This window comes from Neofelis nebulosa, chromosome 12, assembly GCF_028018385.1.
Source record: "Neofelis nebulosa isolate mNeoNeb1 chromosome 12, mNeoNeb1.pri, whole genome shotgun sequence".
Classification (NCBI taxonomy): Eukaryota; Metazoa; Chordata; class Mammalia; order Carnivora; family Felidae; genus Neofelis; species Neofelis nebulosa.
This window is the reverse complement of record NC_080793.1, coordinates 52,200,393-52,488,750: the sequence shown is the minus strand read 5'-3', so window position 1 is coordinate 52,488,750 and position 288,358 is coordinate 52,200,393. Positions and strand designations below refer to the sequence as shown.

General features: G+C 39.9%; 1 protein-coding gene across 1 annotated transcript; it reads left to right on the top strand.

The window, feature by feature from the left end:
- The first annotated feature begins 50,363 nt into the window (after positions 1-50,363).
- Positions 50,364-265,180, top strand: SH3GL2 (SH3 domain containing GRB2 like 2, endophilin A1). Its single transcript, XM_058695261.1, has 9 exons — positions 50,364-50,530; positions 208,256-208,324; positions 218,235-218,307; positions 255,111-255,254; positions 256,076-256,209; positions 258,040-258,198; positions 259,738-259,841; positions 261,389-261,519; positions 263,572-265,180. Exons 1-9 carry the CDS (start codon positions 50,486-50,488, stop codon positions 263,769-263,771), a joined length of 1,059 nt encoding a protein of 352 aa, XP_058551244.1. The 5' UTR covers positions 50,364-50,485; the 3' UTR covers positions 263,772-265,180.
- Positions 265,181-288,358: the final 23,178 nt, after the last annotated feature.

Sequence of the window (288,358 nt, the reverse complement as noted above, 5' to 3'; positions counted from 1 at the left end):
TACTAATGACTTCAGCCTGAGGATCTGGGGCAAGGAGGGGAACAGGTGTTAGCAAAAAGCCCAAGAAGCCATCACCTGTAGCCACTATGCCCTCCTGAGAAGGATGGCTTAGCTTTCTAAATCCCATGCAAGTTCCGACCATGGCAGATATCAAACCCTGAATGGTACAGAAAAGACTTTCTGGAAAACATGGTGCCTGATCTTAGAAGTAAGAGGTGGTTCTGCTGAGATGACCACAGCATCCAGCACAGTGAGTACAATGAAGTCAAGTACACAATGAAAAGAGAACTCTGTTTATTTAAAATAGGGTTTATGTTTTTATTTATTTTTTAATTTTTTAATGTTTATTTATTTGAGAGAGAGACAGAGACAGAGCACACATGGGAGAGGGGCAGAGAGAGAGGGAGACACAGAATCTGAAGCAGGCTCCAGGCTCTGAGCTCTCCGCAGAGTCTGATGCGGGACTCGAACTCACAGACCATGAGATCATGACCTGAGCCAATGTTGGACACTTAACCAACTGAGCCACTTAAGTGCCCCCAGGGATTTGTTAATTTTAACTGATAAATGGAGTGCAGGCCAGTGGTAATATAAAATCACAAACTGAGTTAATAACGTTTTGCTTTTGTTAAGAACAAAAGATCAGCTGAAATATTTTTAATTTCTCCTAAAATTGTTTCCATTAGATTTTAGATGTGCATTTGCAACAAAGAAAAGGGCAGCCCCTTGGCCTTAATGCTGTGGTGTTGAAGGCCAAATAATTGCAATATTTTGGCCATCTATTATGTAATAAAGAAATTAAAGCTGCCCTCTTCTTCTGGTTCTAAAACATAATTTGGGTCTAAAGCATGAAACTTCTGTGGACTGTTATTTGCAATAAAACTGAAAACTGGCTTGGAATACAAGTTTAGAAAATGAATACATGAGCCTTCAAACCATTTGTCTACAAATAATACAGCTAGAGAAGCCCAAGATAATTGTCCAAATGAAGTTAAAAAAAAAAAAAGGAAGAAAGATTGCTAGCTTTGATGAAAGATTCTGCAGTTATTTCAGATTTGAGGCTCCCGGAAGTCAGAAAACAGGACCTTTGTGGCTTAGAACAGCCTTCTAGAAGTGTGGAGAGGGTGAGGAAAGGGGACATGAAGAACAGACTGGAAGCTGTGGTGGTGGAGAGGAGGCTGCAAAGACGCTACTAGAACAATCTAAGCTGTTAAGTGAGCCAGGAGAACAGCCCTGTGACCAGGTTCTGTAATACAGCAGAGCAGCAACGTGGTTTGGCTGGTTCAAGTAATGAGGACTAGCAGGAGACTTGCTCCTTTGCATAATTCCTCCCCTCCCCCCTCCCCCCCCCATTCACTCGTGAGTATGTCTCTGTGGATAAAACTTGTTTAATTTAATAACCTAGTTTTTCTTTTCTTTTCTTTTCTTTTCTTTTCTTTTCTTTTCTTTTCTTTTCTTTTCTTTTCTTTTCTCTCTCTTCTCTTCTCTTCTTTTCTTTTTTCTTTTCTCTTCTTTTCAACAGAGAAACCTATTCTTCACAAAAAACCCAAACAGCATTTTTGTGGCTTAATTTCTGTTTAGCAGTACCCTTGCCTCTTGGATGTGGAACTCTACTATCACCAGGTGGCAACTCCCAACTTTGCAGGTGTGAGAAAAAGCAGATGGAACTCGGTTCCAGCAGCCCTGGAACTACGACTCTCTTTGACATTATAGCCAGAACTCCCAGGACAAAATGTATTTCAGATTTTGGTCTGCTTAGACAAGCTCTGAAAAAAATAATACCGGCAGTTTCTTCCAAGTGTTGCTCTTAAAAACTACAAATGTTGATTCATTGGAATGATAGCTTTCCAAAGATTTTATTTGCCCCTTTAAAATTCCTGTCAATATTGAGAAAGCTGACTATAACTCTCCATTTTATCTTCACCATCATTGCACCGTTGAATCATGACCTGTTAGCTAAAAGAGGATTTTGCAACCAACTGTTTACAATGAGATCCCCACCACACCCACCCCTCAGTGCATTTTCTACTAAACTGTGTTGTAATACAGTCTCCTATGATATAGACAAAGACTATCTCTCTCCCAGGGATATTATAAGGATTAAAGGGCATAATACAGGAAAATGCCACATGGTAGATGCCCTTTAAACGTCATTTGGCCCCCAGACATACAATTTAGGTGACAGTAGTAACAGGGATGGCTGCCATTTGTTGAGCTGTGGACTGGATGTTGTACTAACTGGTTTTATCCCTAAGACAGCCCTATGGGGCTCTGATACTAACTTGCCCAAGATCTCTCACATTCAGTACGTGGGTGCACTGGATATTTAACCCCTGAACTTTTAAACCTTTTACCAGTATGCGCTCTTGACCTTGATTCTTCAAACCAAATATGGAATCCCATCATACCTCGTGCAGCCTTTGAATCACTTGGCAGGGATGGAGTCCTATGAGAGAAGAATTCCTGTGGTTTTATTGCATTTGGTTTTTGAAACTACAATACAACACTGGCAAGCCCTAAAGCTTCAGACTGACTTGGAAAGGCAGGCTTGGTGGACACTGAAAGGGGGCCTGCCTTTCTCCTAAGGCACAGGGGTAGTGAGGCCATTGCCTTTTGTATGATACACATGAGAATAAACAAATATAAAGAAAGTTTAAAATTACTCTTATTCTGAGACTTGATGCACAAATTCATATCCACCTTACTCTTGTCCACTTGGATTTTCCTTTCATTTACATGGCACCCCCAGACAAAATCCTCTTGATTCCTTGTTTCTCCAAGTCCCATTAAATTGATCCCATCTTCCCGAGTCTTATCTCTTTTCAACAGGCACTTTTTTTCTAAACTGCTGCCTACTTTTTGGGAGCTCAGTTTCCTAAATAATTTGAGTAAATGGTACTAAAGCACCCCTGGATATGTGTAAGAGTGGGAAACCTTTAGAATGCAGATGCTTAGAATCTCTTACAGAGGCCCCAACTTCATCACCCCTGTCTGTCCTTTAAAGTTCATTACTTGGAGCATCACAAGAGCATCTTCATGACCAATCTAGAAATTCCATAGCTAGAGACTGCTCCATCTAAAAACTTTGTAACCCTAAGACTGGTCCTGGAATTTGAAGAGTTGTAGGTGCTTTCTGATGGACTTATATATGTGTATTTCTTAGCAAATAACAATCAATTTGAATACAATTCTACTGTGATTTTTCACAATGGAAAAAATGAAATTGAAGATTATCTTATGTATTGTTTACCTTCTATTCTTTTTTAGCAGTAGAGTGTACTGTCTGAATCTCTGGCTTCATACAATCCTTCCTTCCTCCCTCTCTCCCTCCCTCTCTTCCTTCCTTCTTCCTTCCTTCCTTCCTTCCTTCCTTCCTTCCTTCCTTCCTTCCTTCTCTCTCTTTTTGGGGCATTGCTTAGTATCTCTGAGACTTCCAGACCTTTTACACTTATATCTTATGAACTGAATATTTGGTGTCTTTTTATTTATTTATTTTATTTCTTAAGAGGGATCCCATAAGGAAGCATGAGTCTATGACAGAGGAATTGATTAAACTTACATTAAGGAGCACTCATCAATTGAACATATTCTTCCATTACAGGGTTGACCCCCTGTGGATCTGTAGAAACTTCTTTGGTCAAAGAACATTAAGAACAGTTTTCCTCTTGAAAATATCCCTTTACTCTTACTTCAAGTATGTGAAATGTTTCCTAATATGAGAAAGGCTAAAGAAGTGGTTATCTGTAAATGGACGTTCTGTATATGACTGATACCTTAATATTTTGTATGAGTCAACATTCCCCAGAGAAACAGAACTAATAGAGTGTGTGTGTGTGTGTGTGTGTGTGTGTGTGTTCTATTCAGATCTTCCACTGATTCGATGAGGCTCACCCACATTAGGGAGGACAATCTGCTTTACTTAGCCTTCTGATCCAAATGTTAATCTCACCCAGAAAGCCTCTCACAGACACATCTGGAATAATGTTTGACCAAATGTCTGGGTACCCCATGGCTCAATTAAGTTGATGCACAGAATTAACTATCACACTATTCCATTACTGGTCATAGTTAATCAGAATAAACTTAATTCTAAGCTTCTATGAAGGCTCTTAAGAACATAACTATTTGTTATAAATTTTAAAACCCTGTTTTTTTATTGATTCCAATTCAGTATCTCTATCAAAACATCCTTGGCTTTAGGCTTTTTTCAAAGTTTGGGTCATAGACAGTTACAGGATAAAGAAAAGCAGCCCTTGGACATCTGGGAGCTAGTTTGAAACTGTCTTCTGGTCCTTGTTGTGGCTAGAAACTGGACTTGACATTTTTCTATTAAGCACACACAGTTTCACAGAACTTCAAAATGGGACCACTCTATACTCATGAAATGGATCAAGACAAAAACAACAAGACCACTCTCCAACCAGGTTTGAGCACAGACAGAAACATGGTCTTTCTAAACCATAAAAATTACCAAACTCTCTCCCTGTCCTGGCTAATATGAATGATTGCTTTTTTCTTAACAATTATGATTAAGCCTCATTCTGGTCTTCCCTCTTTCTAGATAAGACTCACTTAGCTACTCAGCCATAGAATTACCCCCATTTCCTGACAGCATTCATTCTAGAGGAAAGCCCTACTTCCTTAAACTCTCCACAAACTCTATAATATGTTCTTTCTGACATGTCTTACTAAGTTGCCCCATGCTTCCCCATGTTATGTGTTCTCCCTTGCTGCAATGAGTGATAATCCAAATCATTCAATTAAAGGTATGTTTCTAGTGGTCCTCATCTGAAGGGCATTAACAAAAATGGATCTTTGCTGAGATTCAGCTGAAGCCCTCCTCGCCTTTTCCCCATCCTGTGTGTTCTCTCTTGCTGCAACATGTAATAACCCAGTTAGTTCAGCAAAGTTTGTGTTTCTGGTGGGCTTTGGCTGCAGGACATTGGCCAAAGCACGATTCAGTCAATGACTGTTAACAAGCTGATAGTAGCAAGTTTTGAATTTATATTTTCTTAGACTAATACATGTTTTTTTTGGTTTTTGGTTTTTTACTTATTAATGCAGTTAAGACAAATATCATCCCAGTCATGCTCATTTATATGGTATAGATTCTCTCCAAAGACTATTTCTCAAGTTGACCTCAAGAGGGCAGGCTTGAATAAAAGATATTTCCATTTCTAAATTCTGGGCTTCTCCAAAGTTCTCTTTGAAGTTAAAGTTACAAATGATCTTTTTCTCACCCCATATAGGCTTTAAAAAAATTCTGCCTATGTTTCTTCTGTCTTTATTTTTTTTTCATTATTTCCTCCAGGGCCATGAAATTTTACTCTAAGTTTTTTCTTAAGATAACAAAGCCAGTTACAAGAATTTGGAAGCCTCTTAAAATGGAGACAAATGGAAAAAGATACATTGAGACAAACATTTTATTAGGATGGGATCAGGGATACACATCCCCACACATCCCTGTAAGAACCCTAAATTATTATTGGTAATACCTTATTGCAAGAAGCCTTAGGATATTGGCTCTAACTTACCATCATACATCTACAGTAATTTTACACTAAAATTTTGGGATGAATTTATTCAGTGTACCAGTATGCCACTGGAAAAGTAAAGACTAATGTAGGAATTCCAACCAGTGTTTTTGTAATATAGTGTCTAAAATTCTCCAAAGAAGTAAAACAATGTTTTGATTCAATTTGGTCTTTAAAAAATATACTATTTTCTCCCTTCTCCTAATTGAGAAAAGGCAATATAGTATGGTAGTTAAGTTCATAGGGTAGCCAGACAAAATGAAGTTCAGATCTAATTCTTACTGGCTACATAACTATGGGCACATTACTTAACCTCTCTGAATCTCATCTGTAAAATGGGAACACTCATTTGTGTAATATCACACTCATGGTGTAATATCACTCACAGGGTTGATATGAAAGTCCAATCAGATCATGAATGAAAAGCACTTAGCACAGCTCAATAAATGACAGGTTTTATTATTTTGAGGGAAGGAGGAATGGGTACACAAGGTGAGTAGTGTCGCAAAATATGCTATGAATTATTATGACTCCACAAGATGAATAACAATGTACTGATTTTTTAAAAAGTATGTGACCTTCTGGGGCACCTGGGTGGCTCAGTTGGTTGAGCATCTGACTCAATTTCATCTCAGGTCATGATCCCAGGATTTGGGGATCAAGCCCTGTGTCGGGCTCTGCAATGAGTATGGAGTATGCTAAAGATTCTCTCTCCCTCTGCCCCTCTTCCCCACTCTTCCTCTCTCCCCCACTTTCTCTTAAAAAAAAGAAGAAAGTAGGTGAGCTTCCATAAGTGGTCAGAGACTCAGCTTTTAGCAATGACTCTTCTAAGGATTTGTTGTGAAATTTGAAGAAAATTCTCTAATGACTATGATTCAGTTTCATCATCTGTACCTCTGACCATAAATGTGGATCAAAGATCAGGAGGTATTTCCTGAATGTTCTGTTCTGCATCAGACTCCTCAGACCCTCAGATGATTCTGGGGCTAGGATGAGGGTGGGTTTATAGAAAATCCCAATAATAAACCTGATTGAAATCCTCATCAGCTTAACGGAATAGGGGCTCAGAAAAGATTAAATCTAATTGAGAACAAATATAATATTTATACACCTAGTGATTGTAAATGCCCGTTCATCCATGCACACAGAAAGATTTATTTTTATATTTATTCTACCACCTCGTGGGCTTTCAAATCGTAAAGAAGGATGTTGGCTTGTTCAATGTATTTGGTGACTCTGCATAGCTGATGGGACATGTGCAGAAAAGTGAGATACTTCTAAACCTAATCTGGACATTTGGGCAGCAATTGGTAACAAAAATTTGATGTATGATTTACAGGAATCTAAGGAAATATCCAGATCTCATTTAGATCCATCTATTATTTTTATTTAAAGTAGGCACCAGTCGTGAATGCAATTTACCTTCTGCTCCTACCAAGACTTCTCAAAATAGACGCTAACCGGTGACTGATGGGCTGGAAACGACCTGCCTCTGTCAGTCTTCAGGGCAGAAAATGCTACAAGCCATGTGTCCTGGAAGCAAAGGAGGATACTTAGTCCTTTGTTACAGCAAGTTGCCTGAGTAACTGAGTTTCCACTAAGAATTAGGAATACTTTTTTTTTTTCAAATATTATCAATTTTGGAGTATTTTTTAAAGGGTTGAATATTTAAAGCAACCCCTTGAGTTACCCAATCCTCACCACCACGCTTGTTTTGTTCTGTAATTTTTTTTTTCCTTCTTGATTTGTAGGGTCACAATTCTGAATACTAACTTATCAACACAGGAAGACAGTGAGAATTCATTGAACATTGAACAAACCAAACCTCTTCATCAAAATTAAACAAAAAGTCAGGAAGTCACCACCAGAGTGCTATCCTTTCCCAATAAAACAGATACATCAATAGCGGCAGTGGACACTGGGGGGCAGTAACACACAGCATATGTGACTTTTTTTCTTGAAGCTTCTTAATTAAATCAAGTTAATTAAATGTTGGTTTTCTACCTCTCCACTTTAAAAGTGAATTTCTCCAATAGTTTCTGTTTTTCAGGAGATATTATACAGATATATGTGGCCCAAAACGTTGTTCATTTGGACATTAAGGCAATCAGAAAATCTGATTCAGCTTGTGAATTCAGTTTTTACTTTGAAAATTGATGGGACTTTCCAAATTAAATTGGTTTTTTTTGTTGTTGTTTTTTGTTTTTTACTTCTTAAACTCAAGGTAGGACAGACTTTTTTTTTTTTTTTTAATTGGCTTGTCTTATTTCCTGGTAGAGTCACCAAAAACTGTCTTTAACTGGTTACCTCTGTGTTCCTAAGTCAGGCCGTTCTAGTTACAGAGGAGTGGGACAGCCTGGGGCGGGGAGCGCTTCCCAGCCTGCCATGAGGGGCGGGGCTAGAGTGTGTTTGGTGGCCGGGGTAGGCAGGGGGATGGGGCTTTGCTCTGCAACTGCCCTAGGGCTGTGGTCACCATGAGATAGGGGCTGCAAAGGCACCACGGAGAGGAGTGTGAGGTGGCCTGGAGCTGCCTGTGGTTTGGGAACAGATGGAGAGCCCAAGAAGCCCAGAGCTCGGCTTCCTCCTCGCCCCGACCAGGTGTAAGTTCCAGCTGAGCCCCTGTGCAGAGCTGGCTCTGGCAGGATGGACAGTGGCATCCACCCTCTGGCTTTGCTGTCACTGTGAAGTCCTGAGGTTTTTTCAGGGCTTCTCAAATGCATGGCCACTTTCCTGACTCGGCCAGCTGCTCCTGGCTTAGCTCTAATGACTCTAGGTGCCTGAGGCAAGCGGTATCACTAAAAATCAACCAGAGATAGAGGAATACCAAGGCCTCATTCATGCCTCAGGAAAGCTATGGGGGGGGGGGGGGGGGGAGTGGGAATCCTTTTACAGAATGCAGGAGAAAAAGAAATCCTCAATTTCTAAGATACTGCTTGAAAATAAGTGTATAAACTGCAATTTTCTTATGGGAAACAATGGTTAGTTAACTGTGTATACTGCTTGCAGAGGGCGGGGAGGGGGGCATGCACTGTTCAAAACTTACTTAATTTTTGTAATGATCCTATGGGGTAAGGTATCATCATTATTGTATTGATGGGGACTTGGGGTACAGAAATGTTAAATGACCCAACCAAGAACATATGAACTATTAAGTATCAGAGCTGGGGTTCGAACCCAGATGGTCTGGTACCAGAGGCTATACTCTTTACATTATGGTTTCACACTCTCAGAATGAAAAATGCAGTTCCCTTCTGTAAATGAAAGAAAACTTTTATTTTAAATTTCAATAACAAGCTATTTAAATGCATATATCATAAATTATTAGAACAAAAATTGCTATTTTATACTGAATTACTTAACTCTTTTTGGAAATTTATAATGGGATTTTTGCCTTTAATTGTTTTAATTCTACTCCCTGGTTACAGAAAACCCCCCCAAAAAAACACCTTTTATATATTTCTGCTAGAAATCAAACATTTGAGAAAGAATCAGATTTTAACATTTTATTTTTAAGTAACGTATACATCCAGTGTGGGGCTTGAACTCATAACCCTGAGATCAGAAGTCGCACATTCCTTCAACTGAGCCAGCCAAGCATGCCAGAATCACATCTTTTTATCTTTTTAGCATTTGGAACATTTAGCATGGGATCTAAACCAAGAAAAGGTATTCAAGAAGTGCTTACTAGCAGCTTCAGTATTACTCAGTGTCTTACTGCTTTAATAAATATTCATTATGGGTGAAATATACATCTATCAGAAATACTTGTACTATATATCATAATAGGAAAATACTTTTATGAATTTTTTAAAATATGAAAAAATTTACAAACTGAAATATGTTTTCATCATTAATGTATTTTTTAAATTACTGGCAGTTTCTTGACAGGTAGTGTATCTAAGAGAAAAAGGAGCAGTAATGCATTATTAAAATAACAAATTCAGGATTCTTTTTTAAAATAAAAACCTTTTTAATGTTTATTTATTTTTGAGAGAGAGAGAGACAGACAGACAGAGTGCTAGTGGGGGAGGGGCAGAGAGCGAAGGAGACACAGAATCTGTTGCAGGCTCCAGGCTTCGATCTGTCACCACAGAGCCCAATGCAGGGCTCGCACTCATGAGCTGTAAGATTGTGACCTGAGCTGAAGTCAGATGCTTAACTGACTGAGCCACCCAGGTGCCCCTAACAAATTCAGGATTCTTAAGGGAGATGAGCCAATACTATGTACCAGGCAATATACTAGGCACCTTCATAATTACCTTATTTTAGCCTTCCAGAAACTCTACGAGGCTATTTTATTATTTCCATTTCACAGATGAGAAAACAGAGGATCAGGGAAATCAGGTAACAAACTTTCCAGCTAGTCAGGATTTGAACATATCTGGTTCCAAACTGTACACATTCTATCAATCAAGAAATCAAGTAATGCAATTTGTCCATGGCAGCTTAAACCAGGAAGGTTTATTTTTTCACATAAAAGCCATTATAGAGGCACCTGGTTGCAGGCATCTGTCCCGTGGCTCAGTGATGTAGGTGCAGCTATGCTGTGATTGTCCTGACCTTTTCCTCATGTTTGCAAGATTCAAGGAAGGAGGAGGGAAGGGGCATGTAGGCAACACATGCACTCTAAATCTGAAAGCTTTTTGGGGCGCCTGGGTGGCTCAGTCGGTTAAGCATCCAACTTCGGCTCAGGTCATGATCTCACAGCTTGTGGGTTCGAGCCCCACGTTGGGCCCTGTGCTGACAGCTCAGGGCCTGGACCGTGTTTTGGATTCTGTCTCCCTTTCTCTCTGCCCCTCCCCCACTCACACTCTGTCTCTATATCTCAAAAATGGATAAACATTAAAAAAATTTTTTTAATATGAAAGCTTTTCTAGGAAGCCCCATAGCTGACTTCCACTTACATCCTATTGGCCAGAAAAGGGCTGGGGAGGAGGATGATGAGAAGTTGGACAAGCCAGTGAATAGCGTCTACACAGCAGTGGTGTGTTATTTGACAGTCAGTAGAGTCCTGTCCACTGTCTTTGACTTACGTAGTGGGACTTACGTGACAGCACAGCTGTTCTGAGCTCTTCTCAGGTGTGGGCTGGACCAGGGCTGCTGCATTGTTAGGTACACCAGGCTACCCGCTTGCCCTTGCTCCTGCCAAGACAGCCCTGTCCAGGGGCCACCATGGACAAGCTGAGAAATGCTGCAGCCATCTTTCCCAAGTTTCCTAATGAGTTCCTGTGTGTAGTGCAATGCTCTAGGGTGGTGGGCACTTTTCTGATTGTTGGTTTTCAAGGGGCCACAGAAAGAGCATCAGTAGGAAGTTAGACGTCAGAAGACTTGGAGTCCAGCCGGCTTTGCCACCTATGGAGAAACGTGGAGTAAGTCCCTTAAGCCCTATGAGCCATTATTTTTTCATCTGTGTGGGGTGGTAACATTTTTCTTGCCTATTTGTTGAGATTGTAGAATGTACCAGTAAGTACTCTGATATCTCCAAGGTCTCACATGAAATAGAAAGCTATTGCTGTTCCTAGATGCAAAAGCATCCTCTGACTCCAAGGACTTTGCTACATCTGGGACCCTGTGGCTGTAAGATCCCAGAGGGAAGACCTGTGTCTTTCTTATCTGTCTCCCAGAACCAGGACAATATTGTGCTTAGTAGGGACTCAGCAAATGTTCACTCAAGGAGTGGCTAAGTGGGTGAATGACTGGATGAATAGAAAGTGAATGGGGTACCTGGGTGGCTTAGTCGGTTGAGCATCCAACTCTTGATTTGGACTCAGGTCATGATTCCAGGGTTGTGAGATCAAGCCCTGCATCAGGCTCTATGCTGAGTGTGGAACGTATTTATGATTCTCTATCCCTCTCCCTCTCTCTCCCTCTGCCTCTCCCCCACTTGTGAACACACACACACACACACACACACACACACACACACTCTCTCTCTCTCTCTCTCTCTCTCTCTCTCTCTCTCTCTTTCTCTGTCTCTCAAAAAAAAAAAAAGGTGAATGAAGGATCATCTTGCAACAACTGAGTTCTGGTCTTGGCTGTGCCTTCCCTCTGGCATGTCTAACTGGCTGCTGGAAATCACCACCTGGCTCTCCTGAAGCGCTCCCAAATAATCTCACCCCCAAGGCATGGCAGCTCTTTTCTTCACAGAACTGGGGACACTTCCTATTCCTGCCATCTCTCTCCTCCAGCCCTCGGGCCTGCAATTCCAGATTTCTATTTGTCTCTTTATTTCCCTTCATTCTCAACATCCTACTCTTTGAAAGGTCTTTGTATTCTTCTGCGATACTTGGGCATGAGGTATACCTCAGCCACCACACGGTTTTGAAAAAGGTTGCTCCTTGTTATGATCTTTTAGAAAGTACTGATGACCAGGCTGGGCAGCCTTGTGTTTGTTCCTGGGAGGGTTTAGTAAGGATCTGCCTCTAAGGCAGAGATTGGCTACATGTTTTCACATAGTTCCATCCTACCTTAGATGTCCCCACCCACGTGGATTTGATGTTTTGCAACCAATTGCCAGCAGCACTGAGAGTTTCCATTTTCTTTAAATTTTTTTTAATGTTTATTTATTTTTGAGAGAGAGAGAGAGAGAGAGAGAGAGCACGAGTGGGGGAGGAGCAGAGATAGAGGGAGACATAGAATCCGAAACAGGCTCCAGGCTCCGAGCTGTCAGCACAGAGCCTGACATGAGGCTTGAATTCACAAACCATGAGATCATGACCTGAGCCGAAGCCAGACGCTCAACCGACTGAGCCACCCAGGCGCCCCGAGTTTCCATTTTCTGAACTAAAGAGCTAGTGGGTTAGCCGATAGCTCACGTTCAAATAAAGCACTGAAAAATTATGCACTTAAGTTGGGTTGGAAACTCCTTTTCACTTTTGTTATCAGCTTGCTTCTGTGTAGTCACTTCTAAAATAACATCTGAAGATACAATTTATATACCATTTCATTCCACCATTTAAAATGGACAATTCAGGGGCTGTCAGTTATGCAAACATCACCGCAATCAATTTTGGAACATTTTAATTACTCCCACTTCGAGAACACCCTTACCCATGAGCAGTTTCTCCCCTTTTTGCCCCCTTCCTGCTTTCTCCCTCACCCCACCCCCACCCCTAACCACCAGCCCTAGGAAACCACTAATATACTTTCTGTCTCTGTAGATTTGTCTATTCTGGACATTTCATATAAATGAAATCATATAATAAGCGGTCTTTTGTGACAGGCTTCTTTTACTTGGCTGAAGTATTCAAGGTTCCCCCATGTTGTAGCAAGTATTAGCAATTCATTCCTTTTTAGTGCTGACATGTCACATTTTACTTAGCCATTCATCAGTTGGTAGATATTTGGGGTGTGCCTATTTTTTGGTCGTTATGAATAATTCTACAGTGAACATTCATGTACAGGTTGTATGCGGACAGATGTTCTCATTTCTCTCGAGTAGATACCTGAGAGAAGTGATGTGTCATATGACAAGTCTGTGTTGGACTTTTTGAAGAACTGTGAGATTGTTTTCCAAAGCAGATGTACCATTGTAGAGTCATTTTTAACTTGGTGCCATTATTAGCATCCTGACAGAGATGGGCATCTAAAATGAGACTGCAAAGAGGCTTAGATTTAGATGTGTCCAAAGAACACGATTTTATTGTATTTTTAAGTCCTGTGCATCTGTGGATTTATAACTTGCATCCGAGGTGCTGTCAGAAAATCTTCCAGGAGACAGGATTTCACTGTGCTATCTGGCTCGTCTGTGGTGAGGGGTGAAATGCCTGCTTATGTATCCTTGTGTTGAAAGGTACTGTTCAGCAATGTGGTCTTGAACCAGAGTCTTGTTCTGTCCCCAGCACCACCTCAAGCTCCTTTTTAGGAGTTCCTGGGACAGCCAGCCTCAGTCCTTTCTTATCATTCTCACCCTGGAGCCAATTCTCAGCACAGTCTTGTTTGTGCTCATGGATTTTTTTCCATAGTGGGTGGCTGTGGAAGAAAATTACGTCACAGAAACAACAGCATGACCTCTCCACAAAAGGAGAGAGAGAGAGAGAGAGAGAGAGAGAGAGAGACCTTCTATACCAGGAACAGGGCATTATCCCATAGTGGTTAAGGTAGGAGACGAAAAATCCATTTCCGTGACTTTAAGATTTCTAAATTGTATGTTCTATAATTCTGAATATATAAATTATAAATGCCATATTCTGGGTTTAATTATGTTGGCTTACTTTCATAATTTAAAAAATGGGAAGAAAACAAAGAGATATCACTGTCACTGTCAGTTTGAGCTTGGCCTTTATTTAGACTCTATATCTCACTGCTGGGGATACTGAAATGGGATGAAATTCTTATTTTAGCAAATAGGAGACAGTGTTTCTCTAACAGATCTGAACATCTCCTTAAAGTAGTATCAGTGTACCTCCCTCTCTGTTTCTTCTTGGGAAGAATTGGGACTCAGTGGGCACAGTTTTAGCTTCCTAAACATACAGATTGTTCAAACATACAGATCGTTAGAAATAGAGGTAAGGCATTTGGAGAAATGGAAACCCAGGGAAGTGAAACATCTTTCTCAGAATCTCCTGGCAGTACAGGCTCCGGAAGCAATGCCCAAAGTTTTTGACTCTCAGACCAGTGTCCCCCACATGTGCTGCACTGCCTCAGGCTGCCCGGTTTCCTTGACTCTGACCATGGATGAGAGGCAGCAAGGAAGACCCTGCTAGCCAAGAAAGACTCTGTGCACAAGCTCCCGTCCTTCAGAGCTAAGCACCCAGTGGGAATCAGTGGTAGTCATTTATGGTACAGGGGCGGGGAAAGGAATTTTAGACTCTGGCATTTGACCCTTCAACTTTGGGGGCTGCTATTGGCACACACAATAGCTTTGTGTGTACAAGAAGAACTCAGCATTCCTCAGGGTGGGTAAAATCCTGTGCCAGGGCTTGAGAGCAGTATAGGTTCAATCTCAGCCTCTCTGTGCTTTTGCCTGGGAGCTCTTGTGCAGGACCCCACCCACACATCCGTAAAGGATGATCCCATTAATCTTCAAGGAAGCTTACTTTTCTCATCTGTAAAATGGGGGCAATATCAACAGTAAGACTTCTCTAGTAAGGATCTCTGATGATTGCGTGAGATCCATTTGGAGAAAGTGCTTCATAAACAAGGAAGGATCACCATAGGATAATTATAAATACTTGTGCATGTGTGTGCACATGTGACTACACACACATACACACACACGCGTGTGCATGCAAAGTTTTTGCCAGTTTTAAATGTCAAGAATGGTATGTTCTTCAAGTCCTATAGCCTAGTAGATGGGCCTTTATAACTAGTGAAATGCCCCTGGATCTCAGTGTCAGAGAGATTCTAAGTAGATACCTCAGCAAATGATAAAGAACAAAATAAAATGTATCCCCTAAAACCTGTGTTTCTCAGACCTGGCTGCATATTAGAATAATCTGGGAAATTAAAACCATACAGATGCCCAGGCTGAGGGTCTGATTCATTTTATTTGGTAGGTGTTGGGGGTAGAAAGAGGCAATCATGGGTAGTTTTCAGAGCTCCACAGCCAAAGTTGAGGAAGCTGAGTCTATACCTGCTGTTGACTAGTCCTGTTAATTCCTGGCTCCCTCTCAAGCCCTGGGAGGCCAGGCATTGTTGCAATCAACAGCCAGTCTCAGGCTTCCCCTAATGCTGCTTGAAGCCCTGTCACTTGCTCTGCCATCCTGTGGTTGAGGTTTGAATACATTGCAAACTCAGACCTAACAATCATATAAGGGACCAGAAGCCATTTTGGATTGTAGCCCTCAAGGGAATGCTAGTTTGCTGGGGCTGCCATAACCCAATGCCACAACTGACTGGCTTAAACAACGGGAGTTTATATTCTTCTAGTCTGGAAGCTGGAAGTCCAAGTTCAAAGTGTCTAAAGGGTTGGTTTCTTGTGACACCCTTGTCCTTGGCTAGCAGATGGCTGCCCTCTTATTGCCTCTTCATGTGGTTGTCTCTCTACACATGTGTGTTCTTGGTGTCTCTTTCTCTGTGTCCAGATTTCCTCTTATTGGGATACCAGTCAGACTGGATTAGGGCCCATTCTAATGGCCTCATTTTAACTTAATTATCCCTATAAAGGACCTTTCTCCAAATATAGTCACATTCTGAGGTACTGGGAGTTAGGGTTTCAGCATATGAATTTGGGGAGACATTATTCAGCTTATAACAGTGACCCAGATAAAGAAGCTGGATGGTATCTCAAGGACAGATCTCTATTCTACTCCCCTGCAGAGTACTAGCCCCTGGTGACATGCAGGACTGGGACCAAAGAGGGGACATGCACAGGGACATCCTAAAAGACTGATAAGCTGTCAACTTCTTTGGGGGCCTAAAGTTTCTTTTGGAATTAGTGCCCTTTTATTTAAAAGTATTACATGTCCTCTTTTTAAATTTTTTTTTTTTCAACGTTTTTTATTTATTTTTGAGACAGAGAGAGACAGAGCATGAACGGGGGAGGGGCAGAGAGAGAGGGAGACACAGAATCGGAAACAGGCCTCAGGCTCTGAGCCATCAGCCCAGAGCCCGACGCGGGGCTCGAACTCACGGACCGCGAGATCGTGACCTGGCTGAAGTCGGACGCTTAACCGACTGCGCCACCCAGGCGCCCCACATGTCCTCTTTTTAAAGTTGCAGTGGCTGGAACTTTTAACCTCTGTTTTGACAAAAGATAAAGAGGAAAAGTCAACTCTTACTGTCCCTATGAGAGGAAATGGGTTCAAACATGAAGATGAGGACCTGATCCATCACCACAGCAGACTTTAGGCATTCTACCTATCAGAGCTCTCATTCCTGGAGGAACTCAGTGAGCTAACAACAAAGGAATACGCTGTAAGCAGCACTTACCTGGTGACCCTGAGGCAGATTGTCCAGAGAAGCCCATACTCACCACCTGGGGCCAGTTGACAGTTTGGACTCCAAATAATGGCAACAGTATTGGCAGGATAGGGTCAGTTGTGGGAGAGAGAGCTTTGGAGGTTGGGTCTCAACTTGAGGGAAGGTCCAACTCTTCAGATCCCAGAATTAAGCCATCATGGGGAGCAAACTGGCATTGCTACTCATTCTCTGTGTGGCCTCAGGCAAGTTTCTGTTCCCCTCTGTGCCCCAGTGTCCACATCTATAAAATGCAGGTAATAATACTGCCTGATAGAATTGTTAGAAGGATAATAATAGTTCCTCATAAAATTAAGGTGAGTAAAGTTCTTACCAATAGTGCTTGGCACATAGGAAATGCTCAATGAATATTTATCATTATTTTTATCATGAATATCCAAAATGTTTGGTATTAACTACACTCTAGTTCAGGAGTGCTATGAAAATCATTTAGGAGTATGGACTGATGTTACTGAACCTGGTACTTATAAAATAGAGTAAAAGTTCACCTCTCTCATTTAGCTAAGATACTCAGAGAAAAGCATTAGCCAAAAGATTTGAGCATGAGTTGGGGGCTGAGATGGCCGATGTCTCCCTAGTTTCTTTAATAATAGCTAAGAAGCATCTGTCCAAGCAGGGGCTTAGGGAAGGCAAAGATAGGTGGGAAGACCCTCTAGTCAGATGAGGAAGAACCTTCCCATCCAAGTGAGAGGGTCTAACACCTGCACCGAGGAGTCAGCCCTGATCATTTTATTCAGCATGACTACAGGCCTTGCCCGTTCACTGAGCAATGGTAGGGCTTTTAATCTTTTTTTTTTTTTTTTAACAAATATTTATTGAGCACCTACTATTTTCCCGGCCCTGTGCTGGGGATATGATGGTGAGCCCTAACCAGGTATGGCCTCTGCCCTCATGGATCAAACAGACTAGGGGGCCATCCTTGGAGAACCCCAGGTGAGGCAAAAGGCAGGAGGCTTCTCCACTTCCTTCCCTTTCCCATCACTTTTGACCCCCACGGAAATGTCTCCCCCCCCCCTTTTTTTAATACACCCCTGGGCCTCTGGCTTTGTTTGTGTTTAAATACATTGGAACAAAACTTCTATTGTGGAATAAAGATAAGGAAACTCAATAGGACATTGAAACTAAAACAATCAAAAGAAGTTGTCCTAACCAGACTTTCCTTTCCTATAAAGCTTTGAGTTTGCCACAAATTCATCCCCACCAATACGCCCTTCTCCACTACACATCAATTCCCATAATTCTCTTGTTCCTCCCCTGGCTCATCTGTCTCCATCTACCAAGGCTGTTCTTTCTCCAATATTGAGTGCACGATGCATCTGGGAGGAAGGGAGGGCCAACAAGCATATTCTAATTTTTTTAAATGTTTATTATTTTTGAGAGACAGAGACAAAGAGAGACAGACAGAGCATGAGCAGGGGAGGAGCAGAAAGAGATGGAGACAGAATCTGAAGCAGGCTGCAGGCTCAGAGCTCTCAGCACAGAGTCTGACACATGGCTGGAACTCATGAACCATGAGATCAAGACCTGAGCTGAAGTCAGATGCTTACTGGACTGAGCCACCCAGGCGCCCCAAAAAATTCCAGCTTAATCTCTCACGTTAAAAAAAACAAAACCAAATAATCATAGCAACAAGCCCTCCTTGGCTCTCTGCATTTCTGCCTTATTTTTCTATTCTCATCCCTAATCAAAATTTCAAGAGTTGTCTGCATACCCTGTCTCCAGTTTTGCTGTCTTATCCATTCAAATTGGAAACCTATTTCAATCTTCTACCTCCCTTATCTCCATCTGCTAAAGTTATCAGCTACTTCTAGGTTAGTCAAATGAGGTCACTTTTTAAAAAGTGGTATTTTTCTTTTTAATAAAGTGTGACCATATATGGATTGAATTCCCCCCCCCCCCCGCTGCCACGCAACCCCCAGATTCTTATGTTCAGACCCAATCCTCAAGGTGATGATATTAGGAGGTGGGCCTTCATGGTTGATTATGTCATGAGAGTGGTATCCTCATGAATGGGATTCGTACCCTTATAAAAGAGGTCCCAGAGAGCTCTCCTGCTCCTTCCATCCTGTGGGAACATAGTGAGAAGACAGCCCTCCATGAACTGGCAAGAGGATTCTCACCAGACACTGAATCTGCCGGCACCTGTTCGCAGCCTCCTGGACTTCAAACTATGAGAAAAAGCATTTGTTTTGAAGCCACTAGTCTGTGGTGTTTTCATTATGGCAACCTATACTGGCTAAGACAGATGAACACACAGGGAAGTACAAAAATCCATCCATGTACAACTTGATGAAGGTTTTGAAAGTGATCACATCCATTTAATCATCACTGAGGCCAAGAAACTGGATGTTTTCAACACTTGAGAATCCTCTTTATGTCCCTCCCTAAGGTCACTGCTCTTCTGATCTATCAACGGATTCGTATTGCCTGTTTTGGAGCTTTATATGAGAATATATACACCTTAAATGAGAATATATGGTATGTGTTTTTGTGTTTGTGTTTGGCTTCTTAGTTTCAATATTATGTTTGTGAGATTCAGGTATCTGTGAAATTCGTGAGGTATGAATATTTATTCTTCTCTTGATAAATTGGGTTCTTTTCCATTTTGGGCTATTATCAATGCTGTTGGTCTAAACATACTTGTATATGTTTTTAATGTACATACGTATGTGTTTTTGTTAGTTACATACTGAGGGGTAGAATTGATGGGCCATGGGTGGATCATACTACCGGCCAGTAGTACCTCTAATAAAATGTTGCATAAATATAGCGACAGCAGAAATCCTTATTCAAGAGAAACAATTTCAAGATATCCCCATCAAGAATGATATTTGCTCCTAAAGTTCTCTGGATACACTTTCTCAGATTTAAAAGTTGCCAGAATTCATAGTTTGTGAATAATTTCTCAGCATATGAGAATGTTAAACTGTTTTTTCTGTATTCATGGAAGTGATTGTATGGACCTTATGCTCAGAATATATCCTTCCCTTCTCTCCATCCCTTTGAACACTTCCCTTTCATCATTACCCGGGCCCCATTCATGACTTGGCAGTATCCAGGAGTGATGGCCATTGGGAACAAGTTGAGTTAGAAGGTGTGACTTGGAAGTTCTTCCTATAATCATCCAGGGGAGAGAGGGAAAGAGAAAAAAAGGAATCAGGAAGTAAAACTAAAAAACAGAAAGGGCTTATAGCTGAATCCAGAGAAAAGATAACACAGGTGATGAGGAGACACAGTGAGCCATGGTAGGAGTGAGGAAAAGATAGTTGAAATTTAATCTGCCAGGGCTGGACAGCTATGCAGATTACCTTTGTACATGGGCTCTAACTTGTCTCAGGATTGGATTATTTAAAGAGCCCTAATGAGCCAGACAGTTCCATCCCCAGCGTCTGCCCTCGTCAGGTTGTATTCTGGCTTTTTAGTCCTCCAGCATCTCATATTATGTTCCCTTCTTCCAAGGCCTTAATAACCTCTTACCTTTCTTTCCCAGTTGGTTAATATTAACTTATTATTAAGTAAAGTATAGTCCCTACTCCTTTTTTTTAAGTTTATTTATTTTGAGGGAAAGAGAAAGAGAGAGGGAGAAAAAGAGAATCCCAAGCAGGCTCTGCACTGTCACCGCAAAGCCTGATGCAGGGCTCGAACCCACGAACCTGGAAGATCATGACCTGAGCTGAAACCAAGAGTTGGACACTTAACTGACTGAGCCACCCAGGTGCCCCTAGTCTCTAATCTTAAAGAGTTAAAATTCTCATGGCTAAAGAAAGTATATAAACAGATGATGTCAAACTATTTATGTTAATTAGGGGAGTCCAGAGTGAAGGGCCCTAAGTTCAGGCCCATGTGGTAGGACAGTTGAGATATTTTGGAGAAGGGGGTTTTCTTGTGGTTTTTCCACATGGACACACAATTTTACTGTAGCACAGCAACACCTGCAAACTTTTCTTTTACACAAGACTTACAAAATTAATCAAGAATGTATTAATAAGAAGCCCAGATATTGACATGTTCCTTGGTAAGCATTTTGTAATTTATATAAAGCAGACCTTGGGTTTTTCAGAACATTTCATCTGCAAAGTGTCAACAAAATACAGCTGAGGTTGCAATGTGTCAGCAAGGATGTCGAGGAAGTCAGCGGGTCAAATCTTCAGGGACTTAGCTTGTTTAGCTTACGCGGTATTCTTCGAGTGTCAGTGTCTCATTCTGTTTGGCAGCTTGGAGAGCCATTCAGGTTCAGAATTAAAAGCATGCAGGCCAGGAAGAAGGCAATGGATGACTGGAGAACATCTTACTAAAACCTTCCAGAAGTACCAAATCAGGTAACTGGAATTCTGGAAGCTTCTACATGCATCCATTCCCATAGGCCGCTCTTGTCCAGACTTAAAGAAAAAAAAAAAAAGTATCTCTCCAGTGTTTCTCAAATGTCACTTTGCCCAAGACTCACGTGGTGCTTGTTAAAGTGAGCATTCCTAGATCCCACTCCTAGGAACTTACATGTGACTTTCTGGGGTTGGGCCCAGTCGTCTGCATTCCTGCAGGCACACCAGGTATTCTAGAATCTGGTGGTCTGTGAACCACATTGTCAGAAATTCTGCCCTACAGTTTCCCCAGCTATCAAATCACTGTGTGAGGGGCCACACTTATGTTTCCAAAGGAAGGGGTCTGGAAGTAGCTTTTCTTTCTCCTCCTACATTCAATCTGTCACCACCTTCTGCTGCTCTGTTCTAACATTTTCTTTATGCTTGTACCCTCTTCTCAAGCTCCTCACCCCAAATCCTTCTAAGCACATGGTTTTTCTGGCAGCCACGGTTCCAGTTAAGCCAGCCCTACCAGGCATATGCTGAGAGGTACAGCTGAGTAATTTGGGCAACAGTCTTCCTTTGATCTCAATCACTCATGACCCCATTTTCCAGAATTGCCAAAATGATGACCAAAGGCTGAGTCTTACAGGGGATTTTTTTTTTAATTTGACTTTTTTTTTAGGGGCGCCTGGGTGGCTCAGTCGGTTGAGCGTCCGACTTTGGCTCAGGTCATGATCTCGCAATCCGTGGGTTCAAGCCTCGCATCGGGCTCTGTCCTGACTGCTCAGAGCCTGGAGCCTGTTTCAGATTCTGTGTCTCCCTCTCTCTCTGACCCTCCCCCGTTCATGCTCTGTCTCTGTCTCAAAAATAAATAAACATTAAAAAAAAATTAAAAATAAATAAATAAATAAATAAATAAATAAAAATAAAAATTTGACTTTTTGGGGGAGCCTGGGTGGCTAAGTTGGTTAAGCATCCGACTCCCAGCTTTGGCTCAGGTCATGATCTTACGGTTCATGAGTTAGAGCTCCACATTAGGCTCTGCACACTGACAGTGCGAGCCTGCTTGGGATTCGCTCTCTCCCTCTCTCTGCCCTTCCCCTGCTCTCTCCTCTCTCTTTCAAAATAAATAAACTTAAAAAATTTTTAAACCTAAAAGTAAAAATTGGCCTTTCTTGTCAATATTTAAAAATGGGGGAAATTTCCCATAAATATCCAGATTTCTGGCTATTCTTAAAATATCAGAAGATCTGGCCAATCTGGTCATTTTCCCTAAGGGTAATGGTCAGCCAGGGTTGAGGCTTCCCTCTTCCCTCTTAAGAGGCTTCCCTCTTAAGACACTGAGCAGACGTGCATATATGTTAAAGAAAAGGATGTTCAAGTGTCAGGACCCTGCTTCTCCAAGCCTCTCAACCTACTATTGTACTTGTGATTTTGTATTTTTTTTAAAAGAGGTTTCCATAATTGTAAAAGTTTCAGATTCCACGAACCCTGGATCCGCCCCTGCCAGTCTGCTCTGTTCTTCCCACACTGAGGCCAAGGATAGATTACCATTTATCATCAGGCTTGCCAGTAGCTTTCTTACAGTAGAGGAATATTTTTCTGAACTCATGGATCTATAAAAACAAAAGACAAACTGAGAGGGCCTAGTACTTCAGGAGGAAAGGGAGAGAGTCTGTCTTCTCATGGACGTGACCTGGCCTGGGTCCCTGGTGTCGGATTCCATGAACCCTGGTTGCATCTAGTTCTTATTCTGCAATTCATGATGCCTTAAATACTGTACAGTTGGAACAACGTCTTTGTACATAATCCTCAAGCTGGCTTTCTCCCCCATTTCTGCAAAGACACATTTAAATCCCATCAATTTAATCTTCATATAGAGTGTAAATGCTAAGGACCCCTATGCTGGAGAAAGAAAAATAAAACTGAGATCTGCCCATAGAAAGAGAATATACATCTTGCTCTTTTTGAATGGAGTGTCCTAGAGGGGAAAGACTGAATATTCTCTCCGTTTTTTACTGCAAGTGTTTGCATGCATGGCTAAATGTTTCCTGAGAGGTCCATAAATATTCATTGACACTGATGATAAAACACAAATGAATAGATTAAAGCATATGTTCTCCAATTACCTTCTAAGATGTGATTTTTCTATATTGGTCACTGTGTGGAGCAGATCTTTTTATCACACAGTATTAGAGCTCTGTGAAAATTCAAACATTTTTGTTGTCACAACATGCTGAAATATTGGGAAGTCAGTCACTGCATTTGTCTCTTCCAAGATACTATGTACATTGCTTCTGTAGTTCTTGTGTTGTTCATAACGTTGTTTTAAAGCCTCATTTTTTACTCTTGAGACAAGCAAGAATTTGGTGATACTTTCTGTGAGTGTACTTACTACGTAGCAAGAGCCTTGTCTCCGCTCGCCGGTGGGAATGAAGGAGAAGTGGATGTGTTATAGATCATCTGGTAGGGCATCTTCCCAAGCGTTTTCTTTCAAGTTTATTTTATTTTATTTTTAAAAAAATTTTTTTTTCAACGTTTTTTATTTATTTTGGGGACAGAGAGAGACAGAGCATGAACCGGGGAGGGGCAGAGAGAGAGGGAGACACAGAATCGGAAACAGGCTCCAGGCTCCGAGCCGTCAGCCCAGAGCCTGATGCGGGGCTCGAACTCACGGACCGCGAGATCGTGACCTGGCTGAAGTCGGACGCTTAACCGACTGCGCCACCCAGGCGCCCCTCAAGTTTATTTTAACATTTTCCATTTGCACAGACTGTTAGTTATCCCATCTTTTTAGATAGCATCTTATTAAAAGGAAACACCTGTTTGAAGATGTAGAAATAAGACTATATCTAAACATATGTGGTCATATGTGGTCATTTAGCAGATCTATAAAGTAAATCTTAGAACCTTATTTTATGTAATCATTTAATTACTTAAAGGCAACCTGGAACATTTGATTCCAGTGATGGTGTACAAAAAATTAGGTCAACGTTTTGCTAAGGCCCCCACAATTGGTAGCGCTGAAAAAAATTTTTTTAATTCAAGTATAACTAACATGCAGTGTTATATTAGTTTCAGATATACAATATAATTATTCAACAGTTCTATACACTACTCAGTGCTCATCATTGTAAGTTGAACAAAATATCTTTATAAATCCTCCTCGAGGCATTGGAGACTCAAGGCAATGAACATTTGCCAGACCATAATCCCGGGAAAAGATGGAAATCTAGAGAGGTGAATGTGGTTTTGGGAGCTGCTTTTCCTTGGGGAGCTTTGCAAATTTTAGAAAAGGGAGCTGGAAGGCTGAGAGCTAAGCAATACTTTCTAAAGCTTCCAGAGTTGAGGAAGGCAAAATTTGAAGTCTAAGGCCTACCAAAGTAACGGTGGTGGATAAATCCATGTTTTGGGTTGACATCTAGAAGGTCGCCACCTAGAAGTAAGGGCAAAGAGGAATCAGCCTGGTGCCCTCAAAAATGTAGTCAGCTAAGAATCATCTCTAGTCCCGATATGTGCTAATATGATTCTAGAATGCTTGTGCCTTCAAATGTCTGAAAGAATCAAACAAAAATCCTGAAAAGGATATTACAAGAAAGGAAACTAATAGGCCAATTACTCTTATGAACATAGATGCAAAAATCCTAACTAAAATATTAGCAAATCTAATCCATCAATATGCAACAAGTACATGCATAATATGACCAAATTCTTTGTTTCCCAGGAATGAAAGTTTACTTAGATATTTGAAAATCAGTCACCACAGAATATAGGGGGAAAAGGATTATTTCAATAGGTGCAGTCAAAATATTTGATAGAATTCAATCATGTTCATAATGAATGCTTAGCAAACTAGTAATAGATGGATATTTTTTTAAATGGAATAAAAAGTACCTACAAAGTAAGAATAAACAAATACAGTACTTAATGAGGAAATGTTAAAAATTCCCCTGAGATCAGGGAAATAAAAGAAAGGATTACCACTGCAATTCACTATTTCACTGAAGGTCCTTGTCAGAGTAATTGAGTCAAGAAAAAAACGTAAATTAAATAAAACATTGGAAAGGGAGAAGTAACTGCCATCTACATACCATGTGTTTGCATTCATGAAAAAAATCCAAAAGAATCTTTAGATAAACCATTACAATTAATAAATAAATTTATCAAGGTCATTGAATAAAAGCTCAGTACACAAAAAATCAATTATATTTTTAATATACTAGCTCAAACAACTAAAATATGAAAATTTGAGCATATGACTAATGAAAAGTAAACAAGAATGAAACATGAAAGACCAAAAGGTGAAAAATACAAAGGAGAAGGTAAAATACATAGAAACTATAGTGAATAGGTCTAAGATATGAGTAAGTGTAGTCCCAGAAAGAATAATTGAAGATAGAATAACTAAGATATTTACAACACCGGTTAAAACATTAGGGCACAGATTAAGAAGTTGTATAAACTCTAAATGAGATAAATAAAAGGAACTCCACACCTATGCACATCAAAGTTAAACAATGAGAATAGGGGAGCCTGGGTGGCTCAGTTGGCTGAGCGTCTGACTTCAGCTCAGGTCACGATCCCATGGGTTCATAGGTTCGAGCCCCGTGTTTGGGCTCTATGCTGACAGTGCTGAGCCTGGAGCCTGCTTTGGATGCTGTGTCTCCCCCTCTCTATGCCCCTCCCCTGGTCACGCTCTGTCTCTCAAAAATAAATAAACACTAAAAGATTAGAAACAAAACAAAACACTGAAAACAAATGACAAACAGAAATCTTAAAAGCAGCCCGCAGCAGGCCGGAGTGAAGACATGCCATCCTTAAATTACACAAATTTGACTGTGGGCTGACTTTGTATGAGGAAATAATGGGATCCAGAGGAAAATGGAAAAATATAACAAAGTAGCAAAAGAAGATAACTGTCAACCTAAAAGCCTATTTTCATCCTTAAAGAATGCAAGTGAAATGAACATTTTCAGATGAACAAAACGTAGAGAATTTATCCCCAGTATACCTATTCTTAAGAAAATTTCAAACATTATTTTTTTAGGCAGAATAAAAATATTACCAGATGGAAGGTGGGGGAAGCAGGAAGAAAGGAAGAACAGTAGAAAGGGACTTTGTGAATAAATCTGAATGAATATTGGCTCTATAAAACAATAATAAAAATGTCATTTAGACATAAGTATGGAGGCTGGCGAATGGCGTTGAAGTATTCCAGTCCTTGTGTTGTCCAAGAGGAGGGCAAGTGTGCTGACAAATACTGCATTTTAGTAAGTCAAGAATGCATGTTGTAATCTCACAGGTAACCATTAAAAAGAATAGTAAAAGGACTTATAACTTGGAATATATAGCTGGAAAAAATGATAAGAAACACCTAGTCAATCCAAGAACATTAACAAAATCAGGAAAGAGGAAGATAAAGCAGGTGGAACAAAGGGAGGATGCAGTAAAATTAAAGCTTTAAACCAAATACATCAGAAATTATATTACCTATAAAAGACTTAATGATCAAATTAAGATAAAAACAATTTCAGGCTAGTTACAAATATGTAAGATCTATAAAAAATACACCTAAAACATGAGGCTACAAAAAAGATTGAAGTACAAAGACTAACCAAAAGAAAGCTAATGTGGGATAGCCATCTTTTATCTATATTAATATCTGATAAAGCATTTTTCATTAAAAAAAACATTTGAAATAGAGGCCATGATTAAAGAATACAGGATTTTACTCACCAAAAGTATACAATAAAGTGAAACTGCATGCAGCTAACAATATGGCCTTAAAGTAAATAAAGAAGAACTTCAAGAAGAAATAGATACATTCATAATCATAGTAGGAAATTTTAACACAGCATTTTCAGTTATTGGTAAAATAGACAAAAATAAAAAATGACATACAAGATTTAACAACCCAGTGAGCACACCACCTAGACATACATGGAGTACTGGACTCTACAAGTGCAGAATGTACATTATTTTCAAAAACACACAGCACATTTACAAAAATTGACTATATGCTGAAACCTGAAGCAAATCTCAACAATTTCAAAAGATGCCGATCAAACTGAGTATGTTTTATGTCCACCGTGAAACTAAGTTAGAAATCAATTATGAAAGAGATATTTATAAAAATTCCATATATTTGGAAATTAAGCACTATATTTCTAAATAACCCATTGGCATAAGGCAGAAATCATAAAAGGAATTAGAAAATATTTTGAACAGAATAATTAAATTATTACATATCGGAATCTGTGGGATACAGCTAAAACTACCCTTAAAGGGAAATTTGTAATTTTACATGCAATGAGGTAAAAAAGAATACCACCTTCAAGAAGGAAGGAAAGAATAAAGAGAAGATAAAAATTAATGCAACAGCAAAGATAAAATAGAGAAAAATCAATAAACCAAAAATTGCTTCTTCGGAGAAACTCATAAAACTGAAAAACTTCTGCTAAGACAGATCAAGGGAAAAGAGAGAGAGAGAGAGAGAGGCTGAGAGAAGATGAAAATAACCAATGTCCGGAATGAAGAAAGTAACATCATTATGGAACTTAACTACATTGTATGTATGAGAAAATAAGGACCAACATGATGCCAGTATATTTAAAAATTTAGATGAAGTTTACAAAGTCCATGGAAAACAATAAATCTGATACAAAAGAAATAGACTAGTTCTGCAAATATTAGAAATATTAAGTCTATCATTTAAAACTCCCCACAAGGAAAACTTTGGGCCCTCTGAATCCTACCAATCTTTTAAGAAGGAAATACCATTAGGGATGCCTCGGTGGTTCAGTTGGCTAAGCATCCCACTCTTGATTTTGGCTCAGGTCATGATCTCACAGTTTGTGAAATGAAGACCCATGTCAGGCTCTATGCTGACAATGTGGAGCCTGCTTGGGATTCTCTGTCTCCCTCTTTCTGCCCCTCACCCTCCTCCCATGCTCATGCACGCTCTCTCTCTCTCTCAAAAAAAAAAAACATTTAAGAAATCTTTACAAAATAAAGAAGGAAATACCACTAATATTATACAAACTCTTTCAGAGATTAGGACAAAAGGGAACATACTGAACATGATTTATGATACCACATAATCTTGATTCCCAAACCTGACAAAGGACAATTTCAGGCAAGCCTTATTTTTGAACAAAGACAAATAGACTAATGGAATAGAGAAAAACTACCTGGGACATATATAATGGACAAAGGGATTGATTCTAGAATATATTGAGATTGTCTACAAATCAATAAAAAAAGACAATCCATTATGGGCAATAGATTTAAACAATATTTCATGAAAGAATATTCAAATAGCCAAAATATAAAAAGATGCTCACAACTTCATTAATAATACAAGGAATGCAAATTAAAATCATGAGATACCACTGTGTATCTACCAGAACAGCTAGTCAAAAAGACTGATGATACCAGGTTCCAGTGAGGATGCAGACAGAACAAAGGAAGCTGTCAAATGCTGCTGGTGAATGTACAAATTGGTACAACCATTTGGCAAAACAATTTGGCATTATTTAATACAATTGAGCATATACTATGTATATGAGCAGTTCTACTGTGACTGAGCAGTTCTATTCCTGGGTAAATACTCAACAGGTATGTTTGTATATGTATGCCAAGAGCGCCACAGACAAGAATGTTCTTAGTGGCATTATTCATAATAGCTCCAAACTGAAAGCAGCCCAAATGTTCAGAAAAGAAAAATAAATTACTCCAGGAGAATCCTCTGTAACAGAGGACAAGGAATGTGGTAAAAGAACTGGTAAAAAGAACACATCTGACAGTAGTCCATCCTCTGGTGTAGACAAACAGGGGTGGAGAGGAATGGATTCAATACAGAGAAGATGGATTAATCCACATCAGCAACTGTCTATTCTTCACCAAAGTCCATCTTTAAGAAATGTCAAGTGAAAATATGAGCCTCCCCAACTTGACCTTCCTCAAATTCTAATCTTCATCATGCAGACCACCAGAAAGCTTCATTTTTGAACTTGATCAGTTTAGCCCCTGAAAAGATTTCCTTTTCCAAGTTGCATCGTGTCCTGGACATTGTTCTGGAAGTCAAGCTGGTGTCCTGGCACATTGCTCTGGGGCAGGACAAGGAAAACTGGTGGGAGAAGAGTCCTTAGAGACACATAGAGCTAAGTTTGAATTCCTCCATTCCTTACCAGATTGAAACCATGAGCAAAATTACTTGATCTGTCCAAATTGCAGTGTCCTCATCCATAAAATGGGAATGAGAATCCCTACAGCATACAGTTGTATGAAGATTTCATGAGGTAATGTCTATGTCATGCACAGAAAGATGCTCAAATGGTAGCTATTAATGCTTATGTTGATTGATTCTTACTAGCTTCTGTTTGAGAACATGTGTATTGACCTTGACTCATATCTTGCCCTGCCTTCTCACTGATTATACTAAAAACTCTGAGAATGAGGTAGGTGGTTCAAACCAAGCTTTGCTGGACCAGAGAACTTGGGCTCACCCCCCACTGTGTGGGTACGGATAGGCTGTTTGTGTATAACCTGAATGCAGGCTGATTTTGAGGCACAGGAGCTGGAAAGGGAAGAGAGTCAAGAAGAGGGTAGGGACGATATCCAGGCAGAAAGAAGGAGATGAACGTCCCCACTCTCTTGGAAACTGGACTTACAAATTATAATCATGTGAGTGTTTATAGCCTTCCTATACCTTGCTAGCCAGAGGGAAATTTCTTTGCTGGCTTTTTTCCATCGTTTTTAAGGGGAGTTCGGTCTTTGCTAACTCGATTCCTAGATCTCTATGCTTTAGAATCAGGCCATGTGAATCCACAAACTGGATTCTAGGAAAGACAAAAGAATAGGAGCAGATGGAAAAAAAACAGTGAAAGGAGACAGCAGGCTGGTGTTGAGAGTTTTATTTGGAGTTGAGAATTGGAGAGGGAACGGGGTTTTGAGGAAGCGACTGATGACCATTTCAGAGAATATTGTGAGTGGGAGAGGTAATCCTATGGGCACAAAAGGCAAATCCAGGATTTGGAACCAGTTGTGTATCCTTCACCGCAATCTAGTTTAGAGCTTTTTCATTACCGCCAAATGAGACCCTTCTCTTTAGCTATCAGCCCCAATCCCTCTATCTGCCTCCCACCCCCTAGCCCAAGGTAACCACGAATCTACCTTCCATTTCCGTGGATTTGCCTAATTTAGACATTTTATATAAAGGGAGCTACATAATAGGTAATCTTTTGTGATAAGCTCATTTCATTTAGCATAATATTTTAATGTTCATTCATATCATATAGTATATATCAGTACTTCATTTCTTTTTTTTTTAACGTTTATTTATTTTTGAGACAGAGAGAGACAGAGCATGACAGGGTACAGTCAGAGAGAGAGGGAGACACAGAATCGGAAGCAGGGTCCAGGCTCCGAGCAGTCAGCCCAGATCCTGACACGGGGCTCGAACTCACGGACCACGAGATCGTGACCTGAGCTGAAGTTGGACGCTTAACCGACTGAGCCACCCAGGGGCCCCAGTACTTAATTTCTTTTATTGCCAAATAGTGTTACACTCTAAGGCTATACCACATCCTTCTTATCCACTCATTAGCTGATGGCCTTTTGGATTGTTTCCATTCTTGGCTATTTTGAATAATACTGGTATGAACATTCATGTACAAGTCGGTGTGGACATATGTTTTCATTTTTCTTGGGTGTATAAGTAGGAACAGGGGGCACCTGGGTGGTTCAGTTGGTTAAGCGTCTGACTTCTGCTCAGGTCATGATCTCACAGTTCATGGGTTTGAGCCCTGTGTCGGGCTCTGAGCTCAGAACTCAGAGCTTGAGCCTGTCTCAGATTCTGTGTCTTCCTCTCTCTCTGCCCCTCCCTCACTCACATTCTCTCTCTCTCTCTCTCTCTCTCAAAAAATAAACATTAAAAAAATTATAAGTAGGGATGGGAATGCTGGGTCATATCGTAAGTCTACGTTTAGCCATTTTAGGAATTACCAGACTGTTCTCCAAGGTGGCTGCATCATTTTATATTCCTACCAGCAACATTTCTCCACATCCTCACCAACAATTAGTATTGTCTATCTTTTTTATTACAGCCATCCTAGTGGGTGTGGAGTATCATAGTATTGATTTGCACTTCCCTGATGGCTAATTTCCTGAATTTCTATTTAACTAAGATACTTTTGGGATCTAAAGTTAAGGGCACAGTTTTTAAGTTGATAGCTAGTGCCAAACTGCTTTTCATTAACTGTGCCAATGTAACTCAGCCTGGAGGTGTATAGGACACTTGTTTTATAATTTATTCATCAAAGGAAGTATTATATTTAATATCATTGCCAATATAGTGAAATTGGAGTTATTTATTTTAACCCCATTTCTTGTGAAACTGGGTTCTTTTCATACACAGAATGGTTATTTCTGTAACTTCAGTGAGCTCATATTCTTTTTACATTTTCTTGTTGGGCCTTAGGTTTGTTTTGGAAAGTTTTCTTAAAATAGCTAACATTCATCTTGAATAGTTTATGCTAGATAAGGAGTTTTTAAGTAACTTGTCAGTAAAAAATATGGGGAGAAAAATTAATATTTTAGAGTTCTTGCAATAATAACCAGAATGACCATTTTCAAAGTATTAAAAGAGATTTAGAAAATCTTAAAAGTTCATATTTACTCATTTACATAATGCAAAATAGGAGGCAAATGAAGTGAAATGAAGGGAGAATGACTTGATTACAGGAGACATATCAATGCTTGTCCCTGAATATAACTGAAAATTGGATAATAGTTTATGTTCAATGAAATAGAGGAAATTAGAAGTGGTAATTATTTTGTGGTTGATCCTTTCATTTAGCTTCTTAGGCACTTAAAAAATGTTTATTTATTATCTTGAGAGAGAGAGAGAGCATGAGCAGAGAAGGGGCAGAGAGAGGGAGAGAGAAAATCTTAAGCAGTCCCCAGGCTCTGACGTGGGGCTCGATCCCATGAACCCAGGATCATGACCTGAGCTGAAATCAAGAGTCAGTCGCTTAACCAACTGAGCCACCCAGGTGCCCTGGCTTCTTATGCACTTTAATTGCATTGATGGAAATATCTGGAGCTTTTAAAACATTGTCCAGTGTAGATCTCTCAATGTTTACTTGTGCTTAAAAGAATTGTATGATAGGGGCGCCTGGGTGGCGCAGTCGGTTAAGCGTCCGACTTCAGCCAGGTCACGATCTCGCCGGCCCGTGAGTTCGAGCCCCGCGTCAGGCTCTGGCTGATGGCTCGGAGCCTGGAGCCTGTTTCCGATTCTGTGTCTCCCTCTCTCTCTGCCCCTCCCCCGTTCATGCTCTGTCTCTGTCCCAAAAATAAATTAAAAAAAAAAAACGTTGAAAAAAAAAAAGAATTGTATGATAAAATATAGGTCCGAGTGCTCTATCATTTTTTGGCCAGCAAAATTCTTTTTTTTTTTTCAACGTTTTTTATTTATTTTTGGGACAGAGAGAGACGTAGCATGAACGGGGGAGGGGCAGAGAGAGAGGGAGACACAGAATCGGAAACAGGCTCCAGGCTCCGAGCCATCAGCCAGAGCCTGACGCGGGGCTCGAACTCACGGGCCGCGAGATCGTGACCTGGCTGAAGTCGGACGCTTAACCGACTGCGCCACCCAGGCGCCCCATTGGCCAACAAAATTCTTAAACAGACATCATTGAAATATAAGGTGTACCTTGGGCTAGCAGTGCTTCCAGAAGGTGTGGTGTGAGAGGTGAGCTGGTGGATGCTGAATCGTAAACTCCATCTCCCTTCCTGATTGTTTCATGCCTAAAGGTCCTAGTCGCCCATAAGTAGATTACAAACATCTATAGTTTTTCTTTAGGAAAATCTGTGAGTCTAAAAGGACTTATCCAAAACTCCAAAGTAGTTCTGAACTTATGGTCTTCTGAATTGACTCTCCCTTGCTACCTAGGTTTGGTTGTTTTACATGGCTACCGCCAGGGGGAGCACAGAGTAATATGTGATGGGTGATGGATCTTCTGTTCTTACTCTAAACTGTCTTTTTTTTTTTTTTTTTTTGAACAGCAGGCAAAAGTTTATTAGAGTATAAGATCAGAAAGTAAGAAAAGTATGAAAGTTCTCTTTACAGAGACTATAGACAAGGGACTTTGTTTCATAGGGTTTTGGTCTGCCCTCTTCCCTCCCACCTTGCTCCTTCTCAGGTTTTACCCTTATTGGCTTGATAACTCTTGGTGCTGAGTTCATTTCTGATTGGCTCGATTCCATTGTCTGAGGAATCAGACTATGGTTATATTGTCCTTCGTATAACATAAGTTTTATGGTTTACTTAATTACTTTTTAAATTTAAATCCAAGTTAGTTAACATGTAGTGTAATAATGGTTTTAGGAGTAGAATTTAGTGATTCATCACTTACATATAACACCCAGTGCTCATCCCACCAAGTGTCCTCCTTAATGCCCCTCACCCATTTAGCCCATCTCCCCACCCAACCAGCAACCCTCAGTTTGTTCTCTGTATTTAAGAGTCTTTTATGGTTTGTCCCCCTCTCTGTTTTTATATTATTTTTGCTTCCCTTCTCTTATGTTCACCTGTTTTGTATCTTAAGTTACACATATGAGTGAAATCATGATATTTGTATTTCTCTGACTGACTTATTTCACTTAGCATAATACACTCTAGTTCCATCCACATTGTTGCAAATGGTAAGATTTCATTCTTTTATTTATTTTTTAATTTTTAAACTTTTTTTAATGTTTATTTATCTTTGAGAGCAAGAGAGACAGAGCATGAGCACGGGAGGGGCAGAGAGTGAGGAAGACACAGAATCTGAAGCAGGCTCCAGGCTCTGAGCTGTCAGCACAGAGCCCGACGTGGGGCTCAAACTCACGGACTGTGAGATCACGACCTCAGCCGAAGTTGGACGCTCAGCCGACTGAGCCACCCAGGCGCCCCAAGATTTCATTCTTTTAGATTGTTGAGTAATATTCCATTATATATTCCAACACACACACACACACACACACACACACACGCCATGTCTTCCTTATCCATTCATCAGTCGATGGACATTTGGGCTCTTTCCATACTTTGGCTATTGTTGGTAGCGCTGCTATAAACATTGGGGTGCATGTGCCCCTTCAAACCAGCACACTTGTATCCTTTAGATAAATACCTAGTAGTGCAGTTGCTGGGTCGTAGGGTAGCTCTACTTTTAATATTTTGAGGAACCTCCATACTGTTTTCCAGAGTGGCTGCACCAGTTTGCATTCCCTCCAGCAGTGTGAAAGTGTTGCTCTTTCTCCGCATCCTCGCCGACATCTGTTGTTGCCTGAGTTTAAACTATGTCTTTAAATATGTAGCTATTGATCCAAGAAAAAGGAGGAAACTATTATGTTTAAGTGTACCAGATATGGAACAGGAAATACAGGTCCCAGAAAATACCCTGTTAATGTATGTAAACATCATTGCTTTGGGGACACACTGTGAGGGGAGTAAGGTATCCCTCTCTGTGGTTTTCCCTGCCAGTGGCATTAGATGAGGAAATCTGTCAGGGGCCCCAGTGTTCCTGGTGGAGGGGAAGTAAAGAATGCTGAGGAGTGAGGCATGTTCTCAACAGGATTCCTGAGTTGGTCCCCCCAAAACTGTGGAACTCCTAACTCCTAGTACCTCAGAATGTGACTTTACTTGGAAATAGGTTCATTGTAGATGTAATGAGCTAAATTAAGAGGAGGCCATACCTTAACTCAATATAACTGGTGTCCTTAGAAAAGCAAAATTTAGACACAGTCACAGTCCGTAAAGCACTGTGGGGAGACAGATGTGGAGACTGGAAAGAAGCATCTAGAAGCCAAGGAACACCAAAGATTGCTGGCTGTCACCAGATGTAGATGGAGGGCACAGAACAGATTCTTCCTCACAGCCCTCAGAAGGAAGCAACCCCTCAGACTCCTTGCATTGGGAGTCTGAGCCTCTACAACTGTGAGAGAGTGGATTTCTGTTGTTTCAAGCTGCCCAGTTTGTGGTGATTTGTTACAGCAGCCCTAGCAAACTGATAAAGGCCCCAAATCTCTAGCCAAACTGCTTAATAATTGTGTCTCAATTTCTTTTCTTGTAGAAGTAAAAATAACCTGCCATTTGTGATGATGCAATGGGCTTCTAAAGGGAAAAACTTTTATGTTTGGCTGTCTGAGCCTCCAGGCCTGAGAAGAATTCTTGAGACTCCCACCCACTCCCAGTACAGCTGGCAGGACACCAGCACTCAAACTGGAGCATCGCTAGGACCTGGAGAGCTGGTGAAATCAAATTGCAGGACCCTACCCCAGAATTGTTCAACTAGTCGGAGGTAGGGCATCGATAATTTGCTAATCTAACAAATTCTTGGGTGATTCTGATGCTGCTGGTCTAGGGGCTACATTTTGAGCACTATGGGATTGGATACTTGGGGAAGATCTATGGGGTAAATGTAATGAAGTCAGCCTTACAAGAACTCCTGAAAGGGTGGGGGCTTTGTGCCATGTGCAGATAAACTGTAGGTTGTGTTACCATAAATAGGCGCCAACCACCTGCCCTTCCCTCATGCCTTACTCCTAAAAGTCTTGTAATATCTCATTGGTTATCTTCATTCTCAGTGAAGATATCCTGAGATTCTCTGAGTGATGAGATTCGAGACCAATTGAAAGTTAATTTCAGGACCTTTGTCTTAAGTTCATGAAGCCTTTTCTCCAGAATGAATCCGTTCCTTGGGTTCATAACATGTGTCAACCTAAAAGAAGAAGTAGACCAAAGCAAGCTCAAAACTGTCAAAAAGATGAATTATTTGGGCATAGCAGAGGAATTACAATTGGCAACACGTAGGCTGTAGCAAGCTACGGGCAAGTCCGTGGAGGGTTTGGGATAGGCTGTGTTTATGGGCAGGGAATGTAAAGAGGGGTGAGTTTAGTTACGCTGTTAAAATAGAAAACAAATGGAGACGAGTTATGAAAATTCTCCAACCAGACAAAACCACTCTAGTCATAGAAATAAAAGTTCAGTTTAGCCTATTTTGTGAGACCAGCGCACCCTGGGTGATTTCTTATTCATGCCTCTGGAAACCATAAGCACAACTTCCCAAGGTTGATACTGGCAACCCCTCCCCCGACCCCTGACTAACTTCCTACCATTTAAGAACATTCCAACATTATCAGCTTCTGTAAATCAGACATTTATAGGAAATCAGTCTCTCAGTCCTTAAATTTTGTTTCCCCAAGGACACATGGATGAGATTTTCCATTTTATATCCTCTGTTTCCATTTTAGATTGAAATTCTTTCACACATATTTTCCTTACTATTGTGTAATTAATCATACATTTACCAGTTTTCATGTGCCAGTCACTGAGCAACCTTCTTGTTGATTTGTGTCCACGCCCCGACCCCCCATCATGTTTAGCTGGGCTTAGGAAACGAGGCCATCACTGTTCCTCAGAAACCCCTTAAATTTCTTTTAAGTCTTATTGAATCTCCCAAAACTTCTCCACCTACTCATCATTGATTCATTCATTCATTCACTCATGAAATGCCCTGTGGAGCACCTCCTATAATGCTAGACTTTCAGTAGTATGCTGGACATGCAGTGGTGCACAAACCCCAACAGAGCATGCCCTTATGGGGTTTGCAGAGTAGTGTGGGAAGGGAGGAGAAAGACATAAAAATCACATAAATACATGTAAAATCACAGCTATATTAAGTGCATCAAAGGACAGTGGTACTTAGTTCTAAAGGACTCTAATAGTGAGATTTGGGCATGCTGGGGAGCCCAGGGAAGCCATTTGAATTGATTAGCCAGGTGTAAAGCAAAAGACAACTATTCACAGTGAATGCAGAGTCCTGGTCAGAGGCAGGAACAGACAAGGGGGTTGAGCACAGAGAATAAGGGCATCATGGGTGCCCAGCCTGGAGAAATGGGGAAGAAGCCAGATGGTGTAAGACCCTCAATGCTATATGGTCACAGTCTGAGGATATGGGCCACCAGGCACCTCCCTTGCTTCCACTGACTGCTTTCACCTGTGGCCAGAACTTGCCCTCCTCATTGATCATGGCTTCACCCCTGCACACCTTCCCACCACTACTCTGTCCAGGTGGGGAGACATTCCTCCTCTTTTACCAGGTGACCTCTCCATTTGGCCTTTCTTCCCATCCTTTCTGCATCATTCAGTGACTGAGCTCAGTGAGTTTTTAAATCTTCAGTATGACTCACCTGCCATTTAACTGGATCCTTCCTTTTTTTCTTGAACATGTCTGGGTCTCCCTGGCTCAAAAAAAAAAAAAAAAAAAAAAGAAAAGAAAAAAGAGCTAATCAGATCCCTTACTATATCCCCTGACCTAATGACAGATTCTCTCTTCATCTTAAGACTTCTCATTTTGTGGGTTTGTGTGTGGAGCGGGGGGTGGGGGTGTACAATGGGGACATTTGTCTTTGTTCCTTCCACTTCCTCTCCATAGTCAGTTCTGCCTTGATAGAGCAAAGAGTTTCCTTATTATTACACGTGTTCAGTGGTCTGATGCTTATGGGGCTGTGGTGAGATTTCCTTCTCCCTGTAATTTACCTTCAAAGTTAAGGTCATCTTAAAAATTGGCATCAGGGGCGCCTGGGTGGCTCAGTCGGTTAAGCGTCCGACTTCGGCTCAGGTCATGATCTCACGGTCCATGAGTTCGAGCCCCATGTCAGGCTCTGTGCTGACAGCTCAGAGCCTGGAGCCTGCTTCGGATTCTATGTCTCCCTCTCTCTCTGACCCTCCCCCATTCATGCTCTGTCTCTCTGTCTCAAAAATAAATAAACATTAAAAAAATTAAAAAAAAATTGGCATCAAAAGTTCTCTCCAACAACTCAACTCTATCTACAGGAAACTAAAAACATTTTCAAAATATTTGTTCTGAGGAATCCCCTATTTGGCAAACTTCCTGTGACTAGATCTTGAAAGAAAATTGGTATTCTTGAGATGGTGGTATTTTATTGTTAAATGTTTGAAATGATATTTTATTTTATTTTTTAAAAAACTTTTAATGTTTATTTTTGAAAGAGAGAAAGAGACAGAGCATGAGTGGGGGAGGGCCAGAGAGAGGGGGAGACACAGAATCTGAAGCAGGCTCCAGGCTCTGAGCTGTCTCCCCAGAGCCCAATGTGGGGCTCAAAGCCACGAACTGTGAGATCATGACCTGAGCTGAAGTCGGACACTTAACCAACTGAACCACTCAGGTGCCCCCTGAAATGCTATTTTAAAATAGTGCTTTATATATGGCCTGTCACTGAAGTCAAGGTTAAGTGTGTGGACCAGGGATAATACAAGTTGTGCACTTTTTTTTTTTTTTTTAATTTTTTTTTTTTCAACGTTTATTTTATTTTTTGGGACAGAGAGAGACAGAGCATGAACGGGGGAGGGACAGAGAGAGAGGGAGACACAGAATTGGAAACAGGCTCCAGGCTCTGAGCCATCAGCCCAGAGCCTGACGCAGGGCTCGAACTCACGGACCGTGAGATCGTGACCTGGCTGAAGTCGGACGCTTAACCGACTGCGCCACCCAGGCGCCCCAAAGTTGTGCACTTTTAATAAAACTGCCAAAAAGTTTTTTTTTAATGTTTATTTATTTTTGAGACAGAGAGAGATAGAGCATGAATGGGGGAGGGTCAGAGAGAGAGGGAGACACAGAATCCGAAGCAGGCTCCGGGCTCCGAGCTGTCAGCACAGAGCCCGACGTGGGGCTCGAACTCACGGACCGTGAGATCATGACCTGAGCCGAAGTCGGACGCTTAACCGACTGAGCCACCCAGGCGCCCCCAAAAAGTTTTTTTAAAAGATGTTTTATCTATTTTGAGAGGGAGAGAGAGAGTGCACACACATGGATGAGTGGGATGGGCTGAGATAGAGGGAGAGAGAGAATCCCAAGCAGGCTCAGTGCTGTTAGCACAGAGCCCGATGTGGGGCTCAATCTCACAAACCACAAGATCATGACTTGAGCTGGAATCAAGAGTCAGACGCTCCAGCAACTGAGCCACTCATGCACCCCATCACCAATAAGTTTTTAAAAGGCAAAAAAAAAAAAGTTCCAAAGATAAATGATTTATTTAAATATGTAAATTATCTATCCTTTTAAGTGCATTTTTGTCTTATTAAATATAAGTAAAATATAGTAACATAGAATAAATTAAATTTCTTTTTCATGTGTAAAGCTGACGCTGACAGAATTTTGGAAGGTTTACTCTGACAGCTTCATATTGTTGACAGGTGTTTGCTGAACTAAATTATCTCTCCTTTCTCACCTGGACTTTTCTGTCACCAAGAGAATGCATCCTTGAGATGACAGAGTAGGATGCATACGGTGACTAAGAAGTAGCTTTTCTCTGCATGGCTAACTAGCTACTAAAATAGAATGTGGCCTCTTTAACACAATGCTTTAACAGGCTGACTACCCAGATCCCATGTTCAGGGTTCACAGCATGCCTTCAGATCTTCTAATGATAATATCTATCCAGGAATAGAAAAAAAAAAAAATAAGCCAGTGGTAAAGATGCCCTACAATTTACAGTTAATTAAAGTTGTTTTCATTTCAGGAGTGGGCATTGCTGTCTCAGAGTCCAGTTGCTTGGCATTTACCAGCATTTAGCTGCCAATTCCCAGGGGCTTGGGAGGTTCCGGCCCTGGCAGCCTGACACATACTGTCAAATAAACAAAAGTCTGATTTGTAAATCAGAATGTCAATGTCTTACAGGGAGAGCTGACACTTAAGGACTATATTCCTTGTCACACAATCTGCCCACTCTCTCATCTGAGAAGGAAGCCTAATGCACAGCTTAGCAGGACTTGTGGTTTAATTGCTATGTTTGAGTTGCTAGATCTGAACAAGAAATGGGAATGGGATTAGAATGTTATTGTAGGGGTTGGGAGCGTGGAGGGGATAGGTCACTTAGAGTTTGTTGACTGCGAGTAACAGAGAGTCATAGTGGCTGAATTAGCAAAGGGGCATTTATGGGATGGTCATTAGGGACTCTCAGAATTCACAGGAACCTGGAGGTACAGGCTTGGATACAGCAGGGGAGCAGCAACGATAACCTCTGGACGGTGTGCACAGTTGGAGGGAAGGTTAGCCAGTTCCAGGCTTCCTGGCCCTCTGCTGGATCTAGTTTAAAAAAATTCATCAGGCTTTTAAAATTTCAATTTGCCCATATCTAGTGGGTGGTTATACTATTTGCTAAGAGTTGTGAAAATGAAGATAAGACCCTGCATTCAAAGACTAGAGGATCTTATATATCAATAGCTGCAACACACATTAGATCAAGTTCGTGCAGAGGTGCGCCATCAGGGCTTTGGGACACCCCCAGCGAAGAGAGGACATGCTGTCAGAAGGTTGGGGAAACACCTCAAAGGAAAGGCACTGGAGATGGGCATTGGAGCTGGCAGGATTTTTCCAGAGGAGTTGGAAGCATTTCCAACTGGGATACAAATAACAAGAGGGGGGGCGCCTGGGTGGCTCAGTCGGTTAAGCGTCCGACTTCAGCTCAGGTCACAATCTCGCGGTATGTGGGTTTGAGCCCCGCATCGGGCTCTGTGCTGACTGCTCGGAGCCTGGAGCCTGTTTCAGATTCTGTGTCTCCCTCTCTCTCTGACCCTCCCCCGTTCATGCTCTGTCTCTCTCTGTCTCAAAAATAAATAAACGTTAAAAAAAATTAAAAAACAAAACAAAACAAAAAAACCCCCAAATAACAAGAGGGGCTCCGGATGTAGGAGCTGGATGTGAGCCACCCACCTGGTTAAGTTCCCTCCTCCTTTTCCTGAGACTGGGTTACCAGGGTTCAGCCAAATGAAGAAGTGTTCGTAGGGAGAAGTGTCTACAGTGCTTTGAATGGAAGAGGACTAGGTGGGGGAGAAAAAGAAGGGGGATGAATGGGGGGAAGACCTATGCATTCCATGTCCAAGAGACAAAAAAGTGTGCTTCTCTCTGTACATCCGTTGTACAGTGGGTATAGGTGACAAACCTGGAAGCAAGGAAAGGAAGGTGTCTCCCTTGATTTCCCATCTCTAGGAAAGGGCTTGTTAGTCCCATCCATGCTGAGTGGGGGCTCAATACTACTGGCAGCATCTGAAGGCCCCAAATCTTATGTTAAGAGCAATTCACACCAGGACAACCGTCTGGGTCCTGCACAATCTGTGATTTAATGCAGGGCTGTTGGTGAGGGCTCTTGAGCATCAGACCCAATGTAGCAAGGATACAGCATCAGTGACAGTGATAAATTGTTCCACCTTTAATTCCCATCTGTATGTATTAACACTGACTGGAGGCTTCTGCCCTGAATTAAGGCTAGAGGCTGGAGTAGAAGAAGTTAACGATGAGGGAGTCACTCCCTTTCATTGCTTCTGTTTTCTCATCTGTAAAATAAAATGTCAGGGTTTAATGCCTTTGTTTTGCTATGTTTCTTTTTTTTTTTTTTTTTTTAATATATGAAATTTACTGTCAAATTGGTTTCCATACAACACCCAGTGCTCATCCCAAAAGGTGCCCTCCTCAATACCCATCACCCACCCTGCCCTCCCTCCCACCCCCCATCAACCCTCAGTTTGTTCTCAGTTTTTAACAGTCTCTTATGCTTTGGCTCTCTCCCACTCTAACCTCTTTTTTTTTTTTTTTCCCTTCCCCTCCCCCATGGGTTTCTGTTACGTTTCTCAGGATCCACATAAGAGTGAAACCATATGGTATCTGTCTTTCTCTGTATGGCTTATTTCACTTAGCATCACACTCTCCAGTTCCATCCACGTTGCTACAAAAGGCCATATTTCATTCTTTCTCATTGCCACGTAGTATTCCATTGTGTATATAAACCACAATTTCTTTATCCATTCATCAGTTGATGGACATTTAGGCTCTTTCCATAATTTGGCGATTGTTGAGAGTGCTGCTATAAACATTGGGGTACAAGTGCCCCTATGCATCAGTACTCCTGTATCCCTTGGATAAATTCCTAGCAGTGCTATTGCTGGGTCATAGGGTAGGTCTATTTTTAATTTTTTGAGGAACCTCCACACTGCTTTCCAGAGCGGCTGCACCAATTTGCATTCCCACCAACAGTGCAAGAGGGTTCCCGTCTCTCCACATCCTCTCCAGCATCTATAGTCTCCTGATTTCTTCATTTTGGCCACTCTGACTGGCGTGAAGTGGTATCTGAGTGTGGTTTTGATTTGTATTTCCCTGATGAGGAGAGACGTTGAACATCTTTTCATGTGCCTGTTGGCCATCCGGATGTCTTCTTTAGAGAAGTGTCTATTCATGTTTTCTGCCCATTTCTTCACTGGGTTATTTGTTTTTCGGGTGTGGAGTTTGATGAGCTCTTTATAGATTTTGGATACTAGCCCTTTGTCCGATGTGTCATTTGCAAATATCTTTTCCCATTCCGTTGGTTGCCTTTTAGTTTTGTTGGTTGTTTCCTTTGCTGTGCAGAAGCTTTTTATCTTCATAAGGTCCCAGTAATTCACTTTTGCTTTTAATTCCCTTGCCTTTGGGGATGTGCCGAGTAAGAGATTGCTACGGCTGAGGTCAGAGAGGTCTTTTCCTGCTTTCTCCTCTAAGGTTTTGATGGTTTCCTGTCTCACATTCAGGTCCTTTATCCATTTTGAGTTTATTTTTGTGAATGGTGTGAGAAAGTGGTCTAGTTTCAACCTTCTGCATGTTGCTGTCCAGTTCTCCCAGCACCATTTGTTAAAGAGACTGTCTTTTTTCCATTGGATGTTCTTTCCTGCTTTGTCAAAGATGAGTTGGCCATACGTTTGTGGGTCTAGTTCTGGGGTTTCTATTCGATTCCATTGGTCTATGTGTCTGTTTTTATGCCAATACCATGCTGTCTTGATGATGACAGCTTTGTAGTAGAGGCTAAAGTCTGGGATTGTGATGCCTCCTGCTTTGGTCTTCTTCTTCAAAATTACTTTGGCTATTCGGGGCCTTTTGTGGTTCCATATGAATTTTAGGATTGCTTGTTCTAGTTTCGAGAAGAATGCTGGTGCAATTTTGATTGGGATTGCATTGAATGTGTAGATAGCTTTGGGTAGTATTGACATTTTGACAATATTTATTCTTCCAATCCATGAGCAGGGAATGTCTTTCCATTTCTTTATATCTTCTTCAATTACCTGCATAAGCTTTCTATAGTTTTCAGCATGCAGATCTTTTACATCTTTGGTTAGATTTATTCCTAGGTATTTTATGCTTCTTGGTGCAATTGTGAATGGGATCAGTTTCTTTATTTGTCTTTCTGTTGCTTCATTGTTAGTGTATAAGAATGCAACTGATTTCTGTACATTGATTTTGTATCCTGCAACTTTGCTGAATTCATGTATCAGTTCTAGCAGACTTTTGGTGGAGTCTATCGGATTTTCCATGTATAATATCATGTCATCTGCAAAAAGCGAAAGCTTGACTTCATCTTTGCCAATTTGGATGCCTTTGATTTCCTTTTGTTGTCTGATTGCTGATGCTAGAACTTCCAGCACTATGTTAAACAGCAGCGGTGAGAGTGGGCATCCCTGTCGTGTTCCTGATCTCAGGGAAAAAGCTCTCAGTTTTTCCCCATTGAGGATGATGTTAGCTGTGGGCTTTTCATAAATGGCTTTTATGATCTTTAAGTATGTTCCTTCTATCCCGACTTTCTCAAGGGTTTTTATTAAGAAAGGGTGCTGGATTTTGTCAAAGGCCTTTTCTGCATCGATTGACAGGATCATATGGTTCTTCTCTTTTTTTTTGTTAATGTGATGTATCACGTTGATCGATTTGCGAATGTTGAACCAGCCCTGCATCCCAGGAATGAATCCCACTTGATCATGGTGAATAATTCTTTTTATATGCTGTTGAATTCGATTTGCTAGTATCTTATTGAGAATTTTTGCATCCATATTCATCAGGGATATTGGCCTGTAGTTCTCTTTTTTTACTGGGTCTCTGTCTGGTTTAGGAATCAAAGTAATACTGGCTTCATAGAATGAGTCTGGAAGTTTTCCTTCCCTTTCTATTTCTTGGAATAGCTTGAGAAGGATAGGTATTATCTCTGCTTTAAACGTCTGGTAGAACTCCCCTGGGAAGCCATCTGGTCCTGGACTCTTATTTGTTGGGAGATTTTTGATAACCGATTCAATTTCTTCGCTGGTTATGGGTCTGTTCAAGCTTTCTATTTCCTCCTGATTGAGTTTTGGAAGATTGTGGGTGTTTAGGAATTTGTCCATTTCTTCCAGGTTGTCCAATTTGTTGGCATATAATTTTTCATAGTATTCCCTGATAATTGTTTGTATCTCTGAGGGATTGGTTGTAATAATTCCATTTTCATTCATGATTTTATCTATTTGGGTCATCTCCCTTTTCTTTTTGAGAAGCCTGGCTAGAGGTTTGTCAATTTTGTTTATTTTTTCAAAAAACCAACTCTTGGTTTCGTTGATCTGCTCTACAGTTTTTTTAGATTCTATATTGTTTATTTCTGCTCTGATCTTTATGATTTCTCTTCTTCTGCTGGGTTTAGTCTGCCTTTGCTGTTCTGCCTCTATTTCCTTTAGGTGTGCTGTTAGATTTTGTATTTGGGATTTTTCTTGTTTCTTGAGATAGGCCTGGATTGCAATGTATTTTCCTCTCAGGACTGCCTTCGCTGCGTCCCAAAGCGTTTGGATTGTTGTATTTTCATTTTCGTTTGTTTCCATATATTTTTTAATTTCTTCTCTAATTGCCTGGTTGACCCACTCATTCGTTAGTAGGGTGTTCTTTAACCTCCATGCTTTTGGAGGTTTTCCAGACTTTTTCCTGTGGTTGATTTCAAGCTTCATAGCATTGTGGTCTGAAAGTATGCATGGTAGAATTTCAATTCTTGTAAACTTATGAAGGGCTGTTTTGTGACCCAGTATATGATCTATCTTGGAGAATGTTCCATGTGCACTCGAGAAGAAAGTATATTCTGTTGCTTTGGGATGCAGAGTTCTAAATATATCTGTCAAGTCCATCTGATCCAATGTATCATTCAGGGCCCTTGTTTCTTTATTGACTGTGTGTCTAGATGATCTATCCATTTCTGTAAGTGGTGTGTTAAAGTCCCCTGCAATGACCACATTCTTATCAATAAGGTTGCTTATGTTTATGAGTAACTGTTTTATATATCTGGGGGCTCCGGTATTCGGCGCATAGACATTTATAATTGTTAGCTCTTCCTGATGGATAGACCCTGTAATTATTATATAATGCCCTTCTTCATCTCTTGTTACAGCCTTTAATTTAAAGTCTAGTTTGTCTGATATAAGTATGGCTACTCCAGCTTTCTTTTGGCTTCCAGTAGCATGATAAATAGTTCTCCATCCCCTCACTCTCAATCTAAAGGTGTCCTCAGATCTAAAATGAGTCTCTTGTAGACAGCAAATAGATGGGTCTTGTTTTTTTATCCATTCTGATACCCTATGTCTTTTGGTTGGCGCATTTAATCCATTTACATTCAGTGTTATTATAGAAAGATACGGGTTTAGAGTCATTGTGATGTCTGTATGTTTTATGCTTGTAGTGATGTCTCTGGTACTTTGTCTCACAGGATCCCCCTTAGGATCTCTTGTAGGGCTGGTTTCGTGGTGACAAATTCCTTCAGTTTTTGTTTGTTTGGGAAGACCTTTATCTCTCCTTCTATTCTAAATGACAGACTTGCTGGATAAAGGATTCTCGGCTGCATATTTTTTCTGTTTAGCACACTGAAGATATCGTGCCAAGCCTTTCTGGCCTGCCAAGTTTCAAAGGAGAGATCAGTCACGAGTCTTATAGGTCTCCCTTTATATGTGAGGGCACGTTTATCCCTTGCTGCTTTCAGAATTTTCTCTTTATCCTTGTATTTTGCCAGTTTCACTATGATATGTCGTGCAGAAGATCGATTCAAGTTACGTCTGAAGGGAGTTCTCTGTGCCTCTTGGATTTCAATGCCTTTTTCCTTCCCCAGTTCAGGGAAGTTCTCAGCTATAATTTCTTCAAGTACCCCTTCAGCACCTTTCCCTCTCTCTTCCTCCTCTGGAATACCAATTATGCGTATATTATTTCTTTTTAGTGTATCACTTAGTTCTCTAATTTTCCCCTCATACTCCTGGATTTTTTTATCTCTCTTTCTTTCAGCTTCCTCTTTCTCCATAACTTTATCTTCTAGTTCACCTATTCTCTCCTCTGCCTCTTCAATCCGGGCCGTCGTGGTTTCCATTTTGTTTTGCATTTCATTTAAAGCGTTTTTCAGCTCCTCGTGACTGTTCCTTAGTCCCTTGATCTCTGTGGCAAGAGATTCTCTGCTGTCCTGTATACTGTTTTCAAGCCCAGCGATTAATTTTATGACTATTATTCTAAATTCACTTTCTGTTATATTATTTAAATCCTTTTTGATCAGTTCATTAGCTGTTGTTATTTCCTGGAGATTCTTCTGAGGGGAATTCTTCCGTTTGGTCATTTTGGACAGTCCCTGGAGAGGTGAGGACCCGCAGGGCACTTCCCCCGTGCTGTGGTGTATAACTGGAGTTGGTGGGCGGGGCCGCAGTCCGACCTGATGTCTGCCCCCAGCCCACCGCTGGGGCCACAGTCAGACTGGTGTGTGCCTTCTCTTCCCCTCTCCTAGGGGCGGGATTCACTGTGGGGTGGCGTGGCCCGTCTGGTCTACTTGCACACTGCCAGGCTTGTGGTGCTGGGGAGCTGGCGTATTAGCTGGGGTGGGTAGGCAAGGTGCACGGGGGCGGGAGGGGCAGGCTTAGCTCGCTTCTCCTTAGGTGATCCACTTCAGGAGGGGCCCTGTGGCAGCGGGAGGGAGTCAGATCCGCTGCCGGAGGTTTGGCTCCGCAGAAGCACAGCGTTGGGTGTTTGCGCGGAGCGAGCAAGTTCCCTGGCAGGAACTGGTTCTCTTTGGGATTTTGGCTGGGGGATGGGCGGGGGAGATGGCGCTGGCGAGCGCCTTTGTTCCCCGCTAAGCTGAGCTCTGCCGTCCGGGGGCTCAGCAGCTCTCCCTCCCTTTGTCCTCCAGCCTTCCCGCTTTCTGAGCAGAGCTGTTAACTTCTGACCTCCCAGACGCTAAGTCGCGCTTGCTGTCGGATCACAGTCCGTCCGGCCCCTCCGCTTTTGCCAGCCCGACTCGGGGGCTCTGCTTGGCCGGCGAGCCGCCCCTCCGCCCCGGCTCCCTCCCGCCAGTCCGTGGAGCGCGCACCGCCTCGCCGCCCTTCCTACCCTCTTCCGTGGGCCTCTCGTCTGCGCTTGGCTCCGGAGACTCCGTTCTGCTAATCCTCTGGCGGTTTTCTGGGTTCTTTAGGCAGGTGTAGGTGGAATCTAAGTGATCAGCAGGACGCGCGGTGAGCCCAGCGTCCTCCTACCTGTTTTGCTATGTTTCTTGCACTCAGTGAGCTTCCACATAAATTCAGGAACAGTTTGCCCTTGAGTGGGCCAGAGGAAAGGGATCCAGGGCTGAAGGGCAGAAAGACGAGAACTTCGGCTTATCCCCTGCCACCTTGGAACGAGGGGCCCTCTGAAAGGTGCCAGGGATGCAGCAGCTCTGTGCAAACTAGAGGTCCGGTATTTGCCAGAAGCTTTGGCATAATGTAGGGAGAAGTAGTGCATGAATGATGTGATGGAATTATTGCTGACCATGAATTTCCTGTCCAATTAGTGAGGTGCTGCTGTGTGGGGGTTTCATTTAATTGGACCTCTCCTGAGCCATCTAGGTTTATTTACCATTTTACATTGATTTGATCTCAGGGGAGGAGAGGGCAGCATGTTGAATTACAACAACCTTTTATGAAACAAAGTTCTTCCTCATTGACCTTTGATTCCCCTTTCCCTGCATTATGCCTCTGCATTTCTCTGTGAAGCCTGTGCCGCAGCTTCTTTGCAACCAAAGAGGGCACTCATGTTTGACATTTTCCAATGTCTGGTGCATTCATGCCTCTGCATTCAGGTCACAGTAAATGTCTAAAAGGGCTTTCTGAATTACTGGTCTGGAAGCTCCTTGGGGTTCAAGATGCAGTTGGTATGTATCTTAGCATCTCACCCTGCCATCCCCCCATACCTCCTACCCTGCTGCCTGCTAGAAGGGGGACCTCAACAAACCTCTTTGAAAGGTAACATCTCAAAAGTCTTTATACGTATGCACGGTGGCTTCGATAGAACTAGTGGATTTACATGAGACCCAGGGGATACTTGGCAGAATTGACCATGCTTCCAATTTCTGCCAAGGTAGTTCCTTTGAAATATAGGTGCTCAAAGTTGGTAGATGAAGAACCAGGGAGAGAGAGAGACTTGTTTTCATTTAATTTGTGTTTCCGGCAAGTGTTTGAAGTCCTGAGGAGATTCATCAGGTCCTCATTTCACACCTGTCATGGTTAAAGACCAGAGCTCATGGACCCCAGGTCCTTTGTTCTTTGGAGATTAGTTGCTCTCTCTCTCTTAACAGCTTCACTAAGGCCCATCCTTCTTTGCAAATGTTTTATGTTCAGATCTGGGAGCAGGCAGGTAAAATAAACCATAGAATACTTTTTCTGTTATACAAATGATGAGAAATCATTTAAAAACTTGAGAGAAGAGAGAAAAAAGTTAATTCCTAGTCTCCCTACTCTAGCCCCCTGGTTTTCAAAGTGTGGCCACCAGAGCAGAGCATCACCTGGGAACTTGTTAGAAATGGGCCCCACTCTTGGGCCCCAACCAGAACTAGTGAATGGAAAACTGGGAATGTGGGAATTTTTTGCTTTAACAAGTCCTCTAGGGGATTCTGATGCATGCTAAAGTTTGAAAACTGCTCCACCAGCCCAACCATTATTAGCATTTTATGCATTCTTTTCATGAGTGCGTGCGTGTGTGTGTGCGCGCGCGCGCGTGCAGGCTTCACTAAACTGTTAGAGTACAAAAGCAGTCATTGTAACACTAGCCCCCAAAGCTCTCTTATCTTAAAGCCCCACCTCCATTTGCAGTAAGTACAAACTATTGTGGAATTTCCTAATGTCAAGAATCTGGGAATCCCCATGGTGGGCCTTAGAGGTGTGAGTCATTGTGCTACATCATGGTGCCTCAGTCAAGTCTTGTTAAAGGTTGTCCTGAACTTTGGTGGATTAGTAGCCCCACCTATTTCTTGGCAGGACTGTTGTTTTTCCCTGTCTGATTCCTGAGACACAGATTGTCCCTTGCCCTGACATTCCATTACAATTTCCTAGAGATCACCAGAGCTTACTCTGTACCCTCTTTAGCTGGTAAGAAATCTGCAGGTTACGAGGCCAGGGTATGTATGGTCAGTGTGGGGAGCCAACATTCCCTATGATCATGAGGTCTGGGGATTGAGTCTGCTCATTGCTTCAGTGAGACTGCAAAAAAGAGAATATACGTACCCAAACTTCAGTGAGGCTTTTTGTAGGAATGAAACAGGCAACTTAACTTCACACACCTTTGATGACAAAAAAAATACACATGGGCCAGGGAGTCTATGTTAGTAGGTAGCAGAGGTCATGGAGGCAACAAAAGAAATTCCTAGAACTCCTTTGCTGCCACGTATTTCCTTATTCATCCATTTACCTTGCTTTCTGTCGCTCTGCCTTCTCTTACAAATTTGGTCCCCATGTGGGGATAGTGTTCAAGTTCTTTTCTATGGGCTTCTCAGTCCAAGACAAATCAGGGTAAATGGCTAATCACCAGAAGACAGAAACCATGGTAGTGCTGCTGTGCTACAAATTAACCTAATTCCATCAGTATTTGGCTTTAGCCCAGCCATACATACTTTGTTATGTATGTAATATTTGCACAGTTTAGTATTACGCTTTTTCATGTGTAATGCTCAGGTTGAAAATCCTAAAACCACTATAAGTGAATACCAAATTCACATTTGGACTTTTCTGTCTATAATCACAGGATTAAAATGCTATTACTGGAGTAATAGTCCATTTCAATTCTATTTACCTGACCAGCTTTAAGGCTTTAAATGTTTTTTTCCTTCTCCTTCTTCTTCAAGCGTTATCAGACCAAAAAAAAAAAAAAAAAGAAAAAGAAAAAAAAAGAAAAAGAAAAGAAAAATCGTTTTGTTGGCTTTCCGCAACGTTTTGGAGGCTTAAGGGATATTGGAGTATTGAAACCAGGAACCAGGGCAGAGAAATGTGTTCTGTGACCAACCAAGCGGGCGCAAGGCAGAGAAGGAGCAATGACTTATTAATTACCCCAGATAGAACACCTCCTTTCCAGGAGGCAGAGAGGCTCAAAGGGCAGATGGGCCAGCTTCAGGCAGCGCCGCTGCGGCTACCTGGAAGCCCAGCAAGTCACCTGAGTCGCGCCCGTGCCTGGGCTGCCAAGCTGCAGCGACTGGTCCGCAGTGTGCGGGGCCACGAACCCCACTCCGCGTTGGGAGAACGCCCTCGGCCCTTTAAGCACGCAGCCGGCTCGCGGCTGCCCTGGAGCTGGATCTCCGCGGTAGGCGCACAGGTAGCGCGGGCCGCAGCACCTGCCCCGCCAGCCCCGCGCCCGGGGCGGGGCTTCCCGCTTTCCCTTTAAGAGGCCGCAGCACCCGCCCCTGACGTCAGGGTGTCTCTCCGCACGAGCCCGCGTCCCGCGCCGCTCCGCGCCCCCGCGCCCACAGCCCCGGCGGCGGCACGACGAGCGGCCGCCTGGCGAGCGCGCCGCCCCGCTCGGCCCTCCGGTCCCGCTCCGCCGCCGTCTCTTTCCGCACCACCACCGCAGCGCCCGCGCGTCCTCCCGCACCATGTCGGTGGCCGGGCTCAAGAAGCAATTCCACAAAGCCACTCAGGTAAGGCGCGTGACAGGTGCGCCCGGGGTGGTCCCGGACGGAGCCGCGAGGGGCGCGCTCGGCGCCTGCAGCCAGCGGGGAGCGCGGGGTCCCCGGCCTGTGCCCAGCCCGCCCCGGCCGCCCTCCGCATCGCCCGCCCAGCCCGCCGCGGCAGCGTCCCGGGGCTGGGAGCCCGCCCTCCGTCCTCCACCCCCGGCTAGGTGCGGCGCTGCGGGCGCCCGCGAGTCCCCGGCGTCCCGCCTCGTCGCCCCGCGCGCCGCCCCCGCACCGCCCCGCGCCGGAGCGTCTGGGAGGGGACCGCGGCTGCACCGTCGCCCGGGCGTGCAGGTGCCCCAGCGGCGCGGCGGGAGATTATGTAAAGTCGTCTCTTACCCGGTGACCTTGCGGTGTTGGTGCCCCCAGCTGTCCCGGGAAGTGCTGGCACGAGCGGTGGCCCGCACCGGGGGTGACTGCGGTGATGTCCGCCGTCTGCGCTCCTCCACTGTGCTTTCTGAATCTCTCCTTCCATGTTGTCCCCAGGCGCCAGAGCAATAGGAGGATGAGGCTTCCTTCAGGGAAGCTCAAGCATTAACTTTTCCCTGGAGAACTCGGTGGTGAAACTCCTTTGAGGCTGAGGCTTGACCAGCAGTTTGTGTCTTTAAACATTTCCCATGGGTTTTGTAGCCTTAACATAACCAAATCATCATATGTGTCTAAGCATTATTTTCAGTGAAGCTTTTACATCTTGAATGTGCCCGTATTTCTCTGTGGGGTTAATAAGCTGTGATTACAACTTATTTAATTCAGGTTCTAATACTTTAAGTCTCCTTGGGCTCTGTTGAAGAATTTTACATAGGGAAAGATAGGTGAATACTTAAAATGTGACCTATTTCTTATGTAATGAGGGTGGTTACTTTTTTTTTTTTAATCCTTCTGAAACAGTTCTAGTTTAAGGGATTTTTAGCTAAGGATTTTGTTGGTTTCTTCAAATGTTTCTCATAATTTAGCCTTAAATATTTTTTATAGATTAGCCTTGATTAATACTGAGCTTTCTCAATAATTTCTCAGAAGTAGTGAGGTTTTTCCTAGGCTACCACAGTAACAATCCTATTTTAAACCACATCCAAAAGAGGTGAGGGTTGTGCTTTACAGAATCTTGGTTAAGGTAGGGGGACAGATGCAGCACGACGTTCCTCTCCTGTACGTCCACATGCTATGTCTATCATTATCCTCTTGCCTTTGTAGAATCAGTTTTTTTAATTTAAATTTTCTTAATGTTTATTTTATAGAGAGAGGGAGTCAGAGCAGGAGCGGGGGAGGGGCAGAGAGAGAGGGAGACACAGAATCCCAAGCAGGCTCCAGGCTCCAAGCTGTTAGCCCAGAGCCCAATGAGGGACTTGAACTCACAAACAGGGAGATCATGACCTGAGTTGCAGTGAGACACTTAACTGAGCCACCCAGGCGCCCTGCCTTTTTAGAATCAGTTTTATCTGTCAGTTTGGAAAATTGAGAAAACTAAGATGATTTCAGTACAAATACCCATTAATGTTATTGTTTTTGCTTTTCAAATTGGATCTTTGAGTCATCTCTGACAGAATGTAAATATATTTATTGGCGTAATATGGAGGGTTTCTAATAACTTCATACTTCAGGTTCCTTCAGGTTTACAGACCAGCACAGGTGCTACCATAAATTCTTAGGACTTCTTTGAAGTCACTAACCTTTTTAATTTCAGGTATTTGTTACTTCTGTAAAGCAGACCTCAGCACTGGATATACCAACACCCCATCCCTTCTTCACTTTGATTCTGAGGACTTCTGCTGCAAATCTTGGAGCCTTAAAAGGCAATTAGGCTAAGGCTTGACCCCCACCTCTGCTGTTAATGATCTTGAGCAAGTTATTTAACATTTGAATGTGTCTTTGCTAAATGGGGTTAAGTATCCACTTCCTAGAATTGATGGGAGTGCAGATGAGTTTTTAGAACACACATAATAAGTGTTCAATAAATGCTGTTAACATTAAAGATAATTTCACCAGTGTAAGATTCTGTCCTTTGTATTAGTAATAATGACACTTGAGGAAACGATGGAAGCTAGACTTTTTGGTTTTGTTACCTTAACAAAAAAACGATCAGATTGCTTCATTTCAGCCAAATCCTGAAGTTATATGTAACACGGAAGTTCAGAATAAAAAACTAGAATTGTATGATGTGAAAGACTTCTAGATTGTTGGAGGAGGTTTGCTTGTGACAAGAGTAGTATTCATCACACCTGATTCAGATGCAGAGTCACTGAGTCATTTTTTTTTTTTTTTTTTTTTTTTTTTTACTGAAAAGCCATTCATTTTAGAGGTGAGACAACACACGATATCTTATCCATAACTTAATGGAGCACAGTCCTAGCCCCTGGCAAAGGTTATTCTTCCTGTGTACGTGTGTATATTTGAAGGGTGTGTAAAGCCAGTGGTAGTGTTTGCGTGTGACAAAGATACTAGGGGAAATAGCCACGTCCTACTTTTTAAGCCATTTTTCCATAGCCAGCTCCGTGAACCTGATCTTACCTACAAAGTAAGCTTTACACCTAGAATTATTGCCTTTCGAGAATAGATATGCTAGATTATATGGCCAATGTTGCCTTTTTTTTTTTTTTTTTTTTTAAATGTTTGCTTATTTTTGAGAGAGACAGAGTGTGAGTAGGAGAGGGGTAAGAGAGAGAGGGAGACACAGAATCCAAAGCAGGCTCCAGGTTCTGAGCTGTCAGCACAGAGCCCAGCGAGCCTGAACTGGGGCTACAACTCAGGAAGGGCATGATCAGGACTTGAGCTGAAGTTGGACACAGCTGACTGAGCCACCCAGGCACCCATGTGTGGCCAGTATTCTTAAGTGGAGGGCCCCTCTTCAGGCAAACGTTTCTCTTGTTTCTGTGAAATTGAGTTTTTTGCTTTTTCAGTGCAGGATATTTGTATTAATAAAGCAGTATGCCTTTAAAGTTTGCCCACTGATTTGAAATCTCTGAATAGAAGTGTCAAGACTGTTCTCTTGATTTAGAACTGATTATTTCTACCTTGTTGCCTACAGTTATTTTTAATATCTCTGATATTTGGAGGTGAAAAAATGCTTTTGCTAAAGACAATTTAATGAGTGGGAAAGACTTTCAGGTTGAGAATATATTAACAGCAAAAATTGATCATATTTTTACTTTAATATGCTTTATTACTTTATTGCTTGTAGATATAATTTATGATACAATTAGAAAAAATAAGGTACTCTTTGTTACTGTAAAATAGGGCAAATGAGCATGTATTCTACTTTTAGTGAGTTTTACTCATATTGAGATTTCATTTTAGCAAGATTAATGTCAATTTTTTTCACTTGTTGGTTTAAACTGGCAGCATATTAGGTAAAAATAGCTGTCTGCTTCCAGTTAACATGCTGTTATTATAAATTCTACACTTATTTTTTTTTTTTTTTTACTTTATCAAGCATTTGTTGTGGATGTACCTTGCTTTGTAGAAACAGGTGTAAGTTTGTTACAGAGTAAAATTTATTAGGTCATTGTATTTGTTTTGGCATTTGTGCAGAACTAAGTATCAAACTGAGTGTCTTAAACAACAGAAATTTATTGTCACACACTTCTGGAGTCTTGATGAAGGGGACAGTGAGGGCATACTCCTCTGAAGGCCTTAGGCAAGAGTCTGTTCAGGCCTCTTTCCCACATTCTAGTAGTTTGTTGGCAATCTTTGGCTTTTCTTGGTTTGTTTGCACAATCACCCAGATTTCTGTCTTCATGTTAGCATGGTTTTTTCCTATCTGTGTCCAAATCTCCCCTTTCTCTAAGGACACCAGACATATTGAATTGGAGACCCACCCTACAACAGTATGACCTCATTTTAGCTTAAGTAGTTACATCTGCAGTGACTATTTCTGAAATAAGGTCACATTCTGAGGTACTGGGGATTAGGATTTCAACATAAGTTTTTGGAGGGGGCACATAACCCATAACAGCTATTATTTGCGTGAAAGGATTCACCACAGTGTTCTCCTAAATACTGCATTTGATTTAGCATTAAAAAGACAATTAAGTCTATAAATAACACCTTTATATTGCATTGAATGAGATATGCTTTCTTCTTTTCAATAAATTTGGTTAGGATATATACCTACTATAGACTACATCTTTTTTTTAATGATAGAAACTAATATTTGGTTAGGCTGTATGTTATGATATAATCTGGTGCATGATTATTGTCCCACTCAGATTCATCAACTGGAAAATTTTAATTACACTGGTATTTTATGCCTTTCCGTTTAACTAATTTCTTCATGCTTTCATCATATTTAAAGTGCTGTATTTTATATAGATGCTTTGCTTGGGAGAATGTTGCATAAATCTGTTTATGCATTTATTGATTTGGTGAGACTTCAAACTTGTTAAGGTATTTAATGAAATATATAATTGGTTATAACTTTGAGTGAGGTTCTCAGTTCCTTAAATGCTTGCTTTAAAGCAGTAAAATCTCTGCTGCCTTCAAAATCTCGAGTATAACTTTTTTGTTCACATAGGGTTTCTATACATGCACTCTTTGTCAGGTTCTTACCTGGGGTCAATAAGAGGCTGGAAGGACTGTATATTTTCTAAAATTATATGCCACATTTTATATGTGCATTTTTCTGAGGGAGAGGTTTTTAGCCTATCATAATTTTTTTCATTAGCTTTTTTTTTTTTTTTTTTTTTAAAAGTAGGCTTCATGCTCAGTGCAGAGCCCAACATGGGGCCCAACATGAGGGTTTGAACTCAAGACCCTGAGATCAAGTCCTGAGCTGAGATCAAGAGTTCCATGATTAACAGACCGAGCCACTCATCATCAGCTTCTTTTTTTTTTTATCATCAGCTTTTTTTTTTTTTTTTTTTAATGTTTATTTTTGAGAGAGAGAGAGGAGGGGGGAAGGGGAAGGGCCATGAGGGTGGACAGAGGATCCGAAGTGGGCTCTGTGCTGACAGCAGAAAGCCCAATGCAGGGTGTGAACTCAGAACCATGAGATCATGACCTTAGATGAAGCTGATTGCTTAGCTGACTGAGCCGCTCAGGTGCCCCTTATCATCAGCTTCTTAGAGGAATTCCTAATCCCAATCCTGTTCCCTTCCCCCAAAGTAAAAATGCATTATAACAAATTGATCATGTCATCAGGAGAGAATGGGGTGGTTCTTACAATAACAATCACTTGCATCAATTTATTACTGGGCTTTAGAATATCTGCTCAAAATGAAACTATCTCTAAACTACTTGTAGGGGCAATCAAATATAAAAAGCCTTTCCAAAGGTGTCAGAATTGAATGAGATAATGTCTGTGAGAGTGCTACGCTTGCATAATAAGATAACTTGAACCATGCAAAAAAAAAAACAAAACAAAACAAAAAAAAAACAAAACAGTAGGTTGTCAATGAGCCCTGACTTACTGATACACTTGGCAAATGGACCTGTGGAAGAGTTTGAAATGAAAGTGGCTGCTGAAAATAATTTCCCTTGAGACTGAGATTCTCTTTGATCAAGTTTTTTGTTGTTGTTGACACCGTGACCTTTTTTTTTGCAAGGTTTTTCCCCCACAGTGATTCTTTAATGTTTTAAATTGAGTTTATATGAACTTTGGTTTCTATTTGGAAAATTTTGAAGTATGTATCTCCCAAATTAACTATAAATACCCTTGAAAATGCATCAAGACTTGGTGGGGGGAAATGGTGAGTGTTTTGAGGAGAAATGTCATTGCGGGAGAGAGAGACTTAGTATTGGGGCATGGTGCCGGTAGCGGGGAGGGCTTCAGCTTGCAGAGCAGAGTTCATTCTGCCAAGCCCCTTGTGCTGCTCAGATTCCCAGGCCTTCATGCAACCCTAGGGCTTTCATTAGAGTGGGCAGCTTGAGGAAGTGAGAGAGGAGGACAAGAATCATTCAAATAAGGAGAATTGGGGGAGGCAGAGTTTAAGAACAGCTCTAGGGTTTAAAGTGGTGTGGCTTTCCTTCACAAGTTAAGGCCAGATGGGCAGGATTCTATCTAGAGGGTAAGAAATCAGAGGATTTTCTTGACTTCTCTTTTCTTCCCCTTTCTGTTCATTTGATCATTTATACCTTAGTTATGTTCTGTGATGTTATGTGATGATGATGAGTTGAGTGTGGCACCAAGAGGGGACCCAGGAAAGGCTCAGGAAAACAAAGTTTATTAAACTCACAGGTTTGAGGGAGACAGAGACAATGCACACTCAAGGGGCCACATATGAGCAGGGCCAGGGGAGTGGGCTCAGCCAAACAGGTGGTAGCCAAGAGAGAGTACAAAGACCAGTGGGTAAGGGTCTTTATTAGGGTCAGGGTGGAGAACACAAGAAAAGGCAGAGGGTATTTCCTTGGTGCATTTGAATTTACTAGGTCATAGTCAGGGGCAGCCTGAGAAATGTAGTTGTCTTGGGGACCACCTTATCACAGTGGTGCATTTGGTTACCTGGGTGGGTTGCTCGAGCTCGTTGTATGTGAGGATGTTAAGGCGGCAGGAAACAAAATATTAAAACTTTTCTCAGTTTTTTTTTTTTTTTTTTTTTTTGGTTTAGATTTTCTTTATTGCCCTGATCCTTTTGGAGTCCAGATGTTTAAAAGTGATTTATGTGGTCTATAATAGATAATAAAGATTAAGAAGAGAACTACAGCTATACCTATTTTATTGTCATGATTGTAAGACCCTGTAAATGTTTTTGTAGAATATCGATAAAATATTTTCAAATGCCACTAAATCATCAACTGAGTCTGATGCTTTGTGAAATAAATTTACTGTTTCTGAAGATTTTACATTTAATGCAACTTCTGAATATGATGTTCTAGTTGGTTTGCTCTCACCCCCCTCTGCCCAGCCCCAGGTCAGATTCTATATGGTATGGATGACTGTGGAAAAGCTTCCTATAATTTGTGAGAACCAGCAAGCTCCTCGGAGGCTTGCTTAGATGCTCGGGTCTCTGAAGGACCACTAGGCAGGATTTTGTGGCCTCTTCTGAATAATGATAAATATAATTCAAAATAAAATATATCAAATATATTGATATATCAATAAAACATATCAAAATAATGATAAAAATGAAGATAAAAATAAGATACAGAAGTGTCTTTGTTATAATTCAAACTGAACTTTCCCCATAGATCTTAATTGGAGCAGTTCCATAGTGCTAAGAAATATCTCAGTATCAAAGTACAATGCTTGTTAGGCACACGTGACTAGTCTGCCTATGCTTTTTCATGTTCAGGAAATACTGTCCTCAGTGACCACTCCCATTTGGAGAAAGAAAGAATGGGAGCCATGGCAATTATTGTCCATACAATGATACCACATTCTGGGTAAGCTTTGTGAGGTCCCAACCCCTATAGAGAGGAAGTTCTATGGTTTTACCCTGGTTCTGCAATCAGGGAAGAATTCTTTTGTTCTTTCTGCTGTTTGGCCAAAATCTAAAGAGGGTGACAGGGAGCGTGGCCTCTTCAGGAGCTGTATAGCTTCTTTCGTTGGCTTCCTGTTTATTTAATATTTGATTTTTATTTTTTTGTTTTGTTTTTTGTTTTTACAGTTAGAGGCTTTTTTTTTCCTTTAAAAAAGTTTGAGAGAGAGTGTGTATGTGCACATGTGAGTAGGGGGAGGGGAGAGGGAGAATCCCAAGCAGGCTCATGACTGTCTGCGCAGAGCTCCACGTGGGACTTGATCCTACAAACCATGAGATCATGGCCTGAGCTGAAATCAAGAGTCCCATGATTAACCATTGGACTGAGCTACCCAGGCACCCTTGCAGTTACTGGCTTTTAACTATTCATGGCTCATGGCTGATTTGGGCAACAAAATTCCTTCAGAAACTTAGGAGATTTCCCATTTGCTAGTTACTGAAGTGGAATCTTTTTGGATTCCATTGATCCAATGGATGTTTTTTATACCTAATTTTCAACCAGTAGGTTTGGTTGTGTTCACCTGAACTTTGTAAGAGAGCCTCATGCTTTGATTTAACCAAGAAGTCTTAATCGATGTTTACTGCTCATAGCTCTTTTCATTCTTACTTCCCATCATTTGCCTCAGGGATCCAGGATGACTGGGGGTTCTTACATCTTTAACACATGGTTTTCAAGATTGCCAAAGGGAAGAGTATGTTGGAACAGGCATGGTAGATTTCTGTGGGCCAGGCCTGGAAGAAGAATGTGGTGGGCATGATGCTAAGACTCTAAGTGACCCTCCTTCTCATATTGCCCCCTCTTCTTTGAGTGTGAGTCAACCTGTCACTATGAAAAGTTGTTGCTCCTGAAATTCCTACTCTATATGGGAAAGGGGAGATTGTATGTTTGGGGTTAATCTAATCATACAAACCCATTTAAAAGCAGAGCATTTTCTCTGGTTGGTAGTGAAAGGAGAAGTCAGAAAGATTGGAAGCATGAGAAGGACTGGACTTGTTGCTGTTATAGATGGAGGGGCCATGTGAGAGGGAATGTACTCAGCTCTAGGAGTAGAGAGCAGTTTTTAGATGGTAGCCAGCAAGGAAACAGGGACATCAGACCCACAGTTTTAAAGAGCAGGACTTTGCCAACAACCTGAATGGAAGGGAATTCTTCCCCAGAGTCTGCAGATAGGAGCCTGGTCTAGCTGTCATCTTGATTTTGACCTTGTGAGACTCTGAGTGGAGAACCCAGTGTAGCTGGCCCAGACTTTCAGCCTGTAGAACTGTGAGCTAATAAATGGATATAGTTTTTAAGTTGCTAAGTTTATGATAATTTGTTAAGCAACAACAGAAAGTTCATAGAAAAAATAGTCACTTCTTTTTATGTTCAGTTGGCTGGAACTTATAACATAGCCAAACTGTGGAATACCTAAGTGCAAGGGAAGAAGGGGGGAGGCTGGAAAGTGTAGTCAAGCAGTGTACCCAGAGTATAGGAGTGGCGGTAAAAAGCTAAAAGTCTTTGCTGTCTGTTGTGCCTATAATACATTCATTTATATGTGTGCTTCTGAGTGTGTGTGTGTATGTAAATATATACATACATACAATTTGTTGAATCAACTTTTCTTATAAGGCTCAATGTTCTCTATATATTTTTAAATACATTTTATATTTTACAGATGTTTCCCCCTATAATGTTTAGGTTTTTTGACATTTAGGTATTTTTTCCTAGTGAAACACACGTTTCCTTTTGTGGTTCCTGATCAGTTGTAAAAGGTGAGGCTGTTAACTACTTTCTGAGGAATCTTAGCTTGGTAGGCTGCTAGTACAGTGACCGCTTCATTGACCTTGGAATGGAGAGACTGTAGAACATTGAGGAGCCTTTTGAATTCTAAGTCTCTATCAAAGCATCAGGGATTTTTACTAGTGAGAGCAAAGTGGTTGACTGTTCCCCCTGCATCTGTTCCTGTGTTTGTGGAAGGCCTGTGCCAACACAGACACACTGAAATGCGCTTATTTAGTGTGGGCACATCAAACAGCTCCATGGTAATTTGAAGTTGTTCATTAAGTTACTGAGGACTTCAGGTGCACGTGGCACATTTCGTGTTGTTTGTCTGTGTTATGTTAGTTTCAGCTCTTTGACATGATTTGCAGATCCATAGCCCTGAATGATTTTCTAATTGCAGCTGGTGGACAGTGCCAGACATTTGTTGGGAAGGATGAGGTCCGACACCTGAGATGTCCTATACGGGTGTGGTGTCAGTTGGGCAGCTTGGCTGAGGAGAGAATAGTCAGGCATGGTCCATGTCAGAGAGCTGAAGTAACTGGATGGTGAAGCATCCAGTTGGAATTGATTACAGAGCAGGTACAGCTTTCACCCTAGTGTTCAGTAAGCATTCAGTAAGCATTTACTGCTTACTGAAGTGACCCTGGTGTGCTTCTTTAGGTTGAGTGAATGTTGCATATGGTGTCTTGCTGGACATATTTATATTATTTATTAAATTGTGTAAGTGGCTACAAACCCAAACCCTTTGCTGGTTGTGGCTATCCTCCATCATGCTGTAGACTGACTAATGGAAGTACTTTCTGGAAATGTTCCTCATTAATACCATCATCAAGATTTTACTCATGGAAGGTGATAATCCTATTATCTATAGATTAGGTTCTGCTTCTTATGTTCAACCTTGCACCTCAGTTGTGTCTCTTTTCCCCTTTAAATTAAGTTTAACAAATAATTGTTTGCCATTAAGCCCTTTCCTGTTCATGTCATCTACTACTCTCTATGCATCTTTGGTTCCTTTGAAACTCACAAATCCAGAATTTCCATTTTTCACTTTTTTTAGTCATTACCTTCACCATAAACCCAGTCCATATTTTTCAGAGAGATACTTGCAGTGCTTATCATTTATATCTTCTCTAAATTTCTTCATGTAGATGTGGAAACCTCCTTTTTCCTAGCTCCAACAGAAGCTGGGGAAGCTTGTCCTTATTTGTAAAATTTAAATGATCACAAAATACTTGAACAATGTGGATGTATTTCATTTCTTTACAAGCTCTTTGAGCTTTCTGTATCTCAGATGTACACATTTAAAGACTTTTGACTCCTTTTTACCATAAACCTTAAATGAAGGATGTATCTTAACCAGAAAGCTTACCATACAATCTCTCCATGAGTGCATTTGTCTGAATTTGATGATTGTGACTCGACTTTTTTGAGGCAATGAGTTTTGCTGATATCATGTGATATGTGTTGGTTTGCCTTTTATAACATCTAAATTCTTGGTGTCTGATGTCATTGTGTCTGCTAGTTGCCATGAAAGAGTAAAGTGAATTTAGGCAGTCAACTTCAGTAGGCTCCATATGGTTATGGTGGAGTAATTTGTCCCTCAGATTTGTTCCTGAGTTTTATCCTCATGAGCTTTTAGGCATCTGTGTCATCTCTACGTTACTGACTCAACTTTAAAAATGAATCATTGTGTAATTTTCATAAATGGAAAAGCCACTATCACTTTTCATAAATAAAAGTATAAGAATTATCATACAGAAATGTTTACTCTTGCTGGAGTAAATCTGTGAGCTTGAAGTTTATTCTGCTTTTGGTAAAAAAGGAGATTAACCTATAAGGTAAGCAGCACATATCCTAACAATAGTACACTGGGATGTTGTCCCTTACTAAATCAGAACGATTGAAAGAAGAATAAAGTCAATGTTCTCCTCGAGGGAATCAGTGTTATTAAGGTCACAAGTCTGTACCAACTGTATTCAAACATGCTCCCTCCCACAATTTGACCATTATATAAATGGCTGGCCATTTTTGGCATATCAAGGAATTTTCTGCCCATGACCGGGTATTTAATTATGTATCATAAAAGGGAAGGTCATTTGCTTAGGGCAGCACGGAGTCATGTGTTCTGTGTATGTTCAGAAGGGAGGCAGAGGTGTACTTTGAGAGAAGTTCTTGAAATCATTTTAGAAAATGGTGAAAGGCCATGCATCATTAAGCTATGTAGAACATGGTTGTCAGGATCCCAGGCTTAGAGGCTCAGAAATTTCAGATCTCTGTATAGTTTTCCCATTCTGAGGACCGGTAAGACCTCAACCAAGTCACTAGTCCCAGCAATTGCTAAGTTCTGCAGAGGCGGTAATATGGTCTTGGGCATGAGTTTAGGTTCTGATATTTTATTGCTGGTCTTGTTCTCCTCTGATTCATTATCTTAAGTGTAGCTCGAGTGATCTTTCTAAAGAACAAATCTAATGTTGCTCCTCTGCTTAAAATTCTTCAGTGGCTCCTTTTGGCTCCTGGCATAGAGCCCTTATAAGGCCCATTAAGGATTTGGAGTGTGATCTGGCCCCTGTTTACCAATCCAGTCTCATTGTTCACAGCTCTTTCTGTGTGTGCTTAGCTTTTACAGCTTTATTCCATACAAACTTACTTGCCTTTGAGCCTTTGAACCTTACTGATTCTTTGTAGAAATCTCCCTTCCCTCTTTTCCACTTTATGCTTGACTAATCACTACTCTTGAAGGTCTCAGCTTGATATTTTCTCAGAGAGATTTATCTTTGCCTCATTTGGTGTGGGTTAAATGCCCTTGCATGTGCAATGAATATTGCCCATTACACTTCTTTTAAGTGTAGCACTTGGCCCATTGCACTGCAGGCTCCTATTGTTTCTTTGTTGGTATCCCCCAGGTGGAAATAAAGAAGGGGACCTTGTGTTTTCTGTCCTTCATTGTGTCCCCAATGCCTGTTTCATAGTGAGCATTCAACTGATACTTGTTTTCTATGTATCCGTATTTATATATATTTAAAAGGAGTTATCTTATGTATATATTTTGAATCTGTTTATTTCTGCTTAAAAATACATGTATTTTCTTAAGATTTATTTATTTATTTATTTATTTATTAATTATTCATTCTGAGAGAGAGAGAGAGCGAGCGCACGCACACACACACACACACACACACACACAAGAGGGAGAGGAGCAGAGAGAGAGAGAAGGAAACACAGAATCTGAAGCAGGCTCCAGGCTCTGAGCTGTCAGCACAGAGCTTAATGTGGGGCTTGAACCCACCAACCATGAGATCATGCATGACCTGAACTGAAGTCAGATACTTAACCAACTGAGCCACCAAGGTGCCCCTGCATCACATATTTTTAAGAGTTAATTTAAAAGTTAAATTAAAACATGACCTCATAGAGTGCCTGAGTGGCTCAGTCAGTTAAGCGTCCAACTTTGGCTCAGGTCATGATTCCATGGTTTGTGAGTTTGAGTCCCGTGTCACCCTCTGTGCTGACAGCTCAGAGCCTGGAGCCTGCTTCGGATTCTGTGTCTCCCTCTCTCTCTGCCCCTTCCCTGCTTATGCTCTCTCTCTCTCCCCAAAATAAATAAACATAAAAAAAATTAAAAAAACAAACATGACCTCATAAAATTGTAGGTTTAAAATAAACTTTCCTAACTGCAAACATGGCTAACATGGCTAGGTACTATTTTAACTCATTAACTACTTACATATAACAGCCCTAGAGGTTGCTACATTATTAGACCTATTTTATAGATGAAGAAACTGAAGCTCAGAGAGGTTAAGTTGACCAAGGTCATGAAACTTCAGTGACAGAGCCAGGACTTAATCCAGGCTAGCTGGTTTCAGAACCAGTAAATGCCAAGTTATTCTTAACTATGAGTCCTATTCCAGTCTTAAATGTCAAACTAAGAAATATCTAAAAGCTATGATTAAGCAGTGAGATAAAGATGAACACCTTAGTAGAAAAAATAGAAAAAAATACGGAGGGGCATCTGGGTGGCTCAGTCGGTTAAGTGTCTGACTTCAGCTCAGGTCACGATCTCATCGTTCATGGGTTCGAGCCTTGTGTTGGGCTCTGTGCTGACAGCTTGCTCAGAGCCTGGAGCCTGCTTTGGATTCTGTGTCCTTCTCTATCTGCCCACCCCCCACTCATACTCTGTCTCTCTCTGCCTCTCAAAAATAAATAAATGTAAAAAAAAAAAACAAAGAATATGGAAAGGCAATGTATGAAATAATTACAAGTGACCAGGATACACATACAAAAATCATGGAAATCAAATAGCAACTTATGACATTTTTCATTGTTTATATTGGCATAGATTAAAAGGATAACTGTCTGAGTTAGCCAGTGTGTAAGAATGTGTGTTCTCATTTGCTGGTGGGAGTGTAAACTGTTGTAACACTTTAGGTGATCAGTAGGTCTCTTCTTTGTAATTCTGTTTTCAGGAATCTATCCACAAAATAAATGTATAAGCTTGCAAAACTTGGTGCACAGTTGTTCAGTTTGGTAGTTACTGTAGTGAAAAATTGGAAGCAATGTAAATGTCCAGTAATAGGAGATGACGTAAATCTTGGTATGTCTATATTATGGAGTATCTATAGCCATTTTATCCATGAGACCGTATTTATTGGTGTAGGGAAATGTTCATGATTACTGCTAAATGAAAGAAGCAGGCCACAAAACACAGTTGTAATAGGCCTAATATTGGAAAAGAAGAACTATAATAGTAGCTAAAATAAGCTGAGAACTTACATGCCAGCTAATATTGCTATAAGATTTGTTTCCACATTTCCTTCATGTTTTTAAGTTATATTTATCACTAAATTTTCTTTATATTCTATCATCTTGTTCTTATCTTCACTTCCTCAGGTTAAATGGGACATATGAAAAAGAAGAAACTTTTTTTTAATTAAAAAAATTTTAAATTTTTTATTTATTTTTGAGACAGAGAGAGAGCATGAGCAGGGGAGGGGCAGAGAGAGAGGGGGACAGAGAATCCGAAGCAGGCTCCATGTTGACAGCAGAGAACCTGATGAGGGGCTTGAATTCACAAACTGAGATCATGACCTGAGCCAAAGTTGGACACTTAACCAACTGAGCCATCCAGGCGCCCCAGAAAAAGAAGAATCTTTAAGACATCAGTAAGATTGGGAGTAAACCCGGTTTCCAGCCAAGTTCTAGAGCTATAAGCTAATGTGTTTGCTCCATTAGACATTTAGCTTAAGAGTATTTGAATGCCTGTCTTGCTCTCCATAGAGCCCTGAATTAAATTGTGCTGCCCGGGTTTCTTCTGAACGCATGGCTGCTTTTCCTATATCTCTAAGAAGTATAGGAGCCTTGTAAGTAAGAATATTGCTAATGACTTTTGCTAGCATTTCTTTTAAATAAAGATTTATTTTCCCCCAGAGCCCTAGTCTTATCCTTAGGAAAGAGTGTGCCATGGCTTTGACTGTGTATTGCATAGAGGAAGGAGGACAGCTAGGACATGTGTAGTGTAGAAGAATATTTCGGCAAGATGTTCTAAATAATATGGTGCAAGATGTTCAGTCTCATCCTCCAGCCCTTATACTAGGAATCTCCTGTCAGTTTTTAGCTTCTCAGCAAAAGACCTGTAGACAATGCCATCTCAGCAAAGAAGAATGAGGTGATACAGAGACACAATAAGAGGATAGGAGATATTCTAAGTGATACTCTTTGAACTTGGATGCAGAATTCTGTTAATAGTCTCTGCTGGGCTTTTTTTGAGAACAGAAAATGTGACGTTTAGGAAGACATGAATGGAAAAGTATTACCTCCTTCTTTCCACCACAAAGTAGAACAGAATGGAAGGACCATGACCATGAAACAGTCTCAGTAATGAGATGGGCAGGTGACTTTGAGCTTCCTCCCAGAGAGGACATATCTGGCAAGATCAACAGGAGCACCGAGGGTGGCTGCTGGTTGGGCACAAGTGTGCCTTTATGGATGGTTTGGCTTTCTCTGGGGCCTGGCACTCTTTAATGGCTTCAATGAAAAGTGCTTCAAGCACTGAGACAAATAGGCTGTGAAGTCATTTCTGGAGTAAAGCTTGTTTTTCCAGTCTCTGCAAAATCTCTTCAAATTTCTGGAGGCAACATTAACTTGTAAGTTGAGAAACAGAGTTGAAGACTGTCTCAAGAAATTTGTCTTCTGGCCTAGTGATCTGATGGAAGTGTGTACTAAACCGATGCTTTTATTTTCTTCAAAACTTTTGGTTTTGGTCCTCTTAATTGTTCATAGATTTCAACATTAATAAAAAACACTATATAATAACGATTTTTGAGTTAAGATGGATGTAATATGATGGAACTTGATTATCTATACATTCTGCACTGTGTTCTTTGGTGCCCCCCCCTCAGTGTTCATTTATTTAGAGGAGGAGGGGCAGAAAGGAAAGGAGACAGAATCCTAAGCAGGCTTCTCACTGTCATCACAGACCTGATGTGGGGCTCAATCCTACGAACCCATGAGATCAGGACCTGAGCTGAAATCAGGAGTGGGATGCTCAACCATCTGAGCCACGCAGGCACTCCATAGCAGCTTCTCTTAAAAGTGGAAGAGTTTTGCAGGACACTTGTCTCATAATTGGGCATTACTGGTGGAAGGTGAGGTGTGGGTCTGATTTGTAAGTTTTTAAATGCAGGTTATTAAAATATGCTTTAATAAGCTACTTAATAAATTGTTTATGCAAGATAGATTCTTATTTGTATCAGTGCATAGTCTCCTCTGGTTCCTAAGTAGACTGTTGGAACCATAAAGTCCTGATTTTTAGAACATCTATGGGCTGGAAAAGGGTGTGTACCTATTTCTGTAGATTAAATGACTTCACTTTTGCTTACATCATAATTTTGAAGATGCTCAACCATTGCCTCCTCCTTCATTTATTTGTGATTCTGACCCCAGCCTAGCATCTCTGAAAGTCATTGAAAACCACTGAAGTGTTTCCCAAAGCTAGTAATACATCTCACTGGGTTCCCACCACTTGAGATTCTGAATTAGATTTGAGAAGGCCCATACACATTATGAAACAAAACAAAACCAAAAAAACCCCAAACAACTCCTCAGCTTTAGGAACTGCTATCTGAAGAGTCTTCTATTAAATAGTAGAACATGGGGGAGAGATTCATACCAAGACCATGTAAGTTGGAGAAATACTGGATCAAAGTAAGCATGTTTCTGCACTGCAGGATTTTCCAGAGGCTACCATAAAATGTTCAGAATTCTTGCAGCAGGGTATGGTTATGTAGTTTCCCAAACTTAATTGATTAATACATCCTCCTGCCTAGCGGCCCCCACCCCATGACTTTTCTTTTTCCCTCTTCATCCATCTTAAAAAAAAAAAAAAAACTTAAAAAAAGATTTGTTACAAATTACTTGTACATCAGATAAATGTTTTCCTTTAAAAGTTCTTAAAGTTTGATTTTGATATGTGTTTCTCTAAGTGGAGGCATCACTTCTATTTTGAAAGAAGTATTAAGGTCTTTTCAATAATTTCTCCTGTCAAACTCTTTAAAAAATTAACTATAGTACATTGTTAATATAATAATGTTGAGGTAATATAATAATATATTAATATTGTATTGTTGTATATTTCGTCCCCATGACCTATTTGTTTTATAACTGGGGAGTTTGTACCTTTTGACTCCCTTTACCTGTTTTGCCCACCTCCCACCTCTGACAACTACCAGTCTGTTCTGTTTATCTGTGGGCTTGGTTTTTTGGTTTTGTTTTAGATTCCACATATAAGTGAATAATATGGTATTTGTCTTTCTCTGACTTACTTCATTTAAGGTAATGCTCTCAGAATCTGTCCATGTTGTTGCAAATGGCAAAATTTCATTCTTTTTTATGGCTGAATAATATTGTGTGTGTGTATGCTACATTTTCTTTATCCATTTGTGGACACTTAGGTTATTTCCATACCTTGACTGTATTAAATAATGGTGCAATGAACATGGGGGTGCATATACCTTTTCGAGTTAGAGTTTTCCTGTTTTGTTTTGTTTTTTTGTATGACTACCCAGAAGTAGAATTACTGAATTATATGGTAGTTTTACTTTTTTGAGGAAACTCCATACTGTTTTCAACAGTGGCTGTACCAGTTTGCATTCCCACCAACAGAGCATGAGGGTTCCTTTTTCTCCACAGCCTTGCCAGCATTTATCTTGTCTTGTTTGATAATAGCCATTTTAACAATTGAGAGGTGATATTTCATTATGGTTTTAGTTTGCAGTTCCCTCATAATGTTGAACATCTTTTCATGTATCTGTTGGCCATCTGTATGTCTTCTTTGGAAAAATAATGATTTGACTCTTTAAGTAGTAACTACTTATATAATTGCTTCACTAAATTCATCTCAAACTGGAAACTCATTAACTTTTCCCTCTTTGTTGATGAATGTGGAGTGACACCTTAGCATTTTATAGTATGTATGTGCTTATTTTTAGTGCCTTAACTTCTCTCTAGGGAAAAGGCATATTGATGCTGAACAACTTAACATGTGGGAAAATGGAGGCTGAGTAACTTGAGTGAAGTTTCTGCAGAAATGATGGAACTACGGGGCTCTTTGTGCCTAAGCTACTTCTAGAAGTGCCAGACATGCTCATGACAGCTGTGAGGGACAAGAAGGGGGAGAAGCAGTGCAAAAGCATAGTAGGGGTGTTAGAGCGCATTCCCCAACTGCTGCAAGTAGCAACTGCTATGGATGGCCTGCCCCTGCCTAAAAAGCCATTTACAAATACAGAACCTCATTGCCACCTCACACTAGAAAGAACTGTAAGATATGCAATAGCAGGTTGTTCAGGAACGTTATGAGGATTGAGGGGTAACTATTCAGAGGTTATTTTTTGGTAATCTTGTGGAGAAAAAAGCTTTACAATATATTATTTGTTTACTTATTTTTTAAGAATTTTTTTTTGAAGTTTGTTTATTTTGAGAGAGAGTAAGTGTAAGCAGGGGGAAGGCAGAGAGAGAGGGAGAGAGAGAATCAGAAGGAGGCTCCTTGCACTGTCAGCGTGGAGCCCTGGGGGGGGGGGGGGGGGGGGGGCTCAGTCTCACAAACCGTGAGATCATGACCTGAGCTGAAAGCTGAAATCAAGAGTCTGCAGCTAACTGACTGAGCCACTCAGGTGCCCCTACTTATTTATTTTTTAAAGAGTAATTAACAGTGATGCTATTGAGTTACAAATAGGTCAATGCAAAGGCCTTTAGCCATTGTGCCTTGTGGTTTTGATATGTCCCGTGGATGAGTGAGATTGCTCAGAACTGGGCCTCCTCTGTGGGGAGTAGACTTTATTCCAGTTTACACTTTCATTTTTGATTTTGTAGGTTCCCTGATGATAGTGACTTCTTCTATACTGTACAGTCTCACATTTTATATTGAGGTTATTAGTCGTGTAGAATTTTCTGAGGCCAAGTCTATCCTCCTGAAATGTTGGCACTTGTCATGTCCATTCTTGAAATGCTGTGGGAGTTGCTCAGTCAGTCTCTGGCTCACCACCACCACCACCCATCTTAGTCCAACCTCTGACCATCTGTGTCTCCCAGCAATCCCTCCTGCCTCCATTCAGATCACATTTTAGCCAGAGTGATCTTTTCAGAACCTGAATATGCCCTTGCTGCTTCTGTGTATTGGGACTTTTCAGTGGCTTTTAGTTGCAAAGACCAAGGTCCGAGATAGTGGGCTGCAAGGGCCTACCTGATCTGGCCCTTGCCTCTCCACCCTGGTGTAGTGCCAGCTTTCCCCTCACACTGTGCTCTGGTCATCCATCTGTCTTACAAACAGTAGGCATTACATCAGTTACCTGCCCGGCTCTGTGCTAAGTTCTGAGAGTATAGAGGTGAAGAAAATCCTCATTCCCTGCCCTCATAGAACTGGCAGTGTAGTGCAGGAGGTAGACCAATAATCATGCAAATATGTAATTAGACACTGTCACCAGTGCAACAAAGAAATAATGGGGTCATGTCTGACACTGTGCTGTGGAGACAGACCATATCCTCTTCAGCATATAGAAAGGTTAAGTGTTGTTTATTAGGTACAACCTGGGAAGTTCTTACCAGCAGAGATCATTCCAGATGTGAGAAAAGTACTGTTATTTGCACATTAAAAAGAGCATTTGATGGCTTTTCAGACACTTGCATGTTTTATTTCAGAGAGGATAGTCTTGAAGATAAAGAACTCCTTGTGTTTTACTGAAGCTGGGATCTTGGAACATCTGCTGGAATAGTTTCTGTTGAACGAAAAGATTGTGTGATAGGATTATCATCTTTTTTTTCTTTTATCAAAGACCATATCTCTGGCCTTTTCAAAGTGGGTGGTCATGGAGTGTCTCTCTGAGGATGTGAATTTAAACTGAGAAGTTGAAAGAACAAACTGACGTTTTATGACGTTGTCAGCTCAGGGCACAGCATGCAGGAGCCTGCTCATCAGAGGCAGACGTGGGGTTCTGCGCTCAGCCCCGTGTGGCCAGATGGAATGCCCACCCTCCTGGTACCCTGGGGCTAGTTCACTCCTGCTCCTCCTTTATTTTTTATTTTTTTAATTTTTTTTTAACGTTTATTTATTTTTGAGACAGAGAGACAGAGCATAAACGGGGGAGGGTCAGAGAGAGGGCGACACAGAATCTGAAACAGGCTCCAGGCTCTGAGCTGTCAGCACAGAGCCCGACGCGGGGCTCGAACTCACGGACCGTGAGATCATGACCTGAGCCGAAGTCGGCCGCCCAACCGACTGAGCCACCCAGGCGCCCCACTCCTGCTCTTCCTTTAGCCTTTAATTCACATGTTGCTTTTCGGAAGCCCCTACTCTGATCTGCTAGATTGGATGAGGTTCCCCTTAATCTATTTTCTGTGGTTTGTTTTTGTGCATTAATTTTGTGGCCACTTGATTAAATGTCTCTCTCCTTCACTGGTCTTTAAATTCCTGAAGGCAAGGATCAACTTTCTCATTGCTGACTTTTGGGGATGATGATAAGGATAAGTAAGATGTATATAGCGTGTAGCATTAGCTTAACCCCATAAAAATCCTGTGGTGTAGGTACTGTTATACCCATTTTACTGACTAGGAAGCTAAGACACTGAGAGGGTAAGTGCCTTATCCAAAGTTATGCAGCCATTACTTAAGGGTGGAGGCAGAATTTGACAGCAGTCCATCCTTAGAATGCTGGAATAGATTTTATTTTTATTTTTATTTTTTTAAAAAAATTTTTTTTTCAACGTTTTTTATTTATTTTTGGGACAGAGAGAGACAGAGCATGAACGGGGGAGGGGCAGAGAGAGAGGGAGACACAGAATTGGAAACAGGCTCCAGGCTCCGAGCCATCAGCCCAGAGCCTGACGCGGGACTCGAACTCACGGACCGCGAGATCGTGACCTGGCTGAAGTCGGACGCTTAACCGACTGCGCCACCCAGGCGCCCCTGGAATAGATTTTAAATACATCCCTTAGTAATTCACTTATTCAGCCAATAGAATAGAAGATCTAATAAATAATACAGGCATGTGGTAATTTGGTGTATGATTAAAGGCAACATTTCAATCAGTGGAAAAAAGACGGGATTCTTCAGTAAAGGATGGATAGTTATCCATTTTTAAAATAAAATGAAACAATCCTTTTATCACACTTTATACCCAAATAAATTTTAGATGGTTGGAAACGGATAAAGGTGAAAGAATGTAAAGTAGTAAGAGGAAAATCTGGGTTCTCTTGAGGTGGAAAAACCTTCTGAACATGATAGATAAGGCGCACAGACTGCAGAATAAAGTAGGTGATTTTTGCTACATAAAAGTGAAGAACTGAGTAGCAAAAGCATTCTAAATATGATTGAAATGACTAATGGGATTATGATGGGCAGTGCACAACTGAAAAATAAGAGACAAAATCCAGCTTTGGCAATGTGTGGTGCCAGGGATTATTCTCATGTCCTGCAGATTCTTCCTTGCTGGAAGCCAGTTAAGCAATGTGTGTCAAGATAAAGATTCACTTTGATTAAGGCACTTGTAATTTATCGCAAGTAGGAAAATTGGAGACCTGTGTAAAGACATATGTTCAAAATTCATCACTGTGTTAATGGTGGTGAAATACTGGTGCAATTGTGGAATGGAGTTCTATGTGGCTATTACCAAGGATGGAATCTACATGTGTTCACATGGACCCCTTGCCTTGATCTCCTTGGGGGTGTGTGTAGCATGGACCTGTATGTGAAATTGTGGACATGACCTGTTTCTGAACATGAGGCTGGATGAGGTTTGGAACAAGATTCACAATGTTATTTATTATCTCTAGATGTGGGTTTTTGAAAGCTTTCTTTTTCTTAAAGTTTTTAGATGTTGTTTCTTTAAAAAAATACAGACAGTGAGCATATATTTTTTGACAATAAGAAAACTACTCAGGATATGAGAATAGATATCTAAGACTGTATCTTTTTATTTATTTTTCTGATTTGAACAGTCTTCTAGCTTATGAAAAAAAACGTGAGACATTGTCTTATCCCTTTTTAAGTTTTTAAATTCTTGTAACACTTATTTTTGGCTCCTGTAAATGCTATTCCCATATTTGGCCTTCCTAGCCACTGTTTTAGAGATGTTTGAAATATTCAGGGTACTGAACAGAAGGTCAAACACAAAGAAGGAAATGGGGTTCAGAAACATTTTCATTAAAGTTGCATGAATACTGGAGTTTATTCTACAGCACAAAGCCTTCCTGGATGAACTGGATCAATGTTTAATAGAAACACAGCCTTTTAAGCATCACTGTTCCTAAAGTCTTCTGTTTTTAATTAAATGTCCTATGTTCTTTAGCCTTACAAGACAGAGTAAGTAAAAGGAGGGGAAACAACAAAACAAAACAAAACATCCATGTCAAACATAGGAGTGTAACATTGAAGGGAGAATTTCAAATAAATCACCTATTCGTTCCCTTTCCCTCCCCCCACCCCTGTCTCCTGAGAGAGAATATTAAACAGCACAGCTGGTTCAGATTCTGATCTTTTCTCAGTCACATTTTCAGAGAAGAGTTTAATAAAGCATTAATTATGTAGCAACCCTATACATACTGTAGACAGGGATAATCTGGCTGCATAATTTTGCTAATGATATATCTATAGAATGCTATTTCTATCCTATTGTAAGGTATCCATTTTTAGTTACCAGGGGTATGTTGGTTTTGCAATGACAAGTAGCGTTTGATATTCAGCACTCTAGCTGGTTCAATGAGTACGTACCACTATTTTGGATTTTGTGGAGAATGGACTTTAAAGATAGGTTTTATGATATTCCCCAATGTGGGGACACACTGGAGATTTAAAAAAATTCTTTTTACCCATTGTCCTAGGTGAGGGATTATTGGAAGGCAGAGCAGAGGGAAGAAAGAAAGGGATACATTGTCTATGCAGTTGAAAAATGCCATGTAAATTTATGCCATCAGGGTTTGTGATACGGAGATTTTAGTACATTGTTGGAGTGGCAATAGATATTTCTATATTTTTCTGTGTTTTTTCTATAACTTTTTTTCTGCACATTTTTATTTTTCATTAGCTCTGCGATAACCGTTACGATTTTTTCCCCCGTTGACCAAGGTTTCCCTCAGCATCTTAAATCACTGTATACACGTTCCACCCAAGCTTTTCCTTCAATGCCATGTGCATGTTGTTTCTCCAGCTTTATCGCATCGGGCGTCTTCAGCAGATAGCACAGGCCCTGTTGGGATTGGGGGTGGGTGTGCCTGTCACACACAGGTTTGTTTCCTTTTGTTGTAAGCTCATGTGATATCACGTTATTTAATCGGAGTCAATCTATTACCAAAGGACATTGAGAAAAATGGGTGAGAGGTAGAAAAACACAGGGTTTAATGTTCAGAGGATATTTTTAGACTTAGAAACAGCTTACTGCTTTTTATGAAATGGTCAGGTACAATTAATGGTTCACGTTTCCCTCTTTGGTGGTTTTCTTTATTTTATTTTTTTTTTCAACGTTTTTTATTTATTTTTGGGACAGAGACAGAGCATGAACGGGGGAGGGGCAGAGAGAGAGGGAGACACAGAATCAGAAACAGGCTCCAGGCTCCGAGCCATCAGCCCAGAGCCTGACGCGGGGCTCAAACTCACGGACCGCGAGATCGTGACCTGGCTGAAGTCGGACGCTCAACTGACTGCGCCACCCAGGCGCCCCTGGTGGTTTTCTTTAAAGGATGAAATGCTGGTTTAACTCTGTGTGTGTGTGTGTGTGTGTGTGTGTGTGTGTGTGTGTGTGTGTGTTTGGTTCTCTAGGTTTGTTGAAGTACGGTTATTTTGTCTAATGGCTATATGAATAGTATTTCCTTTTACCCCTTGTAAAATATCTTTTTTAGTTGTTATATAAATCAAATCTCCATTCCACATAAGCTTCAGAAAAAGTGAAGTTATATATTAAACCATGACGGTAATTAAAAAATATTTTAATTGTTAGAGATAGAGGAAGCCAGTGAGTGTTTAATTGACATTGTTAATTTTCCAGTCTTCTTGAATGCTTGAGCGAGAACCAGAAGTAATTTTTTTAGATCATTTTGAGTGGTACAGTTCATTCATCAGATGACTTGAGTCCTCCTTTCAAGAATTGGGGTTTGGTCATTTGGGGAGAGAGTCTCACTGCAGAGAATTAATTGTAGTGCATTTGATTCTGCTAAATAGTTACAAGTAATTCTGGTTCTAGTAATTACAAAAGAGAGATAGTTAAGCTTGGGAATCATGAATTGTTAGTTTGGGGCTGGAGATATTGCAGATCATTTCAGGTAAGGGAAGCTGAGACCACACCATTTTAAGTGCATTGCAGAAAGCAGTGGTTTAATTTGATGAAGTTAATGGGTTGATGAAACCCAGTTATTCCTTTTAAGACTTTTCCCCCAACTTTTGAAAACCAACTTGGCATTCTTTACATAAAGTGTTAAAAAAATGAAGAGCTCTTTTATTGGATGGTATCACTTAAAAGAGGAAGGGACTGGACAATAATCAGACATTCTTGGCATTCTCCTCTGGACACAAGGCAGGATGCTCTTAGCACCTCAGCACCCTTCATGAGGACCTCCTGGTCCTCTCCAGGCTTGCAAGAGACCAGAAACGATCTTAATTCATAGGACCATGACTTGGAATGGTGCTTTGTGCTCCATTTTCCCATTTTTTATTTTAAAGTTGCTTGCTGTAACTTTTGAATTTGTTCTCAGTGCACTATTGAAAGAAACTGTCCATCTTACCTCTCTTCTGCCTTGAGGCTTGGCTTTTTATATACTACTTAAGCCCACGAGGTCCTTTAGAAACATTCCTGTATCTCTATGGTCCTGTCTCCTCCAAGATGTTGCATTATATGCAGGGACAGTTCTTTTCTTTAGCTTATTTACCTCAGAAACGCAGCCAGTGGCATGTCAGTTTGATTGCATTTTTTTTGAATTATATCTATTTTATTTACTTTTTATTATTTATTTACTTATTTTTACTTTTTATTTTTGAGAGAGAGAGTGCATGTGTGTGTGTGGGGGGGGGGGGAAGGGTAAAGAGGGAGAGAGAGAGAATCTTAAACGGGCTCCACACCCAGTGCAGAGCTCAACATGGGCTCCATGTCGTGACCCTGAGATCATGACCTGAGCCAAAATCAAGATTTGGACACTTAACCAACTGAGCCACCCAGGCACCCCAGTTTGACTGCTATTATCTGAACTCATTTATTTTACTTAGGGAGTCAGTGGTAGGTCATTGTTGAAGTCAGTTGATTTTATGGCTAGATTATGATTAAACATCGAAAACTATCTTTGATTTGGTACATTTTAGCCCAAACATTATTGTATGACTTTAGTTCTCTCTTTCCAAGTGTCATCTGCTCTAGAGGTATGAGCTGCCTTATCTCTTTCACCCTTGCCTCTAGGAGATTGTCAAGGTGGATCTTGACTTTCAGGTGAGTCTTGACCCCTCATAGAGGGAGTGCCGTGGGCCCAATATAGATCTAGCAATGTAGAAAATAGCTTAAATATTATTGATTTGTGAAAGAAGGATTATAAGTGATGGTAACAACACAGTTGATTGTTATTTTCCTCTTTATTCTTCCATTTATTTTATTTTTTATTTTGTTTGGAAAATGGAATGGGAACAGGTAGGAAACACCTGAACCAGAATGAAACAATTTCTCATTAAGAATAACAAATGGCTTTGATTACTGAATCATTTGGTTTTTGTTTGTTTGAACTAACTGCAGAGTGATTAAAAGAAACTCTATAGTTATTCTAAAAACTGGTGTGCTGTCAAGAACACTCCACCTCAAACCCCCTGCAAAGTACACTCAGGTCTTCCTCATTGTGCTACTTTTCTGGGAGATTATTTTCCCTACGTAGCATGTGTTCATTTTATTCTTCAGTGATAGACAAAGAGGCATATTTGTGATGGGGGCCTGAGCCTCATGATGGAGCACTGCTGTGTGTGTCTGATTCCCGTGACCTGGCACTCAGTGTCTGGGCCTGTGCTTAGAGGGCTGGGCTCAATTCAGGAAGGTGAAGAGTTCTGATTTGTATACCCCTGTTAATAGCAGTGTTAGTAGGTCAGAAGGTCGAAGCAACTTACGTATCTATCAACAGATGAATGGATAAACAAAATGTGGTATATCCATACAGTGGAATATTATTTGGTCGTAAGAGGAAGGTTCCTGTCACATGTTACAACGATCGACTTTAATGACATTATGCTAAGTGAGCCGGTTACAAAGATGGTTACTGTATGCTCCCACTCGTATGAGGTACCTAGAATAGTCAGATTCATTGAGACCAAAGGTAGAATGGCGGTTGCCAGGGGCTGAGTGGAAGGACAGTGGGGATTTAGTGTTCATTGGGCACAGAGTTTCAGTTGGAAAAGATGAAAAGAGTTCTGGAGGTGGATGGTGGTGATGACTGCACAACAGTGTGACTGACCTTAATGCCACTGGTACTCTTAATGGTTCATGTGGTAAACTTAAAGTTATGCATATTTTATACCAGTTAAAAAACAACCCAGAATGAATCGCTCTGATTTCTCTTGGCTTCTGGTCACAGCGGGGCATGGTTCTCCTGGTCCTGTAATTGGTGCTGGATGTGATAGGGTGAGCAAAACTATATTGGTTGTCAGGGACCCTACGCATCATCTGCTCTGGCATTCACATTTGACAGCTGAGAAAGCTGGGTCTCAAGTGAGGTTGTGGGTGGGTGTAGTCCTTCTAACTTCTGGCTCATCCAGTTTTCTTTGGAGGCTGGAGAGAGAATAATAAGAGGTAGGCTGTGGAGTCACAGTGCCTGTGCTCAGCTATTGGGCACAAATTCACAGATGGTTAAATTCTCCAAGCCTGTTTCTGAATCTATAAAAGGGGAATCATACCAGTACTCCATGAGGTTTTTATAGGAATTATTTGAGTTGACCCGTATCAGGCACTTAGCCTAGTATTCTTGCACAAAATAAGTAACAGATGGATATTAGCCACTTACTGTTTTGTTATTGTTGCTGTTACTGGTCTGCTGCAAGGAGGCTTTCGGGACAGAGGCCTTGGGATTGAGGCTCAGTTGTAATCGCCTGTTAGCTCTCTCTCCTTAGCCAGACTGCTTAGTTGGTCCATGTTAACCAGCATGGAATAGGTTGGATGAAATGCTTGTCTTGCTCTGGTGGTTGTGAAGGAGGGGAGTGAAACATGTGACGGGACACTTGGTTAATGCTGGTAGTCTCAGTCAGTCTTCATGGTTAAGGGCATGTCACTGCAGGCAGGAGGCCTGGTGTCTGTGAAGTCATGGTCTTCAAGGGCATGCCGAGAGCAGACGTGCTAAACTCTGATCTCTGGCTGAGGGTGGAGGTGTGTTCTCTTGGGTCAGCTTTCCAGGGTCTCCTGAGGAAGGCACCCCCGACTCTTGTAGGTTGGTTGTCCCCAGAAATTGTCAGCCTTCAGGTGGAGTTTGGCTTAGTTTGAGGCCTGGACAGGGTTGTTAGTGTTATTGTACAAGTACTTTTGTTTCTGACCCTAGATGAGAAACATCCCCTCATTACTGGCTCATGTCTTGTCAGCTCTTTTTTACTTGCTCAGCTCTACCAGTTTATAGTGGGAGACTTCATCCAAATTTGAGATGGCCAGAGAGGTCATTTGTGCTCAAGGAAAATTCATTTAACAAACAAGTATTGAGCACCTGTGTGCCTCACAGTGGGTAAGAGGCTGGAGATAGAAAGGGAATTAGATGACCTTACCCTAGGGGTCTCAGCACCTGTAGTCAGTGTACAGTCCTCACTCCCAAGAACTAGAAGAGAACCAGGCAGAGATGTTTTCCGTAGGCCAGGCAAGGAGGACTGGAGCCAGTGTTGCAACCATACCATGTATTATTTAAAAGTGTGTGTGTTTGTGTTCAGTGATATATAAATATTCATGTATAAGTGAAATATATATGGTAAGCTGCATATCAAAAAATTCATGGTGTGGTATTTGTCATACTCTGTGACATTCCTAGTGAAAGAACCTCTCAATATTGTGGACATCCAAAATAGGTGAACCCAGAATGAATTGAAAACTGGTGCCAGAATGGGCAAAGGACACAGCTTCTGTCTGAATCTGTGCACGCACACAGATCCATCGGGTCCAGGCACTGAGTGGACATAGAATTTCATCAAAGTCAACAAATTATTTTGTCTGCTCTGAAGTTTCTACACTTGACTACATGATCACTTTCACTAATGGCTTATTCTTTTTTTCATGTAGCCTGATCCTGTGGTTCTCACTGCTGAGTTAGCATCTCCTGGGTGAGCTTTAAAAAAAAAAAAAAGCCCCCACCCCTCTCCAGACCACTTGAAGGAGAAGCTTCCCAAGTGATACCAACACAGCCTGAGCTGAACACCATTAGCCTATCCTTTGCTTAAATAGCATCTGCTCTCTCTCTTGACTGATGTGAACTATGCTAGTCTTTTTGTTTTAATGCCCCATTGCTCTACCAGTTGGGTTTCTTCTTATTAGCCACCCTGAGAGGTTTGAGCTAGGAGACCAAATGCTAAAATCGGTTTAGAAAGTTTATTATCATATTTAATTGATGGCTTTGATGAGGCAAAACTTGATATTCTCCCAAAGTCTGAGCCACTTAACCTTTTCTCTTTGATGTTTCCTTTCTCTCTTATTAGGTGGGTAAAGGAGTAATTTAGTGTTAGGTGTTCTGTGTCCTGTAATGCTGAAAACTACCATAACAGATAAATAAAATATTGAAATTCAAGGTGTGTCTTGAATAGCTTCACATGTTAGCAGCTCTTTTCTGGCTGTGAAATGACAGTAGCAAATGGGCATCAGGGTGCCTGAGTGGCTCAGTTGGTTAAGCGTCTGACTTCAGCTCAGGTCATGATATCACAGTTTGTGAGTTTGAGCCCCACATTGGGCTCTGTGCTGACAGCTCAGAGACTGGAGCCTGCTTTGGATTCTGTGTCTCCTCCTCTCTCTGCCCCTACCCTGCTTATGCGCTCTCTCTCTCTCTCTCTCATTAAAAAAAAAATAGGCATGGGCATCAGCAGTTGCTGATTTCCCATGGATTCATGGGAAAGATGGAAGTGCCCCCCAAAACACAATGATCTCCGACCATGTCCACCAGCTGATGCCCTTTCTTCCTCGTCCTCTTATAGGGGCTGCTACAGACCAGGAGAAGTTGTGTGCCCCAGGAAAGCACTATTTTACTATGGGTCTTTAAAACAAAGACACATTTAGTTGAACGGTTAAGTCACATAAATCCTATTAAGGCTTTTCCAAAGTATTTTTTTTACAGGCTCTCTAATCATAGCCTGCCTATCTATCTATCTGTCTATCTATCTATCTATCTATCTATCTATATGTCATACTGTAGGATGTACAATTAGCTGTTTGACTGGTGTCTTCAAAACTAGAATGACTAAAACTTCCAGCAGGCTCTGACAGCTTACCTGTTGTGATTGTGTTTGTTTCAATCCAGAGCATAATTGCCTCTGTTGAAATTAACATGAAAATAATTTTTTTTAACTTGGTCCCATCACAAACTGATCATGGGGAGTTGTGGATTAAATGCACTTCATTTAGTGATACACTTAATGTCTTTCTGCCCTAAGTACTTGTGCTCAGTGCTGGACATATTGATGATATGAAATGTTTTTTACCCTGAAGAAATTCATGATTTTTCTCTCTTTTTAGCTAATCTGTTGACATTAAAATGGGAATCCTTGTGTTTGGGGGGCAGACTTGCACTTCTATGTAAACAACTGAGGAAGTTAGGTATTTAGAAATCTTTTTTGCATTTGGAATTTGTAAACAGCCTTCTCCATGGTCAAACCTTACTGTAGAAACCTGTTAAAGGGCACTTTGATAAACAGGTTTGACTCTCATCCAGATAGGTTGGAAGTAACAAGTATTTTCATTTTGAGTCATATTTTTTCAAGTGAAGTGACAATCTGATGATGGATGAAGCATAGTGATATTTTAAGCTGCTTTGACATTCCCTAAGCAAAGCATTGTCAGGAACAGAGAGGTTTCAGGGAGTGGTACATGCTTTCATGATTTTTCACTGTCTCTCCTTACATAGATATTTCACGAAAGCAAATAAAATTATTCAGGGCTCAAAGCGTAGGAGTTGTCACCTGGGCTTGAGGTTGAAATTAGATTGGGAAAAACAATTATTTTTAGTAACATGCAAGTGGAAATACAATTTAACCAAACCTTTTTAGCTCTGGTGAATGTAAGACACTTAAAATTCCTATGGAGGTAGCTGCTTTGCTCTTAATACATAATGTAAAAAATAATGTTTTGGTGGATGGAGATCTAAGAGACCCACTGACACATAAAGATGCTGTATTCGGTTCACTGTCCTTACCCACAGTGGTAAACATATCCCAGCATCTGCTACTTCTGTCTCATGTTGTTTGCTGGAGGGGTTGTGGGGGGGGGGGGGGATGGGCTAACTGGGTAAGGGGCATTAAGGAATCTACCCCTGAAATCATTGTTTCACTATATGCTAACTAATTTGGATGTCAATTTTAAAAAAAAAAAAAAAAAAAAAAAAAATCCATTGAGCACTCTTTTTGGGTCATGGTCCTTACCTATAAAACTCTGACAAGTGTGGGGGTAGCAAATCAAATGCCTACGGAAGCCAGGGAGGTAGAGGAGTGAAGCCTGTAGGAGGGGCGGTGGTTAGCTGAAAGCCTCCCAGTGGGGCAGCCTCTGCAGCTGTAGCCCTAGGAAAGTGAGCCCAGTATGGTTAATCTGTATAGGGCAATTAATTAAAGGTTTAAAAATGTCTTTGGGTCGTGAAAATAGATCTTTGGGCTATGTCAAGTTTGTGAGCCTCCAATGTGACACTGCAGACATGTACTTGAAAACACTTTGGAGATTTATTGAGCATGTTGAAAAACAGTTTGGGGGCGCCTGGGTGGCGCAGTCGGTTAAGTGTCCGACTTCAGCCAGGTCACGATCTCGCGGTCTGTGAGTTCGAGCCCCGCGTCAGGCTCTGGGCTGATGGCTCGGAGCCTGGAGCCTGTTTCCGATTCTGTGTCTCCCTCTCTCTCTGCCCCTCCCCCATTCATGCTCTGTCTCTCTCTGTCCCAAAAATAAATAAAAAACGTTGAAAAAAAAAAATTAAAAAAAAAAAAAAAAAGAAAAACAGTTTGTTCTCTTAAAGAAAGTTCCAGATCACAATATAGAGCTACAGCTGAACTCTGTAAGGCTGTCCCTTGAGAGGGGCTGTGCTTCCTAGCACTTCCCCACCTGGGCTCCCCTCGGTGAGTAGCAGACCCTTGGAAACCACAGTAAGAACCATAGCAAGATGTGCCACACCTGTGCTTCTCACGGAGTCATTTTGCCATTTTCTGAATGCGCCAGGCTGCTAACAAAGGTACTTTTGGATCCAACTGTACTGCATAAGTATTTATGTGCTAAGTGAGTGTTGAACCCTTGGTACCACTAAATCTGAGTTTTCTTAAGTCAGTCATTGTATTATAGTTTTATCTGTATGTGATTTTAACTCTACAGGTGTGGATTTGATAGGAGGCCCCACCTTGTTCTCACTGTACAACTGTGGGGAAGTTCCCCCTTCTGAAAAATTCCTCAGTGTATTAAAAGGATTAAACATCTAAAGGCACATTAAGGGGCTGGAATACAGCAAATGATAGCTTCCTTTCTTTTCATCCTTTTAATTGATTTCTTGATTTCTGGAAGTGACAACAAATGAGCTTTCTGCAGATCAGTGCTGTAGCGCAGGGCATTGATTCTATTTACTGTGTGCTCTGGCAGACAGGCATCTGCTAGGGCATGAGAGGAGTAACAGATGGGAGTTAAAGCCCTCTTTCTCTTCCCATGGAGGTTATGATTTATGTTGAGAGACACATGAAAGCATTTGTTTGTGGGATTAGTTTAAGTGGCGAATATATTTGGAAGACTGTGGTGACTTTAATGGGGGTAAATGCATGCTAGAATGGGAACTGAGAACTTTGGGGAAACATTCTACCTGTTCCAGCACATACTTTAAGAAACCAGGGTATAAGCATTGTGATGATTGAATAACGTCTAGATTTTGTGGGCGGGGGGGGGGGGGGGTGGGAAGGGGTAGGTCAGGGAGAGGAGTGCAAATTTCACACAGTTAAAAAAATTTTTTTTTAAGTTTATTTGTTTATTTTGAGAGAGCAAGCGGGGAAGGGGCAGAAAGAGCAGGAGAGAGAGAATCCCAAACAGGCTCTGCGCTGTCAGCACAGAGCCTGACATAGGGCTCAATCCCCCGACCCTGGGTTCATGACCTGAGCCGAGATCAAGAGTCAGACACTTAACCCACTGAGTCACCCATGAAGTTTTAAAGCAAAGCCATTCTAGAGTAAATTTTTTTAAGTTTGTTTTTTTTTAAGTTTGTTTTTTTTTTTTTTTTCTACAAACTAGCTTGCTGACTCATAGGTGACATTGTAATAAAAATAAGCTGGTGCCTCCTCAAAATGAGGCCTTCTTTTATGTTAAGGGAACACTTTTTCAAATGACTACATTGTAATTACTTACCTCTTTCTTTAGGTTATGGGTGCCTTCCACTGAAGTTAATACAGTTAAAAAATTACTGTGTACCTAGAGAAAAAGTGTTGGTAATGCCAGGGTATTAAATAAGGCTCTCATTTCTTCTCAGTAAAGGTTATTTTCTTAAATTGGCAATTAACTCTTTTTTCCCATTTCTCTAAGACTGTGCTTATTCATTATGACCAATTTCATTTCATGAAAAATGCAGATAACTTCTTTAATTAGATTTTAAGTGTTCATGGTATAGACCTTATATAATACATATAACCTTGCAAATAGAAGATATGCTTTTATCAGTCTTATTTCATAAAGTTTAACAATTTTGCATAAGGAAATAGAGTAACTCCATCTGATTTTGATTCTCATAATAAGTAAGTGGACGAGTAGTTGCTTATAAATCTTCTAAACTTGTTTCTGAAGCTGTTTTTAGAGAAATAGATCATAGATTCTATATTTCTTGAATATTTTCATTATTATGAAGGTAACTTCTGAGGTTAATTATTATGGGATAAATATGGGTTTATGATAGAAGTATAGTATATTTTGGTCTCTTTTTGCTAACTTTCTTTTTGCTTTTTGAAAACTAAAATATATTCTACAGCAAAATAAACTTTCTCTTATCCTCAGGGCACTACAATTTAATAGAAAGGAAAGCTCATTTAGAACTTTATTGGCTCCAGTTCCTTCCAGCTACAGCATAATCGAAGACCTTGAATTTTCATGTCATAGCAGTGGTGTTCTTGGGATATGTGTGAATTGAGTTTGGTATATCCTATCTGGGACTCCATAACTGGTGACCAGAGCTCCCCATTATTAAACTCATGATATCACTCTGCCATTCTCATAGCAAGCTGTTGGATCTCTAAGACATGGACTCAAGCTTTTCCTGCCGCTCAGAACATGTCCAGTTAACTTTTGTCACTAAAGTCTTCCTTCTCTTGGAACTCACATACCTTCTTCAATAAACCCTGTTAGAAGAGGATGAGAAGGGGCGTTGCTGTGACCTCTGTCAGTGCCTTGACCTGTATCAGTGCCCACAGGAGAAGGCAGGAATTGCCAGCCTCTAGAGACTGCCTGACTTCTCTTGTCTTCCATGTGCATCAGAGAATTGGTGCGACGACTTGCCCGTCTCAACACTTTGAATACTTGATGGTTCTTTAAACACCTCTTGTGTGCATTATCTTATTTCACCCTGGACACAACTCTGTGAAGTCAACAGCTACTAGTTTTGGTTCCAATTGTACATGCAAGGAAATTATCTCAGAGGAGGTGGTACATGGTAGGAGCTCATGGAACTGCAGAAGTGGCAGAGAAGGCAGGCCCATCTATGTGTAAGAAGGTCCAAGTGTTCAATGATGGCATTGTCTCTTGTCTTCTGTCTGCAGTACTGTGCATGCGTAGGACAGGGAGGAAAAGCCCTTCCTGGGATACTCTTGTGGCTGACTTGTGGCAGTAGCTTTTGCCGGTGCTTTAGGCTATGAGTCCATATACATGGTACAACATCTATAGTGCGTGGAGGACACAAAACTCTCTTAGCCTGGCCATGCCTGGGAGCTTGCCACAAATGCAGAATCTCAGGCTCCACCCCAGACGTAAGGAATCCCAGTCTGCACTTTAATAAGGTCTGCAGGTGACTTTTCTGTACACTATGTTTGGGAAGCACCAGCTCTAGAATACAGAACATAAGAGATCCTGCAGTTGAAAATAAGGTGAGAGGTACGTGTGCGTGTGTATGTCTGTGAGGATTTCATTTTGTGTATGTTTGTAAACGTGAGAGTATGTTCATCTCATTTTACTTTTGTAAAAATAACATTTAATGAGATATAATTCACAGACCATACATTCACTAGTTTAAGTGTTTTTAGTGTATATTCACAGACTTGCACAACCATCAACACAGCCAATTTCAGAACATTTTCATCACCCTGAGAAGAGACTCCATGCCCACACTGGCCATTTCCTCCCAAAGCCCTACCCCTCTTCCTGAAATCCCCTGACAGTCAATCACTTGTGTACCTCTGCCTTTATGGATTGGATTTGCCTATTCTGTACATTTCATATCTGAAAGAAATAATGCAATACATGGTCCTTTGTGTCTGGATTCTCTCCATCAGCATGATGTTTTCAGGCTCCATCCATGTTGTAGCATGTATCAATGCTTCTTTCTGTTGCTGCCCTTTTACCTGCCTTCAATGTATTCTGGACAGGAGTAAGGAGATGCCGGGTTTTTTGTTGGCCTTGAGGAACTTGAGACAGTCTTGTCATTCGTTGTATAGTTAGGAGTCAATAAGAGTGATTTCTTAGTGTGATGAAAGCTTTTCTAATGTCTCAAGCTCTAGGATCTGAGAACTGTGTGACAGTGAAATAAATACTAGGAGTGTTGTTACATACTTTAAGTTGAAGAAATAAAATATTAGTGTTTTCTAGTTTCCTTTCAAATGAAGTTTTAATTCCTTCATTTTCAACCACTTCTCCCACAAAAGCAGTGGTATGCCATCCATGCCCTGTTGAAAACTGTGCCAGTCTTTACAAAATACCCAGCTGATGTTGGTGAAAATTAAAATGACAAAATATTGTGTTCAGATAAATAACAACAATGGCTATATTTTTGGCAAGAAACCACATGATTGTCCCTCCCCCAAGCAGTCTGTTCCCTTCAGTTCTGAATGTTGAGTAATTTGAAGCGTCCCAGAGGAAGACAGCATTTTTTCCTTTGTTGTCTGTGCTCAGCTCTGAAAATTTTATTTGTCAAATAAAGGACAGTTTGTTTTCCTTCAGATATTTAAATACCTTTTAAGGAATCTGTCATGCAGAGTGCCTCACCGATTGGGGAAAATCTTTGCTTGGCTCTTGGACTTTCCAGTGATCACTTTGTAATGCACATAATATGCATAATGTGTGGTGACCAGAAAGGAATGGCAGGAAAATGTTTTTATACCTATATAGAAGTCATTTTAGCATTTCACTACTATATTGGTTGTTGATCAAACACTTGGAAATGCTTATTTCCACGTTTTTGCAACATGAAAAGCTTTCCTTTTCCCTCTTCTTTTCTCCCCTACTTAGCTCATCTTAATGCCACTAAATAACCAGTGCCTTATTTGGCTGGCTGCCTGGTAAACCAGATGACTGAAAACAATACTGGAGATCTTGTGTGGTCACTTTCTAAAGGGTTTTGTGCTTCTTTTATATTCTTGTCTCCCTCTCCTTCTTTGGTGGGTAGACTCAATTATTTGGCTTGTGTTTGAGAAGGGCCTGGGCAAAATGCCACTTATCTATCTTTTCAGCTTTTTGGGGACATGCTTTCTTAACAGATTTCTTTGGGATATAAGGTTCTTTCTTTAACCTGACTAATCTTTTTCTAGGTGCTGCAAAATACTGATCATTTTTAGCAAATTATAAACATTACGTTCTTCAGTGTCACAGAGTTGTTGTGGTATATATGTACATTTGTGTGTATAATGCTGAGGTTTCTGAGAAGAGGAAAAAAGAAAGATTAAAAATCCTTGCCCGCCTTAGACTTGGAAATTAACATGACTGGGTTAGCCAGATCCCTCTGTTGGAGGAAATAGGAAAGATTGGATTGAATCCTATGTCAAGGAAATTGACTTGGCTGGATTTCAGGTAGCAGGATGGGCTGGCCCACTAAAGATCTGTGTCAGTATCCTTAGCGGCCCTGGAATTGGGACGGGATAACTATTTTTTTGTAATAGGTCAAACTCTGGGGAAAAAAGGGCAGGAAAACAACATTCAGTGAGAACCTCCTGTGTGTTAGGGAGTGTTGCTTAAATACTATGCACATTCTCACATAACAACCTTGTGAGCTATGTATTGTTGTTATTCTTATCAGGACCACTGCTTTATAAATGGGGAGACTGAGACCCGGAAAAGTTAACTAAGTTTGCTAAAGTGAAATACCTGGGAAGTGGGTGTCAGGGGCTGCTGTCCCCCAAGCTGGTGAAGTTTATCTTTAATCTGTCTCTGCTCAGACTCTTTAAAGGGTGCAGTTGTTGGAAAATGATGTGTATTATGGCTGATGGAAAAACAGAGGACAAAAATACAAGATCCCTTAAGAGACTCAAATTTCTCTGCACCCAGAATGCTATAATAGTAGCATTTCCAGGTACAGGGGTAATCTTCCCTGACCTCCGGGGACCTACAGGTGTGCCAAGCTGCCAGTGACACCCCCTGATTAGGGAGAGTGCCCCATCAGATTCATCTGGGAATGCCCTTCTCTTCCTGCTGCAAGAGTCCCCTGGTACTGTGGCCCTTCCCAACCACTCTGGACACTTTGTGTGGTTCCTGCTCACAGGTGCTAAGTGACTAGTAGTGACACATTGCCTACTGTTGCTTGCACAGTTTGGAGAATCATTGGTTGACATCCTGATGAGCACCCTCCAAGCTGCCTGAAGTCTTTTGCAGAAAGTGTTTTCTGATACCTTTGGCAGTTCTCAAATAAACCATGTTATTTACCAGCTATATTTTCTATGAATAATTGGGCCTTTAAAAAAACCTGTGTAATATTTCCATCTGTGGCATTTCCCCTTAGAACACCTTATTTTTTTATTCCCCCTATGAATTACATGCTCATTGTGAAAAACTTAGAACAAGAGTTAAATGAAGAAAAGCCACTACCCCATTATGAAGAGATCCTTGTTAAAATAATTCTGTATTTCTTTTCTATACAAAAATAGTAACACTAATCTCATAGAACTCAGTCAAATAGGTGTAATCATTTTAATCAGTTGACAATTTAGTACTTTAAAAAATAGTTTTCCAGCGTTTTGCTTTCTCTACTGCGTGGTAGGTTGTAGTCCTGTGAGTAAGAAAGTTAAAGCTTGTGCTCAGTGGCAGGACCCCAGTGAGAACCCGGATAGTGAGGTGGTCAGCATTCTGCCTTCTCCAAGTCTTCCTAATTAGTGCAGCCTTTGTTTGGTAGTGGTGAGCTACCTACCCATCATTTTATTTATCCCACACGAGCCTTAATATTTGGAGGAAAATTTATTTACTAAGCTCTTGTGTATATACCTGTATATACGGCACAATTGATGAAGCACTTAGGTTCCTAGAAAAAATATAAACTAGGAGGCTTTAAGGTTTTTAAAAAAAAGAAATAACGATACTGGCAAAGGGGCTTGATGGCTATCTGTGGTAGACAAAATGATTCAGTGACCTGTTTCTCAGGAAGGTGGCAGCTACATTTTCTCCATTGTGGGGGAAACATACGTGGGTACAACTTCAACTGTAGCTAATTGGTTGAAGTGATACTTTTTAAAAATTGGAATCAACAAGGAGAAATCTGCCAAAACGTATTCTATATGCACTCAACTAATAAAAGGAGCTGTTGTATTTTTTTGTGGCGGTGATGTTTTTATTTTTATTTTGGCAATTTTAGTGGAGGAGGGAGGGAACAGGCTGAGTGAGAGTTGGAGCAGAGTGAATAGGTAGATTGAGTATATATGAAATCGTGAAGGGAAATAAAATATTGTTACTGCTTTATCAAAAATTTTTTTCTTATTTAAAAAAAAGAAGGTATCAACTTTGAGCATCATGTGCTGATATAATAATTTCCTTGCATTTCCTCTTTATTAATAGAGACTGCTTGTTTTAGTAGATTATTGCATCTTTAATTTTTGTTCTAAAGAGACTAGTAAAAATAGTTTGTTTATTTAAAATAAATAGTTTAACTTTATTTATTTTGTTTTCTGAGTAATACAGTCAGCAGAGTGTAAAAGGTTCAATACTGTTGTATCTGTTCTAGTCCACCTGGCTATTCTTCTCCAGAGGCAACCAGTGTTGCCTTATCATGTGTTTCTATCCAAAAATCATCCATGCGTATGTTGGCAAATGTGTATATGTTCTCTTCCTCTCCCTTCCTTTCTTTCTTACACAAATGCTGGCATGCAAAATATGCCTCTGTGTCTGTTTTCACTTCATGTACCTTGTAGATTATTTTGTATCAGAACATTAAGAGTTCCCTCATTGTTTCATGGTTGGGTAGTAATCTGTTGTATTATTATGCCATGATTTACTTAACCACCTTGCTATTGGCAGATGTTTAAGGTGTTTTCAGCTTACTCTTTTGAACAATGCTGCAGTTTATAAAATTGTGTACATAGGTAGATTTGTTTAGAAAGAAGTAGAAACCAATAGCTGAAAAATGATTTTTTAGTATTTAAAAAATGTTTATTTATTTTGATAAGGAGAGAGAGAGAGACAGAGAAAGAAAATCCCAAGCAGGCTCCACACACAGTGCTGAGCCTGATGCAGGTCTCGATGTCATGACCCTGAGGTCATATTTGAACTGAAATCAAGAGTTGGATGCTTAACCAACTGAGCCACCCAGGTGCCCCAGCTGAAAGATGGTCCCTGGAGATTAGAGAGCCATCATTGTTTCATAAACTGGTGCTCTTTGGAACCCTCATTAGTAAGGCAGATGTTATTTGAGGAGAAGGAAACCAGGATTTCATAGCCAAATAAGCTTGGGGAAATGCGGTATTCCCTATTTTCTCTTGGAGCTCCATAAAAGAATTAGCACATTAAAGACTTAAAGTACTTATGTGGTTTTAACAATAGCAACAGAAAACTATCAAAGATAATTTTTCAGACTTATTTGGGCATCACGTATTTCAAGATTCTTATTAGCATCTGTCAAGACTGTTTCAAGGAAAACCCAGTTTGGGGAATGTTCACCTGTGTGATTCCTCCCTGACTCCCAGATTCCATAGATAGCAAAAACTAGCTAACCACTTGTGTTTTTTTGTTTGTTTGTTTTTTGTTTTTTTCAGCTGATGAATTGCTTGCCGCTTGAGTCCTGTTTCTTGACACCTGTAGGCTTGCTCACCTCTCTGATCCTAATGCTTAATGTGAGAAATGCCTTGTTTGGAAAGTTGTGTGTCAGGACCTTCTTGTGTTCATGGGCATGAAGACAGGTGGGATCCGATGTACTGGGTGGACCCGGTATGAACTAAAGCCTGCAGTAGTGGACTAAAACCTGCAGTATGTGGGGACAAAAGCAGTAAGTTCATTTTGTCTGGGGTTTGGGACTTAGTAGAGGGTAGAGGAGACTGGCGAGGCTTCATAAAATAAGCAGCAGTCCAGCAGAAGTTGTGGTTGGGAGTCCTAGTGTGGAATATAGGGTGGAAAGCTGTACATACTGTTTTGCTTCAGCGCACTGGTTCTCAACACCCCTCCCTCGCCCTGGCATTGTTTGCAGACATTTTTGGTTATCGTGACTGGGAAGGTACTATTGGCATCTAGTAGAGGTAAGGGATACTGCTAAACATTGTACAATTATACAGGACAAAATACTTCAACAGAGAAGTATGCAGTCAATAGCACCCCATTGATAAATCTGCTCTAGTGGGATCCTACCAGAGTTGGGGTCTTAGTAAGCTGTCATTATTTCTTTGTCCAGGCATCTGAAGTGGCATAAATCGACCATTTGCCATTTTGGAATGCAGCTGCTGCCCAGATGCTAGAATTCAACAATGTAGATTCAGGACTCCTTTGTCACAGTTTTGTAATTTAAAAAGCTCTGAAAATATAAAGTTTCTTCCCAAAGAAGAAACTTCCCAAAGTTTGTTTATCAATAAAACGTTACCTGCATTGACTTCCCTGATGAAGTTTCCGAGGAGTCTTGATTTACTTGATTTTGTGTGAATGTGTTTGATTGTAAGGTATTGGCCCAAACTGGGTTGGAGTTTTATGTAGAATGGTTGGTGCAGTGTATTATCTTTCTAAAATGTGAGAAGTTCAGTATTACAAGACACTTTGAGCCCCAAGATTTCTGATAAGGGATTGTGGATTTACATATTGAACTAAATTTTTGCCTAAGGAGTTAAGTAGTTTTAGTGACATTTATTGATTTTTTTAAATTCCAAAAATGACACAGGATTGTTGTGAAGAATTTGAGTGCAAAAGTTAATAATATTAACACCATCCGTGTAGTGCTTGTGCTGATTACCTTCTTGTGCTGATTTTTGTTCCACAAATATGTGCAAGACTTACTCAGCCAGTGGGTTGAATGTTATCTTTGATGATCTTTGTGACACCATCATTCACTTCCTACATTTTAGAAGATATTGTGTAATCACAATCATGTGATAGCTTTGTATACTGTATCTTTATTTCACATTGATCTGTGTGAATACTGGATTCACACAGAGTATTTGCCAAGAATTTTCACAAATCTAATCAGATAAGAATGTGGGGCTTGTGATCCTTGTTCTTTAACTCTGTCTGAAGTATTGATGTCAGGATGATATTTATTTATTTATTTATTTATTATTTTTTTTTTTTTTAATTTTTTTTTTCAACGTTTTTTATTTATTTTTGGGACAGAGAGAGACAGAGCATGAACGGGGGAGGGGCAGAGAGAGAGGGAGACACAGAATCGGAAGCAGGCTCCAGGCTCTGAGCCATCGGCCCAGAGCCTGACGCGGGGCTCGAACTCACGGACCGCGAGATCGTGACCTGGCTGAAGTCGGACGCTTAACCGACTGCGCCACCCAGGCGCCCCCAGGATGATATTTAAAGTCACTCAAGATTCAGTCTGCCAGAGTCTGGCTGATGACAGCAGAAATACCTAGAATTCTGTAAAAGATGACTGTTTTTCAGTGTGTAGTTTGCCTGTCTCTATGTGATAAGTGGTAGGGAAGGAAAGCCATTATGTGCATAACTCAGGACAGTTATCTGGTTATTTTGGGCAAAATTAAAATGACTTTTTGACTGGAATTTTCCAGTAATTGTCTCAGTTTTCTACTTTGTTTTCCATTTTTTCCCAGTAAAAATTTTACTCTCCAACCTTTAATTTCTATCATTTTTCCTCTGGTTTTCTACAGCCAGTGTCCCTATTTTTTGTAGTTTTCTCGAAGTTACTACTGATTCCTGCCTCCAGAGTTATGGTCTCTGGTGGTTTTTGATTATTCTCAAATGAAATTTGGGGAAAACTGGAATCAAACTATGTCATTTTGGAAATTTCTGCATGAACTGACCTTTTCCTTGTGAGCTTTTAATGAATTTGTATTATGAGTTGTTATGAAAGGTTATTATGTAGGGATTACTTATTAGACTGGTTACTCACCAGAGGGACACATTAAAAAAAAAAAAAAAAAAGAAGTTTGCCCACCCATCTGGTTCTTCCCATATCCTCTCAAACCATCTTCAACCGGGAGAATTATAATATGCAAATAAGCCATCTGCAATGTCCAAATGGGAGGATAGCTTCCATTTCTTTGTCAGAGATCTGCCAGGGCTGGGTAGTAATTTCAGTAGCTTTCTTAAGACGAAGAGGACCTGTTAAAAAGTACCTTGATTAAAAATGTACCTTATTATAATAATAGGGACATTTGGAATTGGGTGCCCAGGCCACTTTCTGAGTTAAAAAAAAAAATCTGTCTCCAGATTCAGCCTCTAACTGTGGGATGTCTGTGTTCCATCATAGGTGTCCTCAACTTTTTAAAAGAATCCCTCTACAGAGAAAAAAAAAGTGATACCAATTGAAGAGTTCAGATTGAATAATACTTTTGGGCCTGTCTTCCTTAAGAAAGTAGGTACCCACAGTGTTCTCATTTTCAAAAAAGCTATATGTCATATCAGTGTTGAGTAGTATGTGAGGAGCTTGTGGGAATCTGGGTGGAGTGGTCTGGTAAGTAGATTGGTTGGAAATATGGGTTTAGGTATAGTCCAAACCTCAATGTGTAGTTCAAACCTCAGATGTGAATGAGATTTTATATAGGCTAGCCTTTAGACTGAGAACAAGAGACCTTCCAAATTTAGGGGATTAACTGAAAAGTTGCCAATGAAGGAGAAGTGAGCAAGGAAGTAGGAAATCCAGAAGAGATTGATGTTTTGGAAACTAAGACATGACAGTGTTTGAAGAAGAATGTAATGTGTTTTTTGTTTTTCATTTTTTGAGGGGAAATAATTTCAAACTTACAGGAAAAAAAAGTACAAAGAATACCTGTGCACTCTTTACCCAGATTCACCTGCTGTTAAAATGTACCCCTATTAGCTTTATCATTTCCTACACCTACCCCACCCACCCACAACTCCACCCCCCCCCCCCCCCCCCCCCGCCAACACACAGTTTTTCTGAGCCATTTTGAAGATGTCTTACATACATACATACATCATGGTCTTTCACCCCTAAATACCTAAATATTCATTTCCTAAGAATTGGGATAGTCTCTTAGATAACCACAATGCAATGATCAACTTTAGTAAATTTAATATTTATATTCTAACTTGGCTGGTTAACTCAGTGATGTCTTTTTATAATATTTTTCCCTCCAATGCAGGATATAGTCTAGGCTCAGGTATTTTCTTTTATTTCATTCATTAGCTTTCTTTAATATGGAACAGTTGCACAGCCTTGTTTTATCTTTTGTGACATTGAAACTGTTTAAGAATACATCCTCCCCCCTTAAAAAAAAGAATGACCCTAAGTTTGGGCTTGTTTGATGTTTCCTCAGGATTGGATTCTGGTTATATGATTTTAGTTGGACACAACGTCCTTCTTGGGATATCACATATGGCAGCAAATAATTCCCATCGGTAGTGGTAACTTTGACCACTGTCAAGGTGTTGTCCTGTTTCTTGACTATACGATTACTGTTTTCTTCTTCCTCCCTTGAAACTAGTAGGCAAATTGTGAGGACACACTGCATCATCATGGAAATAACCCTCTTTTCATCAAAAGTGATGCAATATTTATCATCCATTGGTGGTACCCGTCAGATCTAATCTTTACTAGTAAGTGTCCAATCATGAATTTTGAACTCGGTGCTCTTTCCATGTTTACCGGCCATCCTTCAGCATTCTGTAAGCAAGGAGCCTCCCTTCATTCTTGTCTGTCATTGCTATGGACTCATGAATTCTTGTTTTCCAGTGGATTATAAATCACTACTGAACTCCATTATTTTGTTTAAATTGTCACAGAGTTGGCCAGTGGGAGCCCCTTCAAGCTGGCTCATGTCCACTTTGTATTTTTCCATGATTTTACTACATTTTGGCATAATGAGGTACTCCAGGCTCATTTCATATCTATTCTGCCCCAATCCTGGAATCATCCATTTCTTTTAGGAGCTCAGTTCCTTTTGGTAGAGAAAGGTTTTTATCGCACCTTGATGCACATATTTTCAGTGATCCTCTCTGCCATATGAAGTATTGGGCCCAGACTTAAAAATCTGCCAATTTCTTAGTTGGTGAATTTAGTAGAGCAGAAATCTTAAGTAATGAGGAAGGGCAGTTTGGATCCACAGTTGTCAGATGAGGAATATGTATTCAGAGTGTGTCTGAGATGAATTTTGTTCTTGTATTTATTTGTAATCCTTGGCTGGAGTTAGCCTTACAGATGGTGATGTCCTTTTCCCTCTGGCCATACATTTTTTGGGAGGGGTCTGGCCTACATTTAATGAACATGCATATTCTGGTCCTCTCTCCTGCCTGCATTTTTAGTTCTGTTGTCTCACCAAGCCCAGGGAGGGCAGGGGTTTCTCCTTTAACATTAGATTATCACGTGTGAATGGGCAGGTGGAAGAGGTGAGGGGAAGGGTGCTCTACCTTCCTCAGGAAGGAAGCAGCCTGCAGATTCCATTTCATCCAGGTCTCTTGTTGACTGCTTCCTGGTCCAGGAGCCCCATCTTGAGTATTTCTGTGTAGGTTGAGGAGAATCACAACTGCAGGACTGGGGGATTCCCTTTCTTATAAGCCAGTTTTCTTCATTGTCCCACACCCCATTCACCTGATGATTTCTGACATTCTTTTACTGTTTGGAACTATTTAAGAAGTTTTTCTATGTGTCCTGTCACAGGATTGTCTGGACAATTGCTTTGTGTATTGAGTGGGGAGAGATTGATTCTGTTTCACAGGTGAGGAAGCTAGGGAAAGACAGGAACTTTCCAAAGGGGAGACAGCTGGTAATCTGACCCAACCAGGACTTCAACCCAGTGTCTCTGTCTCTGAATTCTGTGTTCCTTCACCTTGGTCTTGGAGACTGTGAGACTGAAGAAGGTATGTAAGTCCTCTAGAATTGGCCTAGGTATGGAAATTGGTGGCGATAGGAGGGGGAGTAGATTTCTTGTTTCTCAATTAGCTTCCAATGTGGGGGCTCACATATAGAGCGTATAATTTTTCTTTTTCTTCTTTATGTGTTTATTTTGAGAGAGAGTATGCATACGAGCAGGGGAGGAGCAGAGAGGGAGAGAGGGGGGAGGGAGGAGAGAGAGAGAGAGAGAGAGAGAGAGGGGAAGAGAGGGAGAGAAAGAATCTCAAGCAGGCTCTGTGCTGTCAGCACAGAGCCCGATGCAGGGCTTTATCTCACAAACTGAGAGATCAGGACCTGAGCCCGTATCAAGGGTCAGAAGCTCAACAGACTTAGCCACCCGGTGCCCTGAGGGTGTAATTTTTCACTGTGAAAGAGAAGCTGAGGTCACTGTGTGTCCTCATGGGAAATCAGACCCAGAAATATGTCCAAACCCCAGGGTTACCCAAAGGCAATTAGGGAAAAGTACACAAATCAGTCTTACCGCTCTGTGGTTGATGAAGCAGAACAGAAAAGCTGTTCTTTTCTCCTTGTTTTTATTTTGGACTTTGTCACCTGATCTGATCTGATGGGCTCTTCTGCCGGGGTGGGAGAGGGATCCTCTTATTTCTCTGGTTACGTTTCACAGAAGGAGGTTCTGGCCATAGCACACAGCAGATGGAGCCTGTGGGAGCCCATGTTTGCACGCCTTGGCAGGTGCAGGTTGGGGATGGATTTTGACCTCTACCTGGCACCTGTGCCTTTTATTGCCTCCATATGTCAGGAGAATCTCACCCCATAGGAGTATTTCCACATTTCCTCTGGCCTTGAGGCCAGTTTTGGAAGCACCAGCAGAGATGTTGAGGGAGATCTTTGTGAGGGGCAGTTAAGGAGATGGTTTGAGGCTAGAGAACCATTCAGCTGCCTCTTCTAGTAGCTTCACTGGGCCGGGGGCATGTCTTCAGAAAATCCATAGTTGGGCTGTATGTCTCACATTTTCTGCTCCAGTTTTTTGTTATTTTATTAAAGGCTTCATGTGCTTGGATTTTTCACATGGCAGTTGTGATATTTTTTGTTGTTGTTTTTAAGAATAAAACAGTGGAAATCTAATGCAGTTACTTCAAGACACATACCGGCAAACCTTCACCAATAAATTTAAGGCCATTAAGTCAGCAGTTCTTAGGGCATCTATGGAGCCCCCTGCAATGAAATGCAAAGTGTTGTATGTGTGCATGAATATGTTTTCTGAAAAGCTTTATTAGCTTTCTGCAGATTCTGATAGGTATCTGACAGCCCTTCTCCAAAGCACATCCTCTAATATGTCTTTCCCACCCTTCCTCAGACAACTGGCTTTGCTGGCTGTGTTGCTCATAGGTTTATAATTACTTAAATTGGGAGAGTTCAGGCAGAGGAGGCCTTAAAAATGGTCTCTCTTTACTGCAACATTTTGGGTCCTGCCCTCCCTCCCACCCCCCGTACTCTGCTTCTGGTTCCCAGAGCAGGGCTCTGAACTAGGATGATTTTTATTCTCCTTGACTCCATGTCAGGTCTGGACTACGTGCTGAGTGACCTCCCCTCATTTAATTCTCATGAATACCCTCTCAGGTAAGTGGTAAACACTGAATGCCATGTTCAAGCTCTTCCACAGAGGAAGTGGGATGGTAGTCCCACCAGTAAAATCTGCCAGATTCCAAGGCCACTGTTCTTTCTGTACACTCAACGAGCAAAACACCAACTGTCATTTTTCTCAGCACCCACCAACAAAACACCCTCCAGTTCCTCTCCCTCTTGTTCATCCTGTGGTGCTCTAAGACACCCCAAAGCATGGATATGCCCAGGGGCCACCTTCAGCTCATCTTCCTGTGACAGGCAGAGCACTTGGCTTGTTCTTTGGGAAGCCATGGCAGAACTTTCAGAAGGTGTTTGATCCCCATCCTTTGCTGGGTTCTTCGTTCCTAGCCCAGCTGTGAGCTCCTCTAAAAGCGAAGCCTGGAAGGTATGGCCTTCTCGCCTGTTGTGGCTCAGCTGGAGAAAGAAAAGGAACAGAAATGAAGTGTTAGCAAGCAGACTCCATCTGTTATCTGGCTTTTAAAATTAGAAATAATAATTAAAGTCATCATAATTACAAGGTGATTTTAATGCAGTCACACTGGCATGAAAAATGTAAACTGTGAAGCTCAGGAATCTTAATTCTGGGAGTGTAATTTGTATGTAATGCTATGAATATCATCAATTAAAATAATAAGTTGCTGTGGCTGTGTGTTGATGGCATTCTGAGAAGGTGAAGGTATTTATTTTCCTACCGTGCCCCTTCATCCTTCTGTGATAACTGTGTAAACAGAGAATAAAACCCAGATAAGTCTCCTGAGATAGAGGTTCCAGGTGGCCTTAGCAGAGAAGACACCTAGTGTCCAGAGTGGCCGTGGGGCTCTTTGTCTGTGAAACGTGGGGATTGTTTCTTTCCACTGCTCTAGTGACTCAGTGATAGGATGGTGTTAGCCTCACCTCTGCTGTGTTTCAACCTCTTCATACTCACATTTGAGTCGCAGGACTGATGCCTGTCTGAGGAAGAATTTTGCAGTACACAGCACAAGTCATTGAGTGTCAGAGACCATGAGAAGGTTACTTAAGCTCCCCTGAGCCTCAGTTTTCTCTTTTGAACATGATGGTATCATTTAGGATCATGGGTTGTTGAAGTCTAAATGAGCCAAAATACATAAGCACTCAGCATTGTTACGGGCACATGGGCATTCAGAAAATAAGGGACTCTTCCCTCTGCTCTCTTAACTCTCTATGTGGCCCCAACCCAAATAGAACTTTCTGGTGGGCTGGAAGTAGAGTAGGAACATCAATCTATTTCTCATACACAGTGCCAAACTTAAAAGTACATCTCTAGTTCTGGAGATGGCCAGATAACTTTATTTTGGAGTGCCTGTGTGTATGTTAATCTGTGTGTGTATGTGTCAGTCTGGTTCCGACCTAATGATGTGAAAGGTGCCTTGGTGACTTCAAGCCTTTTGACTCTGAGTGGAAGATCTCAAGGTGAGAAAAATAAAATAACATATATATTGAAGCTAGAAACCTTAGCAGCTTGTTTGCAAGTTGTTTTTTTGTTTTTTGTTTTTTTGAAAGGGTAGCTTTAATTTTCAGCAAAAAGTTCTGGGTAGGCTTTATGTAGCTAAAGAGAGAATTGCATATTGAGCACTAACTATTAATGGATGAAATCTCGCCAGCTACCCTTTTATAGATCTTCTGTGTGAAACAAGGCTTCGTATAGGTTGCCAGCTAAGAATTGATCTCAGATCCAATTCCATCAGAGAAGCTTTAATATTTTTAGAAGTAACACTCAGCCTAGCACAGCATACGGTGATATGTAATACCAGCTGTTTATAAAAATCCATGTTTTAATTAATTTCTAGAAAATTCAATTGCCTTCTCTTTCCCCTATGCCTTTTGCGTAAACTGTACGAAACCGAATCAAAGTTCAGGATGTGGCCTTTGCAGAAGACTTGGTAACGAATTGTGATGTTGACTTGAGAATATGAGGATCACATGAGATGGCTGGGAGCTAGGGGACCTGGGTTCTCACCCTAGTTCTGCCTTTCATGAAGTTTGTGATATGGACCCAGTCTCAAGGCCATTCTGTGCAGTTATGAAGTAAGGGGGCTATATGATCTCTAAATCCCATCATGTTTCAACTTCCATAAATTTATTATTTTAATTTCATGATAGAAATGAAATACAGTGTTTGTAATCCTCTCTAAATTGTGATATTATATCCCTTTAGAACCATGTAGCTTGGGTAATGCTGAAGAATGGTTTGGGGAAAATGAGATTTGAAGAACCAAGATGCTGATTTTTGGCACTCTGGCACATCATGTTAAGTGAGTTGCCTTGATAAATATTCAAAGAGCATTTTTAGGTTGCCTTAAACCTATTTCTTTCCCATTTATTAAAGTTTTGCTTTTCATGATTGTCCACTGCAAGGCCACCTTCTGCATTTATCTGTAACCAGGTTTTTCAGTTCAGCAAAGTCCTATAGTCCTGTTCATTGACACTGATTTGGACTTTGAGATGTTCCCTTGAATATTTCTTTGTATATATTCTGACTTCTCTTTAACCAGTGTCTAAAGTCTGGTTCACAGACTACCTGCAGTAGAATCACCTGGAGGTGCTTGATAAAAGTGTGGATTTCTGGTTCACATCTCATTCCTCTAGGAGTCAAGTCCCTGGGGTAAGACATAAAAATGCTCATTTTTAGCAAGCTTCCCAAGTGACTCTCAAATTTTTTTAATTTTTAATTTTTTTGATGTTTGTTTTTGAGAGAGAGAGAGAAAGATAGACAGAGAATGAGGGGGGGAGGGGCAGAGAGAGAGGGAGACACAGAAACAAGCAGGCTCCAGGCTCTGAGCTATGAGCGTGGAGCCCCGATGTGGGGCTTGAACTCACAAACTGCTAGATCGTGACCTGAGCCGAAGTCAGATGCTCAAATGCCTGAGCCACCCGGGTGCCCCCCAAGTGACTCTCAAATTTAAATCAGCCTCAGAATCACCGTCTTTGGGAATTTGGACTGTACTCATGTTCTCAGGATCTAGCATATAACTAGAATTCACTGAGTATTTTTGAGCAAATGAATCCGTACAAGAGTGGGTGAGTATGTAGTAATTAGAAAACTATAAAATAGCTTTACCAGCCCATTTATAATGGAAGGCTGTGAAATAGTTGTTAAATGAATGAATGGTGTGGAAGTAAGTTTTTTCATTAATACATTTCTAATATACTACTTTTCATTCTGTAACGGTCTTCCAAAAACAATATATGTCTGTGTTAGAATATTATTGAGTGCATACTGGATGTTACTAGATGCTGCTCTGGTTGGGTAAGGTGTCTTTGGCCACTCCCTTGGTGAGAAGCTGTTGCAAGAGTACATGTACTGGGTTCAGTGTTAGGAGGTCTGTCAAGCGGATTGACTGGGAGGGTCAGAATGTGATGGGTGGGTAAAATGCAGAAGGCACATGCTATGTCTCCTTGCTTTTCCTGTTGTAAAGCTTTGTGGTGGGTACCTAACATCACTAGAACTAGAGTTTAATCATGCCAAAGATGTACGGATAAAAGAAATTACTGCTAATTAGCAGTTAATGTGGAAATCAGAAGTTTCCTTCGTGTGTGTGCGCGCCCGTGTATGTGTGTGTGTGCATACACATGTATATACACAGTATAACACTGAGAAGCTCCCTAATCTGGGAGATGGGAGATGGAGCTTGGTTTTGAGGCCCGGTTTCTGTCTGCTCTTTATGGTCAGGGTAGGGCTGGATCAGTGATTAATTCTTCAGTCATGGCCCCTTTCTCCCATAATGACTGTAGAGGCTTAGGATCCTCTAATTGTTTGGGTACTTGGGGATTCAGCATGTAAATCCAGTCATAACAATGGAAAAGAGGTATGTAGCAATTGATTTAATTTGTGACCATTAATAGCATTAAAAAGTATCAAGAGCCTATACACGCTGTGATTGCTTGAGAGTCCAGTTTCAATTTGAATTATGGCATAGAGATGGTGATTCTAGAGAAGAGTGGACGAGAGGAAGAATTGAAATGATCTTTAGCCTTATTCTTGGAAACTGTTCTGTTAACAAAACAAGCCTAGAAAGGTGAAATGTACAAACATAATAGCTAATGATGTATACATAGGAGACTCTTCACTCTTGTCACACTTCTTCTAAGTAATTGTGTTTTGGCAGTACATTTTGTTTTTACAAAATAAAACAAAAAATTTAATAATTCATTTTGCAGAGAGCAAGGTGGATACCATCCATCTTTATCCCCCCAGAATTTGCAGTAACCCCCTCATACAATCCATGCTTATGATGTTCCTAACATGAATTTTTTTTCTAGTCTTCTGGGTCTCAGTTTTCTCATGTTTAAAATGAGAATTTTGAGGCACCTGAGTGGGTCAGTCAGTTAAACCTCCAACTTTGGCTTGTGTCATGATCTCGCAGTTTGAGTTCGAGCCCCACATCAGGGCTCTGTGCTCAGACAGCTCAGAGCCTGGAGCCTGCTTCAAACTCTGTGTCTCCCTCTCTCACTGCTCCTCTCCTGCTCATTCTCTCTCTCTCAAAAAATGAATAAACATTAAAAAAAATAAAATGAGAATTTTGTGCCACAAATTAACATCGGAGACTTCTTTCAGCTCTCATAGTTAGATTCTGGGTAGGATGCTGTTTTCAAAATGGGTAATCGGTTTAATTTAGAGAATATTTTACTTTCAGTATTTTAGATCTTTTTACCTCTGACTTTTCTCAGCATCTTTTAAAAAATTATTTTATTATTTGATTTTTAAAGTTTATTTATTTTGAGAGAGAGAGAGGGAGTGTGTGCACAAGCCAGGCGAAGGGCAGAAAGAAAGAGACAGAATCCCAAGCACACTCCTGTGCCATCAGCACACAGCTGGATGTGGGGCTTGAACTCACAAACTGTGAGATCATGACCTGAGCCAAGATCATGACTTGAGCCAAGATCAAGAGTCTGATGCTTAACTGAGCCACTCAGGTGCCTCTCAATATCTTTTCTTAAAAAAATTTTTTTTGCTGCCTCCATCCCTGCCCCATCCCCCTTTCCTAGATTTATTGAAAACATATTCTGAAGTTTGATTGAATTGCTGTAGGGAGGCTCTGAATATCATGTTGAATTTAGATTTTAGGTAAACTGCATTGCAAGGTTGGGCTACAGTTTCGTCAATTCCACGAAAACTTCCGATGGCAGATTTCTGTTCTGTTCCATCCCCTGTGCTCTGTTGACCAGTTCCCTCTCTGGTTTCAGGGCAGTGATGGTGACAAGTAAGAGGCCCTGCTTATATGGGAGAGTGAAGTGAACCAAGGCTCCTGGGAGCCATGGCCGTAGCGTATTCCTGGTTTTGCTGTGTATGGCTTGTGTGGCACTGGGGACACCATTGAATATGTGTGTCGGTCTTTGTTTATCAGTAAAATGAGAGGGTTGTAGTAGATGGGCATTAAAATAGATGAGCTGATACTGATTTTGAGCACTTTTCTGAAGGTGACTATAGTGTCTTCTGAGTTGTCAATTTGTACTAGCTATGGCTTGAATGTAATCCAAACTAATACTCTAATGCACTAAATATTGGTTATGTAAAGGTGGAATATAATAGGTGGTTCCATACTGGGTGTGCAAGATGGTATGTGGAGATGTAGGAAACAATACTAGAAATTAGTATTTCTATATTTTTCTGAAACTTAAGAAAATTATAAAATTTTTATTTTGAACTCCTATAGTAGGATCCATACAGTTTATAAATAAATATTTGCATGCTGAAGTTTTTTACTGATTAGGATTTACATTTGGAGTTAGTAAACCAGTAGAATAGATTATATGACATTTTTGCCCAAACTAATGTATTTCAGTAGGACATTCCAGTGTCTGATTGTTAAGCAATAAGGTCTTCTACCTTTCCTTGTGAAAGATTATGAAGTAGAATAATTTTTTGAATGTGTTGTATTCAACAAACCTTTATTGATGAACACTTACCTTGGGGTGTGTTGAGAGGCGAGTAGGTTTTAAGGATGGTATCTTTGCCTCCATAGCATATAGTTAAAATAAAAACAACAGCTTTAATGTTCTAACACCCTCTCTTTTTCAAGGCTTTGTGTTTGCCATGATCTGTTTGGTGAATCTTGGCCATTCCAATTGTTCCTGCTTCTTTTTCTCTTGCTGTCCTTTTCTGGGGCTTGTTATAATGTTAAACCCACAAAACAAGACTTCTAGCAGCTTTGTAGATGGAAATATAAGGGCTTAATTTGATATCCTGAAGAAGATAAAGCCCTGCTGTACTGGATGTTCACATAAGCTGGTCTGGGTGGTGCTGTTGGTAAGTCAGCACTTTGGACACACTAGGGTTAAGAGTTTTGAATAGCACCCTAAGTATAGGATCTTGGGTTATGTGGGGCCTTAAAACATCCTCTGTTCTTTTTATTTATTTTGAGAGAACATGGGTGTGAGCATGAGGAGGGGAGGGGGGCAGAGAGAGAATCCCAAGCAGGCTCCATGCTGTCAGTGCAGAGCTCGATGTGGGGCATAGTCTCATAAACCACAACATCATGACCTGAGCCAAAATCAAGAGTTGGACACTTAACTGACTGAATCACCCAGGTGCCCCAAAACATCCTTTAGTCTAACCCACTTTTCACTGATCTCTGCAAACACTTTACAGTTTTCATACTTCTTCCTGAGAATGAGCTTTTTAATTTCCCAATCTATACCTGGAGGTGACTTACTTTGAAAAGCAGAGAGGTTGGCTTTGTTGATGCCTTTAGAGCTGTTGCTTATTGACATGTTCATGTATGATTTGAAATCAACCTTAAAAATGTCAATATGTTTTAGTTTTGAAATGTATCCGATAATTCTTTTCTAGGCCTGTTAAAATCTTATTATTATTATTATTATTATTATTATTATTATTATTATTTGGTCGGGGGGAAGGAAAGGCATTTTCTTTTTAGGTTGTTTTAAAAAAGATTTTTGTAGAGCTTAAGACTGTCTTCACTCTGTACAACATTGTTTCCTCTATATATTTATAGGAAAAAGGATCAATGAAAGAGTTAAAACATTAATCAGTGAATGTCATTTACTCTCAACATTGGCCTAAAATTGTCTTTGCTTTAGGAAACAGCTTTTAAATTGATCAAAACTTCACAAGCATCATGGAAGCATTAAAAAATGGACAGGTGTTCTGTGTCATGAACAACCTACCTAACCTGTCTGGAATTCCCAACATTTTATCCCATACCAAAACTCCTTCCATCTTTGCAAACAGTATCCTATCTCACTTTTCAGCTTGGTATTTTGTGTAAGGAAATGTTATGATGCCCAACAGTGTGTTAGAGCCATTCCATTTTCCATGTTGACTGTAACTCTGAAAAATGACCTCCTTCACCAGAATCATGCCACAGTACAACTTCTAGTAGTTTAACTGTTCTTAGAATGTTAAAGGAAATGCAACCTTATCTTTTGGTCCAGGAAGATTATTTTTCCCATTAGTGCAAGATGACTGCACAGAGTGTATAATCTTGACATCAAGTCAAATATTTACATTATACTGGAAAACAATTCAAAATAGACATTTAATTCAAGTATCGTTTCTCTTGTGTCCACTGAACTGGCACTAGTTATGTTTGGCATAGTCTGTAAAGCCAGAACCAAAATTAAGGCCAATTGTCTCTGTTGTTGAAACAATTGCGTGCACTGCATTTCCTGTGTGATTTTGTGTGTATGTGTGTGTGTGTGTGTATTTAAATTCATGGTATCTACTCTAGGGTGTTGGACACTAGAGCAAAAAAGAGGCCTTCAGTCACTCGTGCATGTGAATGTGTGTTATTGCTCAGTTTCTTCTGTTTTGCTTATAGTAGAAAGCCTGCTCTAACTTGCTGATTGCCTGGAAGGAGAAAAATTCAAAGATGGACAGTTAAGACCATATCACAGCTTTGACACTTTCAATAATATTTTATTAATAAATAAGCATTTATAACTGAGTAAGCATTGCTAGTAAATAGAGAATGGTTGGGATATGGCCATCACATTCAGGCCAAAACAGATCATTCTCAAAGTTCCAGTCTTATGTAAGAGGTGCTTTGCAACTCTGGGGGCCCCCTCCCAACTCCCACAGCCTCTGCTCATAGCTCCCGTTTAGCACTTACTGCACTGTTTATTATCTGTGGATTTGTCTGTGTTATTCCCTCAGTTGTGAACTTCCCAAGGCTGGAACTGTGTCTTAACAAAAGAATGAATTCATGTAGAAGACTGCATTCCACACTGGCCTTCCTAAGATCAGAGAAATAGTGGAAACCATGTGCTCTATGGATACAGAAAGAGTTGGTTTACAAACTGTGCACCTTTTGACAAGTGCCTTCTCTATTTTTTTAATTAAAACATTTAAAAAATATTTATTTTTGAGAGACAGCGAGTGAGCATGGGGGAGAGGCATAGAGAGAGGGAGACACAGAATCTGACGCAGGCTCCAGGCTATCTTAGCACATAGCCTGACGTGAGGCTCGGACTCATGAACCATGAGATCATGGCCTGAGCCAATGTTGGACGCTTAACCGACTGAGCCACCCAGGTGCTTCTCTCTCTCTCTCTCTCTCCCTCTCTCTCTCTCTCCCTCTCTCTCTCTCTCCCTCTCTCTCCCTCTCTCTCTCCCTCTCTCTCTCTCTCTCTCTCTCTCTCTCTCTCTCTCTCTCTCTCTCTCTTGAGAGCGAGCATGAGGAGGGGAGGGACAATTTGACATAGAGGGAGGGAGAGAATCTTCCCCAGAGCCCAACACGGGGCATGATCTCATGACCCTGGGATCATGACCTGAGCTGAAATCAAGTGTCGGACACTTAACCGACTGAGCCACCCGGGTGCTCCAACAAATGTCTTCTCTTTTGTAAGCTTCAGCTTCCTTATCAATTAAATTGGAATAATAACCTCAGAAGTCATCGTTAATGTCTTCAGAACCACCTCGGTGGTTGTTTTGCGGGAGTTGGAGAATGTAACGAAGTGCCTTGCACACTGCTTGTGGCACCAGGAGGTGCCCAAATGGTGTTTGTTACTCATGTCATTATTCAACTTCCATTCCTCCCTGAAGCTTACCTTTTGATCTTAAAACACTGATTTCATGGGACTGATGCTTTTCAAGATGTCCTAGAGAAACACTTCTTATTTTCTCGATTCCAAGCAAATTTTTCAAGTCAGGATAAAAAAGTCATTATGTATTGGCTGTTTACTTGTTTATTCATCCATTGTACAAATATTTTATTGAGTGTTTCCTGCATTTTAGGGCTGCAGATATGAAAACGAACAAAATGGATCAATTCCCTGTCCTAGTGGAGCCTCTCTGTCATAGTAAAGACAGACAAGAGTCAGCAAGTAAATGAAAGCAGTTTAGTTGTAAAAATTGCCATGCAGAAAACCAAATGATGGTGAGAATGGCCCTTTGAGAAGGTGACCTGAGCTTAGAGAATGAGACAGTGCCACCATGTCTCTCTTCTTTGTGACTCTGGGAGACCTGCAGAATAAGGACCTCTGCCATGTGGGCTCAGCCTGAACCACCCCACTCTGGTCACCTGGTCCTTTGAACCAACCTCAACAGGTGGATGGGCCTCCCTTCAGCTAGGCTGCCACCCTCTCTCTTCTAGCTAGTGTGATCCTACTAACCACCCCTCCCCATCAGTCAGTCAGTTCTCCCCTCCAGACTGGGGGTGGGAGGGCATCTGGCTTCTCTCATTTCCTTGGCTCTCAAATTTCATGGACATCAGAATCTCCGGGGATTTCTCAGAACTGCATTGCTGGGCTCCACCTCCAGAGTTTCTGATTCAGGTAGGCTTGAGAATTTTAATTTCTAGCAAGTGCTGGTTTGCAAGCTCCTCTGGAGATTCCTGGGTATAATCTGAAATCATTCCCCATATGCAGAGGATAGAGAGAGACTGAAAAAGCTGGCCACTCCAGATTATTAGGGAGTAGGTTTAACAAGCAAGAGAACTTACATGTGAGACTTGTCTCAGCAGCCACAGGATGAGTAGATCTCCACTCCACCCCCCCAATTCTAAAAGCTTATGTACAGGAGGTCTTAACTGGGTTCATTCATGTATACCACTCAGATGGTCTCAACACCACATCACTGTCTAAAGGTTGCATCCTTGGAGCAGCTTCTGGGAGCAGGAAAGGCAGGTGGAATGCACATTCTAAAGACCGGAGAGGAGGTGAAGAGCCTTAGATTGCTGGGGTCCAGCTCATGGGTCTACCAGTGGTCGTGTCGCCTCGAAAAGCAAGTTCTCACGTGAGGTTGATGCTGCTGGTCTAAGGATCACATTTTGAGGGCCGCTAATAGCTTTTTGCCCTTAGACAAGTAAGTTTATGTATTGTATCCATTTGGTTTATCTGTAAAATACGGACAGAACTTACCTAGTGCCTACTGTATTCTGGGCACTGTGATAAGTGAGAATATATGTTATGTTATTAATATTTATAATAATCATTTGAAATAAGTATTATCCTTTTCCCCTGTGCTACCAATGAACACACTGAGAGGTGAAGCTGGCGTTTGAACATGGGCAGTCTGGCTCCATAGTCTGTGCTTTTAACCACTAGGTGAAAACAGAGGTAGTGGTTGTGTCTCCCCTCTAGGGTTTTCTCTGATGTTATATGACATAGAATGGACTGACGTGTGTGTGTGTGTGTGTGTGTGTGTGTGTTTAAGGTCTCCTTTCTTATTCTTATTTTCGTATGTAAAAATGAAGGCTAATTAGTCATTAAGCCCCCTGGTGTGTTAAAACACTGGCTAGAAAGTGACTTTTTGGCAGGAGTGGCCACCATCCAAGTGTAGTTATGTCACAGTGGGTCTATAAAGGTGAGTTGAATAAAGGTGTGAATTCTGAATTGTGGGAATTGAAGTGTAATCATTGCCATTTTCTCTCGTGACATTGGTGTAGATTTTGATTCTGAGCTTTCCTGAACAGGACACAAAAAGCATGAACTAGAAAAGAAAATGGTGAAATGGACTTTGTCAATTTCATTACTTTTGTATCTTTCAGAGGACACCTGGGGCAGCAGGCCATAGACTTGGAGAAAATATCTGTAAAACAAATCTGGTAAAGAGCTTATGTTCAGAACACATAAACAACTTTTTGTATGAACACAATGATAACAACAACATAAGAAGATGGGAACCCAATTAAAACTTGGGCAGAAGATTTGAATAGGCATGTCATAAAAGAAGATAAACAGATAACCAGTAAACCTATGAAAAGGTGTACATTGTCACTAGTTGTCAGGGAAATGCATATCAAACCCACAGTGAGATAGCACTCATGCCCACTAGATGGCTGAGTTAAGAAGACTAACAACAGCCAGTGTTGGTGAGGAGGTAGAGCATCTAGAAGCCTTATGTGTTGATGGTGGGAATACAAATTGGAAGACAGTATTGCAGTGTCAGGATTATAAAGTTAAACATGAATTTGCCATATAACTCAGCAGTCTGAGTTCTTGGTATGTCAAAGAGAAATGAAAACAGGTCCATACACACTTTCATGTGATTCGTTATTCATGTGATTTCATTATGATTCGTAATAGTACCAAATTGGACACATCCTAAATGTTGCATGTCTGTATTATGCTATAGGAATGAAAAATAAAAAGGAACAAAATATTAGTATATGCAGACACATGTTGAATTTTAATGAATGTTTAAAAAATTATGCTAAGAGGCCAAACTCAAAATAATAAATACGGTCTGATTCCTTCTGTATCAAATTGTAAAATTGGCAAAACTAGTAATAGAAAGCAGGTCAGTGGTTGGATGTGCTAAAAGTTGGGGACGTTGTATCTACTGCAAACGAGTACCAGAAAAACATTTTAGGGTGGTGGTATGGTTATAATTTAAATGTAGTGGAGGTGATAAGGCTGCATACAATAATAACATTTGTCACACTGTATAATTAAAATTTTATTGTAATTCATTTCAATTGCAATTAACTTGGAAAATTATAACTCAAGAAAGTTTGAATGTTTTAAAACATTAAATATACATAGCCTCTGCCAGCTTATCTTATTTGCTCCTACCAGTGAAGCATTTTGCTGTTTCTTTTTTTTTTTTTTTTTTTTTTTTTTAACTTTTTTCAATGTTTATTTTTGAGAGCGAGAGAGAGACAGGCAGACTGCAAGTGGGGGGAGGGGCAGAGAGAGAGGGAGAGATGGAATCCAAAGCAGGCTCAGGCTGTCAGCATAGAGCCAGACTTGGGGCTTGAACCCATGAACTGTGAGATCATGACCTGAGCCAAAGTTGGATGATTAACCCACTGAGCCACCCAGCGCCCTCTGGCTGTCTTTCTTAGTTAAGTGTGGTAATAAGGGATTATTCTTCAACATGTTATATTCTTATTCTTGTACTAGTCATTGTATGAGTAGAGAACTTGGAACGAGGTTACTTTTTTCCTTTCTTACTCTTTATTTTTAAAAAAGCATATAATCCAATTTGTTGGCCTTTTACTATTTTTTTTTTTCACGAGCATTATTTCCACTTACTATGAAAAAGGACAGGTTTACGGTACACATTTTGTTTTGAACTACAGAGCTTGTACTTCACAATGTTAAACTAATGACATTTGTGTTTATTTCAAAGTGCCTCTCTCAGCCGGTTTTCTCATCTGTGAAACAGGCTGAGTAGTGCCCACCTTGCACTACTATGCACTACTATACTATGAATGTGAACTGAGACCATCTAGCAGATGCTCTCAGCAGGACCCGTGGCTTTCCTGTTTCCTTGTAATGGACTCCTTACAGTTTCCTCAGGGCCAAGGCCTGAGAGAGTGTTGAAAGATTATTTGAAATGTTTACTTATTGTGACTGTGACTATTTTACTTAGTCATTTACTTACTGTGCCCTTGAAATGAAGACCAAATTATGCAAATATTCAGATCAGTTTTTTTTAATTTTTTTTTTAACGTTTATTTATTTTTGAGACAGAGAGAGACAGAGCATGAATGGGGGAGGGTCAGAGAGAGGGAGACACAGAATCCGAAACAGGCTCCAGGCTCCGAGCTGTCAGCACAGAGCCCGACGCGGGGCTTGAACTCACGGACCGTGAGATCATGACCTGAGCCGAAGTCGGCCGCTCAACCGACTGAGCCACCCCGGCGCCCCTCAGATCAGTTTTAATATATCATAGAGGCCTCATAGAATATTTTTTTCTTTCAGCATGTTGCCTAATGTAGCATAATAGCATCAGATTTCAGCGTTTTCACTTAAATTCTAGGGAAGAAAGTAAATATAGAAAACCTTTAGAGATTGTCCAAATTTATACATTAATTCTAGATCAAATAGTGGAACTGAATTTAGATACGGAATTATGTAATCCTTTTGATGATAAAATGAAAATTTCTGTTTGGTTTTTACCTGGATGAGTTCATTTTTAAAAATGGTTATTTTAAGCTTTTGTAAAAGAGCCTTTTTAGGGGTAGATGCTGATTCTTTTATCAGTTTTCTAATATTCTAGTCCCTGTGCTTGAATTGAATATTACATTTTCACCTCATAACAGCCAGTAGTGTTTGCAAGCAAATCGTTTTCAGTTCCTCAGAGGTTAAACTCAGTCCCTGTCTCCCCACTGCTTCTTGAGGCACATGCAGCTTATGGTAGCGGGTGGGAGGGGAAACGTGTCTGTGAGGTCCACCCAGAAACGTTTTGAATTCAGATTCCTATTTTCTAATGACCTGAAGTTAACCGGGCACAAACTGCTTTTCTAAATTGACTTGTAAAGAAATTTATTTTGAGAAAAGATGGACTATTTTCTAATCATTAAGGTACTTTTGTTTGTTTCTCCAGTGTGCAAAAACACTATGTCAGATACTGTGGGGAAAGACTCGAATGAATAATAGCCAACACTCAGCAAGTTCTCGGTGGGTGCCAGATGCTGTGCTAAGTGCTTTATGTGGGTGATTTCATTTAGTGTTTACAACAGTTCTCTGAAAGAGCTCTTGTTAGTTACACACGCACGCACACATGTGCACGCACACATGTGCACGCACACATGTGCACGCACACATGTGCACGCGCACATACACTCACACAAACTCTTCATCACTTGAGGAACGTGCTGTTGTAGGGAGATGCAAACAGGGGAACTGGGATTCAGATTCAGACCACAGACCTGGTGTTCTCAAATCCTACAATTAACAACTGTGGCCTCACCTTTCTTATCTATAGAATGGGGATAATGCGAGCATTAAATACGGAAAACACTTGGTATCACGTAGAAGTACTTAATGGTAGCAGCTGTTAATGGCTACCATTCAGGTGGGATTGTAAGGACTAAAACGGAAAATGTGTATGAAGCACTTAGTACTCACTGTGTCATGTATGCACTCAAAGAGGCGTCCTTTAAATTGGACCTTGAAGATTGACAGCGTTTTTATACAGGGAGATCAGCGCTTGAGGGAAAGAACATGATCAAGATTAGGGGAGTGCAGGAACATAGGTATTGAAGTGGGATTGAGGACTAGGAAGTATTCAGTGTAGCTACATTAAGGTACTGAGGAAGAGTAGAAAGCTGAATAGCAATTTGGGGCCACATCATTAAAGATGAATGCCAGGCAAAGAAGTTTGCCTTTATCCTTCTTTAGGAAGGCCAGTATGCCTATTTAACTTGCTCAGAAATACACAGTATTTATTTCTTAGCATTGGTAACTTAATAGCTTAGGTACTTGAGAAGGAGAATTCCTTTGGATTATCTTTTTTTTTTCCTTCAGTTTATTTACTTATTTTTTTTTCAATTTTTTAAACGTTTATTTATCTTTGAGACAGAGCATGAACAGGGGAGGGTCAGAGAGAGAGGGAGACACAGAATCTGAAACAGGCTCCAGGCTCTGAGCTGTCAGCACAGAGCCCGATGCGGGGGCTTGAACTCATGAACTGTGAGATCATGACCCGAGCCGAAGTCGGACGCTTAACTGACTGAGCCACCTAGGCGCCCCTGTTTACTTATTTTGACAAAGAAAGAGAGTGTGTGTGAGCAGGGGAGGGGCAGAGAGGGAGAGAGAGAGAGAATCCCAAGCAAGCTCTGCATGGTCAGTGTAGAGCCTGATGCAGGACTTGAACTCACAAACCATGAGATCATGACCTGAGCTGAAATCAAGAGTCAGATGCTTAACCAACTGAGCCACCCAGGTGCCCCTTAAAAAAAATTTTTTTTTTTTACTGTTCATTTATTTATTTTGAGAGAGAGTAGGGGAAGGGCAGAGAGAGGGGGAGAGGGAGAATCCCAAGTGGTGCTCATTCCCATAACCATGAGATTATAACCTGAGCCAAAATCAAGATTCTGATGCTCAACCCACTGAGCCACCCAGGTGTCCCTTGTTGGTGTTATTTAATACATTCATTTTCCAAAATGTACTAAGATAGTGTCTTGATAGAATCAAAGCTGCTATGAAAATGAACTGTTGGCTTCTTTCAAGTAGCTTCTCAGGGTTCTAAATTATTATGTCGACAGATCCAGATACTGTTTCAAGTCTGTCTTTTAAGTATATCTGTTATGTTCAAAACAGTTTCCTGTGATAGTTTGGTTTCATTCAGGTTGAAATGATGGTAAGTCCTAGAAAGAGGTGACAATGTAGATTACAAATGAGAACCCAGAAGAAAAGAATTGTGAACTGGTCATCACATCAACCAACCTTCTTTCAACTGCAGTGAAATCTAGTTACAAAAAGCACTACTTTATCAAAGATTTTATTTTACTCTGAGTGTAATTGTGTTTCCTGTGTTATATGGCATGTGTGTTTAAAAATCGACCTGTCAGAGTGGGCTTTTATGCTTTTTTCTCTTAACTCAGTTACATTCATTATAGTGTTCTATAGTATATATTTTTAAAGGCAGAATTACAACCATATTTTGAGTTTGACAACTTATTTTACCTCACAAGTACTGCATTCTGATTTGGTCAAAAGGTCTCTGTTTTCAGTATGATTTAAATGAAAAAATAATTAATAGTTGTATGATAAAGCTAAATCTGTAAGTTACCAAATGTGTGATATTTGAAAAGGCACTGGGGAATGCCATAAAACTTTTCTACTTCAAATGAAAAGTAAATTAGCTTTCTGTGTGCCTATCGAAATTACATAAGTGAGTTCGGTTCATTAGACTTAGCTCAAATGAGGCAACACAAAGTTTTCTTTTAATAAAAACATATATAAGGCATCATTTCAGGCATAAGGAAAATAATGAATGTTTTTAGTTATTTTGAGTAAAAAATTTGTAATACTGTTTTTCTTAGTAAAGTTGGGGTACTTTTTCTGTTATGCTGGAATTCTGAGCAGATAAGCATTTCAAACCAATTTGTTATACATCTGTTGTAACAGAGAGAAATGGAGAAGAATCACAGTGAACAGTTTTGACAGGTTTGTACCAAAATGTATTTAACCTATCCAGTGTTTGGCCCAGAAAAATAATGTAGAATGACTCATACTTTAAGTTAATCTAAAAGAAAAGCCTCATATCCACTTATTTTTATTTAGTGTCCCACACATTTCTAAATATATTGACAACAGGGGCGCCTGGGTGGCGCAGTCGGTTAAGCGTCCGACTTCAGCCAGGTCACGATCTCGCGGTCCGTGAGTTCGAGCCCCGCGCCAGGCTCTGGGCTGATGGCTCGGAGCCTGGAGCCTGTTTCCGATTCTGTGTCTCCCTCTCTCTCTGCCCCTCCCCCGTTCATGCTCTGTCTCTCTCTGTCCCAAAAATAAATAAAAAACGTTGAAAAAAAAAAAATTTAAAAAAAAATATATTGACAACAGCATCTTTCCTGGAGAGAGTAAAATTTACTTCATACCAGCTCTGATTAGAACTTTAAAGCCAAATTGAGGTGGTGTTATTTTTATTCAGATCAACTCCGTTATGGAATAAAATAATGCACGTGTGTATCAATATAGAAAAAGTAAAACGTGATTACTGCTAGGAGTTTTACTTAAACTAGAAATAAATGACATCCTTATAAACAATTTGAAGTACACAAAAGAACATGAAATACGGCCTGTGGGTTCCTCACACCTTAATCATCAGGTCACTCTTAACAGATAGGTTGAAAGGTATTTGAGGTGACACCTATTTAATGTTTTCATAGTTAACTAACTGAAATGTATTTTTGTAAAGTCCTAGGTAAATGGTAATATAAAGGATAAAGCAGACCTTACTACATTATAGAATCTGGTTCTATTTGGAATATATTAATATATGAGCTTGCTCATGTTAATTCTTGATTTTAAAGTGTCTTGAGCTTTTCCTCTATTGCATAGGTGTTTTATGGAATTCACGGTTTCCCCCAGTTACTGTTCAGGTTACCCTGATGTCCTAATTATAGAGCCTTTGAGAAATCCCTCAAACCTGAATTCTGAATGACCTCAGACTTTTTCGCTGATTCTCCTCTTGTCCCTGTGTGTGTGTGTGTGTGTGTGTGTGTGTGTGTGTGTGTGTGTTAGGAAGACACACAGAACATGTATTTTGTTTCTTGACTTTGCTTCTTGATTTTTTTCATTAGTATTTTACTGTTCTTACTTACTAGGACGTAACTAATTTTAATGGCGTTTGCTTTTTATTTTCTTCCTCCAAAATCTTAGCTATCATTTTTTTTTCCCTTGGTGTATATTTTTAGAATTAGTTTGTCAAGCTCTCTCAAATTCCTGATGGGATTTTATAAGAAGTGCATTGATGTTATAAATTAATTTTAGAGAAACTTGACATCTTTAAAATGTCAACTTGTTGGGGCATCTGGGTGGCTCAGTCAGTTAAGCATCTTACTTCAGCTCAGGTCATGATCTCACGTGCAGTTTGAGAGTTTGAGCCCTGCATTGGGCTTTGTGTTGACAGCACAGAATCTGCTTCGGATCCTCTGTCCCCCCGCTCTCTCTGCCCCTCTTCCTGCTCTCTCTCTCTCAAAAATAAACATTAAAAAAATAAAGTAAAATAAAATAAAATGTTAACTTGTCTCTTTGCATGAGCATCTTTTCCCTCCCATTTATTCAGAGACTTTTACATGTCCTGTAAGGTCTTAATGTTTTTTAGTTGAGAGTCTTGGGCAACCTGTGTTAGGCTAATTGCTAGATATATTGTCTTTGGTGCTGTTACAGTAGTACATTGTTTTCCTATTTTCAACTTGATGGTTTCAGTGCACAGGAGTATTATTGATTTATATATATTGTTTTTCTTGACAATTTTACAGACCTCTGCCATTAGTTGTCCATTATCTTGTTATTCCACTTTGTTTTATTTTTAGTGGTCTGTGGGTGGTGTGTTCTTTTGGCTTTTATCTCTAAAGAAGTCTTTAATAAGATTTTTTGCTGGGTAAAAAAATTTTAGCTTGATTTTTCCTTTCAGTACTTTAATGCTATCATTTTCATATTTCCTGTATTTTCTCAGCTTCAATATTGATATTAGTTATTTTAAATTATTTTTTAATGTTTATTTTTGAGAGAAAGGACAGAGTATAAGTGAGGGAGAGGCAGAGAGAGAGGGAGACACAGAATCTGAAGCAGGCTCCAGTCTCTGAGCTGTCAGCACAGAGCCTGACGTGGGGCTCAAACTCATGCTTGGTGAGCTCATGACCTGAGCTGAAGTCGGACGCCCAACCAACTGACTGAGCCACTCAGGCACCCCACTTGTTTTAAATTCTTATTCTCTCTGCTTCCTCACTCAGTGGCCCAGTAGTTCTTTTTCCTCTATTTTTATTCTGTCTTTACCTGGATTTTGCTTTTTCTTATGGTGTGAGGCAAGGGCCTTTGCCTTCTGTCTCTTATCAGTCTTGAGTGAGGCAATTCACAATTATTACACTTAAAAACACCACTTGATATTTTACTAATCAACTCTGTTTTTTTCCAGTTCATTGATTTCTGCCCATATCTTTATTCCCTATATTCTTGGTTCTGGCTTTATTTTCTTGGTTTTGTCCTCCTTAATGAATTAAGCTAATGGCTGCTTTTTATTTTTATTTTTTGTTTTTTTATTTAAAAAATTTTTTTTAACGTTTATTTATTTTTGAGACAGAGAGAGACAGAGCATAAACGGGGGAGGGTCAGAGAGAGGGAGACACAGAATCTGAAACAGGCTCCAGGCTCTGAGCTGTCAGCACAGAGCCCGACGCGGGGCATGAACTCACGGACCACGAGATCATGACCTGAGCTGAAGTCGGCCGCTTAACCGACTGAGCCACCCACGCGCCCCTAATGGCTGCTTTTTAAATCTTTATTTATTTTTTTTTTTTTAATTTTTTTTCAACGTTTTTTATTTATTTTTGGGACAGAGAGAGACAGAGCATGAACGGGGGAGGGTCAGAGAGAGAGGGAGACACAGAATCGGAAACAGGCTCCAGGCTCCGAGCCATCAGCCCAGAGCCCGACGCGGGGCTCGAACTCACGGACCGCGAGATCGTGACCTGGCTGAAGTCGGACGCTTAACCGACTGCGCCACCCAGGCGCCCTAAATCTTTATTTTTTATTAAAGGCATTTAGAGCTCAAAATCTCCTGCTATTATTGTTTTAGGTGCATAGGTTTTGGCATGAGATCTTCCCTTGTTAGGCTGTAAGGATTTTAGTTGCCTTCAATTTGTCTTCCTGAAACCACATTATTATTTTTACATATGTTATATCTTGGGTATGTGAAATATTTGCTAGTTATCCTTTATTATTTGTTTCCACCTTTATTATATTGAGGTAAAAATGTCATTTGATTTTTTGGGGGTAATTTTTTGATTATGGTCTTGAATGATCAAGTTCTGTGAATAGTGTTTAAAACAAATACTCCGTGTTTCTAAAGTTGTATGTGTTACTAATTAGTATATGTATATTTTTTCATTCATTTCTGAGAGAAGTGGGTTAATGTTATATGTATATTTTTTATCATTTATTTAAATCTTCTGTTTGCTTCTGTGGGGGAGCATATTAGCCAATGAAAATAGTTGGTTTATCTATTTATCAGTCACTTGTATTCTTAGGTGTTTTGTGGATACATTTATATGTACATATATCTCTGATGTGTTTTGTTCTGTATTAGTCCTTTGATAAGTAGGTAAATTCTCCTCTTTGTCCTTTAGGACTTTAAATTCTCTTCTGTCTCATAGTAAAATTGCTATACTGGTTTTCTTCCATTTCATGCTTCTCTAACATGTATTTTGCATACCTTAATGTTGACTGTTTGAGTCATGATTTTTCAAAAGGCCAGTCTGAGAGTCTGTCTTTTGGTATTCAGTTTTGTCAACTTACTTTTATTATGTTTATATTTCTATCAGGCTTTTTTTTTTTTTTTTTTTTTTTTTGCCATTTTCATTTGTGTTTTCTCTTTACCAGGGCTGTTTTCTTTCTTGCTTGTTTTCTTGCATTGCTTTTTTACTTTCTAAATGGCAACTCTTTTGATCCCATGTCTTTCTTTTAACCCCAGTTCTTAGAAATTCTCGACTGTTATTTTTTTAGTTTTCTTCCCCATCTGTTCACTTTTCTGTATTCTTCTGCCTCTTCTAAACTTCTGTCTCTAAGCCTCCAAATCTCATATATCTTATTTCTTTCTCTTCTTCCTCCTTTATGGATGCCATCTGGAGAGTTCCTTGGGCTCTTATTCTCTGATATTGTATTGATTGTTTGGGCTGTTGTCACAAGCTTAGGTTCAGTCACAGTGCTTAGGTTCCTCAGATACCTTATAATTTTCTCTGAACTCAGTTTTAGTTACTCTGGAATTGTTACCTGCCTTGGTAATGATGTCTACCTGAAACTAGAAAACTTTGATGGAAAAAAGGGGAGGAAAATACAAGAAAAGGTCATTATAGGCCAATGAACAGAGATGTAGAAAATCTATACATGATATTAGCTAACACAATCCTCTTGTGTTTAACAGAGCAAAACTAATAATATATCCTGACCCAATAGTGTCTCAGGGTGGGTTGCTCCACAGTGTTTTCTTATTGACATTTTTCAGTGACAACTTAGCTCGAGAACCACTTAGCCTTTCTCTAAGTGAAAAATTAAAACCCTCTCTGAAGCAGGAGTTGTGTGACTCTTTGGGAAAACTTGTGTGGAATTAGGTTTGTCCAGAAGGAAGAAAAGGGAGAAGAAAAGAGAATTCTCACTAAGTGAGTTCTTTCTGTGTGGTAAAGGCACCATCCCACAGTATTTTAATTACAGTAAAAATCCTGTGAGGGATAAGTAGCTACCATTCCTATTTTACAAATAAGTCTTGACAAAATAATGGACTCAATGACCTGGAAACAGAAACTGGAAGATCACCAGCTTTAGATGCTCTTGAAAAGAGAAACATGCAAAAGTCATACTGCTGGAGATCATGCATATAACTGTGTATGATGTGTGGGATGGGATAAAGAAAGACCAGTATGTTCAAATGACTTGTTGCTCAGAGGAACTTAATTTCCAGATGGAAGCCTGAAGGGTGAAAGTGGTCCAACTTGAAGGCAATGAATTGGGCAGGTGCTATGACAGAATAGATTAGATATTTCCTTGGTGAATCTTCATGGGGACAATTCACAAGAGGCTGATATGGAGGGTACATGATAACCCAGCTTCAAGTAGGTAGAAGTCATCAGCTTTATAACAAAAGAAATGACGAGAAAGGGTTTGTTTTTTTTTCTTTACCCTGAGAAAAATAGTTGTGCAGTGTATTCACAGAGCCAGGCTTCTGTCATTATTCATTCTGCATTTTAAGCTTTGACTTCTCCTTGACTCTAATTAGCAACTAGTTGTTAGAAGGTGTCAAGCCAAGGAGAGAGCTAGGAGGCTGTGGAATGACAAGAAATCCAGAGTCAAATGATAATCCTTTTCTCTGTCAGAAGAAAACCAGGCTGGAAAAATTAATACTTCTCTGCCAACCCACAACCCCTGCTGCTGATAATGCTGATAAAGCATTAATTGTCCTTTCTCTGTGCTTTTGTTCTTGTATCATTCATACTTTCTCTTTACTGTGGTGATTTTAATGTATCTCTCTTGTAGGTTTCTGGGCTGCTTCCCCTAAAAAACTTCACTCCAGAAGAGAACGAAGATTGTGTGTGTGTGTGTGTGTGTGTGTGTGTGTGTTTCCTGTGTGTTTAGTGAAACTTTGTTATACAGGTGAATGGATAAGCAGTAAATGAAGATGTAGCAGTAGATATGAACCTTGCCTTTTGACTAGGCAGTGGAGATTTTGGTGGTTTTTAATTTATTTATAAGTGAGTTCTGTCCCTGAGCCTGTCGCCTATCTATAAGGCAAGTTCAAAAGTGTAGAGTGTAGATCAGGACTCAGAATGAATAGAATTTAATGATGAAAGTAAATAGATAATGTCTAGGAATCTCATAAGAAATAACAAGAAAACCTTTGGAAAAAAATTTGTGAAAATAAATGTAGGTAAACATGAGTTTAATCACCACTGACCGTACTAACCAGTAGATAGTGTGAATGAGAAGTAGTAAGCGGAAGGGTATGAGCACACATTATTTTGTGACAAACGTATAATATCTTCTTACAAGGCTACTTTAAGTCTGTAATAAGTAGAGAAAATGAAGTCATGATAAAAAAAAGAAAAATAACCGGGAGTGGTAACATGTGGACATTTTCCATCTAAATTGTTACTTTTAATGACAATGGCCTGCTGCTCCTGCAGGATGTGATAGGACCTCTGCAGTGAGATTGAATGGGTCCCGGAAGAAGCTGTGGTTTAGTGCTCTGCAGATGTTCATGGATCAAACAATTTTTTGCCTTTCTGTGAAAAACCCCTCAGGAGAGGGAGGTGATGAAGAGGAATTGGATCAGCATGCATTTTCCTTTTTCTCTGGAAATGCTTTGGACACCTAAGAGGCTTTAAGCCAGGGTCTTTGAGTGGAAAGCTATAAAGGGTAGAAGAGAAATCACAACGCAACAGGGCAGAAGACTACAATTGATCGTAAAATCAGTATCTAGATGATGTTTCATTGCCTTGTCTTTCAGAATTCATGGAGCACTTCCTTTCTGCAACAGCTGTAGAAGGGTTGACAGCAAGGAGCACACATCCAGGCTTGCTTCCCTCCGTCTCTCCAAGCCCCCCTCTGCTGTAGGGACATTGGGTGTTTTACTACATCTCTGCTTTGCCTCTCTGATCATGCAGCTTGAGAAGTAGGAACTGAATCTAATAAAACACACACGTGGCATGACTTTGTATTTCAGACTATGTATTGTATGAGGGATTGATTCATGTACCCTGTAAATTGAATCTGAATAGGCATTTTCCAAAAGTGATTTAAGGAGAAATTTGTTTTACATTGCACCTTAATTACCTAAAACCACACAAAAAAACCCAAATAGCATTCATTTAAACATACTATTTACATATTGAGCCTGTGTACATATACTGCCAAAGGGAGGACAAATGAAATGTTTTGAAATGGTGCTTGAAGCACTTTTTCTTTATTTTTCATATCAACTGACCTTGTTGCTGGTTCTAGTCTGTCTGCCTCCTCTGGCCTTTAGCCCCATGCACAGCTTTGGAGCACATGGAACATAACAACCATGTGGTGTGAACCTGATGATCTGAGGGTCACTATCCCTGGCTGCTTGCCTTCAGCCGGAGACTCTTCCCTAAGTCAGTCCCTGCCTGCTAGATTGCCAGAACAAGGTAAAGCTGGGGGTGGGGTGTCTTCACAGGGATCTGCATCTTTTGACCTAAAGAAAAGTACTGTTAAAAAAAAAACAAAACCCAACCTGGCACATTTTTCAGTCAGGATTAGATTAGAAAGTGGCTCAACTCTTCAGTTCTGTGTTTTAGTGCCCTAACATCCTTTAGGAAGTAAAGTATGGGTATGTGTAAATAAGCTCTTTCTTCTACCCTATGTGCTGGTTTCTAGTAATTACACTTTTATTCAGATAAAGTTTTTGGTTTATCTACATGAAAACTATATGCATACTCTGACTAGGGCTAAAAGTGTCCATAATCAACATATAAAAATTTAAATTTGTTTGGAGTATCTGCAGATACTCTGCTATCAGCTAAGTTTAATTTCAGAAGCAGTTTATACTACTATAGTGGTACTTTAACCCTCAGCATGTCTTGGAGGTAACATCAGTCTTAATTTCACAGGTCAATGAATTGCGCAGTACAAAGGAAATGGGTTCTAATGATGCTAATTTTATGGTGATTTGTTTCCTATGTGAAATACACTTATATAATAATTTGAGGGGAGAATATGGACTAGAGAAAATTTGTGATCACATTCTAGATTCTGCTATAGAAGTTGAAAATTCCTCAAAGATAAGTTTAAAACTGATGTTCTTTGGATGAACAGTCCTTGTGATCTGCCTGGAAGCTTTAGTCACGTGGCTTTTATGGTCATTAAGCTAGTTTGCTTTTTTTTTTTTTTTTAATGTTTATTTATTTATTTTGAGAGAGAGAGCAAGTGAGCATGGGAGGGGCGGGGGGGGGGGTGGGGTGGGGCGGAGAGCGAGAGAAAGAGAATCCCAAGCAGGCTTCACACTGTCAGTGCAGAGCCCAATGCAGGGCTTGATCCAACAAACAGTGAGATCATGACCTGAGCTGAAATCAAGAGTTGGACACTCAACCAGCTGAGCCACTCAGGCACCCCAAGCTAGTTTGCTTTTAAGAGATGTTGGTACCTGCTGGTACTACAGTGTGAACCTGTATCAAGTTGCTGGGATTTTTATTTGTTCAAAAATAGAATACATGATAGAAGCTCAACCTGATGATAGTTGAAAGATAGGTGAGAATAACACATAGGGGAAAGAGAAGATTTGAGGATTTCAAATGAAAAAGTAGGATGAAGGGATGGAGAAGGGATGTAAGTAGGAAAGGATGCAAAGTCATTCTTTCTTCATTCTTTTAAATTTTCTTTTTTAAAATGTTCTTACTTATTTTTGAGAGAGAGAGAGAGAGAGAGAGACCGACCGACCAAGTGTGAGCTGGAGAGGGGCAGAGAGAGAGGAAGATGCAGAACCTGAAGTAGGCTCCAGGCTCTGAGCTGTCAGCTCCCAACCCGGAGCTCGAATGAACTTCTGAACCATGGGATCATGACCTGGGCCAAAGTTGGACACTCATCCGACTGAGCCACCCAGATGCCTCTTTTTTTTTCTTTTTAAGTTTATTATTTTGAGAGAGAGAGAGAAAGCAAGCATGAGTGGGCGGAGGGGCAGAGAGAGAGAGAGGGAGAAAATCCCAAACAGGCTCTGCACTGTCAGGACAGAGCCCAACGTGGTGCTTAAACCCATGAACCATGAGATCATGACCTGAGCTGAAGTTGGATGCTTAACTGAGCCACCCAAGCACCTCACTTGCCATGGCTCTTTAAAATAAGAGTGATTTAGTGGCTACTTTACTGAGAAGCAGGGTTTCATTTTTGGGTATTGAAAGAGCTAGACTAGTTTAGAATAATGTCTTTAGGTTGGTTTTCTAAAAATTATTTGTTACTTTGGGCAATACTAAATTTATTTTCTACCTAAATTGTGTTGGTTGATCTGTGTACAATACTATCTCATTAATCATTTCTATTGGGGTGGTTTTGTTTGTTTGTTTTTTAAGTAGGCTTCATGCCCAGCGCGGAGCCCAACACACAGCTTGAACTCACAACCCTGAGACCAAGACTTGAGCTGAGATCAGGAGTCAGATACCTAACCGATGGAGCCATCCAGGCACTCCTCTATTGGGGTGTTTTTAATTTTAATTATTTTGATGAACAGAAGAAAGAAGGCCCATAAATAGAAATACCCATAAATAAGAAAGTTGCCCATAAGTAGATAGGGGAAGTTTTAACATTCTTTAATATGTAGTATATTTCAGATTAGTTAACATAACCAATATCATAAAGTCAGTAGAGTGGCTGGTCTTATAGAAGAGCCAGCTTGTTTAAGTTTTTTGACTAGATCCAGATATTGGGAATTCCATAATTTAGAAAAAGCAATTTTATGCTATTGCTTTGTACACTGTGAGTATGTATAGCCTTGCCTGTGCTACATTGGTGAAAATTTTCTGTTGCATTTGCAATACTATAGGTTCTCAATAATAAATAATTGTTGAAGTATATGCCCATGATTGTCTTTTTTTTTTCTTTTTAGAGAGAGAGAGAGTACATGAGCAGGGGAGAGGGGCAGAGGGAGAGAGAGTAAGAAAATTAAGCAAACTCCACACTCAGCATGGAACCCAACATGGGGCTCGATTCCATGACCCTTGGGATCATGACCTGAGCCAAAATCAAGAGTCAGATGCTCAACCTATTGAGCCACCCAGGCGCCCCTGATTATTATCATTTAACTTAATTCTGTTCATACTTTTAGGCATGCAAACAAGAAATAACTGCTGGTGGTAGCTGTTTAAATTACATTCAGATATCTTGAGGAACATGTTTGAACAAATATTTTATGCTTATCAAAAAAGGTTTTTCAATGGGTATTCTCTTGTTTGCTTAAAATATGTATGAGATTACCTGGATAAGTTAAATAGTACACAGTTTAGATTAGGAAAAGAGGATTAAAAGGGCAAAATAGCCTTTTAAAAAATTTTAATAGTGTGGATTGAGAAGCTGATGTCATTTGATGATTTCATTAAAAGAAAAAAATCATTGAATGGTACCTAACTGCTTGAAGTGTACCAAAGTACTCGCTGGTATTATAAATGTATGAAAGCTCTTAAATTATAAACACACTCTGACTGTTCCCAGGAAATAATCACAAAATTACTGCTTCAACCCCAGAGAAGAATGTAACTGAATAAACATTGGCAAACTGAATTAGTATTTTAGGATAACTTTTTTGTTTTAGCGCCTACTAGGTGCTAGGCAGTTTATGTTGAGAATCTGTATTGGGTGACAAAAGACACATAATCTTGCCTTCTGGAGCTTCTGTTCTAGTAGGAGAAAGAGATGCATGACAGGCCATTTTAATATACTGTAATAAACACCGTGATAAAGTCTGTACACAAGACGGGGTGTAAAATTGGGGGCAGTAAAAGAGAAAGATTTTAGACGCACGTGGTCCTCTCATCTCCCTTCTGTCACACCATGTAGAGAGGGGGTCTCTGGTCTTGGCAGTAGTTGGTCATACAATCCACATGGGCAGGCTGTGGTGGATGACTTGGGCTCTGCTGTCATCTCCTCCAGTTACTTGTGCCGTTAGGCAAGTTACTTACCTCCCTGCTGCTTCCTCTGTGAGTTAGGAATAAAAGTAAAAATATCTGCCTCACAAGGCAGTTACAAGGACCAAAAAGGATAACTGTACATGAATGAGCTTTGTAAACAAGGAAACAGCATCTACATGCTAATTGTTAACATTCTTGGCATTCATTTTCTTTCTTTTTTTTTTTAATTAAAAAAATGTTCTTGATGTTTATTTTTGGTAGAGACAGAGTGCAAATGGGGGAGGGGAAGAGAGAGAGACTGACAGACAGACAGACAGATAGACAGACACAGAATCCGAAGCAGGCTCCAGGCTCTGAGCTGTCAGCACAGAGCCCGATGCGGGGTTCAAACTCACCAACTGTGAGATCATGACCTGAGCCGAAGTCGGCCACTTAACCTGCTGAGCCACCCAGGTGCCCCATTGGCACTCACTTTCTGACTTTCGACAACCCCTATATGTGCTGAATTTTATCATGTGTAAAAAGGGAAAAAATAGTTTCTCTGATACAGGATTATTATAAGGATTAAATGAATTAAAGTATGTGAAGTCCCTAAAACAGTAGCTAGACATAGTAAAAATTGGTCACTATTTTAATTATTATTCTTGCAGCACAAGAGGTGGAACCTACCTGTCTGTGATTCTGGTGGAAGGTTTTCAGCATATTCATTTTACAGTGCTCTCAATATTAAGATTCTGTGCAGTTTTAATGGCTTAATGAAAGTGGTGTGTTTGTGGCTATTATAAATAAGCTTCCAGAATTGAATTAACTGACTGACTCCAGGTATGAATGTAAGAGGTGAGCCGGTGCTCTGTATTAATGCACATTGAATTGTTTGGAAATGTCACATTCTGGTATTCGGATCATACTCTGCACTGGCTGCAAAAGTTTGTTTAATGAACAGTAATTAAGATGCTGCCCTTTTGACAGTCATTAATAAATCATTAATTAAAAACCCCAGTCTAGAGTGTCTGGTTCTGTTCCTTCAGATGAGTGGCCGATTAGAAAACACCTTACTTTTCTTGTGAGATCTATATGGTGTCAGTTTCCTTTGGGCCCTTTTGCCAAAGAAAAAAGTAAAATATGTACGTATTTTGTTTAGACAGCTACAGCAAACAACAAAACCTGGAGGTTTTGCACAGTAAGGATTCTGTCATGTGTTTATTGGGAAGGGAGCTGTTGGAAATTACGTCGAGGGGTATGGATGAAGTCCTCCAAGCTCTCCCTCTAGGTCAGTGCCCCTTTCCCTATCCAGGTACTAGAAAAATCCACCATGAAAGGAGTCCTTTGGATTATCTTTGTATCTTTGGGAAGCCCTGCTTAAAATGCAAATGCCCATGGAGTAGTGACTGATTAAATAGGAACTCGGGAAATTATCTTCTTACCAAGAATGGAATGGAATGAAATTTCAGGTGGCTTCTAATGGGAGAAGGAATAAATAGGTGATGTAAGGTTTCTTGGAAAATTTACTGGAGCTAGAAGCAGGAACCCAGAGAGGGAATATGGAGTGGGGAGGAAGAATGGGAAAGGGGGATGGGGACAAGGTAAATGATTACTGAGGTCCCTCGTATTTACATCAAAATCCCAAATCATGAAGAAAAGTCTTTGGCTGTGATCTCTCGCTTAGCGCTCTGTTTCTCTTTGGTCCTCCACTGTACGTTCCTGGGAGAACTCCTCAGCGCCATCCAGGGGCAGCAGGAGATGCTGCAGCTCTGGGACAGCAGCCCGCAAAGCCATTCCTGAGTTGCCTTGTAGGTGTGGGAAACCAGGAGGTAGACGTTATCCTGTGAATGTCAGCCATTGAAGTAAGTGGGGTGTGTGTATATTTTCACACCAGCATGTTGTCACATTCCCTGGGCTGGAGAGATGTTAATGAATGAGTGGAAGTTAAAAGACAGTGGTTAATCCTTGAGCTCTATTGTTTAGAGTCAAGGAGAGAAGTCTTAATCCTTGTATCTGAGAATATTGTGTTTACATGTCCTCTAGAATCTAAGTTGGAAGCTGGTAGTAAAACACAGAAATGAGTTTACTATTGGGTTTACTGATTATTTCATCATATAGGGTTTTAAATTAGTGTTATTTGATAAAAGTTGGAACCAGTTCATGTTAGAGGCACAGGATATCTTGCCAGGAACCTCCAAGCAAAACAAAAAGCAGTTTGGAAGTCAAGAAATATCTTACTTCAAGACTCACTGCTGGAGAGTGCTTCATCCCCATTAGGAATAGAAGACAAAAATCTTACGACTTTCGTTAAACTGCATTCTTAATTGACTTCAGGCCAGAGGTGACTAGTCTGTCTCTAGTCTTCAGATTTTTGCCCAATCTGTAAACATGGATAATGGTAACTGCCTCTGAGGATGGTTATAAGGATTAAATGAGACAATATAGTGGCAGTATTAAGTAAACAGGCCTGAATTAAGACTCTCCCACTTGTGAGCTGTGTGGGAAACTTAAATCTCTTTGAGTTACAGGTGCCTCATCCATTAAAGCCCTGATTGTGGGAAGCACTTAATGAAAGAATGTATGCAAGATGCCTGGGATGCATTAAGTGGGCTTGGTATTTGGATATGGGTTTTTTGGCCAGGATAGTGTTAAATTGGAAATAGTTGCTAACATTTATGTGTCAGAAATCTGGATTTCAGAAATCAGAAGATCTGGCAACCTTACACCTGTATCTCGGGCTGGCTATATTCCTCAAGCGGTGTGCCTAGGAGCCTCTTTGGGTGATCACTGCTCCCTGCTGACTTATACCTCCTCTGTTCACTTACTTATGCTGTGTAGCTAGCTGATCCTGTAGGCATCTTTTGTTTTTCCAAGAGATGGAGGTTTCGGTTAGAAACTGTGTAGCACTGAGTATGATATTTGGCACACAACACATGCTCAGTAAGTGTTTCCCTTTTTCTCTCATAGAGAATGGTGATGTAGTGAAGAGAACCAGTTTTAATTCAGATGATTTCAGCCCTGAGCTAGGTTCTATCTTAGCTGACTGACTGGGTGACCTGAGAAAGCCACTTAACTATTCTAGTCTCAGCGTTTTCCCAGGAAAACTGGAGTGTTTGGACCATCCGATGCTGAGTTTCTTTCAGTGGTGAACTGCCTGAAGAGTGGTATATATCACATTTAAACTTTCACAAGATGTTTCAATAAAACTTGTATGCTATCCCCTGAATAAAATGGTGAAGTATGGATTGTAAGAACAATTAGGCAAACTAGAAGGTGACCAAAAAATAATGTTCCAAGCCACTGGTAATACCAATCTGGCAAGCTGAGGGAGTAAGTGTTTTAGCCTTGTGCTGTGGAAATTTTCATAGTTTATTTGGATAAAGCTCTCAAGGGCAGGTCCATCAATGTAGCCGCTCACATGATAAAGCTAGGAGCAGTACTCACATGATGGATGACAGGCCCAGGATGGAAAGATATCTTCACAGAATTGAGCAGTGGACCATAACTGAACAACGAAAGATGTGCAGTGGTGTCATTTGAGATTGAAAAATTAACTGCACAAGTAAAGATGGGGAAGGAAATATTTTAAGAGTAGATTAAAAAAAAAGAACTGGGGTTTTGGATGGAATGCTTAACTTAAAGGGCTATCCATGGCCAGCACTGTTACATAAAGAAAACGTTAGAATTTCTATTCATGTTTATTTAGACAAGCATCTTTTTAAAAAAATCTATTTTTTGTATGTTGACTTACATATACTAGATGATAATATATTAATAAAAACAAAAAATATGCATTTGGGGTATAGACTTTTTTCTAGCTAGTAGGGGTGAGTATGATCAAAAGTTTGGAGACTGCTGGACTGTAAGCTCTTTGTTGAGATGTAACTCAGTATAGTAGAAACTATAGACTTTGGAGTCACATATTCCTGAATAAAGATTTTGGCTTTTTAAAAATTTTTTATTTTGTTATTTTAAAAAATTTATTCCCAAGTTAGCTAACATACAGTGTAATCTTGGCTGTAGGAGTAGATGCCCACGATTCATCACTTACATACAACACCCAGTTCTCATCCCAACAAGTGCCCTCCTCAATGCCCATCACCCATTTTCCCCACCTCCATCAACCTTCAGTTTGTCCTCTGTATTTAAAGAGTCTCTTCTGGTTTGCCTCCCTCTCTGTTTGTATCTTATTTTTCCTTCCCTTCCCCTATGGTCGTCTGTTAAGTTTCTCAGATTCCACATATGAGTGAAAAACGTATGATATCTGTCTTTCTCTGACTGACTTATTTCGACGATTTTGGCTTTAACACTTAAATGCTTATGACCTTTCCTAGATAGTGGTTTCTTTGAGTCTTACGTTTTTGTTAAGTGTAAAATGTGTTAGAATACTTCTCTCAAAATTATGTTGGGATAGTTTCAATGAGATGGTTTTCCTGTTTTTCAACTACTAATTTCCTTGAAAAAAATTTTTTTAACGTTTATTTGTTAGAGAGTGAGAGAGAACGCGCACACAAGTGTGGGAGGGAGGGACAGAGAGGGAAACAGAATCTGAAGCAGACTCCAGGCTCTGAGCTGTCAGCACAGAGCCTGGTGTGGGGCTTGAACTGGCTCGAACATGAAATGTTGACCTGAGCCAAAGTAGGATGCTACAGAGCCACCCAAATGCCCCTTCAGTTACTGATTTCTAGTTTGATAGGATTATAGTCAGAGAATATACTCTGTATAATTGCAGTTCTTCTAAATTTGTTGCGGTTTGTTTTATGAGTGTTTAGGAGAGTTTGATTATGATGAGTCTTAGTGAATATCTGTGAGCACTTGATAACAATGTGTATTCTGCTTTTTTGGGTGGGGTGTTCTGTGTCAGTTAGATCCTGTTGGCTTATGTATTGTTCAATTCTCCTGTATCTCTGCTAATTTTCTATCTAGTGGGTTCTGTCAATTGCTGAGTGTGGAATACTGTAGTTCCATGATGAGATGACTTTTAACAGTGTGCCTGGCCTGGTATGCCCAGAGTAGTGAGTGTGGGATAGCTTAGAGCAGAGAAGCATAAATGCATGCATGATATTAGGTCTCCAGATAATTGCCAAGCTGCTTAATGGAAAATGGTTGTACCTCTCTATCATATCAGAAGATTGAACAAATGCGAAGAAGCTGTATGGAGACAATATTTGACTCCATACAGAGCAAGTGTTATTGTCCTATAACTTCCCATGAATTTCTTATCTGAGTCTGTCACTATTAGCTCTCTGGGGTTTATAGAAATACTATCATGACTTTGTTCTTCTTGTGGTTAAATACACAAGCTTGAATACCAGAACCTCCAATTCCTTCTATATAAAATGAATTGGGTAGGTGTCTAGTTTTAAGTGACTTTCAGTCAGATACAGACTCAATATTTGGCCCTCTCTCTTGGCGGGTGAGCACATAGAATGGACATGTTTTCACATTTCATAGCAGCATATGTGAAATTATATGCCTTCTGTTCTTTGGCCAAATCCTTTCTTAATAAACCTCTTGGGGAGGATATATTCTAATCAAAAGAGAGAAGTTACATGTTAAGTGACAAAAAAATGGCCTTGGGCTTTGCACCTTAACAAAGCAGTCTTTCTTAAAAATCACATTTTATTTCTCTATGTCTCATTTACCCGAGAGAGTTGTCAACTGGTTTGGGTTCTCCCTGCGCCTGGGTTTAAGAGAAACGAAAGCAGCTAAGTATCTGTTGGTGTCAAGAAAGATAGATAAATATGATCAAATATGATCTTCTCTGAAACATCAATATTTAGTAATAACTAGAGCGGGGCAGTGTCACTATGTTTTAGATGTGTTTCTTTTATTTTTTTCTTTTCTTTTTATTTTTTTTATTTTTTTTAATTTTAAAAAAAAATTTTTTTTTTCAACGTTTTTTATTTATTTTTGGGACAGAGAGAGACAGAGCATGAACGGGGGAGGGGCAGAGAGAGAGGGAGACACAGAATCGGAAACAGGCTCCAGGCTCCGAGCCATCAGCCCAGAGCCTGACGCGGGGCTCGAACTCACGGACCGCGAGATCGTGACCTGGCTGAAGTCGGACGCTTAACCGACTGCGCCACCCAGGCGCCCCTAGATGTGTTTCTTTTAAATAACATACTATTGGAGTAAAAAAAAATGGACTGAATATTGATTGATCTTTTAGCTGGTGATTTTCATATAGAACAGTTACATTGGCTGTGATGACTTTTATATTGAGATTTATTTTCCCTATAGGCTTTTTTCTCTCCATTCTCAATTTACTTTTGTTTCTTTTTTTACTGTGTACTAATGCTTTTCGTTTTCACTTGTGGGTTTTTTTTTCTTTGTTTTCCTGTATTTATTTTATGGGCTAAATTTATTTTTTCATGATTTTCCTTCCACTGGTTTGATTTTTATGCATTTTATTACTTTCAGACTTAAATTTTAATGCATATACTCTAATTCATTTTATAAAAGATGAATCTAGCTTCTAGCAAAACTTGTGAATCAAAGAAGTAGGAATTTATTCTGGTATCAAAAAACATGACCACTCAGGGGTTTGAAATACAGATTTGTTGTTGTTCTGTGACTGCCACCTGGCATAGCTACCTGTTACTCTTACAGTTACTTGTTCATTCTTATTACTGTTTTGGGGAATGATCCATCCCAGAAATGTGAAGGCTGGTGTAAATCTACTGCAGGATGATTGAATGCATGCCTCAGCACTGCAGACTTACTGTTAATGGAGCTGTAATTAAAGGGAAGTTGCTGCCAGTGACTGAACTCGGGTTGGAAAACAAAAAACAGCAGCAAGCAATCAAAAGCAAAATAGACCTTTCTTATGAAACCAGAGTAGCTATTGGAATAGCATGAATTAAAGACTTGCCATTTCATTAGTGGATTGAACTACCCCCCCCCCCCCCCCCCCGCCACGTGTGGAGAGAGATAGATATTCACTCTTCCAATCACTAGGTCTTGGTTGTCACCGCTGGTGACAGTTTTAAATGAAAGAATGCTCAGGAAGAAAAATACTGAAACAGAAATGTCGTTTTTTAAAACCGTATTGGTCCTTTGGAAATGGTCTTTGGTTTTAGTTTTACTGTGTTTATACTCAAAAGCTTTCACTGTGACCAAGTGAAGTTGAAAGCCGCTAAAGGAACAGCTGTTGGGAGTGCTATTAGGCTTAAACCTCTGATTAAAACATTGGCATTGTTTTTGTAACTTTCTTTGGGTAAAAATGGAATTCCCATGTTAGCAAAGTGGGCTTCCTGTTAGCATTTCTCTTACCATATGTGGCATCCAGAAATGTGTTGATGAAAAACAAAATCAGATCAAAGCAATTATGATGTGGAATTTGGATCAGACTTCTGGAATTTTCAGTTCTTGGCTTGCTTTGTGTTACTCTGAGATGCATGCGCAACTCTATATGTCTTTGCTTTAGTTTGTTGCTTTTTGAAGATGCAAATCATAATGAACTTGAACTCATGGTTGTGAAATAGTTGAAGCTGAAAAAGGCAAAGTTCTGCCTTTGAAGGCATTGTATATGACAATATGTGACAGCTCTGTGAGATACAAGCTTATTTCACCAAGGGAAATTGACACTGACTCTATGTATAGAAAATTCAGAAGTACTGCTTGGAAAGAGTTAGGAAATATTTTCCAACTACTTCCACACACAATCTTTATTCCTAACCCTTCTTCTTTTCCCTTTAATTGATTCACCTGTCCTGGAAAATATGAGATTTATTGAAAACACAGGAGGAGATTTAAGATTTCTTTGCTGGGGAAAAAAAAAAGTTTTTCTTTGCATTGGTTAGATTTTAAATAAATGTATAATTTTAAGTAACTTTTTATTTTTAAATGATGTCAAACTTACAGAAAGTTTCCATGATTAGCATAGAAACTCCCGTATATGTATACTCTATCCAGATTTGCCAGGGTTTTACCCTCTTTACTCCATTGGCTTTGTCATTAGCTCTTTCCCTCTTGTGTATACATATTATTGCTTTCTGAAGTATTTGAGAGTTAATTGTAGACTAATCCTTAAGTATTTCTATACATAGCTCCTAAGAACAAGGACATTTTCTTACAGAATCATAGTACAGTGATAAAAATCAGTACATTTTAGGGGCTCCTGGGTGGTTCAGTCGGTTAAGTGTCCGACTTCGGCTCAGGTCATGATCCTTGCGGTTTGTGAGTTCTAGCCCCGCATCCGGCTCTGTGCTGACAGCTCAGAGCCTGGAACCTGCTTCGGATTCTGTGTCTCCTCCTCTCTCTGCCCCTCCCCTGCTCATGCTCTGTGTCTCAATAATTAGTAAATGTTAAAAAAAAATTAAAAAATCAGTACATTTTATATCCATTCCACAGTCTGATTTAAATTGTCAGTTGTCCCAATAATGACTTTTATAGCATTTTCCCCCATCCGAGGACCAGGGTCTGTTTGTATGGGTAGTATTTAGTTTTCATGTCTCTTTAGTTCCTTTGAATTTGGAGCCATTCCTCATTCTTACTTATTATTTCTTGACCTTGATATTTTTGAACAGTACAGGCAAATTATTTCATAGAATGTATCTTAACTAAGATTAGTCTGTTTCTTCATACTGTATTCCAGCATTTGTTTGCTTGTTTATTTACTCATTTACATTTGTTATGGACTTATTCAGTGGTTTATAAGCTGCTGCTACCAGCATTTAGTTTGATGTTCAGATTGTCCCAAATTTGTTCAATGGATGCTCCTTCAAGCTGGCTCTTTAGCCTTTGATGTGTCCCATCAGACTTTAAGTATTTCCTTACTCTCAGGCACAGCGTGATGGTCCAGCCTGGTTTTGTACTTTCTCTACTATAGTACTGAAATCAACCAATTCACTAAGTCTTTCAGTGGAGAGTGGTATTTAGATTTGGGTGCTATATGTACTCATTGCTGCTACCAGGGTGTCATGACTTTTATGTCCTCTTGGAGGTGAAAGAAAGCAAGGGAGGAAGGAAGAAAAAAAATATATATACACTACATATAAGTGTGTGTATACATCTGTTTGTCCATCCGTCCATTGGAAACCATGAGTTCACACTGATGATACTTTCAGTTTCAGCCCAGTACCACAGAGTTCAGTCTAGCGTTCCTTTTTTCCATATTTGTAACTCATTTCATCATCTGTGAAAAACCTGGCTTCTGTTATTTTCAATATACCTATTCAATCAAAAAAAATTAAACAAAAACAAAGCAGTTTTAAAATTTCTAACCTATACCACTGTGAAAAACAAGCTTCGTCACTAGAGTTCAACATTTGTTTATAGTTCATTTTGTCCTTTGAGTGGTGCTATATAGTCAAAGTACTTCACTCAAAAGATATGTGGGCTAGTTCTCTTTCCATGTGATTATGTTCTGTATTTGACATACTGTTGGTTCGTATGTTTGTTGCATTCCATTTTAGGATCCCTCTATTCATGCTTGTTGATTTTATTGATTTGAATCTATAAAACATTAATATAGATTTGAAAGTGAAAGATGTGCTCAGAAATATTGTAACTCCAATTCTTTCCACCCCATTCCCATCCTAGTTCCTAGTACTTATAGGTAACTAGCGTCATTAGTTTTTGGTTTATCCTTCTCTTAGTTCTTTTGCAAAAATATGCGGGTATACGTATATTTTCTTTTCCTATTTTTTCATACACAAAACATAACACACATTATGTATTTTTCAACTTTGCTTTTTTCACTTAACAGTATATTCTGGATGTCATTACATATGTTTCCATAGAGATTGTCCTCATTCTTCTTTATAGTGACATAGTATCCTTTGTCTGGATAAAGGATACCACATAATGTATTCAGCCAGTTTTCTAATGTTGGTATTCAGGTTGTTTGTGATATTTTACAATCAGAAACATTGCTGCAGTAGATAATGCATATTTATTTTGATAATGTTGGAGGCGTATATTTAGGGTAGATTCCTAGAAATGACATTGTAAGGACAAAAGGTGTACATACACATAATTTTGTTATATACTATCAAATTCTCTTCCATGAGGACTGTAGCAGTTTTTGTTCCTACAAACAAGTTGTGAGAGGGTCTTTCTTCACAGTCTTGGCTAGTACTCCATGGTAACATCTCTTTTTCAGTGTTTCTCTAGCTTGGATGGGGAGAAACAATTGTATTATGTCATTGGCAGATTTTTATCTAATTTATCCTGCTTATTGGAATTGCAAATGGGCCATCAAATGGTGTTTCCTCTGTTTTCCCAACTTCAACTGTATCTTTGTTCCAATTTAATTTGAAAAATAAAGTTACGGAATCAGATTTTATTCCTCTCTTACCTACTCAGTGGGACTTCTGTATACATCAGTGCTATCAAACTTTGGTGGGCATCAGCATCACCTGGAGGATTTGTTAAAACACCAATTAATGGGGCCCACAGCCAGAGATTCTGATTCAGTAGTTCTGGGGTGAGGCCAGATCATTTGCATTTCTGCAATCCCAGGTGATGTTGATGCTGCTGGTCTGGGGTCCACACTTTGAGAACCACTAGTCTGTGTTAACGGACTGGCTTATGGAGTATTTCATGGAAGCTGTTAGACTCTTTACAATCATAGCTTATAGACTGAGTGATGGTATAGGACAGATGTCATCATGTCTGAACTGCTGAAGACACAAGTTATCTTGTAACCTTTAAATCTTTGTACTACAAGGAGATAGAATAGTCTAAGTCATTCATTTATTGAATCATTCCATTTATTCATCAGATTTCTTGGCTTTCAATTATGTTTGCCAGGCAGTGCAAGGGCTTCTATTTTACATACTGAAGAATTTCATTAAGACAAATTAAATATATTTTCTGAGATCCTACATTTTAAGAATAAAAGCCCTTGACTTCAGAATGCTTTGAATAACCCTGGCAGTTTTGTGCCTCTTTCTGTACATAATTGACTTTTACATATAGTGAAACTGAACGTTGAAGCTGAAATTTAATTTCGCAAACTTAATAATGACCTTTACAACTGATAATGACATCTTGGTTGCCTTGAGATAACAAGACCTTAGGTTGAAACACTATTCTTGAGGTATTTATCTTCCCATATAACAACAGTGTTACCTCATCAAGGATAGTTACCCATACCTTGACTGAAATGAAACTACACCAGTCCATTAATTGCATTTAGGTCAGTGTAGAATTGACTGGGGTACCCACTGACTAATGTCAGAGTGTATAATGTCCCAGGAGACAAAATTTTAAAACTGACCTCTGCAACCTGATGTTTTATTTTGCCCTAAGTTTACTCTGGCATGTACAATACAGTTATTTAAGGATACTTAGAATGCAGATAGTGAATTTGCTGATTTTAGTGTTAAGGTGATATATAGAAATTTGTGGCTTGGCAATAGTTAAAATTGGAAGCAGAGAAGGAAACTATGAGAAATTGTGGTTTCTAAGCAACTGAATGCATAATATCAGATCCTTGTACCACTTGCCGATGTTAAGATGACTGAAGTGTAAATAATTGATTGAATGGGGACTAAAACAGCCATCATAGTCAGCTGAATTCTAAGCTATTTGACTTGAGCTCATTATGGTCAGGTTAGTGAATAGAATGGCCATTTCTCTAAGGAAAGGAGCCCAGATACAATCTCTGCCATGTCCGTGGATCACTTTTTAATTTAGGGAATGTGGGAATCTTGGGTGACAACCCATCAGGAGGTGAATGAGCTGTAACGGAGCCTTGGATACTCTACCTTTACCTCCCCCAATACAGAGGACCTAAGGAATGATTATTTTTATAAAAGAATGCAAAGAGCAATATGCCTTACGTTCATCAAACTCTATTATAACTTTGACTTCTAATTCTACTGGAGATATTCCTCTAGAATATCACTCAAGAAGCTTTCCCCGATTGATTTCATCTCTGCTCATAGTTTTAATTCTTGGACTTGTACAGATGACTTCCAAATGTATGCCTTTAGCTTTGTTCTCATTCTTTAGTCTTGTATATTTAAGTACATTCTGGGCATCTTAACTGTCTATGAATCAAACTCAAAATGTCCTACAAAGGAATTTCTCTCTTACCTACCTTCTCCTTATGGTCTCTCATCTGGACCCAGATTGGTCTACCTGTCTCTGGAGGTAGTCGTCTCAGGTATCTTCTACAACTATAATCTTTTATAAAACACAATTCTGACTATGCTTCTTTTCTTTAAACACATGGATGATCACCAGCTTGTGATCACCAACACATGGGTGATCACTTGATCACCCAACAGGATAAAGTCCAGACTCCCTTGCTTGATCTAATAGCTTACTATGATCTCATTGTTGTTTGCTTCTCCAGCTGGATGTCCTGACTTTCTCTACACATACTTTAAAATGCAGCCATTTGGAACTGCTTTTAGTTCTCTAAAGACACCATGATATTTCATGCATCCTCACTTATGATTGTGCTGGTCTTACTTACTGACCTTTGTGCCCCTTTTAATTCTTTTGCTTTCAGAACTTTGTTCTGGCTCCTCTGGAATGCCTTTCTTGATTTCTCTTGCTCATCTACCAGATTTATGACTGTTGACCTTTCTCTGTGATCTCCATAGGACACCATGTGTATGTCTCTGTGGTAGAATCTCGTCCACCTTACTGAATTCATCTTTAAGTTCCTTGAGTGGAAGATCTCTGTTTTATTTCTACTTATATTCCTCTTGCTTATTACAGGTCTTGAAATCATTATGAATTGATCTATGCATTTGCTTATGAAGATATGTGGAATTAACTAGATAATGGTAGCAAGAAGTGTCTTTGCCTTTTCTTTCCAGTGCCGATGAATGAGAGGTGGTGACATATTTTTTTTTGTATTTATCTTGGATATCTATTGCTGCATAACAGAACACCCCAAAACTTACTGCTTAAAACAACAGAATTTCATTATTACTGTTAGAAAAATCATGGAACCCTAATTGGGCTGGGCTCAGCTGGATGTTTCTTCTTTTGGTCTTGTCTGGGGTCAGTCATGTGTATTCATTCATCTGGTGGCTTAACTGGAGATGGATGGCCTACCACAACCTCACTCACATGTATGGCAGTTTGTTGTTGGCACTCAGCTCTGCCTTTCTCTTATCCTCACAGGAACTGGCTCAGGCTTCTTTACATGGCAGTCTCACGGCTGCAAGAAAGTGAGGACAGAAGTTGCAGGCCCAGAAATTGCACGGTAGCAATTCTTTCACATATTTAGGTTAAAGCAAGTTAGTAGGCTAGCCCAGATTCAAGGTGTGGGAAAATAGATTACATTTTTGATGAGAAGAGTAGGCATGTCACAATACAAAGAAATGTTCATACAGGGATGGAAGAATTTGTGACTTTTTAAACCATCAACACAGTATTCCTTGTTAGAACTGGATTGACTTCTGTACTTGTTAAGTTCTTTTTGCACATTGTATTACTGCTATGGTCTTCCATGCTTTCCATTTTGTATGTCTTCCTTCTTTTTTTTTGCATTTAGGAAGAACATGGTAAATATTTGTATTCCCCATAGTGCATACAAGGTTTTTTAATTTGTCAGAGTTTCGATAAATACTTATGGAGTGAAATATCTTTTTTTCAGTTAAATATTTCAAGTACAGTTGGCTCTTGACCAGTGTGAGGATTAGGGGTACTGACCCCTCATGCAGTCAAAAATCCATATATGACTTTTGATTCTCCCAAAACTTAACCTACCAATAGTCTACTGTTGACTGATAACCTAAATAGTCAATTAACACATACTTTGTATGTAGTATGTATTATATACTATATTCTTACAATAAACTAAGCTAGAGAAAAGAAAGCATGATTAAGAAAATCATGAGAGAATACATTTACAGTACTGTATTGAAAAAAAAAAAGGTCTGTAAGTGGACCTGTGCACAGTTCAAACCCATTGCTCAGGGGTCAACTCTACACAGAAAAGTGAGAGAATAAAGTAAAGATCTATCTACTTACCATGTGAACATCTTTCCTGAGCTAGACATAGTACCATGAACTGGTAACTATGTCTGGTAAAATAGTGTTGCCTTCTCAGTTATATTGTGAGTTACAAGTTGGTTGACCTGACCTTTTAGCAACTATTTGTGACCTTGTTTCAAAAGGAGAATGAATTCTAAACTTCAAGCACTCTGCCTTGCAATCTTAGTTGAGTCGTAATTTGGGGGTTGCTTTAAAAGCCAAGAAAATATCCCTGCATATGAATATTACAAGCATCTGGGTAATGTCAGTATCTATTTGAGAATGAGCTAATTACAGAGTTCTTTGAGTTAGTAAAGAGGTCATTTTCCCCCCTGGAATTTCAAAATCCTTTATTATAAGAGAGGGGGGAGGAGTGGACAAAGGTGCTTTAATGCTGTAGATGTGGTGCTTCTGGTACTGCTGTTTTTTCAGTAATAATACCTTGTTACAAATCCTAAAGTTTTGACTTGCATATTGGATTTGCTTCATGGATGGCTTTTCCCAGAGTACTTAGAAGCTATGAGTGTGTACTAAAGGAGCTGTAGAGTGAGAAAAGGCAAAAGGTTTGGTTAGAAGAACAGGAAGAAATACATTCCCGTTTAGGGAGTGTGCATATTCTTCAGTTCACTTTGTCCCGTGTTCTACCTGAAAAGCTTAACTTCCTGCTGTTAATCTTAATTCCTGATCCTAGTCTTTGGTGCCTCTTTGCCTCGTCTGCCCGTCCGTCCTTCCTTCCTTCCTTCCTTCCTTCCTTCCTTCCTTCCTTCCTTCCTTCCTTCCTTCCTTCCTTCCTTCCACCTGATTTTACTATAGAAATATTCAAGCGTCTAGAATGGGGAGGGGTTTTTTTTTTGCCGAAAATTTGAAAAGTATGTCTCCAATCTCATTACATTTTCTTCTTTAATACACAGTTGTGCATCTCTAAAAGTGATATTTTCCCACATTGTGTCACAGCTCAGGTTTGTCCTCTGAAAATGAGAATGATGATACCACCTTCATTGAATAAATAGGTCAGGAAGGCCTGAGACATAACAGACACTTACCAGTCTTCCCTGGTTTCCTTTCCGTCTTTTAAAATTTTTCCTATTCCTTTTCTCTTTTCTGTACTTCTGCCTCCTGTTTCTCCCTTAAGCCCTCTTGTTGGCATTTATACCTTATATGCCAGATATCTTTACTCCTCTGTCTTGGTTCCTTCCCAGAGAGACTGGTAGAGGCCACTGTAGCCTCAGGACTGCCCAGAGAGGCCCCAGGCCAGTCCCCAAAAGGAAGCATTCAGAGAGGGCCTCCCTGTTCTTCATTCGCTGTCATTCCTGAGGACTTCAGGGTTTCTGCAGGGGTGAGCTTCTGTCTGCCCTGCATTTACGTTCTGACTTACTCCCCCTGAAGATTTTAAAAACGTTTTTTTTCTTCTGAAAAGATATATCTGTGCCCGTTTGTGCAAACACTCGAATCTGTTCATTGTTATCTCCTTTTTGATCATTCTTGTGTTCATAGTTACTGAATAATCTTGTTTTGGGCTTAAGTTTGGCCTTCATACATACAACGTGGATTGGATAATTTTCCAGTGATGCAGGGCTCCAACATTGTGAAGGTGGTATTTCAATATTGATTTTTCTAGTGAATGTTTTGAAATATTATCAGTTGGAAGCTTTTAGCAGTTGATAAGTTTCCACCAAGTATTTATTTGGAAGGGGGTCTACAGTGGTTTCCTTAATGTGTCAAATGCATGAGTTTTTATTTCACACAAGTCACACCAAGTCTCTTAGCCATTTTGCTTCCACAATCCTCAAAGAAATCTAAACGTGACAACACTAGGGAAAAACAGGTAGAAACTTAGGATGGAAAGTACCACAACCATTTTTAGGAAATGTAAGTGGTTAAAAAAAAAAAAAAAAAAAAAAAAAAAAAAAAAATATATATATATATATATATATATATATATACACACACACACACACACACACACATATATATATATACACATATATATACATATATACATATATATGTATATACACACACACACACATATATATACACACACACACACACACACACACACACATATACTAGTATAATTAGTACAGGATTAGAAGCCTGTACTATAGGAACAGTGAGTGGCACCCTTGTAATATTACCAATCGATGCTTGTATTTTTTGGTTCTGTTTTTCTTTGTTCCCATTGTGTTGTCCTCTCCTAACTTATCTGAAAAAATACCGGCACATTTCTATACCTGCTTTAGGCTTCCCTGTGGTGCACCCGTGTGTCTCTAGGAGGTCTGTGGACTCTGAAGTGAGGAGTCAAATGGGAGATATGTTTCTCCTTTGAAAAACCCCGTTGGTTAAAATAAATTCTAAGAGGTAGCATTTTAACTAGAGTCCCAAGCACTTGCTGATGTAATTCTAGTTCACAGGTTGACATAATAAATGTGCATTTGTGTGTTTGAAGTGCCAGAACCTTTCATGTTAATAAAAACAAACAAAAACTCACAAGAACAGGCTTTTGCTAGGATGTAGAAGGCTGGAAGGAGTATTGCCCCTGTGCTTACAGCAGTAAAAAGCCACAGGGTGCCTGGTGGTTCAGTCAGTTAAGCGTCCAACTTCGGCTCAGGTCATGATCCCATGGTTTGTGAGTTTGAGCCTGGCATCAGGCTCTGTGCTGACAGATCAGAGCCTGGAACCTGCTTTGGATTCTGTGTCTCCCTCTCTTTCTGCCCCTTCCCCCCTGCTTGTGTGCGTTCTCTCTCTCTCTCTCTCTCTCTCTCTCTCTCAAAAATAGATAAAACATTAAAAAACTGTAAAAAAAAAATAGTAAAAAGCCAAGTAATCCACAAAATCGTAACTTTTTTTTAATCCAGCAGAGAATTTAAGTCACAAGGGATCTAAGGAAAGTCATACTTCTCTAAGTAGAAACAGGATGAGATGCTTGCTTACCTAGGGAAATGCTGGATGCCATATAAATTGGTAAGAGGAATTCCACCAAAATTTTCTTCAAATGTGTTAAAAACTGAATGTATGGTAGCATGGGAGTGGCAGCTGCAAAGAGAATACATACTCTTATAGCCTCTTCTCCAAGATCTCACCAGGTGCTCATGAGAAAGATTGGGGGCAGGTTAGGGGACTGAAAAAATCCTCCTTTGTGGATCAGACCTTGAAGGAGGTAAATAGCAACCACTGCAAGAAAGACACGAAGCTCTTCTCTCTCCATCCCTATGAGGGAAAAAAAAGCCTTAAGCTCCTGGAGGAAGAGTAGCAAAACTTGTAGCCTCAGGGCACAGGTGACAATCTATTACAGCTGGGGCACCGGAACAGGAAAAAACCCTCAGGAAAAAACCCTCAGGAAAAAACCCTGTGTCTCCGGAGGAGGGGCAGGAAAATATTCTCCACTGGGACTTTTAGAGCCCCTAACATTGGGGGAAGAACAAGATCACTGTGCAGACCCTCCTCCCAGATATACAAATCCTGCCAAAACTGAGGCTGAATTTGAACAAGAGAATGTCTTCTTACACATACACAGACACACACATGTACACGTGCACAAACATTACGTTCACAAGCGTTGTAATAACTGACAGTAGTCTACTTCTGGGAAAGGGGAATAATTTGGGAAAAGACAATCTCTGTGGTGCAGACAAAAAAGGAAGATCTAAAGCTGAAGGAACAGCAGATACTGAGAAAAATGATATGACAAACCAGCCCTACCATACACACAAAGTAACAAAGTCATATGAAGCCTATAACGTGCAGAGGGTAACCAGAGAAACAATAAAACCCATCCCCAGTCTCATCTCTTGTGTAGGCTGAATCATCTCCCCACACTTAAGATTAGCAAAGAAGAGGTATGTTTATTTCCAGGTATAAATACCATATTTACTTCAGTCTCTACTGCTCTACACAGGATGTCTGACTTTATCCAGTAATTACTGAGACACACAGAGAAGCCAGGAAAAGCAAAGAAACAAAGCAGTCAGTAGAACCAGACTCAGATTTGACCCAGATGTTAGAACATCAGAGAATTTAAAATAAATGTAAGCCTCGTGGTAATCACAAAGCAAAAACCTATAGTAGATACACAAAAGATAATGAGAAAAGAACCTAAGCATAGCAATAGAAAAAGTTATCAAACCACAAAGGAAGAAATCAAGACAAGAAGGGACAGAGGATACAGTCAGAAAACAACAAAATGGCAATAAATCCATACCTTTTAGTAATTGCTTTAAATATAAGTGGACTAGGGGCGCCTGGGTGGCGCAGTCGGTTAAGCGTCTGACTTCAGCCAGGTCACGATCTCGCGGTCCGTGAGTTCGAGCCCTGCGTCAGGCTCTGGGCTGATGGCTTGGAGCCTGGAGCCTGTTTCCGATTCTGTGTCTCCCTCTCTCTCTCTGCCCCTCCCCCGTTCATGCTCTGTCTCTCTCTGTCCCAAAAATAAATAAAAAACGTTGAAAAAAAATTTTTATAAATATAAGTGGACTAAATTCTTCAGTAAAAAGACACTGGGTAGCTGAATGAATGATAAAGCAAGACCAGCTCTGTGTTGTCTACAAGAGACTCAGTTCAGGTATAAGGATACACACAGTCCGAAAGTGAAGGGATGGAAAATGATACTCCATGCAAATGGAAACCAAAAGAAATCTAGGGTAGCTATACTTACATCAGACAGATGTTAAAACAAAGACTATAATAAGAGACAAAGAAGGGCATGATGTCATGTTAAAAAGGGTCTGTCCAACAAGAGGATATAAAGCATTTGTAAAATATTTATGCATGTAACATAGAAGCAGCTAAATATATGAAGCAAATATTAACAGACCTGATGGGAAGTAGGCAGCAGTGCAATAACAGGGGAATTTAATGTCCCATTTACATCAATGGATAGATTATCCAGACAGAAAATTAAATATCAGTTAAATTTTTTTAAGTTTTTATTAAAATTACAGTTAACATACACTATTATATTGGTTTCAGGTGTACAATATAGTGATTCAACAAGTTCATACATCACCCAGTGCACATCACAACAAGCACACTTCTTAATCCCCATCACCTGTTTAACCCACCCCTCCCACCCACTTTCCTTCTGGGAACCATCAGTTTGTTATCTATAGTTAAGAGTCTGTTTCTTGGTTTGCCTCTCTGTCTTTTTCCATTTGCTTGTTTGTTTTGTTTCTCAAATTCCACATGAGTGAAATCATACGGTATTTGTGTTACTCTGACTGACTTATTTCGCTTAGCATTGTACTCTCTAGCTCCATCCATTTTGCTGCAAATGGCAAGATTTCATTCTTTTCTATGGCTAAGTAATATTCCATGGTAGGTATGTATATATATGTGTGTGTGTGTGTGTGTGTGTGTGTGTGTGTGTGTACACACACATATACCACATCTTCTTTAGCTGTTCATCCATTGATGGATATTTGGGCTGTTTCCATAATTTGGTTCTCATAAATAATGCTGCTATAAACATTAGGTGCATGTATCCCTTTGAATTAGCATTTTTGTATTCTTTGGGTAAATACCTAGTAGTGCCATTGCTGGATCGTAGGGTCGTTCCATTTTTAACTTTTTGAGGAAACTCCATACCGTTTTTCAGAGTGGCTGTACTACTTTGGTTTCCCACCAAGAGTGCACAAGTGTTTCTTTCTCTCCACATCCTCACCAACACCTATTGTTTCTTGTATTGATTTTAGCCATTCTGACAGGTGAGGTGGTATCTCATTGTAGCTTTGGTTTGTATTTCCCTGGTGACAAGTGGTATTGAACATCTTTTCATGTATCTGTTAGCCATCTGTATATCTTCTTTGGAGAAATGTCTGTTCATGTCCTCTGCCCATTTTTAATTGTATTATTTGTTTTTTGGGTCTTGAGTTCTATAAGTTCTTTATATGTTTTAAATACCAACCCTTTATTAAATGTCTGTTTTCCCATTTTGTGGGTTGCCTTTTAGTTTTACTGATTTGTTTCCTTTGCTGTGCAGAAGCTTTTTATTTTGATGTAGTTCCAATCATTTATTTTTGCTTTTATTTCCCTTGTCTCAGTAGATATAGCTAGAAAAATTTTGTTATGGCTGATGTCAGATAAATTACTGCTTATGTTGTCTTCTAGGGTTTTTATGGTGTTAGGTCTCACCTTTAGGTTCTTATGACATTTTGAGGTTATTTTTGTGTATGGTGTAAGAAAGTGGTCCAGTTTCATTCTTTTGCATGTAGCTGTCCAGCTTTCCCATGACCATTGTTGAAAAGACTGTCTTTGTCTTACTGCATATTCTTGCCTCCTTTATCAAAGATTAATTGGCCGTATAATTGTGGGTGTATTTCTGGGCTTTATTTTCTGTTCTGCTGATCTGTGTATTGATTTTTATGCCAGCACCATACTGTTTTGATTACTACGGCTTTGTAAGATAACTTGAAAGTCTGGAATTGTGATACTTCCAATTTTGTTTTTCTTATCCAAGATTGCTATGGCTCTTCAGGGTCTTGTGTGGTTCACACAAATTTTAGGATTGTTTGTTCTAGTTCTTTGAGAAATGAGGTATTTGATAAATTGGTATTTTGATAGGGATTGCATTAAATCTGTAAGTTATTTTGGGTAGTATAGACATTTTAACCATAAATATTCTTCCAATCCATGAGCATAGAATCTCTTTCCATTTCGTTGTGTCATCTTTCATCAGTGTTTTATAGTTTTCAGAGTATAGGTCATCCATCTCTTTGGTTACATTTATTCCTAGATACCTTATTGTTTTGGGTGCAATTATAAATGGGATTGTTTTCTTAATTCCTCTTTCTGCTGCTTCATTATTGGTGTATAGAAAGGCAACAGATTTCTGTACATTGATTTTGTATCCTGACTTTACTGAATTCATTTATCAGTTACAGCAGTTTTTTGGTGGCAGTTTTTGGGGTTTTCTATATATAGTATCATGTCATATGCAAATAGTGAAATCCTTGCCGATTTGGATGTCTTTTGTTTCTTTTAGTTGTCTCATTGCTGTGGCTAGGACTTAAAGTATTATGTTGAATAAAAGTGGTGAGGGTGGGCATCCCTGCCTTGTTCCTGACCATAGAGGAAAAGCTCTCAGTTTTTCCCCATTGAGGATGATATTAGCTGTGAGCTTTTCATATATCGCTTTTATGACGTTGAAGTATGTTCCCTCTAAACCAACTTTATTAAAAGTTTTTTTAATGGACGGATGTTGTACTTTGTCAGATGCTTTTCTGCATCTGTTGAAATGATCATATGGTTTCTGTCCTTTCTCATTAATGTGATATATCATGTCGGTTAATTTGCAAATATTGAACCATCTTTGGAATTCAGGAATAAATCCCACTTGATTGTCATGAATGATTTTTTTAATGTACTGTTTTAATTTGGTTTGCTGAGAATTTTTGTGTCTGTGTTCATCAGGGATATTGGCCTGTGGCTCTCTTTTTTAGTGGCATCTTTATCTGGATTTAGTATGGTAATGCTGGCCTTAAAGGATAATTGTGGAAGCTTTCCTCCCTTTTCTCTTTTTGGAATAATTTGAGAAGAATAGGTATCAACTCTTCTTTAAATGTTTGGTAGAGAGGCGCCTGGGTGGCTCAGTCAGTTAAGGGTCTGATTTTGGCTCAGGTCATGACCTCATGGTTCGTGTGTTTGAGCACCACATCGGGCTCTCTCTCTGCCGTCAGTGCAGAGCCCGCTTCAGATTTTCTGTCTCTCTCTCTCTCTCTCTCTCTTTCTCTCTCTTTCTCTCTCTCTGTCTCTGTCCCTTCCCTGCTTGTGCTCTCTCTAGTTCAAATATAAATAAACATTTGAAAAAAAATGTTTGGTAGAATTCACCTGTGAAGCCATGTGGTCCTAGACTTTTGTTTGTTTGGAGGTTTTTGATTACTAAGAAGATAATCAGTTTTGGACCACCTGGGTGGCTCAGTCAGTTAAATGTCTGACTCTTGATCTAGGTTCAGGTCATGATCTCGCAGTTCATGGCTCTATGCTGACAGTGTGGAGCCTGCTTGGAATTCTCTCTCCTTCTCTCTCTGCCCTACCCCATTCATGCTCTCTGTCTATCTCAAAATAAATAAATAAACTTAAGAAAAGAGAAAATCCCACATTGGACGAGATAGATTTATCAGATATATACAGAACATTTCATCCAAAAGTGGCAGAGTACACTTCACAAGTGCACCTGGGACACTTTACAGGACAGATCACATGTTAGGGCACAAAACAAGTCTTAGTAAGTTTGAGAAGGTTGAAATTATATCAAGCATCGTGTCCAACTACAGTGGAATGAAACTAGTTATCAATTTAAAGAAGAGAACTAGGAAATTTGCAAATACATAGATTAAAAAACATGCTACTGAAAATCTAGTGAATCAATGAAAAAAATCAAAGAATAACTTAAAAAATACCTTGAAACAAATTAAAATGGAAATACAACTTACCAAAATTTATGGGTTGCAAAAAAAAATCAGTTCTAAAAGGAAGGTTCATAGTGATACATGCCTATCTCAAGAAGGAAAAAAGTCCTCAAATGAGCAACCTAATTTTGTATCTCAGGGAACTAGAAAGAACAAAAAATGAAACCCAAAGGCAGTAGAAGGAAGGAAATAACAAATATTAGAGCCAAAATAAATGAGAGACTAAAATAAAAATAGAAAAAAAATCAATGAAACTAAGAGCTACTTCCTTGAATGAATAAACAAAACTGACCTATAGCTACACACACCAAGAAAAAAAGAGGGGATGCAAGTAAATAAAATCAGAAAGGAAAGAGATGTAACTGATGTCACAGAAATATAAGAGATTGTAAGAGACTACTCTGAACAATTGTGTGACAACAAATTGGACAACTTAGTAGAAATGAATAAATTCCTGGAAATGTACAGCATTCAAAGACTGAATCATGAAGAGATAGAAAGTCCCAGACAAATAGATGACTAAGAGACACATGGAAAGATGCTTAACATCATTAATAAGGGAAATGCAAATCAAAGCTATAATGAGATGCCATCTTATCCCTGTCAGAATGGCTAAAATCAAAAATGAGAAATAACAAGCGTTGGTGAGGATGTGGAGAAAAAGGAATTCTTGTGCACTGTTGGTTAGAATGCAACTTGGTGCAGCCACTGTGAAAAACAGTATGGAGATTCCTCAAAAAATTAAAAATATAATTACCATATGATCCAGTAATTCCAGTCAATGTCCATTGATAGGTGAATAGATAGAGAAGATGTGGTACACACACACACACACACACACACAGACACACACACACACACCACACGAATATTACTTGGCAATAAAAAAGAATGAAGTCTTGCCATTTGCAATAACGTGGACTGACTTTACATACAAATGGGAAGAGATATTCCATCATCATGGATTGGAAAAACAAATATTATTAAAATGTCTATATTCCCCAAAGCAATCTACAGATTTAATGCAATCCCTATCAGAATACCAACAGCATTTTTCACAGAACTAGAACAAACAATCCTAAAATTTGTGTGAACTACAAAAGACCCCTAATGGCAACACAATCTCGAAAAAAGAAAAAGCTGGAGGAATCACAGCTCCAGATTTTTAGTTATACTACCAAGCTGTAGTAATCAAAACAGTGTGGTACTGGCACAAAAATAGACACATAAGTCAATGGAATAGGATAGAAAGCTCAGAAACCCATGATTGTATGGTCAATTAATTTTCAACAACAATGAAAAGAATATGCAATGGGAAAAAGACAGTCTCAACAAATGGTGGTGGGAAAACTGGACAGCTACATGCAAAAGAATGAAACTGGAACCCTTTCTTACACCATACACAAAAATAACCTCAAAATGGATTAAGCACCTATATGTGACACCTGAAACCATAAAAATCCTAGAAGACAACATAGACCATAATTTCGCTGACATAGGCAGTAGCAGTATTTTCCTACATGTGTCTCCTGAGGCAAGTGAAACAAGCAAAAATAAACTGTTGGGACTACATCAAAAAAAAAGTTTCTGCACAGCAAAGGAAACAATCAAGAAAACTAAAAGGTAACCTTATGGAATGGAAGATATTTTCAGAGGGCATTCTGATAAAGGGTTAGTATCAAAAATATTTAAAGAACTTCTAAAACTCAACACCCAAAAAAACAAATAATAGAATTAAAAATGTGTAGAAGACATGAACAGACATTTCTCTAAAGAAGACATATAAATGGCCAACAGACACATGTAAAGATGCCCAACATCGCATCATCAGGGAAATGCAAATCAAAACTACAATGAAATATTACTTCACACTTGTCATAATGGCTAAAATTAACAACACAAGAAAGTACAGTGTTGGGGAGGATGTGGAGAAAAAGGAACCCTGTTGGTAGGAATGCAAAGTGGTGCAGACAGTGTGGAATACAGTGTGGAAGTTCCTCAAAACATTAAAAAACACAATTACCATATGACCCAGTAATCACTGGGTATTTACCAAAAATAAAAATAAAAAATGCTAATTCAAAAGAATATATGCACCCCTGTGTTTATTGCAGCATTATTTATAATGGCCAAGGTATAGAAGCAACCCAAGTGTCCACTGATGGATGAATGGACAAAAAGATTGGCGTGTGTGTGTGTGCACACATGCATACACATACATACATACATACATACATACATACATACATACACACACAGACACACAATGGAATGTTATTTAGCCATAAAAAAGAATTAAATCTTGCCATTTGCAATGACACGGATAGGGCTAGAGAGTGTAATACAAAGTGCAATAAGTCAGAGAAAGACAAATAGTGTGTAACTTCACCTGTGTGTAATTAAAGAAACAAAACAAATGAGCAAAGGAAAAAAAGAGAACAAGAAAGCTTAACTATAAAGAACCCACTAATGGTTACCAGAGGGGTGGTGGGTGAGGGGATGGGTGAAATAGGTGATGAGGATTAAGGAGTACGCTTAGCATGATGAGAACTGAATAATGTATAGAGTTGTTGAATCACTATAACTGAAACTAATATAACACTGTATGTTAACTACACTGGAATTAAAGTTGAAGATACACATTAAGTAGTTGGTAGCAGTAAGAACTAAAGATGTAAACTGGTATTAAAACTTTCAAAGCCTTTAAGTTTTCTCTCATGTAGTAAGTCTGCGCTTTAATTTTTTAATTTATTTTCCACCTTTAATAAGATAGTTGACATAAAACATTGTATGAATGTAAGGTGTACAACATAATGATTTGATGTATGTGTATATTGCAAAATGATTTCAGTAAGTGTTATTAACACTGATTTGATTTTCTTAGAATCATTTTAATATCTAGAACCACTCAAATTTATTCTGAGTTTTTCTCAGTCCAATTTCACCTCTTAAACTTGTCTCTTTTATTGAAAGCTACCCTCCATGGCTGTACAATTTAATGTTTTCCCTCTGCTACCCCACAAAGAATACTTGAGTTAAAAGTATGTTCTTCATAACATAGACTTGAAGTCCTGGTGGTAAAAATCACAGGGAAACAAGTAAACTATGACATGCATATGGTTACATTGCAAATTATGTTCCTATAGAAAATAATGGTATTTCTTTCTTCTTGTGAAATGGAAAGTCTAAAATGATGAGTCATATGGTCCCAGAAACTATTATTATGTTGAATACATCTTATAATTACACTTAGTAGACTGGAGAAAAATAATGACATAAATCTTAAGGGGTTATAAGAAAATGGTTGTAAGGATTGCTTATTATCTAGGACCCATAATTTAGAAAGTAATATTCATATATGAGTCTATGGAAGTTAGGTAGGGATAAAGGAAGATTCCTGCCTGAAGCCATTTCCGTTATGTAACAAAATTCATTAAGAGTTGGCTGATTGTGTATTTTTATAATTCTGTAGTGTTTAAAACATGGGGACAATGATTGCATTGTACATTTTAACATGGCGGTAGCAGCTTCTCTAGTGGATGAGAGTTACTAGCTTTCTTCTTCCTGTGCTCACTGAAATTGATCTGTTCCAGTTTCAGTCTCCTTGGAAAATTAAAATACCTCTGAACTTGTTTTGAACTTGTTACATTAGTGAGATACAAAGTGGCACCAAGATTGTCCAGTTCTGTCCATTGAGTCCAGTGTTACATGGAGACTCAGCACAACATGGCAGCATTTTGGGCCCAGTTTTCTAATAAGTAGAATTGTATTTTGAGTAGTGATGTAGCTTGCTTTCATCAACAGTTCAAGAAATGCAGTTTGAAATGGAAATTGATGAAAGAATATTGGGTATTAGAGGAAAAACAGCATATTCGTCAATGGGAAACATTAGATAAATTATTAGCAGAAGAAATAAGATCGAGTGTTAAAATATAGCAGAGATCATGAGCACATCTAGTGCCCAGATCTGATTTCTCATACCATTGTCCAGCAAGAGGAGCAAGGACACCTGGGAGAAATGGCTGATTCTGACTTGGTGAGGAAATATAAAGATGAGCCTGGAGTGTTTTGTAGTGGCAGAGAGTAAGGAGTTGTACCCCAATACCCCAATCCCCACAAAGCAAACAAAAAAATTGATGATTGGTGGGGATATGTCAGAAGGGCACAGGAGCTGACTCAGAGAGTTCTCAATGGCTAAAGATGTAATAATTTGAGGGAAAAAATAAAGTAATATTGGCTCATAGCCCAAGTTAAATAAATATTCATGATTGCATATTGATATAAGTAGATGATTGAATAAACTAATCATTGGAGGAGAAGAGACAAATATTCCATCCCAAAGAATTCCAAATAATTTATGTACTCTGTCCTAAAGGAGAGGGCATGTAACTCCTCATTCAAGTGTGGGTTGCTCATGAAACATCTCTCCAAAGACTATGGTATGGAAAAGGGGTGTGGGGAAAAGAGTAACTTTACACTGGGGAAACCTGGCAGACTCTCCTTGAGTCAGGTGATCAAGGTCAACATCAACAGTAATAAGTTCTACTGATAGCATTTACCCTTGATATGATATGATATGAAAATGATATGGATATGATATGAAAATGGCCCTTTACTGCTGTGTTAAGCCCACAAACCGAGTCTAATCATGAGAAACATCAGAAAAATTCCAATAGAGGAGTACCCTACAATATTCCTGTCCAGTAAATCTTCAAGCTGTCTGTGGTATCAAAACCAAAGAAAAGTCTGAGTAACTGTCACAGCCAAGCAGAGGCTAACAGGACATGAAAAGTTATGATGTGATACCATGGTATCCTGAATGGGCTCCTGGAACAGAAAAGCTCACTAGGTTAAAAAAGGAAGGAAATCTGAATAAACTTTGCACTTTAGTTAATAATGGTGTATCCATATTGGTTCATGTGTTGTAACAAATATACCACACTAGGGTAGGGTGTTGACAACAGGAAATGGGAACATTTTGAAGCCCGGGACACATGGCCCTTCTTGTAGAGTATCTGCACCGCAGCCTACAAGGCCCCATGTGAACTCTCCCTTTCTCTCTTCAGTTCTGTGTCTTAGGACTTCCTTCTTTGGCACTGCTCCAGCTACATTGCCTCTTGGTCTTTCTTGACATGTCAAGACTGTTCCTGCCATAGAACCTTTCATTGGCCATTATATTGGCCAGTTCTTTCTGGATATTCATTGTACTGTTCATTTCATTCTGGTCTTTTGGCAATACTAACTTGTTAGAAAGGCCTTTCCTGACCATCCTATTTAAAATTGTATCACCTGCAGTTTATAACCACAAAATCTTTTTTTTCCCCATGATTCCCAGTATTTCCTGAACTTATTTATTTCTAAACTTTCTATCCAGCCCCCTAAAACTTAGGTCACATGAAGTCAGGGACTTGGTTGGTTATGTTTACTCCTGCATCTGTGACAAGAGACCAGCCCTTGGTACACAGTAGGTAGGCACCAACTGGATATAGGGTGAATGAAGTAATTCTCAATTTCTCCTTTTAATGCTTACACTACATTCTCTGTGCTTCCCATAAAAATTGTTCTCTGCTGTGCGTTATTGCTTTATAGGAATGAGACATTTTTTTTTTCTCTTTTCAGTTGGTACATCCCAACAATTGTTATCTCTGATGTATCTCTTCACCCCTATAGAATCTAGCTCTGTGCCTGGCAGGAAATTACTGCTCAGTAGTCATTTATGGGATTTACATATGTGTCTGCTTTACGTCTGTCCTGTAACTGCTTTTAACATAGTCCAGTGGGATGCCTCAGGCACTGCATAAAAAGTTGGATACAGGGGTGCCTGGGTGGCTCAGTTAGTTGGGAATTCGACTTTGGCTCAGGTCATGATCTCATGGGTTCATGAGTTCTGGCCCTGTGTCGGGCTCTGTGCTGACAACTCAGAGCCTTGACCCTGCTTCGAATTCTGAGTCTCCCTCTCTCTCTGCCCCTCCGCTGCTCGCTCTCTGTCTCTGTCTCTGTCTCTCTCTCTCTCTCTCTCAAAAATAAATAAACATTAAAAAAATTTTTTTTAAAGTTGGGTACATCTACTTTGCTTAAGGACTCCTCTACCTTCCTACCACCCTTCTAAACTCCATGCTTCAGTTACCTTGATTTTGGTGTTTGACTTTGGTCTTAGATTCCTTTGCATCATATATGCCCTTTAGAATTAGAGGCATTGCTTAGAATTTTTTACCAAGGCTCTGGTGTAGAAATCCTGTAGTATGCCACTCATCTTACCCAGTAGTTGTGATTATGAGGATCCTGGGATCAGCTAAAGCCCAAGACAGGTGTTAGTGCGCCTGTCCAGGGAGGAAGCTCAACATTATGGAAGTGTGTTGTGCTTGCCTGAGACGTTCTGCCTAATGGGAGATTGATTCCTCCCCCACTCCTTTCCCAGCCCTTCACATTTATTAAGAATGACAGACAAAGTTCCAGGTACAGGGGATACCTAGATGAAAAAAAATAAAATACTTTGAATAACTTAAAATGCAAACAAACAGTCCTTATATAATGTAAATCATTACACCTATGGAAAGCCAGTGTGTTTGTTCATGAAGCTTACCCCAGAGTCCACCTGGTAGAGTTTTCATGAATGAATTGCAGGCATAAGATTAGCTAGAAGTAGAGACTTCTGTGTCATAGCCTCCAAAAACTTGCTCTCAAAGCGGTGGTGAATATAGTTTGAAGTAAGCTCCTTCTATGAAGAAAAGGGCATGTTTTGCATAGTGGGGACTTCTGCATGACCAGAGTCTTAGCATACTAATTACAGATAGTAATGGATCTGTCTGTGGAGGTGCCACATGCTAGATTTTCTGTCATTTACATTTATAATGTTTGTGTTTTTGTTTTCACCTTACTCTGTCTGGAAGTGACTATTTTTTAGATTTCCAAGGGAATAAGGACCAAACGACTAAGATTTCTGTTCATTTATCTTGTCCACTTTGAAAAGACTTTCCTGAGGATTCTTATTCCAGAGTTTCCCTAACCTTAAATACTGTGTTTTCCATAATCTTAGGATCCAGGAGTTTTAGAGAACAGTTCCTTAAGTTATCCTTTAAGAGAACCTCTGTAGTTAAAGCAATTCCTGTGCCTTGAAACTATTTTTATGACTTTTAGGTGCCAAGGTTGGTTTAAAATAATTTTGCAGTTGTGAAAAGCTGGTTCAGTTGAATATAACTGCATTTGTTAAATCAGGGGATTATGCTTGCAACCAGGCCCTAGATTCTGTTCAGCTAATTCCTGTACCAGATGATTTCTTACGGTATCAGTTCTTAATTTCTCATGAACCAGATTTTGTTATATATATGGAGACAGCAGATTTGACCTTTAAAAGAAAGCAATTTCTCCTCAGCTCATACCTTTACCAAAAAAAAACCAAACAAACAAACAAACAAAACCCCAAAAGCTGAAAAACCAAACTCCGTTTCTCTGCCACATCTTTCATTTCTTCTTTTCTCATTTAATTAATGATAAAACTATCTCCTGGCGACTTACGGTGAAATAGATCCAGAGCTTAAGGAGTCTATTTACAACCCATCTTTAAGACAAATATAAGGCAAGTCAAATGGGGATTTTCTGCCCCACCATCCATACAGTTTCTTTCCAGGTACCTGAATATTGGCTTCGCAATTTTGTAGTTAGGATTTGTGAACATCCTTATTTGAGTCTGCAGGGACAAGACTTTTACAATGCCAGTAGTTGCTTGCATTTTAGCATGACTTGTTTTGATTTATTGTTTTCATTGACAGGGTACTGATATGGTAAAGTTCTGGTGAGGAAGAACACAAAAGTATAATTTGGGGCTGTGGAATAATGCTTACAGAGATCTCCTAGGGTGCTCTAGTGGACAACCTCAATATTCTGAGAGGATTTGGTGTGTTTCATTCAGCAATTATATCTTGAGCTCCTGTTGTGTGCCAGCTAACCTGTTTTGGATGCTGTGCACATGCCATGAAGAAAACAAAGCCATTAGACCTCATGGAACTTACTCTTCCCCAGTAGTTTTGCACCTTATTATTAATTGTTCTGCTGTACACACTTTGTTCAATAGAGCAATGAACTGCTAAGCTCTTTGCTATTGGAACTGTAGCCTGACATTTCTTTAGTTGTTCTTTATTCCCTGTTCTCACTGTTGCTTTATAGCCTTTTGCCAGTTCTGACTCTTCCTTTGAAACGTAAAATGCCCTTTTAATTCCTTCCTTTCCCTAAGTCCACTTATATTTTACCTTGTTAATGAAAATAATATTATCACTGTTGTCAATAGAAACATGTTTTTTTTTACCTCTTTGACAGCTAGTAAAAATTGGTTATTAATACATTAGTTAGAAAAATGTGAGTACTTAGTACACTTATCACTAACTTTTATTTTTTTAATTTTTTTTTTCAACGTTTTTGATTTTTATTTTTGGGACAGAGAGAAACAGAGCATGAACGGGGGAGGGGCAGAGAGAGAGGGAGACACAGAATCGGAAACAGGCTCCAGGCTCCGAGCCATCAGCCCAGAGCCTGACGCGGGGCTCGAACTCACGGACCGCGAGATCGTGACCTGGCTGAAGTCGGACGCTCAACCGACTGCGCCACCCAGGTGCCCGTAACTTTCATTTTTTAAAATGTTTATTTATTTATTTTTGAGAGAGGGAGAGAGGACAAGCAGGGGAGGGGCAGAGAGAGAGAGACACACACACACACACACACACACACACACACACACACACACACACACACACACACAATCTGAAGCAGGCTCCAGGCTCCAAGCTGTCAGCACAGAGCCCAACAATGGGGCCCGAACTCTCAAACTGTGAGATCCTGACCCTAGCGGAAGTCAGATGTTCAAACAACTGAGCCACCCAGGCGCCCCACTAACTTTTATTTTTGAGGGAAGTCTACAAATGAGTCCCCATATAAATGAGTCCCTGTTAATTGGTTTTCATCAGTTTATAGCATTTTAAGCCTGATCTTCAATTTGTTTGTATATGATTCCTGCATATAAAACCAGAAGCACTGAGTTTATTGAACATATGAAACATGACTGGATTTTAAAACTCTAAAAATAAAACTGAGTAGCTTTCTCTTTAATTTTCTGTCCTTGCTTTCAGATAAATTTGATGGGATTTGCAGTTACAGAAGATTTTACACCAACAGAGTTGATTAAAAAAACCAAACTTGTACTTTTCCAGTAACAATATGGATTGTAGATTTCCTCATTCTTGATGTTAGGTAGATTCTTTTTTTTTTTTTTTCCTGGAGTATTGTTCTTTACCTTGTCAGTATTTGATTTTGACTTTAAAATTAATGATTTTGATTAATTTTGACAGTTATTTTAAACTACTACATACTCCATGTAAATTTCTTGATATTCTTTGAGGGTACATACTGAAGAGTTGTTTATTTCAGGTTTCAGAAGAAGTGGCCCTAATTTGAAATGTCTATCAAAATTATAACTGTAACCAATTTCTGACATCATATATCTGAGGCATACTTACCTATATGTGAAATAACATGTATAAAGTTACATTTTTGAAATGGTAAAGTATTGGAAAGAAATCATACAGGTGTTTATAATAATAGGGGATTCTTAATGATTGGCGCATCTAGAGTGGAATAATGTGCTGGTGTTAAAAAAGTACAGGGGGCTTGCTATGTATTGATATGGAAGAAAGAAAGATACATTATGATAGTTTTTATGTAAGAAGTGGGGATAGTGTATGCTGAGTTTTATTTGCTTATTTTGCCTAAAGAAACCCTGGACATATCCAAAAAGCAAATAAATGTGATAGCTTGTAATTATTATGTGGGGGAAAGAAGGGCAGTTAGAGGCAGGGGATGGATAGGAAATATTTCTGACTGTATACTTTTGTACATTTTTTTCTTTTAAAATAGACTTTATTTTTTAGAATAGTTTTAGGTTCACACAATAATTCAGAAGGTCTAGAGAGTTCACATACACCCCCGTCTGCCTACACTCCCAGCCTCTCCCACTATCATCCCCCACCAGGGTGCTACATCTGTTACAATTGATAAACCTGCATTGACACATCATAATCACCCCCAAATCCATAGCTTACTCTTGGTGTTTTATATCCTGTGGGTTTGGACAAGTGTATAATAGCATGTATTCATCATTATGGCATCATCCCAAGTATTTCCATTGCTCTAAAAGTCCTCCTGTGCTCCACCTCTTCATAGCTCCTTCGCCATCCCTACCTCTAACAAACACTGATCTTTTTACTGTCTCTGCAGCTTGGCCTTTTCCAGAATGTCATATAGTTGGAATCAAACAACATCTAGCCTTTTCCAATTGACTTCTTTCACTTGGTAATGTGCATTTAAGCTTCTTCTTTTCATGGCTTGGTAGCTCCATTCCATTTAGGATTGCATAATATTCCATATTGCCATGGTTTGTTTATCCATTCACCTACTGAAGGGCATCTTGGTTTCTCCCAACTTTAGGCAATTATAAATAAAGGTGCCATACACATCCTTGTGCAAGTTTTTGTGTGGACATAAGTTATCAATTTCTTTGGGTAAATACCAAAGAGTTTGATTGCTGAACTGTATGGTGAGACTATGGTTAGTATTGTAAGAAGCTGCCAAACTGTCTTCCATAGTGTACCATTTTGCGTTCTCACCAACAATGAATGAGATTACTGTTGTACCACATTCTTGCCAGATTTTGATGGTGTCAGCATTTCAGATTTTGGTCATTCTAATAGGTTTGTATTAGTATCTTGTTTTAATTTGCATTTCTCTGGTGACATTTAATGTGAAACATCTTTTCAAATGCTTATTTGCCATCTATGTATCTTTAGTGAGATATGTCTTAAAGTCTTTGTGCCATTTTTAAATTGCATTGTTTTCTTAATTGAGTTTTGAGAGTTCTTGGTTTGGGGTAACAGTCATTTATCAGATGTGTCCTTTGCAAATATTTTCTCCCAGTCTGTGGCTTCTCTTTTCATTTTCATGACAGTGTCTTTCACAGAACGGAATTTTAAAATTTTAATGAAATCCAGCTTATCAGTTATTTCTTTCATAGATCTTGCTTTTGGTGTTGTATCTAAAAAGTGATCACCAGGGGTGCCTGGGTGGCTCAGTTGGATAAGCATCTGACTTCGGCTCAGGTCATGGTCTCACAGTTTGTGGATTTGAGCTCCGCATCGGGCTCTGTGCTGACAGCTCAGAGCCTGGAGCCAGCTTCAGATTCTGTCTGTCTGTCTGTCTGTCTGTCTGTCTCTCTCTCTCTCTCTGCCCCTCCCCCCTCACACTCTGTCTCTCAAAAATGAATAAATGTTTAAAAATTAAAAAAAAAAAAAAGTGATCACCATACTCAAGGTCATCTGGATTTTCTCCTGTATCTTCTAGGAGTTTTATGTTTTGCATTTTACATTCAGGTCTGTGATTCATTTTGAGTTAATTTTTGTTAACAGTGTAAGGTTTGTGTCTCCCTCCTTCCCTACTTCCTTCTTTCCTTTCTTCCTTCTACATGTGTATGTCCAGTTCCCTCACCATCTGTTGAGAGATTATCTTTGCTCCCTTTTATTGGCTTTGCTCCTTTGTGAAAGATTAGTTGACTGTATTTATGTGGATCTATTTCTGGACTCTCTTTTCTGTTCCATTGCTCTATTTATTATTTCACACATACCACCCTGTTGATTACGGTAGCTTTATAATAAGTCTTGAACTTGAGTGTTAGGTCTCTGACTTTGTTCTTCTACTTCAGTGTTGTATTAGCTCTTCTGGGTCTTTTGTCTCTTCATGTAAACTTTAGAACCAATATAAATATCCATAAAATAACTTATTATAATTTTGATTGGAATTTTGTTGAACCCCAATCCAAGATCAAATTGGGAGGAACTGACATTTTGATAACCCTGAGTCTTCCTGTCCAAGGTCATGGAGTATCTCTGTGTGTTTAGTTCTTCTTTGGTTTTTTTCATCAGAGTTTTATAGTTTTTCTCATATAGATCTTGTACCCATCTTGTTACATTTATATCTAAGTATTTCATTTTGGGGGGTGCTAACCTAAATAGTGTTGTGTTTTTAATTTCAAATTCTACTTATTCATTGCTAGTATATCGGCAAATGATTGATTTTTGTGTATTAACCTACCATCCTGCAGCCTTCCTATTATTACTTATTAATTATAGGAGTTTCTTTTTTGATTCTTTTGTATTTTCTACGTAGACAGTCATGTCATCTTCAAACAAAGACGGTTTTATTTCTTCCTTCCCAATTGTTATACCTTTTATTTCCTTAGTTTATTAGCTAGGATTTCCTTTACAGTGTTGAAAAGGAGTGGTGAGTGAGGACATCCTTGCTTTGTACCTAATCTTTTGGAAAAGTTTCTAGTTTCTAACCATTAAGGATGATATTAACTGTAGGTTTTTGTGCATGTGCTTTATCCAGTTGAGGAAGTTTTCCTGTATTCCTAGTCGGCTGAGAGTTTTCATTGAGAATGGATGCTGCATTTTGTCATATGCTTTTTCGGCATCTATTGATATGATCATGTAAATTTTCTTCTTTGGCCTTTGATGTGATGGATTACATTAATTGATTTTTGAATGAATGTTGAATCAGCCTTACATACCTAAGATAAATCACGATTGGTCATGGTGTATAATTTCTTTTACACATTGCTGGATTTGATTTGCTGGTATATTGAGGTTTTCCTATTGATGTTGCTGATCATTGTATACTTTTAAATAGTCTTTTTTTTTTAACCATGTCACTATATTGCCCATTAAAAATGAAAAGATTTTTTTTTCTTTTTTAAAGATGCTGTGGCCATTTGGGAAATTGCATGTATACCACTATTAAAAATTGGCTTTGAGTATTTACTCAGTGTCTTTGTGAGCAAAGAAGTGATGTTTGAGGACATGGACTGGGGTTCTCTTTTTTTTTTTTTTTTAATTTTTTTTTTCAACGTTTTTAATTTATTTTTGGGACAGAGAGAGACAGAGCATGAACGGGGGAGGGGCAGAGAGAGAGGGAGACACAGAATCGGAAACAGGCTCCAGGCTCCGAGCCATCGGCCCAGAGCCTGACGCGGGGCTCGAACTCACAGACCACGAGATCGTGACCTGGCTGAAGTCGGACGCTTAACCGACTGCGCCACCCAGGCGCCCCTGGGGTTCTCTTTTTGAGATTTTTGATTGCTGGCAATCTTTTCTCCTCTGGAAATCAGCTGATCCTTTCTCTTAGAACAGAAACCTCAGCCATATCTAATGGATATGTTACACAAGAAAACAGAGATGAGCTAAATACACAATCTGTACTTTCCAAGAGTTGACATTATTTTTTTTTGTAAAATGGGAATATAGGTAATGTTTTTATTTTCTTAGACCCAATGTGAGTGGTATAAGGGCTCCTCACAGAAACACAGAAGTTTTTTTTTTAAAAGGTGCCTTTTTATTTTGCCATTTTATGTAAGTCAATCTCTCCATAGGTATATAAAAAGACAACAGAATTGCCACCTGAAAATATGTAACTTCCTCTCTAAATACTGTTTTACGAGAACTAAATTGAAGCTGCTGAAGACTTGGTACATTCCCATCTGGAGGAATCAAGCATACATTGAATGGTTTGAATGGAAGCGTTATTGGTGAGAAAGAGTCTCATTTTGCTTTCCAGATAGACACTGACCATTAGTATATTTGAAATAATATTAACCACCTGCGTCTTGGTTGGAAATATGGTGGTAATTTAATTTCTGTTGGTAGAGGGTTTATTTATTGAATGTATAATGGAAATTTAAGAAGCTAATTAATGATTCGGATTTATATGAGGTATATGCTGGATTTTATTCTACTTCTTTCTTCTATACCTACCATTTTTTAAGATTTTCATTGGCATTGGTTCTCTCTTTTTGCTAGTTGGAAGCTTTCATATTATTCAGAAAGGAACAATCCTGGTAAGGAAAGTGGAGACAGAAGTAGATCTTGGAACATACCAAGAGTCTGGTATTGACTGCCCATTTTTTTATGTTAATAAGAAAACATTAGTTCCTTTTCTCTGGGAAATTTCTTAACTGTTTTATCCTAAAAGCAACTATTGCTTTTTTTATACCACAATCCTGGAATTGCTGTATATTAAGCATGATGTGTCTGTGTTAGTTCCATGGTATTGACTATCATTTCGCCTTCAGAATTAGGTTTGTAAAATATCACTTTTATTTTTCTTTGTGTCAGCTGAGAGAGTAGAGCTCAAGCCAGGAGAGGAAAAAACAAATATTTGAGGGTGTGACTATTATAAGTATATGACAGGTAGAAATGAAAATATCCACCTTTGGATAAAGCGAGAGTGTTCTTTCCAGATTTTTGTGTGCCAGAAAAATGGCGATGATGATTTCCCTGAGGTGTTGCTCTGAAGTATTAAAATAACTAGGTTAAATGCCATACTGCATATTCACAGAACCTAGTAAAATTTTTGCAAATAGGGCTTTAGAGACTGAAGTGGCGCTTTTTTTTTTTTTTTTTTGTAGGGGAGGGAGTAGGAGAGGCAGTGCTTTGATATCTGTCATGGCGATCACAATGTCGAATTTCAAGGAAATCCAATAAAAATTTTGAAATGCTGTAAATTAAATAAATAATTGGGGAAAAAAATAGAAAAATTAGCCAGAGATCACTGTACAGGAAAGAGGCACTGAAAAGATTACCAGAGGGAAAACAGAGGAAGAAAATAATTAGAAACATAGAGTTCATAAGACATGTCTTCCTGTTCTCTCTCCTAGCTTTATTCAGTGGTTGAAAATTCTGGAATGTTCAGTAGCATCTCTTAGCTCAATATCTTACCAAGATCTATTTGCTCAAAATGAAATGTAATCCCTCTGCCTTCTTAGGATGGCAGGCACATGATGAAGGGTGGGAGAGGAATTCAGGGACCCCACGAGCTTGTTTTTGCTTGATGCTCAGTGGATTAGATGCCTGAGGTGTCAGCAAATATTAGAGATTTTTATTTCCAGAGGGTTGGAAACTTTACCTAGCTCCTCTCTTCTGCACACACAAGGAGTAATTGGATGGTTATCACTGAGTCAGTAAGGTTTTTGGTGTCACATAACCTCAGTGAAACAAATGCGATTGCTTGGGTCTCCATGTACTCCGCAGATGGAAACTTTCTGTAACCAGGAGGTATGTGAACTCCCTGCATGCTCGCTTGGAGCCTCTGACCTTCTCTGTAAAAAGCCCTTTCTGTATGCTCCAGGTGGTGGCGGCAGGGTGAATGGCACTTATGTAATCACAGTGTCTTTTTCAGTCAGGTTGCCTCTAGGCAGAGAGCTAGGAGTAGATTTCTTCTTGGCAGGAATAAGCAAAGAAAAGTCTCTACAGATTTTTTTAAAAAGGGAAACATTATGAAAAAAAAAAAACCTCAAGGACTCTGAAATTGGAGAATAGGTATATTTTCTGAAGTAATTGGTAGGGAGTATTGGGGTCATTTCTTAGGTCCGACCTTAGTGAGTAATGGAGGCCTTTTTGTATTGAGGTTACATTGTTAAAAGGCATCTTGACATTTTGGGGGGGAAATCACTAGCCCAGGAGTGGGCAGGCCTGCTTGCTCAGGTCCCGGCTATGTTACTATCTCAGTTCTGAGATCTGAAGATCCTCTGTAACCCCCACCTCCCTTTCATTCTGGGCTTGTTGTTGTAGTTAGGGGTAGCTTGAGGACTCAGGGAGCTCCAGTTACTAAAATTAAGAAAATACCTTTTTGTTAAACAGATGATGTCATTTAAATAGCTGACTTTATAACTCAAAGTATATTTTAATTACAAATTGCTGTGACATTTGTGTTTTCTAATGATGATTTCAGGGTTATGTTTAACTGAGTATGAAGAAAGCAGTTCTGTAAACAAAACCAAAGGGAAAGTATGCTTGCATGTATTACAGCAGAAGGGTGGACACTTGACTCTCTGAGATGTGGTCCTCTTCAGCAGTTTTTGGTACTTCTTACTCCTCACATCTTGTGTGTGTGTGTGTGTGTGTGTGTGTGTGTGTGTGTGTGCGTGCGCGTGCGTGCTAAAACTAAAATTGACCTCCATGCGCCCTTGCATAGTGTCACCATGATGCTTCTTTCACTTTCTGGGACTTAGGCTCATTTTAGGGTGATTTTTTTAAAAAGTGTATTTCTTTTGAGATAGAACACAAGCATGAGCAGGGGAAGGGGAGAGAGAGAATCCTAAGTAGGCTCCTCAGTGTCAGCACAGAGCCAGATGTGGGGCTTGAACTCACAAACCCTAAGATCCTGACCTGAGCGGAATCCAAGAGTCCGTTAAGACTGAGCTATCCAGGTGCCCAAAGGGTGATTTTAACAGACTGAACACAGAAGACTCAGAATAGTTCTAAATCCCAGACTTAGATAAACTAAAGAAACAGGACATAATATCAATAAATAAAATTTCATCAAAGTCGATAAGTAATAAATGAGAGAGAAGAAAAGGAAATAAAATATGAAACTAGATGGATAAATCTAGTTTCCATCTCTCTGGCTTTGTTTCCACATATGTAGGGGAGTTAGACTAAATTGTACTTTGGGTTCCTGTATAGTGAAAGATGTTTCTGACCTTGAAGGGAAGTTAGATATTTCATCATTTTTTCTTTTTAGTTTTTGCTCTTTTCCTTTTTGTATACAGTGTATACAAATTGTAAAAGGGGGGGGGTGAGGAGGAGATGGGGAAGGGGAGGAGGAAAAAAATACAGAATGGTATGGAGGAAAAAAGCCAAAATTCACTGAAATATTTCTATACAAATAACTGTGATTGATTTACTGTCAGTCATTTGGTGAAGATATTATAAAACTTCTGTGCAATCAGCATGAACCGTTTCATAACATTCAAGGTGAAGGAAACAAGTGGTCGTATCTATATTTCTCCAAACTAAATTAAAACCAACTGAAATACATACTTGCTAGACTGACAGAAATTTCAGTATCACCCTCCAGCGATATCCTCCTGTCTCCCCCACGTAGCATTTACATACTCCAAAGAGGAAATTCATTGAGATTGGCTCTCTAGCAGGAAGAGCTTGGTATCCATCTGTCTCCTGCTGCTGCCCCTGCCCCCTTAGCCCTTATGCCATATTGAACACTAGCCCCATGTGGCTGCCCAGGAGTGCTTGTCTGTGTTACTGTGAAGCCTCATGAACTTAAGCTCCCAGTGAAGACCATGTGGCCCTTTGAATAAGGGCACCCCTGCTGGTTTAGTGCTTCTTCCCTCTTAGAATTTCACTGATGACATGTGCCATCATTTATGTAGCCATTAATCTAATGGCAAACATTTAGGTCATTTTTGGTATGTGTTAGAATTATTTCATGATGAATGCTCTCTTCAGTTGGCTGTTTAGACAATGCCATGGAGACATGTTGCTGAGTCAAAAGGTGTACCTGTTTCATTTTCACCCATACTGGAAATTTGCATTCCAGAATAGATGCACCAATTTATTTTCCCAGTGAGAGTGCATGAGAATGCCCTGCTTTGTCACACTTGCTGGTGATCTCTGTGGAATAAGAAAGTAATTCTGGCTACCACAGTCTCTGAAGAGGAACATATGGCCACACACAGAGGCAAAATTATCCCTAAAGAACTTGAGTTCCTTTGTGTGTTCAGGATCCATCTGCTAGGGATTTATTGTTTTTTTTTTTTAAAATAAACTTGTTTTGAATCCGTCATATTAACCCATTTCGATTCAGAGGACAGACTATCTCATGTTCTTTCACCGTATTTGAAGAAGGGGCTAGATTTCTCTCAGCCTGCTGAGCATTTTTGACCCTTTTATTGTTTTTCTGTATACATATGATTTACCCAGTTGAATGCATTTAAATTTAGAAACTCCAAGTTAAAATTTCCTAAAGCAATATCCTATAAAACCTAGTCCCTAAAGGAGTTGAAGCTGTCTTTGTTGGCCCCCTTTTTCTGTGGTTTCCTGATGGTTGGGTTAGGTTACCCAGTACTAATTACTGAGTCTTTCTTGTTTTTGAAAAGGTAACCAATTATTGTCTACCCTTTGTTCTTCAGCCAGATTTCCTTGCCATTCCAAGTTTTTCATGTTTTCCATTTATTTTACCCTTCTTCTTTGGACAGTTTCCTATATTCTATGTTTGTGATTAATTTGAAGGGTCTCTTAAATATTACAAAGGCCCATGTTAAAATCTTGTCAGCAATAAGGCCATATGGTTTCCTAGATGTTCTGCAGACTAAAGAAAACACTTATTCTGATATTTTGAATCAAACTCTAAGGACTTAAACATATGGCATAAAGATGCTACACACAGTTTTTAATATTAGAACCGTAGTAAGCAGAGTGGCAGGTGAGCTCATCTCAAAGGCTTGCCTTCAAGAGGTGGACGAAGCTTTTGACTGTGTCTCATCATGCTAGTATGGAGTGTGCCTGCCCTTAGACAAGTTGTTTCATACTGGACCTTCCTGCCTTGCGGGTAAAATGAGGTGTAACCTTCCATCATTCCATAACCTCTCATTTTGAAGCAGGCAAGGGGGAGGGAGGGATAAGACAGACTAGAAAAAATGAAAAAAAAAAATTCCACCACAGAATATCTAGAAATGCTGGGAAAAACACAACAGTTATATGTTTTACTGCGTAGCAGGGCTAATCAGACAGTAAAGGCGTTATCAGGCACCAAAAATGAAGAGGGAACTGAAGACCTGAGCTGTCCCAGGAGAAGTGGGGGTGATAGGAGGTGGGAGTGAGAAGAGGGCTTGACTTTTGTCTGCTCTTTGAGAAGAGAAGTTGGAAGTGAGTCACCTTTTCCTAAACACAGAATGCTCAAATAATAACCTTTAAATTGCACACATGCATGTCCTGACAATGCAAAGTAAAATAGCCAAATGGTGAAAAAATTGTAACAGCTTTAGAACAAAATTACCTACAATAGGACAGTTAAGACCAAACCTGTGTGTATCCTAGGGCTACTGTAACAAATCACTGAAAACTAGATGGCTTAAAACAAAACAAATTTATTCTTTCATAGGTCTGGAGGCTAGAAGTCCAAAATTAAGGTGATGGAAGAGCCATGCTCTTCTGAAGCCTCTAGGGGGGTGCCTTTATGTTTCTCCTAGCTTCCGTTGTTGCTGGCAATCCTTGGTGTTCCACGTTTTACAGACACATCACTCCAATCTCTACCTCTGTCATCATGTGGAATTTTCCCTGTGATGGTCTCTGTGTCTCTTCTCCTCTTTTATTTATTTTTTTAAAAATTTTTTTAGAGAGAGAGTGCAAGCTAGGGAGTGGGGCGGGGGGTGGGGAATGAATATATCTTAAGCAGGCTCTACACTCAGTGAAGACCCCAACGTGGGTCTCAATACCGTGATCATGGGATCATGACCGGAAACAAAATTAAGAGTTGGGCGGTCAACTGACTGAGTCATGCAGGTGCCCCTCTTCTCTCCTTATGAGAACACCAGTCTTATTAGATTAAAGGCCCACCCTAATCTACTATGACTTCATCTTAACCTGATTACATTTGCAATGGTATACCAAGTAGGGACAGACCAACACAAACAAAAAAACCTCAAAACCCAAAAACACAGAAAACACAGAGAGTTGAACCTACTATCAGACATAATTAAATTGAGGGTAGAAAGTAATAAATGAAGCAAATAATGGCTTTCTTTTTAAAACAGAGAATGATACCTAGTAAATATATAAGGAGTGATAGTTAGAAAATCCCAATTCCATAACCCCCAGTGAGAAAAAATTGGTTCTGAGAAGCATTACTAAAGGATGCTAAAGCCATTAGTGTATTTTCACGATGGCCAGGATGATAGCCCACACCCTCCTTGTTAATTGAAAAGGTAGAAATGTATCTTTACAATGGAGAAATCTGGAGGCCACCACCTCAACCAAACTGAGCATCAGTAATAGTGGGACAGCCTGACATTGTATGCCTCCTGATATGATATGAGGCACACATAATCACCCAGGAAGCAGTCTTCAGAAGAATAGTTAACCTAGATCTAACTAAGCTTTTGTATCTAAATTTGAGATTTCAGCAAGACACCAGCACAAGTTAAATAGCATTCTCAGAAAACAATTAGATGACTCTGAAGTGTGGGACATTCTCAAACAATTGGCCTGGACTGTTAAAAAAAAAAAAAAAATCTGTGTCATAGAGGAAAAAAAGAAGGGGTTGGGGAAACATTTCAGAATTAGAAGGCTAAGGAAGATTAGCAAGCAAATGTCATGCATAAACCCTGATTGGATCCTGAAGCAATGAGTTTAAAAGATGTTTTAAGGACAATTGAATCAATATAGATGAAATATTATATAATATTAGACAATTGTTATTTTTTTAAAGTATGGTGTTGGTATGTAGTCATTTGAGACAGTATTCTTATTCTGAGCTTTTAACAAAATAAGGAGATGCTTACTGAAATATTTGGAGATGACGTGTCATGAAGTTGTAATTTGCTTTCACATGGTTAAGTAAAAATATGTGTGTGAGATATATGTATACACACATATAAAGCAAATATGGAAAATTGTTAATTTAAAAACAAAGACGATAAGTATGTAGATAATCTGTATATTTCAAGTTTTTAAAATAACAAAATTTTGGGAGGTGGGGTGGAAAATCAAGTTGGGCTTATTCCAGATCAGCAGTGATGGCTTAATATCAATGCATTTTACCACATTAGGTCTAAGGAGACATATACAATGATCTCCATAAGTGCTAAAGGCATTTGACATAATTCTGTATTCATTCATTACAATAATTCTTAGTAGGAATACATTAACACATTCTTAATCTGCCTCAGTCGCAGCAGTTAGCATCATGCCAAAACATTAAAATGTTCCCATCAGAGTCAGGAAGAAGACTATCACTTAACTTTATTTTGAGGTACTTTGTCACCAATACAGTTCAACAGGGAAGAAAAGGTGGTCTACAATTTGGAAGAGACAATAAAATCATGAGTATTATCAGATGATGTGATGTATACCTAGAAAGCTTTATGCGATCAATTTGAAAAACATGACCAATAATCACATTCATTTTAACATACAGAAATAGCTTATATAGATAAAAACAACTCCCAGTTAGAGTATATGGTAGAAGAAAAGACCTTATTTGCAGTAGCATCAAAAAAGAAAAAAAAAGATAAAATACCTAGGAATAAACTAGCAATACAATTTCTTAGTTTAAAAATTAAATGAAAAACAGTAAAATTCTTCCTAGTAGAAGATGTAAAAAATAGAAAGGCTTATCATGTTTTTTCTTGGATGAGAAGACTCAGCATTATAGAAGTATACATTTTATTTAAATTAAGCTATAAACGTAGCTTAAATTAAGCTATAAACATAGTATGTTAATCATAAAAAATACTGTTTTCAACAAAATAAGGCTTTCATAAGTTATATGGAGGCATAACCAAGTATAGCCAGGGAATATGTAAAGAAGAATCATAAGAAAGAACCAGGCCTGACAGATACTAAACACATTAAAAAGCCTTCAGTATTTAAAACAGTATGTTACTGTTTCATGAAGATACAGATCAATAGACAAGAATAATGAATCCATAGACACAATACATGTGGGAATTTAATGAGATACAGGTGGCATTTCAAAACAGTGAAGACAGGATATCATTCAATAAATGATGTTGGAACAAGTGGGTAATCCTCTTAGAATAACTTTGGGTCCATAACTGATACCTTCTACCATGATTTAAATACTAATAAATCAAACTATGCACTAGAGGAAGCCATGGAAAGATTTTAAAAAGTAATCTTGGTTTGGTGAAAGCCTTTCTAATTATGACTCCAAACCCAGAATCTATAAAAGAATCAACATATGTACCTCCAGAAAAAGAAATCATGGTACATGGCAAAAAACACTGTAAGCAGAGTCATGGGAAAATTTAAACAGAAAAAGTAAAGGGAAAAGCAGTGAACTGTCATGGGCCCATCCCGATTTTAAGCATTATCAACTCGTGGCTAATCTTATTTATTTTGAAGATTTTTTTAAGTTTGTTTCTTTGATTATTTATTTATTTATTTATTTATTTATTTATTTATTTATTTAGAAAATCCCAAGTATGCTCCATGCTATCAGTGTGCAGCCTGACATGGGGCTTGATCCCATGAACCAAGAGATCATGACCTGAGCTGAAATCAAGAGTTGGACGCTTAACTTAGCTACCCAGACACCCCAAAGATCATTTTTGCTATGATATAATCTTATCCAAAATATCTGTGGGTGTGTGTGTCACAGACCATTAAGAAATACATTAAAATACTATTATCACAACTAATAATTCCTTAATATCCGTGATGATTTTTAAGACATAGGAAAATGAATCCTCTGGTAAATAATACCCACATAAGTATAAATATGTATGTGTGTGGGTGTATATATATGTGTGTGTATGTATATGTATATGACACATTATATGAATTTAGAGATGTTAGGAAAAATTAAGTTAAAAAAGAGGGAATATGCTGCAGAAATGCCTCTTAAACTAAATTTAGACACCTCTCTGTTGCAGTGTCCCAAATGCTCTGAATCTGTTAATGCCTTGCAGTCAGCTGGTTTGTCACTTGATTATCCTTTTGTTAATCCTGGATCTTGCTCTGACCTGAATGAAGTCGGTTGCTTTATCCTGCCCTTAGAAATTGCTTAGGACTATGACAGATGACAACCCAGCAGTCTCTGATAAATTCTGCAAGGTGTGTATCCATCAGACATTAGCAGGAGCCTCAAGCTTTTGAAAGAAGACTCAACATGGGTGAAATATAGAGATAGCCTGAGTGCCTCCAAAATTTCCAACCAGTCACCAAATGAAAATCAGCTATGTTCGATGGTAGTTGAAGGATTTTATGGCTCAGGAGAAAAGAGCAGTAAAAATATTTTTTAACAATTAGAGTATGTGAACCTGTATTTAAAATGCTTGTGAGATCCAACTAATTGTGAGGTTGATAAAAAGGTCAGATTTTAGTATCATAATAAGTTGACTTTTTAAATGAGGGTGATTGTTGAGAATAATATGTGCCAATTTCACCCAATTTGTTTTATTAAGAATAATTAGGTTTTTTTTTTGAGACCTAGAGCTAAAGACTGATCAAAATAATAGATTTCAGATTTTAAGTAACACTTAGATTTGTATTACTTGAGAGTTTTGTTTTGTTTTTGTTTCCCTTTTTGTTATCCTTTGGTTCTAGAGTAGCTAAAGAACTTGCTCAGGGCCACTCAGCAGGGCCTAGATGCCAGGTCTTTGGATCTCCAGAGCTGTGCTCTTTCTCTAGGATCTTTTTTATACCTTTAAATCAATTATCTTCATTCCCCGAGAATGTGTGTTGAAGTTTTTAGTAGGGTGTGCTAGGCCTGACGGTATTTTTATGCTCTTTTAATTTAAACCCTTCCTCCACACTGCATGTAATTCTAGCACCTTTTCAGGAACTTTCCTGTCTTCCAAGCTTTCCTAGCCTCTCAGTTCTGCCAAATGCAGCAGGAAAACTGCTATTCCTAAAGAAATGCTTAGTTCACTTTATTTTCCTTTTATCTTTTCTTACCCTGGTAAACTTTTATGGTCATTTATATCTGTCATAAAATGATTGCAGTGCATTTAATCTTTCCTGTGTTAAATTATATAGCACATGCTGCTTATGTCTTCATTCTGGTTTCTTTTGTGTGTAATAGAAAGTTTTGTTTACGAAGGAAGATTTGCATCTTTTTATTTTTCTCCCAGCTTCAGACATCTTATCATAGGCGGGCAGCTAACGTTCTCTGGATCTTCTTCATTAGTTCCTTTCTTCCCGATGTCTAATGCTAATGTCACACCATTAAAATGAGTAACGATAAAAAAATATAATCCTGCTTCCCATATTAGAGGGTCTTAATTAAGAGCTTGAGAAGGCTAGAGAAAGCTGCTATAGGGTTTTGCCTCAACAAAATGGTAAGTGTTGAAAGGAAATTCAAGCAGTGTGCTTTGTTAAGAGAATTGCGGTATCTCAGAGTAAAAAAAAAAAGGATTTTTAGGCTAACCACTTGACATACCAAGCCCCTACATTGCCAACCAGTGGTCAGCCAGCCCCTGCTTGATCCACCCTGAAGATCAGAAATCTATCAGAGCAGCCTAGAGTTAAAGAAAAAGCTTGGGCTTTTGAATCTGGTATATCTCTGGATCCTGATTGCAATACATGTGTTCTGTGACCTTGAGTGAGAGACCCTTAACTCTCTTGGTCCTCTGTTTCCTTATTGTAATTTTGTTAGGCCCTCGTGAGAAATAAGATAGCTGTAGTGCTATTCTCAGCTGGTCTGTCACATCATTCAGCACCCTGAAGCTGAGCTGAAATAGATCTTCTAGATCTCATCTCTTGGTTCTGAGTCTGCCTCTTGGGGCCACCAAGAATGTGTTGGTAATCTCAGCAGGTATCCTCTAGGGGCATTCAATTTCAGGCCTCAACTCTTTCTTTAGAGCTGTTTATTGTCCTTTGTGTATTGAAAGCTGTGTGATTGGAAGACATTTGCAGATAAAACATCAGCAAGCTGGGGGCACCTTATCGCATTCTCTTTGATCACTTGCATTTTACTGAGTTCATACTATGCAGTCTTACTAGAGTGGCCTTTGTGTATTTAGGAACATAGCTCAAATTAAATTTAAATGTTTCATTTTAGTTATCAACTGATGTGGAAAATTCTTCACTATGTATCGCACCACAAAAGAGAAAGGGAGACTTGTATTGGCACCAAACATTTATTTTATAGCCGTTAGAGTTTACCTGTAAGTCCACAGCCCATAATAAGTCTGTTCCATTTGCTGTTAAAATCGCAGTGCTGTCTGTTCAACATAAACAAGTAATTAATCAACCTCAGAGGCATATACTATCTCACACATACTCAACACCTGCATCTACTCTTTACATTTTCCCCCAAATATAAGGTGAGACCTGGAGAGGTGTATTTTCACACCTGTCCTCTTGAAAGCATGTAGATTTTATGTATGATGTTCCCATTGTATTAGAATATACAAAGAGAATTCAGCAAATCTTTATCTCTGGGCATCTCCATTATGAATTCCCTGTGATTCACTGCTGTCTTCAGGGTCTCTGTGATGGGCAAAGGAATGCCATGTCCCTAGATTCTGGACTGGTTTTTTTCTTCCCCTGTGGTCATCTTTGCTCTCTTCAGTTTCTGTGCTGCTTCTTGACATTCTTACCACACATCTACTATCTATTTTCCTCATTTTTCTACAATTTCACTTGTACATGAGTTTGGCTTTCATAGTGATGATGAATTTTGCTTCAGTTTAACAGATTGTCACGTTTCATACATTTTATCTTTTGAGTTTGACTCTTCTTGGCCCTCTTTCCTGTTGGATGTTTCTAGAGAAATTCTACCTTGAGTAATTTAAGAACCCTAGAATATAACAACTCCAGTTTGAGAATATTCTAACTTGGGCTTTTAAGCATGTAAAATGTGTGGATGGAACCATCACATCTTGACTTTCTTAGAAGCTTATTCAAGTATATTATCAATAAATATATATGATTATATTACATTATACTCCTAAATTAAAGGAGCACACGGTCAAGTGTGTCCAGTGGCTTTAACAGGCTGCTTTACTTACCCTCATGTAGCTCAGATAATAAATGCCCTTTGTTGTGCTTTAAATTTGCTATATGTCAAGGAGGTCCACTTCTGAGATCAGTTTAAAAGGACTATTTAAAAGGCTGTCTGCATGGCCCTGTTTAAGAAATTAGGCTATGCATATCCAACCTGATTACAAGATTCAGGTTTAAGGAAATTTGAAGTACATTTGAGGCTCTTTGTTACCATAGATCTTAGATATTACTGGAACAAAAAGCCCCTGCATTTTAGGCTTCTAAATTTTTGTGTGAGAAGAATTCCACATCTAGCCCTAGTGCATTATCCTTAATTCTGAGTACTAAGGCTGCACTTTTATTTCATGTTCAGAAATTGATTCTGTAGCTTGGTATGTTATTGTTTGTCAGTTTGTTTCCTCTGCCATGATTCTTACACCTAGCAAAAACATTTTATTGGTTTCTAATGTAGACAAAGTGTTTATGCCAGAGGTTCTGCTGGTAAGTAGTGTTCCAGATTGTGCAGGTTGAAATGTTTTCCCGGGCTTGTTCAGATATAGCCCATGAAGAATGCATTTGGCCTGGAAGAAGCTTGTTGTGTAGAGAGGTCACTTCTTTACATTATCTAGCACAGACCAAGGGCATAACCCCTTTTGGTATCATCTCATGAATAGAAAGTCCAGTGATGTGGTCTTTGGCTTTTTTTTTTTCTCCTGCGAAAGTGCAGTCTGGAAAGCCAGAACCTTTTGGGAAAATCTGACATTTTTATTAGAAATATTACCAGAGTTAAAAAAAATATTCAGCAATCATCTAGTGTGGACAATTACAAACTGTCATTAATTTTAGTTTGAATTGTTGTGTCAGGAAAACCATTATCCATAACCTTTCTTGAGGTTTAGCTGCATGCTAATGTCTGCTATCTTATTAGACAAGAAAGCCATTTTTGGTTTGTATATGAGTGTAAAACAGAAGCTTGTTAAACAATTAACCAAGAAGCCATACTAGATTTCTATTCCCAGACACAAGAACGTATTTGTTGTATGGCTTGTTCATAAAACCAGAGGCATAATCCACACACGGATACTCAGTAGAGAGAGGTGCCCCAGATATTATCCTATTTCTGGTACCATATCTGACATGCAAGTGGACTGTGTATTTTTGGCTTCTTTTATTTCACTCTCTGCTTGGTGGGGCCTCTAATTGCATCATAAACAGCTTAAGACTGAAAATGGAAATGATATATGATGACCACATACTGCATGTAAAAACGAGGTTTTCTCATTGCATATATCTGTGTGTGTTTAACCTGTGTACACATTATACGCGCGCGCGTGCACACAAACACACACACACACTCTTAACCCATATTCTCTCTCCTCTGTTACTTTACTTACTTAACACCATAGCAAGATTTTTACTCCTTGGTCAGGAAAACTGGCATTTATTCATTTAACAAATACATATCAGGTGTCTACTGTGCTTTATGCATTATGGTTCAGTATTGGGGATACAAAAAGTAATAAAAATGTGAATATTGTTATTAAGTAGTTTACACCCTCATGAAGGAGATAGAAATGTAAACCATTAAGAATACAGAGAGGGATTGGAGTGCCTGGGTGGCTAAGTCGGTTAAGTGTCTGACTACAGCTCAGGTCATGATCTCACACTTAGTGAGTTCGAGCCCCACATTGGGCTCAGTGCTGACAGCCTGGAGCCCACTTCTGGTTCTATGTCTCCCTCTCTGCCCCTGCACTGTGCGTGCTCTCTCTCTCTCTCTCAGAAATAAATAAATATTAAAAAGAATACAGTGAGGGAAGTGCTGATAGATGTACTACATATGCAAGGTGCTTTGGAGCCTTGGAGGTTCTTGGGAGAGGGGGTTTTGGGGTTGGAGTGCAGTTGTCTGGGAAGGATGTGCTGTGTTGAGAAATCTGAATTTAACCTAAAGTGAGTTAATGAACTTTAAGGAGTTTAAGCCCCGGAGTGACATGATCAGATTTACCTTCTAGGCAGTTCAATCTGTGGACTACAGCACAGGAATGAGAAGGTAAGGCTATTCTTCAAAATATTAATCATGAATTACCATACGATCCAGCATTTTCATTTCTGGCTATATAACCAAAAGAACTGAAAGCAGGATCTTGAACAGATGTTTGTACACCCAAGTTCACAGCGGCATAATCACAATAGTCAAAAGGTGGTAACAATCCAAATGCCCATGCACAGATGAATAGATAAACAAAATGTAGTATACATGTAATAGAATATTTTTCAGCCTTGAAGGAAATCCTAACACATGCTACAACATGGATGAGCCTTGAGGATATTACGCTACGTGAAATAAGCCAGTCATCATTTGAGAAGTGTAATAATAGCACCTACTTCATGAAACAGCAGGGTAGGCCTGAGTAACAAATAAGTTAGTTCATGTAAAGTGCTTCAAAGGATACCTGATGCACAGTAACTCCTCAGTAAACATTAGCTGCTGCCAGTGGTGCTGCGACTACTAGTATTTCTTTGTTCGAAGCAGCAGTTTGTGGCTATGGCCTGTTAACCTTCCTTCCTTGTCTTTAATGGAATGTCTTTTAATAGCTTTATTCAGATACAGTTGATATAAATTAGCTGTACCGATTTATTTTTTTTAAGTTTATTTATTTTGAGAGAGACAGTGACAGCACAAGTGGGGGAGAGGCAGAGAGAAAGAGGGAGAGAGCAAATCCAAGCAGGCTCCCCGCTGCCAGCACAGAGCCCGATGCAGGCCTTGAATCCACGAAGCTGTGAGATCATGACCTGAGCCAAAACCAAGAGTAGGCTGCTTAACTGACTGAGCCACCCAGGTGCCCCTAAGGTAGCTATACCTATTTAAAGTGCACAGTTTGATAAGTTTCTAAATATATTGATAGATATCCACCAACCATCCCTGAAATCCATAAAGTGAACATATCCATTACTCCACCAAAAACTTTCTGAAGTCCCTTGGTAATCTCTCCCACTCCTGTCTCCCCAGGCAACCACTAATATTCTTTCTCTTACCATAAATTAGTTTGCTTTTTCTAGAGTTTTATATAAATGGAATTATACACTATGTATTCTTTGTCTGACTTTTTTCATTCAGCATAATTATTTTGAGATATATCCAATTTTTACATGTATGAATACTTTATTCCTTTATAATGCCAAGTATATTCTATCGTATGCATATACCATAATTTGTTTATTCATATGCACCTGCTAATGGGTATTTGGGTTGCTTCCTATTTGGGGTTATTACATATAAAGCTGCTATGAGTATTCATCGACAAGTTTTCTTCTGTGGGCAAATCTTGGGGGTTTTTTTGTTTGTTTTAAAAATGTATTTATTATTTAAATCACTGAAATAGTCCCATAAGAATTATAAATCATGTTTATTTGAAAGGATCAGATTACATTGTCTAAAAAAACAGTCAAAATAAAGCAGTAATCACATCACATATTTGCAGGCATAAGCAGTGCAAATATTTGTGCAAATAATTTTTCAAAAATCTTATGGTTAGATATTATTAAAACACAGTGTTTACCCTTAGACAAGACACAGCTGGAACAGAACAAAAACTTTTTGTTAATGCTTTTTTAGAGCTGAATCAGTGATATGTCCTACTTAAAAATGTGTTGGCTTTAACTGCTTTAATGACAATGGTGGTTTGGTAAAAGTACTTCTACTTAGTCACCAAAAAGAAACACATGTTGTTCCTTAGTTTTATTCTTTGTTCTTATGGTCTCTATTTCTCATATAGTGACCTATATGTATCACAGCTGACATCTTTCAGTTTCCTCAAAGAATACAGAGTGCTCAGAATTAAGGGAAGCAAATAGTGGAGTATGTAAGAGAAATTGTGTCTGTGACCAAAGAATAAAAAAAATTTCTTGATCTTAGGCATACCAAACTAGGTTCCCCAAAACCTTCCCCCCCCTTTTTTTTTTTTTTAGTTAGAAAGGGAAGAGCAGTAGTTCTAAGATGGGCTTGGTCTTAGATCTAGCCAGCTAGCAGCAATGAGACAAAAACACAAGCCATAACTTGTTTCATAGTCACAAATGACCTTGTTGTCTAATCTTTTTTCCTCTCTCTTGGGTAAATCTAGGAGTGAAATGGCTAGATCACATACTAAATACGTGTTTAAGTTTTGAGGAAACTACTGAAGAGTTTTACAAAGTACTTGTTCCATATATGTCCCTGTTTATGAGAGTTCCTGTTGTCCACATCCTTATCAACACTTGGTATGGCAGGAAGGCTTTTATATTTTAGCCACTCTAATAGGTATGCCGTGGAGTTTAGTTGTGGTTTTAATTTGCATTTCTCTAATGACAAATGATACTGAACATCTTTTCATGTGCTTATTTGCCATTTCTGTATTTCTTTGGTGATATATATGTGCAAATCTTTGACCCAATTTTTTCTTAAAATTTTTTTACATTTATTTTTGAGAGACAGAGAGAGAGCACAAGCAGGGGAGGGGCAGAGAGAGAATGAGACACAGGATCCGAAGCAGTCTCCAGACTCTGAGCTGTCAGCACAGAGCCTGACGTGGGGGCTTAAATTCTCAAACCATGAGATCATGACCTGAGCCAAAGTCTGATGCTCAACCAACTGAGCCACCCAGGCACCCTGGCCCATTTTTTAAATTGGGTTGTTATTACTGAGTTTTGAGAATTTTTTTTAAATATTATGAAGTTCTTTATTAGATATATGCTTTGTAAATATTTTCTCTCAGTCTATGGCTTGACTCTTCATAAACTGTTTTTAGAGGAGCAGAAACTATAATTTTGATAAAGATCAAATTCATCAAATTTTTCTTTTATGATTTGTGCTTTGGCTGTCATATGTAAAAAATCTTTGCCATATAATCTTCGCCAAGGTTGCAAAGATTTTGTTCTATGTTTGCTTTCAGAAGTTTTATAGTTTAGGCATATTAGAGTTAGATCTGTGATCGGGTTGAGTTAATTTTTGTATATGGTAGAATGCATGAACTGAAGTTTTTTGGTTTCTCTTTGCATATGGATATTCAGTTCGAGCATCAAGAGTAATCCTTTCATCACTGAACTGTCTTTTCATCTCTGTAAAAAAAAAAATAGTTTTCCTGTATATCTGGATTAATTTCTGGACTCATTCTGTTACATTGATCTCTCTGTCTACCTTAATGCAGACTTTTGTGATTACTATAGCTTTGTAGTAAGTCTTGAAATTAGATGTTAGTCTCAACTTTGTTCTTTTTCTAAGTTGTTTTGACTGTTTGTATCCTTCATGCTTCTGTATGGATTTTAGGATCTGTTTGTCAATTTCTCCACATACATAAAAAGATTGCTAAGATTTTGGTTGGAATTAGAATGATCTATAGATCAACCTGGGGATATAGAGATCTTAACAATATTGAATTCTCTGTCCCATGAGCAAAGTATATCTGTTTAGATTTTTAAAATTTTTTCTCATCAAAGTTATAGTTTTCAGTGCACAGGATTGTACATCTTTTTGTCAGGTTTGTCTCCAAATATTTTATATTTTGCCATTTTCAATGGCATTTTTATTTGAGCTTCTGATTGTTAATTGCTTGTATATAAAAATACAGTTTTGTGTATTGACATTATAGCCTGAAATAACTTGCTAAACTCACTTTTTAGTGCCAGTATTTTTTTGTTTTGTTTTGTTTTTGTAGATTACATTGGATTTTCTACACAATGGTGTCATCTATTTTCTTCTTTCTTAATTTGGGTTCTTTTTACTTCTTTTTCTGGCTTTATTGTATGATAATAAATATCTCACTGGCTAGTAACCTCTTACACTGTTGAGTAGAAATGGTAAGCATAATATCATTGTGGACATTCTTTGTTCCTGATTATGGGGGGAAAGTATTCAGTTTTTCACCATTAAGTACAATATTACCTATAGATGTCTTTTTTTCATTTTGAGGGCATTCTTTATATTCATAGTTTCTTGAGAGTTTTTATGAGAAGTAGATACTGGATTTTGTCAAATGATTTTTTGGCATCTATTGCCATAGATGACCATGTGGTTTTCCCTTTTTAGTTTCTTAATATGGTGATTGATTTTTTTTAATGTTGATCTAATCATGTGTTCCTGGGATAAACTTCACTTGTTATTCCTTTAAAATCTGTAGACTCTGTGGTCATGTCACCTCTCTCATTCCTAATATTAGTAATCAGTGTCCTCTTTATTTTTTTTCCTTGATAAGCCTGCCTTAAAGTTTATCAGTTTTATTTATCTTCTTAAAGAATCAGCCTTTGATTTTATGGACTTTTCTATATTGTTTTCCTGTCCTTTATTTTGTTGATTTTGCTTTGGACTTTATTATTGTCTTTCTTCTGTTTACTTTGGGTTTAGTTTGCTTTTCTTGTAGTTTCTTAAGGTGTAAGTGAAAAACATTAATGGAGAATTTTTTTTCTTTTTTAATATAGTTGTTTAGTGCTATAAGTTTTTCCTTAAATACCACTTTAGTGCTGTCCTACAAATTTTGATATGTTGTATTGCCATTCAGTTCAAAATACTTTATAATTTTGCTGGGATTTCTTCATTAACCAGTGATTATTTAGAAGTGAAATATTTATTTATAAATACTTGGGGATTTTCCAGAGTTCTTTCTGGTTTTGATTTCTAATTTAATTCCATTGTGATTAGAGAATGACTTGTATGACTTCAGTCATTTTAAATGTACTGAGACTTATTTTATGGCCAAGAATGCTGTTTATCTTGTTAAATATTTCATATATACTTGAGAAGAATGTGTGTTTTGTTGTTGTTGGGTGGACTCTATCATGTCAGTCAGGCCAGGCTGGTTGACAGGGTAGTTAAAAATCTGTATGCCTATTCTAATTACGGAGAAAGGGGTACTTAAATCTCCAACTTTAATTTTGGATTTGTCAGTTTCTAATTGTTTTTATATGTATCTTCATGCATCTGAAGATCTTATATTGGGGCATAAATATTTAGGCTCTTGCTTATTTGACTCCTTTATTATTATGAAATAACCTTCTTTGTTCCTGGTAATACTCTTTGCTTTGAAATCCATATTGTCTAATATCAGAGATGTTATTTTGTATTACCATGGTGTATCTTCTTGACTTGTGTTACCATATATATCATTTTCTATCCTTTGGCTTTTAACTTATTAGTGTCTTTATGTTAAAGTGTGTTTCTTGTGAGCAAATATTACTGTTCTTTAGTCTTTTATGCCATGTGACAATCTCTTCCTTTAATTCGAGGTGTTTAGACCATTTACATTTAATGTGTTTATTTATATCTTTAAGTTTAAATATATCATCTTGCTACTTTCTATTTGTTCTGTATGGCCTTTCTTCTCTTTCCTCCTTTTCCTACCTATTTTGGATTATTCTTATGATTCCAATACATATCCCTTGTTTTATTGGGCATATGGGTTTTGTTATTTAGTGGTTGCTTTAGGCAGTGTGCCATATCCATACTTAACTTATCACAGTTTACCTTCAAGTGATATTTACTACTTTATGTATAGAGTAAGAACCTTATAGCAGTATACTTCCTTTCTCCCCCTCTTGGACTTTATGTTATTGTCATGTATTTTACTTTTAGTGGTATTATAATTCCTATATGCATAGTTATTTTTGTTTAAACAAATTCTCTCAAAAATTTTTTAAATGTTTTTATTTGTTTTTGAGAGAGAGAGAGAGTGTGAACAGGGGAGGAGCAGAGAGAGTGGGAGAGACAGAAGCTGAAGCAGGCTCCAGGCCTGAGCTGTCAGCACAGAGCCCAATGCAGGGCTTGAACCCACAAACCTGGAGGTCATGACCTGAACCGAAGTCAGATGCTTAAATAACTGAGCCACTTAGGTACCCCTAAACAAATTATCTTTTAAATATATTTTAATAAGAAAAAATTCATATATTTAACCATGTAGCATTTTCTGTGCTCTTCATTTTTTTTGTGTGTGTAGAGTCACATTTCCATCTGGTATAATTTTGCTTTTCCCTGAACTAACTTTAACATTTCTTCTAGTGTAGTTCTTGTGGTGATAAATTATTTCAGTTTTCATATGACTGAAAATGTCATTATGTTGCCTTTGCTTCTGAAAGTTGTTTTCACTGGATATAGAATTTTTGGTTGACAGTTTTTTTCTTACAGTATTTTAAAGAAGCTGTTCCACAGTCGTTCTATTATTTATGCTGCCATCCAGAAGTTTTATTCCTTGAATCCTCTGTATGTCATATGTCTTTTTTCCCCTGGTCTGATTTTAATGTTTCCTGATTACTGGTGAGCAATTTGATTTTGATTTACTTTGGTCCAATTTTCTTTATTTTCTTGTATTTAGGGTTCTCTTGGATTTATGGGTTTATGGTTTTCTTAAAGTTTGGAAAAACTTTAGCCATTCTTCAAATCTTTTCTCTGCCACTCCCAAACTCTTCTCACCTTTATGAACTAAAATCAGCTGCAACTTCATGAACTTATATTATACTCATTTGAAGTTGTCACACAGCTCATTGATGCTTTTTTCCTTTTTGTTTTTTAGATTCATTTTTTTCTCTGTGTTTTATTTTTGGATACTTTCAATTGCTATGTTTTAAATTCTATGAAGTTTTCTTTTTTCCCTGTAATATCTCCTATTGTTAGTTTTTTCATATTAGACAGTGTAGTTTTCATCACTAGGAGTTTGATTTGCATATATGTCTCTTTAACTTTTTGAACATAGGGAATACAGTTATTATTGTTTTAATGTACTTGTCAACTAATTCTATCATCTGTGTCAGTTCTGGGTTGGATTTAATTGGTTGGTTTTACTCATTATAGATCATATTTTTTATATTTTCTTCTTTGCATGCCTGATAGTTTTTGATTGCACGACATGGTGAATTTTATCATAGTGAGTGCTGAATATTTTTATATTCCTATAAGAATTCTTTAACTTACTTCTGGAATATAGCTAAATTATATGGAAATAGTTTTATCCTTTTGGGTATTGCTTTTAAATTTGCTGGGGAGGAACAGTGCAGTGTTTACTCTATAGCTAAAGCACCTAACTTCACACTACTGAGATGAATCATTTACTTTTCTGAGTACTACACTAAATGCTGGGTCATTCATGGTTTTCCATTATGTCTAGTGAGAACAGGCAATATTCCTGGCTTTGTGGCTTTGTGTGAGTGTTGGCTTCTTGGATGGTTCTTTTCATACTCTTGGTTAGTTTCCTTACATGCATGTGCTGATCAGTATTCTGCCTAGTCAAAAGGACTGTCTATAGATGTTCTCTCTGTACATCTTTGTAGTTATTTCCACTCTGGTATTCTCTTACATATTCTAGTCATCTTTGTCCTTCCTCACACACTGACTGATCTCTGAAGCTCACTCTTGTGTGCTCCCTCTTTGCATTGCGGCCTAGAAAATCTCTCAAGGCAGCAAGTTAGGACAGCTATAGGGCCCTTTTCTCTTGTTTCCCACCAGAGAGGGATGAATTTCTCTCATTTCTTGATGCCCAGTCTTGAAGTCTGTTGTTTCTACACAGACACGCACACATATGCACACATGTGCACACACATATTATATGGTTGGTTTCAGGTAGGATAAATCAGCCCTTTTTACTTCATCTTGCTCTGAAATTGAAGCCTGATGGGATGCTGTTTGAATTGTCAAAACCTATGAGCTAAATGATCTCCAAAGGCATCCAAGGGGAGTAGTGATAGGAGGTTGAGGGTCTCTCCTTTTTCTGTCCATTACCAGCCTGTGTAAGCTCATGGAGTCTCCTAGTTGGGTGGAACTTTACAGGTTATGTGGTTGATCCTCTGATGCTTAAAACCCTTTCTGTACAGTATCTTCACATACCAACTTTCACATGTTGGGCAACTCTCCTCTTTGAGGAATACATTTTCTATTTTAGATATTTTTCATGGTTAGAAACTTCTTTTTTAAATGAGCTGGAAGATTCCTGCTAACCTCCATCTAAATTTGTGTGGTAATATCATATGAAAGTAGTCTAATCCCTTTTCTTCCTCAGTCATCTCTCTGGGATAAAATATCTCAATCTCTGTCAACCTCAGTTGTCTCAGTTCTAGAATGTGGTATTTGTTTAAAAAAAAAAAAAAGGTTTCTGTGTCTGTGTGTGCCTTCTTTAGTGAGTCAGATACCATGCCAGAGGCTAAGGATGCAGAAGAAAATATACTGTCTCTGCCTTCCAGAAATTCAGTGGGAGAAGGGAATTCAGATGAGGCAGCACAGAGATAAAAATGTGTATAAATGGAAGTATGTGGAGTATGCTGGGCCCAGCCCAGGATTTTAGGGATCAGATTAATTAAGATATTCGAAGTGCAGTCTATATACTATAAAGGACTATAAATGTGTTTGGAATTATTATTAGCAGTAGTGAAAGGGGTATCAACAGCTGATCTGTCCTCATTATTTAATCTGACCTTTTCATTGTTAAGGTCCTGTTTGAAACCCCTGGGTTCCACATAATTAGTGAGTTTTGATATGTGGTGGTGCCCACAGGAGGTAGAACCATGCCAGTAAGTTCAATTTCCTCCTGCTGCTGCAGGTTATTTGGGCTCAGCTCTTACAAAAAACAAGTTGTACCCAGTGAATTTTTATGTGAATTCAGATCTTGTAAGCTGGGGGCACTGTAAATCCCTACTGCTTTATTGTTTTACACTTTAAAACTTTAGATGGCAATGATAATACTTAGGCACTTACCATATGGAGAAACAGAAAACCACTTGCAGAAGAAAGCATTGGCAAGATTCAGATATCGTGACTCTGTAGCACTAGGTCACTCTGTGCCTCCCTCACAGGGTGTTAGAGCTTCTCCTCGTGATTTTTTCAAGCATCTCATTACATTGCCAACAACGTAAGAGGAAGATCTATATATTCATGCTGCTGAGGTTGGGGTTTGGGAGGACACGCAATATGGAAGCTTTTCTTACCCTTGGGGAGAATGTTAAAAATGCAAATTGCCAAGACCCTACCTCCAAGTATTCTGAGTTAGCCATTTAGTGGACGTAGGGTGTTGGGGAGCTGCAGTATACTTGAAATTAGTTTCTGGAAATTCTAGTACAAGTGGGTCCTGCTTTGAGAAACATTGATTGAGGAGTGAGCCTGTCATATGAGGGCAGTACATCTTCTTGTCCTACTTCCTACGCTGTGTTTGTTTTTCCATCCTTGCCTCTACAATTTCTGAGGGTCTACCCATTATCTGGAATTTACATCCTGAGGAGTCAAAAAGATGAGTTTAGGCAGTTTTTGTTCTCAAAGAACCTTCACTATAGCCTGAAGATACCTGTAGTTATTTTTAAACTTCCTGAGTATAATCTGAATGATATAATCTACCTATTCTTGAGGGCTGTTGGGAAAACTAATGGAAAATCAAGTTACCTTGCCATGGTTATAGCAAATGTTACTTCATCCTGTCTTAATGTTATATATGTGGAATGTTACTTGCTTTCCAAAGTGGCTTAGCTAACTAAATAAGATTCTTAACTTTAAAGCTTATAGCATTGTAAATGTGACTTAACTGTCTCTAGAAAATAGGAACTGATTCCAGGCCTATTTCCAATCAGTGTTTTCATGATCTGCCAGATTTAGGGCAAATTATAAATATGAAAAGAGAACAAGATCTTACCTGGAATATAAAGTTAAGCTTTTGGAATCAGACCCGTGTCTGATCCATGCCCTGGGGCATTGGAAAGTTTGAATGCTCTTGTGTATTGAGATGTAAAGTATAGTACTGTGTAATTTACAGAAACGCCCATATATTTTTGATATATCGAATATTCTGTTTCTATAAAGTTATAGTTGGCCCAAACAACCATCATTGACAAAGTAGATATGAATGTGTTGTTTACCAATAGAAGGAAAGATGTTTTAATTTATTCTGCTTGGCTTTAAAGTAATAATTGTAGTATCAACTCTTGGCACAAAAGAAATTAATTTGGTACTGAGACGTGACACAACAGAGATTGACCTAAAAATGAATTACTTGCATGGTCTTCTGCCTCTTTGAAGTGAGGAGAAGACAAATCAAAGAATTTACTTCCTGGCATGTTTTTATACTGTAGGTGTTTTTCACCTAAAATAGGGGGAAATGTGAGAAATAAAGTACTTAATATCTGTTTTGTAAGTTTAACTTTTAAAAAAGCCCCATAGCTGGAGGGATTAAAGATATACAGCTATCTAAATGGGTGGTTCTACGTTCATGAGCTATGGTGCCCACTTGTACCATGACCCCTTCATAGGTAAGCCACCAAAATGTGTTCAAGGCATACAGTTCATGTTTGTTATAGTAGTTGCTATGTTGTCTTTGAGAGGAAATATTTTGATGAGATTGAATGGCAGTCTGTTGTTTGGCAGTGTATAATTGTGGGAGATCAGAGGTGGGAAGTTTTATTGGAAGATCAGACTGGCAACCAAACAAGGTCTGTGTGTCAGGCCACAGTGGCCCCTCCTTTATGAGGCTTCTGGCTCTTCTCTTTCTTGCTAATTTGCTTGTGTTCCGCATCTCTGTTCAGCCACTGTGATTGACAGTTTGGTTAGAGTGTTTGCCTAGGTTTTGGCCCCCAAATGTAGACCCACATGACCCTTTATCTGACTTAAGAAATTAGCCTTGAAATGGCCACATCCAGTGGACCTTAATTTTTTCAGGGTTTCTTTTAGTATTATAAAATTAATGCACACTTATTATGATAAACATAACCAGGAGGAAAAAAATAATTTATGATTCTCTCACCAGTGATAGTTTAGATATTTTGAGGACTTAGTCTTTTCTTCTACTTTTTCTATATGTGTATTTTTAACAGGATCATGCTGTTTTAAGCTTGACATATTTTCACTTTACAACATATAATGAATATCTTTTCTGTTATTTTAAGTAGTTGCTGTGTGCTCTATTAAATGAAGATACATTTTTTACTTAACCAGTCTATCTATTTCTTCATTTCTTGGGAAAGTTTCTCTTAAATTTCCTAGTCCCATTTTAGCTGATGTAAAGAAAAAAAGTGTGCCCTCACATGTGCTTGTGGTTTTGACTACTAATAGGAAAATGAAAACAGTGAAATAGGGCAGTGATGTCAAAAGTAATGCTCGGGCCACTTACCTGTGTGATCCCAGATCATGTCTTAGCAGGGAGATAATGAACTCTGCAGGCTGAATTAGAGACAGAGATCCTCTGCCTTGCCTGTCTGCATTAACAATACAATAATATGATTATAATAATATATAATAGGTAATAAAATAATAATATTACAATCATAACTAACACTGAGAGCACTCACTGAGAGCTAAGCACTATTCAAAATGCCTTCACACACATTATCTAATTTAGTCTTTACAACCACTCTGTAGAGGGCATGGACCCTCAAACATAACAATGTAATGGGTATGTCATTCTAAACCATAATTCAAACTTAAGTGGAAAAAGACAAAGCAAATTTCTACCTGCGTTAAAAGTCTACAATATTAAAATTTAAGGTCTCTTGAATAGGGGCGGGGAACAGTAGTACTCCAGAAGTTAGCAGACTTTCTGCGTTGCTGTATTGATGCATTCATCGTTGTTGCAGTGAATATATGACGAGGGGAAAGCAGTAGTGGCAGCAGCCACAGTACTAGAAAATGTAAATACTTCATTGGTAGTTATTTTTAATTTTTTTTTTAACATTTATTTATTTTTGAGAGAGACAGAGCATGAGCAAGGGAGGAGCAGAGAGAGCAGGAGACACAGAATCCCAAGCAGGCTCCAGGCTCTGAGCTGTCAGTGCAGAGCCTGACATGGGGCTCGAACTCACAAACCACAAGATCATGACCTGAGCCCAAGTCGGACAAGGCTTAACCGACTGAGCCACCCAGGCGCCCCGTTGGTAGTTATTTTTAATGCTCTGTTTAAGATGGGCCTGATTTTCTGACCTGTTCACAAGGAAAAAAAGTTCTTCTGAAGTGATAGTCTGCATAGAATTCTTAGTGACACTCTTAATCCTAGTCAAATGTCGTGTAGCTGAAGATGCACATAAGACACTTAGAGTAACAGCTAAGGATTCACTTTCCCTCTCCCCTGTCTCATACCCCCTTGAAAATATAATCTGTAGACTGTTTTTCGGTTGAGGAATCTGAGGGTATTGAGAAAGTGAAATACCAGCCTAAGATGACCTACCCAGAAAGTGGGATTAGAACCCGGGAAGTGTGGCTTCTCAGGCTTCCTCTCTTTACTTAAGTGAACCTCAGACTTGATCTGCACCAGTCCTGATTATAGTGATTATGAACAGCTGCTATTTAGTGAGCTTTCTTAGTCTCCATTTTTAAACAGTTGGCAGTTTTTCCTGTATGTACTTTCAACTTCTGGTTCTCATAGGTATGTGGCTGTTACCTTCTCTTGCTGGACAAGATCTTGTTGAATATCACTAATATCCATTATTCAGGAGAAAACATTTTCTCCCTGCCATCGTGAACATTAATTTCCTTTTGGAAAGAATCATTTTGTTTTTATTTGTAATTTAACTCTGGATTTTGAACATGCAGTAAAATGCTGGCTTATAAAAATCCCTTCTGTTATCAAGAGGCTCATCAGGATTTACACCGTTCCAGGTCACTTCCCTTCCCTGTTTGGCGGGACTGCTACCATCACCTCTTATTGTCTTTGTAAATTAGCCATTTTCTTCTGTCTAATTTATATTTGTATCTGATTATAACAACTAGGCTTCCAGGAGGAGCTAGTAGATGTAGGTGAGAGATGCGTATCCAGGGCATGCTAAATATAATTAGCAGGTTCTTCGAGTTGGCTCATTATCTCTGCTTTACTAATGCCTGTGCCCTCTTTCTCTCACAGATGTCTTTTATCTAAATCACCGGTGCCTGATTGGTAAATTTGCTTTGATTGTAAAAGATAAATAGCATCCAACAATAAAAGCTCATTTAAAACACTAAGAAGACAAAAAAAAAAAAAAATTACAATGTTTACTGAGAGTCCAGGCAAGCCTGTTGCAGTACTATAAATAAATGGCTGTTGTGGATTTCATTTGTGTTATTTATCTTTTTTTGTAGAACCAGTAATCAGTATTCAGGGAGCCTTCTGGCATTTCTTCTGACTGTACCCACTATTTTTACAAACCTTGAAATCTTATATTTCCAATAAAAAATATGAATGGATAAATTCTCTGGTCATCTTCTGCAGCTGATACCCCATTTTGCCTTCACTATCACCCACATGGCTCACATTTATAAGCTGTTAATAATTAATGAATCCTTTCTGAAAATTAGCAAATGGTTCTATATATCTTTCATATTTCTACTTAACTACGGGATGGCTCACTGACAGATCTGGTTGAGAAATGTATCTCAATCTGTTGAGATGAAAGAGCTGTTGACTTCTCATAAACATTCAAACGATGTACACAAGAGATTTTCTCTAACTTCAATAAAAATGCAGCTTTCAGGTAAAGTCTTTTAACAACTGAGATCTGTGTTTTCCTTCAGACTTTATCTCAGTATTACTTTGCTGTGGTAATTCTTCCACATTCTTCCTCTGTTTGCCTGAGGATTCCTAATACCCATGTATTAGGAATACATGGGTAATATCCCAATACCCCTAATACCTTTCCAGGTATGTTTTTGAAGGGTCTTTCTCTCTCTCACAGTCAAAACATACATATCTTTTCCTGATTTTTCTTTCAGCATTCTGGCTCCCCCCATCCCCGCCCCCGCATTTTTCTTAGATGAGAATTAAGCTATTAATCTTATTGTGGTTCCATTGAAAGTTGTTTTTCTGTTAATGATTTGAGAAGTTTGCCTTTGGCTTTCAACATTTTGATGAGGTTGGTTGAGTATGGTTCTCTTTGTGTTTACCCTACTTGGAGTTCATGGAGCTTCTCAGAAAGGTAGATTAATGGTTTTCATCAGACTTGGGAAGTTTCTGTTCTTTCTCTCTCTTCTCCCAGTGTTTTCATTATGAATATGTTGTACACTTAATAGTGTCCCACCTTTCTGAGGCTGTGTTTATTTTTTTCTTCATTGTTTTTTTCCTTCTGTTCTTTGGATTACATAGTCTCTATTCACCTGTTACCAAGTTTGTGAATTCTTCCTTCTGTCAGTTCTAATCTATTACTTAGCCACTCTTGTGAATTCATTTCACTCTTGTGTATTTTTCAGCTCCATAATGTCTATTTGGTTCTTTTTCATAATTTCTATCTTTTTATTTATACTCTTCTATTTGATAAGACATTGCCATCATAGCTTCCTTTACTTCTGTAGGTATGGTTTCCTTTAATTCTTTGAATATATTTATAAAGGCTGCTTTCAAGTATTTAATTCCAACTTCTTGGTCTCTGTAAGTTTTTATTGGCTGAGTTTTTTCCCCTTTGTGAATGGATCATACTTATCTGTCCTTTTTTGTTTTGTTTTGGTTTTTCATGTCTCATAAGTTTTCTTTGAAAACTGCACATTTTAGGTAACATATTCTAATATCTTTCAATACTGACCCTACCCCTTTTGGAGAAAGGGGTGTTATTGTTGAAGTTATTGTTTGTTTGGTCACTTTCTTATATGCGTAGTGACTTGGTTGGGCTAATTCTATGAAGTCTGTTTTCTCCACATTATGTACACTATGACTTACCTGCTGAAATTTCTTCCCCTTGTTTGCATTTTTAAGTCTGGCTTCCTAGGGGTTTTCCCTGGGTTGTCATACATCATTTTATTTACTTACTTACTTACTTAAAGTTGGCTTCATGCCCAGTGTGGGGCTTGAACTCATGACCCTGAGATCAAGAATCACATATTTTATCAACTGAGCCATCCAGGTGACCCTACACACATCATTTATTGATCAAAGTTTGTGTTTAAGTTGTCTTAGCCAGTTGGATGCGTGTATGGGTTGTAGATTGCTTTCACAGTTCAGGGCATTCACAGTTTTCTCCCGCTTGAAGTCTGGTAGTTCCAAGGTGCTTCCTTCAGTCTCTCCTGAATGGGTGCTACACTGGAAAAGACTGTGAGGGATGGATATAATTCTATTAAGTCTGACTTCCTGACTTCTTCCTAGGTTAGAGTGGCTTATTGCTCAGCCAGAATTGGTGAAAGCTTGTGCCGTAGCCCCTTCAGTCAGTAAGACTTCCACATGTTGCTGATGGATCTGTGTATAACTTGGGGAATTTTTTTCTGTCTGCTGTCTGACCCTCAGGGAGGTAGGTGATCTCAGGAGGATTTTTCTTGGATCTCTCAGGCTCTGTTAAATATATGGCTGGTTCACTCTTTGCTACTAATATCATGAAGCTACTAGCCCCCAAGTAATTAATTGCTTGCCATCAGAATCTCCATTGTTTTTGACTCCCCACTCTTGATCCCCAAAGTCAGACTCTTCACACAGTGTGGTGGAGCTCTCTATCATTCGGGCCTGTCTCTCCTCCTGAGCAGAACCTCTGTGCCACTGCAGCAGAGCTTTGAGCAGAGACAGTAGCCTCCTTCTTCTCCCAGAGGGGCAACACTTCTCAACAGTCAGGCACTGGGTAGTCCCTGGTCTTCTAGCTTGCTTCTCTCAGTGTGCAGTCTCTGTACTCTAGGATTGAGCTAGAATTGGGGTGATTGGAGCCCCATTCTCAGCTTGTTGCTCTTGAATCAGAGCCCTGCCCACCCAACGGGAACTGAGTGGAGGAGGGGAGATTTAACTGTCTTAGCACCTGGCCAGATTTGTGTTCCTGCAGTGGGGGATTGGGGTGGAGGGATGGGAGACACTGGCAGTCTGCCCCTCTCAGTTCGTGAAACTGTATCCCTAGATTACCTGCTGGGAAGAGAGGGAACCCCCGTGTCCTTGGCCATATCCACCCAGACCTCTCATCACATCCTCTTCCTTGATTTTTCAAGGCTGTGCTCCTAGCTAAATGACATTTAGCTCATCTGGTGACAAATCCTTCACTATAGTTATGCCTTCTTATATCTTTATGTTCTCTGTTGTTAGTACTGTGAATGCTACTTCAAAACAAGTACTCAGTAAGTGTCTGTGAATGAGTGAGTGGATGAATGAATGGATGTATACCATACTTTTCAAGTGATAGGTTTATTTTTACCCAAAGGGAGTGATACATTTAGTGATGATTTCAGGTACTTTGGGACCTGCTGGGTGTGGAAATCTAGAATCTGCTGACCCAACAGCCAAACAGAACTTTATTAAAATGTTTATTTTGAGAAAGCAAGAGAGTGAGCATATATGTGAAGGTGGAAGAGGCAGAGAGAGAATCCCAAGCAGGCTCCATGCTGTCAACTCGGGCCTCTACATAGGGCTTGATCCCACAAATTGTGAGATCGTGACCTGAGCCGAGATCAAAAGTTGATCACTTAACCAACTGAGCCACCCAGGCACCCCCCAGCTAGAACTTTTAAAAATAAAAGGGTTATAAAGAACTACTACATGAGTAAGAAAAGACAATCCCATAATAGAGCTAACATCAGTAGTAATAAAAAAAAAATAGGTGTATGATACACATTTTATGAGATAAGAATCACAGAAGATCAATGGTGTGAAAGGGTCTGCAAATCCTATAGTAATCAGGAATATGGAAATTAAAACAATGATGTGATATATGGGCACTGGGTGGCTCAGTCAGTTGAGCATTCAGCTCTTGATTTCAGCTGAGGTCATGATACCAGGGTCATGAGATCAAGCCCTGCATTGGGCTCTGGGATGAATGTGGAGCCTGCTTACGATTCTCTTTCTCCTCTCTCCTGCTTGCATTCTGTCTCTCTCAAATAAAAAATAATAAATATAAAAAAACAATGATGTGATATAAATTAATAACCATCCAATTTGCAAAAATTAAGAAACCTGTAAAACAATATTGAGGAAGATGTGAAGAAATGGGAATTTTGCTCTACTGCAGGTGGGGCTATAAATTGATACAACGGACTTTGGAAAGTAACAAAGTTGAAGATTCAGTTATTCATATATCTTATGAACCAATAATTTCGCTTCAAGGCCTGTATCTCAAAGAAAACTCTTACTGCTGTATCAGCAGCCCTCACAGACGGATGCTTATTGCTGCATTGTTTGTAATAGTGAAAAACATAAAACAACCCAAATACACACCACTAGGGAAGTGTGTAAACACATCTAGATGTATTCTTACAGTAGAACATGATACAGCAGTTGAAAGGAATGGCTTACCTCTACATGTAGCATATTTATAAGTTTCACGTATGACAAATTATAGAAGGATGTGGACAGTAAGATACCATTAACATATGTCAAAAAAAGTATGTTTTTATATGATTAATGAATACTATACTGCAAGTGTCAGCAAAGTGTGGCTTGGGGGCCAGATGTAGCCCATGGCTTGTGTTTGAACAGTCAAGCTGAGATTGATTTTTACATTTTCAAAGTGCTGTAAATATAAAGAACGAAGGGAGGAAGGGAAAGCTATGGCTTTTCTCCATTGCAGGTCAGATAATCCTCCAAGAGCTCTAAAAAAATTTTTCTATATAAAAGAATGCTTTAATTAAAAAAAAGTGTGTCATCAAATATATCTGATTTCCTTAGTCCATTACGCTGCTATAACAAACTGCCATAGACTGAGGGACTAATAAATAGCAAAAATTTGTTTCTCACAGTTCTGGAGGCTGGACACCCAAGATTTGGTGTCTGGTGAGGATTTTCTTTCTAGTTTATAGACACTCATCGTCTTGCTGTGACCCTACATGGCAGAAGTGGTGAAGGAGCTCTCAGGGGTCTCTTTTATTTGGGCACCAATCCAATTCATGAGGGTTCCATCCTCATATATAATCACCTCCCCAAGGCCCCACCTTCTAATACGAACCATATGGGAGGGGGAGGAGTTTAACATGAATTCTGGGGGGACACAAATATTCAGTCTATAGCACTGACCCTCAAGTCCTATTTCTGTTTGCCAGTCTACCAAAAACGTCACCGGCTCCTGCTATACATATGCTTTGTGTGCCGAGATTCACATCCCCTCAGTCTAGCCTGGGCGGACAGCTCCAGCCTCCCACCTCTAGCCTTCATGCCATAGCAGTTTCTCCTAAGTCTTGGAAATTTCAGCTTTCCCTCTGTGTTGCCTGACATATCAGTTAAAGCACCTGGAGGCAGCCTTCAACCAATGGGAACGTGAGTCAGATGATTGCCTGAGTTTCCTGTTCCTCCAGGGAACAACACTGAGGGACGTTCAGTATCATTCCTCACAGGGATCCCTCAGGGTCAAGACACAATGCCTAACTGCAGCTCAGACCACACTCCTTTTGGCCTTGCCTTTCTCTGCTCCTTCCCACTCCCTCACTCTGGTTGGTGGGATCACTGCCCCTTCATCTACATCCCAGCTTATGTTTGGGGGGAGGGTCTCCAAGACCCTTGGGCAGTAAAGGAACAAAAGTGTCATTGGGAAGGACAGCAGTATCTCGGGGGCAGGGGGCATAAGAGGAGCTTTGATTCTGTTTGTTACATTTTATTTATTTAAAACTATCCATAACAAATAGGGCAGATTTTTCGGTTTTTAAAAAAATTTTTTTAAATGTTTGTTTATTTTTGACAGAGAGAGAGAGAGCATGAGTTGGGGAGGGTTAGAGAGAAGAAGACACAGAATCTGAAGCAGGCTCCAGGCTCCAAGCTGTCAGCACAGAGCCCGATGCAGGGCTTGAACCCACAGACCACGAGATCATGACCTGAGCCGAAGTCAGACACTCAGCCGACTGAGCCACCCAGGCACCCCTAAAATTTTAGGTTTTTAAAGGTCGAGTTGCTTTTATTTTTTTTATTTTTTTTTTTTTTAAATGTTTTTTTTTTTTTTTTTTTTTTAATTTTTTTTTTTTTTATTTTTGAGACAGAGAGAGACAGAGCATGAATGGGGGAGGGGCAGAGAGAGAGGGAGACACAGAATCGGAAACAGGCTCCAGGCTCCGAGCCATCAGCCCAGAGCCTGACGCGGGGCTCAAACTCACGGACCGTGAGATCGTGACCTGGCTGAAGTCGGACGCCTAACCGACTGCGCCACCCAGGCGCCCCAGGTCGAGTTGCTTTTAGATGGGTGTTTACATTTTGGAATTTGAACTAACATACTGGATTTCTGTGTGAAACTAGTCTTCCGCTTTGACTTTTATTTGTTCAGGAATCTGTTTCTTGTGGTGCTTAAAATCTAATTTCTATCTAGGCATGTTCATCATACCTATTTGAGTGAAATTAATTCATTATGAGACTAAAAGAGAGGTGCCTGGATTTAACTAGTAGAGAAAATGTACCATAGTAATTAAATTGAAAGATACTTTCTCTCCATTTTTTTTCGTACTTCAGAATATAACTTTCTCCTCTAGCAGTCGTGTGGTATCTAAAACCTTCTGCTCTGCTAAAGATATTCTCCTAAGCTTTAAATGACAGGCTGATACATACTCTAAGTTGGGAAATGTTATGTAAGAGTAGATGGGTAATTCACTCAAGAGAAATACAGCTTGTAGGAAACTATAAAATTATTCATTGGAAAATTTACGTTTCAGAAAATTAAGTCCTGCTGTGGGTTTCCATGTGTTGTGTAGGGAAGGGAACTAAACCCAAACAAAAGGACAATAGCATATATATACATATATATATATATATATATATATATATATGTATATATATGTATACATATACATATATACACACACACATATATATACACATACGTTTATGTGTGTGTGTGTGTGTGTGTGTATATATATATATATATATATATATATAATATGTTTTGTTCTCTAAGCCTACTTAGAGAACAGGATGTTTTCATTAGAAAACTTGGGACTTGATGCATGCAGGACTTCTTCCAGAGAGAAGCCATATGTTCTCTTATGCATGCCAGATTTGTGACAATCACGATTCTGTGGTCCTGCAAATGAAAGCAAAATGTTGTATAGTCCTTACAGCAGGAATCAAACCTCTTCCTAAAGCAGCATCCTTTGTCATGCCAAGCTTTCATTTGGCTGAGTGACTTTGCATGAAGTACGTCTAGCATGATGTTAGAAAATCACAAATTCTCTCCTGCTTTACCCTCACGACTCTAAGGATGAAGACCTTCATTTAGTCCAAAAGGGTCTGTAGAGTCTGGCTGTGGGTGGCCTCTCCAGCATTCACCTTGAATGCTTTCTCCTTCCCTCTCTAACCTTTGTTCATTCTTGCCTCTTGGAGGAGCCATGTGTATTACCCTGTATTCCTCAGGGCCTTTGTATATACCCCTCACTATATCTTCAGTGCCTGACACATAAAAGACATCCAATAAATATTTTTAAAATGAATTAATGATAGATATTAGAAGGTAGCCACCTTCTAATGTGGTGACTGTGGTGGAAAACAAGCACTTAAAAAAGTACAACCTTTGGGGAGCCTAGGTGGCTCAGTCAGTTAAACGTCCAACTCTTGATTTCTGCTCAGATCATGATCTCACAGTTCATGGGTTTGAGCCCTGCATCAGGCTCTGCACTGACAGTGTGGAGCCTGCTTGGGACACTCACTCTCACTCACTCTCTCTCTCTCTCTCTCTCTCTCTCTCCCCCCCTCCCCCTCCCCCTTTCTCTCTGCCCCTCTCCCACTTGTGCACATGTGTGTTCATGTTCTCTCTCTCTCCCTCCCCCCCCACCAAAATAAATAAATAAAAATTTAAAAAAGAACAGCGCAACCTTTGACTGCCTTGTCTGATCCCTCCTGGTTTAAGTGGGTGTTGAGTAAGCCAGCTCTTGCTTTTCTACTTTCTCTAACTTCTTCATTATATTTCTGTCAGTAGTCATGCCAGCATAGAAACAAAGAAAACCTGTTCAAGATAGGAGAATGTGTCCAGAACTGCTGCTGAGTACCCTGTTTTCTGTACCTACTTTTTGCCTTCAAGCTTTGTCACTGGCAGAGGGGAAAGAAGAGAAGGCAGATACAGTGATTGTTTAGGGGAGTATCTTCAAGTAGAATTGAATAGAAAATAAAAATAAGCAGAAAAAAATCAGGTGCCACCGAGGCCACGGTGCTTTTCCACTGCCTCTCCTCTGCCCTTCCGCTGCAGACCAGCTTGTGCCAGTGCTGCACTAGGCACCAGGGAATAGAGACAAACAAGATTGAAATCACTGCCTTCTGGGGACTCAGAAAATTTGGGAGAGGCATTCAACTTGATAATGATGGTACAAATGCAGTCTAACAAGTGCTGGATAGAGACAGGCCCAGGTGCTGTGGGAGCCCAGAGGGTTTGGACATCTTCACTTGGGAAAGTACAGTTGACATAGTGGCCGCGATCCAGGAGGTATATAGGCAAAGGGAGGGAGCGATGGATTACTGAAGGGCAGTAAAACCAAATTGCTTTTAAACAGTTCTTGTTACCAAGAAAATTTTAGTAACAATTTTTAGCAGTATAAATCTATTGAAAACAAGGTAGACATTTTAAAGTATGCTTGCACATTAAAGTGCCCTCTGATGCTGCTGACATCTGTTAATTACAGTCAATCCAAGTGGACCCTTTCCTAGGAAACAGGGTTTACTGAGTCTGGGAATCAGGACCTGGGTTTCAGTCTTGTCTCTGGTACTGCCTGGCAGTCTGCCCCTAACACATGTCTACTTCCTCAGAGTTCCCATCCCTGCCCTTCCCCCTACTCTCCAGCACACATAGGCACCCATGAGATGGTGCATTCCCTTCAACACTGCAAGTTTCCTCCTGCAGTGATTCTGTTCTGTGGGTGACCAGACTTCCCCTTTCCTACAGCCCTCACCCAAAATCATAATTGGAAGTTTTCATTTTGCCAAACCACTGCCCCCCCCCCACACACACACACAGACACACACAAAGCAGGCTACACTGTGTAGACTTTTGAATGTGTTCATTTTCTCTCATATTCTCCTACTTAAACTCTTACTTGCTAACTCAGTGGACCACTGTACCACAGAACCTTTGTGAAATGAGTTGATTTGATAAGAAGAGGTCACTTCTGAAAAATGCATCCTCAGTATAGCATTACATTCTGAAATGTAAATTTCAGATTTGTCTTTAGTAACAAGTGCCCACAGGTATACAATTTTGCTCTTAAAGATCCTCATCTAGAATAGTGCCATATATGTTGATGGCCCTCAAACCTTTAATTGGCCTGTATTTCTGAATATGTTCATGTTTTCTCTTTCCACCACAAGGTAGCCCTGGGTAGACACATTTTGGAAACTCTGCCTTGCTTTCACCATGTCCGTGAAATTCCATATGATGTCACCTTGTTACTCTTAGGGAAGTACTCTCAGTGGCACTTGTACGTTTATGACACTAATCCTCTGCATTGGTGAAGTACTTTGTAGTTGACAAAGCACTTAGTTATCTTATCTGATCTGCATAACTCCCGGTGAGGTAGCTTTATACATCGTTACCATGGAATATTACTCAGCTATAAAAAGGAATAAAGTACTGATACATGCTGCAACACAAAAGAAACTTGAAAACATTGTGGTAAGTAAAAGAAGCCAGAGACAAAAGACTACATGATATATGATTTCATTTATATGAAATGTCCAAAATAGATAAATCTACAGAGACCAAAATTTGATTAATACTTGTCAAGAAAAGGGGCAGTGAATGAAATTGGGGGAGGGGACCGGAGAATGATGCAAATGGTTACAAGGCTTTTTTGTGGCATGATGAAACTGTTGAAAAATTAGATTATGACCTCATACAATTCTATTAATACACTAAAAATCACTGAATTGTATACTGTAAATGAATAATACTTTGTGGCATATAAATTATACCTCAATGAAGTTATTAAATTTATAATTCATTTTTTTTCTACCTCACAGAGCTTAAGGACAAGGGACTTCAAACCAGCTGACACTGGGCCCCTTTCTTAATATATATTTGGTTTCACATTTTCCCTGTCATGAGAAGAGGTACCCAGCCTCTTCTTAGAAGTCTCTCTTCCAAATAGCCCTCTGTCCCTTCTTCTCATGTCCAACTTGAACAAATAACAGCTTATAAGAGTCCCTTAGTGCTTGAGGAGAATTAAAAAGAGAATATTCTTTCCTGTATGCTTTCCATTTTACTTTTTGGTATATTTTTATTAGAGCTTTGCAAGCAGTCATCTCATTTAAGAGAAAGTCTCCCAAGTGATTGAAAAGCACTGGGCTGAAAAGAAAAGGAAGCCATTAGTGCTAGTTTGGAATGTTTGAATAGTGTTTAGAGCCTTTCCCCGATTAAATGTACAACTCTGAGCAACTCTAAACCTGTAGAAAAATATTTTCCTATTGTTTATCAAGTGCCGTGTGTGTGTGTGTGTGTGTGTGTGTGTAAAGGAGTATGAAATGCAACTATCCGTATATAGTTAATTGAGGCAGTAGGAAATGAGACCATACAGTCAGTAGTTTCTATCCACACCCCACCTTGAAAGCATATTGGGAAAGAGGGACCAAGTTAGCTCTTAGATGGTGTGGGACGGTGACATTACTCTGAATACGTGCTCCGGCTCTTGTAGCTGCCTTTCCTGTTATGTATACCCTGCAGCAGCAGAGGACACGTGAAGTTCTAATACTAGAGAATGCGTGTAGAAAAGCAAACCAGGAGTGGACGTGATGGGGGCAGCCTCCACCACTTCCCTGCTGACTTCAGCATGAGCTTGCAAGGTGTGAGTCTCCAGAGACTTGTCTTCAGCACAGGCAGCAGACCTTGAAGCTTGGAGCACAAGCAGATTGGTGCATCTGTCAGTGCAAAGCCTTCGCAGGCAGTGATGGGCTGCTTAACATTCAGGAAATTCTGTCCAGGATTATAAATCAAATCTATATCTGTGTATGTGTTCTGTCATTAAGGTGCTTTTTAAACATTTCGTTCAGATGATGGAATTTCTGCATATGTGAATTATCAAACTTGATATCTCAGACAGGGATCCATCTTTCTGTTTTGTGTGGTTATTCTTTGTTCCTGATTTAATTCCTTTGTCAGTAGGTCAGTGGTTTTCTATATAAGATGGTGGGTCTGGTATCCAGTGGCTGTCCATCCACTTCTATGACCATCTCTGAAGTCTCTTCATATCTCTTCCCTGTTGTTATTTAAGGTTAAGCTTATGATTTATTACTGCTGTTATGAGCGTGATGTTAGCTTCCTTTGGCTTAGGAAGAGAAGAGTGTTTACCTCAGAAGACAGCTTGGCTGCCACATTTGGTGATACACGATGCTATATGAAAGCGATTATGTTGGTGTGTGAAATACTTGCAGGACATCTCTCAGATATCTTCAGATACCTGTTTGCTTGCAGTTTGTCCCTGATGTTTTCTTCTGCAAGGCTGAAGTACCTACCTGGGATGTGTGGAGGAAGGCAGTCCAAGCACAGTGATGGAAATGGAGCGTATTCTAAGCTGCTTGCCCTGCAGTACAACTGGGACTCAACAGCTGTCAGTTATTCTACCTTTCATGGGCATGTCCTGTGGTTCCAAATGATACTTCTATAGGCAGAAAGAGAGATGGAAGAAATACTAGACACAAAATCAGGAGGTTGTATTTCTGTTGTCTGATTTCCTGGTAGCCTTTAGGTCACATGCCCTTTGCCTTGGATCCCATTGCACTAACCTGTATCACATATATAGCAGTTGGCATGGTCACAATTTTAATGGCTCTTGGAATGATTGTTCCAACCACAACCCCACTGTCCTCCTTTTCCATTCTGTGGGTTTGCTCACACTTAATTTGAGAAACTAATTCCTTGTTTTCTTTGATCCTTATCTTTCCAGGTTTTCCCTGTAGTTTCTGTTTGTGGCTGTTTTTGTTTTTTTTTTTTTTTTCCTCCATGATCTTTTTTGTTGGTTTCCCCCTCTGCTAGCCCTTAATTATTGGTGATGCTCAGGGTTCCCTCCTTAACCCATAACCACTTGCTGGTACATGTTCTCCCTGAGTGATCTCATCTGCTGGTTTTCTGGTTTTACAAGTCACATATACATACAGTGCCGACTCCACATATCTGTCTCTTGCCCTGACCTCTCCCTACAAGCTCAGACTCGTATATTCAGTTGCCTGCTGGACATATGTACTTGGATTTCAAACCTAGTGAATCTAAATCTGCTTTAAATAGATTGTGTTCATTTGTGTTCAGCCATCCATTTGCTCAAGTCTAAAACCTGGGAATCATCTTAGAGTTCTCTGCTTCTCTCTTACACCAAACTGGTCACAAAGTTTTCTTGCTTACTTTAGGCCCTAAATATTTACTGAGTCCATCCTTAATCTCAGAGTTCTTGGTTCACGTCCTCATCTTCCACCTGTATGATTCTGGTAGCAATCTGACTGGTGTCTTTATCTCCAGTCTCATTTTTTTTTTTTCAAGTAAGTCTTCACTTTGTAATCTAATGATTTAAAAATTGATTTAGCTGCGTCATTCCTCAGCTTAAAGCCTGCTAATGGCTTTCTACTAATGCTGAGATAAAATCTAAGGGCTTATGGTAAGTCACTTTGGAAAACATTTGGGCAGTTTCTTAAAAAGTTTAATATATGTTTACCACAAGACCCAGTGGTTCGACTCCTAGGTTTCTACCCAAAAGAAATAAAAAATGTATCCACATAGACATGTATGCAAATATTCATAGTGGCATTATTCATAATAGCCCCACACTGGAAGCAGTTCAAGTGTCCATCAACAGGAGAATGGATACACAAAATTTGGTATAACCGTGCAGTGGAGTACTGTTCAGCTATAAAATGGAACTCAGCTATTGATACAGGTAACAACATGATGAATCTCAGATGCCTTATGCTTAGAGAAAGAGGCCAGATATTTAAAATTGCCTATTGAGGCATCTGAGTGGCTCAGTCAGTTAAGTGTCTGACTTTGGCTCAGGTCATGATCTCATGGTTCATGGGTTTGAGCCCTGCGTCGGTCTCTGTACTAACAAGCGCAGAGCCTGCTTGGGGTTCTTTCTCCCTCTCTCTCTGTCTCTGCCCTGCTCATTCTCTCTTTCTTTCTTCTCTCTCTCTCTCTCTCTCTCTCTCTCTCTCTCTCTCTCTCAAAAAAAAAAAAAATATATATATATATATATAATAAACTACTGTATGTTTGCATTTATATGGCATTTCTAGAAAAGGTAAAATTATGGAGATGAAAAGCAGATAAGTGGTTGCCTAAGGATGGCAGTGAGCATTGACTGAACATGGGCACTTGGGGTGATGAAACTGTTTAAAGCTAGGTTGTAGTGATGCTTGCACAACTCCATTATTTACTAACACTCAAAACAAAACTGAGGTCTTTGGCATGGCCTAGACGGCCCACTATCACTTGATGTCTCCTTCTTCCTACAACCTCAGTTCTTGTCACACCGTCCTTTATATTCTGATATCTTGCGGCACTGAAATATCTGTACTTTCCTGCAAATACTGTGTTTTTGCTTGTTTGCTTTTTGTCGTGTAGTAGCTTCTACCTGAGAAAGCTTCTTTCTTCATCCTGTGTCTACTTTTCCATCTCACTCTCATTTGAGAATCAGCACAGGTATCAGCTGCAGGAAGGTTTCCCCAGTCTTGACTCCTCATCAAGCTACAACCAAATTGTCTATCCTAGGATCTGATTACAGTCTACTTTTTTTTTTTTTTAATGCACTTGCCCCATTTTATTGGAATGGTTTGTTTATGTATCCATATATCCCACCAAACTGTAAGTTTCCAGAGAGCATGTGCCAAGTCTTAAATTTGCATACAAAACCTCCAGTGCTAACAAACTCCCTGGTACATAGTAGGCATTCAAACTGAGTACTTTTGCATTCATTCCATTTGGTGAATTAAAGTAAAGGTGATTTGTTTTTATTTTTGTTTTTTGTTTTTTTCAGAATGGGATTTGCATCAAAATAACCCTGATTTGGGGGAGGGGGGTAACAAAGCATTTTCTTTTCAAACATTTTGCATGGTATTTTCTCATTTCCAGGAAAAGGAACTTTTCCTGGTTTATTATCTACCTTTGGTGTACTATAAATAGCACTCTACCAGGTAGAAATTGTATCTATTAGTGTTCTCCAGAGAAAAAGAACCAGTGAGATATGTAGGCAGAACTTCTTCTTTCCCAAGATAACCTCAGTTTTGTTCTAAAGACCTTTTAGTTTGTTGATTGGATTAGGCTCAACTGCATTATTAAGGATAATCTCCTTTACTTAAAGTCAACTGATTGTGGATATTAGCCACATCTATAGAATATTCTCACAGCAACACCTAGATCAGTGTTAGACTGAAAAGCTACGTACTATAGACTAGCCAAACTGACACATCAAATTAACCATCACAGAAAAGACATCAAATTTTTCATTGTAAGAGAACTTAGAACTCTCCTGGTTATCTGAGCATACCCTGGGCCTGCCCCATTTTGTGAATGAGGAAACAGAAGCTCAGTGAGTTTGTGGTTTCATTTCACAAAACAGAAAATGGCTTTCCAGTAGTTTCTCCTACAAGTGAAAGCCTAAGGCTACTCCATCTTGCCTTATCAACTGAGTCATCAGACATTAGGTTCTACGTCATTTATTAACAGGGCTGAATTCTCAAGTAAATTACTGGTACCTCTTATTTCTCTTTCTGAGTTCTGTTTTCTTCTCAAGAGAATTTATGACTCAGCTTTAAATAGAACTTTAAAAATAGTACATGACATAATTCTGGCCTCAAGTATAGAGTCTATTTTTAGCACACACTGTCTTTTCGTATTTTGTTCAGTTTCAGTGGCTTATGTGTTGCAGTGGACTATGAAAATGTGTACTTTTTTCCTATCGTCAGAGATGGGAAACTTTATGGAAATATTCTCCCCCTCTGATGGGGGAGAATTACCCTTTCTCTGGTAAGGAACTAGATGATTTGGGAAGTTGAAAAAAAGAGAAATGCTGGTTTTCTTTTATTCTGCACATTTTTTATACTTTTTTTATTTTCTAGAAGACAAAAATAAGGATCATTTGCAAATGACACCATAAGTGATAGTGTAAACGACCTTTCTGAGGAGGGACTGAGGCTCTGCATGAAACTTCTATGATCAATCCTGCTAACGCCCTTTGAAGGGTGTATGCAAGTAATTAGCTACATAGTCTAAGGGAAATTCTCACCTTGGGGAAATAGGGCTTAGAAAGTCACTACTTTTAACCCCAGAGAATCATACCAGACATCATTATAACATGCTGCAAATCAGTTACTACATTTTCCATATAGTATTTGACCAGAAGCAAGATGGGAAGATTGGAAGCTAGAAATAGGGTGAAGTGCTTAACTCACCCAAGCTTATTTTAAAGTTTTTAGCTTCAGATATTTAAAGAAAATCGGTTTTCATCTTCTTGAATTCTTGGGGGCGGGGAGGAGTCGCTAGTTTTTACATTATGCAAGAAGAATCTTTACACTTACCACTATTCAATATACAGATTCTATTTGAGAGTAAGAAATAGAATTAACCCAATTTAGATAGATAAAATGCCTTTAATCATTCTCTAAGAAAATTAGAAGTTTCTGGATGGGAAAAAATACATATTTTTTTGAAATTCACTTCCAAAACATCATGGCATTTAAGCATTCCAATTTAATGACAACTGAGAAAAACTAGTGTGAAACTTATATTCCATGAAGTGAATCCACCCTGCCTTTCAAACATGGGAATACCACCATCTGGAAAAACAAGATCTACTTGTATTTAGCCAAATAATCAAGAAAGTACTGCTGTAATTTTGACTCTCCTGTTTCCTTCTGAATATTTGGTATGTCATCAAGTATAATTTTTATTTTTTGGTACCTTATTAATGAATGATGATTAAAGAACTTTCATGAGTATGGGCTTCTTTTATTTATTACCATAGGTGATGCCTTTCTACAAGTACTGGGAAAACAGTACAGTGTCCCACAGGTGTAGTTATCATAACTTCTTGAAGAACTTGCACATTAATAATGTTGTGCTTTAATGCATTTACATTAAACTTAGTTTTTTTTTAGCCAAATATAAAAAACAACTTAAAATTTTGCCTGTCATATGAGTAAGATCACGTTAAGACATAATAAACCCGTATTTTAATAATGATTATTGATAGTTTATAATGTGCTCTTTATATGTACATTCCAATTTAATTCTTTAAAAAAAAAAAAAAAAAACCCAGTGTTGAATGGTGTTGTTTTTCATTTCTTAGGAGAAGAAATTGAGGCACTAAGAAGTTATGCATCTTCTTTTATATACAACCATTTGGTGTCATTGTCAAGGTCAAATTCATGTCTCAATTCTAAATCCATTTCTAAAATCTTAATTCAAGTGGCTCTCATTGACTTCCTTGTCAATGAGATTTCATTATACATATAAATAATTTTGTTGATCTACAGTGCAGATGGGCAGGATAGTGTATGAGTTCTACTTTTTGCTCTGAACAAACTAGCTGTGATTAACTTATGGAATGTCAAAGTAATTCTGTTTTAATATGAATAAATACATAGTGCAGCACATCATAAAATTATTTTTGATTTTGTAAAAATTTGGGAAAAGTATTATATTACTTTCTCTCATGTGAGGGGATACACACACACACACACACACACATGAACATGTTGGCCTGTGTGTGTATTTATACACACATATGTGCACATGCATATAGACTAGAATACATACATATTTAGAATCAGGATTAATGGGAAGAATATATATTATTGATACTAATTATCATTGTTCCGAAAGTAATTTGGCAGGTGAATGTAGAATGGTTACAATTAGAAGAGAATTTTCTTTAACCTTGGCTATAAATAAACTATCCTTAATTATTAAATTTTCTAATTTTTTGCCTGTTACTGGTAGAGAAAAAGATATTACACTTAGAGGGGAGATTAAACTCTCAGAAAGGAGGTACAGAACCAGTGCTAACTCATAGTTTAGGGTCTTCCTTTAATTAACGTACAATTTTTGATCTTAGGATAATTCATTGAGATCATTTTTTCCACTGGTAATTGAATGTCTACTTTGCAAGCGCTGTGTTAGGTACCACAGTCTCAAACATTTTTAGACAAAGAAGCAGGAGATATGATTGCTGCCTTTAGCATCTTAATATTCAGATGAGCAAAGATCTTCAGCAATTTTATTAATGAAGTGGCTAGTTCCAGGTAGTCCCAACAGATGATATGCTTTATAAAGAATGCATATTAAGTCTAATAACTTCCTGCTAGGTTGGGCAGTCAAGATGACAGAGAAGGTGAAATCTGGGTGAGCATTTTGAATAGTTGGTAGGATTTAAAAAATAGAAAAAGGAAATAGGTCCATGTACAAGGCAGAGGGAATAAACACAGTGCATTTGGTGGATTGTAAAGAAACCTGGCTTTGTATGATGTAAAATAACAGAACTGAACAAAAACAGAGAAGTAGGAAGTAAATCACTTTGCAGGTATATGTGGTATGAATGAATTTGGTATTAAGTCTGATGAATTTCACTGATGTGATTTTTCAAGGAGACCACCGTAAAGGCAGTCAGAAACATGGGAGTTGAGTCATCAGTGTTTAGTAAATGAAACACAATGCAGGGAAGAATCAGAGCTGTAACTAGAGGGGGGTGTCTTCTTCCCAGAGGTGACAGTTAGTATGGAGGAGGATGAGTCATTGTTGGAAAGCAGTGCAGCATCCTCTGGACTGTGAACAGTGGTCATTTATTTAAGCTGTCTCTTGCTACTGGTTCCCTTTGACATTTTTCTTATTTGGTACATGGAGAAAAAATAGCATGAGACAACGCTACTGCAGGCTCAGAATTAAGACTTTTAATTTAAAATGTGAATTGACTGTATTCTTTCTTTTTTTGGAAAGTTGTGCCTTTTGAAATACCATCCTGAGTGAGGTGATAAGTCTTATTTGCCTCACTGTATGCTTTCTCTTGTCAACCTAACATTAATATTTACAAAAAGACATTGTACTTCAGTTTCACAGATCTTAGCTGAGTACCTGTTATGAGGAATACAATGGAGAGTAAGATAGAGGAAGGTGAAATTGCTGGTTTGATTGAAACACAGAGTATATGTAGAGTGTAATAGATAAGATGAGAAGTGTAAGCTCTCGATGTAGTTAAGTGGGTACAGTTGAGAGTTTTGAATAGAGGCGTTGTTTGATGTGTTTGATGTTTTTGTTTTGTTTTGGGTAGCATAGGGGAGTATATTGGCTTATTTGTACTGTTTTGTTTGATTCAAATACCTTTTGCTGATGTTCATTTAAATTTAAAAACAATTTTTTAATGTTTATTTTTGAGAGAGAGAGAGCTGGGGAAGGACAGAGAGAGAGAAACACAGAATCTGAAGCAGGCCTCAGGCTCCCAGCTGTCAGCACAGAGCCTGATGTGGAGCTTGACCTCATGAACCCTGAGATCATGACCTGAGCCAAAGTCCAAAGCTTAACCGACTGAGCCATCTAGGTGCCCCAAAGTTCATTTAAATTTAAATAGGTGATCAATTTCTCAAGTGCTAGCATATTAGCCAAAGTACATTAAACAGTATCCAAAAATATTCAATACTATGAATTCTTGTTTTTTAGGGACCACCTCACTGGAAAATAGTAGGGTGAAATTATTCTTAAGTATATGGTATTAGGTAAGGAAAACAAAATTCATTGTTGGCCAGATAAGATCAGGGAGCCTATATTCCTCACCTTGACTCATTCATAAGAAGATAGAAGTTTTAGTAATGATATTTAAAGATCAGGAGGGGAAATATTTGCTATACTGCTAAGAAATGAGTCAGTGTTATTTAAGCCCACTGTTTAATTCAATGCCTTGATATACTTAGATCCTTTGTGACTTGAAAAGAAGATAGCCCCAAGAACAATGTAGATGTCATTTTGAATATTGCTTTCTCCAAGAATCTAATTAGATAAGAAATTTTTATATCAGCCAACCAATCAGACCAGTACCAGAATCTTAACTGCTAGCCTCATTTAGTATGTTTGGTGAACTGTTTCTCTCAGAGCAGTTCAAAATCAGCTTTTGTAGAGAAGAGAAAGAGCTTCATATCTCTCAATCCAACTTTCTCTCTACCTCTTCCTCCCATACCTGCACTCACACCCACACCCACACCCACACTAAGTATTTTAAACCAAATATTTAAAGCCAATGGACTGATGAGTTGCCCTTGGTGTGAGTCATAGGACTAGTTCTAAATTATTAATGGCCATTGTAATTCCATTTGGTATTCTGTTTGATATAGTGAGTCAGCTATTGTGATGCCAACTTGTTTTTAGATGCAAAAAGGGGGGAAATTAAAATCATTCTCAGGTGAGCATTATGGGATTGAATGTGATATAGGCCTTGTGATTTTGATAAGGGCCGTATTTTATTCCCCAGAGATGATCAGAATGTGATTAACCCAGGATTACCAGGATTTGCTAATGTTACCATAAATGGAGACATTTTTGGCTATTTTTTGGTGACAATTTTGTAAATAAAAATTAAATGTCTCATTCACAGGTCATAGGAGGATCTGTTTTTGACCAAAATGGGATGTTGGGATATAGTGAGTTCCTTGACATTGGAGAAAGGTAAAACTGAGAGTTGGTTGAGGGCTATGCAGTATATATTTTTTGATTTTGTAGGAGTTTGACTAGAGTTTCCAAGCCCAAATTTAACTGAAAACTATGTAATTTAAGAATAATAAGACACAAGAGGGGCTAAATGTGAGCTAAAACTGTCATCTCTGAACAAAGTGAAAGGGAGTAAACCTATAAAAATCACAGTAAAAAATTGTTTGCTGATAGAAAAAATTTGATTATTAATAACCTGTCAGGCCTTTCTATTTCCTGATTTTCTATAACTTAATTCCAAACATTCAGGTCAAGTCACTGGCACTTGGATCCCACTAGAAAGTTCTAAACTGAATTCTGGGACCTCCCTATCCCCATTTCTGGCTTGTTAAAAATCTTTAAGAAAGCAGGCAAAGAAGTTGACTTCTTTCCCAGATCACAGGCTTTTGATTAGGTGGTGTTGATGCTAGGCAAATCCTAGATCTGTATGGACTGCTGAAATAATTGATAACTAGCATCGTTTAGGACACAGGTTAAGTGAGGGTTGATGTCAAGGACCCAGGGTTAAGGCAGTGAATCTAATGGACTTCAGGCAGGGAAGGCCAGCACCATGGACAGCTCCCCCAAACCAGGCTGGGGATGCAAAGGAGTCTATGGTTTAGCTTGGAAAAAATGCATTCAGGTCCTTGTTCCACTTCTTCCTAGCTAACAATCTGTACCATGGATAGGAAATTTAACTTATGCAACCCTCAGTTTTCTCATCTGTGACATGGGAATAATATGTGATCTACATAGTTCTTGTGATGCACGTTATTAGATGACAAATTGCAAGTGAAAGTAGGTGTCAGCTATACAAATGAAAGATATTAATATTGTTTTTATTAACCTTACACTTTTAATAATCGACCTTTATTTACCTACGGTTGTATTATGTTAATGAAAATTGCTGGATTCTTCTCAAGATTTCACACTACAGTTAAAAAAAAAAAAAAAAAAAACAACTGGGGAAACCAGGATACTATAAGCAGGTATATACTTCATTGGTGAGAGAAGGGAACTAGAATTTACCATCTGTCTTGTAGGTTCAGACATAGGTTCTTATACTTGATACACTATTTAATTTTCATAACAACTCTGTGTACCTAGCAAAGAGTAGAGGAGTCTGTCCATGCCATGGCCATTCATCATAACACATTCCTTCTGTTACCTATGCTGGGGTGAAATGGGTGGCATCTGGTATGCAGGTCCTGAGTGGTGATAGAATTCGTACTTTCAGTTTCTCCAATACTAGTCTCTTCTAGAGGTTTTCCTGATAGCAGAAAGCAGGAGTAAAGGAGAGAGAGAGAGACAGAGACAGAGAGAGAGAGAGAGAGAGAGAGAGAGAGAAAGAGAGAGAAGGAGAAAGAAAGAAAGGAATACACTAAAGCCCCCAGCAAGGGAAAATCGGGGCTTCCATTGCCAGGAGACAGAGCTATATATCCAAGGACTCCTTTAGAAGGAGATAAACCAAATTTACAACATGACCCAGGTTGTTACTGAGATTGTTGTAGGTCTGGCCTTGGTGGTGGCCTTCTCTGCAGAGACCTTCAATCCAGCGGTTATTAAAGAAAATAAAAATTCATACTTCAGTATCTGTGTGTGATAACTTTAATACAGTGACATCTTTGTAAAAAGCATCTAACTACCTTTATAATTAGAATATGTTAAGAGCAACAGAAGTCTCGAGTCATTAGCATTTAATATTCCTGCCTTTGATGAAACTAAGGTATTTTTCTTGTGATCCATTCATGAATTTTTATTAGATTTAATTTAAATCTTTATTTCAGAACAAAATAGGATATTTAACTTTTTAATAAACATGAATTCTACATATGGAAAATGACCATTTGAATGCATAAATTAATGAATATAAAATGTATAATAATGGGAATTGATTGGGTAGCAAAGAAATACCCTTAATTTCTTTCTGTAAGGTTTATCTCATGTTTATAAGGATATAGACAGCTACAGGAAGCTTTATAAGATTAGTATTCAAGCCCTTTCATCTGAAGATCAGCTGGGCTGATTTTTTTTTCTTACCAGTTTGATAGATGCTTGTGATCATCTGTTCAATAACCCATGGAGAAATAGATGGAAGAAGTAGCAATTTTCTACCTAGGTAGCATTTTAGATCCATTATCAGAGGGAAATGATAATTGTATGATGCTGTTGTCCCTCAGAACTTTCAAAAGGCAAATGTTAGTGATTAGGTAGTTATATAATGATGTATATAATAAAGAACACTGGGGTTGAAAGCAGAAGAAATAAGTTCAAATTCTTGTTTCAATACCTACTGGGTGCCTGGTCTTTGGCAATTGTTTAAACCTTCTGAGCCACAGTTTCCTCCTATGAAAATAGGACTGTCCCCCATGTCAGAGAATGGCTGTAGGAAAAATAATATTAGATGATGTTTGTGAAAGTGCTTGAAACTGTTAACACACATTTTGAAAAGAAACTTTATTTATAATAATTCTCCTTTTTGCTTGTTTTCTTTAGAAAGTGAGTGAGAAGGTTGGAGGAGCTGAAGGAACCAAGCTGGACGATGACTTCAAAGAGATGGAGCGGGTAAGTCTTGACCCTTAGAGCTCCCTTTAACATAAAATTGTCTAGCATACTGAGAGGGGAAGGGCTCTCCTCTGGTACCTGAAAATGCATCTTGTTATTGTAAAATATACTCTCCTTTTAGTGTATATTTTAAAACAGAAGACGCAAAGTATCCTCTCTTCCCTTTGTACTGAGAACAAAGCTTCAGCAAAGGTGAAATGTCAAAATGTACTTTCCTGGTGGATTTTATCATTAATTTTCCAAATAGGACAACATGAAGTTGTGCTTGAATGGGGGGTGGGATGTGAAGAAAATAGGGGAAGGTGGAAAATGGTGTCCTGAGTGTCTGGGAGAGTTTGAGTCACTGCCTGGCCTTGGTGGACCTCTGGGCAGGGCCATGTGGTGGCAGCAGGTGTGGTGGACAGTACGCATGAAGGGACCTGTGGGCTTGGCCATGGTGCCCTTGAACTGCTTGACCCACAAGTCAGTTTATTGCTCTGAGTCTCTTATTTTTGTGTAAATGTAAAATGAGAATACTAATCCCTAGTTGGGGGACTTGTGTTAAGGATGAAAAATAAGGTAAATCATTTAGCGTTCTGCCTAAAAGCTGATTCTCAGCAGGTGAGGGTGGAGGTGGCAAACAGAATAGCCCATTTCGTTTCTCTTGTAACATCGCTGTATTTTCTCTTTAGAAGGTTCATAGCAAGTCATAATCTAGGCTTATGGTGAAGAGTGTGTGTTGCGTGTTGCAAAGAATTGTTTCTGGTGTTCAACTGATGGGTAAAGGATCTGGCAATACAAACCCTGTACTTGAACAGAGAGGATGTCAAAAGCCTATAGTACCTGGAAAACTGCATTTTTACTTAGGTCACATCAGTTCCAGTAGGCTGCCTCAGTTTTGCCATTTGTGGTCTTTGTGTGAAGAGCCAAAAGAAGAAAGTTGCTTAGGTGCTTTGTACTTTGTCTTTTTCAGTTCTTTCTTTTGAGTTCATTGATGAATTCAGCAAATTCTTATTTTGTGCTTCTATCAGGCAAGCATGTAGGATACAGCAGTGAACAGAATGAGCACGAATTATTAGAAATTAATGTTTCTATAAAAGAAACAGCAAGTAAGAGAGAACAGGACCCATTTGAGTTCCTGGGGGAAAAAAAATGAGTTGCCAAGGGAGAGGGGTCTTATGAGATGAGATTGTGTAGTGTTAATGTAACTGATCATTCTGGCCGAGTTCTTGAGACAGATCTCACTGATAGCACAGGTACCCACTAGAGAGGAGATTTAATACAAGAGTCGTGAGGCCCAACCAGAAGTCTGGGAGTCCAGCCTCTTACACCTAATACCTGATAGCTATTTGCCCCCACTGGGGCAATTAAAATCTGCATTGATCCTTATTTCTCATCTCTGGACAGTTCTCAGTACTGCCCGATGAACCAAAGCTAGTACTCTCTGGTGTTCATAGTTCTGGAAATGGTATTCTACCCCTTTGTTTTCTACAGCATCTGAGAACAGATACTGATACATTTGCCTAGAATGACTGGATTCCTCTATTCCCTGTAATATTGGGGTTCCTCACACCTCATAAGAAGCTGCCCTGTGGGTCTGTTAATTTGCACCAGCTTCTGTCTCCAGCCATTATTTCTTAATCCCCCCCCCCTTCCTTATCCTTTGATTCGTCCCTCTCCCCTCAGGAGAGAATTTATAACATCCTCCCTGGTGCCATGTTGTTAATGACAGATTAGTCAGGCATTGAGGAATTCAGAACCAAGGAGTCAGAATTTGAGTTGAGCTTTCAGCGTCTGCCAGGACTAAAGATAATAAGCTAGGTAGCTCATTGACTAAGCTAAGACAAACTTTCCATTTTTTAAATGGAACTAAAAAGAACAGGAAATTTAGAGAATAGAGTAGAATTTATCACTGAGCAACTAATTAATAAGCCTTTGAATCCATGCCCATCTTGCAAACTAATTGAAATGAAAGAAGATCTTGTATTTTCCTTCAGGCAAAGACTCAAAGGCATCTCTGGGCTCAAAGGTAAGGTTTATTTCTCCTATTTCCTAGAAAATAATTAGTTTCTGAAGCTTTTGTCTCAAAAAAGATATTCCTGGTGGGGGGGAAAACTTTTGCTGATTATTTGAGGAACACACCTTTGGTTTTATATTTGGGTTTATCTCTAAGTAAATTGAGAGATTTACATTTCAGAGCAGTGTGGAAGTTAGTTTATTTCATTTTACTACACATATTTGTTTGTCTTACCTATGGCACTGTGCACATTTTACACTCTACCTATGCTCAATTTGCATTAAAGGTAAAGATTTCTGTGATAACTGGAAAGCACATGCCTTGGATTTGGAATCTCAAATCTTTTCTCTCCTGTTAATTTATTAATGACTCACAAAAATATTTTAGCTCCGCGTTCCCAAGCCTACAGAAGAATCACCTGTCCACAGTCAGTTTTCTGATCATCAGGCATTTTGGGTAAAGAGACCTTTGTTCAGATGCATTCTCAGAGGTGCAGTTAGGCAACAAAATGAAATAAATTAGAGGTTTGCATCAAGCAGCACTAGTTGGAAAGAGAAGTGGGTATTCCTAGATGTTGTTTCTCTAATCAGCCACCCCAGCCACTCTCCTGCCAAGATGCAATAAAATCACACTTGGGTCTCTTAGCACTCACGGCTCCTAGAGCTGATTGGGTGGAACCCTGCAACTCTGTTGTCTCTGCAGGACCCCTGCCTATAGCCACTTCTTTCCTCCCCTTAAATACCTTGCCTAGAATTGTTTATGTTTTAGTTTTAAATGGTATCTGTTGCTTACAAGATATGTTAAATACAGACTAAGGTTCTTACTGTGGTATAGGCATCTTGTAGATATGTTTATTGAGAAGCTGCAGATTTTTTGTCAAGAGGAAGTTCTAGAATTTGAGGATCTGTAATTCCTTCTTAAATCTCCATCTGTTGCTGCAGTGATATTGTGGTTTCGTAGGTGTGTGTGCGTGTGTGTGGTTATATTCATTAATTCATATGGTATATCTGTAAATGCATCCTCCTTGTACAAAGTGTTGTGCTGGGCATCAGGAATACAAAGATGATTAAGGCACAGTTCTTGCCATCAAGGGACTTCCAGTTTTGATGGAAGAAATGTGGCTTACAGGACATGGTGCTTGGCACCCTGTGGAGATTCCCATGGAAGACCTAGCTCAGGTTGGTTAGATTGGTGGAAGCTTCCTAGAGCAGAGGGTGCCTGAGCTAAATGCTACAATTTTCTCTTGCCCTGCATATAGGAGGAGTGTAGTGTCCCTTTTCGCAGCATGAAAAGTATCTTGGGAAATCTCTTTTCTTGAAACCAGAAGAGGTCATATGGTTGGAAATGTGGTTGTATACCACTTCAGTGAGAATGGAATTCTTAAGGGCTGCCTCCAATTTTAAGACAAGCAGGAGGTTGGAGAAGAATGGGAAGAAAGCCGTTCCATGTGAAAGTGTGAAAGAGTGGGTTGTTGGCAGAGTGGGATGTGGGGAAAAGTCAGAAATGAATGTCCATGGTCATCATCTTCATACACTTAATTAGTCATTGGGTGGAGGGGGGTTGTTACAGCTTTCTATCCAACTCCAAGTGGTAGAAATAGAATTAATGAGTAGGAACTGTGAAGAGATAGAGTCAGGCTCAATGTATGAAAGAACTTCTGGTTCTCAGAGCTGCTTAAAAAAAGGAAGCCATGGCTATAACTGAATTCCCCGTCCTTGTCCATGTTTAAGCAGAGGCTAAAATCACCTTGTCAAGTGGTGTGAAGCACACTCGTCATCATCTCTTGAGTATTGTGGCAATTAATTTGGAACTAATAATGGCACATTTAAATAATACCACTGGATTGAACTCTGGCGATTTATCTCAAATGAAGAAGGAAGGAGTAGAGTCTGGGCCAGCACACTCAGAGTAAAACATATGTGAGCACACCCTTTGGAGTCTGTCATGACTGTGAATGTCTTTTTTCATGGACGTGGTGGTAAAACAGAAGGTGTGGATGACTGTACTAAGACCCTCACTCACTGGTATACTTGTAAGATGGGTAAGAGCCCCAGACAAGATGAGCTCTAAAAACAGCTTTCTGGTGATCCTGAAATTCAGGGAAGTCAAGGTTCTTCTCAGCTGTGTGTTTACAATATACTTCCATGCTGATACTCATTAAAGGTAATGCCTGTGAAGATTAGCAAAAAAATACGTTGGGGAAATCTCAGCCTAATGCCTTGTTTATTTTTGTTTTTCAACACACTATTAATCAGGCTTTCCAAATACCAGATAACTGCTAGAAAGCAGAGCAATTTGGGAACAGGTACATTAATTCTTCTGAGCCAGTAGGGAACTATTAAAACATCCTTATTGGGCCAGCCTGTATCTTACTGCCAGACAAACTTTCCCAGGGTACTGATTCCATTATGTCTCTGTGACTTGCTTAATTAGGTGTCTCATTCAGGGTTCTCATTAAGTGGGTACGTGTGCATTCTTAAAAGGTTCATTTTCTTAACTTCAGTGATAGAAAAATTAAGATTTTCAAAAGATTTAGTGTTCATATGGCATGTAACTGTGAGTTACGCCATGTCCGAGTGGATGCTTAATTCATCTGTTTATTATTGATCACCAAACCTACACACCGTCCTGCTCCGTTTTAAGATCTTTTAATTTTTTTTTCTTAAACTCTGCTCCTGCCTCCCTGTGACAGCATCTGGGATGATGGAGTATCTGACAGTATAAAGTCATATCTTTAATTCTTTTTTTGCCCCACAAAGAATGCTGTATAGTCCGTGTGTGTTGCCAGCTAAGTTCAGGATGCAATGTCTACTTTTTCTCTAGTGGAAAAGGTAATATTCAGATGCCTCAGAACAAAATCATATTCTAGTCAATGTGGTGCCTTTTGGTTCTGTTGTGTCTTATCTCTCGAGGCTGGGGAAGCTGATGAAATGTTCAGCATCCATAGATTCACTGTGGCACACATTGGTGAAAATAGAACCTTAGCAAGGGATTGGCAGACTTCTTCTGTAAGCATATTAGGCTTTGTGGGTCAGAGAGCTTCTGTAGCCTCTGTTGAAACTTCTTATCTCCACTATTGAAGAGCAAAAGCAATTATTGATGGTGCCTAAAAGGAATGAGCATAGCTGTGTTCCAATCAAATTTATTTAAAGACACTGAAATTTGAATTTCATGTCATTATTATGTGCAATGAAATGGTAGTCTCCTTTTGAATTTTCCCAATCATTTAAAAATATAAAAACAGCTAGTGACCCAGATTTAGCCCACTGGCCATAGTTTGCCAACTCTTGCTTTTCTTGATGAAGAAAAATGTTATAGTGAGTACAGCAGGTTAAGAGAGCTATTTTTCTCCCTACCCAAAGTTGTAAATCACAAGACTAGATCGTGGAGGGAGAACCTTCTGATTCTAAAGTATGAGCGTTGCTAAAATCCTGGTATTTTTTTTTTTTTTTTTTTTTAAATTTTTTTTTTTTTTTTTAACGTTTATTTATTCTTGAGACAGAGAGAGACAGAGCATGAACGGGGAAGGGGCAGAGAGAGAGGGAGACACAGAATCGGAAGCAGGCTCCAGGCTCCGAGCCATCAGCCCAGAGCCCGACGCGGGGCTCGAACTCACGGACCGCGAGATCGTGACCTGAGCCGAAGTCGGACGCTCAACCGACTGAGCCACCCAGGCGCCCCGCTAAAATCCTGGTATTGAGAAAATTGAGGAAAAATGACCAGAAGAATATATGTCTATGCTTTTACCTTCAGAAAAAAACTTACATTGAGTTTTTATGTCCTGAAAACATGCCTATTTTAATACATATTTAGTTTCACCTCTAAACAGCCTTCCCTAATGACTCCCTACCACCATCCAGACAAAGTTAGTTAAAGAAATGCTCAGGAGCTCACAGGAATGGAAGTTGTAATTTAGGATGCATCAAAACTTTTTTTCAGGTAATCGAAAAATTTGGGAGTTGAGGAAATCTTTAACTGTATAAGTTCAGAGCTAAACTGTTGTCCTCAAATGGGAATGAGCCCTTGAAAGGTATGATAAATTACTTAAGTGGAAATCTTAGTACATATTAATTATATCGGGCCTATTAATAAGAGAATATGTGCTTGGACAAATCCAGTTTAAGTATATATATAGCTTCCTAGCAAGTACCTAATAAGTCATACTCAAGGTTCTCACAGAGTACTGACCCCTCAGCCTTTCTATGACCACCAAAACACAGCATAGTTTATCAGAAAGACTCTGAGACATTCTTAGCAATGACACAAATGGAAAGAAGCTAGAATTTGGTCAGCCTCCTACCTGCAGATGGCCATTAGTCTGTTTAGTTCCTCCGTCAGTCTTTCTTAGAAAATCTCTGACCCATGACCTTTGAACTACTTTTCTTCCCGTCATAGCTATAATGGGTCTGTGACCTCAGATAGTTTATTTCCGTTCTCCGAGTTCAGACTTGCACATTTAAAACATCAAGGCTTTGGATTAGATGCTCTTGTAGTCTCTGTTCTTTATCAAGTGACATCTGTCAGAGTAAAATCAAGAGCAAGAGCTAGTGAATGAATTTGCTGATAAGCTGTTCTCTGTTTGAGATATTTCTTGTGAACGCTGTATATAAGTAAATATATTGGATGAAGTTGTTTTCAGAAGTGGATTTCAAGTGAATTTTGTTTTATGATCTGATCAAATGGGTTTGGCTAGAGCTTGTTTTATGGTGATATATAGCTTAGGTAACTAAAAGTGTTGAAGGAATCTGCCTTGTTGGGCAGAAAAAGTCTATAACGATCTCAGGGTGGCATGGACTCCTTCGTGGAAGTTCCCTGTCAAACCACAGGGAACACTGGATAGTTTTTATTCCTACTTCCCTTTGAAGATTGATTTCCACACTGGGAACCAAACTTAATACTTGAATATTGGCATCGCTGTTCTGTGTCTCCCCTGAGACCACTGGCATTTGCCAAGCTAGTGGCTCTATTAATAGAGCCTGAGTAGTTGAGCTGTGTATTTAAAGAGCCCAGAAGGGAAAGGGGGTTCCATACCCCAAATCAGAACCATTTTGCACACCTTCCTTGCTGACCACTCTGTGGACCACTCCAAATATGCACTTCTGGTATCCATCCTCTGTAGAGAAGCCTGTGTAACTCAGGGCTTGTAGCCAAACAGCTCAGTGTCGGAGAGCCTCCCTTTTGCAGATGCCCAGGGTAGAATAGTTCTTGTGAATGAAGTTTCCACAGACTTTGATGACTTAAAAAAAACACCACCACCAAAAAACCCCCCAGAAGATGGGATGGCAGGTGTTCCCCTCCTGCTCCTGTGTTGTTGGCCACTACTAGATCCCCAGCCCCATCTGGGGGATGTTATAAAGAGGCTTGCAGCTCTGACTTGTGCTCTTCCTTCTTTTGGGAGATGTTTCTGTTCCTTGTCCTTCTATGGGGAGCTTATTCTTACAAAAAGTTACAGTGTGGTACTTAAGAACACTATCTCTAGAGCCATAGTTGGGTAAGTTTGTTAACCTCTCTGTATCTATTTCACAGGGTTTCTTAGAATTAAATTGTAAAGGTATTTAAAATTCTTAGAATGATTTCTGACAAGTAGAAAACACTTTATGATGATGCTGAGCATAATTATGATTGAGGGCAGATATGGGGGAAAGTTAGAAGTGGTTAGCATCCTAGTAGCAGATGACTTCAGAATATCAAATGGTCAGTTCCTCTGGTTCACTCTCTTAGACACCTTGAACTTTAGAATTGTTTCCTCCCATCATAGCCACACAGGATCTTTGGATACACGTTTGACATCCAATTCCCTTATCCCTATCATGTAGTCTTTAGGAGATCTGCGTTTTCCTCCTGTCATGAATGTAACCTGGACTTTTAGCATGTTTGTTGTGCACACAACCCTTAATTCACTTCCATGACATTGAGTACATAGTGGTTGATTGGTATTCTGCTAATACTGCCAGTACTTCCACATATGGCCATGCAAGTCCTGTACTGCACAACTCCAGGGAACCCCTGCCCGCTGTAGTACTAAACACTACTTGGTACATGGTCACACTTAAGGCATATTCCTAACTCAAGTCAGCCAGAAGGACATGGTGCATGTCCTATGAGACAGGCATCTCTTAAATAGGAGTGTTTCTTGAGGTAATTTTATCCCATGATAATCCCACAAGAAAAGTGTTCTCCTCTGTTAATTACAATAATAGGAAACTCCTTACACACACAACAATATGACTGCCATAGAATAGGAAATTATTAAGTATTGAAAAACCAAACTGAAAGATAAAATCTTCTGATGGTTTATGGTTTGGTTTCTGATTATGAAAGATACTTAACCCATCGATAAAAGGCTGATTTTATTTTTTTTTATTTTTATTTTTTATTTTTTTTAACGTTTATTTATTTTTGAGACAGAGAGAGACAGAGCATGAACAGGGGAGGGGCAGAGAGAGAGGAAGACGCAGAATCTGAAGCAGGCTCCAGGCTCTGAGCTGTCAGCACAGAGCCCGACGCGGGGCTCGAACTCACAGACCGTGAGATCATGACCTGAGCCAAAGTCGGACGCTTAACCGACAAAGCCACCCAGGCGCCCCAAAAGGCTGATTTTATATGTAGGTGTATAGTATGTTACTCAAAAATTTCTTGGAATTGAGAGAGGAGCTCTTGAACTCCAGTTAAAACATAACAGTAAAATCCCCGTGGGCTTAATTGATATCTGCAATTCTACCATCAAAAATTTCTTTCACGCCTATCTATATCATTTATCCCACACATGTACCTTGGATAGGAGGATGTATTTGTTTTTGTCAGTAATGTACCCTGTAGAGTGAGTGAGTGGACCACCCATGTTGATAAGGAAAGCATTTTATGGGGAAATGTGGAGTGGATCCACACAGACTCTTCATGTAGGGAGGAGGGCCCAACAGAGGACATGCTGACCTGCTGAATGCAAATGCTGACCATTCAAAATTTTCAGATACAGACTGTAGGATTGGGATTTTTATTTGGAATGAACCAAAAATTCAAGGATTGATTAGAAGTGTTTGCTCAAAAGTTTTATATACTTAGGATATCCTCAGAAGTTAAATAAAAATGTTCTATCTCGTACTTGAATAAACAGAGTTGATACTGCATTTTTCTTTCTTTCAGCCCCCAAACCTGTCACCATGCCTGGCCTACTGTAGACATCCCATAAATGCCTCTGGAACAAAATATGATTCATGATCTCCACCTTTTCTTTTTCTTTCTTTTTTTTTTTTTTTTTTTTTTTACCTTTTTAACTTTTATTTATATTTATTTTATACTGAATTGATTATTGGGCCATATGTGTTTGTTTCTTTAGTTTTTTTCCCTGAGATGTGTGTGTGTGTGTGTGTGTGTGTGTGTGTGTGTGTGTGTGTGTACACACACCTGTGCGCATGCAACGTCCTCTTCTGGTTTAGGAATAGTTTGCTCTTTTTAGTAAGAATTATCTCACTGCAGCAGAGTGAGCTCATGTAGGGGTTAATATGACTATGAGCTCTATAAAGTGAATATAAAGATTTTAACCTCTTGATTTGCATGATTTTTGGGGGGTTTCTGGGTCAAGTTAAGAGTAGACCATTTTCAGAGACGACCTCAGGCCACTTAGGGGAAGAGGAAGCCATCTCCACCTTATTTTGCCAGAAGATAGTGAAGTATATTTTGAAACAAATTTTAGGAAATTCCAGATTCCTCTTTGAATAAACAGGGTTTCCACATCTTGATGGAGCTGAGCTGAATGCAAAGCCATTCTTCCTACTGGAGCATCTCCAGCCCCTCACTGTCCACTGCAGGACTGGTTCTGTTGCTGCACCAGTGGTTGTAGATCTACTCAAGCAAGAGCTAAGGTGCTAAAGTGAATAATTCTTGTGACTTAGAATATTTATTTTCTTATTTCAGAAAGTGGATGTCACCAGCAGGGCTGTGATGGAAATAATGACTAAAACAATTGAATACCTTCAACCCAATCCAGGTAAGGGACCACTTTATATATTCAGGGTATCCCTCCAGGTAACTTGTAGTTTCTCTTTAATAGACATTTAAGTTTGGTGTGCTTCTACTTTCTCAGCCCACCTTTCTGGAGGGCTTGGTATATGGCATTTTGAGGAGGGAGGACTTTTTAAGGCTCACACTGAGGTAACTGAAGGAGTTTGTCATATTTTATCTGACTCTAGGATATTTAGCAATTGGTATAGCATGGACAGCTTGGAAGCCACATCATGTCAGGGTAGCCACAAGCTGTTAGTAACCAGACTTTAATTTGCAAGGGATGGTAAGAAAAAAACGGGATAATTTTAAGATATGGTACAGCTATTCCTATAAGGTGTGAAAGAGTAAAAATTTTTTGTGAAATACAGAGGGTTTCTTTCATACAGCATCACTAAAGTTTTTGGAGGGTTGTTCCTAATTCCAGTTCTTCTCCCAGTACATTGCAGGTCAGCATTTGTTTCTGCTAACTTGTTACACTCTCAGAGAAGGAAGTTTTAATAGAGATAATGGATCTACCCCTTGAAAAGAGAACCAGGCAGAACTGGGCAGTGTCTATAGGCACAAGGTATAACAAAGCAAAACAGCCACTGTCATCGACCTCCTCACTACTCTTCCTGACATCAGTTCCTAACTTAGAACTGATAGAAGCTTGAAGCAAGGCTGGATGTATATATGTGAAAAGTATGAATATTTAGAAAACTGCTGCTTTCTTTTGGGACTAGTTTCTTTGGGAGTTTCAGGCTGGGAGGCTGGTGTATTTGGTGGTCCTAGGGAAGATGGTCTAGATACTGTGTCAGCCCTAGTGTGTTTGGATACAGAGCGTTGGTGGGCAAGAGATGAAAAAAGGAGGTGTGGGGTAAGAGTGGGCAAGTGCAATAGTAAGTGCTGACCATCTCTACTGCCTCCTGCTGCTGACTGAGCTCTCATTCAACCTTTATTTACCTGTGACAGCACAGCTGCTGTTTCAAAAGATGAACACATTCTTGATTGTTTTTTCTTCTTAAAATACATCAGAGATGGGAATATACACGGAAGGAAAATACAGAAGGAAATACAGTATCCTGTAGGGTTGAGGAATTTAACTGATTGCGAACCAGATGGTTAGCAAATAAGGCAAAGAATACCAAAAAATGAAGTTTCTAAGTTTTACCAGAGCCTTCTTTATGACCATTATATTCTGCAGAGATGCAAGGATCTCTCAGATGTTCATTTATGCCATACTATTCCTATCACAACCGTGACAGGTCAGGATCTGAAGAGAGCTGGCTGCTCCACCTGCCTCACCATAAGGGATCAGTGCATAAGGGCAAGAAGTTTGTGTCTTCATCTTGGCCCAGAACTTTTGAAGTACTCTCTGATCTCCTGGGATTTACACATGACTTGTGCTGGTAACTCAGTGTGGGGCTAAGATAATGATAGGGTAAGGGAGGGAGAATATACTGTTTATTGCGCATTAATGCATTTGTAAGACAGTGCTAATTATTTACACTGTGTCAACTCTACAAGTGACCATTTTTTTTCTGATTGTAAAAATAAAGCACAGGTGAACAATTCATAGTTATGGAAAAGAGACTAAAAATCCATTGTAACATAAATCTGTAGTGTAAGCCCATCAGTGTTCCTGAGTATAATGGAACTCTGTTGTAGGTGGGTACAGTGTGTTGAATGGTATGCCCCCTCAAAATTCAAGGCCACCCAGAATCTCAGAATATAAGCCTATTTGAAAATAGGGTCTTTTCATATGTTACTTAGTGATCTTGAGATGAACTCATTCTGGAGTCAGAGTGGGCCCTACATAAAATGACTCGTGTCTTGATAAGAAGAGAAAACACAGAGACATGGGAAAGAAAGCCAATGTGAAGTGGAGGCTGAGATTGGAGTGGTGTGGCCACAAACCGAGGAATTCCAGGAGCCACCAGAAGGTGGAAGAGGCAAGGAAAGGATTCTCCCAGAGAGCCTGGGAGGTGTCCTGCAGACGCCTTGATTTCAGGCTTCTGGCCTCTTGAACCGTGAGAGAGTCAATTCAGTGTGTTGACTCACACAGTGTGTGGCAAGTTGTTATGCTAGCCCTAGAAAACGAATACAGTAGGCTAGCCTTATTTTCTGCAGGAAAAAACAAGGGCCCAAGAATTTAAGAAACTTTCCCAAAGTCGCACACTTAGAAGAGGATGGAGGCAGAATTGGAACCCAGGTCAGAGTGAGTACAATAGAAATTCAGAAAGGAGACAAACTATGGGATTGAGACTCATTTTAATAAAAAAGATTACAGGAAGAAGTAATGGGAAAGATAAGGATTTTTATTTTTTTTTTTATTTTTTTTTTTTCATTTTTTTTTTTTCAACATTTTTTTAAATTTATTTTTGGGACAGAGAGAGACAGAGCATGAACGGGGGAGGGGCAGAGAGAGAGGGAGACACAGAATCGGAAACAGGCTCCAGGCTCCGAGCCATCAGCCCAGAGCCTGACGCGGGGCTCGAACTCACGGACCGCGAGATCGTGACCTGGCTGAAGTCGGACGCTTAACCGACTGCGCCACCCAGGCGCCCCAAGGATTTTTAAAAATGACATTTTTAGTAAAATGTTGAATGTGCTGATTAACTGTCAACATGTTTTATGGCCATTTGAAATTTGAATACACATTTGGCACCAAGAAGAACAATAAAGGCCATCACCGGAAAATCCCAGTTTGGTTTTAGAAAAGGAGTTATTGGGATGCCTGGGTGGCTCAGTCAGATAAGCATTCAACTCTTGATTTCTGCTCAGGTCATGAGCTCATGGTTCAGGAGTTTAAGCGTCTCTTCAGGCTCTGTGCTGACAGTGTGGAACCTGCTTGGGATTCTATGTCTCACCGCCCCCCAGCCCCTAACCCCACTAACTTGTGTGCTTGCTCGCTCTCTCTCTCTCTCTCAAAAATAAACTTAAAAAAAAAAAAAAAAAAAGCAGTTATATATGGGCAGGCCACCGAAGTGTCACCCAGAGGAGTTGAGAACAAAACACAATTTCATATAGTTATTCTGTAGAATTTAGACAATCTGTATTTAATTGTTCTATGATAGATATGATTTACTTCCTCCCTGAATCTCTCACCCTAAGAGCAGACACTTGGCTGAAGCACTTTTGAAAAGTACATTAGTTCGCTATTCAAGTGTCCTTGACAAAGGTATGTAGTACTCTAGCAAACACGCAGGCACCCAGTCATTAGGTACAGAAGAGCAGAGAGAATATTCTCAACTCATATGGTTTGGTAAATACTTTGACCACTCAGCCTCTCAATGATCCTAGGAGCTGGGTCAACCAATATGTATCACTAGAGGCTGGTCCTGAATAAGCAAGATCGAGCTTGGGTCAGGGCAGAGACTGATGACAACCAACAGATTTACATGGACAGGCTGGTAGATTCAGTGGAAATTCATGCTTTGAAGGTACTTTGAGAATATCTTCCATTAGATTAATATTCTGAGATATGTTCTGGCTTTCAGATCTTGTGGGTTGTGGAGCATATACATCTTTAATATTTGTAAAACCCAGTTCGTATTGAAATGATGACCAAAGAGAGTTTGATTAATTTTCATGAATCTATAAATTTGCTCTACACTGTGTTTGCCCATATCCACTCTTACCCATTTCTGGAGTGAGATTTTTAAAAGGTACTTGCGATCACATAATTATTTTGCATAAAACCCTTCAATGGGTTTTCATTGCTTTTAGGACTAAGTTTAAAATTTCTAACTTGACTTAAAGGTCCCTCCCTGCATGGTCAGTTTGCCCTTTCCCCTCCACCTTGCAGGTAAATAGTACCCTCAGATCCAGGATAAAGGTCATTTAAAAGCCTTCCTTGACCCCTGGACTAGTTAGGTTCCCTTGTCAACTTCCCTGTCACGATTCCAGCTGCTTTTCCCTGGTGGCACATGCCATACTTACTGTAGACGTGTGTGATGTGTGTACTTTTGTTTGTCTTCCTCTGTAAGGGCAGGACTGTGCCTGTCTTATCTCCACATCCCCAGCCCCCAGCTCTGTTCCAGACAGCAGTGGCACTAGGGTATTTGAACAAATAAATGATGAAACACAGTTGACAATCATTGGCTAATGTGATAAAACTGCTGTAATATAAAGAGAAGGAAAAGCTCTTCCTTTTCCCTCAACCATCGGCTCTACCTGTGTTACTAACACTTAGCAGATGCATTTATTTTTATGCAAAGGCCAACTTTAGATGCATTAGGGGTAGAAACCAGGACCAAGATTGGGCCCCTGCCCTCTGATACCTCACAGCCTAATAGCATAAGATACATACACCCTGAGGAGAGCAGTCTAGAGGGCTTCACAGATAATTCCTTCTGGAAATCCCAGCTAACTGATGCAGTTAGGAAGGGTGAAAGGGGTCATAGGTCTGCAGGTCTTCCTGCAGTGTTTTACCACGGATTGTGAAATATTCTGAAAGGAACAGTGTAAACCAATACAAATTTGCAAGGCTGCTTAGGTAAGAAATAATTCGAACATGAAAAGTACTGCAGCAGTTGTGAGCCCTTATATTCTTATGGCATCTAAGAGCAAAATCATTGGAGAATACAGATCAGTTTTCCTATATGAGTAGTCTAATGCCTTGTGGAGAAAAAAGTACTAAATCAGCATTGTCAAAAAGAAATAAGATGCAAGCCACATGTGCAATTCTGAATTGTCTAGTAGCCACGTTAAATAACCCAACATACCCAAAATTTAACAAATATTTAAACTATTGACAAATTTTAGATTTTTTTGTTCTTGTGCTAAGTTTTGAAATTCGGTGTATATTTCATATGTACAACACATCTCAGTTTGGACTAGTTACATTTCAAATGATCAATAGCCTCATGTGGCCAGTGGTTCCCATAATGGACAGCTCTAGATAATTTACCATTCAAGCTATTCATTCTATTTTGATGTATGTTTGATACTTAGCTCCTTGGCTTATGTACATTGGTGGTTATGTTTTCAATAAGAGAAATGGACTCTGGATTTTAGACCAGGATATCTTTAATTTTTTTTAACCTTCTGCAAATGTGTTACATGGCACTATACTGGAGATCTTCCCCTGAAATAGAATGAGAGACACGGCCAGATTTGGCTGTGTTTCCTTCCCAGCCTTAGCTTAGTGATGGTGACAGGCTTTTTCAGTTTGCACTAAGAAGTTGTTCTGACCCTGAGAAGTTGCATAATCCTATGCAAACTTCCAAGATGCATAGATAAAAAACAGTTTGAACATGAAGAACTCTGTGCACAGTCAAGGTTTGGTTCTCTACAGAAATGCTCTTCCCTTGAAGGCCTACATGGTTTAGCTTTCTCCAGCATGCCTCACATTGGGGTGTTAAATCGGGGTCATTTGGTGTCTCTTCAGAATTTTTTAGTAATAATTTTAAATCTCATTTGAGGAATATTGCCTGTGGAAGTAAAAGTTAGCTATATTAATTTTAAATATCTCATTAATTCCTGGAAAGATATTACACCAAGACTGTTATACTTCTTTTTTTTTTATTTTTTTTTTTAAAATTTTTTTTTTCAACGTTTTTTATTTATTTTTGGGACAGAGAGAGACAGAGCATGAACGGGGGAGGGGCAGAGAGAGAGGGAGACACAGAATCGGAAACAGGCTCCAGGCTCCGAGCCATCAGCCCAGAGCCTGACGCGGGGCTCGAACTCACGGACCGCGAGATCGTGACCTGGCTGAAGTCGGACGCTTAACCGACTGCGCCACCCAGGCGCCCCAAGACTGTTATACTTCTTTCCCACAGGCTCCTTCCAAAGATGAAAACACACTGATTATAAGATATTTGGTGACAGTGGACTGAAAATCAATACATATATTGTTTGACATCTATGTATTCAAATTTGTGGCTCCACAACATACTGAAATTGCTGTGCTTCTTGGAGGGCAGGTCCTGAGTTGTATTCATCTTGTTTTGCAGGGCTCTTAGCATTGTGCCTGGTTCATTGTTTGCCCTCAATATGTCTTCTGATTAGACGCACAAATAAATGTATCCATTTTTATCTTAAAGAATGAGGGATAATATGTACTGAGCCTGGTAACCAGAGCATTTCCTTTTCTAGGTCCTGACACTGAAAAGTAAAGGAAATGCATAAAGGACAGATTACAAAAGTAATTGTCAGGAAAATATTGCCAAACTTGAAAGGAGTAGGATCTTTCAAGGGTGGAAAACAAGCTGGGTGATAGGTGGTATAATTCATACACTGTTTGTACTGAAAAGGCTAGAGGGTTTTCCTAGTTTCGCTGCATCTTTGGGAAAAATATTGAAAATTAATAGGTTCCTAATATATTTGAGGCACCTTAAATAATTAAGTCAGGTGGCACTGGTAGATGAATGATCTTCATTTTCTGTGTCTCTAAGGGTTGCTAAAGCCAGACCTTATTTAAAATATACTTAATCATAACAGATATTAGGCATTTAAAATATGCATATATATAGAAAATTAAGCTAATGGAGTCTCAGTTTAATAGCCCTGAATGTTTTGAGGTGAGCCTGCGCGCCCTGCCTGTTGAGCGTCCGCGGTGTTGAAGGCCTGCCGAGTTACTGGCGCCTCGCCGCGGTTCTTCAGCCGTGGGCCCAATCTGAGAGAGGGCGCCTCAGGCAGACACAGAGCTGAGGCGGGAACCCTGGTGTTTTGTGGAGAGTGACTTATTTTTCTGAGGAAATGGGAAGTGTGCTGTTGCCATGCGCTAACCTATTATTTTACCACCAAGATGCCCTTGGCACAGTCATCTGCTCACTAGTGGACCACCCATCATCAACTGGGCCTCAGCCTCCTTTGATATGATCCCTGCTCATTTAGACATCTTTACCTGCTGTTTCTGGGACTGTCCTGAGTCATTTGCCCTACCTCATTTAGCTGGGAAGATGGCGGCGTAGGAAGACACTGGGCTTCACCGTGTCCTGCTGATCACTTAGATTCCACCCACACCTGCCTAAAGAACCCAGAAAATTGCCAGAAGACTAGCAGAATAGATTCTCCAGAGCCAAGCGTAGACAAGAGGTCCACGGAAGAGGGTAGGAAGGGCGGAGAGGCGGTGCGCGCTACATGGACTGGCAGGACAGAGCCGGGGTGGAGGGGCAGCCCGTCGGCAAAGCAGAGCCCCTGAGTCTGGCTTGCAAAAACGGAGGGGCCGGACGGAGTGTGTTGGGACAGCAAGTGGGACTTAACATCTGGAAGGTTATAAGGTAACAGATCTGCTTGGAGAATGGGAGGGCTGGAGGAGAATGGGAGGGAGAGTTGTTGAGCCCCGGACGACAGTGCACAGCTTGGCGGGGAACAAAGGTGCTCGCCAGCGCCATCTCCCTCGCCCATCCCCCAGCCAAAATCCCAAAGGGAACCAGTTCCTGTCAGGGAACTTGCTTGCACCACTCAAACACCCAACGCTGTGCGTCTGCGGATCCATCCCTCCAGCAGCGGGTCTGACTCCCTCCCGGTGCTGCAGGGCCCCTCCCAAAGCCAGTCACCTAAGGAAAAGTGAGCTGAGCCTGCCCCTCCCGCCTCTGTGCACCTTGCCAATCCACCCCAGCTAACATGCCAGATCCCCAGCACCACAAGCCTGGCAATGTGCAAGTAGCCCAGATGGGCCACGCCACCCCACAGTGAATCCCACCCCTAGGAGAGGGGAAGAGAAGATACACACCAATCTGACTGTGGCCCCAGCGGTGGGCTGGGGGCAGACATCAGGTCTGACTCCGGCCCCACCCACCAATGCAAGTTATTCAGGACAGCACAGGGGAAGTGCCCTGCAGTTCCACACCATTCCAGGGACTATCCAAAATGACGAAACTGAAGAATTCCCCTCAAAAAATGTCCAGGAAATAACGACAGCTAACGAACTGATCAAAAATGATTTAAACAATATAACAGAAAGTGAATTTAGAATAATAGTCATAAAATTAATTGCTGGGCTTGAAAACAGTATAAAGGACAACAGAGAATCTATTGCTACAGAGATCAAGGGACTAAGGAACAGCCAGGAGGAGCTAAAAAATGCTATTAATGAGCTGCAAAATAAAATGGAGACGACCACAGCTCGGATTGAAGAGGCAGAGGAGAGAATAGGTGAACTAGAAGATAAAATTATGGAAAAAGAAGCTGAGAAAAAGAGAGATAAAAAAAATCCAGGAGTATGAGGGGACGATTAGAGAACTAAGTGATGCACTAAAGAGAAATAATCTACATATAATTGGTATTCCAGAGGAGGAAGAGAGAGAGAAAGGTGCTGAAGGTGTACTTGAAGAAATAATAGCTGAGAACTTCCCTGATCTGGGGAAGGAAGAGGCATTGAAATCCAAGAGGCACAGAGAACTCCCTTCAGACGTAACTTGAATCGATCTTCTGTACCACATATCATAGTGAAACTGGCAAAATACAAGGATAAAGAGAAAATTCTGAAAGCAGCTAGAGATAAACGTGCTCTAACATATAAAGGGAGACCGATAAGACTAGTGATGGATGTCTCTACTGAAACTTGACAGGCCAGAAAGGAATGGCAGGAAATCTTCAATGTGATGAACAGAAAAAAATATGCAGCCAAGAATCCTCTACCCAGTAAATCTGTCATTTAGAATAGAAGGAGAGATAAGGGTCTTCCCAAACAAACAAAAACTGAAGGAATTCATCACCACTAAACCAGCCCTACAAGAGATCCTAAGGGGGATCCTGTGAGACAAAGTACCAGAGACATCGCTACAAGCCTGAAACCTACAGACATCACAATGACTCTAAACCCCTATCTTTCTATAATAACACTGAATGTAAATGGACTAAATGCGCCAACCAAAAGACATAGGGTATCAGAATGGATAAAAAAAACCAAGACCCATCTATTTGCTGTCTACAAGACACTCATTTTAGACCTGAGGACACTTTCAGATTGAAGGTGAGGGGATGGAGAACTATTTATCATGCTACTGGAAGTCAAAAGAGAGCTGGAGTAGCCATACTTATATCAGACAAACCAGACTTTAAAGGCTGTAACAAGAGATGAAGAAGGGCATTATATAATAATTACAGGGTCTATCCATCAAGAAGAACTAACAATTATAAATGTCTATGCACCGAATACGGGAGCCCCCAAATATATAAAACAATTACTCACAAACATAAGCAACCTTATTGACAAGAATGTGGTAATTTCAGGGGACTTTAATACCCCACTTACAACAATGGATAGATCATCTAGACACATGGTCAATAAAGAAACAAGGGCCCTGAATGATACATTGGATCAGATGGACTTGACAGATATATTTAGAACTCTGCATCCCAAAGCAACAGAATATACTTTCTTCTCGACTGCACATGGAACATTCTCCAAGATAGATCACATACTGGGTCACAAAACAGCCCTTCATAAGTATACAAGAATTGAGATCATACCATGCATACTTTTGGACCACAATGCTATGAAGCTTGAAATCAACCACAGGAAAAAGTCTGGAAAACCTCCAAAAGCATGGAGGTTAAAGAACACCCTACTAAAGAATGAATGAGTTAACCAGGCAATTAGAGAAGAAATTAAAAAATATATGGAAACAAACGAAAATGAAAATATAACAATCCAAACGCTTTGGGATGCAGCAAAGGCAGTCCTGAGAGGAAAATACGTTGCAATCCAGGCCTATCTCAAGAAACAAGAAAAATCCCAAATACAAAATCTAACAGCATACCTAAAGGAAATAGAAGCAGAACAGCAAAGACACCCCAAACCCAGCAGAAGAAGAGAAATAATAAAGATCAGAGCAGAAATAAACAATATAGAATTTAAAAAAAACTGTAGAGCAGATCAATGAAACCCAGAGTTGGTTTTTTGAAAAAATAAACAAAATTGATACACCTCTAGCCAGGCTTCTCAAAAAGAAAAGGGAGATGACCCAAATAGATAAAATCATGAATGAAAATGGAATTATTACAACCAATCCCTCAGAAATACAAGCAGTTATCAGGGAATACTATGAAAAATTATATGCCAACAAACTGGACAACCTGGAAGAAATGGACAAATTCCTAAACACCCACACACTTCCAAAACTCAAACAGGAGGAAATAGAAAGCTTGAACAGACCCATAACAGACCCAAATGGAATCAGTTATCAAAAATCTCCTCTAACAAATAAGAGTCCAGGACTAGATGGCTTCCCTTGGGAATTCTACCAGACATTTAAAGCAGAGATAATACCTATCCTTCTCAAGCTATTCCAAAAAAGAGAAAGGGAAGGAAAACTTCTAGACGCATTCTATGAAGCCAGTATTACTTTGATTCCTAAACCAGACAGAGACCCAGTAAAAAAAGAGAACTACAGGCCAATATCCCTGATGAATATGGATGCAAAAATTCTCAATAAGATACTAGTAAATCGAATTCAACAGCATATAAAAAGAATTAGTCATCATGATCAAGTGGGATTCATTCCTGGGATGCAGGGCTGGTTCAACATTCGCAAATCAATCAACGTGATACATCCCATTAATAAAAGATAAGAACCATATGATCCTGTCAATCGATGCAGAAAAGGCATTTGACAAAATTCATCAACCTTTCTTAATAAAAACCCTCGAGAAAGTCGGGATAGAAGGAACATACTTAAAGATCATAAAAGCCATTTATGAAAAGCCCACAGCTAATATCATCCTCAATGGGGAAAAACTGAGAGCTTTCCCCCTGAGATCAGGAACACGACAGGGATGTCCACTCTCACCGCTGTTGTTTAACATGGTGTTAGAAGTGCTAGCATCAGCAATCAGACAACAAAAGGAAATCAAAGGCATCAAAATTGGCAAAGATGAAGTCAAGCTTTCACTTTTTGCAGATGACATGATATTATACTTGGAAAATCTGATAGACTCCACCAAAAGTCTGCTAGAACTGATACATGAATTCAGCAAAGTTGCAGGATACAAAATCAATGTACAGAAATCAGTTGCATTCTTATACACTAATAATGAAGCAACAGAAAGACAAAGAAACTGATCCCATTCACAATTGCGCCAAGAAGCATAAAATACCTAGGAATAAATCTAACCAAAGATGTACAAGATCTGTATGCTGAAGACTGTAGAAAGCTTATGAAAGAAATTGAAGAAGATATAAAGAAATGGAAAAACATTCCATGCTCCTGGGTTGGAAGAATAAATATTGTTAAAATGTCAATACTACCTAAAGCTATCTACACATTCAATGCAATCCCAATCAAAATTGCACCAGCATTCTTCTCGAAGCTAGAACAAGCAATCCTAAAATTCATATGGAACCACAAAAGGCCCCGAATAGCCAAAGTAATTTTGAAGAAGAAGACCAAAGCAGGAGGCATCACAATCCCAGACTTTAGCCTCTACTACAAAGCTGTCATCATCAAGACAGCATGGTATTGGCATAAAAACAGACACATAGACCAATGGAATAGAATAGAAAGCCCAGAACTAGACCCACAAACGTATGGCCAACTAGTCTTTGACAAAGCAGGAAAGAACATCCAATGGAAAAAAAGACAGTCTCTGTAACAAATGGTGCTGGGAGAACTGGACAGAAACATGCAGAAGGTTGAAACTAGACCACTTTCTCACACCATTCACAAAAATAAACTCAAAATGGATAAAGGACCTGAATGTGAGACAGGAAACTATCAAAACCCTAGAGGAGAAAGCAGGAAAAGACCTCTGCCCTCAGCAATTTCTCTGACCTCAGCCGCAGCAATTTCTTACTTGACACATCCCTAAAGGCAAGGAAATTAAAAGCAAAAATGAACTATTGGGACCTCATGAAGATAAAAAGCTTCTGCACTGCAAAGGAAACAATCAACAAAACTAAAAGGCAACCAACAGAATGGGAAAAGATATTTGCAAATGACATATTGGACAAAGGGCTAGTATCCAAAATCTATAAAGAGCTCACCAAACTCCACACCCAAAAAACAAATAATCCAGTGAAGAAATGGGCAGAAAACATGAATAGACACTTCTCTAAAGAAGGCATCCAGATGGCCAACAGGCACATGAAAAGATGCTCAACATCACTCTTCATCAGGGAAATACAAATCAAAACCACAGATATCACCTCATGCCAGTCAGAGTGGCCAAAATGAACAAATCAGGAGCCTATAGATGCTGGCGAGGATGTGGAGAAAGGGAACCCTCTTGCACTGTTGGTGGGAATGCAGACTGGTTCAGCCACTCTGGAAAGCAGTGTGGAGGTTCCTCAAAAAATTAAACATAGAGGGGCGCCTGGGTGGCGCAGTCGGTTAAGCGTCCGACTTCAGCCAGGTCACGATCTCGCGGTCCGTGAGTTTGAGCCCCGCGTCACGCTCTGGGCTGATGGCTCGGAGCCTGGAGCCTGTTTCCGATTCTGTGTCTCCCTCTCTCTCTGCCCCTCCCCCGTTCATGCTCTGTCTCTCTCTGTCCCAAAAATAAATAAAAAACGTTGAAAAAAAAATTAAAAAAAAAAAAAATTAAACATAGACCTACCCCTGACCCAGCAGTAGCACTGCTAGGAATTTACCCAAGGGATACAGGAGTACTGATGCAGAGGGGCACTTGTACCCCAATGTTTATAGCAGCACTCTCAACAATAGCCAATTGTGGAAAAAGCCTAAATGTCCATCAACTGATGAATGGATAAAGAAATTGTGGTTTATATACACAATGGAGTACTGCATGGCAATGAGAAAGAATGAAATATGGCCCTTTGTAGCAACATGGATGGAACTGGAGAGTGTGATGCTAAGTGAAATAAGCCATACAGAGAAAGACAGATACCATATGTGTTCACTCTTATGTGGATCCTGAGAAACTTAAGAGAAACCCATGGGGGAGGGGAAGGAAAAAAAAGAGGTTAGAGTGGGAGAGAGCCAAAGCATAAGAGACTGTTAAAAACTGAGAATAAACTGAGGGTTGATGGGGGGTGGGAGGGAGGGGAGGGTGGGTGATGGGTATTGAGGAGGGCACCTTTTGGGATGAGCACTGGGTGTTGTATGGAAACCAATTTGACAATAAATTTCATATATTAAAAAAAAGTTAAAAAAATAATATATAGTTTAAAAAAAAAAATAGCCCTGAGCTACTAATCCCCTACCTGCATGTGGTGGTCCTGCCCTCTCTCTGTTTGTCTAAGTCCCTTTTCCCTCTCATTCACCCGACTGCAAGCTCACTGGTCTTCCAGTTTTTCTGGTGCTGCAAGCTCTTTTCTGCAGCAGGACTTGGCACTTGGATGTTCCTGCTTCTGGGAATGCCCACCTGCCACTAATGTGACACCTGTCTTGTTACTGTTACTCATCCTTCCTGCTTGTCTTAAATATCACATCCTCCAAGAGGCATTCCCTGAGCCCCCTCTAAAACAGCTCCACTCCACTGCCACATTCTCATGATGCCTACAAGCAAGTCCTCTCCACAGATCTCTCCAGTGGCTTCCATTTGTGATAACATTGAAAACCATTATTGTGGTCCAGGGTCCATGATCTGACTCAGGTCCTACATTCCTTTCAGTCTCCATCTGCTCCCTTGGCATCAGTATCTCCAGCCTCCCAGCCGTTCCTCAGATGCACAGCACCCCCACTCATCTGGACTGTGCCGGTCCTGCCTGAATCACCTACCTCCACCTCTTCTCAAAATCTGCACTCAGATCTCCACTGGAGTATCATCTTATTTGTGCAGCTTTCCTGACCCTCTTGCTTAAAATGTCACTCCTCCTCACTCTCTAAGCCCTTCCTGTTTTATTTTTCTTCATGGCATTTATCACTCCTTAAACTTTTATTATATGTTTACTGGTTAAGATACTACTTGTGTCTGCCAGCATAATGCAAGTAGCCTGAGTGTAGGATTGTTTTTCACAAACTATAGTCAGAGAGCCTACTCTTACCTTTTATTGTACTTCTCACAATATTTACTTTTTATTTTATTTTATTTTATTTGACTTGACTTGACTTTGGACTTTGGACTTGACTGTGAGCAGGGTAGGGGCAGAAGGAGAGAGAGAATCTTAAGCAGGCTCCATACTCAGCACAGAGCTTGACCCGGGGCTCAGTCCCACTATCCTGGGATGGTGACCTGAGCTGAAATCAAGAGTCAGATGCTCAACTGACTGAGCCACCCAGACGCCCTGCTCCCCCCAGTATTTACTTTCATATGTTGTTTTTTTTGTTGTTGTTGTTGTTCAATATCCTGCCTTCCTCCATTCCAACTCCCTTATACATTCTGTACATTCTCCACATAGCAGCCAGGTCATTCCATTAAAGATGTAAATCATATCATTCCTCTGCTTATTATTCACCAGGAGCTTCCCAGTGAACTGAGAATAAACTTACTGTGAGGTCCGACATGATTTGGCTCCTGCTCTCTACCACGGAGCCCATGTTGATTCCTGTCCACTCTCACTGACTTCTTCTGATCCTCAGCCATGCTCAGCTTGTTTCTGCCTCAGGGTCTTTGCACATGAAGTTTCTCTGCCTGGAACTCCTCTCCTGGTTCCCACATGGCTGCTCTTATCACTCCACCTCCCTGTGCACTCCTTCCCTGGACACTATCTAAAGTAGCTTCTCCTTGTACCTCTCGTATTCCTTTTATTATTCTATCATCATTTGAAATGATACTGTATTTTATCTTTTTAAAAATCATCTGTTCATCACCCACATTTCCCATGTAGAATTTAATCTCTACCAGAGTAGAGAGTTTGTCCTATTAGCTATCTCTAATATGCACATAGTGCCCTCAGTATTTATTGAATCAGTGCTTTGTATCTCTCCCACTGTATCATAAAGTCATCAACGACAAGACTGTATTTGTTTTGCTCATTTATATCTACTGAGTACCTCACACAGGGGTGCTTAGTAGGTGTTTAATGTGCTGAGTGAATGAATCAAATCATGTTAAGCATATTTAAGCTCCATCTATAGGAGTAGCTGACCTCTCAGGTAGAGCCATGATAGGCAGACCTGAACATGCCAGGATCAGAGATGTTACTGTGTCTATATAATACCTACTTGATGTCATGTACAATTAATACATTTCACAGTTGCTTTGGAAAAGATAGTGAAGTGTATTATAATCTCATGTTTGAAATCAGTGGGCTGAAACTATTGACAGAACATCCATGTGTATAAATATAGAAGATAATTGTTCCCATTTTCAGATTTCAGGAAACTGAAGCTTCAGGAGAGATTAAATAATTTTCTTAAGGTCATGCAACAAAAGAACTTCATATTCAGATATGACTGTCTCCACAGTCCATTTTGTTTTCACTCTCATATTCTACAAAATGTGGAGACACCTTCATTCTTGGTATGTGTGGTAAATATACTCTAGAGTGACCTTTAATGGCCCATACTCTTGTACAATCCCGTCCCTTTGAGTGCAGGTGGGATCTCTGACTTGTTCCCAACCAATAGTATATAGCAAAGGTATCGGGATCACCACTCACCGCTGCCTCGGTTAGGTTACAACATAAAGTAAAATTGATGGGATGTTTCTTCCATGATCATGTTACATTATATCAATTTTTTTGTAGCAGACTGGAGTGAGAGTCTCCTGTTGGTCTGGAAGAAGCAAACTATCTTGTTGTGACTGCCCAAGGAGAGGGCCAAGTGTCAGGGAGTTGGGTGTGCCCTAAGAACATAAGGGTAGCCACAGATGACAGCCAGTAAGAAGCCAAGGTCTTCAGTGATACCACCACAAGGGATTGAAATTTTGTCAACAACCTGAATGAGCTGGGAAGCAGACTCTTTCTCACTCAGGCTTCCAGATACCGAGATAGTCTGGCTGATACCATAATTGTAGCCTGTGAGACCATGAACAGAGGACCCAGTTAAGTTGCACTGGACTTCTAACCTACAGAAACTGTGAGATAATAAATGTGTGTCTTGAAGCCACTAAGTTTGTGGAACTTTGTTATACAGCATGGAAAACTAGTATGGCTGTTTGTTCCCCAGCTAGAGCTCCCATTTCAAGCATATCACTGTCTTCTGGGGTTATCTGGACATTTGCCCTTATCAATTTTGGTTCCTTGGATACCTTCCATGGGAGCAGGAAATAGATTGAGAAAGCCTGTCACATCTTTTTCAGCTTAGGATAAAGTCTCCTGAATTCTGTAAGGAGTGGTAGGACAGGTCCCCTCTGTGCTAAGACTGCAGATAACTTTGAAACAACAGGCAGTGAAAAGCACTGGGCACAGTGTCTGTCACTTTGTAGGGGCTCAGGAAATGTCACTCACCTTCTCTTGCCTGTGGCCTGCAGGGTCCGTGTACCTGAGGGTATCTCAGGGGCTTAGCTAGCAATTGTCCACTGTAAGATACATAGTAAGATAAGGCCTCCAGGGAGAAGTCCCACTGCAGGACTTCCCACCCCCCCCCCCCGCCCCCCCGCCACACACACATAGTAACACAGTACAAGTGTCCACCCTCTGTCTGCTCCCCAAACCAGAAGAAGCAAAAGGTTCATGATGTTAGTATTCAGAGGGCTATGTATTTTTCATATTGCTGAAGCCATTTTATGCTCTTGTGGTGCAATTGCCTGCTATCCAGGACTCACTCTGAGACCTGTGTCGGCACCTAGCAACACCCTTTGTGGAGGTGGGAGATGTTCACTGTCCCATCTCATGGGTTCTTAGGGCTGCCATGCACCACCACTCAGTGTCTTAAAATACCTCCCCGCCGCTTCCCACTCAGCGGGGCGTGAGCGAGCTCTGGCACCTTGGAGAGAGGTGTTACATAACGACCATTATTTGGGTTGAGAGTAGCATGATCCAGGGCTAGAGTTACATATTTGAATAAGTCAGTGGAAAGATCTTCCTCTTCCCTTTCCCCAGTCTCTAGAATATTTATGGAGTATTTAACTTCAAAAGAAACTGCGCAGGTTTGAGGAAATTTACCTAAGTCCTCATTACCATGTACCTCTTTTGCATCCTTTAGTAATTGTTGGTGTGCAAGTCCAGGGAACACATCGCCTACAGTGCAGGGAGCATCAGAGGGCTCATTTCAGATCTGTGGATGTTCTGAGATTTCACCCGGGAAAATGAGGCCGTTACAAGTCATCACAGTTGCCAGCGTGAAATATGCGCTAATGTATTATTACATACATTTTGTTGCAAATATTAAGCTCCAAATCTAGTTCGGTGTGATTTGGGGATTTATGTTCACATTTCAGTTGTGATGTCTGTACTAGACTTTAGTTAAAATAATTTAAAATAAGTTAGTTAAAATAATTTAGATTTAGTGAAAATAATTTAGTTAAAGTAATTCAAAATTAATGGCTTTACACCAACTAAAGAAATCATTGAGCCTTTATAGGTAATGAAGAGGTAAGCAGGGTTTTTTTATTTTTTTTTTTTTTTTTTTTTTTTTTTTTTTTTTTACATTTTTTTTTATTTTTTTTTATTTTTGGGACAGAGAGAGACAGAGCATGAACGGGGGAGGGGCAGAGAGAGAGGGAGACACAGAATTGGAAACAGGCTCCAGGCTCCGAGCCATCAGCCCAGAGCCTGACGCGGGGCTCGAACTCACGGACCGCGAGATCGTGACCTGGCTGAAGTCGGACGCTTAACCGACTGCGCCACCCAGGCGCCCCTAAGCAGGGTTTTTTTAAAAAAAATTTTAATGTTTATTTTTGAGAGAGAGAGTGCAAGTGGGGAAGGGTCAGAGAGAGAGGAAGACACAGAATCTGTAGCAGGCTCCAGGCTCTGAGCTGTCTGAGCATAGAGCCTGACGCAGGGCTCGAACTCATGAACTGTGAGATCATGACCTGAGCGGAAGTCAGAGGCTCAACTGACTGAGCCACCGAGGTAAGCAGGTTTTTAGCTCTTGGTGGCCATTTCGGTGAAATGGCTGTTGACTACAGTCTTCTGCAGCCAAAAGGGGGAAAAGAACTCACATTTATTTAGCACCTGCTTTAATGACATATACATCACAACTGTTGTGATTTTGTCATCACAGCTATTCCATAGCTGAGTATTATTGTCTCCTGCTTCTACCCAGGCTCAGTGAGGCTCCGGTGGGGAGGGAGGGAGGGAGGGGGAGGGCAAGAACCTTCTCCTCTCTGAAGAGCTGGTGAGAGGCAGAGCTGCAGATTGAACCCCGGCCTGTGTTATTTCTTTGATAGCATGTGTCGTCATGTTAATGAGTACGAAATGAAAATAGATGCTGTCACACAGGAGAATGCCGTTCTATTCGTTTTATCTTTAAAAAGAGGCTGTATTTTTACACTTATATATCACTTTTGTCCCCTAAACTTTAACAGTACTTGTTCACAGTGTTCACTGTATTAATTGATTCCTCCTAATGAGGTTTGACAATTTTATAGAAGGGGAAAATAAACTACCTTTTTGTTTTCCTTGAAATATCTGTTTTATCATTAAAAAAATACTGTATTTGTAAAGCACCATAAACAGAAACCAGATCAGCAGGAAATAATCTGGCTGGAGGGTGCCTTCTTGTGGAAATAAAAGAAACAAAAAGACTTAAAAAAAGAATAAAGTTAAAATCTTTACATTGGAGTTTTTAAAGTAAGATCTGTTGGTTTTGAACTCAGTATTTGTTTTACAAAAGACGAGTTTCATTGGTTTTGAAGCTTGACATTAGGTTGTGTACACTGGGATCTCCTCATTTGCAAGACTCCTCATTTGCAGTCCACTTATCCTCGTGGACACTAGTGTATGCATGAGAGATTTTTGCATTGGAAAGGCACTGCAGAATCAGGTAAGCCAGTCCTCTTGTGTTCAAGATGAGGAAGCAGAGGTCCAGAGGGGTTAGTTAGGTAGCTTGCCAAGGTTATGTAGCTGGTAAGACCTCCAATCCCCTGACTTGTGCGGAGCTCCTGCCGCTTCCCAAGTCACAGCGTCTATCACACTTCCTCACCTCTGCATTTTAAATTATGTAAGTGTAAATACAACTAAAGCTGACAAGTCTGAATTTGACCTATATTAACAAAGATGTTAATAAAGCAGCAAGGGCCATAGCAGCATTCTGGGACAAGAGCAGGCTTTTGAGACATAGCTGACATAGCCAGGATTCGAATTCTGGCTCATGTCTGTTGCCACATGTCCTGGGGCAAGTTGTGTCATTTCTCTGTGCCCTATTTCCCTTAGCTACAAGATGCAGAAATGGAACCTGCCTTTATATTATTGGAAGGATTGAAGAGATGATACATGTGAATTACACACCGCAGATACTTCAGAGGTGGTAGCTGTGAGATGAATCATGGTCCTGATCTTCAGTTTTTTCAAAGACACATCAGTGCTCTTTCTGAGTTTTCAAACCAGATGGTAGCACGTATGAATACCAGTAGGAATCAGTAAGCATTTGTCTGCAAGAGATCTCTGTAACTTTGGGCAACTAGGTTTGGTTTCTGTAAAGTAGGTAGAGAGGTAGAAAGGAATGAAGTCATCACATTAAATCTGGAAAATCTATTCCATGTCTTTAGTCTCCCCTAACGAATGCTAAATTCCTTAGATCATGAAAATGTGACTTGGAAACTGTGGGCACCTCTTCTGAGTGTGGCCAGCCAGGAGCAGGGGTTGGCTTTTCTTCCTCTCTATTGTGACAGGCAGATGCCCTATCAATATGTGTTCTTATTTGAAATTTCACAGTTAAAGAGGGAAAGAAGCCAGTTTTGAGAACATAATGCAGCAGTTTAAAGCAAGTTGTGAATTTTTTTTTTTTTAATGGAAGGTCTCTCCCCAAACAACCCTGTCACGATCATTGAGGGTGGGGAGGAAGATGAAGTGCAACAGGGCAGACTCACTGCTCACTCCTGTCCTCCCCACTGCAGTGAACACCCACCTTCATCACCCTGTACCCTGCATCCCCTCCTACCCTGTGCTCAGGTTTGTGCTGACCTCTAATCCAGCTTCCTGTTCCACAGAGACTTTTGGTTTCTAAAGCTACAGAAATCCCATTTGCTATAAACCTTGATTTTGAATTAGAGTGAATAAAACTTAAAAAAAAAAAAAAACATTAGGACTCCCCACCTTTTTTTCCTTGAGGAAGATTGTCTTTGAGACCAAACCTTCTTAGAAAATACCACTTTGCCTTGTCAGAGGCTTGGGATCCACATATCTTGACATTTCGCAGAAGCTTTCTAGAAAAAGAACCTCAAGGATTTTCCAACAAATGTCTGTCAAAACCTTAACACCCACTCATATGAGTGTGCTACATCCTGTTTTAGAGAGATAAATGGAAAACTACTGTTTTTCTCTGCACTCTACCCACAGAACTCTTTTGATACCAGACATTTGGGGGTTTTCGCACAGTGACCAATTCTCTGACTGTATCTGGTTTCCCACAGTTCAATTCTGACGCCATCTACCTGGAGTTAGTGTCAGTTCCCACAAGTTAAGGGCTCAGTCCCCCAAGACTACCCACACTTTGGGTACCAATCCCAGAGCTGAGTCTCTGGTGCTTCTGACTCTGCCCAGTTGGGTTTGATAATTTGTAGAATGGCTCACAGAGCTCAGAGAAATATTTAATGTTTACTGGTGTGTCACAAAGAATGTGACTCAGGAACAGCTCAATTGAACAGATGCATAGGGCAAGGTATAGAAAAGGACCTCCAGGATAAAGTTCTGGTTGTTTCAAGCCACCCAGTTTATGATACTTTGTTACAGCAGCCCTAGGAAAGGAATACAGACAGTAATAAAATGTTTATTTCAAAATGCTTCCAAGTCTCTGCAGCACTCACTTTGGGGGTCTTCAGAGGTTCACCTAGGCAGTTCATCTCCCATGGCTCATTTAGCTTCCTCTGACATGGAATTCACTTAGAAGAATATTAAGACAGGAAGTGTAGCAGGCAGCAGGGCAATGCCATGCATTTTTTTCAGGGGCGATTCAGCAGTCCACACAGCAGCCACGAGTTACTTCCTGTCTTTCCAAGGGTCACCTCAGGTACTAGAGAATCAGAATGTAACAGGTTACAGAGAAGGGGCTGAGAGGTTTCCTGTCCTAAATAGGAATCAGTATCACTACTATCACTTGTAACTTCTCAGGTCCCAGTAAGGGATATGGCAAGTTACAAGATTCACGAAGGGAAACCTAGATCTAAGGCTTCTCACCAGGTATTGATCATTTATTCCTGATTCCTCCAGTCCAGACACAGTGTATCAATCAGCAGTGGTATTTACCATAAGTAGTATTACCTTGTAGTAGGCAGTATTACACCTTTATCAGGTTTCCAGGGGGAATAGAGCTAGGGAGTTAACCCAAAGTCATTTTTATTCACAGAGAGCAAGAAAGAATTTTAACATTTTAGTCATAGTTTTTTTACCATCAAAGTCAACCTAGACTAGGAACTTATTTCTATTAAGTCAATATTATAGCTCCTTTGGATTGAATCCACAGACATAGGGGTGGTGGGACAGGGAGGAAGGAGGTGAAAATGGAGAATTTTCTGAATGTCCTCTTGTGCCTTCTCCTCTCTTACCAGTTCTATTCCTTTAACCTAGATGGGGCCATCATATCCCTGTGCTTAGTGTTATACTTGAGACAACATTAGATTTTATACCAAAAACCAAAAACTCTAAAAACTTTCCTCTTGTCCATGATAATCTGGGAATGCTCTGTTTAGCTCAATATAGTTCTTAGTTAACCTAATTTACATACAACAAAGAATTTATTATGTTGATGATAGTTTCAGTTTTATTCGGTATTTCTTTAAATGCCAAGCACAGTACCAGATACTTTAAAAATATAATTTCTAAACTTCACAGTAACCCAGCTCGGTAGCTTTGATATTCTCCTTTCTATAGAAGAGAAAAACATTTTGTTTTCAATTATGTGTCACATTTATTCTAATGCAGTATTCTAAGCCCCAGGCACATATCAGTAAATGAAGCAAACCAAGACCCTGACTTCATGGAGTCTCCAGTCTAGTGGGAAGAGATTGATAGGGAGCAAATATCCAATGTCAGGTGGGGTGAGTGCAATGAAGAAAAATCAAGGGTAAGCAAGAGAGGTGACCAGGTCCAGAGTGGTAGTGTGCTCAAGGAGCAGCAAAGAGCATGGTGGGAGTGGAAGTCATGAGGACTGTAGCATAAAGGACCTTGTTCCATTCTGAGTGTCAAGAACATAGAATCTTGTCTCCTATTTTGAATGACATGGGAACATATTAAAGGGTTTTGAGGAGAAGAATAACATGATCTGACTTAAAAGCATTCATACACAAAATAGATTATAGGAGGCAAGAGTGAAAGCAGGGAGGCCAGTAGGAACCTCTCTTAAGAATCCAAGTGAGAGATGATGGGGGCTTGGACTACAGTGACAAGTGCTCTGATTCTGGATATATTTTGAAGGCAGAGCTGCCAGAATTCACTGACAGATTGAATGCAAAGTATGGGGTAAAGAGAGGCACCAAAAATGCATTTAAGTTTTGGATCTGAGCAAGTAGAAGAATGGATGGAATTGCATTCACTAATATGGGGAATACTTTAGAAATGGAAGATTGGGAATGATGGTGGGACACCTAGAGTTTAGCTTAAGCATACTATGAAATGTGTAACATGCTAGTGGAGTTACGTAGGTACTCGAATACATGAGTCCGTAACACAGTCCAAAGATCTGGGTTGGAGAGAAAAAATCAAGAATAATCAGCTGACTCAAGGAGGTTAACTGATTGTCCAGACCAATAAAAGATGGGACTTCATTGCCCAAGCTTGTTTTTCCATATCTCCATAGTACCCTTGGAGTCTGGTTTGTGGTCCAACCCCTTAGGTATTCTAAATCAGCAAGGCAGAGATGTGGTCTTCAAATCTTTTTTTTTTTCTGAGATTCATAGATCAATGTAACAGAATCGAGACCCCAGAAATAAACCCACATGTATATGTTCAGTTAATCTATGACAAAGGAGGCAAGAGTATCCAGTGAGGAAAGGATGGTCTCTTCAATAAATGTTGCTGGGAAAATAACACTGCTACATGCAAAAGAATGAAACGGGACCATTTTCTTACACCATTCACAAAAATAGACTAAAAATAGATTAAAGACCTAAATGTGAGACCTGAAATCATAAAACTAGAAGAAAGCCTAAACAGTAATTTCTTTGACATAGGCCATGGAATCATTTTTCTAGATAGGTCTCCTCAGGAAAGGAAAACAAAAGCAAAGTTAAACTATTGCAGCTATGGCAAAATAAAAACTTTTGTACAGCAATGGAAACCGTCAACAAAACAAGGCAGCCTACTTAATGGGAGAATATATTTGCAATGATAATCTAAAAATGGGTTAATACCCAAGATATATAAAGAACTTCTGCAAGCCAACACCAAAAAAAAAAATTAATAATCAGATTAAAATGGGCCAAGAACCTGAATAGACATTTTTCCAGAGAAGATAACATGGTCAAAAGACATGTGAAAAGATGCTGAACATCAGCAATGATCATGGAAATGCAAAGAGAAACCACAATGAGATTTCATCTCACCTGTTAGAATGGCTAAAATAAGAAAGATAGGAAATAACAACTGTTGGTATGGATATGGAGAAAAAGGAACCCTGTTCACTTTTGGTGGTAATGCAAATTGGTGCAGCCAATGTGGAAAATAGTTTGAAGGCTCCTCAAAAAATTAGAAGTAGAATTGCCATCTGATCCCATAATTCCACTATTGGGGATTAGCTCAAAGCAAACAAAAACAATAACTAAAAGAGATATATGTACCTCTATGTTTATTACAATATTATTTATAATACCCAAGTTACAGAAGAAACTCAAATATCCATTGATGAATAAAGAAGTGCTACACACACACACACACACACACACACACACACACACACACACACACAATGGTATCTGAGCCATAAATAAAGAGATCTTGTTATTTGTAACAATGGATGGATCTAGAGGGTATAATGCTAAGTGAAATAAGTCAGAGAAAGGCAAGTACCATGTAATTCACTCACATGTGGAATTTGAGAAACAAAGGAAAATGACAAAAGACAGACTCTTAAATACAGAGAAAACACTGGTGGTTTCCAGAGGGAGGTGGGTAGGGAAATGGGTGAAATCGATGAAGGAGATCAAGAGTACACTTAAGATGAGCATGACTAATAAATAGAATTGTTGAATCATTATATTGGAACCTGAAACTAATATAACACTATAATTATACTTCAATTAAAAGAAGGAAGTGACTTAAGTAACTTTGGAAAATACTGTTTTGATTGGGAATGTGAAACCAAAGATAAAAAAATGTACAAAACAAACAACCAAAAGATTCTAAGCAGCCAAATAAAAAGTTTTCTAAATAAGAGTGCCTGGGTGGCTCAGTCGGTTAAGCATCCAACTCTTGATTTTGGCTCAGGTCTCACAGTGAGTTCAAGCTCCACATCAGTCTCTGCACTGACAGCATGGAGCCTGCTTGGGTGTGTGTCTGTCTGTCTGTCTGTCTGTCTCTCTCTCTCCCCCTCCCTCCCCCCCCCCCGCCCCTCCCCTGCTCCCGTGCATGCTCTCTTGCTCTCTCTTTCTCAAAATAAATGAATGAACATTAAAAGAAATTGAAACGTTTTCTAAGTAATTCTGAAATACACCAAGTTGACAGCCACTGGTAAAAGCCTTTAGAGGAGGATTTTTTTTTTCTGTTATTCTGTGGAGACATGGGGGTTTCCACCTGCAGCTTTTACGCCTAGAGGAAATTTGATGGAGTTGGAATGATATTCCCCTTCCTTCTGTTATTTACTAGCTTTACCTTCAATATTCCAAATGTTACCAAACAAGCTGCCTCTTTTTACTCTTTTGGACTCAAGACCCACACCTTTTTAGTTACTGTGTAGTGCAACCTTGTGGATATTGTTAGACTTTGTATTTGCGGAAATTGAAATACTTCAACACTTCCTCTCCAAAATCTTCTCTTCCTCCTGTGTTGTTAGATTTGTATCATTACCTATACAAGTACTCAGTCTGGAGACTCATGCAGTGGTTCTCAACCTTGGCTGCACGTTAGAATCACCTAGGACACTTTAAAAACTATCAGAGGCCAGACCTCATACCTACTACATCAGAAATGTGGGAGTGGGACACAGACATTAGTATTTCCTTCCTGAACTGTAACATAAAAAGAAGTGCAATGTTTATAGAGTGTAACTGTTTAGCTTAATGAGTTACTACAAACTGACACTCCTGTGTAAATGTACTAGTTCAAGAAACTGAATGTTACTGACATTCCAAAAGCCCCTCTCCAGAAAAATTGCCCTGTGACCTCTAACACATATGGTTTTGTTTCTTTCAGAACTTTATTATTATTTTTAATGTTTATTTATATTTGAGAGAGATAAAGAAAGACTGCAAGCAGGGGAGGAGCAAAGAGAGAAGGAGACAGAATCCGAAGTAGGCTTCAGGCTCTGAGCTGTCAGCACTGAGCCCGACATGGGTCTCGAACTCATGAGCTGTGAAATCATGACCTGAGCCTAAGTTGGATGCTTAACTGACTGCCTGTTTCAGAACTTTAAATAGAACCATTAAATAGAATCATAGAGGGGCGCCTAGGTGGGTCAGTCGGTTGAGTGTCTGACTTTGGCTCAGGTCATGGTATCACGGCTCGTGAGTTTGAGCCCCACCTTGGGCTCTGTGCTGACAGCTCAGAGCCTGGAGTCTGCTTTGGATTCTGTCTCCCTCTCTCACTCTGCCCCTCCTTCGCTCATGCTGTGTCTTTCTCTCTCTCAAGAATAAATAAAACATTAAAATTAGAATCATAGAGCATGTACATTTTTTTTTTTAAGTAGGCTCCATGCCCGTCATGGATCTTGAATTTATGGCCCTGAGGTAGAGAGTCATGTGCTGTACCAACTGAGCCAGCCAGCCATCCCAAGCATGTCTCTTTTGATCTGATTTCCTTTCTTCTGCTTTATGTTACTGTCGAATGTAGGGTTAGTTCCTCCATTCTCATTGCTGTATAGCATTTCACTGTAAGAATATAGCACAACCTTTCTACTTCCTCACAGATACATATTTAGGTGTTTCCATTTTCTGGCTATTTGGAATAGCCTATTTTTTTACATGTCTATTGCACATGTATACATTTATGATATATGACTAGAAGTGGAATTGCTGGGGCACAGCTGTTAAGCTTTGGTAGATATTGCTAAATTGTTTTCTAAAATGTTCTACCAATTTGTTCTACCACCAGCACTATTCAAGCATTCAGGCTGTTCTATACTCTCTGAATACTTGATACTTTCTAGGGTTTTTATTTTTTCTTTAACCATTCTTGTGGGTATGTTTCAGTGCAATTTTACTTGCATCACCAGAATAACAAATGAAATTAAGCCCTTTCAGATGTTCATTAGATACTTGGATATCTTCTTTTGTGAAGGGCCTGTCTCTCTTGCCCATTTTTTAAATTGGGTTATTTCAGGGCGCCTGGGTGGCGCAGTCGGTTAAGCACCCGACTTCAGCTCAGGTGACGATCTCGCGGTCTGTGAGTTCGAGCCCCGCGTCAGGCTCTGGGCTGATGGCTCAGAGCCTGGCGCCTGCTTCCGATTCTGTGTCTCCTTCTCTCTCTGCCCCTCCCCCCTTCATGCTCTGTCTCTCTCTGTCTCAAAAATAAATAAACGTTAAAAAAAAATTTTTTTTAAATTGGGTTATTTCATTCATAAAGGTTTATAGGAGGTTTTTAAAATATATATTCTGGATATAAGTCCTGTTTTGGATATATATATATATATTGTGAATATTTTAATTCACTTTGTTGGTTGCCTTGTAATTATTTCTAACGATTTCTTTTAAAAGAAAGAAGTATTGGGGCATCTGGGTGGCTCAGTCAGTTAAGCATCTGACTCTTGATCTTGGCTTAGGTCATGACCTCATGGTTCATGAGTTTGAGCTCCACATCGAGCTCTGCACTGGTAGCACAGAGCCTGCTTGGGATTCTGTCTCTCCCTCTCTCTGCCCTTCCCCTGATTGTGCTCTCATTCTCTCTCAAATAAATAAAGAAAAAAGAAAGAAGCATTTAGTTTTAAAAGAGTCCAATTTATAAATACTTTCCTTTATGGATATTGCTTTTTGTGCCCTATTTTGAGAAATCTTTGCAAATCTTTGCATCTTTGCATTCATAAATCATGAATATGTTCTCCTATATCATTTTCTAAAAGTTGTAGTGTATTTATTTTCATAGTTAGATGTGCAGTCTACCTGGAATTGATTTTTAGGTGTAGTGTGAGGTAGAGTCAGTGTTTTTCCTTATGGAACCTGGTTGACCCAGTACTAATTTTGGAAGAAAAGCTCCCCAGGTGCTTCCACCAGGCAGCTAACCATTGCCCTAACATCATCCCAGAGGCTTCTCTTCTTTGTCCTCATTTAATCAGTCACCTGGTCCTCTTAATGCTACCATCAAAGGACTGTAACAGTCATCCCTTTTTTCTTAGGACTCATTCATCATAGTATTCTCAAAGCTAGTCTCCTTGCCTACAGTGTCTTCCCACTTTCCCTAATTGATGTTAAGAATCATTTTTTCCCAAACCACAGTCTGATTTAATCTGAATTAAAGCCCTTTTAAAGGTCTAGATCTGAAATACCTCTGTGTCAGAAACCTTTGACAAAAATCATTGTCTACGAAACAAAACCCAAGATCTTTAGCATAAAACTCCAGGCCCTTCACAACATGGTTCCAACTTTATGGCCTCTTCACCTAAGCCAAAGACTTTTTGAACTTTCCAGATATACGAGGCACTTTCATGTACCTTTGCTCAGTCTCCAGGGAGCTAGAATGGCTTTTCCCACCACTCTGTACAGCTTACTCTTTGAGAAAGCCCAGCTCAAGTGTCACCTTGTTTCATGAGCCTTCCAAGCCTTACTATTTTGGATGGAATTTACCACTCTTCTCTGTGATGTGAACTCATTAGAACCTTATCCACAGCATGGCCCCCGTTGGCCTCATGTCATGGTGAGTGGAGTGCCTCTGACTCTCCAAATAGACAAGAAGCTCACTGAGAGTGGAGGCTTGGCCTTGCTTCTCTTAGAGTCTCCCTAGCACAGTCCCTGTCACACATTAAGTGCTAAATAAATACTTGTTCATTTTATCACAAAAAAATCTTTAAAAACATTTTTAGTAAATAATTCAATCAGGCAATACAAATCAGAATATTTCTGTATCAAGGAATACGTAATTGTTTCCAATGTAACCTATTCATTGACTTGTACTAGCTTTATCTTTTGTATCCCATGCGCTAGGGCCTACAGTTTAGCTTAGGGACTTTGTTTTGTTGGAGAAAAGAGAGCTCATATTCAGATTCTGGGAGATTATTAGATCAGTTTCTTATCATTTTCAAATAAATCCGTTTTTCATGACATAGTTTAGAGATGAATTGCTACCCAAGAGCCAGTATTAGTTAATTGTAAATAGGAAGTGGGATTCCACCCTTCTGCATTTTAAGAGAAATGAAGAACCTTGGCAGCCTCATAAATCTTAAAATCTAGTCTGTGCAAGGGGAATGCCATCCAGATTGCCATCAGCATGACCTGCTCTCTAAAATCATCCTGTCAGATCACAAAGTTAGTGTGTAATTAGATCTTATCAGTAGGCTCTAGCTGCATTTCAGAGCATAGTAGGAGATTGTGGGGTTTTTGAATAGGGATGATTTTCTTAAGGATTAGAAAAAATGACATCTGCAAAAGAAATGTATAAAAAAAATCAAACCTTTTAAATAAAGACATCCAGCCCACAGTTAATAAGTAAGCATGTGCTGCATGCTTGGCCCTGTACTAGAATTCAGTAGAACTTGTATCAGGAAACAGACATGCACAAGAGGGAGAAAGTATCAACAGATATTATCAATGTATATATAGGGCACAGTAGAGGCAAAATGACGGAAGGGGTCACTTAAACTTGGAGGCAGTACAGGTAAAGGGTGATTGAGAAAGATTTTGTAAGAAAAGGTTGGGGCTGGTATCTGGTGTTATGGTGGCAGGTAGACAGAGAGAGGGAAGGCTATTCCAAGAAGAGGAACAGTTCTAGTAACTTGAAGAAACTGCCAGAAGTTTCCTATGTCTGAAGGCCAGGGTGTGCTTTCCCTGAGCTCAGAGTTTTGTATCTAATACGAATAAACCTGAGTAGATGAACTTGAAAGAGGTATAAGGATTATCCAGCTGTCTCCTTGTTTTTTCCTCTGCTTTTTGTGAAGAACCTGAGACTCAGAAAGGTTAAGTAATTTATAACACAATCACACAGCAAAACTTCTTAGCATATGTGGTGCTCATAGAGATATGAGCACATTTATTGACTGTTTATCATGTGCCAGCATTGTCACATACATTATGTCATTTAGTTTTTACATCAGCCTAACCCAGTGAGGGAGAGGTACCATTTACAGATGAGTAAACTAAGGGCCAAAATTGCCCAGCATGAAATAGAGCTAGGATTTGCACTCAGACAGTCTGAGTCCAAAGTCTTTGCCTTGGGGCACCTGAGTGGCTTGGTTGAGCATCTCCAACTCTGGATTTCAGCTCAGGTCATGATCTCATGGTTCATGAGATTGAACCCTTTGTCAGGCTCCTTGCTGATAGCATAGAGCCTGCTTGGGATTTTCTCTCTCTCTCTCTCTCTCTCTCTCTCTCTCTCTCTCTCTCTCTCTCTCTCTCTCAATCTATAAATAAATAAACAAACAAACGTAAAAAAAAAGTCTTTAATTCTTTTTTAAACTGGCTCCCCTTTCTACTGTTCTTTCCACAATTAGCAGCTAACTCCTACCCACAGTTATTCTCTTTTATGTCTAATTCTCAAAACACAGGTTTGTAGAACTGAAATAGTTACAGCCAGTTTTATTGACATAAGTAATAATTTTAGGATTCAGTATATGATACATCATAAATTTTTTGAGTTCTACAAGAACATCACACATTGCATCATTCAGGGCACAGTCAGGGAAGTAAAGTCATTGTGGATATCATGAGATAAGAGATTTATTAAAGGAATTAGAGCTTGCACAGTTATTGAAAGATCTTGATAATGCCAAAAATATGGAGTTGAAAGACTAGAGAAAGGTCACTGACCAGCCCTGACTCAGGTGAATGGACTTAGACAGGAATCTAAAGAGGAATCTGGTAGGCAGGTCCAGCTGCTGTAGCAGAACTGCAAAAGCTAGGGAAGGTAGTGGAAGGTTGTTGGCTCTTCAAAGTCACTATGTCTGCATTTGCAACAAAAGATCTTTGGGGGGTCTAAGGTCACCTTTGGTAAGCAGAATCAGCATTCAAGAAGAGCTGGACACAGAGTAGGGAAGAGCGGGAATGAGCTGGACCCCATTTGTAGCTCTGCATCAATCTGTTGCCTCCTCTATGCAGTCGCAGCCTCCAGAATATTAGGACTGCTGCTTCCCCTTCACCTCCCAAGTCTCACACAATCTCGCTTTCTACCAATTCTGTGAAGCAGATGGAGAAGGGATTCTGGGAAATGTAGTTCCCCATACAGTCAAGCTGACAGTATTCCAGAACACATGGGGCGCCTGGGTGGCTCAGTCAGTTAAGCGTCCCACTTCAGCTCAAGTCATGATCTCACAGTCCATGAGTTCAAGCCCTGTGTCAGGCTCTGTGCTGAAAGCTCAGATCCTGGAACCTGCTTCAGATTCTGTGTCTCCCTGTCTCTCTGCCCCTCCCCTGCTCATGCTCTGTCTCTCTCTGTCCCAAAAAAGTAAATAAATAAAAACATTTAAAAAAAGAGGACTTGGAAAAGGGAAGAAAGGAATATAAAAATTTTTAAACTAAGACTTAGAAGTAGAGTTTTCTGAGTTTTCCCAGTAGTTACCACATTAGGCAAAAAATCAACAGCCTTATTATGGAGCACACAACAATAGGACCCCTTTTTAGGGAAAAGATCAGCCTTTTATGGTCATCATAATTTTACTTCTTCTGGTTCAAGTTGACTGGATACAATTGCTTCCAGAAATCAAGTGGGTGTGGACTCATCCAGCCCTTTTCTTCGATGGTTTTCTAATGGCATTTACTTGTTAATCCTTATTAACTTTTCCTGTTCTTTTCTCCTTAATTAAAATATGAAACTTTCTGGCTGAAAGATCTTTGAAGTTAGAGCAGTGCCCAGATTGTCAAGATACCATGAGTATTTCTTACCCAGTTCAGCCTCTAAATTAGGTCTCCTGAGGGAAGGAAGTGGGAAGTATTTTAAATTTAATTATTTATAATGGAAGTAATACATGTACATATTAAAAATAGTCCAATAATTTTACAGTGCTTTTTACAAAAAACAGTGCCCTTGGAGTTGCATTTTTTCACCCATTTTCCAGAAACAACACTTTCAAGATGCTTTTGGCTCTTTCTTTGGCTTTTACTTCTAATCTTGAAACAACATGTTTATGTTGCTCCCTGCTTGGTTTTCCAGTTTTAAGTGTTTTCTGTTTGATTCCTACTTTGGAAGATGAGAATTGTTTGCTTTTATCTTTCCATTCTTTCACATCCTTCCCCTCCCTCATTACCAGTATGTGGCATAATTTTTGTTAAATTAGTATTCAGTATTTACATTTTACATCCTTGTAATAAACTTGTATGGAGCTGAGACATATAAAATAATATGATTATATTTCCTTTCTTGTACAACCTTTTTGTTTTTCGTGGAGTTAATAGTTGTTTTATTTCTCATTTTCTTCACTTTTTGTGTACCTTTCATTCTTTCCCAGACCCTCTGCCACATATGTGAATCTTCTCTCATTATATTGAAACATGTCAGGTGTTCATTATTTTTGAGATATCTAAAGTTGCATTCTACATTGCTTGTTGTCCTAATTTGAGTTCCCCCAGAAGCAGTCCATGAGGCAAGGATATGAGCACTAGGGTTTGATTTGGGAAGTGATTCCAGGAAACCTTGAGGGAAGTAGGGAAGAGGGGAAGCCAAAGAAGGGTGCATTATAAAGCAAGGTACAGTGGTAGATAACTGTAACTTGACCCCATAGAGGATCATGGGGAGTCTGTAGCTCCCTCGTAGCTCATGGCTTCCTCTGCTACGTGGGCCTGGTTATGATGTGTAGCATCAGCTACAGTTGCCCTTAGTGCATGATGCGCAATAGCCATCTTGAGGTTTCCTTTTGTCATCATTTTTACATCTTTCCTTGTATTGGATCTCTTTTTTTAGATTCTGTACTGTCCCTTTTCTTGAGTTACACCTTCATTTTGGTAGACTGCCTCTTCCATTAGCTTGGGAAGAAAAATGATCAGAATCCTTCTTTGTGTGTCTGAAAATGTCATCATTCTACCTTCATGCTTCATTGATAATTTGAATATAGAATTATATATTATTCAAGAAATTTTTAGTCATCACTCCATTGTTTATGTGGAAATTTCTCGTGTTTTTCATGATATTCTCATGTTCAATTACCTTCTAATTCTTGATATTTGTATATAACCTATTTTTTCCTCTCTGAAAGGTTTTAGGAACTTCTCTGTGTTCTCAGTGAAATTTCATATTAATGGCCCTCCACGTGGACCCTTTTATCCATTGTGTTAGGCATTCAGTGGCCTCTTCCAATCAGGAAACACACATTCATCAGTTCTGAGAAATTTTCTTTAACTTTTAAAAAGAATCTATTCCCCTTATATTTCTTTGTGTTTTTTTCTTTTTGGAACTTCTATTATTCAGTCATTAGACCTCCTGGACTGATCCTGATTTTATGCTTTCTTTCTGATTTTCTCTCTAGTTTTAAAATTTTGTACGATTTTTTGGGTAATTTGCCTCAACTTTATGTGTCCATGATTTTTAATTTTATATTTTACTTAAGTTCATATTTAAACTTAAATTATATTTTAATTTCTAAGAATTCTTCTTTGTTTCTTTTTTTATTTCATGGACAAAGTGTCTTAGACACCTGAGAATATTAATGATAGTTATTTTTCCCTCCAAGAATGGTTTGTTTCCTGTAATTGCCTTATTTATTTTGGTTCCTTTATGTTAGAAACCTTTTTCAAAGTCTGGTGTTGGTGTCTATATTTTTCCACTTCAGTGTAGGGCAGTAAAGCTATGTGGGAGTTAGTGGGGGCTTATAAACTGTAATAGCTTCTTTCTAGGCTGAATAGCCTGGATTGGTATATTGGGTACTTAACAGCTACCAGTGTCTGTAGGTCTCTTCTTTTGGATTATTTGTATTCCCCCTAGAAAAATCTTCGAGTTCCCTACCTGGAAGGTACTAACCTGGCTGCCAGTTCTCTGGGGGACAATTAGGGGAAGTGGGTAGAGGAAATCTCATTGTTCACTATGTGGACAGGCCCTAATGTCCTGTTTTCAGTATAGAAGCCTATCCTAAGCTGAGTCAGATAGATGTCTTCCCTTCTCTCCTAAAAGAAACCTTTTATTTTTCAACAAAAAGAAACAAGTTTTCTAGTTCTCATTCTCTGTTATGCCTTTATAGGCTCTTAGGCACATGAGCCAATGGATGTGAGCAGAGTCTACTTATGGAAACCATTGCCATGATATTCTACTAGTTTTCAAGATAATCTGTTCTTTCATTTATTCTTCCTTCAGTGGGCATGTGTTAAACATCCACAGTGTACACGGGGTTATGCTAACCCATCTGGGAGATACACCCATCAGCATACCAGGATCCTGTTCCCATGGACCAGGGGAGGGATTACTGTTGACAAGCTGTTTCAGCAGTAAACCCAGTGGGGGGCAACTTGAAGTAGGATAGCAAAGCTGGAACAGTAATTATGGGGCTGTAGCCTCAGAGATTGTAAAAATTTATGAGAAAGGAAGAAAGATAATTTGAAAGAGAAGAGACCATACTATAGGAATTCTAATCTCTGAAATTTGTATTTTCCAGGTTTACTTTCTGTTTCTTAAAATACAGCTTTAAAAAAATCATTTAAATACAATTATGTTATATTTAAAGATGAACTCAGAGGTCTGATGATCGTTTTCAAGAACACAGAAATTTTACTAGCTAGAGATTCTTGATAAATATTTAAGGAGTTTGTGAATGAATTTAAAAGCCAGCCTTTTCATAGTATGGAGAATAATATGTGGATTAATAGATATTTTAGAGGATTTGAAGAAATAAACTAATAGGTATGGTTTTCTTTACCCTTTTCATGAAAATGTAGAAAAATTCCAAGATATTTTTAAGTAATTAGTAGAAGAATAAGAATGATGACTTTGAAAATCAGCCACAGTATTACCATTTCAAGTACTTCTGGTCATTACTTAACCACAAGAGGACTTTTAACAGAACCAAGCTATAAGCACAAATCAATACCAACTTTTGTAAAAGGAGTAAGTCTTCAGAGTGTAGTCAAAACAGGATTTGAAGGGATTAACTACCATGTGTGGTTTCCGTACTGTATTTCATTGGCCTCCATTTATCTTCTTTCCTTCTATTCATTCTATAATTCTTATTGTCTGATGTTTGCTTATTTCACTTTTATTTGTGCTTTTATGGCTTCTTCTCTGTACTCCCCCAGTACCTTGTACACATTAGCCATCATTGCATTTATGTTTGTTGCCACTGTCTGTTTGTTTATTTCACACCTCACTGTACTGTGAGCACACTGAGGGCAGGGACCGTGTTCCTTCCGGGATCTCTGATATGACTTATTTTGGAAAAGTCTTTGAAAATATGCTCTAATAATACTGTTCCCTCAAAAATGTGTGACCATATAGCAATTTCAATTTTTGAAAATTAACACATATATACTTTGAAAAGCAGAGTAAGGAAAATTTGAATTATATATATACATATATATATATTTTTTTTTTCAGTTACCACCAGGCTTTGCATATACTGTTAGCTCAACTAACTGCTAGTCACTATGTGATTCTAAGCTTAAAGATACTTCCCTCCAGAATTCCTTCTTTGCAATGCCCTCTGCCCCCAGACTGGGGTGATGCTGTACTTCTGTAACTTGCTATAATCCCCCACCATGGCACTTAGTATATGCACTTCATTCTAATTGTTTTAAAATAGATGCTCCCCTTAGTTCACTGTAAACTTCCTAAAGGGAGGCACCATATCTTCCTTGTTCATTATAATATATACCCCTGGGGCTAGGCTGGGAAGAGTCCTCTCATGATAACTCTCCTCATCTCCAGTTTTGACCTTGGAATCCCAAATTTAAATAAAAGCCTATTTGTGATGTATGGAAGTGTTAAATTGCTATATTGTACACCTGAAACGATACAACACTGTATATTAGCTATCTGGAATTAAAAACTTAAATCCCACCTTGCCTCAGCTCAAGGCAATTAATAGATTAATATTAATAGATTAGAGCCATTAATAGATGGCTCACATGTCTATTCCCATTCTAGCATAAATTCAGGATTTTATCCTCTGGAGAGGTCTCTGAACTGCAGGATACCAGGCACATACTTTAACCCTAGCCCTAACCCTACCCTCACCCTTAAAGCCTAACCCCTAACCCTAACACCCTCTGTAGGGACCTGACCTGCAGGATACCAGGCACATACCCTCACCCTGGCCCTATCCCTAACCCTAGATCTGAGGGGAAAAAAGATGTGATATATATGAATATTATTCAGCTATAAAAGAAAATGAAATCTTGCCATTTGCATTGATGTGGATGGAACTAGAGAGTATTATGCTAAGCAAAATAAGGCAGTTAGAGAAAGACAAATAGATGATTACACTCATATATGGAATTTAAGAAATAAAACAAATGAGTAGAGGGGGAAAAAAGAGAGGCAAACCAAGAAACAGATTTAACTGTAGAGAACAAACTAATGGTTACCAGAGGGGAGATGGAGGGGGCAGTGAGTTAAATAGGTGATGGGGATTAAGGAGTATACTTGTTGTGATGAGCACCGGATGTTATAGGGAACTGTTGAATCACTATATTGTACATCTGAAACTAATATAACACTATATATTAACTAGAGTTGAAATAAAAGCTTTTTAAAAACTATTTGAAACAAATGTTCAAGATTAAATATCGGCCACTGATAATGCTGGAAGTGTCTTTGGCAGTGGTTCATTCAGGGGTTTCCATGCAGATGGGATCCTGGGCACAATCCTAGGCTAATGTACAGCCCAACTCTAATAATGAACTTGAGGAAATCTAGTATCCTAGCATCAAGAAACTCTCTTTAACACTGTGTTAGAAAAACTTTTTCTTCCAGGAAAACTGGAGTTGCTTCTAAGCATCTTTTATAAAAACAATAGCAAAAAAGAAATTGAAGTGCTGTCTTTGTGGCATGAAACTAATTCTCAGAAGCCATTATGTTCTAGGGAAGTGATTAAGTCTTTTTAATGAACTCAGTATTTCTGTTGTTCATGGGTCTGTTTACCATCAGAATTTTAGTTGAACAGTGATTTTGAAAAAATGGGTGTAAGTAAAATTTGGCATAAGGCTCCCATGGCAAGAATTAAAAATTAATTTCCTACTTTTGTCCATAGACTCCTAGAATTGAAATATAAACTTGAATCCTAAAACTTAGAGAATACATAATTCAGTAGTTTTCAGAATGCTTCCCATGGGGCCTCCCAGCTCCACAGAGGTACTCCCAGAGCCACCACAGTGAAGAGAGGATTGGAAAAGTACACAGGAAGATGGAGACCACATGAGGGTAGGATCTCCACCCAGAAGAGCTTTGCTTTTTCTGTTAAGTTCCTTGTAAGATATTGAAAGAAAGGGAAAGTTTGGTGATTAAAAAAAAAAAGTCTGTTTATATCAATCTGTAGGCCAGCCTCCGCATATTACAGATGAAGACACCAAAGCTAGGAAGGTACAGATGTAATTGTCCATAGCTGAGCTGGTTTATGGGCCAGTTAAGGCCTGATTCTCCATCCGGCCCTGTCTCTGCTATATCACATTGCCTACTGTGAACGTCTGTGATCTCTTTGCCTCCAGCTTCCAGAGCTAAACTCAGCATGATCAACACCATGTCAAAAATCCGTGGCCAGGAGAAAGGGCCAGGCTATCCCCAGGCAGAGGCACTGCTGGCAGAGGCCATGCTCAAGTTTGGAAGAGAGCTTGGAGATGATTGCAACTTTGGTAATGTGCGCTTTCTCACACTTACGTTCTTTCATTTGTCCGTGGGGACTTAGTGCCAGTAAGACGCTGCGGGAAATTATTCAAACCATTTTATATTTTGATTCTGTTTTACATCTTATATACATGGGCCAAAAATTTGTCTTCATAGTCATTTCATGTTTAGTGTGATTTGTCTTAGAGGTTTTAGTTATTTTCTTTTTCCCTGATGAGATCCTAATCTTTACAGTAGCTGGTGAACACATCCAGATGCCTGGAAGCTCACTGTGGAGTGTGTCTGACATAACTGAATATTAGGGCAGAGGGAACAGTCTGTATGATGTAACACCTTGCCCCGTGAGCTTTCTCTGAGATCTACCACCCCAGATGAATTCCTTCACCCCTCTCTTGTCCGACTCAGTCACCATACTAAACACTTCTGTTTTCACTTCTTCATGATGGGAAGTCTCAGCAAATAAATGTCTGTTCCTTATGTTTGCTTCTGCTAAATGCATTGGCCTTAAACAGGTTCCCTATTAGGGAAAGCCCGTACTGACAAGGGAGGGTAGAGAGCTTCCAAAATTGCTTTTTAAAGGAAAAACAAAATGTTACGTTCTTCATAATAAGAGATACCTCCCCCTTGGTAGCATTGAATTTGTACTGTATGAACTGTCTTAGGTGGAAACACAGTGCTCTCTAGAGGGCTATATGTAATGGCCTCTCATCTCCATTGTCCTCACAAGACAGGCAGTAGTCCCTGGGTTTTCACCTGTGGTGGCCCTATGACTGCATATACATTTCACCTTTGTCCTTTAACATGAAACAGACTCATTCTCCCCTTCCAGGCCCAGCCCTTGGTGAAGTGGGGGAGGCCATGCGGGAGCTCTCGGAGGTGAAAGACTCATTGGACATGGAAGTGAAGCAAAACTTCATTGACCCCCTTCAGAACCTTCATGACAAAGATCTGAGAGAAATTCAGGTATCTGCAACCAGTCCTTTAGGAAGCAAGCAGTTTGTGCAGATGTAGGTGTCCTTTTTCTTCACAAAACTTTTGTTTTAAGCTTATCGTGTGCGGTCAGGTTTGAATTAAAAACAACCCAGCTAGACAAATTGAGATTAACCGGAAATGCAGTTCTTTTGCCCCACTATTATGATTGGGCCTCTTATGAATATTACATTTGACTTTTCCACATTCAGTCTTCAGGTTTTTCAAGCTTTTTTTTTTCTCCGGAAGAATAATATCCTTCCCTGATACTATCCAGTGTTATTAATTATGTCTTTCTGGGCTGATTTCACCCTCTAAAACAGTTGTTAGATGTATCCGTTGTTAGCTTAGGTAAATAGTTATACTATCATTCTATAAACACATGTTTTCCTATTTTCATGATGATTGTTAGGACTGAGGAAGAATAACCAACTATCTCTTTATAAAACATGGAGAAGAGTGAGCTCTTCCAAATAAATAAAGTTCAACTGGCTTTGCCTCCATCTGTGTGTATAATGTTTACTCATTCATTCCTTCAACAAATATTTATGGAACCTCTCTGAAATTTAACTTTATTGTAATGTGGTCATCTACGGCTTGAAGTCCCTTAGAAGGCTTTTTCTCTAGTCTCCTCCCCCGTATCACTTGCTCAAGATTGCAGTTAGTAAGTGGCAGACTCACTGTAAATCTACAATGTTAACCCCACCTCCAATACTCTACCCTGACTGCAAGTTCAAGTGTGTTTTAAGACTATCCCTTCCAAAGGAGCAAACATTTAACTTGGATCAGGGTGTGGATTGCAGGCAGGGTATACAGTGGAAGGGAAGGTCTAGGATATCTTCCTTCCTCTTTTCCTTCTCATTTCTTCGCCGCTCCCAACTCTGTTTTCATCTCCCTCCCTTTCTTTCCATACATGCCCAGGATCAGGGAAGTTTAGCGTTTCCTCCCACCCATTAGTAATGCAACACTGCAGCTCTTTGCAAAAGACACTTTGTAGCAGTGGGAAACGACTTTCCCACTTTGTCACTAGATGTGTTGGGCAGATGTTGGGTGGCCAGGCAGTGGGGAAGGATGCACGGAGGGATTGAAGAGCACTGTGGGGCATTAGACCCCGTCTATTGTCCCTTCTAAGTTAGGTTTTTTCCACTGGTTTAATCATCTTCCAAATGGGAGACTTAAACTCATCAATGATTCCCTGAAAGCTACATCGGTCACCAAGGGCTAAGGGTTAAGATAGAGATTACTAGACGCTGGCCCTGGATATGTTAATGCAGGTGATCAGTAATCCATATTTCTGATAAGCAACTTATATGATTCTAACAGACTGATTTCCTCAAAGATAAGTCCCTTCCAGCATTAATGTTCTAGGACTCAAAAAACAAGAATGCCAGTCTTTTTCACTTCTTTTCAAGGGAAGTGTTTTTCCCCCTGCCTTCTTGCAAGCTACCGTTTCTCTTGAAGATGGGAACTTGTGGGTTCTATGTAGCAGTGTTTTCCACATGTGAGGCAGTATGCAGATATTCCCAGCTGCTGTCATGCCCAGCTTGGTTTTGGCCCAGCAAGGTCAGAAAATAAAGGGCACTGGTAATTCCCACAATTTCTTTCTTACTCTTAATTGTTTTTAAATAAAGATGCTTCTCCACATTTAGCCTTTGGAAGCATTTGCCCCACTGTTGCAGGTTTCTTTATTTTTCTGGTAACATGATATTTTAGAACTTAGCCTGTCTTATTTTGGAGGCTAATAGGCATGACAGAGAAGTAGACTAAAAATAGGCCCTTTCCATGAATCCTTTCAAAGCATATTGCCGCCCTTGACTTTTTCAGCATCATCTAAAGAAGTTGGAGGGTCGACGCCTGGACTTTGATTATAAGAAAAAACGACAAGGCAAGATTCCAGATGAAGAGCTCCGTCAGGCTCTGGAGAAATTTGATGAATCTAAAGAAATTGCTGAGTCAAGCATGTTTAATCTCTTAGAGATGGATGTGAGTGACTGTCCTGTGGTTTCTAATTTAATCTTGCCGTTGAGACTCAAGATTATGTTAAAGGGTTATGTAATTTAAAATGTGCATATCTGATTACACTATGTGGTGAGAACTTCAGCAGATAGTTATTTCTTTTAAAAAAAATTGAAAAAATAAAGTAGATCAAGAAATGGTAAGGTTTTTTTTGACTCCTAATGACCTTAAAGAATTACCAGTGGTGAGAAGATGAAGAATCTTTCTGATGATTCATGTAAAGGTTCAGTAGCTTAAAATACTTTGTTGAAATATTTGGCAAATTGGCTTCAGATTATAAAAGAATATCACCTAAAATGCATTTAGAATTGAGGGACCCAGTATAGGTTAAGATGTTCTGTATTTTGAAGTAAAGTTGATATTTTCTTTCAAAAACTAATTTCAATTGAGTTTGGTGATTGTAGCATAGATATTGTATTTGGGGGCATGTATAACGAAGTTTAAAGCTATTTTTACATTTCCAGAGCACCAAATTATTATTTGTGGCCTTAGAAATTATATTCCATTGAGTCAGCCTCATAGCCATGAGGACTTCTGACCGCTCATGTAATAAAACCTGCTAAACAGCTTTCAAGCTCTTGCTCACTCCCACCTCTGGCCCTATCATTTGCTGACCAACTTCTTCTAAGATGTTTACAGAGCCTTTATGTGCTTATCAGTTACCCGATTTGCCCAGACTGGTGATAGGGGAGGCGTGTTGAACATACCTGGATTTTCCCACCACCCAGAGACACAGTGTAGGTTTTTGTTTATGTGAAACAACTGGTGTTCCACCTGCCTGCTAAAGAAGGATGCTCTAGGCACGAGGTGTGACCTGAATCACAGTGTTCCTTCCCAGGGTCCCATTCCACCCAGGGCCCCATTCCACCCCAAAACTTATGGAATAGCATTGCCTCTGCTGACTTGGAGGGAAATACTCAGCTAGGTCACAGCCTGAGACACAAAATGAAGAGTAACTGAGGATGCCTAGAATATTGGAGCTGAAATGCACCCAAGCATTGACCCAGCCTGTTTACATTGCAGATAGATTGAAAGAGGACAAAACGTTTTCCATCCTAACACACTACCTCCATGCTGCCCCCTGTGACAAATCAGTAATCACATTTTTATTAACAACACTAATATATTGACAGAGCATGAAAAGTACAGGGAGCCAAGAGTCCTTTGGTCAATGTATCTTTTTCCTATAAGAAATCAATAAAATTAGCCAAATCCAGCTGGAAGTTTGTAGCTAAGAATGAGACTTTCAGTGAGAGTTGTGTGTGATCTTCAGTTGGATTCCTAACTACTCCTTGGGGTATTGGTGTTTCCAAGCATATGGATGCTTCTTATCCTTAACTGATGTGGAACCTGAAATATCTCCTGGCGCTGGAGATTGGGGTTGTGTGTCAGGGCAGCTCTGTCATATATGTGCTGGGGCAGGAGTGGTTGCTTAAGGATGGTAACCTGGTAACTAAGGTGTGTCTCCCCACCCCCACCCCCCACCCCCACCCCATCGGCCTGCAGATCGAACAGGTGAGCCAGCTGTCTGCGCTCGTCCAAGCCCAGCTGGAATACCACAAGCAGGCGGTCCAGATCCTGCAGCAAGTCACTGTCAGACTGGAAGAAAGGTATCTCAACAGTTGCTGAATTTTACACTTCCATTTTCTTCCTATGAAATGATGGGTAAAGAAATGGAAATAATGGAGTCCATTTGAAGTAAAACTTGTGCCAAAAGTTTTGATTCTGCATAGGCACTTTGTGGATTATTTGTCTTGACTTTTGCGGGTCTTGTGCTTTGTTTTACTTTGTTCCCTTGAGTGTACTCTTGTGTTTGTGAGAAGCCAATGCTTGGACTGTGTGTTGGCCACCACAGATGGGAAGCCGGGTGCTACCGAGGATAATGGATGTGATTTGCTGAGCAGACACTCTGTGTGCATACTGGAGGCATATCATCACCCGTCTTATGAAACAGCTCTGTAAACTAAGTATGACTAGCTTCACCTAAAGGTGGGAGCCCAGGGAGATCAAGTAACTAGCCCAGGGTCACACCGTGGTGTAACCAGGGTTTGCCAGGCAGGCATAATCTGTTTGAAAGCCTGTATCTTTTCACACCATGTAAGAACCCTCCACCGTCAGAGGGACAACTTTCATGTGCCTGTTCCGTCTCCTCAGGTGCACCCCACTGTGAGGCCATGGTAGTCTTGTGAATGGGGCTCCCTGGAGTTGTAGGGTCCCAACCTGCACAGCTTAGACAGAGGTCCTTACTGTAACACATGTCACATTGTGCAGCTTTCCTCCATGCACCTTCATGGAAATGTGTGTAACACTTGGAAACCTCGAGAAAGATCTAAAAGCATGCACTTCGACATACTAAAGAAGTATTATATGTCTTTGTGACATCTGTTGAGCAGAAGGGCCATTTTCCTTTTATCTCTCTGAAATATGTTCAAAGTCAGTATCATTCTACAGTCACCGTATCTTAACCTCTCCCTGTCCTTGCAAATCTGTACACTTTGCTCCATATGCATCTGAGACTATGGAGAATACTTGGGGGTGTACGGAATATATTTATTGCCTACACCTTTCCACTTTCCTCCTGTCTTCCCTCATTTCTTTCCCCTTCTTGTATCTCAAACTGCTCACTCTTCTCAGGGTATTTCCTCCTTCTAAATCTTTTCAAGCTCTTGAGTTCTTCTGGAAAGGACTGTTCATCTGGAAATGACTCTTAGCTGTGTTTTCTCTCCTTCCATAAGCCTTTCTGTGGGCAGGTAGACTCCTGCCCACTCCCACCCCCATGTTCCTGTAGCATTTTGTATGTATCTCCATAACCGCACTTACCACAGTGTATGGTACTCAGTTATGTTCCATCTCCCTTACACACCATAAGCTGCTTGAGGGCAAGAGCTGTGTCTCATTCATTTTTGGGTTCCCAGCACATTTTCACAGGGAGCTCTGAATAAATGAGGGAGGGATTGAGAGAAAGGTTGAAGATGGTGAGGGTATGACCAGAGGGACACCACTGAAAGCAGAGACCTCCTACAGATAAGACGGCTATGGGTTCTTTTGAAATTTTCCCTGCTCCACATTGGTAGCCTTCCTGGATATCACTGCTTTTCTTTTTGCTTCTTAATTGGCTACATACTCTTATCCCCACCCCCTTCTCTTTTTAATGCAGAATAAGGCAAGCTTCATCTCAGCCTAGAAGAGAATATCAGCCTAAACCACGAATGAGCCTGGAGTTTCCGACTGCAGACAGTACTCAGCCCAACGGGGGCCTCTCGCACACCAGTACACCCAAACCTGCAGGTAAGGAGCTGAGACCTGCAGACCCCATTATAAGAGCCTTGGGCACCTCCCATTGACACTTGTCCGTAAATTCTAGGCGCAGTCCAGTCGGGCTGCACAAGAACTGTACAGTGATACATTTCTTACAGGATGGTTTTGTCAGGTAGAAACTCTTTCAAAGCACGCCTTCCTTCTTTTCTCATTGATCATTTCTTTCCTCCTTTTCCCTCTTATCTCCTCTAGGAAGCTTTCTTTGTCCCCTTTTCTCTCACTCTCCATCATTAGCACACATTAACCTCTTAAGTAACACGTTTGATTTGGACCTTCTCTTGTGTTGTCACCTTAATGAGCCAATTTGGTGCCAGCAATATCATCTTTTTTTCCCCTGTTTTACTCTCTGTGTTCCAGAATGCATGAGAGAAAATGCCCCTGGCAGGGCGTGCCCATATACACTCACATATAACCCACAGACAGCAGCTCCAGGAACATGTCCAATTGGATTTCTTAAGTCATGGGAGCAAATGGCTGAATATATTTGTAGATGAATGTATTTCTCATCTCAATATCTGCTCTCTTCCTCTCCTTCCGCAACCTTCAACCAACTCATTATGCCGTGTAACTGAGGTTGGTACAGTAAAAGCTAAAATTTATTTTCTATCAGGAATATTGATGTATACCCAGTAATATATTCTTTCAGTTGGCACCATTGCTCTCCACCCCCTACACACAGATTAGGTAAAAACCTGTGCTTGAGGTGTTTTCAACCTTAACATTTACCTGGTTGAAGAAGTGAAACTCTCTTAAAACTGGATGTGGACTTCAAAGATAGGCAGTGTCTCCTATTTTCCCTGTAGCCCAGTGCTAATGTTTTGTGGTAAGAAATGCTTTGTGAGATGCTCTCAGGAGACCATGAAGGAAAACAGGTGTGTGGTGACAGTCAGCGCCCTCTGCGTTCCCCTTGGCTTCTCGGAGCCCCCAGGGTCAGGTATTATAAACAGCAGTGGCTCTTAGAAGCTAGCTGGCCACAAGCACTAGTCATGTCTGTTGTGACTAGTTTGCTTCTCCCTGTTCAGAAGCCAACCGCATGTTTAACCCTTTTTTCGGAGACTTGCTCATTTTCTGCTTTAAGTAAAAAAAAAATAGGTTATGTTGTTTCCCTTTCAAGCCATCTAGAAGACATGGGAGGTGTATGCACTTGTCTGAGTTGATGTGCCTATGTGGATACATGCTGTATAAAATATATATGCTCACTTAAAACAGATCACTTTTAAGATACAATTCTTCATTATTTTACTCAAGGTAGAGTACATTATATTTTGTACGCCAGAACTCTGATGTACTCCTATTGTTTATATATGCAACAATTTACAAAGTTATATAATTTTTACATCATCTCAGTTAATAGCCACAGTAGTAGTGTGGAGTAAGTTCTGCTGTGAATTCTAATGTGAGACAAAGAAACTGAAAGGGAAATAAGTGCCTTGTGCAAGGTCACCCAGAATATGAACTTGAACCCAGTGTCTTATATTGTTTTGTTTTCACCACATTACAGCAGTTTCGCAGAGTCTGGAGTCTTTATCTTTCAAAAGTGAAAACTGCACTGTTATTCTGAGGTTGCCAAGCATTCTTCATGTAATTAACTTGACTCTTTCACATGGGCAGAGATTTTAAAATGCTAACATGGAAAGGGTTCTGGCCTTGTTATACTATTGACCTAAATCTCATTAAAACTCCCTAAGTCACTGGGTCTCCCATCTCTGGACATCGTCAGGAAGGCAAAACTTGATGGACTGTGGCACATGTGTTACAAACGTAGATGAGGCTATTTTTCATACTGGACATGGAAGCAGGCATCGAACAACTTCCAGAAATCTGAGAAAGCTTCTGAAGACTGGTAAAGAGCAGATGCCATGCAGTGGACTCGGCATGAGCCGCAAGAGGAAGCTTCAGCAGGAAGAGGAGTGAGGGAGGAATCAAGGGGGACAGCAAGCCGGGCAGGTGCAGCAGGTGGTAGATATGTGACTTAAATACCCCTTGTCTTTCTGTGTTCTTCTCTCCTGCTTTCACTTCCAGGTGCCCCAATGGATCAGCCTTGCTGCCGAGCTCTGTACGACTTTGAACCTGAAAATGAAGGGGAGTTGGGTTTTAAAGAGGGTGATATCATCACACTCACTAACCAAATTGATGAGAACTGGTATGAGGGGATGCTTCATGGCCAGTCAGGCTTCTTCCCCATCAACTATGTGGAGATTCTGGTTGCCCTGCCTCATTAGGATGTTAGGCTGGCAGGCTTACCTCCTCTTGACCCAGATAGTTAAGTTTAACCACTGCTTTGGTAATGCTGCTTACAACACATCCCAAGTGCAGGCCGCAGTGGTCCAGGTCATCAAGCCCCACCGAGTATCTTTGGTTGACTTGTGTGATCCCACAAGAGTCATGGTGATGGGTGGTATCTTCTTAGGCTGGTGGGCATGGCATGTGCTTTTTAAACACCATCTGAGACCAGCCAGTAGTCATGGAACTGCTGTTTACACAGTTCTCAGGAGGTTGTGGCTTCTTAGAATATGACCATGAGCCACATCACAGAAAAAACATCCTACTGAAGATACTGTCTATCACCCAGGGGCCATCTCAAGGTCTCAGGTTCTCCGTTTCAATAGGAGAAAGTTCTTGCTTTCACATTGCCCCTCCCAAATATGTGAGTCACAGAATTGTGGAAGAAAGCCTCCCTCACCAGCAACTTGTCTTCTGGTCTGAATGAATTAGTCCCTTGATGCTATAGGTAGGAAAGTGTTGAGTGCGAGTTAAAAACCTTTTCTGAAAACTGTCACCTTTGTTCCTCTCACATATGCGTGTTTCTGAGGGACAGCAAGTTTTCTTCTCACCCTGCTAATAAAGCCAGAGGGGGACTCCCGCTGTTATTTCTAAGTACTACGGTGACAGTTGGCAATCAGCATATTGTGAGAGGGGCTGAAGAGAAGAGATTCTCCATTATGAGGAATTGGGAAGACATCTGGTTTCCAAGCTTAAATTTCTTGCTGCAGAGAAACGATGTATATATTTAGGCCATTTCTGAAGGTACAGGGAAGAGGGAACAAAAATCACTTCACTTCAGTTTTATTTATGAATTACATGTTTCATGAGTCCGTTTGGCACAGAGACACAAGGAGAAAAACACAAGAAACCATTTTTCCACTAGTTCCTAGACCAAGAAACAGCAATTGTCTTTCGTTTCCACTTCCACCTTGTGTTCTTTGAACATCATTTGTGCATATTCTGCCCTCAATGAGGACCAAATAAAGATGATTTTTGTGCTTAGCTGTTTAAGTAAGATGTGTGGCTGCAGATGCAAAAGTTTTTCCCAACTCAGTCATTACTTTTCTTTCTGTCCCTTCTGTTCCATCTTCGTGTTGTGTGTACAGTGCTGTGTGTAAGCTTATGAGTGGTTTTTTGTTCTTCTGGGTTTTTTTTTTTTTTGGTATCAGTCATTAAGTCCTGTTAGGTATCCAGAGTTCTATTTATCTAGCTGTACAGATTCTTTCAGAGGTTTAATGTGCTGCTTCGGATGTGCTGCCTGCGGTAGTGGGTCATGTGGAGTGAAAGGCAAATCTTACTGCTTAATGTATAAACCTCTTACCACAGGAAGCATCGCCGTTTCCAATAAATATTGCTGAAGACAGAACCAGAGGCCCTGGTGCTTTATTTTGTGTCTGTTGTTCTGGTGGGTCTGACAGTGGGTGGACTGGGTCTTCTTTCAGTCTCCATTGTCGTCTGATGCAGCCAGACCAGACCTGCTTGCCACCTCAGATCTCCCTCCCTGTGAGCAAGGGAAGTCTCCTTAGTGAGAAGTGACCTACCCTGGACACGGGGAGCTTCTGGGTAGCCCTAGGAAGAGGGCGATTCGGGAGAGAGGATAAGGGAGTAGTGGGGAGAGGAAGTCTTCTAGAAGTCATGCGAGATATCCTCACTGGTGATATCAGAAGAATATAATGTCCAGAGAGACAAATAAAATGTGTCATTTCAACCAGTCTTTTCTTGTCTTTCATGCTTAAAGAGAAAGAACTAGGGAAATATAGATTGGCCAAAGCCAGCATTCTTTTCTCTGTGTCAGGGCAGGGGACAGGGGTGGTAAGGTAGGGGAGTAGTGCCTACAGAATATGTATTTCCTGATCTTCTGAGAAAATAAACATGTTTTTTAATATATTGGGTGCATTTGTATTCTTCCATGCTGAGGCCAATAGTCTAGTAGGTGTTCTGATCTAACATGAACAATTTTAATCTAAAATACTGAGTTCTATATGTGAACTGCTCTAACATAAAAATAATATTTTTTGCCAGCTACATGAGTTAGAGTATTACAGATCAATTCTTTTTTTTTTTCTTTTATTTGTTTGTTTTTAGAGTGCAAGTGGAGTAGAGGGGCAGAGAGAGAAAGAATCTCTTTTTTCTTGTGGTTAAGGCCTTTATTTATTAACTTCTGTGGGTTTAACTATTTTTTTAATTTAAAGTTTAACATACAGTGAAATATTAATTTCAGCAGTAGAATTCAGTGATTCTTCACTTACATACGATAGCTCATCACAAGTGCCCTCCTTATACCCATCACCCATCTAGCCCCCCTCCCACCCACAAATAATTTTTTTTTTTTTTTAAATTTTTTTTTCAACGTTTTTTATTTATTTTTGGGACAGAGAGAGACAGAGCATGAACGGGGGAGGGGCAGAGAGAGAGGGAGACACAGAATCGGAAACAGGCTCCAGGCTCTGAGCCATCAGCCCAGAGCCTGACGCGGGGCTCGAACTCACGGACCGCGAGATCGTGACCTGGCTGAAGTCGGACGCTTAACCGACTGCGCCACCCAGGCGCCCCCCACCCACAAATAATTTTTTAAAAACGGTTTTGTTTTTTTTTTTTTTTTTTAATTTTTTTCAACGTTTTTTATTTATTTTTGAGACAGAGAGAGACAGAGCATGAACGGGGGAGGGTCAGAGAGAGAGGGAGACACAGAATCGGAAACAGGCTCCAGGCTCTGAGCCATCAGCCCAGAGCCTGACGCGGGGCTCGAACTCACGGACCGCGAGATCGTGACCTGGCTGAAGTCGGACGCTTAACCGACTGCGCCACCCAGGCGCCCCTAAAAACGGTTTTAAAAACAGTTACCTATGACATGGAGAAAATACAGAAAAATCACAGGTAAACTGTTAGAATTAATAGTTAATTTAATAGAGTTACTGAATATAACATCAATCTTAAAAAAATCACTTTATTTCTATATACCAGTAATCAATTAGAAAAAAGGAATTTAAAAAATCATTTGCAAAAAGTCAAATCCATAGATATAAATCTACCAAGAATTATACAAGATCTCTGTACAGAAAATTATGAAACATGCTTGTGGAAAAATAAAAACCTTAAAAAGTGAAGAGATACTCTGTGTTTCTAGGTTGGAAAACTCAGCATTGTGAAGATGTCATTTCTCCCTAAATTGACATGCATTTAGGGTGGTTTCAACTACAATCTCAAGAAATTTGTTTTTGTTTTTGTTTTAATGTGTGAAAATTGACAAACATAAAATTTATGTGGAAATGCAAAGAGATATTTCTTCTTGAAGATCAACAACAAATTTGGAAGACTTACACTTCCTAGATATAAAACAAAGTTACAGTAATTAGTATAGTGTGCTACTGATGCCATGATAGGAAAAAAGATGATCTGTACAGAACAGTGAGTCCAGAAAGAGACACGTGCATTCAACCATATTGAGCCAGTAAGGCACTCCATTGTTTGTAATGTTACACATTCAGATATGACCATACCTGTGTAATCGTAGTTCTGTACATTCAAAGGGAAACTAATAGCAAGACCTTGCACCAAATAGAGTAATCTCATGAGTCAATATCGAATGAAACAAAAGTATCATGACCCCAGTTTCCAGGAAGAACTTAATATTTGAGGGAGTCTTAGAAAACATTAATAATATACTCACTAGATTCAGAACCACCTGAATTCCTTATTTTTATTGGAGTATAGTAAATGCCTTTTTACAAAAGTGAAATACTGAAATGAGCAGGCAACTCTGTGGACCACCACTGGGGATGTTGGACCTACCCCAAACACTTGTTCTAAGACTAATCACAGAATAAACTAACTGAAGTGGAAACAGAAGCAGAACTAAACTAGATGGAATGAGAAAGGAAAAGTTCAGTGAGGCAACTGTCCCATTTTATTTTTCTTATGGGTCTGATGGGTCTTAAAGAGAAAATTTTCCCTTTGCTATAAATAAGTAGACAGTAAGAATGACATGACCAAGAATTGAGATTTTCTTGATACCATATGGTCTATAACATATATCCTGGAACGTGCTGAGTCCTATTCTGCAAAGGCTGAGCCAGGGCTTAGTCAACCAGGATTATCTCAAGACTGTGTTTTCAAGACAGCTTCTCGTGGTCTGGATGGAACTATGGGGGCACTTTCAAGGGTCATATTTTGAGGCCATCTTATTAACCAAATTAAGAACTAGTATGCAGACTGCCTGATCCTATGGGGATGGCAATAATGACATAGGAAGGACTTAGAGGACTTCAGCATTAAGTCTTTCTGAAGAGAGTGGCAGCCCAAAGCTTCCACTTAAAACTCTGGGTGATGGTGGGTGAAGACTTAACAAGGCTACATGGAGATGTGACCACACTGTCAATTCCTAGGCCCAGCTACTGAGGACCTGTTATGAGCTCCCATATTAAAGGAGCTGTCAAAAGAACAAGGTTATTTTTTAAAGGGCCCAATGAATGCTCAGAACTTAAAGATCGGCCTTCCCCTTGAGACGGGAGCTGTGATTCTTGACAGGAGTGGAGCAGGTTGTTAGCTTCGGAGGCAGAAGAATGGAGAGCACCACTGATCACAGTACCATTTTCTTAGAAAGGAACCCTGGACTACATTATTATAATTATTATGTTTCTTTATTTTTGAGAGGCAGAGAAAGAGTGTGAGTGGGGGAGGGGCAGAGAGAGAGGGAGACACAGAATGAAAAGCAAGCTCCAGGCTCTGAGCTGTCAGCACAGAGCCCGATGCGGGGCTAGAACTCACAAACCATGAGATGATGCCCTGAGCCGAAGTAGGATGCTCAACTGACTGAGCCACCCAGGCGCCCAACCCTGGACTATTTTCTATCACCCTGTGTGATTAGGTGCTGATACTAGCCCAAGACTAAGAATGAGGTAACTTCCTTCAAACAAGAAATGACATGTCTACAGTAGACAGTGGAGAATGAAGTTTAAATATCTGGAAAATGAAAAGATATTTGGAGGCATCTCTGCAATCTGGCTTCTTTTTTTTTTTTTTTTTTTTTCCTCCTGGCAGACATGGTCTCAGAAACAAGGGGTTCATATACACTTCAGTGTGTCACCTGAAAAAAAATGTTTTCAGTATTCATTAAAATCAGGAATTGTTCTTTCTTTATATTCCAGGTGGCCAAACTGTAGATTTCTTTCTTCATCTGGCAGGATCTATCGGGAGTGCAGGCTTTTAGTGCCCTTTAAGCAATAACTGGTGTTTGTATTTATAGCTGTGTTTGAATTTCCTATCATTCTTTTCACACCAGGAAATCAGGCACATTCAACACTTTTATAAGATGATGCTTGTAATTGAAGGCAGAGGAAATGGGAGCCATCATTACTTATTATTCCAAAGCAAGCACTCTGCTAAACTCAATATACATAATTTTGACTGAAGACTAAGGTTTTAAACCTTAAACATACAGCTCTTTAGGATTGATATACTGGAAGAAAGCTCTGTAAACAGGTTGATTGTTTATCCAAAGTAGGGTCTGATGTTTCCTGAATTTAGAGCTTATAAAAGAAAAAGTTTACTAATGTTACATGATTATTTTAGCAAGACAAAGAAATGGTGAGCTGCTTGATGGGGTGAAATAAAGAGACTATATGGTCTTATAAAAGGCTTTATAGAATTTGAGATGTAGGAGATAAAGCAGAAGGTAGAAGCAGCATTTTAAAAGCAACGTTTTTCACACTTTATTTCCCTGCTGGTGTTTTGGTTTTCTTAAAATCGTTCCATGTGTGCCTGTTAAAAGAAACATCGCATTCCGTTGTTTTCCTGAAGCAGGTTAAGTATGGGTGTTGCCCAGGCTCCCAGCACAAGTGGCAGGCACTGCTCCCTCAGTTCTGCCTGTGGGGAAGGGGCTCTGTTTCTGGGCCTCACTTTTCTCCAGCAAGCACTTGTGCTTTGCTAGAAAGTACTCCTGGAGTCCTCTGTACCTGGGCTCGGTGCTGGGTCTTTGCCAAGGACCCGAGCTGCAGCACTAGTACTCTGCATCCCTGGGCACAGAGCCGTTTTCATGGAAGTTACCCCTTCTCCATTTAAGTCACTCGACTGCAGGAGGCCAGGACATGTTATTTACTCCTCTACCGCCTCTCCCAGATATGGTGAGTGACGAGAGTTTAGGAAAGGGCTTGAGTTTAGCAGAAGCTCCACCAGTGATTCTTAACATGTATCTCATGAAACATCTGCCTCTACCACAATTCATGGAGGTGAAGAAATCCAAACCGAGCCTAGAGTCTCCTAAACTGAAAGATAAGAGTGGCCTGAGGGTACCTACACAAATCCCCCTTCCAGGTCTCCTTCCAGCTTCTCAGAATCACATTGCCCACAGAGGGGCCTGATTCGGTATCTCCCATCAGAAAGGTTTAGGAAACAGTCTACTATGGTGCTCCTGAAGTTCACAGGCATCAGAATCACGCGAAGCTTCTTAAAACAAATGCCTGGGCCCCGCCCCCAGAGGTCTGCCATGGAGGCTGGGAATTTCCATGTCTAGTAAATTCCTGGTCCCTGGCCTGTAGTTGAAGTACTACTGCTCCACGAGATGAACTTATGAAGAGTCAGCTGCTTCCTGGTATTTCAGCTCTGCCTTTGGTATTGAGAGTAAGGACAAAACGTGGATGCATTCATCAGTTATTTTCCCCAATGAAATTGTTCTTTGTGCCCAAACACCGAACAGAACTCTCTGTGGAGAATGATGGTTGGGAAATCCAGGCATTTTGCTGCAGAGCTGAGAAGTCCCACTTCAATTGTGTGAGGGTGGCCACATAGACATGCCCTAGAGTGTCTGTGTCAGTATTTTTAGCAAGCTTCCCAAGTGATTCTCAGATCCAGGCAAGTTTGGGAAGTGCTAGTCTACATTAAAATGTTTTAAATACGAAGCCAGCTGTTTTCTGACTTTTTCTATTTTTTTCTTTGATTTTTTTTTTGGGGGGGACATTCACATTTATCGATTGTTGAGGTAACATTTGGCGTGTGTTTCCACCCTCAGAGTGATGTTGCAAACCCACAGCGTCCCAGTGTTTCCTCAAGCTGATGACAGAAAAGACACACTCCGTCTGTGTCTGTGCTGACTTAGAATTACCACCTTCTTCCTGGTCCTTCATGCTTTACTTCATGTCTTGTGAGGGAGTCAGAGGTCTGCCTACAGTGAGACTCAACTGCCTTGGATTGAGTTAATGTCATATCTCACACTTTTCTTATTTAGATCGGTGAGTCACGAGTCAGTCCCTATCAGAATCACCAAGATTCTGTACCACTGAAATGTGGAGTCGGGTCCCGACACCAGATTCTGTTGCAGTTGTCTAGAGTGGGGCCCGGTATCCGCAGGCTTAACTGGCATCCTGCCCCACTGCATAGTTCTTCTGCAGGCAGTTTTAGGGCCATACTCTGAGAAACTCTGGGTCAGTCTTGGAACCCTTAGATTTGTGAGTGCCATGGAAGAGGTTCATTAGTAGACATGGGTTGGTGGCTAAGAAGGGAAGAGAAGGAACAAGTCTCCTCTCCCCTTGTAGTGCAGCACTTCCAAGAAGAGTCAGTTGAAAGTATTGCAGAATGCACAGGTTAATTCTTGACATTAGCAGTAACCACCTTTTCTCTTGCCTTGGTATTTTTTTTTTTTAGGAACATGAAAGGATCTGAATTTATTAAGTGGGAAATCGAGATGGGAGGAAAATGGCTCAGGAGTCTAAGGAAACCTGCATTGACTGCCTTAACATATGCAATCACCAAGATTTTGATGCCATCTGGTTATTACATATGGTCTTTTATGTTCTAGTTTCCCTTTTTTTGTCCCCCCACAAATTAGTTTCATGGGACCTAGATTGCCCTCTGCTGGCCAAAAAAAAAAAAAAAAAAAAATCTATGTTTTAACCAGTTAAAAATCTGACAAAGTTCCCTGGTTGTTTTTGATTATCATGCATAAAAAGAGCTTAAGGTCTTCCTCTTTCCAATGGCATGATGCTTACGGACCTGATCTTTTAATGAGTGAGTCATTTTTGGCCCCTGTGGGTATCACAGTACTACCCAGTGAAATAGTAATGTGTGGTCTTAAGGAAGACAACGGAGGGCCCGCTCTTCTAACAAAAAACATTGGTTGGGGAGCCCACATCACAGTTATCCAGCCACAGTTTATGGTTGGTTGACCTGTAGCTGTCATTTTTTTTTTCAGGGTACTCAAAAGCAGTTACCAAAACCAGTGAATGTCACAGGCCTCGTAATTACTGCTCCCCTATGCTGCTCAAGTGCCACACTTCCCCTTCCACCAGCACCTAATCCAATCCCCAGCAGGCAAGAACTCATTGTGGTGCCTTGTCCCTCAATGATCACCATCAATGGAGCCCTTGCCTTCCGACTCATGGGTGATCAGCTCCAAAATCCCATTCTGAGATTTTGCTTCCAGGGCCATTTCTGGTACTAACTTTCTTAGCCTGGCACCAACAACAGGCAGAGCCTGAGACAATGGCTTGTATGTAGGTAGGTTTTGTTTTTGTTTTTTTGTGGGTTTTTTGTTTGTTTTTTGTTTTTGGGGGGTTTTGTTTTTTGTTTTTAGGTGTTTTGTTTTTTGGGGTTTTTTTTTGGGGGGGGGGTTGTTTTTGTTTTTTTGAGGACCGTGATTCCAACATGTAGAAATTAGGACAGGAAAGCAGAAAAAGCCAACACAAAGGTACATTACTGAGATGTCTTCCTGCTTGGCAACTAGTGCTTGAGCCTACTGAAATCTACCAAGGCGAAATACTCATTTGGGGAATAAAAGGGGGAGAAGTTTATCTGTTGGCTCCTATCCCCCACATCTCTGGGTTTTGCATGGTGGAATACAAAAGTGGGTTCCCAGGAAGTGAGAGGCAGTCTTAACCCTTAACCCCAAGGCAAACCTCCATCTACTCGATTGGTGCAAAGACAGTCAAAGCTTGCATGGATGTGGATGCTGTGCTTTGACTGGAGTAAGAAGTAGGGCCAGGAGGATTTTGAAGTGGCCACCCTTCCCCCACCCCCCCACCCCCCCCTGTAGCTTCTGCTCCATCCTTTTCTGACCTTCTCTCCCTAGATCTTGCAATTCTTAAGGTATTCACAGGATGTGAAGTGATTAAGCCCCTTACCTAAAGGAAGTGTATTTCTGCTGACATCTTGTGAGCCCCTGGGGCAGCTCCTTCAGCATCCCCCACCCCTGCCAGCTTCTTCCCTAAGTGGATTCTGCACCTGATTTGGACAGCCTTTAGATTTTTTTTTTTTTTTTGAGGCTAAGGATTATGTATCTCCCTAGTTTTTTTTCAAAATGGAAATACCCATACTGATGTTGTTTCCATTAGTCTTGTTTTGCATGACATCTTGGAGGAGACCTGGAACGTCTCACTCTATTACATTTATACTGGAATTCCTATGTTGATTCTTTTAATCACAAGGAAATGGAAATATGGGGTCTTATACTGAGAAACTATTCTGAAAGTCACTCTCTCCAGGGTTTGCTTCCATGCCAGGGCAACTCTTCAGATTCTAATTGTGTTGATTTTAGCTCCTGCTGAGGGTGGGGTGTCTCAGTTGTCCTGTCCCAGAGTTGAGGTGGCTCTCTAGGGTAGAATGAGGACACGGAGGAGTTCTCTCTGCAGACACAGCCAAGTCTCTAGGGTGGCCACCAGGTGAGTATTCCCTGGGGTGAGGGAGGACATGTTCTGACACATTTTATTATTTTCCCTCAGGGCAGAAGTATAAGCCCATGGTGGTATCTAATTGCAACTCTTACCTCATTTGTGGCAGATATCTCCCTGTGCTTTTATAAAAACATAAAAATCAAACAAGCAGGATTTCTAACTAAAGGGATATTTTAACTTTTTTTTTTTTTTTTTTTTTTTTTTTTGCGTTACTGCATATGAGTGGCCTGTTTCTAGGAAAGGACTGATAAACTTCAAGCATCTTGTTTAAAAACCCATAGCAATAGTCTGGGGGCCTCTTCTGCTTTGCTGGAAGAGGGGTTTTCCAAGAATCCAGAGTGGGCATTCTTGTCTGCACCTCAAGGATTGTGGCTCAATGTGCTCTTCTACTCTTTCTGCTTTGGACAACTACCTTAAGTAAGATGTCCTCCTTTGGCAAGCCTATGGAACCCCACTTCCAGTAGCAGTTTTGTCTTCCCAGTCCCATTGAGCTACCCAGAACCAAAAATGTTGTGTGACTTCAGGGTATATTTAGGGCTCATGTGGCTGATAGTAGTAAGGCTTCAGTTTATATAAATGCACTGAGGACAATGCGGTGTGGGATCTCAAGAACACTAGAATGGGAGGGACAGACATGAGGGTCATTAATATATCAGTAAGAGCACTTCTGGAACTCAGGTCCTGGGAAAGCTATGGGATTTTGAGATTAAAAGGGAACAGAAATTTTGTAGAGTATATTAGGGTTCTCCAGAGAAACAACCCAATTGTCTGTCTGTCTGTTAAGCTCTCTATCTACACATATATGTAAAGGAGATTTTTTTTTTTTTAATGAAGAATTAGCTCATGCGATTATGAAGGCTGAGAAGTCCCACAAGCTGCTGTCTGCAAGCTGGAGGCCTAGGAAAGTCAGTGATGTACTTCCAGTCCAAGTCTGAAGGCCTGAGAACCAGGAAAGCTGATGCTATAAATCCAAGGGAAAAAGACTGAAGTCCCAGCTTGAGCGGATAGGCAGGAAGGAAATGAACCCTACTTCCTCTGCTTTCAGGCTCTCCGTGGATTAGATGATGCCCACCCACACCGGGGAGGGCAAGCTACTGTAAGGAATCCACAGATTCAAATGCCAACCTCATCCAGAAACACCCTCACAGACATACCTAGAAATAATGCCAGGTGGCCCAGCCAAGTTGACACATAAAATTGACATCACAGAGGGTATGTTTGACAATATGGGCATGTTCACATAGTTTTGTGGAATGTCTCCTAATTAGCTCAAGAAAGTCCTCAGGGCCTTCATCAAAATGCAGGCAGTTATCCTCCAAGAGGGCTGAAGCTGGAGTGTGGTGAGAGGCCTATGGGGCTGCTGAACTGGTAGGACATGGTAAATGAACAGAGAAATCAAACTGTGCCCTGAAATATAAGCCTAGAATCAAAGTCATTGGCCAGATGCTTCAGATTTCAGGCACTGATTGGTATGAGCAAGTTGTTTCTCACATGGGCAGCCCTATGTAATAGGCCTCAGGAGGATTGGCAGCTAGGATTTATTTATTTAACAATGATGAAACAATCACCCAAGCAATGCGGGATGTCAGCTAGTGGGAAACCGTCACTTAGGCTGAAAAGGCCATATCATCCGATCTGTATGGGTTTTGTGTAGGTGAACTGTACAGAAAACTAAATTTTAATATCATTGTGTTTAATGTGAGTTCGGCTCTTTGTTGATTGTAAGCTCAGATTCGCCATATTCTGATGGCCTGATGCAATTATTTCCACCATGGGAACATTCCTACCAGAAGGTCTGAAATGCACCTTTGTACTGATCAGGTTCTCTCTTCCCTGGACACTGCTAGAGACTATTCAAGTAGTATAAAGAGTAAGACTTCCCTTTAATAAAATATTTATACCACCACCTCCCCTTTTCTCTTAAAAATGTGGCATTTTATGTGCTTTCTAATGCAGGCCAACTAGAGGGTTCTGGAATCTTTAGCAGGGGAACTCTAGGCCTTGCACTCAGCATTTATTTATGTGCATGAAGACTTTGAGTGGCCCTTGTCCATGCATCTGAAGAGAGTCATTGGCTTTGCTTTCCAAAAATGACCTCATTCTTCCGACCTAATGAGGGACAGTGGACACTCCAGAAGGAACATCTAATTCACATAGCTAATTGGCTTCTGGGTAAAAATGTCAAATCACAGTTGCATGTTTGGGGCTATCACCAACATCAGAGTAAGGATGGGGAGTGACTAAATCCAACTGATGGTCAGACCCTGAGATAGTGTGATACTGTATTTTCCAACTAATATAGAGCAATGCAATTCTTTAGTGGGGCTATGTCATATTTTAAAGTCTCTCTTACTAATACAGTCACAAGAAAGCATATCCCTATGAAATTTTTATTGAGGAGGTTGGCTACAATGCTTTTAATTCTGAGGGAGCACAGAACTTTTTCTTACCTTCACCTCACATCAATTTATGGAGGAGAGGGGGCTTTTGGGGTCAAAAAAGGACACAATTGGACAAACATAAATAAGAGTAGAATTTCAAGTGGGAAGATAAATGAATTATAAATAGCATCAATTAAATGCATATTATGTGCCAGGAATAGTGCTAAACATTATATGCAGATGGTTTCTCACAGTTCCTCATGACAACCCAATAAGGTAAGAACTGTTATCTTCTTTCTTTCTTTCTTTCTTTCTTTCTTTCTTTCTTTCTTTCTTTCTTTCTTTCTTTCTTTCTTTCGAGGCTCCATGCCCCAGTGTGGGGCTTCAAATCATGAGCCAGAAATCAAGAGTCGCATGATCTACTGACTGAGCCAGCCAGGCGCCCCTCAAGAACTGTTATTGATCACTGTCTTAGTTCAAGTTGCTATACCAAAAATACCCCATTTATTTCTCACAGTTATAGAGGCTGAGAAATCTAAGATCAAGGCACCAGCAGATTTGATGTCTGGTGGGAGCCTGCTTCCTGGTTCACAGACAACCAACTTGTCATTGTGTCATCACTTGGCAGGAGGGGCAAGAGAGCTCTGTGGGATCTCTTTTATAAGGGCACTAATCCCATACATGAGGGCTCTACCCTCATGATATGTTACCTCCCAAAGCCGCCACCTCCTAATACCATCACATTGAAAGTTAGGATATCAACATACAAATTCGGTGGTGACACAATAATGTCTGTTTTACAGCTGAGGAAACTGAGGACCAGGGAGAATAAGTTAATTGAGTGCATGTTGTGTTGCCAGAAACGGTGCTAAGCATTTTACTTGGATAATTTCACATACTCCCTTACAATGATCTAATGAGGTAAGACCTAGTGGTAATCCCCATTTTATGTATGAGGAAACTGAGGCTCAGAGATTTAATAATTTCCCTAAGATCACACAACTTGAATAGCAGAGTTAGACTTTGAACCACAGAGTTCAGCTCTTTTAAAGGGCCTTGTGACTGTTTAGCATCTTAGAATTTATCTCCCATGTAATAGTACATGAGCTGTGTTTGGGAGGAGAAGACATCATCTTTAAGAAGCCATATAAAATAAGGGTGGGCTTCAGGAAGAAAGCAGGAATGGCACCTGTCTTGCCTCTGCCTCTAGTCCAGGCAGAATCCTCAACATCATATATGGCTGGAAACTCTATGTAGGGATGCCGAGAGGGTCATGTAGAGAACCCCTGTTCTAGATTCAGGCCTCACTGACAATTTACATGCCACAAACCCTTTCAAAACTTATAACCCAGGAAACCTTCTTCTTGCTTCTGACAGGATACTATTATTGATAATAATAATTTGTAGCTGAGTAGGTTGTTAAAAGAAGTCTCCTCCTCCTCCTCCTCCTCCTCCTCCTCCTCCTCCTCCTCTCCCTCTCCCTCCTCCTCCTCTTTCTCCTTCTTCTTCCTCTTTCTCCTCCTCATCCTTCTCCTTCTTTTTCTTCTTTTTGTGCTTAGTATTAAGGCAACTGCAAACCAGGGGAGCCCAAACTGAGAATTGGCGAGGCATAAAGGAAAGGCCACCAGATAGGGGTCGGGTTGACTGTACCTGCATGTCACTTCTTTTTTCTTAGATCTTCATTTCCTCATCTAAAATGATGTGTTAGTCCAGACCAGAGTCCCAATCAGAATCTCTGAGGTGTGATCCTGAAATCATCTGCAGACACTCCATGGGTAAGAGGCAATGCTGAGAATGGCTTACTGAGAGGAGTAATGTCAGTGCCCTTCAAGTTTTCCTTTGATGTTTCCAAACCACAACTTTTATCCTTTGGTAACCAATCCTTTCACTCTGAGACTCATGCTGTCTGGATCTACCCATCTTTATTGCTCCTTCCTGCCACTCACCAGCCACCACATTCACTGATAACTTTGAGAGGTGGCTCAGAGACTTAACTTCCTTGCCACTGTCTTATTGTCATCCTGGTTACCTCCACTGTCTGGATGAATAACCAGTTCTATTTCCCAGGCTCCTGGTTCCCTGGTATTATCACCTCCAATGATCTTCTACTCTATGACCACCACCCAGAACTGTGTTGTCTCAGAGATCTTAAACTGCAGTAGCCTGTCTCTGTCTATATTCCATGGTCCCTCACTCTAACCAGCCTCTAGCCAGTACCCTGGTCTCCTTTTTCTTCCTGCCATCTCCCTGGCAGCTTCCCATCCTGCCCTATCCCATGATGCATCCAACTGTGTGTTTTCTTCTTTCCTGCCCTAAGGTTGCCAACCATGCTGGAGAAAATCGCATGATAATGCGGATGTGTGCCATAGTAACGTGTGTTTCCTAACTCCAGCCAAGGACTTAACGTTGCCCAGCAATACTTCTGTGTTCCTTCTCCCCTTCCATACACCAGCTGTTTTGGACTTGTACCATAATCCTCAGCATACCTGTCCCTCCACTATGCCATCTCTATCCCTTTCAATAGACAGTCTCTCCTGTAAGCTGGAAAAGTCTTAAATTCCTGCCCTCCCCCTATGGCCAACTGCCAACTTAGCAATATCCTGTGAAGAGATTTTCTCCTCTTGTGAAGGATTCATTTCTGCACTTGAATTTTGGATTCTACCCCCTGTGACAGAATAATTTACTGTAATATTAATTTGTGCTTGTTCTATGCTCCTCACCTATCCCCACCTGCATCCTCCTTTACCTCAGAGGTGGTTTGTGGCAAGGTGAAAAACAGAGGTTGCAGGAAGTCCTGTTCTCTGCAGATACCCAGAGAAGGTAGAGAAGGGATAGCCTATAAATACGGGAAAAGAAGAGAATCATTTCTAAAAGAGCCTGGAGATGGAGAGGAGAGGGAAATCCCCACCAGTAATGGGGACTCAGTGGCAGTGTGTGGGGAATGCTGGTTTGTCTTTGTGATAAATCTAAGGATGTTGACCCCCAGCCTATGGGCTCAGAGTTGTCTTCAAAGCAGATTGGGCCCCATAGGGCTGAAGAGTGAGCATCTCTGTGCTCTCTGCTAACCACTGTCATTAACCAGAGAGGCCATCCAGATATTTTGATGCTGTGCTAGGATCCTTACATGATTTTTGGGAGGTGGGGGAGCACCAATATTGGTTGGGATTACATTTTTCACCAAAGAGTTAATTTGCTTTAGAAGGAACTATGATCTAAATTGGTTTGCAAAATTTCTGCCCCTCAACTCCCCTCCCCCTCCCAAACCTCAAGGACCTCACCCCTTCAATTATCATTGCATTCCCCTCTCTCATAACTCTGCTGCATCTCCTCTGCTGGTTCCTCCCCCCTCAATATGGACGCACATTCACACCTCCCTCATATTGAAAAGCTTCCCTTCCTTGGCCACACGCCTTCCCTAACCATCCTTCTATCTCTCTCCTTCTTTTCACAGGCATCTTCTTGAAATAAAAGTCTCTTTGGATCACATCCATTTCACCCCTTCCACTCTGCTGACTCTGGCTTCTTCACTCAGCATTCCACAAAACCACTCTGGTTAAGGTTACCAAAGGTGTCCTTTTCTGAGCGATTTTACTTATGTCCTCTGCAATAGGAAGTTGCCTTCTGGAATCTTTCAGTTTCTTTGCCATTTGGTGACATTCATTCTCTTTGCTTTCTCCCTTTGCTGTTTCTTGGAATCAATGTGGTTTTTCTTCCTATATGTCCTGGAATGTTTTTAATCACAAGGCCCTGCCCTGACCCTCTTCTCTTGTCTCCCTTGCTCTATATATGTTCCGAAAAGAGTGACCAGCTCTATTTCCATGGCTTCAATTACGATGTCCATGTAAATATGTTGAAAATCTTTATCTTAAATCCACATTTTCTGAGCTCCACGTATAAAATTCAGCGGCTTCCTGGACTCTACTTGCTTCCTCAAACCAGAAGAGTTCATCACTTCCATCCCATCCTTGATGTGCTCCTTCTCCCAAATTCTATGTATCAAAGAGTGACCTGTGCACCCACTTTATTATCCAAACCCCAAAGTTGGGATTCACTCTTGACTTCTCCCCTCATCTCATCTTCTAGCTCTCCCCATGAATGACCATATCTTGTCCATTTTACTTTCTAAATATTTAAAAAAAAAATTTTTTTAACATTTATTATTGAGAGAGAGAGAGAGCATGAGCAGAGGAGGGCCAAGAGACATAGAATCCAATGCAGGCTCCAGGCCCCGAGCTGTCAGCACAGAGCCTGACGTGAGGCTCGAACCCACAAACCGCGAGATCATGACCAGAGCCGAAGTTGGACGCTTAACCGACGGAGCCACCCAGACACCCCTACTTTCTAAATATTTTTTAAAAACCTCCCTTATATTCCATTCTTAGCAGTTCCAGTGGTCAGGCCCTAATCTTCACCTTCCTCTCCCATTCATACTTGAATTTTACAAGTATCCCAGTTGGCCTTCTGGCCCTTCATCTTGCTCTCTTCTATTAATTATTTGCTTGTTATCAGCTTGATCTTTTTGAAATGCAAATTTCATTGTGTTATAGCCTTTGAAACACCTTCTGCTATTGCTCAAATCACAGAATAAGGATTATATCAATGAGCATGCTTTGGCTATAAATAACAGAGTATGTAACCAAAAGTGGCTTAAGTCATAAGGATTATTTTTTCTCTCATAATAAGAAGTCCAGAGATGTGTGGTCCAAAGGGTGGCTTGCAGCCCTGTAATGTCATCCTCACTGTGCTGGTGATGTTGCCATTCATAACCACCAGATAGTTGCTATAGTTCCAATTGTCACACCTCTACAAGACAGCTTCAACAAGCAGATTGAGAGCACCGTGCTCTCTTCCTGGGCGTTTCCTCTTTTATCATGAAAGAAATGATATCTCTGGTCACATGATCCCTTTCATCTCATTGACTAGGATTGGGTCACATGGCCATGTCTAGCCATTAGAGAAGTTAGAAATGTCTGTATCTGGTACTTTTTGCCACCACATGAATGCAGACCAGCAGAGGGAAATAGATGAGGCTTGCTGATGAATAGGCAACCAATAGACAACCAATAATTTTCACTGCTATCAATTCCTGTAGTCCTTAAATGTCTTCTCTCTCACTTTTATGCTTTTGCATCTGTGGATTGTCATTTAGAGTATAATTCTGCATGTACACACTATACCCTTCACCTGGCTAACTATCCGTTTACAAACCTTGGCTCAGGCATCACCCCCACACCACTGCATGATGGACTGTGTACACATCTTGTGTTCTAGATTATATCATTTACACTACCCTGTTGTAATCCCAACTTTCAGTTCCTCATAGTATTCTTCAAGCCCCTGAAAACAGGGACTTAATAAGACTTACTCTCTATTATGGTCACAACCCATTTTCTTTGAAGAGACTGAAATATTTTTTAATAGTCTCATTTATAAATTTAAATATAAAGCTGCTTCCTCTTTGTAATATCCCCCCTTCGTTTTGTTAATTGTCAGTAGCCAGTAGAGGGCACTCTGGCCTTTGACTAAAGTTCCCTTTTGAGATTGGTTGATTCCTTTAGAACTAAGCTTGCTTTTATTTTTATTTTCCCTCAAGGAGGTACTGGTTTTGACTTTCTGGATCAAAAGACTGAACTCATGCGTTAGTTATCTGAACTGATATTTTGTTTTCATAGCGCACCATAGAACATATCTAGGTCATTCAGAGCTACGACATACCTTCACTTAATCTTCTGAACTTTATTGCTAAAATGATGCACTCTAAACTCCCCTCCTTAGGCAGAGTTGACACAGCTGTTGAGTTCTTGACAGTAGCTGAAGAGGTCTGAAGAACATAATCTGGTGTCATGAAAATGTACTAACCATTCACCAGCTCCAAAGCCTGCTCTATCCCCTCACTTTGTGGGAAATCACTTAGTCCAGGTTGGCCTATAGGGATTTTGATATGTTGTAAGAGTAAAGGTAAATGTTATTTCAGCACTGGGGAAGGGGTGGGATAAGTCTGGGTTAGGAAGTGAGGGTAGTGTTTCATTCATTCAGTCATCCAGTCTTTCATACATTTAATAAATATTTGATAAACTACCATGTGCCTGGCATTATTCTGGTTACAGGAACACAGCAGTAAATAAAACAGATTAAATCCTTGACCTCATAGAATTTACAGTCCAGGGGAAGAGATAAACAAATAAACAAATGCATAACAAAATATCAGGGGGAAAAAAAACCCTCATGGAAAAAAAAAAGCATGCTAAAGGGTTAGAGAGAGGGGGAGGGTGCTGTTCCAGGTACATGCCATGGAGGGATGAACATTCTAGATAGAGGGTTCAACAAGTACAGAGACCCCAGTGCTGGAGAGTGCCTGGTGTGTACAAGGGATTGAAAAAGGGGCCAAAAGGGCTGGAGCAGGGTTGTGAAGGGTAGGTGTGGGAGATAGATAGGCAAAGCAGCAGGGGAGGGACCAGGAGGGCCTGGGAGGGCCTGGGAAGGAATGAGAGTTTCTTCTCAGTGTGATGAGAAGCCATGGGAGCAGAGAGACCAGCCATGTGGTTACTGCAGAGTCTAGGAGAGAGGGTCTGGTGGCCAGACCATGGTGGCAACAACAGAGGTGGCACACAGTGGTCAAATTAGGAAGTATTTGAAAGATTTTAAAGATGACATTTCTGGGATTTACGATGGATTGACAATATGAAGGGTGTATAAGAGAGAGTTTGGCCAAATCCAGCATCTCATTTTTCTCTTTCTTTTCTGATGATGCAGTTTAAATCAAGACCAAACCAGTCTTCTGTCTTCAACTCTTATACTCTTAACACCAAGCCGAGCACCCAACAACTGTTATTTATGCTGCTGGTAACAGTGAGGAGGTCTGATTTCAGGTAACAGGACCACAGCATGGGGGCTTCCCTCATTATTTTATGATTGACAGCAGTCTGTTTGCCAGGTTTGGATAATCTGTAAGATATAACACCAGAAGTCTTACCCTTAGTGGCCTCTATTCCACGCCCTCTTCCCCCATTCTCTTTCTACTCTTTTACCTGGAATGCGGCATTTCATTTTGTTAGCCGAGGCTAGCACTTTTTAAATGTTCATTTCTATAACCCAAGAAAGAATATATTCTGTTAGCTCCGAAGAAGTGCAATGGAATCTCAGTGTGGCATTTGTCATGATCTCAAGATGGGCTGGCAGAAAGCCTTGGTCAGAGCTGAATATAATACTTTCAGGTCCTGTGCCTGTAATTCAGGGAGCTGCCAGCAAGTGGTGCCTGCAAGGTCTAATAGGGTAGACCTCCCCAGGTACCCATAACACAGTAGTAGGAAGAAAGGGCAAAATCCAGTCTTTTTAAAACATTTTCCAAAGAACTTGCAGCTTGTAGAAATGAACCTCATTAAAAACTACACTCAATAGCTTGGAAAGAATAATAGCATAGTAATTCACAATGAAAATGCCTGTCTTTTAGATGCTTCCTGATCTCTCCCCTTCTCTGCCCTTCACTGCCTGTTTTAGGCCCCTCCTGCACAGACCTCCCCCATCCCACTACAGGAGCCTCCTAACTGCATCCCTGCCCCTCACCAATCATATCCTTTTTTTATTTTTTTTTTACCCCACAGTGATCTTTCTAAATTACAACTTTGATCACATCACTTTCCCCCTAAAATATTGCCCCCCCCCCATTGTCTACAGACTAAGCCCTGAGCCTTAAGTCCTTCCTGATCTGGGCCAATTTACCTCTACCTTTGCACCTTCTCCCAACCCATAATTGTGGCCCTATCTTCTACTGACACTGGCTACACTTGGAGTTCTTAAATAAGATCGAGATGTGAATTCAAGCCTTTCTCTATGCTGTTCCTTCTGCCCTTAATGCTCTTTCCTTTTCCCCTGAAGACTCCATACTGATCTTCCAATGCTTGGCTCCAAGCACCTCCTCTGGAAGAACCTTACATGGTCCCTTCTGACAGACGGTTTCAGTGCTGCCTCATATTTAAAACCTCATGTGACTCTACTGCAGCACAGAGCTAATAACCAAGCCAGTGTTTGTTAGGGGCTTTCTATGTGTGAGTGACTCCATGAAGCTCTTTCTCTTGACAATAATGTGAATATATGCCTCCCATGAGATGGCTTGAGGGTCAATTTTTGTTTGTATCCTGTAACCTTTTAGGCTTTAGTAATATACCAGAGGCAGAGCAGATGCTTATGAGTTGTCCATTGATAAAAAGACCCAAATTTGGTTTTGACCTTGCTGGTTCTCAGCACCTCCTGATGACTGTAAGAATTCCTGTAAGATTTTGTAATAGTTACTACTAGAATTGTGAAAAGCCTGAAAGATGCCCCTTTGCACTGGGATGAGGTTCAGGGAACACTTCATTCCCCACGGGCTTTGCCACAATTTACCACAGAAGAAAAACAGACTCACCCCTCTCTCCTATTAAGAGCATTTCCAACTTGCTGACATTGACTGTAGATTTAACATGTGTTGGATAATCAGATGAAATGTAATTGAGTTACCCAGTATGTTGTGAGGGTCTATTTGCATGAGTAGTAAATAAATAACTCAGTTATTATTTTCCCTTCCCCTTTTCCCTTGTGCAATTTTAAATGTTCTAAGGCATTCTGGTATAAAAATAGAGAATATGTAAAAAAGTTTTCTTCACTCTGAAAAGTTGCAACGGATACTAAGAGTTTCTAGGCAGTTTGTTGGAATGAAGAATGCCACAAATATAGGGAATTATGTGGATTCAGTTTTCTTCTCAAGCTGCTTTGGACCCAGAAGGATGGGACATCTGCAAACACCTACTTGTTGTAACTGTAAGGGAAAGAAGCTAAGCTAAATTCCTACCATGGGAACTCTAGGATGTGAAGGAATATTTTTTTCCGTGATGAGAAAGAGGAGATAAAAAAAAAAGAGATTATTTGCATGACTGATTGATAGATACGTAGTCAGGTCCTTTGATAGCTGGATTAAGACTTTTAAACAATGTAGGGAGACCAGAATTAATGCGTGTGTAAGGGTAGAAAAAAATTGCCCTTCTTTCCTTCTAGATTCTATGGTTGGTCTTATAATTAAGTTGATATAAGACCGTTTATCAGGAGAAAAACAAATTTCATAGTCTAGGAGCCCCATAAAAATAGGACAATGGTAGGAATCTGGGAATACAACAGGGAGGAAGGCCTTTTGAGAGGAGATATCTGGAAAACAAAGGTTGCCCTGTTATGCAAGATCATCTCTGGCAGTAGCTCTCTTCCTGGTGCAGGACCTTTTTCCAATGTAAATTTAGGAGTTGAGTGGAAAGTAAAGAACTTTTCCTGAATCTGCTAGGTTTTCATTGCTTTTAGCTCAAAATAATCCTCATGCCAAAATGACATATTTTGGGGTGACAAATTTTGCTCCTTTCACCTGCGTCTGGGATGAGTGCCTTGAATATGTAGACACCCAGCTGAGAACCAAAGCTATATAGTCTAACACAGGGTCAGAGGGGAAAAGTAATGTTTAGTGTAAAACTAGGTTCAAATACCTTCCAAATAGACCCCAGGAATCTTGGACCAAAACTTCTTAAGACAGGAGACTAAAAATACTAGCAGGGCATGTTCCTGTCCTGAAGCCGAACAAGGAGCCAGAAATATTGGTGTGAAATGAAACTTTTCCCATCAGTTCCAGAAAATGAAAATAGAGTCAGTAGCAGTTGCCAAAGGAAGCCTTCTATTGGGCAAGAAAAGAGTACCACCATTGGTGGTTGGAGCACCTCAATGGCCACTTTGGGGGAATTGAGATATGTGACCAACCTGGGAAAAGAAGAACTTCAAGAGACTTGGATTTCCACTCATTTCACTGGATGTCCAAGGGAAGCTGCAGTTAGGTTCCTCATTTAGGTATTAAGGAAGCATAAGAAATGTAGAAAAACATAAAACACAAAAAATTATCCATAAGGTGTACTGCTCAGCCATTATGTCTAGACATGACGTGGTTCATATTGACTAATCTGGTGAGTATGTGCACCGGTAGAAGGGGTAGCTTAGAAGCTTTTCCCTACAGTTCTTGCTATGATGTATTATAATTTATTGTTTGCATGTCTGTATCTCTTGCCAGATTGTGAATTGGGAGAGAGAAGCAAACATTTATTTTGTACCTCTAGAACCTGAGAACCTAGACTGATGGTTCATTAACAAATCTTGGTGAATGAGTGAGTTTATGAATGAATCAATGAGCGAATGGGTGAAGACATGGTTTGGCTCTCTCTTTGCCCCTGAAGCCTGACTCCTCATGAAGCTTTTATTGCCAACTCCGGTCCTTGGGCTCTCGAAGGAAAGAAATTAACTGGGGCCAAATTGGAATTCCAGGCAAGACTTTTATTGAGGCTTATGCTCCAGGACAAGGGAGATAGCACAAAGAAAAGGGTCCTGCAGGCTCACTCCTCAAAGGCCAAGGAGAGTTTTTAAAGAGGCTAAGGAAAGAAAAGAGCTATTTCTAAGCATGTAGGGGCAAGGAGAGACACAGAAAGTTGTGTATGCAGGCACAGTGGACAGAGCATGCTTTGCCATGCATGGCATGTCTCATTAGCATGTTAAATCTCCACTCCTGGAAGTGATTTTTAGTATTGTAATGAGGGAAAAGGTCAACACTGGGGTCCACCTTGGCACAGACTGGTTTGGTAGGGTCTTCACCAGTCTTTGTAGTCAAGTCCTCCCTTTGGTAAGAGTTCTGCTTCTGTATTCCTACAAATATGCTACTCAAGGGACATAGGGTTTCTGCTATCATGGAATGCTGGGTTTCACAGTCAGGGTTAGGGGGACCTGAGTCCAGTCTCTGCTTTGTCTCATTTTCTAAAAAGTATTTCAGTAAAAGCTGAGGAAGTTTACCCCAGCACAGTCTTTTACGTTTTAAAGGTGCAGGATTGAGAACAATTGCTTATCTATGCAGAGGGAGCTGGAAAAGACTGATTCCTGATGGACAGGTCCCTTCAGTAGGCTGGAGACAAAGATTTTTTTTTTTGACTTGTGCCTCCAGATGTTCTCTGAAGACAGCCCATCCTCCCATGATGGCTCTGACAGAAGACCAAAGTGCCACTCACCTCTAATTCAACACTTTTATACAATGGTTCATGTGATTTTTGGGCTCTGGGAATGGGAGGGCCAAAGGGAGCTGTGGAGGAATGTGCGTATGGTGACTCTGCAACAACTTCCTGCGTGCAACCATGTGTATCTATATGAAGTTCAGTACAGATTAAGCAGGTTACCAGTTGTGAGTTTTGTTTTGTTTTTGTTTTTTAGTGTTATTTATTTTTAGAGAGACAGAGTGTGAGTGGGCGATGGGGCAGAGAGAGAGGCAGAGAGAGAGAGAATCCCAAACAGGTTCCTCATTGTCAGCACAGAGCCCAATGTGGGGCTCAAACTCACGAACCCTGAGATAATGACCTGAGCCAAATTCAAGAGTAGGTCACATAACCACCTGAGCCACCCAGGTACCCCTTCAGTTGTATTTTTATTTTTATTTTGTTTTTGTTTGCTTTGCTTTGTTTTCTTATAAGCTTATTATCAACATCATTGTCGTCATTCTTGTCATCATCATCACCACCATCAAAACACCTAGGAGGGCAATTTAGGTTTCAAACAAGCAAACTACAAATACAGGCAAGTCCGTAAGCATATTCAAGAACAGAAAGTTGGTAGAGATAGTTTACACCCTTGAACCCAATCTCTGTGATGATTGACATCAAATGGAGAGCTTGGGAGAAGTATCTTTTCGTGATGAACATTTTTGTCTTTTGTGAGGAGCTAGGACACAACTTACCCCTATGGATGGGCTATAGAGAATCCCTGAATGGGACCTCTGTTAGCAAAAGATCCACTCTTGTTTCTGGGATAATTATAAATTGGTTGACAAGTTTTTGTGATTCCCAAATGATGAGAACATTTTAACATGTTGCAGTTATTTTAGCATGGGCTAGGGTAGAATTGTTTTCGCCCACAGCTGTTTTTCAGCACTTCACAATTACCCCACTATGCTAAATTGCTTGAAGAGTAATTAGATTTGAATGATTTAATTATGGTGGTTAAGATTTCTGTAAGGTTTGCAAGTCTGTAACATTTAACTTCCACAAGACCTTGTGACAGTTGCATCTTATGGAAGGAGATTAATAGGTAGTTAGGTGACCCAGGAAGTTCAGAGCCTACCTTTCCCCAGCCTCTTACCCCTGGAACTGGAGGGAGAAGAGGATGAGTAGAGGCAGAGGGCCTGCTGGGGCTAACCTGGGCTCTGACTTGGCCAGCTCGTGGACTCAGAGGATCTCTCTTGCCTGAAGTGTGCTGGCCTAAGGCTCAGCTCCCCGGCAGAAGAAGGACCCCCTGGGCTCCATCTTCTCTTCAGTCTCTCACACTTATCCTTAAGGGGGAGGAAGGACAACCCCAAGGAAAAGTGTCCCAAGAAACAGAAGGAGCCAAATGTTTATAAGCAAGAGATCCTTGTTCACCTGAAGAAAGAAGCCCGTTGAGTCAGACCACACAGCTGCCAGGGTG

What these genes read in the sequence shown, in the direction of transcription:
- SH3GL2 (XM_058695261.1), top strand. Translation starts at nt 50,486, where the DNA reads ATGTCGGTGGCCGGGCTCAAGAAGCAATTCCACAAAGCCACTCAG. An exon ending in AATTCCACAAAGCCACTCAG is followed by an intron (nt 50,531 to 208,255) that starts GTAAGGCGCGTG and finishes TGTTTTCTTTAG; the next exon opens with AAAGTGAGTGAGAAGGTTGG. An exon ending in ACTTCAAAGAGATGGAGCGG is followed by an intron (nt 208,325 to 218,234) that starts GTAAGTCTTGAC and finishes TTCTTATTTCAG; the next exon opens with AAAGTGGATGTCACCAGCAG.